At 40.6% G+C, this 238993-nt stretch overlaps 8 protein-coding genes across 16 annotated transcripts; 4 read left to right on the top strand and 4 right to left on the bottom strand.

Annotated features, from left to right (window-relative positions):
• Positions 1-76647: 76647 nt before the first annotated feature.
• si:ch211-278a6.1 (SRC kinase signaling inhibitor 1) lies at positions 76648-127199 on the top strand. Of its 7 annotated transcripts, XM_042504670.1 has the most exons (21): positions 76648-76677; positions 77572-77918; positions 84548-84574; positions 95347-95542; positions 96351-96362; positions 97337-97632; positions 100157-100980; positions 102044-102145; positions 102561-102688; positions 104722-104742; positions 105441-105601; positions 108519-108694; positions 109662-109792; positions 110124-110271; positions 111908-112214; positions 112338-112599; positions 112934-113073; positions 113237-113389; positions 115789-116721; positions 119333-119470; positions 127114-127199. In XM_042504670.1, the coding sequence occupies exons 2-21, from the start codon at positions 77595-77597 to the stop codon at positions 127117-127119; spliced, it is 4485 nt and encodes a 1494-aa protein (XP_042360604.1). In that variant the 5' UTR covers positions 76648-76677; positions 77572-77594; the 3' UTR covers positions 127120-127199. The 7 variants fall into 7 exon arrangements, with proteins under 7 accessions (XP_042360604.1, XP_042360609.1, XP_042360605.1 ...); XM_042504675.1 differs by lacking the exon at positions 115789-116721 and having other exon boundaries at positions 102648-102688; XM_042504671.1 differs by lacking the exon at positions 115789-116721.
• Positions 127200-127387: 188 nt separating this feature from the next.
• On the top strand, positions 127388-131293 carry LOC121956457 (putative protein TPRXL). The gene has a single exon (XM_042504678.1). It carries the CDS (start codon positions 127416-127418, stop codon positions 128007-128009), a length of 594 nt encoding a protein of 197 aa, XP_042360612.1. The 5' UTR covers positions 127388-127415; the 3' UTR covers positions 128010-131293.
• Positions 131294-134068: 2775 nt separating this feature from the next.
• fmnl1a (formin-like 1a) lies at positions 134069-150646 on the bottom strand. Its single transcript, XM_042504264.1, is given in 27 exon segments — positions 134069-134479; positions 134588-134702; positions 134906-135001; positions 135087-135188; positions 135958-136121; positions 136213-136342; positions 137133-137213; positions 137301-137369; positions 137456-137690; positions 137797-137999; positions 138137-138261; positions 138374-138518; positions 138520-139053; positions 140210-140311; positions 140398-140547; positions 141776-141886; positions 141971-142045; positions 142405-142498; positions 142581-142657; positions 142949-143057; positions 143857-144000; positions 144102-144185; positions 145460-145533; positions 145628-145693; positions 145695-145715; positions 146097-146180; positions 150037-150646. Coding segments are annotated over 27 exon segments (3441 nt in total). The 5' UTR covers positions 150223-150646; the 3' UTR covers positions 134069-134414.
• Positions 150647-151891: 1245 nt separating this feature from the next.
• On the top strand, positions 151892-163043 carry mlx (MAX dimerization protein MLX). Of its 3 annotated transcripts, XR_006106725.1 has the most exons (9): positions 151892-152257; positions 153677-153716; positions 153868-153957; positions 154796-154905; positions 155028-155130; positions 156327-156426; positions 156857-157058; positions 157159-157352; positions 162624-163043. XR_006106725.1 is itself a non-coding variant. In XM_042505359.1 (8 exons), exons 1-8 carry the CDS (start codon positions 152219-152221, stop codon positions 157213-157215), a joined length of 741 nt encoding a protein of 246 aa, XP_042361293.1. In that variant the 5' UTR covers positions 151892-152218; the 3' UTR covers positions 157216-159903. The 3 variants fall into 3 exon arrangements, 2 of the variants coding, with proteins under 2 accessions (XP_042361293.1, XP_042361294.1); XM_042505359.1 differs by lacking the exon at positions 162624-163043 and having other exon boundaries at positions 157159-159903; XM_042505360.1 differs by lacking the exon at positions 162624-163043 and having other exon boundaries at positions 151893-152257; positions 153680-153716; positions 157159-159903.
• Positions 163044-167126: 4083 nt separating this feature from the next.
• On the bottom strand, positions 167127-171465 carry LOC121957141 (PSMC3 interacting protein). Its single transcript, XM_042505664.1, has 8 exons — positions 171394-171465; positions 170077-170177; positions 169658-169747; positions 169018-169129; positions 168714-168859; positions 168555-168608; positions 167811-167870; positions 167127-167675 (listed from the first exon to the last, which is right to left on the bottom strand). Exons 1-8 carry the CDS (start codon positions 171410-171412, stop codon positions 167619-167621), a joined length of 639 nt encoding a protein of 212 aa, XP_042361598.1. The 5' UTR covers positions 171413-171465; the 3' UTR covers positions 167127-167618.
• An 861-nt stretch (positions 171466-172326) lies between these two features.
• Positions 172327-181530, bottom strand: retreg3 (reticulophagy regulator family member 3). The gene is made up of 10 exons (XM_042505569.1): positions 181445-181530; positions 180941-181216; positions 178668-178774; positions 177626-177656; positions 177406-177532; positions 177029-177113; positions 176381-176518; positions 175633-175712; positions 174826-174958; positions 172327-174735 (listed from the first exon to the last, which is right to left on the bottom strand). The coding sequence occupies exons 2-10, from the start codon at positions 181186-181188 to the stop codon at positions 174182-174184; spliced, it is 1503 nt and encodes a 500-aa protein (XP_042361503.1). The 5' UTR covers positions 181189-181216; positions 181445-181530; the 3' UTR covers positions 172327-174181.
• An 890-nt stretch (positions 181531-182420) lies between these two features.
• Positions 182421-192423, top strand: tubg1 (tubulin, gamma 1). The gene is made up of 11 exons (XM_042505732.1): positions 182421-182605; positions 182964-183076; positions 183561-183728; positions 183826-183894; positions 185168-185247; positions 185343-185469; positions 187092-187178; positions 188005-188154; positions 189397-189549; positions 189648-189809; positions 191179-192423. The coding sequence occupies exons 1-11, from the start codon at positions 182557-182559 to the stop codon at positions 191374-191376; spliced, it is 1356 nt and encodes a 451-aa protein (XP_042361666.1). The 5' UTR covers positions 182421-182556; the 3' UTR covers positions 191377-192423.
• Positions 192424-192818: 395 nt separating this feature from the next.
• Positions 192819-231821, bottom strand: plekhh3 (pleckstrin homology, MyTH4 and FERM domain containing H3). Its single transcript, XM_042504819.1, has 13 exons — positions 231197-231821; positions 225712-225767; positions 214564-214658; positions 209082-209264; positions 207708-207865; positions 204593-204716; positions 203724-204021; positions 200802-201009; positions 199967-200094; positions 199246-199366; positions 198314-198802; positions 197975-198166; positions 192819-196113 (listed from the first exon to the last, which is right to left on the bottom strand). Exons 1-13 carry the CDS (start codon positions 231332-231334, stop codon positions 195943-195945), a joined length of 2361 nt encoding a protein of 786 aa, XP_042360753.1. The 5' UTR covers positions 231335-231821; the 3' UTR covers positions 192819-195942.
• Positions 231822-238993: the final 7172 nt, after the last annotated feature.

Below are 238993 nucleotides of genomic sequence, written 5' to 3'. Positions count from 1 at the left end.
AGCTTAATTTCTTTAATGTGTAAAAATACTTGGCCAATAAAGCTGATGTGTCTTAGCATGCTGCTGCACCTCAGGTGGTTTGCTGACTTCAATCTCAATGAGCAGCTGATGCCCACTCCTCATACAGTAGGTGCTTGCCGTGTACCCCCCCCCCCCCCCCCCCCGTGCCAAGCAGAGAAATGGCCGCACACGATTTGTCGCCCAATCGTAGTAGATTCCACATAATAGCTGCTGGTGTCAGGCTCTGTATCTAATGCAGTTTTATACCAGACGTTTATTATCACTCTTCGTGAGTTGGCTGACTGAATAAGGCTCATTGGCTCCAATAAACATTTTTCTCCATTGCCTCCACTGGACAAAAAGGCATAAGTGCTTCAGCAGCAGTAACTCCGCTGCTTTTCTGCAAAGTTTAAAATGGTTTGATGAAAAATGTTTGTCATATAATTGGAACAGTCTTGGTTCACTGTGTATTGGAGATTTAGTGGACATAAGGAGGAGTGATATCCATCTTTTTGGACATTAAGACCTAGACATTACCTCACCTGTTCTCTTTTCACCCAGAGGACCTTACATGCTGCACTACTAGTTTTGAATGTACACTGTCATTGGGTACTGCTGTGAAGGTTACAATGAGACATATGCAACCGCGAGCAGTAGTGTATGCGCGTGCATATGGAGAGCAGTAGTGCATGTGCGTGTGTACAGGGTGTTTTTGCATTTGAAGGGAAGGTTAAAAGATGATTGATGTGATGTGATACAGTCACCTTTTCACACCTCTGCCAGGTTGTCTTGTTTAACTGCACTCAGGTCGCACTGTCATTGACATTCATCCCTAGCCCCCTTCTAATAACCTCAGATGGCCAGTTTCCATTGAAGCGAGGGCAGATCTATTGTGCCACAGAATGTGCCGAAGTGTTTCTGGGTCGATGAGCTCGCACAGCTGAGATGGAGAGAAAGAAGGAGGACAACCAGGACAAACTGGGTTCCTTTAACTCCCCTAAGACCATGAATTTAAAACTTGTAAAATGATGTCTGAAAAAAGGCCAAATCATTTTTAAAATGAGCAGCCTGATAATTCAGACTGCAATATGGTCAGTTCCAGAGCTAACAATAAAACAGCAGATGTCATTTTATTAGAAAACAGTGGCAGAGCGCGCTCATCAACTCCGCAGAGCTACTTACTCAGCAAGATGCACCCCTGCAACGGGCAGCTTTGTGCTCAGTAAAATATAGAAGCCCTGAGGCAAAACGGGCCATCAGCGCTACACATTGGCCAATATTATTTGCCTAAACAATGGGTCAGACAGTAATGTGCTATTTCACAAATGATGCTGATTATAGCAATTATCTCAATATGACTAATACAATGTCCTTTGGCTGATTATCTGTTAGACCTGCTGCAGCAGTTTTATGTGTTTGATCACTAGTTGTACACGGGTATACAGCTTGAAATATGGTCACACAGCAGTGATATATAAAGAGTTATCAAATTTAAAATTGACATATATATCACCTGCCAAGTGCCCATGCTTGATGTGAGGTGTTCCATGTCAACATACTGTGTATTACATGACATGGACCAATAAAAAAGCCACAGCAGGATGTATATGCTTGTCAGCAGCGTGCTTGAGTTATAAAAAACAGGCCAGTACAGATAAATTATTTTGTGTTTTTTCATCAGTCTTAGGATCCCAGTTATTATAAGGTTATTCTGGGCATACTTTAAAAGAGTGGTTTTGTCTAAAATAAAGCCTTTCTTTACTGAACACTGCTTTGTTGCCCAGTCAGTGTTATCCGTTAATACAGCCTGCAGTGTGAGCATTTCTGTGGTTCCTTGATAACAAGCCATAATTAAACTGGAATTTTGTTCGGTTAAAGTTCTCCCTGCAAGTAGGTGTCTGTTTAAGTGTGCCAAAGTCAGTAGGCTACACCTGTTATTTCAATGTCCAGATATTAATCAACATCGCATATCTTACGCTGCAAGTATCGTTTCGGACTTGAGTATTGGAAGATATGCAACATTAAATGATTGGATCAGGATCAGAAAAACTTGATTAGGACAACTCAAGTGTCCACGATCATCTGACGACAGAGTCCAGCTGTTTTGGTGTCATTGTGAGTTTGTTCTGACTGTTTAATGGCTCTGTGTGGGATGTTAGCTCCTTTCCAGCAGTGAAGAAGATTAGTATCCAGTGAAGAGGAGATAGTCTCTCATACAGTTGTCTACCTTTGCCTTCTGGTCATTAACTTTTTGATGGGTGCTGTACTTGTCTTTAAATAGCAACATCATAGCATTGCCCTGGTGTCATCGCATGGCTTGGTCTGGGCAGCAGCATACTCCACTGTCTCATTTCCCCCCTCAGTACCAGTATAAATATGGTTTATGGTTAAACTGTTTATTATTAACATCCCTACAAGGCAGCGCCAAGCCAAAGACTCCCTCAGCTCTGACTCAGCCTGAGTCCTATATTGCTGCAAGTGAGCAGAAGAGCTTGTGCAAGATAACACAAAAAGTGAATTCTACTTGACTGATAATAGGATATTGGGTTCGTGGGCAGATATTTGGGTACAGATTAAGTAGTCAAATACCTGTAAAGTTACTACTTTCAAGTGGTAGTCTTTCTCTATCATAGCCTCAGATTCTGCACCAATTGTGTGAGAAAATTTCAGTGATCTGAGCTTGCTGCCATTGAGAGTATAAACTGCTAAAATAATAACACCTGTGATTCTATTAAGGTACTTAACAGCCAACCTCAGCCCCCTGCTGAGGTGTCACTTTGTGCTTTAGGCGACGCGATATCACATGTGTTGCTACTTTGAAAACGAATTTGATATCAGAAATGTTTCAATCTCCATTTGGGATCATTTGCTATAAATAGCAACCGACCCCTGCTGGGTAACATCATTTCCAGCACCAGCACCCAGAACAGCATGGCTGTAATTTAGGTCTTTCACAGTGTAGTTCAGCACATTGCACATTAACATGTCCAGCACGTCCACACATTACTTACTTTTCGTCTTCATATGATTTTGCTGTATTACATTTAGATCTAATATTATGTCTCTGAACAAACGGATTTATGTACGTTACAATGTGTACTTAACTGTCAGTAAATGGCAAATCAGAATTACCTTTATTTCTCTAGGCATTTGATTTTTTTTTTTTTTTTAGATTGGCCATCCATTGTTGCACTGGTGTTAATTATTTTTGTGCAGTTACACCTGGATTTGGCATCTTTACCAAACATGATCACATTTTCACTACATAGGATGCATTTAATGATACTTGTAAATAAAGGGCGGCATGTTGGTGCATTGGTTAACATTGTTGCGTCACAGGAAGAGGGTTCTGGGCTTGAACCAGGGTTGGGAGTTGGGGGTCATTTTGTTTTGAGTTTGCATGTTCCCCACGTGTCAGCATGGGTTTTCTCTTTCTCCCACATGAATACATTTATTGGTGACTTTAAATTGTCCATCGGTGTGAATGTAAGTGTGAATTGTTGTCTGTCTTGATGAGTTAGCCTTGTGATAGTCTGGGGACCTGTCTTGGGTGTACCCTGCCTCTCGCCCAGTGTCAGCTGGGATGGACTCCAGCCTCTCCACGAACCCTACCAGCATGAGCTGTTATGGATAATGAATGAATGAATGAATGAATGAATGAATGCATGAATGAATGAATGAATGAATGAATGAATGCAAATAAAGAGTGTTGCATTTTTACAGCATTGGACAGTGACATCTAGAAAAGAGTCTTGTAAACTTTCCTTCTTTTAAACTTGAAAAAATAACGTGTAAATTTGTGCTGTTGCAGGGTTTTGTCAGCTTGCTTTTAGCTCAAGTGGACAAGGCGCCAGCTGACAAGCTGATGTATCCTTTCCCTGAGCCTGTGAGCCAGCTGGACATGACGGACAGGCCAGTGTGCTGTGTAAGTCATGTGCAGCCTCACCATACATTATTCATCACTCTCATCATGAAGAAGCCCTCCATCCTCTTTTATCTCTCCATCTCCTGGCATTTTACTCTCTCTCCCCCCTCTCCCCCTCCTCTTACTTTCTTAATTTATCAGCACCCATTAGCTACTACAGCAAAGAGTAGCCTCTCTCTGTTTGACAGCAATACTCTGAATCTCTCTAATCCACATCACCTGCCACGATCTCCACTATTTAACTTTGATTTTTACTCCATCGGTTTGCTTCCCTTAGCCACTTGTAGCTAATTTTTTGTCCTTTTTGGTCCTCTATAAGATACAGTATTGTACAGGATTGATTTCAGTATAGATTTCCCCCGTTGTGTTTCAAGGGCATTCTTGAATAGCTGACATAACGCTGGGCTCTGCCCTTCTTCTGGAGTGTGATTGTTGTTCAGTGGAGATGATAGTCACCAGGATTAATAATAATTTATGCTTGCAAACAAACATCCAGCAGGGCAGAGCCACAGGCCACAGTTATGCCGAGGTTGCCCTCCTGTGGCGTCCTTCTCGTCATTCTCACCTGCCACTGCGCTCCAGTTGCCATGCCAATCCATTACAACCTCGCCTGGGGCCCAACGCAGCTTCATCATTAGCTGTTGTTGTCACTAGGGGATATTTCAACTGTTCACTCTTGTCGTTCCCTTCCACTCCCTCTCTCTCTCCCTCTCTCTCTCTCTCTCTCTCTTCCTGGCAACACCAGCAACACCCTCTCCCGTCCTCCTCCATTCCTGGTACAGTGGATGCTTCAAGCATTTCTCCACCCCCCGCTAGCTCAGCTGCTGAACCTCACACAGGACCATGTCCCTGGACTCCCCTTTATTACCATATCATGAGATGTGCCTTAGGCGTGTAGCAATGCAGCGTGCCGCCTGTGTCTTTAAGAGAGAGAGAATATAATGTGTAACGGGGAGGAAATAAGGCATGGAGTGAGCAAGTGAGAGAGAGTGGGTGAGGGAGTGTGAATTTGTCATGGGCAAAAATTTGTGCTTCATTCTTAGCTGTGTGCTGAGCATCTCTGCACAGACATGCACAGTCTCCCAAGACTCATTCTGCTGAAGAGTACGCCCCTCTCTCTCTCTCACTCTCTCTGTTACACACACACACACACTCAGCCTCTCCCACTCAACCTCTCCCTCACACACATACACACACACACGTGCTCGCATTCACACACGCGCAGTGCTGTCAGGAGTGCCGCTGCTGGACCACAGCCATCTCGCGAAGGAGGTTCCAGCGGAGGGAAGAGAAAGCCAGAGCGAGCACGAGACAAAGGGAAGGAGGACGGTAGAAGGAGAGGAGCGAATAGGAGCGCGGGGACCGGCACAAGGAAGGAGAGACACAGCGCTTTGTGAAGAACAGAAAGCAAGGGACAGGAGGAAGGAGGAGGAGAGAGGAAAAAAGAGGAGGGGGAACAGGAAACGCGATCACTTTCAGCTGCAGCGGTCCGTGTCGCAGCATGGGCAATGCACCATCCCAAGGCATGTCAACCCTATCTCTTTGCATTCTTGTGTAGCAGGTATCATTTTGATTCTGCGTGTTGTGCTACCCAACCAGCTGGCTGTTCAACTCTGTGAAAGCAGGGGATGGGGGTTGGGCTGAGGGCTCGTGGAGCGCGGCATCGCTTGAAGAGAGCGATGCTGTAAGGTAGCATCCGTCAGTGGGTTGTAGGTTAGGAGCGCATGGGGAGAGACTTGCAGGGGTGTTGAATGCAAAGATGAGGTGCTGGAGATGCTGGAAACACTGGGTGGAGGCACCATTTGTGGGAGCAGCAAGAAATGGGAGGGGGCTGGTGTAGAGCAGAAGTACCATCAGTGAAGCAGGTGGTGCTGGTGGGTGTGAGTGTGCGTGCGTGCATGTTTGTGCCTGTGTGTTAGAGAGGGAGGTGACTAGTGAGGAAGAATTTTGTCATATGTGTAGTTGAGTGCTAAGTGTGATTGTGCTTGTGTTTGTGTGTGTTGGTTGCAACTGCTGCTGTCAGCTACATGGACAACCTCTTAGAAGTAAAGTGCCCAGAGGGGTGTGTGTGTTTGTGTGTGTGTGTGTGTGTGTGTGTGTGTGTGTGTGTGTGTGAAAGACAATAAGACAGAGAAGAAACAAAGATAAGTAAGACAAATAAAAGAATTGGTGGGTGTCATGATCGCTTAATGAGGGACTAGACCAGACAGCTTTGCTTTGAGTGAATGGGGGATGGTATTGTAAATGGATGATCGGGTGGGTCAACTCCTTCATGTGATGCTCTCTCTTTTCCCTTCGGGCCTCTCTCTTCTGTCTCACCCCTCTTTTTCTCTGTCAGTCTTTCTTTCTTTTTCTTTATTTCACTCTCTTTTACAACCTCTTTGATAAAAATACTAGTTGCTAGCTTTGCAGCCTGAAAATGCTGTGCTTGACAACGAACTGAGGATCTGTGATTCCTGGTGAGAGGCAGGCATATTTGCCTCTGTCAGTGTGTATGTGCATACTATATTTCTGCATACAGTTTACTGCATATTTGCATATATGCCTATTTGTGACACCTGTGCACATGTCTAAACGTAGAGACAAATACTAAAAAGAGTGCTGAAGGGGTTTGGGAGTTAAAGTAAAGAATTTGGGAATATATATTGGATGCATGTTGAAACACTCCCTGGATTGAAAGGCTTCTCTGACAGGCAACTGAGGAAAAGTGTCCACCACCAAGATGCAAGAAATGAAGAGAAAAGGAGGGGAAAGCTGGCAAACGCACACTTTTTAGAGAAAAGGGCAGCGCCACACAGCTCGGGGAATTCATTCATCAGCATTCATTTCCCTCTTCAACTCTTCCCTCACCTATTTCTCCCTCCTTTCTTCCTCCCCTCCTCCTCATCCCTTGCTTGACGCTCACCCAGGGACAGTCTGGTAGCTAGTGGGGAAAAGGGGACCGAGACGAGAAATAGAGAAAAAGAAAGACGGGAAAGAATGAAAGGAAGTTTAAAAGACCAAAAGACAAAGAAATGGTTTGGACGTAGATGGACAGGTAAGTTGCATTGCTGAAGTCTGGCAGCAGCATAATTCTTTTAAACAGTGTTGAGTGTCTAAATGAGGCCATTACTTGGCTGATTGCAAGGGCTCAGCAATGGAATAGTAAACAGCTCTTTAAACCTGTTTGTTTGTGAGCTTCTTCTCCGATGTGTTTCGCGTGGAATACTGATGCCCTCCACTTGTCTGGTCAGTTTTTGGCTGCTGTGTTTTGCTTTTTTTTCTTTCTTATTGCCGGATGACCTTTGGAAGGTTTCATTTCTCATTTTTCCGAGTTGATATGTGAATTCTCTTGTCAGGCGCTCTTATCGGTCTCTTTAAATGTGGAGGAAATCGTTTTAAGGCTCAGGTGAAGGCAGACGCAAGCTACAGTGTCATGAGACCTTTTGCACTAGCTAGAGGTCTGTGTGTCTATTGGATTTTTTCCTTTATCACTGTAAAGCTTGTCCTTGGAGGTCTGTCTGTTGTCAGTGTCTTTTTTAGAGGGATTGACATGGATTAAGCTGAATACTGAGCCATGGGTGTCTTTTTTCCTCCCTAAAAGCAGAGAATTGAGTTGGCTGAATGTTTAAGCAATGACTATTTCCTATAGAAGCTTGACAGTTTTTAATAATCTGCTAGAACAGGAGATTTCTAGCTGTGTGGACTTGCAGTATTCAGGATTGCCATAGCCGTCAGTGGCAATCAAGGTACTAATTTAACTTAATGCAGCCAAAGACAACTGCCACAAACCATGCCAATGTTTGGGCTGTGCACTCATGCCACCAGTGTGCCAGACACCTCAGGCTTAGCTTTGCCAAGTTTTCCGGTACACCTTTTACGTTTGGTAATGTAGTTACCATTTAACCACTGCAAATAGAAGCATCATTATAAGCCCATTAGAGTTGTACCAGTTCACACTGCTAGGCTAAACCGTAAAGAATAGATTAAGCAGAGTCAAGCATTAAGCCCAGTATTAGCCTGCCGGAGAGCTAATGCTTATCGTAATGTCACTATTGTGCAGAGACGGCAGAACCTGGTGGCTTTATGCCTCCATGCTATACCTAGTATGTTCAGCTGAGGTTTATGTCACCACACATGTCTGTCTATCTGCTGATCCTCTCCAGTGAGGCGAAGGCAGAGCCGTGTCTGGGAGCGGCCTGCAGAGACTGAGATCCTGTTATATTGCATGTTGGAGTGATGTTATAGTGTGAGAAAGGAAAATGATGGCGGACATATACATGGTGTGGGTGTAGATAATATGTGAGGAAGAATGGGCTGTTTTTGTATGGTAACACGTTGGGATTTACTGCATATAAACTCAATTTAGTAACATTTGGACTAAGACTTAGTGTCTGAGGCAATGCACTGACCTCTAATATGTTACAATTTGATCAGAGAAAGTGCAAAGGATTTAGTTTTGACATTGGTACAGGCATGTTGGCAACATAATGAAACACTAAATACTGCAGATGGATAGGCTGTAGGAGTAGGGCTGCATGATATTGAAAAACTGACTTTGTGATAAATCTTTCTCTGATAAATATATATATATACATATATTGCGAAATGAAAAAAATACCAGATCTGCCAAACGATTAACTTTTTAAATCGCAAGCAATTGCAGAATTTAAATAGTTAATCAAGATAAACCACATTTTTTTAAAACCAGTTTTTCAGTTCCATTATTTTGCATTTTAAAACAGTTTTGAGGTCCATGTTAACAAGGAAAAGCAATTCAAACCAGATTATCTTGATAATGTATTAAATGACAGCAAACTGCATGGGACCAGCATGAAGTGGGCAAGTCTGTAAAGGGGAGACTCATGGGTACCCTTAGAACCCATTCTCATTCAGATATCTTCAGGTCAGAGGTCAATGGACCCTTGTGAAATGCCACACCGTTTTTCCATTGCCAAAATGTAGCCTTACTTTGGAGCCATTCCTGAGAAGCTAGCATGACACGGTTGGTACCAGTGTTTTCCTGAATCCCTCTATATTCAGATGATACCTGTATCATCACTCTATCTTTAAAACGCAGCATGGTACAGCCTCTTAAAGACAGGAATGTCCACCAGCGATTAAAGCAATAACAAACAAAAAAAAAGCTTTATGTATGGATCTTTATCGCATCATGATTAGTGCGTTAATGCAGACACCCCTAAAAAAATTCATGAATTTTCACCAGATGACTTCAATCGCTGTTTTCGGAAATGATGAATCATTCTAGAAAAAAATGTGTGATTGTGTAGAGGAGTACATCTGCATAAAAATAAAAATAATAAAAGCTGAAAAATGACTTATCACTCTGACGACGAAATTAGGTAGTTTAATACACTTCATGAGTCACCGTGACACTATTTTTATTCATTTATTACTCTTCTATCAATCCAGGATAAAGTCAATGCAATGTCGTATTAATAATACGTGTTGCTTACCCTAAAATAAGGGGTCTTCTGTTCTGTACTCATTTTCACGTTGTTGCTTCGTTAGTTTATCAGACAGACTGTTAACGTTATTGTTAACATTATACCTTTCCAGCATTGACAAAGGCTCATTTGATAAGCTTAAGCCTGCAATTCACAAATCTGCAGTGAAGAATGGTTGGAAGATGTCATGATAATGTTGCTTTAAACAGATGCTTTTTTTCTTCTGTGTAGCAAACACAGAGCACCGCGCCTTTTACAGTTGTTTTACTGGAACCTGAGCTTGTCTAAACGCTATCTGTTGACTACTGTCGCTTTGTAAGAGCCTTACTGTGTTTGCCGTATTTGCTGGCCTGGTTCTGATGTATTTCTACCCACACACATGCAGGAGAATCTCAATCTCCAAAACAAGTGCCTCCAGAATCCATCACACAAAACCTTTGAAAAGGGGAAGGCTTGGCTGGTAACATCACTCATGGAAAACCCATGCAAGTTTTCCCTTTGTATCAAGCAGCAAATATGTTGTAGCATTTAATGTTTTTAAGGTAATTTACCTTTCCCGACGTTGCACGTCCACCAGTCATTTTTAGGCTCACGTGAAGGTTGCAATGCTGATGCTGAAATTACCTATTGTGCAGCCATATGTAGGAGTTTTTTTCAATTCATATTTCAGTCTGACATTTACATCATAGTACTTAATACCAAGCAGATATAAGCCACACAAAGATTGCATTAAGGAAAAGAAGCAGATAAATGCTTTTCTGATGGGATAACAGATTGTGTTTTCAAACCAGCTGAGCTCTGCTAGTCTGTTTACTGTCTTTTCATTTCAAAGGACAATACTGAAAGCAATAGACAGGTGGACTTTACCAGGTCATGTCATCATGTCCCTGTCTGATATTTATCTAATATGGAAGGACACAACCTGAAGTGAACCACTTTATATCATTGCCTTTGTTGAAGTCTATTTTAGTATGGATCAGATCACATGCATAAGTGTTTTGGTTGAAATATTTGTGTATTACTAAATCCAAAGCTGATCAAAGCTTTTAATCATCTGTTATTGACAGCAGCACGCAATTATGTGTGGAGCTCAGTATGTTTGTAGAGTCATTGTTTTGTACTCATCCACCTGCTTATTCCCTAGGTCTGTGCCACACAAAGCCCCATGAATGCCGCCTTGTGATTGGCTGATGATGATGCAATGTTTCATGGCAGAGGAGCCGCATGTTTTGAGGGCATTTCCAAAGTAATTGACCCCGCTGGGAATAGCGTTGCCAGAGTTGTACTGATTTAAAGTAAATCTGCTAAACAAAATATTAACATGATGTACAAACTCCACACATTCTGGGGCACAACCTCTGGTGCATAAAAAGGGAAAGTGACCATCATTATATGCTCTGCGCATATAACGATGGGAAAATGCCAGACTTCTCTTTCCAAAGCAGCAAGCTGGTCCTTATGTTAGATCTGCTTCATGCCGTGTCCTTGTCACAGCAAGCTGTAAATGCACAGGGCAATAGCTCACATATGTGCACACACATGCATGTGTGCAAATATGTGCTTTGTGTTAGCGTACAGAGAAGCAATGATGTAAGTAGAATATATTAAGAGTGAATTGATTGAGGCATGCTTCAATAGTACAAAATAGTTCTGTGATAAAATGATCGCTACAGAGCTGGGACGGTCTTCACATTTCATTTAAGAGTCTTTGCGCTTTTTCCAGTTTTGTACTTGGGAGGGAATTTTTAATGTGAACTGAGGTTGCAAGCCAAAAGAAAAAAACAGACTCCTTGTGAATGGTTAGTTCTTTTACTCCAGGGCTTTGCAGCGTATATGATGAGCCTTTCACAGCTGCAGTGGTAATCACACTAGTTAGTTAGCTCTCAAGGTCAATAATGATGCAAGAGATTAAATATTAGATCCATTTATCAAAGGTCCTTGTTTCCGTGCGCCAATTATTTGCAGGACAGAGTTTGATATCTGTGCATAATGATGGACTGAATAATATGAACCATTCATGTAAATTCTTGTTTTATGAAGGTGATAGATGTATAAATTATGGTAAAATCAGTAGACTGGTTTTTAGCCTCTGATAGAATTAAAAATAACCCGCCTCTATTTTCATTTAATTTTGACCTTTTCAGAGAAAATTGAAAATAAATCGAGCAGTTACTGTTGGTAGGAATGCTTTTGACCTTCTGTTCTCAAAAAGCACACTGGTCACTCTGTTGATTTTTAGTTATTTTACCCTCCTATATATATGAAATAATATCAAGTCAAGCATTTCATGCTTGAATAAATTTGTCTTAAAAAGCTTAATTAAGAGAAAACAGGAATTCAAAAAGATTTTCTCTTTTGCATTGTTGTTTGTGTGTGTATGAATTTATAGTGTTTTTTAAGCATTTCAGTTTCTGATTAAACTTTTTTTTTCTCTGCCAGTTGAGTGGGCAGAACTAAAAATGTAACACTAAAATATGGAGATGCCTAGTTATTGTCTATCACGTGACCACTCCACATTAAATACATTTTGTCAATGCAGACACCCTTCATTCTAGCAGACATTTGCGAGTATGTTGTTAGTTTCCTTTGGAGACGCAGCAGCAATGCCGTGAAACATAAAGTAAGACAAAAAGGGAAAGAGATTGAATATAGAGCAAAATTCATAGCAGGTGTGGCATAACTGAATTTCACTCTGTTATCGAGGACACGTGAGCATCGTTATCATGGTCAATATCGTTTTAACAATAATCTCATCATAGTCGCCCAAGCCTGATTTTGTCACATGGTAAAGTTCCTTACACAATCAAGGTAAAGGTTGAGTGTGTATGTAATGTACTAAGTATGGGTTTTTTTTAGTGTATAATCACCCAAAAATAACAGTTGTTGGTTTTATTAACATAGGGATCCTTGTCTGTGGAGATTGTCATGGTGCACAGGCATGTTTCTTCGGTAGACCAGAATGGACGAACCAAAAGCTGGCTCCAGATAGGGTCCTATACATTTTCGCATCGGCCACCATAGTTAGCAGCTACTCTGTGACAAAATCACCGGAAAGACACCGATTCGTAAACGTGAACCTGCTTTTTTCAGTGTTTTTACCGGTTTAAATCACTGGGTCTGTTTGTTTTGAAAAAGGAATAGACTGCAGATGTTTTAGCCAAAAACCTCCTGAACCTAGTAGCTCACCTGGTAGAGCGGGAACCCCATGTACGGAAGCTATCTGTAACCCTCACCACTAGATGCCACTAAATTCCCCTTAATCGTACACACTTGACCTTTAATTGTTTCTCTTGAACAAGTGAGGTGGCTGCAGCTGTTTGGTAAGATTTCCAAAAAGAGCAAATTATAATACAATTAGTATACAGCAGCTTGTATAACATGAACCTGAAGCGGCTACAGTGTGGGTCCAGGGGGCCAATGTTGACTTCATTATCCTCACGATTTTCCCTGCTCGCAAAGCTGTAGTGGTCCACAGTGATCTGTTGGAAAAGTATTGCTGCCCTAATGTGCTCCTTGAAAGCTCCAGCCTGTGAGTCATAAAAACAACTTGTCGTGTATTAAGGTGTTCTGTAGTGAGACATAACAAACTGGACACTAAATCAAAAGTAGCTTTCTGCTGACTGTTTACTTTGTGCTGCAGCAGGAGCAAGAAGAGGGAAAGATTTGTAAGTGGTGTTGTATAAAACGACAAAGCATTAGTCATACAATAAGAATAACACATCTTGGCGTATTAAGAATACTAAATGAAATGTTTCTATTTGTTATTTGACAGTTTGTTATGCTGTTTAAATTTATCCTAACAGTAACTGAAACACTACCAGACAGTATTTGAAGGCAGCATCTGTTTTCTGCTTTACAGTTGGTACAGCTCAGATCAATTTGAGAAAATCTAGGATAATGAGGTAAATATTCAAATTTGGTAGGCAAAAGATAGTTATTTGGCTTCAGAACCTCAACTTTTCTTCAGCGATTAATAGTCACATTTTGCCCTTTTGGGTCTTTGAAAAACTTCAGTATTTTCTGCAGAAGTTTAGTTAAAATAGCAAATATGAAATGCAGACTTCACCATGTGTGAGGCTGATTAGACAATAGCAGCATTATAATTGTCAGGATGCACAGTAATCCCACTGTCAGTGTTTTCAGGATCATATGTCTTACTTTATTCTGTTCACACAGTTTACTTTTGCTGGATTTTAGACATAAACTCATAAAACTTTATTTCAGTCTTGCAATCAAATAAAATCTGATCTATTAAACATTAATTCATTTGATATACCTTCTGACTCACTCCCCCGTACAGAAATAAGATTTTCAACACTGGAGACACTTAACTTGAGAGCCACTCTGGTTGCAATCTACATGAGTCATGTTTTAGTCATCAATTCAATAATTTAGCTTAATTCAGGTTAGAGGAATAGTGTGACGCTTTAAGAAATTCTTGTGTTTGCTTTCTTACTTAAAGAAAAACATAAATACCACTCTCATGTGCAGTGAAGCCACAGTCAGCAGCCAATTAGCTTAGCTTTGCTTAGTATCAAGACAACATGAAATGGCTTACCTGTTTCTGTCTAAAGGCAGCACCTCTAAAACACTCTATGTCTACTCATTATGTCAAACTGATTTATGGGGATCTCGTCTTTATTCTACGCTATACTAACTGGCTGCTGGCTCTACATTTTATGGGACAGATGTACAATGTTCTTATCTAACTCTCAGCTAGACAGTCAATAAACACTTTTTATCCAAAATGTCAAACTTTTCTTGCTCTATGATAGGTTTTGCTAATGGCAATTTTTTTTACCTCAGCTATGTTACAACGATCATCTGTGTGTTTGTTTATTGCCCTCGAGTCAAGATTCATCTTTTCTGTCACATCAGCTGACAATCAGTTGCCTCCTGTATTGCTTTCTCTTTACTCACACACATCCCAGACAAGATATAAAAATTAAATACAATATCAAGGTAATACGGATATTTCTTTAAACACACTCCCTGGCCACTATATTACATACATCTGTACAATTTATATGCAGTCCAATACAACAGATCTGCCACAAATTTTATGTTGATGTAGACTGTAATGCTCAGTTGTTTGAGGTGTTAATTCGACTTTAGGGTCGTAGTTGTTGGTGTTGTACTGTATATACAATGAATGTTCTTCTTCTGTCATGTTTGTAACCATGGTTGCCAGAACATCAGAAGCATCTCTCAGTATTATTATTGTGGTGTATTTTTTAAAGGATTTGGGGCTTTTTAAAAAAAAAAAAAAAAAAATCTGCTCTGTGTGTTTTTTGTCATTACGGAAAAAAATGCACATTTAATTTCCTCCTGTAGGTTTTTGTCGTTATTGTTTCCTCTTGTGGGCTGCAAAGAGAAATGAGACTAAAGGTCCGTCCACACAAAAATAATAACTATAACAATAACTGTAAATACATCATTCTTAAAATCGTTCTACCTAAAGTGGATAGCAGAGCAACTATAACGACAACAATGACGAACGATACAATTGGGGCCACTTTCAGAGTGACTTGTTGAACGATAGAAACATTGACCACCAATCAGAATATGTATTTGCAGGGTTTAATAGCTGGAGCACACAGTGTGATCTTGGCTGGGACGGTCTTGGCATTGTTATCGTTATAGTTATCGTTCTTGGTCTGGACAGCCCTTAAAAAGAATAATACAAGTCATATTTAAGATGCTAGTATCTCCCTGCATCCATACTTGTACAGCCAGATGGTATCTATTCTTGTGGATCAAAGAATTTTAACATCTACTTGAGTCTCACCTGGTGTTTCGTTGTACCTTAAATAGCAGCATACATACACTCTGCCTTTAATATTCAGTAGAAATGGGGGCACACAGTGTCAGACTCTTATGCATCTGCTTCCTCCCTGAACGGGACAGCTGTAGTCTAAACATAGGAGATGCAGATCATGTTGCATTGTTATCCTTCCCGCAAGGTTGTGTTTTGTTACATGGACAGGTTTTTGTGGTTATTACTGAACATTTAAAGCCATTTGAATCCTTAAAACGGTTCAGAGATAGTTGAGGTGAATCATTACTAAGATATCATCATTTCATATTAGGGAGAGCCTAATTTAGCTTACATTTTAGATACCTCTGGGCTAAAGATTTATTTTTGGCATCTGTGTTACTTCACGAAGGAGGCTGAACTGTGAATCAACTGTCGTTCCCTCAAACTTCCCCAGAAGAAAGAGAGGAGGGAAGAAAGGGGAGTGTTAGAGGAAATGAAGATGGTTGTGCTAGCGAGGTGCCAGATTAGAAGAAGCCGTAAAAGTCCTCTTTCTTCTCACTCAGAACGTTTCCTCCTACGTTCTCCTCCCATCACTTCTGATTTTCATTCCCAAGCTGCTCAAGCAGGAATACAAAGCAGCCAGCGCAGGCTCTGATGATTTTGGGCAGATTAGCCTCCTTCTGCTCCTGACTGGATCCAAATATCCCTCATCTCATTCTGGTCTCAGTCTCAATAGACTCCTTCACCGGCCGTGTGCCCCTCTTCTGCGCTTGACACTCTGCTTCCAGACTAAAGGTTAATTTATCAAACTGTAACGAGAGATTTAGCATCACGAATTGAACTACCAAATATGTCTGCACTGCCTCGGGGCTCGGTTACAATTTAGATTCCCATCTTTGCTCTCAGTCAACATTTAAACCTCCATCGCATTTGCTGTCAGTTGTACAGTAAATGCGATCAGTTGTGCTGTCACTGTGCTAGTCTCAATCTCTTAAATCACGCATTTATGTCAGTATATCCCCGAGCGCGCATCCTGTCTTCATGCCATTGCAAAGTCTCTGCAGTGAGAAAGGCTATGCTCTGCTGCAACCTTGTGGATCACTTTTCATTTTCTTCCTCATTTTCCTCACTAGGAGCTACCCTTCTGACAAGGAAACCAATTCCCACGTTATCGCCCACTAATATACATGTAATGGCTTGTAACCGGCAAGGAGACAGATACCGACTTGCATTATCCAGAAGTCCAGCCGAGCTTTAAAGACAGATTTTCTGTAACGGGAACTGCTGCAAACATTGCATGTGAAATTCCAGGATGAGCCAAAACCCACTGCCATAAACTATTAGAGCAGTGAGTATGAAAAGGTCAGCTCTGTTTCCCCCCTGAGACAGACCTGTATGCCTCTGCTTCATTTGATGCTGCCTGCGTTTTGTGTCTCCTTATTGATTAGCTGGGTGGCATCCATCTCCTAAGTCCAGGGCATTAATGGGAGACCGAGGGCTCTAACATAGTGCATGACATTGGCATTTTTGAAACATAGCCAGTGTGAAGCAGAAACACCCGACAGGCAGGAGAGATATGAACGCCGTGCAGAGATTTTCTAAGATTATGAGCTGGGAAAGTGTTAGGATGGATCGGCTTTTTGACTGTAGTGAGCAAGTGGTGATAAAGAGGGAGGAAAATGCTGAATATGACTGGATGTTTGTTTGTCTGGTTTTGTGTGTTGAGTTGTTTTTGTTGCTGGTGGTAGTGAGTCACTCGGTGGTCATAATTTCAGAAGCAAGGAGTTGCCTGCTAATGTTTGACCTTGTTCAATAACTAGAGCTCTGTTGAGGACTGCACACAGAGGTAATCACTGCCAAAGCCTGCGCTCCGCCTGTAGGTTATAACAAGGGTGTTCGAAGGTTGTCATGATGTGAATATGTTCCTCTGTCGGGTTTTGTTACTGTTTATTTTGTTTTATAGCGAGGGATGTCCAGATTGGAAGGATGGGTATAGGGCTTGATCAATGCATTTTTGTATTGATCAGGATCAGTTATTTTGAGCGCGAACCCTGCCCGATTCTTTCTTTACATCAGCCATCACACAGCACGATTTGCAGAAAATATTCAGGTTTTATTGTAATGCTGTTTGAAATGTTGTTTATTTTTTGTGAATTAGTTTTACCGTAATGCTGTAATAAGTGAAACTGGCAGATTTTTATTTGTTGTGACTGGAAATGTTAAAGTTAAGCCATAAAACTACTTTGAAGTGAAATTATGATTACATTAATCATTTTTAGTGTTCTGTAATTTTAGAACAAAACTACACTAAGTGGATTTTGGAGCAATTTCTGATGACACAATTTACTTTGCTTACTTTATTTTCTGGGGAAAAAAAGCTGCACTAATAGGAATTGTGTTAAGAGCCATATCAGAAATATTTTTAGTTTGTTTACTTTATTTTGTAAAAATAAAAATGAAAAACCCTTCTGTGCTGATGCAGACATTTTTTTCTTGTATTGTATTGCAGAGCCATTAAACTGTCAAGCATATACACTGGATGGATTCTGAAAACTTTAAAATTCTTGAAGTGTGCATTGTGCAGCTGTAACAAGGTAAAAACAAGTATTGGATCGAGACTCAAAAATGGCAGATTCTCAGTATCAAATGACTTGGATTGGGATCATGGGCAAAAAAACTTGATCAGGTAATCCCTATTTATAATTTATTTTTAGAGTTGCAACTAACAAATATTTTCATCATCAAGCATTTATTTTTAGCTGAGGTAAGATTGAGTTTATAACTCAATCTGTTAGTTGGTAGTTTGGTTGTTGTTTGATTGGTCCATAAAATTTTCCTACCCTTTGATGGTTACATTTTTTGCCCTAGGTGGTTTAAATTGGGTATGAAGGTCAAGTGTGTGTATGTGGTATAGTATGGAAGGTCAGTGCTTAGGTCACGTGATAAGGCAGCTACATAGTCACTCCGTTATGCCACCTTTGCTTTTTTGTATATAACCAGACAATGATGGAATAATGTGTGATTTTAGATAGCATACTGGCGTATCAGAAACATGTAACACAAAAGCATCAGCCTCTAGTGTGACGTAACATATGTGTCGCCAACCCTGTTATATGACGACTGATCTGGTCCTCTGCTCCGAGGATAAGCAGCTCCTGGACCTCATTGTTTTCCCAATTTACGGACAAAGTTAAATTTCTGGCGGTGGGTAGCACGTCATCAAAATGTCACACCTGTTTTATCCAGGGTCCTATCCTGCCGGCTGTCTCTTATACACAGATGTCTATTCAGTGCTGTTATTACCTTGGCTGCTGGCTCAAAGACGAGACAACTCTGTACCCTCATTCTGCTTTTGTACCTTTCATAAAGAACAGCGAGGTGGGTCATTTTTGCCTTGAACAGGTTGTGTGAAGGGGCTTTTTGTCTTCTTGTCAACTGGCTAAAAGTTGTTTGGGGGGGACAGCGAGAGTGGCCTTTGACGTCAGCTGCCTAACATCCAGTTGGATTCACAAGAGTCAAAGGACAGCTGATTAACTGTCCATGCCAACTGGCAAAAAGGGCAACGCATGGATACATGGGTATACAATTTACAGCTATTGTAAATTTGTGCTTGTTGATTATTATCTCAGAGCCCAACATTTCTATTATTTGTGTTTTTTTTCTCATCCAACCAAAAGTCCAAAGCTTTTGGTTATTTGGGTATTCAGTTATTCAGTTGCAGTTATATAAAACAGAGAAATGCTGCCAAGCCTTGCATTTCAGAAGCTGGAACAAGATAATTTTTTGGCAAATCTGTTTGATAAGTAACTTAAGTTGCCAGTTTATTAGGTACAACTAGTGCTAGTGCAATACAACAATCCTGAAATAATTTCTTCCTTCAAGGTTATAATGTTAATTTTTTTGTAAAAACAGCTTTAGAGAGGTGCTGATTTAATGTTACAATTTGTATTACACTGAACTGTGTTTGTAATTTTAGCCTATCCTTACTGATATAAATCGTCTGAGCAAAATTAGGAACACTTCTCATTATAAAGCGGTATAATTTAATTGCACTATAACTATGGCAGCCAAAATGACCATAAAATTGAATCAACACCTCTTTAAAACAGTTTAACATAAACTGAACATTACAACCTACACAAAGCTAGAATTTATTGCAGGTCTTTTGTATTAGATTGCATTTATTTTAGATGCCTAACAAACTGGCAACAAAGGGTACGTTCCCATGTTACCATGGACATTGATGCATGAAAAATCACATGTATACTCACGTACACAAGGTAATAAATGCATGAATGCACACAACTGACAGACACCGTACGTTTAGAAAACATCCATGTTTATTGAGTTGGACATTTTTTCCAGTTACTAGGAAACAAGAGGCTGACAGAGTCGGCTTTTGTGGCTGTGGAGGTGCTGCAAAGAAGACCAGCAGAAAGGGGTAATGTGATTATGAGAAGTGAGGTTCTGGGGGTAAATGTTTTACAAAGGCTTTGCTGTGTACATTAAAAAGATCACTGTCATCAAGTTAGTTGGGATCACCACATTGACACCTGTGCTCATTCTGCCCTCTGTTTTTAGATTCAAGCTTTGCTCACTGACAGTGAATACATATCATTGTACATGTACACATAAGCTCAATCTTCTTCACTTCTCCAGTTTTCTTAAAGGCATTCTGTGTGTTTTCTGGTCTGTTTGCCCACTAAAAACACCTTCACAGTCACTGACATTGTAGATTAATGCTGTTGTTTGATAAATGTGTCCACATTCCTAATAACCCTTACGTACCACTTCTTTCACATTGATAAACAATGTATTAATCTAATTGAGCATGCATGCTGCATCACCTAGCCATACATCAAGAAACTCATCTTCAGATGTTTACAAACAAAGTGCAGCAATCCTTATCTGTCTCTCTGTTCATGCAAGCCCATGTGCAGGTTTATCTGCATGATGCAGATGTGTATTTTTCTGCTTTTATTTTGTTTTGTGGTGGCAGTTCTTGTGTGAGATTTTAGTGTGGATTATTTCCCTCTCTGCAGAGAAGTGGGTGCGGCAGTGTGGCCTGCTCCATTTTTTTTGTTTGGCAAATGTGTTTTTGCTCGGCCAGAAACTGGGGGCTGGTTATTTGTCCAGTGTTGCAGCTTTCTCTCCTTCCTCTTGGCACATCAGGGTGCCAAAGGCCATCACAGTACAATATCAGCTCCACCTTCTATATGGCAGCAGGAATGTTGCACTGACGGCTGCAGAGCTGCAGTGAGAAGCTCCAGGGTTTGGCACTGGGTCTTATCCAGCCCGGCCCACTCCCTCCTACTGCCAAACAGATGTTCTGAAGATGGAGGAGCATGCAAAGATGGCACACTGCCTGTCATTCAGACATCCATGATATTTGTTCATTTAGTTGAATATTGCAAGGGATGCATGGGGGAATTACATAGACTGTATATAAAGATGGACTACGCGTCTCCACTTCCTCCCACTGTACAAAAACGACATGCCAAAATATCTGGATTCCATCACTGCCAACTTGTGGTGTTGACGTCATTTTGAGCCACAGTCTGTGCATGGTGATTAGGGGTGTAGCCAAGGTATCGAATTTCCGCCCATACACCCGCCTGAGTCAATCATGTTATAACACCCCCTTTTTATAGCATCAAATAACTGATTAAAACCAAACTTTTCAGAACAGTGAACACTTGAAGCAAGATCACGGTGATAAGACACACTTTAAATGACACAAACCCTCTTTTTGAAAAATTTATTTGAAGTGTGATTTGATTTTTTTTAAATTAGTTTTTTTAACTTTAGGCCATGCTAGCATTGAGGGGGTGGGGTTAATGACTTGTACTGCAGCCAGCCACCAGGAGGCGATTGAGATATTTTAGCTTTTACTAAACTTTTTACTTTTGGGATGCTTTCATCATGGATTATGTGACAACAAGCCACTTGACACAGACATGAAAAAAGAAGCTTAACCCTGTTCAGAGGCAAACTGTGTTATTTGGGGTCATTTTGTGTCCCTTCGCAGACCATCTATGTCGCTTTAATTTTGTGCTCTTTAGTCATTTTGCAGTAACTTGTGGAAGATTTAGATTTTTATAGCCTGCCTAATATAGGATTTTTGAGGCAGATACCCATAGTGATATTTTGAGTTTTAAAAAAATATGATAATGACATGGATTTTTTTACACAACCCATAACATGGTTATAGGTCTCTTTATATTATTTTTTAACACATGGAACCAAGAAACTTACTGTGCAGGACTTCTTAAGTCCACACATCAACTTGTTATGACTATTTAGTGGACAAGTATAGAGTGATGGCATTGCTCAAAGCATATTGTTGCTATTTCTGTGCTTCAATTTCTTTTCATTTATTGACTGACATACTCAAAAACCAATACATCTGCAATGAGCTAATATCGGCTTGGGTAGATCAATGCTTTGAGCTTTTTGTCATGCTTGTTGGGCCGTCCCTGAGTTTTTTCTGTGTGGTATAGTGCATTCTCCTAATTGCCATTGTCCTAATTTCCACTGCCTTTGGAGACTGCCATTGCCATGAGGAGGTATACTTGGTCTGCAACGGTGTTTAGGTGACTGGTGTGTGTCAAGTGGCATCCACACGAAAGCCAGGACCCAAGGCTTGCCAGCAGAACATTGCATTGTAACGCTTTTGCATCTCTCACATACTTTGCGGGCCCGTTCAGTAATCCATCCATGCAGGATGATGCTGGGTGGGTGGTGTCAGAGATAAATCATAGTGTTTATGAAGATTATTGTATCAGGTATTTATTATCCATTTATTCCATAGGAAATTGCTCCCCTGCCCATATCTGATGCCTATTCAGATAATGCAGGCTGTATCTGGGCTTCAGCTCATTTAACCAGCACCAGTCACTCATTTTTTCAGCACTCACAAGTTTCACTGACACTCACCATGAAATAATGCTTCAAATATTAATATCTATGTAGAATTATTAATGCATCTTGTGCTCTGGGGGGAGTTTGTATTTTACTGGTTTTATTAAAACGTGCTGCTGAAAATGCCAGAAAAAGGTTGCTGAAGCCACTGTGGACCTCTCTTTATTGCTTTGTGTCTTCCCGGGTGTTGTCTTTGAAATTGCAACAACTGCTTACTTTGTTTCTTTCTCACCTTGTACAATGTGTCAAGTGCAACTTGAGGACAGTGAAACCGCATTTTGAGTGGAGAAAATCACCCGTGGATACATTTTGAAGCATTGCTTGGAGAAAAAGATAAATATGTGGGTTCTTGTTGACATCAACGTGTAAACTGCATGCGTGTGTCTTATATATATCTCTGTGTACAATAGAACAACAACAGTACTCTGCGGCTCACTTACATTGCAGATATAGGCGTGTAAACACACCTGCTGTTGTAATGCAGCCCTCAGAAGACATTAGATGTGATAAGGTAAATAAATGCTGACTCCCGGCAAAGTCCAGCACAAAATCGACAAACACGTTTTAGCTCACTGGGTTATCATTGACTGTCCTGTTGTTTGTCACAATGCTTGTTATAAGGTACGCATATAGACAATCGATGTCAAGTGCAGTGATGAAATGTCGAGGACACAAAGTTGTGCCTTTTTGTAGTTTTGCATCTCTCACTGAGCATGTGCACTCTGACTGACTCACACAAATAGAGTGAGAGATGGAGAAAGATGGAGAAGAGTATCTCCATTTGAAGATGATCCTTACAGCATTAGTAGTCTGTTGTGGTTTGGTGTATAAGCATGTTAAATACAAACTGTTGTTGCACAGCATGCAAATGTGGTTCTGTAGGAGAGAGGTCTCCCCTTGTGCAGGCAAACAAAGATCTTTTTTGTGTGTAATATGTGTTTCCTTGTTGCACTCCAGTGTACTACTGTCTACACAGACTCTTAAATGTAAATGTATTCACGGGTTCTCTTCATTTTTTATGAAAGTAAAGTGAATATCTTTTCAATTTTACATTTTTGGTTGGACAAAACACATTTTTAGACTAGAGCTGCAACATTTAGTTGATTAACTGATCATGTGATTTAGATCACAAATATTTTGATAACTGATCAATCAGTAAAGTCACATTTTTTTTTTTCAGCTTCTTGTGTGATCATTTGCTGCTTTCTCCTGTCGTCCATTACTAAATTAAATATTTATGGGCTTTGAACTGATGGTCAACTGACATTTGACAACATCATTTTTGGCATTTTTCAGTTTTTACTAATGTTTTAGACACCAAGCAATTTAATTGAGAAAATAATTAACAGTTAATAATGCAAATAATTGATAGTTGCAACTGAAGACATCACCTTAAAGGGACAGTTCACCTCAAAATCAATAATACAGCTTAGCTGTAGTGCTGTCTATCAGTCAAGGTCATTTTGTTGTGAGTTCCTGAGTTTTGAATAAATGGGAGATATCTGCTTTCTTTTGAATATAATGGAACTAGATGGCACTCAACTTGTGGTATAAAAATATATTTGTAAAACTAAACAGCAATGTCTCTTTCCAGAAATCATGACGTGGTCACTCAAGATAATCCAAAGACCAGACAAGACATCTCATGCTGTCATGAGCACAAGCCTCTCGTTATGCACGCTTCTATGTTTGTGGATGTAGTTCAAGAAAATAGTTCCTGCATGAAACTCCTTACAACAAGATCCATAGATTATCTTGATTTCTAGAAAGGGATGTTACTGTTGAGTTTCTCAATTTTGTTTTTTTTTTTTTTTGGAGCTTTGAGCACCACAAGCTGAGTGCTATTTACTTCCATCATATGGGTGAGAGGACAGACATCTCTATGGTCAATATCTCATACACTCAGTAACTCAAATCAAAACAGTCTATATTAATTAATAGCGCGAAAAGTAAGACAAAATTTATTTTTGATTTTGGGGTTTGTCCCTTTTGTCCCTTTCAGCAATAGGACATTGTAATATAAATTGTTTGACGTTTTTACAGACAAAATAGTTAATAGCGAAACTGATTAACATTTTAATCATTTTAAAATTGATTTGAAAAATCATTACATCACAGTTGTTTTCTAGGTAAAATTTAAGAAAATTGTGAAAAATGTTCCCCAAAGTTACTCAGAGCCTAAGATGACTCTTGTCCAACAAACTACCCCAAAACCCACAATCATGTAAAATGGAGAAAAAGCGGCAAGGAACCAGTGATTGTTTGGCATTTTCGCTCTATAAAAGATTTACACAATTAATTTTCTGATGATTAACGAGACATTTTAGCTCTAGTACTTCATTCAGATAGATCTAGTATTCATAACTGTGCAGATTTTTGTTTGAGCATTTTCTGGTACATTTTTTGTGTGAGTGTGTGTCTGCGTGTGTCCCCTTCTTCTGCTGATAATGACAGCCGGCTGTGTTTGAATGATTCATAGCTGAATACTAATGAGACATGCTGCAGATGTCTTGAAGAAGCCAAGCTGTGCCCTTTAGGTGTCACTCAGCCCTCAGGGATGTTGGTCACCTGAACATCTCGCTCTCCCGACCAACAGAAGCTTCCTGTAAAATGCCAACTGATGCAGCGACTTCTTAATTTCCTATTTGTTCCAGATTTAATTTAACCTTTCTAACTTTGTGTGTTGTTATGGTAATTTGTGACACTTGCACAATGCATACATGATTGAAAGCAATATGGAGGCCAGATTGAAATAGATTAATCGCTTCTGCAGGCACTCTATAATAGATTGGTTGTTTGGTAAGAGAGTGCAACAAGATCTAACAGAAGAAGGTCACGGGTAGAAAGAACATCACTGCTGTGCAGTGGAGGGAGGCCTGGAAGCTTTCTAATAACAATGGGGAGCAGCGTTGGCCTTCAAATTGTGCCTCATTGCTCTCTTCCTCTCCTCATCTGCTCCTTTTCTCTCTCTTCTCTGTTCTTGTCTGTCTTCATGGTCGAATATACCTGATGCTGCCTGGGCATAGCATGAGTCGGTATTGATTTCTCTTCCTTTTGCTCTGTTGGTGGGTGTTTGGCGCAGGAGTTCAGGGACACACAGCGCTTTGTTGTGGCCTTTGTTCCTTTCTCCACATTCTCACTCTGGTCCAGCCTATCCATACATCACAAAAACGCCTGATCTCTGTGTGCTGCTCACCTGACAGGACGCACTCTGTACGCTGGCCTTACTGATGTCACAGTCTGGGGGCCACAGGGCCTGCAGGACTTTCCACCAAAGCAGCAGGGTGCAGTAAAATCTCAGCCGAGTCTTTGAATAGTGAAGAAAATATCCACTGATTGACTCCAGAATGCCTTGGAAATCCATGTATATTAAACAGTTCGAAAATGCGGGAATTCAGTAGTGGACTAATGGAGTTTAAAATGGCTGTCGATACAGTTACTTGAATTGAGATTAGAGGCAAGAGTACCTATAATGTGCTGTTTACTGCTGTAAGGCCGGATAAGCAATCACCACGTTCTCGGCACTTCAAGATGGAGACTGTTGGTAGTTGTGGAGAGCAGCACATGCAGACAGGCACCGCACTTCATATACACAGAACTGTATTTTATGTAAGAAAATCAGCGAAGCAGAAGAGATAATTCAGGTTTGAATTTACATAATTTATGTCACTTTCTAGTAGGGGTGGCGGAAAAAAATCGATACAGCATAGTAGAGCGCTTTTTTTTGTGGCAATATTTTGTCAATACATTGACGCCAAGTGTTGAGTTTTCTTAATTATATAAATTATTAATATTTTAAATACAAATTAAAAATTTAGTTGGCTATTTTAATAATAATTTGAACTGCTTATTAAGTCAACTAGATTATTGGAATGAGATGAACAGACTAACAAAAAGCTTTAAAATAGGTAATAAATTGCATTATATGTTACTGTAATGCTCAGGATATCCCAAACTGTTCAAAATTGCAATAATATTGTATTCTAACTTAGGTTTTGTGATAATATTGTATTGGGGGACCTCTGGTGATTCCCACCCCTAATTTGTAGTAAAGACATGTACATTAATGTCTAGATTAGTAAAGTATTTGGAAAATCTGTATGTTCTACTCCTAATTTTTAAAAAAAACAACCTTTCTCTCATTGTTTTTGCTGTTTCATTCCTGTGTTTTAATATCTTGGAATCAGATAAGTAATTTATTACTGGATCAAAACAAACAAACAAACAAAACCTTTATCAATTCAATTCATCATTGAAAATGCTGAATAATTTTTGGTTCAACCCTCTCAAATACGAGGATTTCCTGCTTTTCTGTTTTATATCCTGGTAAATTCACTGCTGCTCAACAGATAAATTGCTGTCTGATGTTAACTTATTGCTGGGGATATGTAATAGAAAATATTTGACAAGATAATTTTAATGTAATTTCACCATCACATGGTTTGTCCACCAGGGGATGCTGATAAATTATTTTTTAATGTAAAATTGTAATGTGTAAAGTTGTAAATATGTAAAGTTTATATTTTAGAAAAACAAATGAAGGAATCTTAGTCAAACACGTTTGTGCATGTATTTAGATGAAAATTGAATATCAGCAGAAATATAAAATTTAGCAGATTTTTAATACTCAATTTCGACAGATATCATCCTCATAAATACAGAATCACTCTGGGTCTGTTTAGGACTTTTGGTTGAATTAATCATGCAATGTCAAAATGTCACTCTGGGGTCTAAGAAATTGTGATTGGAATTTTAAAATAATATTTTATAAACTGACTGACAGATGAAGTGATACTGAAAATAATTATTAGTTAGTTGCAGTCCGATGACACAGCAGTTGATTGCATCAGATGCTGATTTCAAAGTAAATGTCCACTCTCTGAAACACTGTTAAATGTGTTAGCTTTGCGTAAATTAATATCACAACCATCATAATAAATTCCAGGCACCGTTCAAACCCAGTAGACCACTTAAATGGAATCTGCTGGTGCCAGCTGCAGTTATAAATCACCCTAAGAGCAATTAAGGGATACTAGGCTGTGACACCTGTATCTCTTTTCCACATCGAGTGTGTATTACTGTCTCTGGGAGTTCAAGGGTTGGCTTTTATCCCTTGTCTCTTTGCCCTCGTACGGCAACATATTCCTGGCTCTTGTGTGCTAAATCCTCTGCTTGGGGATAGAGCTGCCTGGGTCTAGCTTCACACCTGTTCCTCATTGACGCAAAGTCACGTCTGGTTTTCACTGTCATTATCATAATCATCATATTACACTTCCCTTTCTGACACATAATCACTTTAATTGGACTGAAGCCAAAAAGAGGTAATTTTTGTGATGGATAGGAGAGGAGAGAGGCATTTGGCAGAACTGGGCTGAAAATCCTCTGTTTCCCCTCAAATATATGAATAGGTTTAGGGGTTATGTCCGTGTGTGTGTGTTTGCATATTATCTTTGGGATTAAGAGGGGTAATTGTCTGTCTGTCTGGAGATTTGACAGCAACCGTTTGCTGTAGCCATTTTGTTAATGTGTGGTAGCAGAGACGGGGATATTTTCGTACTCGTTTCTCTCTCACTTATTGCCTGGCAGTGGCCTCTGGGAATCTAATTCACAACACTCTACAGCTCATGTCTCATGACAGAAACACACATGCTGTAAAGCTGACATGCCGGTCAATTAATTTCAGTCACATCCAATTGATTTTAATCACTTTCACTGCAGTTTCATTGGTAGATTTCAACATTTTGGATTCATTGTGATGCTGGGAGAAAACTAGGTTTGTGGTTACATTACAGCAACATCACTCTGCATTATCGATCTGCAGCCTGGCTTATTATAGAACAGACAAGGACGAGCTATTATTATAACCAAGACATATCGAGGAGGACTCTGTGCTTTTTTGTGGTTCTGTTATATGACTGAAGGGTGTAATTAAATCTTTCAATATTTTCTTTTCACATTTCTTTTTTTAATCTTCAATGTTTCAGAGAATATCCACAGACTGCTCACATCAAGTTGAGCAGTAGCACTTGTAAACTATAATTTAACATTGCTGAGTCCCAGTGTGGCTTCAATTATGGCATCTACAGATATATGATTCAGATGTAACAATAAAAGGAAGTGAAATTAATGTTCCTGATACATTTCTTTAATGATATGCATGCTCTTAATACTAAGCCTGTCATGATAAGTCCTGTGCCAAAGCACCGAACACAGAGAGCAGAGTCTGAACAGATCACAGTGCCCTTTGCATTGATTTCAAACTCTGCTTTTCTGGTGGCCCACAAAAGCTAAAGTGATCCTCAATTTCTGAAAAACATTTCCACTAAACCACAGACGGAGTTGCCTATAGATTTTCACTGTCTAGCTTTCTGGTCGTTTTCTGACAGTAACTCTCATCCTCCTGGCAGTTTTGTCAGTCTAGCGCCCGTCTGGTTTGTCCTGCTTTCTCTCTACTCAACTTTACATAAGCAGATGTTTGTATCCCGGTGGCTAGTCTCCGCACCAGTCCCCAGTCCTTTTGCTATCAGACTAACAGATTATGATGCAGTTCCTCATAACAGAAAAAGTGTGTGCTTGTTTGTGTTTGTCAGTGTGTGTGTGCATGCTTGCTGTGTGTAAAAATGATGAAACTAATTTGATTTATCACAGAAAACACTAGATATTATGCATTAGGTGCATCTACATTTTACTAGAGGTGTAAGAATACATGGATAGACTTAAGTGTCACAATATTGTACATGTTTTGTGATACTTAGGGATGTTAATAATTGACCATTAACCGTCAATAAGAATTTTGACTAATTCATCCATCAGTTAAACAGTTAAAATATATTTTCAAATACTATATACTGGTGGTACAGGGGGAGTCAACTGTTGCCCAGACTGGAGTTGTACAACACCTAAGGCTTTAGCCATGTGATGCTAACAGTTAGCCCTGCCACTGTGTATGTGTGTGACACGCCCATTAATTATTGCTCAACAAGATGCGGTCCAGAAAAAAATTACTTATTATTTTTTAGTGATACTGTATCAGTTCTCCAAAACACTATTGATTTTCAGAATTTTACAATTTTGTTAATTTGTTGACATTAAGAATCCTGCAAGCACTTTTATTATTATTTTTTACTGATATAGGCAAATATTAATGTCTTTGCTCAAATCGCAACAAAGTATTAAAAGTAAAGTTTTATGCATATGGTTGTGTGTTCTTTATACTATAACAGATTAAATTAAAAAAATTCAGCATATCACCTCCATCCGGTATGGCAATATATTGCAGTATATTGAATCATAATTCCTGTGTTGTGTAACGTATCACCAGATTTTTGCATTTCACTGTCAGTGGTTGGTATGTATCTCATTGTTTCTCCTGGATGCATTAGTGCACATTACATCATCTCCATATGATGTGTCGTTTATTTTTCTAGGATTTCCTGTTCATAAATACTGTCTGCTGGAATATACAGTAAATCTGTGTAAGAAAGAGACTGTTAAACTGAGCATCTTTCTGATGTTGCATGCTCACAAACTGTGGAGAATGGCACAGCGCATCTTTGTAGGGCGGAGCGACTCTGAGTGAGCAATTCTGGTTGCACCTTGGGCCGCCAGCGCTGTCTCTGCAATCACGCTCCCATTGAGGGCAGCCTTTCATCTCAGGCCTTTCACAAGAAACCTTTCAGACGGAGAAAGAGAACGATCGAAAGAGGGAGATCAAGGGAGAGAGAGTGCAGAGGAAAGGAGAAGGGAAGTGCTTCTGCAGCCCCAAGCGCTCGTCTCCAATCCTGACTGTGAATAAGCGTGCTGCTGATGAAGGGCGCAGATGTTGAATGTATAGTAGTGTGTGTGTGTGTGTGTGTGTGTGTTTGTATGTGTGTGAGAAGAAGAAGAAAACAAGTCCGAGAGGTGCTGTTAGTGGAGCTCTACTATTGTGTGTGTTCACTGTGTTATCTGGCCTCTGCTTTAACTTCAGTGTCTCTTATAAACATAATCACTGAGGCATGATATTTCAGTGGGAGAATAGTGTTGTACAGTATCAATACAGTAGAGTACAGTACATTACAGTACAGCTCTGCGATGCATCACTCAGTTGGCTGTAGAGGTTTTGCAGTGCTTAGCTGAGTAAAGCTGAAGGCTGAGCGGATGGAGAGAGGGTGTTTGCTGGCAGTGCAGGGGGAGGGGATGTTTGGTGAGGACTACCAGGTGTTTCTGTCTGATGGGCGGGCAGTCGGCCAGGTGTTGGTGCTGGGACACAGGGATCCTGCTGCAGAAGGTAAGCAGGGATCCATCCAACTTAAAATTCAGCGGCAATGACTTCTTTTCGAAAGCCACCTTTCTAAATCTATCGCACTGTTACAAAAACCTCTATCTGCGCCAAGGTTTGCACAGCCTCCGGGTTTGAACTTTGGACCACTCCCGAAATGGCAATGTGGAGCTCAGGAAAACTAGGTGCTTTTTTTGGTGCCAAAAACTTTCATCTTTCTTTGTTTGCCATCATCAGGGTTGTTAGTTTTTGCTTTGTGTAGCATTTATCTAAAACAAACAACTGGCAAGCTTTGTTGCCTCTCATAAATCATTTAGGCCTACTTTGTCTGCCAAGTGGAGCCTGGGAGAACATTTCACACAGCAGTGTGAAACAGTTTTTGCTTTTGGATTCTCTTTGCTCTTGCATTCATACCCCTCTGTGTCTTTGTCATTACTATGTGTGTATGTGTGTGTGCAAATTTGCCGTGGTCTTTTATGCTCTGGCAGCTTTTCGTGTATGCTATGGAGCTCAGTTGATGTCTATGAGAATAATTCGAGGCTTGAGTACAGGGGCGAACGGAGGGAGAGGCTGTAGAAATCTGAGCTGTGATTGATCATCGGAGAAGGAATGAGGAAGGGATGTACAACTTCCTGTTTTCCTCTTTTCACTTTTAATTCACCGTCTGCCTCCCTCCCTATCAAAGGCTGGGATTGTATAGGCAGGGTGGCTAATTAGCTGGCTCAATCCCATTCAAAATCTTCAAAAGACTTTGAAGTGAGTGCAGTCAGATATCTGTAAGAAAAATGAAAATCGATTGTAAGGCAACTATTGTATCTTATCCTCTATTATAATGGTAAATGTGGAAACTGTCATGAATTGATTGGAAGGAAAGAGACCGGACAAATATCACTTCCTTTCAGTGTAGAGTCTCTTTAGCCCCGTTTACACTGCCTGCTCAAGGCGGGAATGTCACGCTGTTATTCCTCTTTGCTGTTCAGTACAAAAGATATGATCACAATTGTCTTGCCTTCAAGCCAGCCACTGAGGTAATAACACGCCAATTCGATGTCTATGTGATAGGGATAGCCGGAAAGACGGTATTAGTGTGATTTTTTTGCAACATGTTACGGCTCATTTATACTACCTTTACGTAAGAAAATAGATAAGTCAATTTCAAACGTTGTAAGCGTTTCTGCCTTCATACTTCCATGCACCCTTTTTTGATATAGATACAGTCAACAGATGGCATTAGAAGGCAAAGTCTAAAGTGTCATACAACAACAAACGAAGCAACACAGGAGGAGGTTGCAATAATGCATCATTTTAATGCTGGCAGCACTGTGAACGGTGGTGGTCTGTGAGGCCATACACTTCCCTCACGATCTCCCGTGGTACTGCTCAAAAAATGAAACAAAATTATTAAAAGTATGGACAGAAGGCTCCATGCTTGTCTGTATACATATCTAACTTTGAGCATACATGAGCCCTTGTGTGTGTGACCCACCACTGGGAGATTGAATAAGCAGTAACTAACTTGAAGAACAGCAACTGAAAATGTCTGCATATTGGGGAAACAGTGAGGTCTGGGGGCTCTTTACCCTCTGAGCAGAGATATGAAGAGATCAGCCGCCATATAACTGTGAAGGTTAATGATTACTATTATAATTCTGTTGTTATTGTTTCTAAAGCGCTGACACGTTATATGGCACTCTAGAGGCCGACACTGTTGTGTTTCACATCATGCCTGGCACGCCTCTTTTGCCTCTGTAATGCCAGCATGCTGTGTAAAATCACACACTTGGACAACATTATGCTGCTGTTGTTTGGCTCTATATAAAAAAGCGAAGGCAGTGTTATGAAGGGTCTTCATTGCAGCCCTATCCCAGGATCTTGTCTTTCAGGCTTTAATAATCAGCACCAATGTTAATGTCACACTTTTTCAGTACAATCACAGTGCATTCCCATAGCAAACATCTGCTCAAGTTTTTTAACCCCCATGTTCTGCATATGCATGGAAATGTGATGGTAATGACTTCCACCTCTGCGGCAAGACAATCAAATGCTGTTAATTAGTCCTGGCACTACAGCACTCTCAATCAGGAGAAATTCTCTGCAGCTATGGGCTGTGATGGAGAAAGTCCGGGTGTGTGCACATGTGACAAACTCCTCATTAGTATTTTAGATGGTGATTATGACAATTATTAATCATGATCATTAGCCTTGATGATTTGAGAAGTAGAGTTTTGTCCTACGCTTTTGGTAGTTTATATCAACAATCTCAGATATTTATTTCATTGTTATTAATGTAGCTGAAGAGGTTGGCGTGAGAGAATACCTTGAGAGTGGAAACAGATCTCGCATTAACCTGACTAACCTGCCTGCCACTGAGATGACAGCACTTTCATAGTGATGCAAAGACCTTAATTTCCATGACAAAGCGGTGTCAAGGCATCAGATATAGCCATGGCCTGTTCCCTATGCAGCCAGGATTCATTTTCAAAAAGATTTGAGAGGAATTAAGGCAACAAATGCCTCATTTCTCTGTCAGTCATCATCTCTGGGTGACAGACTGAGAAATGTCTCTTTTGTTCGAAAAAACAAAGCGGAGCAGAGCTGCGCGAAATGAAAGAGTGATATTTTGCTGCGTGTGAAAGCAGAAAGAGAGAGAGAGAGAGAGAGAGAGAGAGAGATTGTAGACAGTAGGAGGGATGGCAAGAGTGTGCATGATTGAGATAAGCGACAGATAGATGGGGAGCCAGGCGTAAGTCCTCTCCCACACACTGGGATCCCAGAGATACCTCCCACAGAAACAGTGAAGCACACTGCAGTCGTGTTGTCACGCAAGGACATGTGAAGGACACAGGGAGAGGGAGGATGGCTGTACCTCTGTGGCAGAGAGCAGTCAAACTGAGCAAGAGAGAAAGAAATACAGACCTTTTTCTGCATTGAATGATTGTAATATAGCTCCTGTTCTCTGTCATAAAAAACCTCATTATTGCTCAGTTTAAAGGACAAATTGAAAAGTAATACCATCCTCTTTTTAAAGAAGTTAACAAAAGCACTTTACACTAGCTTTAAATACATTCTACTGTACAGTAGTGATGGGTACTGTGGTTTATAATGGCTCATAAATACAATTTTGTATGCCGCACCACAGGGGATGGACAAAACAATAGAGACTGCAAGCATTAAAAGAACATTATGCAAGAAAGAGAACCTTTCTCAGCCTTGAGAACAGTTTGAATCATCCAACAAGTCCCTCACTGATGTCGAAACCTTTCCTCCAGATGGAATGTCTTCACTTCTTTGGTAGGACTCTGTCTAGTGCTCAGACCTTGATTTTCACCAAATGTCTTTTAATTAGCATTCCACATGGCAATACTCATCTTTGTGCATGTGTTTTCTCAGATACAACTGCAATTTTTCTAACATAATAAAATTAACTGCATAACTTAGTTTCGTTACAGTAAGAACTATCAGGTCAGATTAGATGTCAAATGTTAAAATAAACAAGGTTATGTGAGCCATCGCTCTCTTTAGTTCCCTTCAGCATGACTGAAGTATTAATCTCAGTTAAGAGGTCATGTGATGGTGAGATGCTGTATCAGGGTCATAGCGCTGGCGGCATTGCCGTGGGGATGGCAAGGTCAGTCGGTTGATCAGTCAGCTGGGCTGCCTTTGATCCAGGTTGAAATATCTCCACAAGTATTGGATGAATTGCCGTTAAACTTGGCAAAGACACTCATTCTCCCCAGAGGACAATTTCAAATGAGTTTGGTCAACCAGCTGTTCCCATCCAGATCCAAATTAAATGGCATTTTTTGCTTCTTAACTTCAGTCAGTCAGTCATTTTCTGTAACCGCTTGTCCTCGTAAGGGTCGCGGGGGGGGGGGGGGGTGGAGCCAATCCCAGCTGTCGCTTCTTAACTTGATGGATTTTTTTTTTTTTTTTAAAGAAACAGGATGTTAAAGCAGTATGTTGTTGAAGTGATCATTCTGAGCTGCACTTTTATTATAATTGCATTTTTTTATTTTTGCCCACTTGGACAAAACATCACCACAGTAATATATTGTTACTTTCTCATACAATATGTAAACGATACACTGACGCCCAATATCTATATTTTTATTTAAACATGGACATGCTCTAAATGGATTTTCCTGCCAGTTTGACTTACCAGAGTTACTCCTTCATGACTCCTCCTGGTGGCACTTATTAAATGAATGAGGGTAAAGTGAACAGAAGTTACAGACAGTGACAGTGTGGACAGCGTGGAGTCAGCAGCAGTGGAAAGAAATCAAAGAGGTGATGTCATGTTTTATGTTTTAAAGGCCTATCTCAGTTTTTTCTACACAGATAGGACAAACAAAATCAAAGATTAAGCCATATGCATGAACAAGTACACAAGCAAAGCAACAAACATGCATAACCTCTCAGGCTGGGTATCATGTAAAACCATACCATTACAGTACTTAATATGAAGTAACATTTTAAAGTTTCATAAGATACCCATCATGTGAATGGCAGCATTCAGTTGTTTAAATGCCACCAGATGCCACAGGCCTGTAGTATAGCCATAATGCCAAACGTATTATGCCATGTCCATCAAATACACAGCACCACAGACGGTATGAGTAGCTGTTGCTATAGTCAGTCACATTTAGCATTTAACTAAATGTTACCTTTGCGTTTCTTGGCAGTGAGTAAAACCATAAAAATAGTCTTTGTTTCCACTAGATCCGTGTACAATATTGTTTTATTGGAGTAGTTTCAATGCTATTTGGTACTGGGTTATTTTGGTTGACACCTTAAAGGTATCGCTTGCCGATACCCTGCCTAAACAGCAGCTTAAGTGGTCATCATCCTGATACTGTCGTGGAAAAATGTGCAATGGTGTCACAACTATAAGTCAGCCTGCTATGAATATAATCTTTAAAGCAAAGCTTCCTTTTTGGTCCTTAAAGTCTTTTCTGTGTGTGTGTGTGTGTGTGTGTGTGTGTGTGTTGAAGACGTACAAAGCTAAGACTATACACTTTTTGTACATTGTTTCATCTCAGTTGTCATATTCTATGAAGCTGACACCATAATGCAGTGAATAAATACATAAATCTTGATTTTGCCTTTAGGTTTTTTTTTTTTCTTATTTGGTGACACTAACATAACAATGTATTGTAGTATATCAAGTATGGCAGAATCAGTGTATCCTGATACTATCATTATTATGAGTTACTTGGTGACTCCCACCCCTGTAGCCTACATTGCTTGGCAGATTTTGGTCTTGTTTTTTCTCTTGATTCTTTTTCTATGTCCCATCCATGTCCCCACCCATCCTTATCCCCCACTGCCTTCTCTCAGTGCCACTCTTTCTGCTCCTTCCTGCCTTCCTTGGTTACCGTATCCATGCAGCAAGGTGTAGGCAGGGGCCACAGGAGAAACTCTCTGATTGGCATAGAGGTTGGCATTTTTGATCCAGGATCGTATTTGACTGCGGACTCCAAAGTTCAGCGGTTTTCGCCTGGCACACATCGGTAAGCCAGTTAACTACGTCTCAGTGGCCTTTATTCCGTGGAGCTGGCCATGAATAAGTCAGCACCCTACTGAGGGTTACCGGCTTAATGAGCTGGTTGCTGCTGCTTTGCATCCAGTCAGACCTTTTCCCTGCAGGTAGTGTACAGGCTGAAGATGCTGGCTAGACTGTGCCCTTGGCTTTGCTCCCTCTTGCAGAACCTTGTCTGGGAAGCGAACTGTTATTATTGGGGAGGGTGGGGCTCATTGGTGAAGGGCTGAGATAGCGCCATCGCCCCTCTCACTGTCCCTCTCCTCACTGAGTGAATCTGGGTCAGACTTTGCGTGACGGACAGCCTGCCATTATCACCACTCAGACACAACAAAAGGGAAAGGCCAAGAGCTGGAAAGTGCTGGGAGGGTGGAGAGGAGGGGTTGATTGAGAGGAAAAGGACAGAGTGCTTTCCTCTTCTTCTTCTCCCTCTGGCAGGATGACAGGATTGGACGTTCCTCCCATGGGTATCTGGTCCTTCCTCCCTTTGACACATTCACACTGGAGGATGATGCAGACACACATAATAAGATCACAGCACTGAACCAGGAGAGTCAGTAAAGCAACGAGTGTATGATGTCTTTCGGTTTGTGTTGCTCTGTTGGATCTGGGTCTTCTTGGGGTTTAGTAAGTGCAGGCTCTCATTTGTCCAATTCTCACTTTAATAGCCTTGACTTGTAGTCATTGTGTGGTTCAGTACTCGGGCTGTCATCATCGTGATGCTGAGATGACAAGGGCACGCGCCCCCACTCTATTTCTAGACTGTCAACACATGACAGCGGTCGCGACCTGACCTAGCCTCGGTTCTCTGTTTCCCTCAGTTCTTTTCCTCTCTGTTAACATCTTCATCCCTTTTTGGAATTTTTCATGTCTGCCGTTTTCACTCTCACAAATCTTTCTCTTGATTCCTTCTCCATCTCTCTTCAACTGTGTTAAACGTCTCGCTTTTTACTCCGCCTCTATTTCCCTCGCTCAGTCATTATTAACACCCAGCACATTCTGCATGCTCCCTAATTTGTTCTGCCAGTGACACTCATGTGCAGTCAGGTAGAAGAGACAAACAAAGCAAATGTCAAGCCTATCTTGTGACCTGAAGAATTGGGAGTTGATTATACCTGCCTTAGTGATCCAGGTGAAAACACACAAACTCTCACATAGACACACACAGTTGTTGTGTACTTCCATATTCCTGAGGATGCCCAACAGACATGCATGAATCTCTTTGGTGCCAGCTCCATTGCATTGCAATAGCTTCTCTGCAGCAACATGGGAATCAGATCTCCTGCTTGCTGAACCCTGATAGGCTCGTTCACCTGACTGAATATCAGAGTCCCACAGAGACCAACAGGGTTTATGGAGACAGATGAGAAATCTCGACACTAGAGAGGAGGATTAACCAGGGTAGATAGCAGCATTTGATTAGAGTCTATTAAATGTGACTTGCTGAGGGTCTACATGGCCAAAAGACAATGAACCTTGAAAACTGCCAGAGATTTAAAAGTGTCATGATAGCAGTAAGTAGGGTTGGCACGGTGTAAAAGTTTTCAAACCTGTTTCATATTAAGGAAAATTGAAACTATTAAATATGCTCTTCTGTTACATAATGTAAACAAACCAAATAACTATCAGCTGTCCACTCATGATCATACTGAAAATGTATCCACTTAAAAGATGGGTGAGTAGCTTACTTGCTCATTCCTAATTTTGAATCGTTACTTTTTAAATAGAAAACATGTTTTAATTTGTGATATTTACTGAAAATTACACACAGTATAGCCCACCGCAAGTAGGCTGATATAAACGATGATCATTAACAGAAACTTAAGCTCCCTGGAGAAGGTGTCATATGGATAATTCCTCATCTCAACTTTATGAATCAGCCGTTTCTCGACAGCGACAGGAATGAATAGAAACAGGGTGTCCGACAAAAGCTCATTACAAACCACCATGTGACTTCTGGCTATTTATGACACCTCTTTCGTCAGCCTCAAATCTAAAATTTTGCCAGTGTTAGTTTTCCAAATAAAACTAAATTTGATAATTTGATCTCTTTCCGGTGCTCGGCTCATGGCCTGTAAGACACTTGTGGTAATGTTAGTCAGGTTATAAGCATAAATGCAGTACAAGCTGGATTCAGCGCTGTGTGCCATTGACACAGGTAATTGGTGTAAGCTACTTTATGATTTGTCCGGTGCTACTACACCGGACCGCACCAGCAAAACTGGAAAATCAACCCAACTCCATAAGTAATGTACAAAAACATGACAATTTTGCAACCTCATTCTGATTTCGTAGGGATTCAGTGTGTCACAATTCTTTGTGCTCTTATTGTCTGCTTCAAACAGACAAAACATCATAGCTTTAAGTAATGGCTAATGTGAAGGCACTGTGGAGTTGATTTTCAAGAGTTTTCAAGCAGAATTAATGACAGGTGTTTTTTCAGTTTGGACTAGTAACATGCGATTCACTTTGCAAGTCAAACACAATGAATATCACACCTCTCTTAAATTGCACAGACTCAGTATCACTATTGGTTAGGCTTAAGGAGTGAGCAAATGATTACCTGGATTCCAGGGCTAGGCTAAGGCTGGAAGCAGGGTTTTCCGTAAAGGCTTGGCGTTCCTCTTGGATCTGTCAGGCATTAAGTAATAAATCCACACATCTCCCTTGACAAAGGGCCAGGATTACTTGTTCTGTGGCCACCTGTTAACAGGGGAGTTTTCTTTGGTTTGCTTTTCAGTTTAGGAATAACAGGACTGTAGCCTTCAGTTGTATATCTGTATAAAATTGTTCACTTTCATGACACTAAAAGATCAAAAGCATGATCAATGTACATGAACTTATTTGTAGTTGAGGCAGTAGCTCTAGAAATCCCCAGGGAGACAACAGATCTGAGAGCCAAAAAAAAAACAACAACACAAAGTCTGTGATTTATGCTTTTTGTGCAACAGTGCATGTCGCTGTGTGTATGTGTGTATGCAGTCTTCTTTCTTGTTTCCTTTGTGGTGCATTGCTGGGTTTCTTTACATGCTACCTTAACTTTTCTACCACTGGAATTATGTGAATCATTGGCTTTAATGTGCATCCTCATGCACAAACAAATCATAGACCCACACATGAAAACACTGCTCCACAGGAAATCTTTAATTATGAATCAATACACACTACTCTTCTGTGGCATGGCAGCTGGAACAAGCAAGCAACTTGACAAAAGTAATAATAATATTTGGCTTTTAACCCTGCTAGTCCCATTTGCCTGCTGAATCTATGGTAATGAAACAAAGATTCAGAGCATCTCTCTCTGACTCTCCATCAGAGGGCACTGTAAAGGCAGCAGTGGAAAATTGTTGTATTTTAGATTTAGCTCATTTTGTAGCAGGAAAAACTGCAGCATTGAAATCTGAAAACTTTTTGTCAGCTCTTAATTGCGAGCCGCACTCTGCTGCAGTGAGGCTATGCAGATTTCTCTCCCAGATGGCTGTATGTGAAGCCAGGCACCAACTCAAGAGGCAGACTCTCCACCCACACTCATGGCTTTCTGCAACAACGGACCTGACCTGTCCACACCAAAACGCACACACACACACACACACACACACACTCACTACACTACACTACACTACACTACATGACACTACACTCTCCATATATCAGCCAGAGACGCTGTATTAATGGTGTTCATGCTGTTTTTCAAAACTGAGCCTCCCCTTAGAGCATGTGGCTGCATGTAGTGTAGATGAACCTAATTTCTCACTCCGTAATACATGTTTTTATCCTCGGCCCTTGTCTGATAGTCTGATATTTCCTATCAGCAAGAAGGCATCGTTTTTCTGTGCCCTTCAAAAAGACTAATGTTGAAAATTAAATATAGGGTGTGACAAGTATAAGGTTAAGGTTTGGTTAGGTTTAGGCACAAAAACGTTATAAGGGAAACATTGCGATTTGAGTTAAAATGACTACTTTGTCACTTGAATGTAAATTTACTTTGTTGTTTTGGTCTTTTCTGAAACAACTGATGCTGATGGGGAGGACAGTCTCCTGCCTAAATGTCTGCAATAAATGTATGTGACATACAAAAATGATGACATAGATGAAGTTTGTAGTCCATTGAGAATGAGTAATAAAACACCTGTTAATACTTTCAGTTCCTGATTTAAGTTTATTTTTGTTAGTTTTGGGCTGCTGTTTGCAGAACACTTGAGAGCTGTGCTGCAAAGCAAATTTAACAAACAAGACTGTAATCATACAACAGAATAAGATGTAGAAACAGTACAAAAAGTTTTAACCAGCCTATTAAAAATAGGCTAATGTTTAAAATACATAGGGTGTTATAATATATGACTTACATATTGAGTGAGTGCTTTTTAGCTTGCTGATGAAGAAACTAGCCTGTATTTCACATAAACACACTTCAACGTGTTGCCAGACTGTTTCTGCTATTAAAGAGAGCAAAAGTAGTTAATGACTGATGAGGTCTGTCTGACAGAAATGTTGCAATTATAATCACCAGAACCAATTAACAGTGTGTGGATTATTTATCCAGTTCTTATCACACAGGTGTCTCGTGTTATTTTGAACTGCAGTGATGAACTCAGGGTTTTAAATCAGCCACAGTCAGCTATCACTCTATGCAAATAAATTTAGCCCAATTAAAATGCAGCTAAAATAAGCATTGTGTATTTAGTGTAATTAATGATCTCTTTGTCTGTTAAAAACTCTTTTAAAAAGAGAGCGGAAATAAGTCTGGAATAAAATAAATGAAATGATTCTACTTACCCATAAAAATATATATTCCTTTTTTTCTTTTATGAAGTGCTTCTGTTTGGATATTTTTTTTCCCTAGGGATGTGATTGATTAGTGGTTAAAGTGTTTACAGGTTATGATCCAGTGCTCTAAAGCTAACCTGCCCCAGAGCAGGTAAGCTGTAACTATAAGTACAACAGTGATTTATAAAGTGAACCAGCTTTGTAGAACTGAAAACCCACAGTTTACCTCGAACTTAACGCGCCTACCTGCAACCCTGCTTTGTAGTACAGGCCTCTGGAGTCGGTAGGATTCACCAGGTTTGACTGTGGCTGAATCCGCTCAGTGTTTTCAGACAACCTGAGGAACCATTAAGCTGTCCCTGTGTAACATGTAAAGAAACCTTCATAGTAAAATATGGCCAACACAATGCCAGTGCTGACAGTTATTATGAAGTCATTGATTAAGAAATGTAAAGAGCTGGATGTTTTACAGCTAATTTAATCAAGCTCTGTTGATTGAGTTAACAAATTGGGCGTACAGATTTAATTCATTTCAAAACATCCTTGTTTACAGTGACTAAATTAAACATATTGGAACAAAAACTACTTTGTTGTTGTAGCTTATTCCACTGTTAATTTTTTCTCTTGATAGCCAACATGTGTTTTAGTGAAACTGACTCATGCTTTGTAGGTACACTGTTGGGTGTTTTGATGCTTGACAGAGAGCCAGGAATGAAGAGCCTAAATTAAATTTCATCAAGGGCCCCCAGTAGGCCCAGGGCAGCCCTGTTGAGCAGAGAGAGAGAGCAGAACATAAACCGTCCAATACCCTCCATAAAACACACATTTCTGCTCTCATAGACAAAATAGGATGAGAAATGTTGTCATATATAGTACACAAGTGGTGTTTCAGTTTTATGCTCTGGTGTATTTTTGCCTGTTTCGCCACCATTAGACACTTTTCCCCTTTATTATCTCATCCTCTCTCTCCCCTTTCCCCCCTGCGATAACCTTGATCCGCTCTCATATAGTATTCTACATTTCTACAGATAGGACAGCTCATTACTGCTGATATTTTAACTTGCTGCTTGATACAGATGTCTCTAACTGCGGCCAATTAAACAGCCAATTAGTGACTTCATTAGTGATACAGTCTCCTTGTCTGGATATGGATTATCCAAGTCAACATCTGCACGGACGAAGACTGAGCAGAAACTTCACTTTCACAATGTGAAAAACTCTTCTGGCGCCTTACTGTCAGCAGAACCTTGTTTTATTTTTTTCTTGCAAGGACGTCTGGATTTGCACTGATAAGGTCGAGTAGAACAGTTGCTTGCTGAAGCCGTAAAGCCTCTTAAGTAGGAAGCGCTCATAATTTGCCACTCTGGAAATATTAATACAATAATGCAGCACATCAATATCAGGGCGGAGGCTAAAGGGATGATGAGCGTGTTTAAGTATGACATTATATCAGAGCAGGAGAGGTGGATTGAGGGTAAGGACAGATTTCAGACATGCAGTAAAGGTACACACACACTCTCATGCACAAAAAAATGCATTAGTGTGGATTCAAGCTGCGCTATTTCCCCCCCACTCGAGTAGTTAAAAATCTCGTTGTCATAGCAGCGGTGTGATGTAGTGGTCTTCTCTTGACTGTGATGGCTGCTAGAGTCTAGGGCAGAATGTTAAGATCCGGAGAACCACAAATTAACAGCTGAAAAGTGGGAGTGACAGAGTGTAGCCATGACGGTGATGGAGCCCACAGTGCAGTACTGCGTAGCCAATAGCCGATCGATATGTCACACAGTCCTGTCCAGCTTCCCGACAAAAGAGCCAGCCTACTCCCTTTTGGATCTCCTTCAGACCTGACTGAGTCTTTGTGTTATCCAGTGCAGAATGCTAATTCGTCCACTGTGCCAGGGGCCCTTGTGCACTATCTAACAATCTTTAAACAGCTGCTTAGGACGTCACAGAACACTGCGCTCCATATTTTTTCCCTCCGAACCTCATTGATGCTAATTTGGATGTGAGGGTTTTTAGTCCTTTGTGCAACAAAATCTACATAATTAATAAACCGTAATACATCTTTGGGGTTTTGTGCAGGGTTTGTGACAAATACGGGTAATTCAACTCCGTCACTAAACTGCAAAGGGAAGCTTTCTCTCATAGAAAACACAATGATGGCTCTATCTGAGTGACCATCTCCTATTCAAGCAATAAGTGCGTTTTTTTCCAAGGATGAACACTTCTTTCCTCCTCGTCATAGAACTGGACGGTCATCAGGGACAGAGGATTGATGGATAGACCTTGAAAGGGCAGCTTTACAGAACTGCTGACGTAGTACAGCAACATGATTAATGTAAAGCCCTGTCTATATTTGGAAGCCTATGTAACAATGGTGGGATTTTGTAAGGGTTATATAGGGTTACTGTTTCTTTATACAGCACATTAATTGCTCATTTTGGTTCAAAGAATAAAATCCAGGGATGGATTGCTGTTTATTTTCAAAAGGTTTTAAAACCCACAAATATTGTAAAAGAAATCAGTCATACAAAAAAGTGTTTTAAAAATACCATTTGCAGTACAAACACCCTTTAGTTTTACAGTTTGTTTTTCACTTACTTAGAGGAACTCTGGTGCATAATCAGCAGCTCATTTGTTTTTTCTCCCCCTTTCTCACTCTATTAGTAGAATATTTCGAGGACCTCCTTTATTACTGTTAACTGTGGGGTGGTAAGTCCTTTTGCAATAGGAGCCTTGAAATAAATCTGGGCTGTGTGGAGACAAAAAGGGAGTAAATAGTAAGTAGATTCACAGCCTCCTTTTAAATTGACAAACTGAAGCAAACAGAGAGAAGGGTCTTTCCACATACAGATTATTTCTGTCAATGATGCATCCAGGATCAAATAATGCACTTTGTTTATGAATGGTATTAACACACAGCGTTTATCCAGATCTTCTCACAGCTGCTGTCTGCTTCTCTCTTAAAGAGTGGTTCATGAAGCTAGGAAATGCTAATAAACAAAAACCATGGCCTTATTACCCATGGCTTAGTACAAAAACGAGCAATGACAAGCAGCTTTCGAACAACTTTCTTCGTTTGCTTTGGTGTGTGTGGTTACAGAAGCCCCTAGTTAAGCAAGAGGAAAAGCTGCCGGGAATTTCCCACTGCGAGAACAGAATAAACAGACAGCACTGTGATTCACTTGCGTCTTTACATTGTTGCATTTTAAAAAGCCAACATCCCAACATGGCTCTGCTGTCTGTTTTGGATTCCTGGCGGACTGATCACTTTCATTGTTAATGTTACTCTGCAGCGCCAACTCTTTACTGATAGAGAAACTCGCCCACATGGCGTCAAATGGTGACTGACGCACATTCAATACGCAGCCTGAAAAAAATAGCAGGAATACAAAGGATTTTTTAAAAAGTTGGTCTCATCACAGACTCTGAGTGTGGCTGACTCATTGATGCCATGTCTGAGTAGGGTCGTTTGTCACAAGGTGCAGCAGCTGGGACTGTGGGGCTCCTGATCACATAAAACTGAGTTATAACACCCCCAATAACATTGGATTACTGCAGTGTGGGCCACAGTACAGTCAACAACACCTCTGAGGGATCCTCTGAGAGGTACTGAGGGAAGGGAGGGGAGAAACAAAACCAAGATGCTGTCAGGGATAAGGAGAGATAAAAAACAGATGAGCGTAAAATATTGAAGAGGGACAAAGTCATTGAGAGAATAGAATACCAGAAACAAAGGGAGTAAGTGCTGACAGAGGAGTCCTTGCCTTGTAGTATGTAGCAGAGAGTAAAGGGCTATATCAAACAATAATGGTGTTTAGTGTGTGCAAATAGTTGGGTGTATGTGTAAAAAATAAAAATTGAAAAGTATCAGGGTCACCGATGTTCTTTCCTCTGGTCTGCACCCAGCTGAGGATCAAAGGAGGGCAAAACACGTTTTGGGTTCCCTCTGATTTCGTTTGCTGCTTTCACTCCATGTCAGCTCACCCCGAGACAAACGCAGCTACAATATTTCTACACCGCTCACATCGTCGACTACCCGGGAGCAGACCTGAGGTCAAGCATTGTGAGGTTGAAGTTTTTTGTTTTGTGACTTATTGCGTCATATAAGAAAGTCAGAAGAACCATTTATCTCAGTACAGACCACTCTGTCTCCTCGACTCACATCCATTGTGAGAGCGTCAGAGAGATTACCTAAACGATACTCCAGTGTCCTTAAATGAGGCAATCTGGACAGCCCTGCCTATCCATTACTTTTAGCATCATGATTAGCTCACAGCCATTTACTCAGCAAATCCATCCATCCTCTCTCTCTTGGCACTCTTAACTCTCTTCCTCCTTGCACTTTTCTTCCATTTTGTGGGTGTCTGCGCTTTCTAAGACCAGTTCTTATCGGCTCAAGGTTTTCTTTGGGCTTCCTCTTATCTGCGGCATAGCTCGGCCCTGCGGGGTAGAGAGTTGTCCTGTGTGGCCAAGCTAGGGCATAATGAGACAGGTGCTTCTTCCTCAGCCACCTTCCCACACAGAGATATTAGCTTTATCCCTCTTCCACCAACTCAGTATCCCTGTGTGGGGCAGGCTGTTAGGTGAAGTGTCAAAATAAGATCTGGCCCAAAAGGTCACCCTTGTTTTTGCTGTGTTGTCATTACAGTCTCTCGCTCTCCCTGTCTGTCTCATCTCTGGATGCCTCAGTTGAAGTCAGTAGCAGCAAGGTTGTTGAACCGGAACGAGGCAGCGTTAATTATCTGCAGTGTGGGAGCAATTCAAGGCAGCAGGCTGATCTACTCCCAGTTAGCCCATACCTAGACACTATTCACCCTCACCCACTCCCGATGGGTGTTTTATCTCTTCTTTGCCTCCTTCAACCAGCCTACTGTTGCTGCCTTCACTCTGTCCCCGATATCTGTTTTTTAGACCCTGTAACGCCAGCACATTAGTCTGTATATTGAAATGGTTTGTCTAAAAATTTGGTAATAAGAGCACAGTTACTGGAACCAGTTTACTGGTCGCAGAGATGCGACCAGTAAACTGTACCCGAGTCCATTGGAATAAGGTGTTTCGAGTTCAAATGCAATACAATTTGTGCAAACTGTACCTCAAAAAATTTGTGCAAAAGAAGAGAAGAAAATAATGTGTACATTTATATGGTGTGCGTATATTTAGGGGAAGGGTTGTAGTCAACCAGAGGAAATCTTGGTCGACTAAAATTCTACCTACTTCTCAACCGGTCAATCGGTCGATGGGTAAAAAAACCCTTTTCGTTAACTAAATTGGCCACAATGCATTGAGTGCACTCTTCCTGGTAGCATTATGTGTCAACCTAAGTGTTTTTCTCGTAAGGCCAGCATTACAATGTGACTCGGGAATGCTGCATATTTATGCTATGAACGCCAGCAGCTTGACGAGCCACTGAGCATTTATTCTGTACTGAGAGCTGCATGTTGCCCTGTCACTTTTTAACCACAGTCCAATCACAGTGAAGGAGGGGTGGGACAAATACCTGAAAGATCAATTGTCACATCATGTAGGAGTGCGATACAACAACAGAAAGAGAAATTAATACTCTGGTCACATAGACTGGTATGTCTGTCCTCTCTCCCTACGTGCTTCCTTTTAGGGCCAGAGCAAGACCTCTACCTCATAGCATATGAGCATTTTTTACAGCATTTTTACCTCTGCAAATATATTGTATCATAGCAACCAGATACAGACAAAGCGTCTCAGCTGAAAAAAATACGACACCTCAAAGCACTCTGGCACTCCTAGATTGTCATTTTCAACTGGGGAAAAATGCCTTCATTGACACATGTTATTATAAAAGTAACACCAGCGATTGTCTGACAAAGTAGAGTTCTGTCACACAAGAATATCAACTAACCGACCAGAACGTATCAGCCCTAATTTAGTGTTGGGTAATATTACAATATATATACCATTAAGCAATATAAACTTGTTGACAATAGAATTTCCCATGCTGTTTATACTGTGGTAGATATCCCTTACTGTCCCTGGGTGTCTTAGGCCATTGTGGGTGTTGCAAATAAATGAGCAGGACTCTTTTATGGCATTATTAGACCTTTTAGATGTTGGAAGAATATAAGGAAGCACACTTTCTCACTGGGTCATCCCCATCTGTCTTTTTTAATCCATAAACCGATTCTCAGTTGATTTTCCAGAAATTTTACCACTGTATATCATCATCTCAAAACAAAATTATACGTGACAGACATGACAGAGAATTTTATCTACACTACCTGCTCTTACTTAGAAAAAATACACTAGATTTTTGATAATAAAGGATTATAAATCATGCTGTGGATTAAATAAGCCTTTTACCTTGATTCAGACTTCAACAAACAAACCCAAAATGAAAATTCCCCTAGGTTTGTTTATTGAACGATTAAAAGTGAGCCTCTGAGTAGCCTTCCTCATGTTAAGCTACTTATTGTACATCTACAAGCCTGTAGAAATGAGTGCACATACTGTAGATACCCCCAAGCTTTCCTACATCATCAATGGTGGAGGTACTGCATAGCTTCAGAGGGGAGAATGCTCACCTATGCATCCTCCATCCTCTGACAAAACAAATGGTACAGCATCTTCCAGGACAAAAGCACTTTAAGGCAGAAAGGAAATGTGAGAGGAAAAGGCGTCAAGCAGAGGCAAGATGGTGGGGAAGAAAACAATTGACGAGGGAGAGATAGAAACGGAAAGATGCACGACTGTGATAAGCGATGCCGTGGTTCAGAGCTGAGACATGGTGAGCACTGAGAGGAAGGCGGGGTGGGACAGAAGGCGGGAGGAAGGGAGGTGGAGGGATGGTGGAAAGGGCGGAGAGCTGAATAAACATCGGGATGATTGAATGTGATAGAGAGAGGCGGAGATGGAGCCTGTTTTCCAGATGCCTCGCTCTAAAGATAAAGGGAGAGAAGGAGCAGCGGGTCCTCTCTGGGGAAATGCTCAGAGGAAGGAGAGGAGGAAGTTGGGAATAGGAAGCGGGGGCAAAAAGGGGGCAAGTAGAGTTCTCTGGTAATACAAGCAGCAAAGAACCGGACCGGGTGTTAAACAGCTGCAAAGAGACGGACAATACATTGTACCCTTTGTTCCATAACCAATTATGGCCTGTAATGGCCAAATCATTTATTTGCTGATAGAGCATAATTGCACGTCAGAGGGTTTGAGTAGTGGTAACTGAGCTAATAAATCTCCAATGATTTACTGCAACCACACAGGCACACACACAAACAGCGACGCACACTCAAAGTGGATCACTTAGTGTACACAAAAAGAAGGGAGTGTTTTCCTATCTGCTTACTGAATCGCAATTCCCCCTCTACTGGAACATTAAGTAAACCTGCAGAGATGCTAATGCAATTACGGCATGCTTGCTTTGTACACAAATCAGAATAATTAAAAGGTCAAAGAGGACGTAGTAAGCCATTAATATCTCATCTGTATGTATTTGTAGGTGCTAAATTGCTTGGTGGGTAGAGGGTTGTTATTCAAAGGTAGAGGATATGCTGTTTTGTTTGCTTGTTGTTTACTTGTCCTTGTGAGGCATTAGCTCACTTCGTTAGCTTAAGAACAGGTTTACTGGGTGTCACTTATCCACACAGGCACAAATATAGATGCCGTGCACACTAATACAAATATCCCACGTAACCACACATACATGGAGTTAATAGTAAAAGGTGTTTGGTGTGTGTGTGTGTGTGTGTGTGTGTGTGTGTGTGTGTGTGTGTGTGTGTGTGTGTGTGTGTTTGGTGTGCCTGCATGTGTGTGAACTCTGTGGGAAGTAAATCTGCATGTTCAGCAGTTGTCAAGCCCTATGTGGCCATTGTTAACCTTGCACCACTCAGCAGGTGCAGCTCTGCATAGGGTAAGATATCTGTGGGTGTCATCCTCTGCTCTTCAGTCTACTGTACAGTGGAAGTAGCAGGTGGGCTTTTGTCTCACAAGCACACACGTCAGGGAAATGACAGATTTTTTTTGTATGGATGACAGTGACAAAAATGTGTGGAGGGGGCAGTGAGGTCTTGGAAGTTGGTGGATTGTGTGAGTGGAGTGTTCCTCTGCTATTATTTTTTCATAAACTTGCAGCTGGCAGTCATCCACTCCACATTAAAGGTTTTTTTTTTACCATTAGTCGGGCTGTGGAGCAATGAGTGGGTACGCACATGCAGGCAGTAGGATTAGGCGATATGTTGGCAACAGAGTGCTGATATATGTGCAGGCGTATTTGTGTGTGCAGTGTCACCCCCCATTCATCGAGTAAGATGTGAAAATATGTTAACTTTAAATACTTTTCTTCCCATGTTGTCTCTCTGCCAGCTGAGCAGTGGCTCTAACTCGTTCTTCAGAGGCAGGCCATTAAATTTGCAAAATACAAACTACTTTTTAAAGTTTTTCAGCCATCTACTAGTGCTAAATGATATAAGGAATGCAGGATATAAAATATTTAAAATATCTGCTTTGCAGATGTGTATGATGAAGTTTGTGTTTATCAGGCCTTTAAGGATGCACACAATGTGTTTTGTTAAGTCACACTAATTGCAAGCATGACTTCTCAACAGACCATTTTTAAATGTAAAATGCAAAGAAATGTGTCATTTAATTGGATTACTTCTGAGTGATCATTGTTTTATCAAAATTAATGATTCTAAGCATATTGTACCCAAGAAGTTATTTATCATTTAAAGGTCCAGTGTGTAGGATTGAGTGACATCTAGTGGTGAGGTTTAAGAACTAAGACTTCACCTACGTGCCAAGCATGCAGGAGAACTACAGTGGCAGATACAAAAACGCCAATGGGCGTGTTTCTGCCCATAGCATTTATGCCAATAGAAGCTCCTAAATCCTACACACTGGACCTTTAATGAAGTGTATATTTTAAATAGGTTAGAGAGTTTAGTCTTATTAAAGTTGCAACAGTAAAATAGAATTGATTTAGCTAAACATCAAATATAATATTTTTTGAATGAGATTTTACATAAATTTACCAAATAACAATATTAATCAGTATAGAAAGATTATAAAAACACCCTGATTTTGGTCACATATCAGAGCTCAGTGGCTGAACAAAAAACACTTAACCAAATGCCATAAAGACTCAGCTGAGCATTAAGTGTGATCCTAGACACACACACACACACACACACACACACACACTCACACACTTGCTCACTCAGCTCAGATTCATCCTCATAGCAGAGATTCGTTCCCTGTGATGCTTTCTGTCAGTAGTCTTCACCTCGAGGGCTGCCTTGACCTCTCACTACTTTTTACGAAGGCTTCTCAGGTGCAGATCCGGACTGAATCTAACATGTTAATTAGACATCTTCGCTATCTCTGAAGAGCAGAAAGCAGAGCGTTTGCCTTCCTACACGTCTGATTTTAACCAGGGTTGTTGGTCAGTGTGGTTTCTGAGATTTGCTGAGTGTTGACATGGACCTAAGCCCAGGCTGGCCCCCCGGTTGTTAATTACCGCACCACTCCTCTCGCCTCCCCAGCCTCTGATTGGCTATCTTAATCTGAGCAAGGAAGTGCCCTGGGGGCTGTGTGTGTATATACACCTCTTTGATGGGGCTCTTTTTATTAGAGCGGATCGAGATGCAGAGATTGACAATCTTTATATTCCTGTGGGCTTCAAGGAGTTGCTGGTATAGATTTCAGAGATGGATGAAATTAAATTTAAAGAGTCTTTCTCAGGTCAAATCGAGAGAAGGAGTTGGGGAGAGAGAGGTGGAGGCAGATGGAGGAGAAAGGGGAAGGCTGGAAGGATGATGAGCGGGAGACGGGGGAAGCAGGCAGGGGAGCGGAGGTGTTGCCGGGGTGACAGGAGAAAAGGATGAAGTGGGACGTGCCAGCGGAGCGTCAGTAATCTGCTGCTCTGGCCGGCTGACAGGACAGTCACACACAAACACACTCCTGCTCCATCCATGGCCTCCAGCACACAACCAGTGTACACAGGTCTAGTGGCCAGCAGGAGGTGGCCAGTCCGCAAGGTGTTTTAAGGCCACGGAGAGCCATGTTTTCTCCCGCTTTCCTGCTAGCTTGGCGCGACCACTCAGATGGATATAATGAGGGAAATGGAAAGAGAGAGAGGGGAGCGAGACAGACAGCCAGAGACACACAAGAGAGAAAAGAGACAATGTTCAGAACTGGCAGCCTTACTTCTCTCTCTCTCACTCACCCTCGCTGTGTTTCTTTCCATACTCCTCCTCTCTCCCACCTCTTTCACAATTCTTTTGTCCCTCCCTGCCTTCTCTCTCTTTGATTTTTTTTTTTTTTTGTACATTATATTCCGCCGAAGCCAGTGTCCCAGTGAGGTGGCAACGGCTTGGGAAGAATGAGGAGATGGGTGGAGGGATGGAGTGACCTAGACGATAAAAGAGAGTGAGAGTGAGGGCTGGAAAAAGCGCGGATGGAGAATGCTGGGAAACCCTCAGGTGGGCACTTGGGATGGTCCCCCCTCTTCCCTCTTTTGTATGTCCCAGTCCTCTTATCTTTTTTTTCTTTTTTTTGCTTTATTTTCTACCTCCTTCCCCACTCTCACTTTGTTTTTAAGGTATCCTTTTAGTTGTTACATTTGCGTGGATGCTTGTGTTTTTTAATCTCAATAACTTGCAGCAGTAAGGGACTCTCTGGATGTGTGTGACAGCATGTTTGTGTATTTGTGTGATTGCCGTTGTTGTCATTAGAGTCACGTAGCTCTGCTGTCTGCTTCTGCCTGCCTCCTGTATGTTCAAAGGCTATGGAGCTCGGTGGCTCCTCCAGGACTCAAGCTGCTGCCGCTGCTGCCTCATTCGTGACAAGCTTCTTCACAAACTCTGTCATGGCTTCCCCTGCGCCCTTTGGGACTTTTTAAGCCATTTGTAGCCAGTCAGTTTTAGTTCATTTGATTTCTATTGTTGCTTCTGCCACTGCCACGCTGATTCATATTTGCATGTTTGCGGAAGCGAGAAATGTTTGTGTTGCTGTTGATTTGGATTCACTGTTTAGCTTGTCTGCAAGGGCTCTCTGCGATCCGTTGTGTATCGAACACGTCTGTTTCCAAGGAGATGTCAGCATGGCAAAAAAAAGAGCCCTCAGTCAGTCAGTGTTGCCACTCCCTTTTCCAACTGTGCCTCATTTTTATCCCCCTGTCCCTCTGCTGTTGCCTCATATTTAGTGACAGCATATGAATTGGGAGAACTAGTTGGATGATGTGTGCAGGACAGCTGGGCCAGCTAGACTGGTTATTCTTCATAATTATACCACTCTAATGACCTCGTTGACAGCATGTGTGTGTGCGAGTGTGTTGTCAGTTGACCACCATGTTCAAAAAGCAACAAAGACACTGACAAGCAAGTGGGATTTATCTCGCTAGACATTCCTTCATGATAACCTCAGATGAAAAGGACTGTGGTGAGATGCAAACACACCGCCTTCACACTCCGACACAGTGATATGACAGTAATGGGTGTGTGTATGGGTGTTTTTGTGTGTGTTTGAGTTCTCATTAGCCCACAGGGTTTTGAGTCAATAGAGGCCAACACCTCTTCTCCCCTCTTTTGTCTTTCCCTTCACAGCACTGAATCGCAAATTAGGATGTGTGTGTGTGTATCTGCATGTGTATATATATTTCAAGTGTGCTTGTGTCGGTTTGTGTAAAGCCTGTGCAGTGATCCTTGATTTACTTGCTTGGCCTTCTCCTGCTCTCTTGTATTGTTGCTTCTCTGGAAGAATCTCCCCCCCCACCGTTAATTAGTCAAGTGAACCTCCAGAGCTTAAACCATTATTTATTCATCATGCCCTCAGTTCGATCCCATCACTGGCAAGGGAGTTAATGTGTGTGTGCATGCTCGTGTGTGTGCGTTTAGGATCAGTGCCAGGAGGCTGCAGGGTTCACAAAGTCAGACCATCTAACGCATACACACACACACACACACACACACACACTTGGAGTAAAGCAGAAGCTTCAGAGATTAAAACAAGGCGGACTTTCCCTGCATAAATGACTTTCTTCATCCACCTCTTCTTAACACACCCACACTCTGTTGTCTTCATAAAATGAGTTTAAAGGATTCGAGACAGCTAGAGAATAAGCAGTGGGAGATCAAAAGTGAGCAGCTGACACTTGTGTTTGTGCTGGGATTTGTTTAGAGTAGATGCACGTATGCTCTGTGATGGATCATAGACGATATGTAGACGTAGGCGTGTGTGACAGAGGAAACTGTCCTACTATCATACTTTACTACTACCTCCTTCCCTGCTTTTATACAGTAAACATGGACTGTAGTACTACACAGTTTTTTTCATTATTAGTTATGTCTTCAGATTGCTTCAGAAAAGCAAACACTTGAACATACATCAGGGTGATAATGACTTCCCATAATGACAGAAACCATCTTTGGGAAAAATGTATTTGGCATGTACTTTAAGTAATTGGTTTGGCCCTATGTCTCATTTAGTAACATGCAGGGGGGTTTGGGGGGCAATATGATCTATACTGCAATCAGCAGGCTGTTTTGGTTTGTCTCGTGGGGAGTTGCCCCGTTGTCCATCTTTATATAACAGACCTTGGTCATGTTTGGTTTGTGGACTCCCATTTTGAAGCTTTTAGTTTGGCATTTTAGCTGACGCCATCTTAAAATTATTAGAGGCCAGAAGTGACAGCCTGTCACTTAAAGAAGCCATGGCCCCTGAACAGGGTTTAAAATTATTTAAATTCAATTTAATAAGTACTAGGCCTTAAAAGTCATTAAATAGTCTTAAATTCGAAACTGTGATGTCTTAATTGCCACAAACAATTTATGTAACATTTCTCAATGAGTCCAGCTCCTCTGCATGAAAACCAACATTTCTAATGTTACAAATCCTCAAAACCTGCCACTGCACCTAATACTGTCTTTTTACTTTATACTTAAGTTGCATTTACCCATTGGCAAAATATAGATTATCAATACCTCCATAAAACCTATCTATGCACAGGACTACATATTTATACCACTTACCTTGATACTTACCTGCAATGCTATAAGAAAAAAAAATGTCCAAAAATTAGTCTGGTTAAAAGTTATCTTTAGAAGGTCTTAAAGCACATTAAATTAACTGTCTGACACCCTGATAATTAAGCGTAAATTTAAGCCTTTATACATTTTAAACAACTTGTCATGAATGGATAGATTAGCTATAGTGCCCCAAATCGTTTTTTGTACGCAGCTGGAAACATGTTTATTTCTCCTGTAGTCACAAGTTGGGCATTTTAACAGGCCCTTATTTTGGTATTGACTTGCTTTTGGAATCAGCCTCCACTGGCCAGTTTTTGGCACTTCTGCATTGGCTTCATTTTAGCCCTGGAGGTTGGCGCTTGGTTTTATCTGGCCAACACTTGAAAATACAAAGATACTCGGTCTATAATGACATAAAACCAAGAAATTCAGCAGTTTCTGACATTAAATAAGCAGGAAACACTGAATGTTTGGGATTTTTCCTTGATAAATGACAATTAATCGATCATCAAAACTGGTAATGCTTAATATTCTGTTAATAAGCAAAATGATTTCTGCATTAGTAAACAGTTTGAGATAACTTCTCAATGCATGCTGTATAAATAACATCAAATTCAGTACAAAACCCAAGTGATTGTGCACTAAACCAAAGTTTACATTGTCATTTGTATGGTAACAAGCAAGGGTTTGCTTTAAGAGATGCATCTTTGCTCGGCCTCGTTTTCCTCCAGGCACGGGTTGAACTCGAAACTGTGGATATGCACTGTTTGTCACTACCATGTAGAAGAGAAGCGAGATGTGAGAGTGAAATTGGTCGTGAAGAGAGGAGCAGAGAGGAGATGATAAAGGGCTGTGGCAGTATTTCTGAGAGCTCCATCTTAGCCTCAAAGTGATGTTTCCCTTTGATATATTTTCTATTTCCTGTGCAGTCACATTGGCACGACACGAACAGTCGACCTCTGGCATTAGCTCTCTGCGGGGATGTGTTCTCACCACAAGTGTTCAGGGTATATTTTGAAATCTATCAGCAATGGCAATTTTCTTGAAAAACTGTTTTTCTTCCGCTGCCGCACACACAGGATGTTCTCATTAATGCATGCGCCTCACACAAAATCACATAAGGAAGGATGGGCCTTCAACTCGCTATTTCACTCTTCTGTTGAGGAAAACTTTCTGTCCATGAACCCCCACAAGGATTTGTTTGTTATAAGCTGCCAAACATTATGTCTCATGAAAAAGATGAACGTCTCAGTCTCTAGTGTCACCTCAAAGCTAAACCAACCTCTCTTAAACAGGGAATTATGAGAATGCAGATTATTTGTTTAGCTAAAATCTTTGCTTCTGAAAATAATCCGATATGATAGCCTCAATAATTAAAACTAAGAAGGACTTTCATGCTCAGAATAACAGCAAAAATGTACAAATTTCCAAAGGTTTTCAAATTAACAAAATAATGTCTTTTGAAGACTAAAAAATGCAGTGTTTTCACATGTTAATTGATCATTACTTAATTAAAAAAGGACCTGTTTGTTTTTAAAAACTCAATCTTGTCTTTCCGTCCTCAATTATTTCTTTGTGCGCTCTTTGTGAAGATCAGAGAGAATACCTTAAGCGGTAATGTGTGCCATCATTTGCTGTCAGTCAGCAGAATTTTCTTTCCTCCTCCGTGCTCTCTGTAGCACTGATGATGCAAGATGACAGTCACCAAAACTTTACAGTGAATGAGTTACCTGGCAGTCTGACTAGAACTAAAATGCAACTTTTTGTAATTTTTGTTCCCTCGTTCTGAAGAAACCTATTGTATTTATAGATTTTAACTGCTTGAGCCTGTAGTAACTAATGTTTTTGGCCACTTGGTGGAAACAGAAACAAGTTGTAAACACAACACTGACGTGTCATCGCTTTCAAAGTGGAAAAAGCAAACTTGTTGGCAAACAGTTGCTTATTTTTACAATCAGCAGTTACTGAGCAGCATCACTTTTGACTGGGGTCGTGTTTCTGGCCACCGAGCAATATTCAATCCCTTTTAGCTCTGTTTTTGGGTTCTACCAACTCCTGTGAGAAATACGTGCTGATAAATGCTAAACTATGTGCTAAATCTGTCTGTGTGCTCTTTGGTGCACAGCAGGTAGTGTACCGCAGGGTTTTAGACATTTCTCGCTGCGACTGAAAATCATACTATAAGTGAAATCAGAGTGAACAAACAGTTTTGGGCGCGACAACCAAACAACAAGCTGAAACTCAGTGGTAAAACTGAATAAAGCAAAGGGGAGCTGCAAAAATGCTTAGCATTAAGGATCTCTAGCAACTCGATCTGAAGCCTAACAAGTAACTCTTGTTGTAAATATGGCTTGCACATGCTATTAATTCTGTCACTGTTGTTTTCAATCATTCAATCATTCGCCAGGGGAAATCAGATGTCACTAGATTAGGAGGCCTTGTGGACTGAGGAGACCAGACAGAATCATTACACCAGTCATTAGTAATGATCAGTCAGTCTCAAGCTGCTATTTGCAGATGGCTTCAGGTCATGATTGAGCCGTGGCTCTGAGCCTCCCCCATTCATTCCTGGGCTCAGTGACAGTTTTATGTCCCGATGATCCACAGCAGGGTGAAAGGGCCATGCTGAGGTCAGCAGGGGACTCCTGGACAACATAGGTTTTTGAGGACAAATGCTGATGAAGAGGGAGACTGGATTACTTGAAATAGTTTGTGGCAGGAGGTGGTGGTAACATGAGGGCAGAGCCGTAGCTAGAGGCGCCATCTACAGACAGAGAAAATGGAGCATTTGAGCACATCTGCTCCAACTGGCCAGAGGGTGAGCAGCGGGTCAGACACAGAAAATAACCAGATGTCAGCTGGAGACAAGACTGGATATATATATAGTAATTAAAGGCGGCGAGTGTTGCATTTTTAGAGGATGCAACGAAGAAAAGCAAATAAGAGCAGAGCAAGCCCTGAGAGAGACAAAGAAGTTGGAGAACATGCCGTGAGTGACTGACAAGCTTTTAAGCAGGAACTGGAAATATCTCAAAAGCGTCAAGCGAAGCATGAAGAGCTCTACAGTCACAACATGGAGAGAAAGTGAAAAGGCGGCCAAAAAGAAGCAGAGGATGGTAAGACGGGATGGAGGGAGGGTTTGCTTTTAAAAAGTTAAAAACAGACGTTTTTCAAAGGATAACAAGGTCAATTTGGCACCAGTGTCAGGTGCACAAAAGGAAGAGATGGAGTCAGACAGGATGGAGGGAGAGAGACAGTCCACCGGGGTTGCTGACTGATAAAATGTTGTTCTTGTTTTTGGGGGGATCCGTCTGTTCGTCGATCCGTCCGTCTTCCGGGAGTTCTCCGGTGAGATTAATGTCCTGCCATCAAATCCTAGACTCCCTCCTGTCAAACACACGTTCCGAAGCCTATTTATAACCAGACGCCAACTCACAATCACTAATGAGTCTCTGGGTGACAAATGGATTTGGAGGACACCTTGCACACCTTTGCTTCTTCCACTCCCATCACTCATCTGTCCCTAATGCCCTCTCCTGCCTTAAGTTTCTTTCCCTCTCTCATGCGTCCAAAAATCAACCTGTCCCACTTCTTCTCCCCTCTCTTCCCCCTCTTTTCAACTCGTTTTCAACACACACCTTAAACCGCCAATTTGTCTCCTCTTCACCAACCTCTTTCTGCCAACCTCTGCATTCCCATTTCCGTCTGTGGCTTTCGAAGTGTCATCCAACTCTATTTTTAGACCCTCTCTTTCACTAGCTGCCTTTGTCTTTCCGTTTTCCCTCTCTGTCAATCTCCATCTCGCTCTGTCTCTCAGCTAGTTGTGAGTCAGTGCTAGTGCTTACTGGATTAGCCATGGGCGGCTCTGCCAAGTGCTCTGGGGCTCTGGGGCAGAACACTTAACAATTGTCAGATTTCAGTTTCATTCAGCCAGCAGGTGGCAGGAAGAAAGGGGAGGAACAATCACTAATGGAGACATTTCTTGATGTCTCTATTTATATTAAGTTGTGCTCTGTTCTTACTTGTTAAACAGCTATATGCCCTGAAGGAGCCCCGCTTTAGCTCCAAAGACGTGATAGATAGCCCGTCTGTTTCTGTGTCCAGAGGGGCAGCTTTCCTGTGGATGTGATTGACAGCATGAGGCCTGAGGAGTGAAGATAAACATCCAATCAGATTTCCCCTGGGACTCATCATAAATGCCATTTTAACTTGGGTAAATGTCATTAGTGCTCTAAATATCAGTGACCAGGAAATGTTGGCATGTGTGCATCAAAGGCCCTCAGCTTTATATCCAATCAGACAATATAGTCTGTAATGAAAAATATACTACCAGGAACATTATGGGGGAGATTCTTGATTGCAGCATATAGAGATTGAAAGTGATACATTAATTAAAGGATTAAAGGAAGTGGGTTTTGATGTTTGAATGTTTTTATGGTTAAATCTACCAAGGGGAAGCTTGTGTTAAATGTTTAGCTATTTTCAAACAAAGCAAAGTAACCAAAGTGCCCCAGGATACATTTGAACTTTTTTTTGGATCGATTTTGACTACTGCAGTTGAAGAAAAGTGATGAAGTGGTGGGTCACAACATTGGCTAATCCGTGTCCTGCTGTGGTAAGCCGTTTGAGAGTGAGCTGAGACATCGAGGTTTGTCTGGGAGGTGACAGAAACTTTGCAGCTGTTTTTCCTAACTTTCACAAAACGCAATTTACAGCAAAAAGCCCCTTTGATATATAGGTCTCATTTTCCTCTGAACACATTCATTTTTATTAAACTTGTCCGAGTCTGACCTGCGGTTTGTGCCTCTCCTCTGTGGGTGGAACAGAGCGTACGCCTCTTTGGTTGTTTGTAACACCAGGCTTGTCAGGGGTTTGTCTTTGCTGTTTTTGTTTGTTGCAGTGGGCGCTTTGTTGTGTTGTCAGTGACAGCTTGTTAACGTCTAACTCGTCATCTCCTCCTCCTCTTTCGTGCCAACTGGCTGCTCTTCCCCTATCACCTACACTACATCAACCCAGAAACCCACACATCCATCTGTACAGCTGCTCCGCCCCTTCATCCCCCCTGCACACCAACCCAAATGAGATGCTCAAAACACATGCAGCACCGATGGAGACGAGAGAGGGAAAGAGGCATGACAGGGAGGAGGAGGAGAAGCTGATACCCTTGATGCATGTGCACAAAGATCAATTGACGTGTGACGAGTGAATGGAAAAACCTGATGTGGCATACATTACTGCATGGCAGTTAGTGTCTGGACAACGTTGTGTATAGCAGGACAGCCAATAATACACACCAGAGGCAGATAAATGATGGATGAGCAGGCCGCACAAATGGTACTTATGTATTTGAGTCAAGATTATACAATAACGCAGTGCATAAGACATTTCAAAAGCACAAGGACACAGAATAATGGTGGAGAATGCAGAAAAGGCAGCGTGCCACTATTGCAGCATACTGAAAGTGAAACGGAATAAAAGCAATACAAGCTACAGAAGATGCAATTATTTATCATGGGAAAAGTGTTCCAGATGCCCTCTAAACAAGCCTCTCACAGCAACAAAACACTTCAAACCTGATTACTTGAAATTGAGCAAAAGCTCTCTGCAGTTTTCTTGGTTTCTCGAAAAAAAGTAGGCATTTAAAAACTGCAGTGTCCACAAAACTTTGTGTTATCAAAGTTTTCTGAAAAATCCTGTATTTATTGTGTCACAAGTGCCCAGCCCACAGAGACTTAGAAGACTCTTGTAGTGGTAAAACATTTGTCAGACATTAAAGAGGAGATATTAAGCTTATTTTCCAGTTTATACTTTTATTTTGCTGGTCGACTCTGAAATGTGAATGTGCTTTCATTTTTCTCTATCAATTGCTATGACGCCTCTTTTTTGTTTAGTGCCTGTCTTTTAAGGCCTTCCTTTCTAAAAAGATAATTAATAAATCAAATATCCAAAATAACAGTTTCACCTAACTGATACGACAATTTTAAGGCAAAGTGTCAAAGTCAAAGACCTTTCTACTGAGCTGCTGTTCAGCCATGCTCAAGTCAGTTCATCTCACATGTATGCAGTGACAGAGGAAATATATATAGATCCAGGTCCTAGATCCAGATCAGGATCATGTAATTAAAGTATTAAATTATTTAAACTATACTACAACTTAAATATTAATCAAAAACAGCTGCCAATAAATTTTCTGTTAATCTGCCAATTGATTAATCCACAAATTGTTTCATTTGTACTTGCATTAACTGTTGGGTGGTTAAATTTACAATAAAACATTATATTTTCTAAACTCTTCTTATGCTTTTTATGAAGTAGAAGTATAAGGGGGTATGAAAAGGACAGATTAAAGAGAAGTACAAGTACCTCAAATTCATACTTAAATACAGTACGTCAGTGAATGCAGTGTTTTCAGTTTTGTTCCACTGCAGCATTTATGTCCCAACCTTTGTCTACACTGATGGACTAAACGGATATCAGATAATGAACTCCTACATTTTTTCCTTTTGTGTGCAATCCCCCCCCCCAAAAAAAAGAAACAAAAAAAAAAAAACCCTGCAAAACATATGTGACGGAATCCTTTCATGCACCATATTTCTGTTGACACTGAGTGTAATATAATTTTTATTGTCAGTGGTTGGTGTTCTGACACCACACATGTACGTCTGTGGTATTCTCTGGCCCTCTCCTCTGTAACGGAGTAAAACGAGATGTGAGGCGGAAGGTGGAGCTCCTGTTTTGCAGGTTTTTTTGCTGAGCCCACTTTGTGATATCCCCTGGGGACTGGTGAAACAAGCAATTACTCTAACACCCCACTAGGGACTGCTGTGTGCCGCTCATCTCCCCACTTGTTCTGGGATCATAAAAAGGCGTGACAAAACCCTCCCAAACAGGCTGGAAAGCTTGATTTCATCTCTCATCTGTGTCACAGTTTTCACTGTACATCAAACACAGATGGCGTCTTTGTGTTTGTGACACTGTTTCAAAATGTGTATTTTCTGATCTAACTGTCCTCTTAGATCAGTATTTAGTGTTAACAGAACACAATTATATAAGACACATGATCTGAAGATAAAAAGGGTGTTTTAATTTTGATTCTGTTAACTTCACAGCCCTCTACAGTAAAGCAGACAAACAAAAAATTACATTTCCTGCAAGGCAGCCTTAGGAAAATCCACCACCTACCTCCTCTCCTCTGATTCTCCATTTGTCTCGTCTCTGATGCCACTTGACAGAAAGCAGTTTGTACGTGACACATGACTATCAGCATCATAACACAGATCTGTGCCATGTTGACTCGACAACTTGTAAACTCCGCTTCCCCGCTTGTGCCACATCTGTCAGATGGCTGTGTCTCTCACCATCATGCTTGTGCAACCTTGCACTTTAGACTTGTCGGACAAATGTGTGTGTGTGTGTGTGTGTGTGTGTGTGTGTGTGTGTGTGTGTGTGTGTGTGTGAGTGTCTGTGTGTGTGTCTGTGTGTGTGTTTGTGTGTGTGTCTGTGTGTTGGGCTGCAAACAGCTTTTCTGGAACAGCTGACCTGTTGCCAAGGCGACCTATCTGTAGTGCAAACGGCTGTCATACTTGTCTCAGCTAAATGTCTGGCAGTTTTGATTGATCCCTTTTTATTTTTCAGTTTGTTGAAGGTAGTTTTTTACCCCCTGCTCTTTTAATTAAAAGAAGTTCTGGCAGTGCGATTGCAATTAAATGAAGAGGAAAATTGCTTCTGTTATTCTCTTTATTTAAAGAAAATCAGCACTTCTGAGACTGTGAGTGTCTCTCCCTCCAGGTAGCAGACAAGAGAGAGTAGTCGTATGAACCCAGCTTATTTTCCAAGGGTAAGAAAACCCTGTGCTGATGAGGACAACTCTGCTGAAGAAACTGCGTTTTGCTTTTAGCAGTTCAGGCTTGTTCTGAGGCTACAGAGTGCCCCAGGGATGAGTCCTAAAACCTGGAAATCAGTTTGCATTTCAGCATTCCCTTTGTCTAAAAGTCAGTGGCGTTTTGGTTTGATGCCTGAAATAAGGTCTGTGGTTCAACAAAAGCTTAAAGGACTTTTACATTTTGGTCTATCATATAAAATACATTGGAAGCTTTTATGTGACTTAAGAAAGGCAAAGTTTTTAGCCTACTGTTAGCTTTTCACTTCTGGCAGTAGCATCAACGCTTCAGATATCATAAAAAGTGGTGTTCCTACAGAGAATCGTCATCACTGGGGCACCTTATTTGACGTCAGCAAGACGTTATCAAGCAGACATTAAATTTTGGCTGGAATTAAAATTCGGTTGACAGTATTATTATTGTCGTATGTCAGAATTTAAGGTTGTGTAGATGTTAAACTTTGTTGGGGTTCGTTCTCCATATCATATGTCAAGATTGTGGTTGTAGAAGACATCTGAGAGAGGTTGGATTTTGGTTTCCTAATGACACACCTTAAAAACAACAAAATATCAAGGTCATCTCTACTCAATATTCTGTATTAAACTGATGTTAGCATTTGACACTCTAACATTAATTTTAACTGACACAACCTAAATTCAACAAAATATTAATATCTTAAGACATTGGTGGCCAGCCTTGTTTAAGTTTACTATTTTTTCCATCTTCAACAAGTATCATCTCAGTTTAAGCTCTTAAGTTTAACCTTTGCCACTCGCCCTGATTTCCTTGTGTTTGGCTTGTTTGCAGGCCTCAGCTGGTGCTGCGTAGTTTTTAAGTGCTAATCATCAGGAGCCAAGCTACTTCTGCACACCTGTTTCCAACAAATAAACCATCAAAAATCTCTGTATTCTTATTGGCCTGCCACAAATAAAAGCTGTCATCACCCGCTACGCAAAAGTCAAACATCAAGGCTTAGTGCTTGGATATAATATACAAGTACAATGATACTTATACACCCATTAAATGAAAATGCTAATGAATGAAATGCAGCCAAATTCTGTGCCAGCCGTGCTTTTGTCGCAACCGTTGATGAACTCGAAACTCATTTTTCTCAGTTTCTCTGCCCACAGTTCTGTTTGGCCGCTGAAGCCGATTACGTCCTCTCTTAACATTCCCCTTGTCTTTCGGCACTTCTCCATTGCTGCTGCCTACATCTGTTCTGGTAAATCGTTTAATCAGCTGATGTAAGTGATGAATGAATTTGGGTTTGTAATGTAATTCACCACTTTGATTGATAACCCATGGCCAGAGCCTAACTAATCTGACAACAGATGTGCTCCTGTGGGAGAGTGCTTGTTAGGTTAGCCCGTTGGCTCTGTCTGGGATGAGAATGGCAGCGTGCTAATACTACAAGAGGCTTGGCAGCAGGTCTGCCGGGAGTGGAAGCAACAAACTACATGTCAGAGCCAGCTCAGTAATCCTGCCCCATGAAAGAAGTAACCTTAACAGTGCTGCTCCACCAGCAGCGGAGATCCCCTCATTTAACCGGCAGCGATGACAAGATTTACTGCAAATTACACATCATTACACGATCATTAGGAAACCTTAGGCTCCCAATCTTAGCAGCACAAATCATGTTTTGGCTTTCATTCCACTGAAATGATATTAGAATAATAATAATCTTGTTTTGCTGCTTAAGTGTTTAATTAGACGCAAGAACAACAGCAAAAAACATAAGATGTCATTTGCAATTACCTTGCATTTCTAATGCAGTGCTGTGCTTGTCTCTTTGGTTGTGGAACCTGCCAATTAGAAAGGGTTTATTCAATATTAGATAAGTTAACATATAGATAATACAACTGAGTAATGTCTTTTGATCTCTAAACAGGATCATGGTTTGGTCCTACAGATCTGAGTTCACACTGCAGTTGTTAAAGGAGGGGGGATTTTAATTAAAGTATGATCGTATCATAACGGCTGTTTTCTCCATGCCATTTTAAACCTTCTGATTTTTTGTTTTTCTGCTTTTTGCCAGCTCTTGATACTCGGTTAATTTATTTAATCTATTATCCACCCTGTCTGCTCGTTGCAGCAAAATAAGAAGATCTTTTTTTTCCGCTTGACGGACAAAAAACACTTAACACTTCCATCCTGTACACAAACCTTGATTTTTTTTTTAATGTTACATCTCTTTTATTTCACACCTCGTCTCATTATGTACCTGCTGGTTTAGCCCAAGGGAGCATTTTAAGAGATTTAGAACTTGAAAGTTGGTTCCTGCAGTATCGTTAAAAAGCCATGCAAGCTCTCCCTCTCCTATATAGAATTTGGAAGTTTTGACACCTCTGGTTTCCTACCAACAGTTTTGGCAACATGCCTGCAGAGGGCTGTTTTGTAATCAGCCTGATGCTGTCAGTATGTTGGCCTCTGGAGGCGAGGAACAGTAAGAGGCTCTGACCTGTCCAGAGCCAGCTTAATGAACCTGCAGCTGGTGATGTACAGTAACAAGAAATACTGTCTTACTGTACATAAATAGGCCTCTAAGGATTGGTTGGTCAAGCCTGTTTGCAATTACCTTTTCTTTAATTTCGTTGTATTTTGACAGTAAAACTGTTTTTTTCTAGTTGGCTTAGCATACATGCCCTTTAACAGTTAAATAATATTGCAGAAACAAAGTAACAAGGACAAACAGACACATTGGTAAAACAGAAATTAAAACAGTGTAGACCAAGTGAATCAGTCACATGCATTTAGCAGAATTATTATCACATAAATCTTTATTTTTATTTTGTAGGGCTGGGTATCGGTTAAAAAAATTAAGATACCAATAACAGTAGACGTTAAGTGATACTGATACTAATAGAGTACTTTATTTGATACCCATCATGGCAATGAAAGTGTTTAGCTGCATAAAATAACACCAGACGCTACAGATGTGTCGTCGGCCATACTTTTGAGCATTTTGGTTGCATTTCTGCACGCCAAATTTCAAACTCTGACAAATTCAGAGTGTTTGACATTACCACACCACACCATGTATGGGTTGTACTAGCTGCTGCAATAATGGGTCACTCAGTCAGGACATATCCAGGAATGCTTGCGGTAATCGGCTGCTAGCAAAACCATACAAATAGTCATTTTTTTTTAGATTTGGGTACAGTAAAGGTCAAATGCAGGTATCGTTTCAATACTGCTAATACTACTTGTGCTGGGTTATTTTGGTCAGTACCTTAGAGGTATTGAGTACCGATACCCAGTCCTTTTAATAAACAATAAATGTGTGATTGGTCTTTACTTGGAGGGCCATATTACTAGCGAGGTATATTTTCTTTTACTTAAAGGTGCCCTTGTGGAGTCTTTTCTTCAGTTTCTGTTTGCAGTTAGTTTTATTTACCAAACCTTATTGTGTGTTCTTCCTAACAATGTCTAACAAACATGTCTGCATTTCCTTTCTCGTAAAACTTTTTAAAAAAATTTGAATCGCCAACGGCATCCCTGTTTACTTGCCAGCAGTCTTCTTCGTCCCTGCTGTTGAACTGGTGCTGAGCTGCATTTGGATAATAATTCTATAGGTTGATCACTGCAAGTGACTTCTTTCACATTACATGTAGTTATTTGAGTCATTGTCATTTTCAAAACATATGAAATAGAATAGTGCAGCTTTACATATGCATTTGAATTGCTTTTTACACCATTGTCTGCAGTATGTATTTCAGGCAAGACACACTCCTACTGTGCTCACGCAAAGCAGAAACACAGAAATTGGGAAGAGATTTATAACTCCCTTACCACCTTTTTCCTCTGGCGTTGCCCCCTCCTTCATAATAACCCTGCTCATCTCATGAATATGCAAGCGCTCTATGTATCAGCTCAGATAGAGAAGGCTTCTTAAATCTTCCATTTATGTCCTAAGATTTTCTTTGCTGCTTAAGCTACTCCACCAAATTTCACCCCATCAGTCACATTTCAGTTGCAGCGTTTTACCAACCAACATGCATCTGAATGTCAGTATGACTGTGTGTGTGTATGTGCTGCTAATATTATAGGGCGAATGGGACAGATAATGACCTATTAGGCTTGAGTGATTTAGTATGGGGTCCTTGGCAGACTTCAGAGGAGTTTCTCTGTTAACGATGACCTCCATCTGAGTGTTTTTCTGCTCGCTTTTTTTTTTTTTTAACAACCATGGCTCCCTTTTTTCTATCAGGTGGTGCTGTGCAGTACAGTAGCCTTTAATGTGTGCGCTTTTCAAGTGCAGTGCTTTCCATGTGGTTCAAGTGTATTTTGAGAGAGAAATGTGGCGATGTGTGAGCAAAATAAAAGAACGAGGGTTTTCTTCTACCTGCGTCCGACAGAGTTGGCCTGTTTGCATGATAACCACACACGGTCAGCCCCTCAGGAAAGTCTGGCTTTCCTCAAGAAGTTACTTTCTTTTTTGTAAAGAAAGAACTTGTTTGCTCATCTGCAGTAAGCGTTTCATCATAATGATGTCTGTTGAGTGCTTTTGTTTTTTGTTTGCTCTAAATAAATTTATATTTTTATTGCACTTAAGAAAGGGACAGTTCATTTGAATGCTATTTGGTGCTTTCAGCTATTTTAGTGTGTGATTTCTTGGTGTACTGTATATGGATGTTCCTTTTGTTAGGGCGTGACAGTTATGCTTGCCAGCTTGCGCTTGGCAACCATTTTGAGAAATTGGCAACCAATCCTTGGCCTTTGGTGGCCATCAGTTGCATAACAAAAAATAGGGACTGGAAGCCTGGAGCTGAGAACAGCGATTTAAAAATCTTTGATGTCATTACATTGTAAAGTTTATGAGCCGAGCGGGAACTCATGGGTGGGGCCAGTGGGAGAAGCATTACGGCACATATTTAGTGGGCCACATGCCACAGAAGTAAACCCAGACTCTAAATTTTTGGTGCACGTCAGGTGAGCAACTCAATTGTAATCAATATGCACCATCTTTGTGTCAGGTATCTTGTTATCATATAAATCAATGGACTAGACAAGCACTGGAGCTCAAAGCAACATGAGCAGACAGCTTAATGACATGATGTTGAGGCTGCAAGAGCCAGCACACCCACTTATGGTTTGATGAACAATTTGTTCACTTACTGTGATAAGGCTTTTAAACATTATTTAATTTCACATTTTCATTATTAAGCTGACCTATAACTTTATCATATCTTAATTACTTAAGATATAAGGTAACTAAAATGGTGACCATACCTTCAGGTTCGGCCATCAAAATCTGATGCCTGGTTGCCAACCTTTCATTTTGACAATGAATAAAAATACAGCATTGATAACCGCAAAATTGTTTCAAATAAAAACAAATGGCTCTATCTATAAAACACAGTCTATTGTTGCCAGTGTGTTTATTTAGTGGGGACAAGAAAAACACTTGGGTGGTACCAGAGGTGATGGAGCTCCCCAACTGCAAAATCAGTCTCTCATGATTTGTTTTGTTGCTGCTTTCATCGTTCAGCTCGCTGGCCCAGCAGTGCGCTGCATCGTGCTGCTCTGCTTGAATCCACTGAGATTTAACTTGAAAGCACACTGGGTCCTCGAAGCAGTGCCCGCATCTCTGAAAGCTGCAGGATTAATTTAACATGTAGCATTAAATATTTGTGTACTTGCTGTGTAAATATTGTTGTTTTAGTGTGTTAAGTTGTGAATATATGTGGAGGATATGTAACCCTCCTGTTGCTGTTTCTTCAGTCTTGCTTTATTTCACTCAGCACACAGGAGGTCCACTGTGGCTACTACACAGTGCTGTGTTTAGAGTAAGCTGCCCCCAAATTAGACAACCAGGATTTAGACTTTTATTTCACGGAGAATCCTTCCTGCTGATGCTAAATTGTTAACTTACCAGCGGCAGAAGCTGTTCTGTAGCTGACACTGTACTCTGATGTCCATGTGGGCGGGGTCAGGCAAGAAGAGACATTTCCAGCAATATGATCAATAAGATATCAGATTAACAATAACAAGAATGGATAGGCATTTAGAGTGCACATGTGTAAGTAGTTCAGAAAATATTTGCCTTGTCTGCACATAGCTGCTCTGTGCCGAGCTCTGTATGTGTGTGAATGTGTGTGTGTTTTTGGTCGATGCTTACGTACATGTGGCATTGGACCAAGGTTGTTACATTCTCCTGGTTGTATTGTCAGCAGCAGCCTTGTTGAGATGTTATGATGACTCAGGCCTGGAATCCGATGCATCTGTCACTCATACTCACAGAGTGCAACACCCCAACTTTAGTTCGTTGGCTGTAATTTTAGCAAGATTTGGCACAATGTGGGAAACTGAATGAGAAAGTGGCTAAACCATAACCTCATATTAATTATTCCATCAGTGTTGTCTGTTTTATTCTTTATCTTTATTATTATTCATTTATTTATTTATTTTTCTAGGTGTAGCGTTTAGGGTTTGACCATTTAATGCCTACCCATAGTGTTGCCGATATATTTACACGAGTATGTTGAAGCAGCCACTTTGCTGTGTTCCACAATCTCTCTTGCTTTTTTATCTTAAAAAAAAACCTAATAAACTCAAAAAACCATTTGGTTAATCTGCCTACTGTTTCAGCAATCACTGACTCTGGTTTGGTTGAAATAACCCCTTAATTCAGTGTTAGATGTGAAAATATGCTGGCTCTATATGCTGTTTATCCCTGCTGTCTCTCTCTGACTGCTGACCAGTGGCGAGCACTCATTTTTCAGAGGATGACAGAGGGAGGTACTCAGCGAATCACTGATAGCTGTTGTACTCCTCCAACAGGCCAAGCCTGATGTAAGCAATTGATTACTTATAAATCCCAAATCAAATTGTGTGTTCCCTCTCTAAATTCTGAGTTGTAAGGTGAATAATTGATCTGCCAATCTGGTCAAAGCTGATCAGATCGATGGATGTTAGGAACAGCTGCTGCAGAGAACCTGGCGTTCTACTGCTCCATTTTTGCCCAGAGTATGCTGGCCGCAGATGTTTTAATTGTGGTAGGCAGCCACAAATAAATTTATGTGTGGAAAACCCTACTTCTAATTTTACAGTTATTGTAATCTACATTCAGAATCTTAAAATCTGCTTTTGATTAATTATCCATCATAAGGAAAAGAGTGTCTGCTTTTATTTTTGTCTCTTTTTTTGCAAGAAAATAGAAAGCAGATGTCAACACAAACTATACAGCTGGATAACTGCAATATTTTATTACATTATCAAACAGTTTGAACTGTTAGCATTGACTCTTAAGCATATTTAATTTGTTTTAAATAATCTTAAGCATGGAAGAACACTGGCATGGTGCTTTAAACAATGAATAAAACAACTGAAGGTTGATTTATGCTACTCTTCATCCCGCTCCATGCAGTGCAAGATCTTTGACTAAGGCATCTGCCACCTGTGACTTCCAGTCAATGATACACCCCGTGGAGATCAGAGATCTCTGCATCACTGTCAGAGGAGGTGCGACTGATTGAAGTAGCTCTGTATGCAGGCAGGCATGAAGTCCCTGCGCTCTACAAACATCTTATTTTACATCTAGCATCTCTTAAAGTCTATTACCTCTGCTTTTCTCCATCTAGCATCTTATTGAAGGTAGCATCCGACTCCCCAGTGAGGTAAACTGAGCAGCACTGATGTAATGAGGTGTGGCTAGAGTGTCGTCTTCACACCCAGTGGCAGCAGTGTGCTGACTGACGTGGTTTAGGCTGTAATTAAGAGGCTCTCTCACCTGCTGCTGGACTTCTGTTATTCCAGAAAAAGACAGACTGCTTTTACCAGGATGACAAGTGAAACAAAGAGGAGCATTATGCTCGCCACCTCCACTCCCAACCCCTTGCGTCTCTGTCACATTTATATATCATCTCTTGTAGTTGAATACACACACACATTTTTTGTTTTCAGCTGCAGACGGCCCTAGAGATGTTGCCGTGGAGCCGTAGCATGCTCGATTTGTCCAAATGCATGCCTTTGTGTATTAACAGATGCTTTACTGGATTCACATTACTGCTGCAATTTTAACTTGGCTGCCTCCACAGTAATTCCCCAGCGTTGCCCAGGGAAACTAAGTTTAGAGTAGGAAGGGTTGAGGCAGATGATGGACAGACAAAGGAGAGCAATAGGTGAAAAGATAGCATGGCACTTCATATTGTACATGTTTTAATGATCAAGAGGCTGTTCCCATCACCTTGCAGTTGTGTCTGCCAGTTTTACGTGAGGCAGCCTGGAGCCTTCTGACTGTCTCCGCCTGTCCAGCAGCACAGACTTGTAGGCTTTGACCTTCTTCTGATGCCTTGCTCTCGCTGCCCGGCCATCAATTTCACCCCTTTTAACTCTCCTCTCCTGGCACAGCAGTGCCTCGAAGCTTTCAGAGGTTACCTTAATGGAGAGAAAAAGTGGAGTGCACATGCCTGCTGCTGGTTTACGTATCTTTTTACCTGATGCTTCATTGTTTTAAGTGAAGAGCGAGCATGACCAGTGAGAGGAGAGTGAGATGATAGATTGAAATAAATGTGCCTTTTTTTCAAGTAAAGAGTTGTCTTTTTTTGCTGGCTGTTGAATCCAAATGTCTACAATTTGCAGTAGTAAATTTCAAGGTCTGTGTGAGTGTGTAGTCAAAAAGACGAGTCATTTGCCAGTCCTTTTACAGGATTGATAATTATGTGGTAGGGAAAGTGATTGTAGCAAGAACATCAGAGTCAAGCCGGCGCATGAGCTGGTTCCAGCATATTAACCTTAACAGCTCTCAACTCTCTTCATATGGCTGCAGGTGTTATGCCCCACAGCTGTCATTTTAAGGTTTAATACATGTGGAGCTGCAGCCCCTTAGTTGGTTCTTGAGTTGTGACCTGCAGGGTTTTTAGAGACCTGATTGGTGGTTTTTCAGAAGGTTATATTTAATCCTGCCTGGCCCTGTCTCCTTCTAGTTATTTGTTTTTAACTGTTCCCACTGGAGCGCACAGAGTTACAATTGCTAACAGCTTTAGGCCTTGCTGATTGGCTTATTTCCTGTTGCCTGTAGGCTTTAATAGATGTGCAGGATTAGCAGTTTGCTGTTTTCACCCACTCCTGGAGTTTACCTCTTGCCTCCTCTGGTTAATATTCAGCTGGTCTATCCACCCTGTGTTGTCATGGCCGGCATCCCACAAGGAGCCCTGCCATGCTTGCAGTAAATTAGGCTGTGTATCAGAGGGAAGAGACTTTCCCTGCCTTTCCGAACCATCTGCATAACGACAGACCTTCTGGGGAGGACACTGCACTATCAGAGGAAGTGGCTCACTTTAATAACACAATTCAACATGGAAGAATAAAAGAGGAGTCACAAGAATAATTAGGATAGAGGCCTGAATGCTTGGTTTAATTTTACTAAACAGTGAAACATTAGAGGCCATTACATGGCAAGTGATAATGGAACAATAGCCAAAGAAAAAGTACAAAAGAAAAGTACAAAATACATATGCTCAGATAAAATTATCAGTTAAAAAAATGTACAACAAAACCAAACAGAGTGGCTAAAGGCAGTGACCACCTACATATGTCTGTATAAATAAACAGGCAAATAATATTTTTCAAATACAGAGGCGTGTGTTTGCCACATTATAAAAAGAGTGATGAGGACCACTTTATAAGAGCTGTGAAACACAGAGTCCAGTGTATTACATGAAGACAAGAAAACACTCAACAACTTGGCATTACTAAACATTAAGGCTTGGTATACTTGATACCTTTAAGTTATCAACCAAAATCATTCAGTAACAAGTAGTATTGAAAGTCTCCAGTCAAATGATACCTGTATTCAATCCTTTTAGCACTGGAGGTCTCCAGGACCGTTCCAACTTCCCGCTGGATCGACAAACTTTTTGTCGCTGCCATCTCCTCAGTTTGCATTGTTACTGAGCAGGAGCTAGCACAGCAGGAGCAGCTTACGTCCAACACAGAGTTGTTAAACAGTCTTAACAAACTCACACCGACAATGAAATAGCTTGACTCTTTTTATTAAACCCATTAATAACTCTTATGTTACCATAAGTCCTGTAACATCTATTTTTCACACATATTTCTTTCCCATTAAATAGACCCAACAGAGGTTTAATATATATTTAGTAATTCCCACACACCAAAAATGTGCTTAAAATCCAAGCAAATCTGTGCGTTGCTGCTTGAATGGCTTTGAAATGGGCGTTTTTTTGTTTTTGTTTTTTTCTTTATGGGTGGTTATCTGCACGAAACACTGTAAATGACATCACAATCAAGAAGTGCTGCTGATTGGTTGGTTGTAATGTAAATCCTGGACAAACAACTTAGTCATTGATCCAGAGACTACACTTACTTGGTGATACCAGATCGTACGTGCTAACAGTTAGCCCCGTCACTGTGTGTGTGACTGGATGGACTCTCAACTGTTCCTGGCACACAGCTCAAACTCTTTCAAGCTACATCCCATACAATCTGCGGTTTGGTGATGTGAAGTGCAGCATATTAACGGACTTGATAGTTCAGCATTACATTATGAGTATCAAATGAAGTGCTCTATTGATATCTGTATCACCTTGAGGTTTCACTAAACATTATTCTACAATAAACACTTACAAAAGCTTGCCTTTCTTAAGGAATCTGGCTGGAGGCTGTGGCACATTTATGAATACAAAGTTTTCCTGATAAAATGAAAATTGGTTGCTGTCATCTTGATGATTAAAATGAGCAAATCTGCAAAAGTGCAAACACACTTCAACATTGTCTTGACATGTTCTGAACAGAGAGTTCTGTTTCAGGGACTTAAACAAACTAGTGCTATCTTTTGTTGATTTATTACCTTCTTGTTACCTGATGCCACTTCTTCACCGTGATTTCTGCCAGTGCACAATCAAGACTACTCAAGTCAAAGCTTGAGACCTTGTGCTTACTGTATGTGCCAGAGAGATGAGTCAGATGGTATTCATAGATCTACTTTTAAAATAGTACACATAAGTAAAATTTCATTTTGCAGTCTCAATAACAATCTGTCTGGCATCTAGGGAACTGCTTTACAAAACTCTCTCCAGCTTTTACAGATAGTAGAGCTGACATGTTTTGTTAAATGAGTAGTTGATCAAGATAAAATTAATGGGCATTATTTTGATAATAGATTTTGGCCACATTGTCATATTCAGTTTCAAATGTAAATATCTGCTGTTTTCCTTTGCCATATATAGTATACTAAATAACTTTGGGATTTGGACCGTTAAGAGGGGACACTACACTTTTAGAATAAAGATGTCACCATAAAGCTTGACTGATTACTTACAGTAAGACAATTATTTATAGTGTTGCGTGTTGCCATTTTTTAAAATTTAAATGTACGTATCACACATTAGCTAATTAAATATGCACTGTTTGTACATTTCCAGAGCAAAAATTGGAACTAAGATAAATTAATACATATATGATAATATTGTGTAGATAATCCAATTCCCTTTTAAATAATTTCCATTTATTTCTGTTATTTCTTTGTCTTCCTCTCTCAACACCATCTGGTTGCCTTTTCACATTCCAAAAAGTGTAACTGCTCTTTTTGTACGCTTTTGTACAGTTATGGTTACAGACTCTCACCACCTCCCTTCACTTGTATTTTGAGTGCAATTAATTTGCCAAAAAAGGACAAAAAAGCACAAAAAACAGTAAAAGAATTTTATTATTGTAGAGATAGATATGAAGAACTCTTTTGGTCATGATAATCAGGAGAAAATCTAATAATGCGCCAACACTTAATGGAAATAATTAATTATCACAGTCCCTATAGACGGCTGCAGTTACCACTGTGTTTTCTAGCCACTTTGCCTTTTTATGTAAGAACAGAAAGTATATGCATATTTGCATTCTAATATAAGAGAATATTTTTGTACCTTTTCAAATACATTATTAATACAGAGTGACTCATGTGGCCTCAAGGTGTAGCTGCATATGTGACAAACAAAGTAAAAAAAGTTCGAAGTACTTGTACTTTTGGTTATTAAAGAAGTTCTGTTTGCATATGTGCAATCTGCAGCTTTGTTACCATTCTGAGAGACTTGAAGCCTCTCGTACACCCTCCACTCCCTCTGACCCACTTGTTTAACATACCCGAAAATATAGAGCTACACCGCCTGCCTCCTCCAAATCCATCAAAGCAAACCCAATCCACTTTTCCTTCTCACCTCCCAATTCTCCATACCATATGTCCATGCATATGATGAGCAGCAACTTCTCCTCCTGAGTTGAAGTTCAGCAGGTGACTGTAAAGAAAAAAAAAACACCTTTGCATTTGGAAGTATGTGGTCCAGGATTTGGCTGTGATGATACAGAATATTATTATGTATGTGTGATGATAGTTGTTGTAGGTGGGTTGGCAAATGCCTCATGTCACGGTCTGAATTTCCTTACATATAAAAATAACCTACTGAAGGCGGTGGAGCCTGGTGACTCAAAAAGTGAAAAGTTGAGACTCAGTGAAACGCAGAAAAGAAAGAAAGAAATGTGAGGGAAAAAAAATGCAATATATGAAACAATTGATAAATATAATCCATTTGTCATCTGTTTTATGGTTCATCTTTAATCTGTGAATCAACCTCCTCTGATGGAAGGTTTAATCTATTTTGCATAGACACCTAAAAACACCAAACAGAGTTGAACCACTTAATCTGTCTGTGTTGGCTGTTAGAGGTTGGTTTTTGGGATTTTTTTTCAGTGGTTTGCTTTGCAGTATCTTTTTCTCCACACAGGTAATTCCTCCTTGCCTGTTTGTCTTGTCTTATCTCTCAAGGCCCACCGCAGCGAGTTCTTTTTATTTAGGCAGGTAAATGCTCTTGACTGTGCTCTCTATCTTGGCAGCGCAGCCCGGATCTCATTGGCTCGGCTCAGAGATCTTATCGGTTCTGATTGCGGCCTCTTGTTGTCACTCAGGTCCCACATTATTTCATTGACCAACATGCTGCATCTTTTCCTAGAGGCTCTCTGTTTTTGCAGTTGCAATTTGGCCGGCTGTGGACCCAGACTTGCTGACAGACGTTGCTTTCTTGTGATAGAGTGGTCACCAGAAACCCACCCCAACATGGCTCTTTTATGTAGGTTTGAACGATGCCGGCGTCGCGTGGGCTTGCACAGATTGTTTTGGCTGTCAGGGTTATTGTCTGCCAGCTTATGTGGAAATATATTGGCTTCGAATGACGAAAGTAAAGATGAATAACCTGTTCCCATTTTCTATTCTTACTCTCCTGCCCACACAACTTTTACACCCGCTGTGTTCAAGATGAGCTCTTTGTACTCAGCTTTGCAAAGTATATCCACAAACTGCAGTTGGGGAAAGTTTTTAGGCTATATTCCAAACCAGTCATACAAAGAGATGCAAATCTTGTCTTTTGGCAAGACATTATCTTGTTTAGCATTATAACTTCTGTTAGGACTCTCTGCAATTGATAAATATAAATGATAGTGGTACTTTTTTCTTGATGCTGTTTTATTCTCTTAGCAGCTTTATGTTTATCTAGAGGCAGCATAGCCTACTCAGCTTTCACGGTCGTTGTGGATGCTCAGTCACAATAATAAGCCTTAGTACATAGGCCCAGCTTTGCCTGCCATTGTAATGGGGCCCTTGAGTCAGGTCCTTGTTAGCTGATGCACAATAAGCTCCAGCCTAATGAAGTGTAAACCAGAGATGTGAGAGGCAGCGGGGGGGCCAGACGGATATGGCCGGTAGCCTTGGCGGTGCAGCTCAATGCTAATGCTATTAGCCAGGAGGTCAGTCCATTTCGCCTCACCCCTGCTCAGTTTATCAGTACTTCATAAATGTGGTGGATGTAAGGGCATGGTGTTGAAACAGCTGATCACACTCAGAGTGCGATAGCTCTCCGAGGACGAATAGAGTGAGAAATGGGTTCACGACGGGCGTACGGCTTTGATTGCAGCAGCGTTGGAATGATGGCAGACCTTCTGGCCTTAACAGGCTTCCTCTGTGTTAAGGTTTGTCCACTGGAGAGCGGTGCTGCTCTGTTGGGCCTCCATCTGGCCAGCTTCCTTTGCGTTCATTAACAGTCCATTTGTTGCTCCTGCCCCGAGGAGCCTTCCTCTGCTGCTTACTCACTCAGCTCCTACTAATGCTGCTGATGAGCCTTTAATGTACAGATGGTCCACTTCATTCAGCCCTGTTAAGTCTCAGCACTTTTTATACTTTTAGTTTCACCACTGTTTTTTTTTATTGTCCATCTCTGATTTAAGAGTTTTTTCTCCCAGCCTAACCCTTTGAAACCTAAGCATATTGACTTGATTTCTTTCTTTCAGAAAAAAGGAGGCAATGAGCAACCTCACAAGAAATGGCCCAAAAATGTACAAGAAATGTATTAAAAGTAGCAAGAAAATTATCTGGAAAAAAAAGACAAAAAATGAAAAGTAAAAAACAAGCAAAAATACAAATAAAAAAAAAAAACAACAACAACAAGAATGTGGCCTTAAAAAGTGCCAAAAAAGAGAAGAAATATATATGTATCTATTTTTTAAACTACATAACTTTAAATCCATAATTATAAAAATTAAAAAGAAAGTTTTCTGGACATTTTTCTTATTTATTTCATAATATATACTATTCCCCCCCACCCACCTAATTTTCAGGCCATTTTCTTGTCACCTTTTACTGATTTTTTTTTGCACTTTGCGGGGAATTTCTTGCAAAGTTGCTCGTTGCCTTTTCTCCCATGTTTTTAAAAGAAATCAAAGCAATTTTTTTTAGGTTTTAAATACTTTGGAAAGGTATCTTAAGGCAGCACAAGAAAACTCATGCCTATTCAGGTGTTAAAGGGTTAAAGTCTGAAGTTTATACAGTTATTTGATAAAATATGAACAAATGTCTTGTTATTTTTAAGAAACATAAAATATGAGCTATGTGTAAAAATCCATCATGCACAATATCATACACCATTCTGCAGGTTATTGTAAGACATTTTTAGTATTCATAGCCAACCATTTCCCCATATGTTAACCCTTATGAATACATTATAATGCATGTATAATGCATTAACTAATTGTAAGTCAGACAAAGTGCTATCATTTCAAGATAGCTCTTTTCTGATGGTCATGTGACTGTGTCCTGGTGTGTTTGCTTGCACATCTGTGCACAAACACACAAATTAACCCTTGGCATGTTTCTCTTCTAGCCAACGCCGGGGCCTGTTTTCCTAAGCAAGGTAACTCACCGCGCGAATGGCTCCCCGCTTTACTGTCACACTTTAAGTTCATTCGTTTTCCAGTCACATATTTTCTTTGTGTGTGTAACCATACCGTCTCCTCCCGGCTGTCTCCCTTCCTTTCCTGTGTGCCTTCCACCTCGGGCTGTGTTGTCTGTCAGTTAGAGCGCTGATAAAAGGCCAAGGGCTGTCAGAGTGACGCACCTCCTTAAAAATGGACAGCAGAATCAGTAACCTCCAGACAAGAGACAGTGAGAGAATGTGGAGAAAGTGGCAGAAGGTGTCAAGGGATGTAGGGGAAAGCTCACAGATGGACAAAAAGTTGGTGAAAAAGAACAAGGACATATATGAAAGAAGTGATCCTTTGTGTTCCCAACTGATGTTCAGTCACCTCAATTTTTCAGTGTTTTGTTTTTCTCTGTTTCCTAACAAAACAATGAAAGCCACTTATAATGACAAGCAGGCATATCACAATGGAATATCCAACAAAACAAATTCAGTTTGAGCCTCTTCCTTTGATCTGTTGCAGGAGCGTTTTACTTTTCTCATTTTTCTTCCCTTCAGAACTTGAGATCAATAATTCTGCAGGGAACTGTTCTGTCCTGGTGGCAAATAGTCTAACATCACATCCCATTTCTTTCTCTCTCTCCCACTCTCTCTTCCTCTCTCTCCTGTCCCCCCCATGCCTTATTTTTTCCACTCTCATTCCCTCTGCTCCATTTGTTTCCACCTATGTGTGCCTGCTCTGTGTGTATGTACGTCTCCACCCTGAATTCTTTCTGCATGCTTGTGTGGGTGGTGATTCACCTCTTTCTTGCATACTTTCCACCCCTTCCTTCTTTTCTACCTTTTGCTTTTTTCCTCCCTTCCGCCCCTCTGTCCCCGTCCCCTCAGATCCCGAGCGTGGTGGCAGTCACATGATCTCGACAGATGACTTGGAGTATCCACGAGAGTACCGGACGCTGGGGAACAGCGCCCGACGCTTCTCCAATGTGGGCCTCGTGCACACATCGGAGCACCGTCACACAGTCAGCGCCGCCCAGAGTCTGGAGGCGCTGACCAACCTGCACAAGGCCGACATGGAACGCAAGAGGGATGCCTTCATGGACCACCTGAAGAGCAAGTACCAGCAGCAGCAACAGCTGCAGCATCCGCACCACAGCCCGCACCACAACCCACCATCGCCCTCCCCCTCCCACGCCAGCATGAGGGGTACATCAGAGCGGTCAGCACGAGAACAGGTATGCCTCATGAGGATTTTTTTTATCCTTAAAAAAATAATTGTGTCTGACAATATCTCATTCCAATATTTCTAATCTTCATTTATTAATTGATACGTTTCATGTCTGTTTTTCTCCTATCAATTTACTGCGAATCAGAGAAACTTGAAATTTGATTTTCAGCACATTTTTCTTTTTCAAACTGCTCAATACTTTAATTGTGACGACAGAAAAAAATGACGTCACATGAACATACAGAAAGGCATGCACACACACACACACACACACACACACACACACACCAACCAACAAAACGTCTCTTGTCAGATAACATCCAGATTGAAAGCAGCACAATGGCTCACATTGTGCCTCACATTGTGCTCATTAAAATAATTAAGGGAGAGAAAATCCATGAGAGAAGGCTGTCAGGTGCTCTTTATATCTGTGTAAGAGGTCGTCATTAAACTGTCACAGCCACGCGTTTCTTTGTGCAGAACTTTACAGAGGGGGAACCTTTGAGGCGTGAAGGAGGACCTTACACGTAAAGATACTGAATGCTGAACTGCTAATGCAGTTCTCTGAACACTTTGGGATAATGTCCCCCCTTTGCTCTTTTTATCAACTTTTCCCCCCCTCCAAGTGTAGTTTATGTACACAGCTTCAACAGCTTTCTCTCGCTCTATCTCCCCCACACACATGCACGTGCTGTATTGCCTGTCTTTGTGTAAGCGTCACCGGTGTGTGAGTGTGTGCGCGTGCGTGCGTGTGTGTGTAACCCTTGGAAACCTGAGCAAAATTTGATTTCTTCGTAAACATAGGGAAAAGGCAAAAAGCAACGTAACAGAACATGCCCCAAAAATGAGCAAAAAATTAGTAGAGTCAAAAAAAACACAAACAAATCTGAAAATAAACAAAGAAGTAAAGAGCAAAAACACAAAAAAATATCCTAAAGTTGCAGGATGAGGATTTATTCTTTATATTATATTTTTTCTGAAACATAATTTTAATACAAAACTATTATAATAATTACCCCCCACTCCCCCAACGCAGCACAACAACACTGCTGTAGATCCAGGTTTCAAAGGGTTAAAAAAAAGGTAAATTCGGTGTAATGACGTGATAGAGAAGCACATCAGGGGACAGAATGAGAGGGAGAGAGAGAGGGTGAGTGAGCGAGCGAGCGAGCGCGCGCGCGAGGGCGGGCGAAAGGCAGGTGGAGTCCATAGTTTCCGTGGCAACCTCTCCCATAAATGGCAAGTGGGGATATCGCGTTGCAAAGGTCAGGTTGTGTAGAGAGGCAGGAATTGTTACAATAATGAAGACTGAACGGAGAGAGGAATAACGAGGCAGACAGCAAAAATAAAAAAAAATAAAATAAAATAAAAATAGATAAGCAGCAGCCGAGAGCGTGGACAGATCCTAAAGTGACAGGGCATTTTCACTGCACGAGGAGGGAGGAAGCAGCAGGATTTCTTGTCATCTCGTGGATGTGCAGAGCGTGGACAGCGAGCAAGGAGGGAGGGGGGGAGGAGGAGCAGGAGAGGAGCGCAGCAGCCAGTCAAGCAGCTCGCTGCTCAATTAGCCAGCACCAGCAGGAGCCAGCCACCCATCTGCGAAGGAGTTAATCGGCTGGTGTTGTAATGAATTAAATAAAGAGTTTCCGCCGCATGTGCTACTGGGGAGCAAGACAGAGAGAGAGAGGGGGGAGAGAGAGGTAGACTGAGTGAGGGAGAGGGAGGGAGAGACGGGCATAAACGCGGTGAGGATTCGCTGCACCTGACGGAGAGCCTGGCATGACTGGAGTGGTGGACAGGCGCAGGTGCACTGCAGGTGAGACGGGACTGGAAGCTTGGAGCTGGAGGCTGTTGGAGAGACGCGCGCGCGTGTGTGTGTGTTCGTTTGTGTGTGTGTGTGTGTGTGTGTGTGTGCGGGATAAGGATGTGCCAGCTGGGATTAGATTGCACGCCTGTTGTGTTTATTGTGGTTGTTGTGGTGACGGTGTGCATATGCTCAGGAGGCAAGACGAAGGCTGAGTGGACGATCAGAGCCTTTTGTGCGTCTGCGTGAGCGTTCATGTGCTGTGCAGACAAGTGTAGGTGTTTTTAAGAAAGGGAGAGAGGTTGCGGTAGAGACACCAAACTAGACCGGAGGAGGATTTAAGAGTAAGAATGGTTGAGAGGGGGGGGGGGGTGCAGAGAGGGATGACGACATGAGAAAGAGACGGGGGTGGAGGAGGGGTGGTGGGAGTGCAGCCTGCTTTACATGCTGGTCAGGTAATGCAGCGCTACACTCAGCGAGGCTACGTCCTTCTGTTGGAGCTCTGTGGCCAACTCTTGAGTGCACATCCACGCTTTTGTGTAAATGTATACAGGGTTGTCTTTACTTTTATGTATACCCTCGGCCACAGGTTGAATCTCTCATACATCAGTAACACTATTTCATTCAACAGGAGGTTAAGAGTGATACAATTGAGCACAAAATATATATTTTTTAAAATGTGTTATTTATTCAACATAAAGTCTACACATACAACATATAGCACAGAAGAGATATCAACAATAAATCAATAATAAAAAATAAAAAGCCAAACCTAAAACAAATTCAGAAAAAATATATAAATAAATTCAGTCATCAGAATATATTTCAATGTGTACTTTGATAAAGTAATAGTCATTTTTATAATAAGTTTAAGTGACTAATATTTTTGGTGCTGACTAGTGAAGATAGCAACGTTTAATCGACTAGTTGACTAATTGTGCGCATCACTTATGTGCATTTGAGCTAAGGAGAAGAGCTTCATTCAAGAGTTTGGTCCATCATGTGGGATTATAGTGAGACAGTACAAATCAATGTCTTGTGTTTCATTTCTGCACTGAAGAAAAGCACTGATTGCAGTGATGATTGCCAGGATGGAGAGATGTTATGAGGTTATAACATACAGTGAAATAGGCCCTCTTCAGTTGGCACTCACACCCTCTCAGTGCAATATTTGCAGCTCAAAGTCCAAGTTCAGTAAATCTGCTGTTGTCAGCGGAGCAACGGTTAAACCAACACAAGTGGGTGACGAATGAATGTTTACTTTACCTGAAAACTGTGAGTAAGCCTCATTAAAGCAACAAACAGAGAAACACTGGCAGAGACAGACAACACAAGACCACAAATCACTTCTGCGCCATTAGAGCCAGCGCTCAGAGTCATTTAGCTGTGTGGGAAAATAAAATCATTAACATTGTCTGAATAAGTGAACAGCAATTATTTATGACGCACCAACGGTGCCCCTGAGCTGCTGTCAGCTCAGACAGATCGTCAAGGACGAAGCTTGACTGACGGGCTGTGCAGAATAAATGACTGACACATGATCAGGTAGTCAAGGCCAACACAAGTCTTGCCTCACCTCGTGTATTATCTTATCCCTGAAAGTGACCCACTTTACCCATGACCTTTCACCCCTACTGAGAATGAGCTTTTTCACCACTTAAAACCAGGGGCAGATGTTCAGATCAGATCTCTCTCTCTGTCTTGTGAAAAATGCGAACTTTTATTAAGTAAGACTTGTTTTAAGCTATATGACGAAGCATTTTTGAGATCATAGAGGTTTCTTATTATTATCACATTAACCCACAATGGAGAATTTAATCCTTTAGTCCTCCTGGACAGCAACTATACATGACTTAAAATAACTGAAAACCTACAGAATAACTAGCTAAGAAACAGAAATTCTCCTCAGCTTCACTTCAAAGAGTTCTCTATTAATAATTGCTTTGACATATGTTGGTAGAAATTTATATGCTATGGGGAAAAAGAAGCGTGGGTGGAGATTATGCTCCATATAATTTCCAGTGTCCCACTTGTCTCATTGCCAGCGAGTCTAGGCAGATATATGCACTGTTTTTTAACATTTAAAATTATAAGCGGCACAGTAACATCATTTGGTGGAAAGAGTAATACACAAGAAAATGCCTTGAACAAGCTGCTACCTCTCAGAGTGAAGGTGTCAAAGTTCAATTTCAAACAAGTGTTAATTCAACATTACTTTTATGTTAGTTTGTAGAGTTGTAATAGGTAGCATTATGTTGCTGTGATTGCGTCCAAACAGGACTATGCTGTCTCATTTCCGTACTACTGATTTAATAATATTACTAATATTAATTCTAAGCAGGTAAGCAGGTTTGAGTCTGTAGTGTTCACACTGGAAAAGTGAGAAGAGCAAGTTACCTCAAAGATACCAGTATGCAAACTAAATCTGCTTGATTTTTAGTGTTTTGCATATATGTTGCATTTATTCAAAGATGTGATCAGAAGCTCCACATGAGCAGAGAAGCAGCTTCAGTGCTCCGTCAGAATGTATTATGTGAAAAAACCTTGACTTTTAATTATCCTGTTTATGTACTGTTTTCCCATAATGCAATGTAAAGTAGAGAGGAGGAGCTGCTCATTTGTTGTCATTAGATTGAGGTAAAACAGCTCCAGGGATAAATCTGAAAACAAGAAAGAACTACTGCAGATTTGGGTAACCTTTTTGATGTTTCTTTGTGAAGTTTAATTGGCAGTGTCCTTATAAAGTTACTGCTTAATTGACACCCAATGGCAAAGTATTGTCTCATTTCCTGTTAGTAAAAGAATACCTCACCCGCAAAATGATCATTTACATAGCAATTACTCACCCCATGTTTCCTTGAATTCATGAAGAAAACTGTATTTTTCTCACTTGTCTCCACGGTGAACGGAGAATCCAAAAAAAAAGTTGAACATCCTTCATGAATTTAATTTAACAGGAAATGAGTTTAACAACAGTAAAATTATACAATTTATTCAGTATAATCTAAGTATCATGTATCCAGTTCTATGCTCAGTTCTCAGTTATAAACACATGCATTTTCACTAAAACAGTATTATTTAAAACACATCAGTGCAAACAGTTTAATGCTTGGCCGAGTAGCAGCCTGGTCATGTGTACACTTTTGAACATGGCTTAAGCAGAGCTCAAACACACACCTATGCTACTCATAGGCGGAAGTGTTTCATGCTGTAGTTTGTTTTTATTTTGTTTTTTAGCAAAAAAAGCATGTCTTTGGTAAGTGTTGAGCATTAGGACTGGATAAATGTGACTAGGAGTTTTTTTAGAGTTTGTGAAACTGATATTTTGGTTTAATTTTATTGTTGTTTAACGCTGACCCCTGTTACTGTAATGCATTACGGATTTTCTCTGTTTTTTTAACGCGGAGCATAATTGATAAACAAATGATGATTTTGCGGACAAAGCATTATGTAACTTTTTATAGTTAGTACTTAGTTTGGAATTAGATTGTGGTTTTATTGACTTTGTGATTCCAAAGTCAAAGTTTGATTGACATCAGTCTACATGTTTTCTATCGTCTCCTGTTTGTACAAAACTGAAAGGCATGGATTTTGATTCTTGTAATTATAACACATAATACACGACCAAAACCAGGCAAGAAATCGGTTCGTAATATTTTAAGAAAAGAGAGAAAGTAATACAGAGGGAAAGAAGAGCACAAAGAGAAAAAGACTGTCAAGAATGGCATCAAGGCTAAATGAGAGATCATTAAGTGAAAGATTAGATTACAATAGGGTAATAATCAGTCGAAAAAGCTCCCTCTGATGCTCGTGTTTACTGAAATAATCTAGGCTTTTGTTGAGACAGTATTAAAATGGAAGGCTGATGATGAAAAACCACCAACTATCATAAATCAAAACTTGCTTGTCATTTTTTTTCATCCCTGCGCCAAAAGAGTAATGCGGTTCCTGCAGAAGGGAGGCTGAATGGGCTGAAAATTGCCTGCAGATAAGAATAAGAACTAGAATAAGAGTTTGTATTAGAATTAAAATTCATGAACTCTGCCCAATCTTTTTTTAATTTTCCATGTCATTTTGAGGTATTCCTGGGCCATCAGTGGCTTGGCCCGGTTTTGACTGTGGGAGTAATTATGTTTTAATGGAAAGCTCACTTCCCGGGACCTCGGCCAAACATGTGGGCACCTTTTCGTACATGGCACAGCAGCAGAAAGGGCGAAAGCACACACAAGAGATTCAGTATGGGCCGGTGAAAACGGGCAGGTGAGGTGGCAATGTTCAGATGTGGATTGAGAGTGAAAGAGATGGCAGAGAGCGAGGAGGAGACAGAGCAGTGGCTTGCCTGTGGTGGAGAAGTCTGGGACTGTGGCCAACATCAGAACAACAGAGTGGGCTGCTGTTTGATTCGATTTCACTCTTTTCATTTCCTCCCCTTCACCAGTTACAGCCAGCATTGCAATCTTGTTTTCAGGTGCGCTGTAACCTGACGCCTGCGAAACACAGCCAACCCCTACATTAATACCAATCAAATGTAATAATTGTGCTTTAGATTAGATGGAGCTGTCAACAATATTAATGAGTTTCATATATCAGCTGTCAAAAAGAAACACATTACGAGAAAATGATTTAGAAAATGCAACTGATTATGCTGAGGATGCATCAGATTTTTGTTTCAAAGCCTGTATCTCTTCTCCAGTTCGGCTTGTTCTATGCACCAGTGTTTTTTCAAAAAGTGGCTACGTTTTGTCAGTGAGCCATTATTACAGAAATAAGTGTCTAACTTTTCTCTTTCTGTCTCCCTCCCTTCCCTCTTTTGCCCTTCATAAACTCTGCAGCAACAGCCCAACTACTGGAGCTTTAAGGTCAGTGCTGCGTGTCTAAGTGTCCCTGTGCGTTTGTCACTCTCCAGTCCTGTGTGTGTGTGTGTGTGTGTGTGTGCGTGTGCGTGTGCGTGCGTGTGTGTCTCTGCTGTGGGATTACGTCACACTCCTCGGGCATCACCAGCCTATCTCCCCAGTCCTCTGCTTCTGCAACATCCAGCACACTTGGCATCTCTCAGCTCTTCAGGCTGTGTGTGTGTGTTTGTGTATGTGTGTGTGTGTGTGTGTGTGTGTGTGTGTGTGTGTGTGTTTGTGGTGAGTGTAGGGTTGCGGTGGCAGAGGTGTCAGGGGTGGCGACAGCTTAAACTTCTCCAGCTCCATTTAATCTGCAGAAGACGATTCTCTTGGGATTTATGATACCTCAGGCAGCTGGCATTAATGGCTAGAAGCCACGTGACCTAGCTGAAGTATTACTCAGACTGACTGAGAGACATTAAGAGGACATTTTAGACGTGCCACTGAGGCATTACTGAAATAATACTTTGACATTAGCACAGAGGCTTGAGTCATAGCTGGGCTGCTGAATGTCTTTTATCCACAGGTTGCAGAGAGGAAATATAGGCTGACTATACAGGAGAAGGCCAGCATTGAGATGTATTGAAAATGTTCATCACTTATGCTGAATTAAAAGATGTAAGCCCATTTGTTAGCTGGTTTGCATTGTAATGTGTATCGCTTTGTTGTGACATTGCACCTCACAGAAGCAGGCAGTGAGGTGCGCTATCTAAACAGAGCACTTTAAAGAACATATTGATGTATGTGTGTTTGTGTGTGTGAAAGAGGGAAGAGCCCAGGGTTTATCTGCCGTGCAGTCTTCCCCGAATCCCTGCTTACAATATCATTTGGACAGGTTGGAAATGTCACTGAATATTAATAGCCATATGCCTTGACCCATGGGGAAGGCTAAGCAGTTTACCCCTCACTCCCACAAGTACTTCAACCTCAAACAAGAGTGATATGAAATAGAATTTAGAGTCTTATCTATCACATAAATCTGTAACACAACCAAACCAATATAACTCTGCAAGACTTTTAGATGGTTTAAAACACCTGTGGGTATGGTAGTGTAAAAGTGAAGCTTCAAACTAGGGCGGTCAACAAATATCCTAAATACGATTATGTAATTGAATAGTAAAAAAAACAAACATTTGATTGTGGAAATTTCTCATGGGCCTTTGCCGCTGCACTGAATTCATGTTTTTTCTTTAAACCAGTATGAATATATCACAAGTTGTCATCTTTGAATGTGTTTTTTTTGTCCGACTAACAGTCCAAAACTCAAAGCTGTCATTTCATACTGATATACTGTATAGTGTATATAGTAGTATAGTATATAGTAGTTTTTGTTTTGAGTAAAACATTTAATTGATTACCAAATGCAGAATAATGTTCTGCTGATTCATTGTTGCAGCTCTAAAAAGCATTTGTAAGTTTCTTATTTTTTGTGCCCTGCCCCTGCACCTTGCATCATGTGAGGAAGCTTTAATCACTGAACAGTGAGAGTTGGAATTTATTTATTAGCTCCTCAAGGTGCTGCAGTGTTAATAAAATGTAGAATGAAACAACCAAAACGGTCCTTGTGGTAACAGATCTGAAGCTATTTGCTTTCAACACAACACGGCTGTTGACACCTTTTATGTTGACACCTCATCCGCATCATTTCACAGTAAAGCTTCTGAAAGCCCCGTCCTACTCCCTCATCCCACCAGCTTTAATCTAAGCTTGACTCTCAACCCCGATTCACCTGCCTGCTGAAAATAAACACTAAATGAAACTACTATCAGGATTGCACCACACTCATTTGTGGAAAAATAATGCATATAAAGGATGTTATCACACAGTTATGTAAAACATACACACACTTTTAGCTGTGCCAACAACATATGTGGGTTTTGGCTATGGAGTAACACACAGTTAAATGTACATCTGAGACAAAGTTGTCTGGAACATGTTGTTTCTCGCTGTGTTTTCAAGCTTCTGTTTCTCTGTTTTCTATCAGAAAAGAGAATCTCTTCCAGCAATCTCAGCCATCATCTCTCCTCTCCAGAGAACACTATTGTGCTTCTTCTCTTTCTGAGGAAACTGATTTACATTGACACACAATTCACAGCAATTTGGCAAAGCAATTTGTTCCGTGCATTGATGACTTCAGGTATTATAAAGAGACGGGGCTCTTGGGGGGGTTGGGTGTAGGGAATTGTGTGTCCAGGCAGAAGATTGGCCTGAGAGTTGAAAAAGATGGAGTGAAGTAATGATAGTGGGGGAAGAGCAAGTACGTATGTGATCGATTTTGGGGAGCTGTTTTCTCTCTCCATTTTCTGAAAGCGAGAGCTGTGAACTTCTTTTGTGTGGAAAAAGAGCCAGGTTATAGGTGGAGAGAGAGAATGCAGACTCCGAATCCCCGAATGCAGACAGCAACAGCACAATCATGGCACCTGGATGCGGCTTTGGCATCTGCCTCTAGAGATCGAGGTGGAGGCAGAGATGTTGACGTAAAGCAGCTCAGCAAGAATCAGAGGAGAGCTTTGGGAGTGGAGTGAGTGGACAAATGAGTGACGGGGGATAAAAGAGGAAAGAGAAGACAGATAACTCGAGGTTAAGACAGACCCAAGCTTTTGCAGCAGAGAAAGATATTAGAAGCAGAAACAAAAAACGCTGGAGACAAAAGTAATAGAAGACGTGGTTAAGGCGTGAGGATTGTGATATTAACCATTTAACACCTGTCTCTCAAGTAATACCCACGAGCCGAACACTTCATTGTCATTTCATACTCAAGTCTGTCGCTGACACTTCTGGTTGACACTCATTCTGTCTTCACTCAAATCCAAAAGGATCTCATATTACTTAACAAGGAAATTGCGAGGGCTGCCCCCTGGAAGTCGGAGATTCGAATCATCAGTCAGAGACCCCTCGGGCGACAAAGAAGGCTTCAAGCCGAGCAGTCTTTTTTTACTAGTCAATGTGTTGTGCACTGTGCTTCTGGGGACTTTTCATCCCCAGACTTTGCTGTGTAGTGAGTGCTCTTGACTGTCACACTAATCTTTGGTAGGGGCTGCAGGGGACGCAATGTGGCAGCACAGAGGAGGAGACTCTGCACTGTAAGGCTCTAAGACATTATTTTCTCTCTACTGCTTAGAAGTGTTGAATTTACGGCTCACAGCAACTTAATACCACACAGTCTCTGGCTTTTGTTTGATATCTAGTGTCATCAAAAAATGTTGTGCATTTGCAATCTGTTGTTAGCACTGTTAGCTTGTTTACACACTGAATGTCCCACTGAGCCTATTCAAACTTTAAAACTTTACAAGGAAAAAATAAATAAATCATTGAATATCCGTATTTAACAGCATTATATGATTTGACTGACATAATTCTGAGATGGGTGCAGCCCCAGAAATTACTTCAAGAGTCCTCCAGCTGCAATTGTCCTGTCTGTCCTAAGCCCCTCCCACCAGATGACCACGGGCATATGCACAAGCTTCATACAGTAACTCAGTGTTTCCCATATATTGATTTATTCAGTCCTATTTCATTGTACAGCTTCATGCATCTCATCTGCTAAGATGCCCCACTCTCTCTCTCTCTTGCTCTGATTATGAGACCACAAATGAGACAAGAATTAGCTAGCCATCCACCTCACAGTCTCTCCACCTTACTCCCCGCCGCTGTGGACTCTTCCTTGAAGAAGAGTGAGTAGCAGCTCTGGAGACCAACCTTTGGTCAGTGGCTCAAATTCGACAAATGCAAACGCCAAGCACTGGGTATCAAAGCGGGTTGGTGGCCAGCGGCAGCATGGGGTCTAACCTGTGTAACAGCAGCAACAGAAAGTTTTTTTTTGAACAGAGGGGGAGTTGGGGCTGTCAGGTCCCCTGGAGCTCGACTTTGTGCTGGCTGGATTCATGTTGCTCTGACTGCTGACTGGAGGTTGATCTCCAGAGCTGCCCTCTGCCCTCCTATGTAGTCTGTAGCGGTGGGGAGTGAGACAGAGGCCACGCTGTGATTAATGGCTTTTACTGACATTAGCTACATAAATGGGAACTTCAAGCCACAGCTGTGAGCTACATTGAGATGTAATTTCTCTCCATCTGTGAAATGCTTCGCAAACAATGACACATTTTATTGCATTTATTTTTAGCCTCTCTTATAGTCTCTCTTTTTGATAAGTCCGTCTTTGTTTTTTGGGTCCTTTTACAGACAGTTGTTGCCAATGCTGGAATAACAACTTTCTCCGCAGGACTCTTTGCCATTGAATCAGGCTTTCACTGCAGGGAGGTGCACCCAATCTGCATTTGTAGAACAGCCACTTTGACTCTCTCTGAAATGACCAGTGATTGGCCAAAGTGTTCTGTCGTGAGCTAGTGTCTCTAAAGCCTGAAAACAGTAAAGATGAGGTGATGCTATCAGTGAAGTGTTCTCACAGTCGCCTTGAGTTTCAATATGCACAAAGTTTACCATTGGATTTTTGACAATGAAGCCAAAACTAAACTGCCAACCCCAGCCTTGTGTGTTGCGGTGAATCACACAATATATTTTAATCTGCCTCTTTGAACCTGCAACTTTTATGCTCATATTGAACACATCAATAGACCGGCCACAGGGTGGTTGCTCATACTGACACGTAAGAACAGAAACTCTAGTTGGTTTTGTCCAATGACAGTTCAGACGAGACAACTGTATTCCCAACAATGTTGACAAAAAAAGAGAGAAAAGCACCATTACTTTGTGCAATTCTATTCTGAGTGGAATCTTAGAAGTAAAAAGGAAAAATAGGAAATCGCAGATGGCAAGAAGAAGCAGACAACATGCTCTGTATCTGATCTGCGTCAAAGTTAAATTTTATATGACAGCAATATTAAATAATAATATTAAATAGTAATTTTAAAAGAAGCTCACTACAGTTTATAACAGTCTGACTCTAAAGTTAGGCAAAGCGACCAATTCACAGTTGAAACCTGGCTCAATCTGAACATTAAGTTGACATTTATATTGAGGAGAACCTAAAAAAAAGTCGCATTGCCTATTGTGCAAAGTTAGTTGGTTTGCAGACATTGAAGTGTCAGAGTTGGATGAGAAATGCTTATCCAAACATAAAAAATCCATATACCGTCACTTGACCTTAAAACAGGGCACTCGTGTGTGTGTGTGTGTGTTTTGGGTGTGTGAATGCAAAAAGGAAACAACATGGTGGGAGGCTGCATTGAGTTTAATGCATTTTGTAGCCTTAGGTCTGTTGTCAGGCTGCTGTTGTGTCTTACTTTCCACTCCATTCGCTTCTGTTCCGTGTAAGATCATTCTTTTTCCTACTTGTTCCTCTCTTCCGCCGTGCCCTTATAACAGTGTAGAGTTCTCAACAGTAATTGAGTGCTGTTGAAAAAGTCCGGATCCCTTGACAAAGAAAAGGTTGAGGTTGAGGGAGGGTAGGAGGGGAGGTGTCAACGGAGGATTATAAAGGAAAATAAGAAGGAGGAGAACCAGTTTCCCTCAAAGGATGCTTTGAACACCATCATGTACAACACTGGCATGTCTGGCAGGACCAGATGCATGACCAGATGGTGTGTTGGCATATAATATTTACAATGCAAAATCATGCCGAAAGATATTTTTCGGTTTTCATGTCACATAAACCACCAATATGTCACAACTCAATGTTTGTAGCGTGTTGTAACAAGGCAAACTGACTAAGAGCATATATATCGACAGCTGCGGTAAGCTTACACACAATCATACATCAGGGTTTCATTGGCTTGTTCAACAGCACATTTGTAGTAGTTGTCCAGAGAGTAGAACATTGTTCATTCACTTTCCCTACACAGATTTTTTTTTTCTTTTTCAGCTGGCTGAGAAATTTAAATTTGACTCTGTAAACATTGAGACACGAGCTCAGTCATGCAGCCCCGTATTCTCAATTCCCTTTTCCTATTCTTAGAAAGCTCCAACTAGGTTATTTAGCCTTGAAATAAAATTCTCACATGCACAAGTAGAATGACTCAAGATTTCAAAACAGGACTGCTTTTCCTCTCAGCCATGCAGCGAAAAAAAAAAATGAACAGATACTCTCTGAAGAAATCTCCTTTGACATGTCTTAGACATGGTGGTCTTTTCAGCTATTCCCATTCACACTGAAAGCTGTTGTTGCATTTCTATGCCAAATATATCTCTGGGTGTTACTTCTCCTCAGTGATAGTGTTGGGCTCAGGCAGCTGGTTCCACTACAGATCCATTTCCAAGTTGGTAAATACCTGCTTGTTAAGCTCAGAGTCTAACAAATGTCCTATCAAATTTTTTATTCCCTGATTTTTTTATCAGAAAAATCTGAGTTTGATTTTACTGTTATGATAGCTACCGTGAGAAGCCAATTAGCTATGCTAGAAAACAGGGAGATGGCTGTCGGGCCATCAGTGATAGTCTGTTGCCCTAATTTTAGCAGTGTATCCCACACGGCTGGCATCATTAAACTGGCATATAAAAATCCAAACAAAATTGCTATATAAGGTAAGACAATTTCTTTAAGCATTGAGCTCTTTAACATAGATGGTAATTTTTTGTCTTATTGTTACACGATAGATATAATTTGTTCTTCCAACATCAGCTTCTGTGGTTAATGTGCTAACTGTTAGGCTTCTGGTTTCACTTTTTGACTGATTAATTTAGACTACGACCACCTACTGGTATTTCCTTTCATACAGGCACAGAATGTACATATACTAGTTTGCTGTTGGCTACAGTCTTTGTGGTGTATTCAAGTGCAACTTTTTTTGCCAGGATGCAGACACACAACAGTCCGCTATTGTCGCAGATAGCTCTTTGATGTCTGCTTGCTGTGTCTTGGCCCTAAAATGCAGTAGTTAATATGCCATGTTTTGTTTGTTTAATCCTTACAAAAATCTAAGTGTAAAAATGACAGTTAGCTGTTTTATGGTGGGTTATGTGTCTCCCTATTTTATTTTGGGACCAGTAACTTACCAGAGCAGATACTTCCCTTGCCTGGAGGCCACTTTTGCAAAATGACAGGAGGCCAGGGGGCAAGATGCAGCATTCTTACATAGGTCAGATGTAAACAGGGACACTCTGGGCTTAGACTGGACTGCTGTCAGGGGGTTTCAGGTGATCCTTTCTTGTCACTTTTTTAAAAATAAACAAGTACAATTTTGATTCCTTCTTTTGCACTCTGGTGCCATATTAATATTATAAGTGCAAAAGAAGGGGAAAAAATCCCAGTGTAAATCAATTTATTTGTATTGTGAATTAAAAAAAATAGTTGGGAAAGCCACTTGGCACTCTATCTGGGGCCAGATTAAGCCCGCAGGCTGTAAGTTGAGTATCACTGTCCTTGAGTCTCTGCTGGCTACCTTGCAACTGCTCAGAGACAAAAATTATGTGATTTCAAATATCTTTACAGTGCCAGGCTAGCTGTCCCCCTTAGCTAAACTAACCAGCTGCTTGCTATGGCTTTGAAGTGTTAACATGCTTGCTTTTTGGCTGCAGAGATATGAACTCTAAAGGCACTTGGCATCCTGGGTACTGGCTTGTGTCTTATTCAGAATAAGCAGTTTATGTGCATCCTCATCCATTAACTGAGTTTGCCAAAGTTTCGAACTATTCCTTTAATTACAAAGTCACTGCATTCATAACTTTTTATTTCTAAAATCTGTAAATAGAATTAAAGGAAGGGATTCAAAAAGAATCTAATTCATTAAGAGTAATCAGTAATACTGTCTTGAGACAAGATGAAATGCTATCTAACCTCAACCTCACTATGTGCAGTACTGTATCTAACTCTAATGTCTTTTATATCCCACTGTATCTGGCTAGAATATGACACACTGCAGTATGTGCTGCTCCTCTGGGCCTCTGTTGGGTGTTTTGTTGTTCAGTGTGGTCACAGTTTAGATAAATGACCCTATTAGAAAACACGGTGGGGGTTATCTGTCAGCATCACCGTCCCTCTGCGTGCTCAGACACTGTCTGCCACCACTATCACTGGACACCACCACTATCATTCTGTGTGTGTGTGGGTGTGTGCGACTGAATTATGTATGATAGTGACAGAAGGAAGCGTGCATTATAAAAAGGATTGTTCCGCCGCTCAGTCATGATGGGGGTTTAACTTGCCTTGTAAACACACGTGATAGCATAAAAGTTCATTTAAAGTACAAATTACTAGTGATAGTAGCTGTTATTCTACAGGTTGCCATGGCTCATTTAGTTTAGTTTACGCAAGTGCAGCAACAATCTGTTGATCAACTGATTGAAGTTGAATCAGCAGTAATCATTTAAACCCACTGATAAATTAATTACACAATTAAATGGTTAACCCATTTATCAAGCAACAAGACTTGGAGTCTAAAGCCACACTGATGGCTCTGTGAGGCTCAATTTAGACACAGCTGTGCTCTTAGCTTAATGCTTAAATCAGCATGCCAACAGGCTCATAATGACAATATGCTCTTGTTAAGCAGGTATATTTTTTTACTGTGTTCAAGACCTTAGTTTTTAAATACGGTTCTGCTACAGAGCGCCATGCTAGGACCCACCTCAGGGTGCTTGGACCCATGATCACGTGTTATTGGGTGGGTTAATAAGGTAGGAAATTGTGTCTGTGTTTTTTGCTCATCTATCAATAAATAATGTTTACATTCTACACTGTACACTGTATTATATTGCACAGTGTATTAATTTATCTTGCATATCATTAATTAGTAAAGTGGCATAGTGAGCGTATATTTAATTCATTGTGTCATGTCCCTGCCGCTGTGGCCTGTTATGAGCTGACTTATCACATTTGGTTTCACGTGTAGGCTACTTATGTATTGTTTATTGCACTTGTCGTTAACGTGTGTAACATGTTAAGTGTATTTTATGTTTAGAAGACAATTATGATAGAAAAGTTGCGTTCATTAGTTTAAATAAGCCACACGCTCTCTATTAAATAACTCTGATTCTTTGATATAACTGTGGCTTATGAAATTATTTAACATAAACATAAATCATGAAGCAGCAAATAACTTGCTTTTGGGAGCAGGCTTGTGGATCCTTCTCTTGGTCTTCAACATATATTTATACATTTTTATACATTTAAAGGAATCCATCATATTTTGTCTTTTGCAGCAGCTTATGTTTTGTAAAAGTGGAGTTTCCTCCCTTACCTATCTGAAAAGCAGATGCAAGTCAAAACTGCTGCCTGAGGCTGATGTGGCCCTTTTCCTGACAACCTCCATCCGCCCATTTTATTATGCAATGCAGTTTTATACAGTGTATGTAGTAGGGGTCCGTGCTTCATCTCTTTTTCAGCGAAGGGATCCTTGGCTTGAAAAACATTAAAGACCACTGTCTTATTCAAATTAATGAGCGCATGCTATTGTATCCTGACAATAATCTCTGGCAGGCGTACATAATTTCAGACTTCCTTCTCAAAGCTTTAGATCAGAAAGGGTCTATTTGATGTGGTGGGACTGAGCCTAGAACTAGACTTTAGACCTTAGTTTAGCTATATACTCTGCTAATGTTTGTTTATTAGCACTAATCACAAAGTAAATTTGAGGCTGATAGGACTGTCGCTAATTTTGCAGGTGTTTACTTTTGAACCAAAGTACTGGACAATTTTAACCATGAATGTCTGTGCAAAAATTCATGGAAATCCACCTCATAATTGTTGATATTTCAGTCAGGACCAAAGTGGTGGACTAACAAACCAACAGACTTGGATGGGAATTATCTTCATTATTTACTTACTTATTTATTACATGTTGTGAATTAAACAATAAATTAATTAATTGAAAAAAAAATATGTGGAAGTTTTGTGGTTGCAGCCCTAGTTGACTGTGCAGTATGACTAACTGTCCTTTTGTCCAATTTAAAAACTCATTAGCGGATTTATTTGTTAAATGTAGCGTCTGTCAGACTCTCACATTAATTTTGATACTAAGTTTATGAAAGCCACCCATGTTGCAGTCTGATTCAGGTAGAGAAGGTAGAAAACAAAATTCTTGGAAAGGGGGGAAAACTGACGTGTTCATGGTGCAAGTAGGAGGAGACCAGCAGGAGCTACTGTACTGTGGCTAAGGATGTGTCTGCCTCTGCCATCCAAACAACCAGCAGACAGCATTCTGGGAGCTCATTACAGCAGCCTCTGAGCTGGAGGAGACGCTACAGTGGTGGGGGATCAGGGAGCCAGTTCAGTGAGCTCAGCCCCAGCTGCACTAACAGTCTTTCAGTGAGAGACGCCTGGGCATAGGCCAGCAGGAATAAACCAACAGTGACAGCCCGGGATTTGCATGAGCTTCTCCTCCCATCCCACGAGCGCTCATTTAAAGTTCATAGCAGCACAGGGACAAGAGTGCGGATGCCAGAGTGCGGGAGGTGTGCAAAGTTGAGCAAACATGACATAACTTATGGTGAGCTGGAGCAAAGTTTCCGGCTTAATTTTGGTCCTTACACGCCATAGGTAATTCATGAAGGCTGATGCCCTGGAGTGCCGTACCATGTGAGAACAACTGAACTGTGTTTTTTTTTTTTGCTGCAGCATTCAGCCGATGTCAGATACTGTGACGCTGGTAATTCTTAGTGAATGGCTGGTGGCTAAACCATTGTCAAGGGCTCGTTAATCTTGTTATGTGGTTGATTGTGTAGCGTCTTATTGTGTGCTCACTGTCTCTTCTCCGGTTGCTCTTACTTCATCGGCCCTGTCCAATCCATTCTCTCTGCCTTGATTTCACCTCTCAGTAAACGATTGTGTGTCTCCTCTCCCCCTGCAGAGCCGCAGTCCACGGCATTCCCAGTCTACCCAGTCTGGGCTTGCCGACCAGGCCGCCAAGCTCTCCTTTGCATCCGCTGAATCCCTGGAGACCATGTCAGAAGCCGACATGCCCATTGGGTTCAACCGGATGAACCGATTTCGCCAGAGCCTGCCGCTGTCCCGCTCTGCCAGCCAGAATAAGCTACGATCTCCAGGTTAACATTTGAAGCTCTGCTGGCAGGCTGTGCCACAACATGCTGGTTGGACTGGAGGCAGATTTACAGCTGCCTGTTTATCTTGTGTAGCTGCTGATACGCACCACCTTGCTGCTTACACAGAATGAGAGAAAGTGTCAAACTCTCACCTTATTTACCGTAACAATTTTATTTTGGTCTAATTACTTTGCCACAGAGAGCAGGAGAGAGTCCTCAGAAAGCACAACTTTCTTGAATGGTTACAGAACTTATCTCAAACTGATTGTTTTTTTTAAGTATATGTAGACACAGTATATTCATAATATAGTCACGCAGAATGTGAGACCACATGTGCAGGGGTTATTATTATTGTAGGATTATTGAAGCTTATTAGTTTGTTTATTTAGTTAATTTGGTTGCTGTAATAATGCATGCCAATGTTAATCATCCATGATTGAGGATGTTTTTCTATATCTGTAAGAGTAAACAGCAGTTTTAAAGGACAGGTTTACGACAAAAGGGCCTTGGGAATTAAGAGCAGCTTAGTGGGAGTCCAGACTCATAAAGACTAAGGAGTGGTGTTACATCAGGTATAGTGAGATAAAAAAGTAGCTGTAAAACCAAAGTGGCAGGGACTGATGAGGGCCATTTTGAATGAGGATTTCAGACAGAAGCTGCAAATCTCTCCTCTCCATGTCTTTTTACTAACCTCTTTGTTTTCTTCTCTCCAAAACTCGTCTGTAATATCTCACTTATTTTGCTTGACTTTTAATCACTGGTCTTTCTTTGCTTTGTTTGTTCTTTTTGTTTGTCCCACGGGTGTATGAAGATGAATTTTCAGGTTAGTCAGGAGTCAGATTCATCTTTACCTATAAAATCAAGAGTTGCAGCATCTGGCAAAGTTTCCCATGAAGTGGGGCTGTTTTGGGATAATTTAAAGGTTCTCTATGCAACATTCAGAGCATTAATATAGCAGCAAGTCACTATTTGCTGTGTAAAGATATAGTAATAGTGTCCTGAGCAAAAGTCACACTACCGCTCTGAGCTTCTCTGTTGTTTGTTGTGGTAGCTGTGGCGGCAGCGCTGGCGTGTTAGTGCATGTGAGTGCATCTGAATCCCTGTGTGTGAATGCCACTGGCCAGTTAATTCACTGGGCTTATACTGTGGTTACGGCTGATTTCGTATAAGCCACATCGCACAAGTGTAGTCCACATCCTCTGGTTCCCCAAACTAACGATGTTAGCTCTGTCAGCACTATTCCTGTTGTTAGTGCTGTTTCTTGACTTAGTACCACTAGCTCTTAGCCACCTGCTCAGCCACCTCCAAGTAGAGAGCCAAGTGCAGACAATCCCACCCTATCCCACCCTAGTCCTATATTGGACTCTAAATTACAGATATGCTCTGAATGTTGCATACAGCTCCTTTAATATTCATTATTGCAATTTGATTATTGATATGAGGTAAATGATTTCATTCAAAGAAAAGTAGTAGTAGTACTTCTTTTAAATGTGCATCTTTGCACCTTAGCTGTAAATTCTCACACAACTACCACAGTCTACTTCTCACATTCAGAAAGAAAGAACTTTTGTTTACTCTGACAGTGACTATTCATGCTGATATTTGATGAAAAAATCATTATTTGGATCTCGTATGCCAAAAGGCAGAACATTTTGATCATAACTGACGACTCAATATCTTTCAAAATGGCCAAAATGCATCAAGATTTAACAGAACTTCTTTGGTAGTTATTTTTTTCCATCCACAAAAGCCATTGCCTTCTGACTCACCCATCTCCCCCTCATCACTCTCTTTTAGGCGTACTGTTCCTGCAGTATGGAGATGAGACACGTCGGGTTCACATCACCCACGAGCTGAGCAGCCTGGACACGCTGCACGCTCTCATCGTGCACATGTTCCCTCAGAAGTTGACAGCAGGTATGCTGAAGTCACCCAACACGGCCATCTTGATCAAAGACGAGGCGCGCAACGTCTTCTACGAGCTGGAGGACGTCCGGGACATCCAGGACCGCAGCATCATCAAGATTTACCGCAAAGAGCCCATCTACGCCTCCTACCCTGCTGCTGCACACCTGGCTAACGGAGACCTGAGGGTGAGGAGAAGGGAACTGTGGGAGTGGGGAGGTGAAGAGGGCATGTTGGGTTATTTTAGTGAAAGAATGCCGTCTGATCTCCTTCTAGTCTTATGTTTGACAACTGAGCTGTCAGGGAGAACCGTTTTAATGCCAAGCCTCAACATAAAGGCAGAGTGTGTTTCTTTGGCAAGGTAATAGTGTTTTTATATTTCAATGGTAACTTTGACAGGCTGTTATGGTGTATGTGGGTTAGTAATTTAACAGGTATTCCTCCTGGAAATGTATTTTCTTATCTTCAAGTAGGCCATCTGTTGCTGTGCAGACACCAGAGAACAATGTTCCTCTGTGAAATGAGCATATTTTAACATCCAACGCTATTTCTGCTTCAGTGAAGATCAAGGAAGCCTGAGGGAGACCTTTTTTTAATTATTTTATACAAAACCGTGCTTACCATCTGCATTATTCACACAATACTGACAATACAACTGCTATTAACCATGCAAACAGGCAGTGAAAAACGATTATGCCTGTGCATATTGTGTGAGCATGTACTGCAATGTATGTTTTATGTGTTAGTGCCCGCTTACATGCTTGTTTGTGCCTGTGTATACAAGCAACAGAGAATGAAAATGAGGTAGGAAGCTAGCTGACCAGCACCCATAAACTGCCAAAGTACATCTACATTTTGACACACCCTCAAACTGAGTTTGATAACAGGGAATCTTTAAGGCGTGATTTTAAGCAACACTTTTATCAGGCAAAAGCAATCAAAGTTACCCATCATTTCCCACAGTGAGTGTGAGATGCACAGTCCATCTCTTCTTTATAACGGTTGGAGACAGATACATCTTACCAAGCATCTTGCAGGGCTGTATCGGGTACATATGCATAGGCAGTATATAACAAACAGAAGTTGTCAGTGGGAATGCCCCCAGTTTGGAGAAACAGGCTGGAAAGCGACATGGAGGTGAAGCAGTGTACTGCTGTGGAGGGGTCAGCAACAAAATCACTATCACTCTAAGTATACGCTTTGTGGAGAATATTTTTCACTGCTTTTCCTTAATGTTGGATAATGAATTCCTATGGGAAAATGAGACTACTATTTCACTTTCTTCAAAGCCAGACCCCATTAAGAGAAACAGTGATTTAACATCACTGCACACAGGAGCTGTTGGTCTACTGCTGCCTTGAACAGTTTCTTTGTTTGTGTTATTGTGTGACTTTGGCATTTAAAAGGTTTAGTTCAGATTCACTAAAATCAGACTATTGTCAGTACAAACATACTTTTCGAAGCAGCATTAGCAGCTCCAGTGTTCAGCAAGCTAAAATGATTGTTGTTGTCAATGGAGTCTGGTGGCTTTGACAAGAGCATAGATGGGGAACTGAAGCCTTTAGCGGCTTCCCAGTCGAAAAAGGCTCTGTGACCAAAAGGTAAAGTGGTGAAAATACTCTCAATATAGCACACACTTCAGTGGGATTATTTTGTAGGTGTAAAAATGTCTTGTTACTAATTCCTCATCCATGGCAGTACCTTGCTTAACTTCCTTGTCAGACTTCAAACTGCAGGCGTGCCAACTGACTGCTGTGGGTAATGACTTGACTATGGATAAGTACCCCATATAAACCCACTTAAAAAAATCAGAACTATCCCTTTAAATTGTGCTTGTTTAACTTGTGTCCATACATTTTGTGCAAACCAGACCACCTCATATTGCTTTGTTAACAAACAGCATGTATATGAATTTGTCCCTGGGCATAACAGCTCAGCAGCGCAAATTCCTTCTTCACGCTCCAGTATTTTCTGTGTATTACACAGTGCTGCATGACGAGGTTAGCTAGGATGCTGAGAAGTGAGTGAAAAGAAGAAAACAGGGATGAGTTAAGCAGCAAAAGTAGTTCTGTGACTAGGAAAAACAGAGTATTTGGCTTTTAAAACTGTAGAAATTAGGAAAACCACAACAGGGGTAAAACCACAGAAGTGTATTGAAAAAAGCATTAGAGCGTGTTTAACAACATTATCATGCGCCTCAAAGAGAGGAGGGTAGAAGGAAAGTAATAGTAAGTCAACTTAGATAAAATCGGTTGTCAGTTCAGTATGAATGAGTAGCTTTGTCTCATGTATCCTGTCGCCACTCTACTAAATAGAATAAATGTATATGTTTGGATTTGAGATTGGACTCAATTTTCACTTGTAGCAATGTATTAATAAGCCAAAAACCTGTGGAGCTAAGACAGAAAAGAAATATGGGACAAGAGCTGTAAATTGGGATGTATGACCTACCAAAATTGGTCGGATGTTTCTTTTTATTTCAATTTTTCATTGGCTCAATTAAAAAGAAAGTCATTTAAGAACATTTTTAGAAAATACAATCTGTAATTCGGTGTATAATTGGTCTTTTGAGAAAATCTTCTCTTGGCATCTACAGACTGTGACAGACTATCTAGTGTCAGTCAGATCCCAGTCAACCTCACACATGGGGAACACAGCGCTATCATGTGTAGGTCTCCATGGTAACCCTCATCCCTGCTTGTTCATTTTCAGAGGGAGATGGTGTACTCCTCTCGCGACTCCTCCCCAACTCGCCGCCTCAACACCCTACCCTCTTCTACAGCCTCGGGGTCCTCTGGCTCTCCATCCCGCTCACGCCTCTCCTACAGTGGCGGCCGTCCTCCCTCCTTCACTGGGTCCCATTCCCAGCATGACCAGCCCCGACATCCCCATCATCCTTCAGCCGGCCATGGTGCCAACGCAGGCCTGTCTCCTTCGCCTAGCGCCATCCTGGAGCGCCGCGACGTGAAGCCTGATGAAGAAGTTTCTGCAAAAAATATGGCCCTGATGAAGAATGAGTCGCTGTACGCAGATCCCTACAGCCTGATGCACGAGGGCCGCCTCAGCATCGCCTCCACCCAGTCGTTAGCTGCCATCGGAGACCCCTTTAGTTTCCCCGTTTCCAGTGGCCTGTACCGCCGTGGTTCTGTGCGCTCTCTCAGCACCTACTCAGCTGCTGCTCTTCAAGGAGACCTGGAGGACTCCCTCTACAAGCCTGGAAATTCGCTCTACTCTGACACATACTCCTCAGCCACATTGGGCATGGGTTTTCGCATGCCACCCTCATCCCCGCAGAAAATCCCTGATATGCAGCTGAGAGACAGGGACTCCTATTCCAGCTCACCCAGCAGAGCTTCGCCTGTCAGGCAGACCTTCCGCAAAGACTCCGCCTCATCCTCGGTGTTTGTGGAGAGCCCAAAATCGCGGCCCAGCTCCAGTTCAGAGCCTCTGTGTCTGACAGCTGGGCCTGGGGAGGGCGGCAGGGCCACGCCCGGCTTTGGGTCTTCATTGACTGGACAGGACTCTGACAGCAGCAGGTCAGTATGAGTCTGAGAGGTGAATTTCATTGAGGTATAAGAAAGCATTTTTCTTGTCAGCTTCTGAGACAGCTTTATGTCCAGAGCTTTATGCCAGAATTTTTTTTTTTGTCATTCAGTTTTTTTATCCATTTTAACCTTCATTTAAACATACTGGCTTTCTAGACTTCATACAGAAATACAAATGATACACGTATAGAAGGATCCACAGTCAAAAAAAGAAATCAAATTAGACCAAATTAAACAAACTAAACCAAAATAAACGAAAAAGGCAGCCACACAGAACCCAGCCAGGCACCCTTGTCACTCTAAGACATTATACGCATATACAATACAGTATATACATACATAAACATCTCATCCCCTTGTACCCTCTATCACCTCTAGGGGGTTGCTCTTTTAATGTAAACCAGAAAAAATTATTTCACCCTGGCTATCATACTTACAAAACCAGCAGTCTCTGTCATGAGGTTGAGCCACTGTGTAAACTCCGGCCTATGTGGACACTTCCAGTTACATAGAAAGAGCCGGGCCACTATGATAAAATCTGTTACTGTCAAAAAGAGTTTGAAAAAAAAGAAAAAAAATAATTTTGCATGAAAGGCTCCTGCATTTGTGTTTTCTCAGTTTTGTCCTTACTGGTTTTAAATCACAATCACACAGCTCTATCTAAGAGGATCAACAGACTTTTGATTAGCTTTGAACTGACTTTTATAGATGTTTTTTTAAATTCCTAAACACTGATTGTGAATCACTTGATTACAAGCAGTTATATAAAACCAAGTTTACAAATACTTTTGAGGCTTTATTGCTTTCTCTCCAGTGCTCCGTGTTGCATATTTTTACAGCACAAAATAGATTTTGTCGATTTTTATGTCATCCAAGTGTCGACCTGCCTCTGCTGTATGTGTTGAACATTTGGTGATAGATCCATGGTGTACAGTTCAGTTCAGTTTATTTTCATTCAAAACATGTTAAAAACATGAAGGAATGAAATTCGTTACCCAGGTCCAGCAGCGTACAGAATAAATAATATTAACTAAAACAGACCTTATATTTGCAGGGATCATCGCCTGGAGCGCATGGAGGCGATGGAGAAGCAGATCGCCAGCCTTACTGGCCTGGTCCAGAGTGTGCTGACCAGAGCACCAGACAGTGACAGCACGTAAGGCTCTCCATTATACCCCATTAACCCTCTAAAACTCACAGATACAGCTTCAGGTCAGACACATACGCAGCATTATTGACAGGAACAGCAGCATCATCAGAGTCATTATCAGCTCCATAGCACTGAAGTGGTGCATTACTTAGTGTGAGCACAGCACAACTACAGAGCATTAAACATTCGTTACAAGGCACAGTGCTATTGATACATATAAATGTTTAAGACAGCTTTTGGTAGATTTTGAGTTCCTCATTTACATGCAACCTTGTTATCACAGCACTTCAGCCTCATGAACACAATAGGGACTCATTAACAAGAAGATAGCTTGTTAATGTTATCAGTCTGATAGTGTCCAGTAGTGGTGCTGTTAGCGTTAGCACTGTAATTGCCTTGCCCTGTGGCCGTTGATCCTCAGATGCGGCCTGCTGCGTCTCTGCATGATGGCGGGCTGCCCTCCGGACCAAGGGACGGAGTTCTCACGGCCATTACCTTTCTCTTCCAGTGACAAGACCGAAACCAACAGCGACGGCTCCGCCACTGGAAGTGAGTACAGCAGCCCAACTGTGACCTGTATACTGTTACTCACCAGCCCTCTTCTTACTAACATTGCTGCTGTTTAAAAATTACTGAAGGTTTTATTCCACACCAGCTCAAATAAACCAAAATGAGCACACAGACACACTAGAGTTCATCTTAACAGGATTAAACCAATTTGTTAAGTTTTTATTACCTCAGTCATCCCTTTCTGTTTTCTCTTTACTAAAGTTTTGCTGCATTTCCACTGTATCGTACGGCAAGGGTGAACTCAGAACCGCGGCGTACAAAGCAATGGTTTTTGGTTTTCAACTGGCAAAAATTTAAAAGGCACCTGGTACTTTTTTTGGTATCACCTTGGTTAAGGTTCCAAGTGAGCTGTGGCTATACTATAAGATGTAGTTAAAACACTGGAAACCGCTTTTGGTCAGAGAGAACTGTCTCTAGAATTGATGCTTGAGCGACACAGGCCATCCTGCACAAACCTGCAATGGCAGCATGCAAAAGCTAGCAGTGGTCAATCGACGAAGGACAGCTGTACCTTTGTTCTATTGCCAATGAAAGGATCCAACATGAAAACACACTTTTTTTGGTGTTTGTGTCACATTAAAGATAATGTCACAGCAGTTTCATGCCATGATTATCAGCTTTGACACCTCCCTACACTGAGGCTGTACTATCTGCAGAGGAATACAGTGCAAATTCTGTATTTGTCTTTCTCCAACTACTGAAATTAAAAATTACAAATAACTACTTCACCATTTGAAAACACAGCAAAAAAAAAGATATAACTGGTCAAATCCACTTTACAGCATTGTTTACATCACTGGGAATCATTTAGGGCATTGTAGGACTTTAAAGGAACAGTCCCTTCTTTGGGAAAGATACTTGAGTATTGTTCTACTCAGAAGAGAAAAGTATTATTCTATAAATTTAGTATGGTGACTTTTATAATCTGACTAAGCGCAAGCACAGAAAGCAGCGGGAAAAGGCTGGTAAATCTCTGACAAAAAGGAAAATATATACCTCCTAACAGCTTGGAGCTGCTGAAAGGTGTTAAACAAACAAACAAACATACAAGACTGTCAACAAAACCTTCTCGGCGAGGTAATAAGACAGACAGCTTTGAAGTACAGTATTTGGGAGGGTTTTTTTCCCACTTTTTTTTATTTTACTCTCTGTGTACTAGATGCACAGAGACTGAATTTTATGTTTAAAGGTATGTTATTTAGGAATTGCCGGCTACTGTTTGTAAACAGTACACCAGGGAAAGTGAAAGCCAGCCCCAGCTTTGCCTGCTTGTCATTTTGCCTTGCTGTATTCAGGTTTTTTTTTTGGCGCTGTGTCCCTGATTTTTGTAGCTTCATCTTGGATGCGAGCTGCTTCTGGTTTGGCACCTGGGTGCCACCTTTATACTAAGTCCCAACCTTACCTGCATGCTGTGCCCAGGAATATCACAAACATAAAATAACAAGAAAATACAGGTAGAGAGCAGTGTCTCTCTAGTTAAATACACTACCACACACTGTGTCGTAAATGGTGATTTAGAGGGAAGTCTGTATATCGAGTTTATAGTAAAATCCATCATAGTACATCTTTAAGTATATTTCTCATAATATCAGATTTTAGCTTAATATTTTTCAGGATAGAATTCACTGACAGGAATTGTTTTCCAACAGGTGTAGCCTGTACATACTGAAGCATCTCTGAATTATACCCTTTGTTTTCCTACTTTTTTTTTTCATTTCTCTCATTTATGTTTCTGTCCTTTTTTCCTCTCATGATCATAAATTTGCAGCTCAGTTTTGGCACAAACAAATCTTCTCTGTGTCCAGACTTTCACAGGGCCAGTGCAAGGACACAGTATTCTTTAAAGCTTCCTCACAAACTGATGCTTTGCCAAAAGACTAAGCCATCACCGTCATTTTCTCTGGTGTAGTCAATAAAAAAAATGCTCTCTGCGATCATCATTCTGTAAATTTGTCTCTCTATCACCCTCTCATTAATTACTCGGTAACTGGCTCACTCTCTCTATATTCCAGCTGGACGGCTGAAGAAGAAAGGTAGTTGCCATCTCCTACTCTATCAACTTTTATTTCTCCTATCAGACATCTCTCGTGGCTCTCTGCTCTCTGTATGGGTGTGTGGTGTTGCTGGGTAGCGGGCGGTGTCTATCCTCATGTTTTCCTCCTGGTTGGTTTCCCAGAGAGCGGACCCCCTCCCCCTCTTCTTGTCTCTACTTTTTGAATTTCTGCTTGGTTTTTTTCCTTTTGGGATTTCAGAAGGTTGTTTTGTCACAGACTAGGCTCTCCTTTGTAAATGTGTACAAGAGTGTGTGTGAGTGTGTGCAGGATGCATAGGTGTGGGTGAGAATAGCTAGGGAGTCAATGGCCATACTCACAAAGCCCTGTGTCAAGATAAGAGCATGGTTATCCCCCTGTGTGTCACTACTGAACAGACTAATTGCACTTCTATATGGGTTACTAATAGCATGAGCTCACGTTTCTCCCAGTGGGCTATTAGAGTTTTGTGAATATGGCGCTTTTTTTGCATTCACACTCTGTATTTATTCAGTGTGTGCACAGATTTTCTATATATGTACATTTCTTTGGACCTTTATTCTTTGTGTGTGTTACTGTTTTGTACTGTGTGTCATGCTGGCTGACTGCAAATCTCACCGGAGCACGGCCCAGCAAACTAACCAATTTGTTTCCCAACGACCTGCTGGTGACCCCTCCATGTCCTGCTCTGTGATTGGCAGCTCATACACCGTCTGCACCTCTTGCGCTGATGCCGCCGCCACCTTCCAACACAAGCCAGGTGAACAGCGTGGGCCGTTTGCAGATGCAGCTCCACCTTCATGGCCTGCAGCAGAACGCCACAGACCTGCGCAAACAGCTCAGCCAGCTACGCAAGATACAGGTATGAAGTATATCCATCAGGAAAAATCTGTTTTTGTAATGGTAATTTATGAGCCTGTTCTGACAAATCACACAAAAAATATTTACTACTAGTGGTAGCTGCAACAATTATTTTTATTACTGGTTAAGTGGCCCATTATTTTGCCTCTGCTCTGGCGGCAGCCATGACTAAAGGCATTATATTTTTGGGTTGTCCCTCCGTCTGCACACACATGGGCACATCCCATTCTCATGAGCAATATTACAAGAGCACCTTCAGGGAATTTCCTCAAATTTGGAACAAATGTCCGCTTGGACTGAACAATGAACTGATTTGAACTTGGTGGTCAAAGGTCACTGTGACCTTACAAACATGTTTTTGGCCATAACTCAAGAACTTATACATTAATTATGACAAAATTTCACAGAAATGTCCAATAGGGTAAAATGATGAAGTGATGACATTTCATATCCAAAAGGTAAAAGGTCAACTTCCTCGTGGCACCATAATGTCCTGAAAAAACACTTTTTTGGTACATATTCAACACCATAACTCAGAAATAGAAGGAGAGACTACTGGTCAGATACTGATGCATCAGCATTCATATTTGAAGCATTGTGAACTGTCATGGCTACATGTGAGTCTGCACACATGGATTTAAATTGCAAGTGCAATTCGACTGATTGGCAGAGACATACAACTTTGAGGCCAGAATTCTAGTGTTCTCGATTAAACGGTTTGTCAATAAAATGTCAAAAAATAGTGAAACATGCCCCGTGTAATGTCCCGGGGCCCAGAATGACATCTTCAAATGGTATGTCTAGTCTGACCCATATTACTAAAATCCAAAGCGATTCAGTTTATTATTATTTTTATGACAAAAACGCATCAAATCCCTTCAAAAAAGAAAAAAAAAAAGACTAAAACGATTGATAAATAATAATGAAAAAATAGATGCCAATAACTTTACGTCGATCAACTAACCGGCACATTGTTGCAGCTTTAGTATCTAGTCATGCAGATACATTTTATGATAATCTGGATGGTAATTTTTCTTTCCCTGCTATTGAATATTTTAAACCTCTTTTAACATAATTCTATATTGCCAACTGGCATTTCTTTGCCAGCAGGTTGTGAGAAATAATTTTCAGTGAAGTGAGTAGCATCATTTTGATTAGTCTTACAGAATGAGAGTGATTCTTTGCAGGGTCCCTCCTATTTTAAGGTTGACAAGTAAGTCATACATAATCAAGACCACAGTGTGCACTCTAAGTGGTTTGCTTGTGTCGCAGAGGCCCACAGATTGCCTCAAAGTTGTAGAAAATGGCTAAATTGGTCTCCAGTATTTGAAATATTTTCCATATGCGGTCATTATCTAAAATTTCTATAATGCAGAATGTATACTATTAAGTATTTCAACACACGTTTGCAGGCTTAGTTGCTTTGATGTTTATTTGATCTTCACTTCAGTGCTGTACTTACAGTAAATAACAGCTGCAGGTTCACATAGCTGTACTGTATGACACATTGGGGGCATTATACCTTCTGAGGATTAATAATGAGGAAGAATGAGTGGAAGATAAAAGCGCAGTTCAAGCGCAGTTGGTATGGTATGCTACAGAGATGCAAAATGTCATTATGGATGCGGAGTCTGATGAAATGCCACAAAGCAGGGTTAACTGCAATGTGGAGATGAGGTCCTCATTTATTCCATTTATCTCTGATGCCAGTGATGCCATGGTTACTGCAGGAAGAGATGATGAGTTAAATGCTTTCAGTGGCAGAGGAGACGTTTCGAGTCTCTTGCAGGGTGAAAGAGAAAGGAGGAGTTATGGGTGTGACGGATGATTGGCATGCAGTGCTTTTATTTGTTCCCCGACAGCAGTCACAGGGGCTTCTTGAATTGGCAAAGCAGCGAGACAGAGAGCCAGACACCAGGGGCTATGCTGTACCGAGAGAGGACAGTTTTGCTGTTTACCTGTATGTGTGCCTAAATGTGACCTCTGCACCTGGGCCTGTGTTGTTGCCAATGGCGATGGCCAGCAGCTTAAATTTTACATGTGGTTCATGAATTATGCAGAGGGAGTGTGCAGGAAAGACAGGCAACTGGGAGAGAGGGAGCACAGTGCTGCAAGATGAAAAAAAACACCCTACAAAAATAAACATTTTTATGTTTATATTAATATTTTTTCAATATTTCATCATAATCTGCACTGCAGCATCATTATTTGGTAGTAAAATATGGAATAATTGGTTATTTTAAAAGTTAGTGGTATTGCCTTGCTTCACTTCCTGGAACACAAGGCTGATCAATTATTAATTTTTCTTGCTTACCAGGTGTTTTCATCTCAGGGAGTTGTATTACATGCAGGAGTGCTGTAGAATATTCCATTCATAACTCTGAGAGGGAGCCAAGTTCAGGCTCAGTGCTTCTGTCATGGGCTGCCTTCGTTCTCCTCGGCATCCTGCTCTAAGGAGCATTATACATACGGACACAAACACAAACACACACACACCACACAGAGGTGCGTCTAGTAGTGCTTTTAACGCTGAAAAACACATAAGCAATCAAGGATAGAGCAAAATGTTCTGATAAAACAAAGCAGAGAAGGTCATACAGTTAAACAAGAGGACACAGCCTGCTCTCTCAAGGGCTGGGCAAAACAATTTGTTTAGATGCAGTAAATCACTGAGTTCTGTTTTTAAAAAGCCTTGGGTGAATGCAGTTCTCCTCGTTGTCCCGTTGTTATATTGCACTGGCACTGATAGCAGATTTCACAACTTCAACAAGCTATTCTCATGAGGCTAGGGAGGCTAACATTGATACAATTCATTTCCAAACTGTCGCTGAGTATACTGTGCAACATACCCTGCAGAAGTAAGAGCATTATTTGTTATCTGTAACATTATGTTTGAATGTGTGTGTGTGCGTGTGCAGATGGAGAACCAGGATTCAGTGCGAACTCTGTTGAAGCGGACAGAAGCGGAGCTTAGTGTGCGCGTGGCCGACGCCCTGAGGAAGCAGGAAGATCCTCTGCAGAGACAGCGCCTCCTGGTGGAGGAGGAGAGACTCAAATACCTCAATGAGGAGGAGCTCATCATCCAGCAGCTCCAGTCAGTGACACGATAAGTCTAAGAATTAAGCAATAACGTCAGACAGTGGCATGTAGCACTGCACATAGTTGGCGAAACGTATCAATCAATACTGATTCAAACATTTGTTATAAAAAGTGAAATTAATGCACTTGTAATTCCACTACAGTACCAATGTGAGTTAATGTAATGAATGTACAAGTTGATAGTTATCTTGTTTAAGATGAGTCCTATCACGTCTTTCATGATGGCTTCGAACGTGACAAAATTCATATCTGTTTTTATAATTAGATGATTCACAGGGTGAAGCAGTGATAGGATGAAATTGTAACTGTAATTAAGCCCGGCGTAGAGCAAGATGCTTATTAAGATCTGAGGTATGAGACGGTCCAATAACTAATTGAAGTGACTGCAAAACCAGAGCAGAGAGGTACCTTGAGATTTAATAATCAGATAACTTGCTTCTGTCTCATATGTTGAAATGTTCAGCGGTAATAAGTCCTAGATCTCACTCTGAGCGTCAGAAGAGTTCCTGAATCTCGCTCTGAGCGGCATTCTGATTGCAGGCTAATTGGCTGAACTGTTAGATGATCTCTGCTAATCAATGTCGGTTTTTCAGCCTGGCTAATGGCCAATTTATTTTCGTTAATTATACATGGAACTTTTATTCATTACATAACTTAAGGCAGATTTATATGACATGAGTCTGGCTAGACACACACTCCGTATTCGAGCAGCACAAACTCACATTTAAGTTTGTACAGATTCTCCTGTTTACATCAGTCGTTGCATGAAACTTTTAAATACTTGTCCGCACTCCTCCACTTCAGCTGTCCAGAGCTGCTGATCTTGCTGCCAGTTGATTGAGAGACAGTTTATTGGCAGAAGTTTTAACTGTAACTCAAATAGAACAATCTGAGATAAATATTCAGTTTTAAGTGTAGCAGAGGAATCCCTGGTGTTCAGCCTTCTGTCTGTTCCATCTCAGCGACCTGGAGAAGTCAGTGGAGGAGATCCAGAAGGAGTCGTCTGTCAACCACAAGCTGGTGACAGTGCAGGAGCTGGAGGAGAAGGCCACTGTTCTGAGAAAGCTGGGAGAGACACTCACAGAGCTGAAAAGTGAGTCACGCTGGCGAATTTCACATTCTGTGCACAACCCCAGAACAGAAAACACAGTCTTTTACTCAGGCAGACAGTTTATCATGCACTAATTACTCACTAAGGCACTGATTATCCTTTAGTCACCCACAGCTTGTCTGTCAAACATTTAATCAGTCTCAGAATGCTCATTGCTTTAATAAACTCCCTGACCATTTCACGGTAGTTCAAATTGTTTATTTTTTATTTTTGGATTACCACAAAAGGCTTTCAACATCTTTGGTAAGTAGAACTGATTTGTTTGGGGGATTAAAGTTGGCTTTCTGTGTTATTCTTCTCCTCTCTCCTGCAGATCAGTTCCCAGGTCTGCAGAGTAAGATGCGGGTGGTGCTTAGGGTGGAGGTGGAGGCTGTCAAGTTCCTGAAAGAAGAGCCACACAGGCTTGATGCCCTGTTAAAACGCTGCAAGACTATAACTGACACCCTCGCCACTATGCGCAAGTATGAACCTGCTCTGACTGAGAGCAACAGATGTAATGTACCTTTATGCTGTATATGTCAGTCAAACAGACCCAATAAGTGCTGAATAAAAGTAGCTAATAAAAATGTATATATTTTTTTTAATTATAAAATGTTTTTACATTAGCTTGGAGATGGAAAGGTTTTAAGTTATCCTGTAAATATCAAGCTGAAATCTCCAGGGTTGAAATATTAAGCCACAGCAGAAGTGCCAAAAATTGCAGTTCCTCTAATGGCCACTTGAGGCTAGCTCCAGAAGCCATGCAATCGTCACAGACCCCCATGTTAAAATGGCCAACTTTAGAGCAGAAATAAACATGTTTACAGCCCATTACAAAAAGCAGTTATGGTCTCTACAGCTAATTAACAACAATTATGACAAAGCTATGGGGGTTTTATTTTAAAAAATCTCACCCGTTTATTTTTAAGGCTTAAAGTTATGTGTAGTTAAGGGTGCAGCCATTTTGAGTGACAGGTGGATGCCATCTTTGAAGTTGCTACCATGGCAGCGACATTGGTTGTAACAATAACCTCAGATTCACAGAGTGTAAGCATGGCCATACCTGTCACTATTTCAGTTCTTGAAAGTTCATCTAAACATTTTGGTCACTTAAAAGTTCTTGTTCAGTGTTTGGTTGTACTAAAAAACCCTGTAACCATAAATGCACAATTAACCATGAGTGCACTGAGCTGAACAGGCTAGCAGCTAGCGGTAGCTCCACCCTTTCATCAAAATATGGTCACTTCTTGTCGCCTGTGGCTCCAAAAATCCAAAATAGTCAAAATGCCAAATTTAAGGCTTCAAAACAGGAATCCATAAACCACTGGTTAGTGTTATTTTTATAGTCTATGAGAAATACTGATGGAAATGCATTTGTGGGATAAATTCTTGGGATAAATGTGTCCGACATTAGCTAATACAAAAATGGAGCCATTTGTCATCAATTTTGAGGAAGGCTTTCCATTTGTACCTTTGCCAAGGAGATTATGTTTTCACTCTTCTTTGTGTGTCAGCAGAACGTCAAGGATTTTCATAAAATGTGGTGGACAGACAGGCCTTGGATTAGATATTGTTGTTGCATCAGTTCAGAGAGTTCATTAAACTTTTTGTTTTAAAACAAGGATCTTAAAATTACCTGGGGATGGATAGATGATTTAAAATCATAACGTATGTACAACAAAGGTGTCCTGAAGGGTGCATTGAAGCAGCTAATATTGACGTGACCACTTGGCTTTATGGATAACACTTTCCAGCCATATGTATAAATACATTTTAATTTATGGTGAGTGTGGACTTGGACTTTTAAAAATTTGCCCTTCAGCGTTCTGTCATCTATCTCCAAATCAGCCGTGTATCCAAAAAGCACCTCCCTTTTTGGTTTAATTAACCTCACTGCTCATAAGAGCTTATCAAATTAATTTTTTTCTTTCATCTTTGTGGGTAAAAGAATTATTCAGTATTGGCAGAGGTTTGCGTCCTTCACAGTGTTTCGAGGTTTCTTTATGATTTTTGGCATTCAGCAACAATAGTTTTCACTTCAAGTCATGGATTATTCATGTTTTTGTCTGTTACAACTCAAAGAGTAAATTAATGAATTCATCTTCCATGTCTTTCCAGACAAGCCAATGAGGGGGTGTGGAAGAAGCAGGAGGACTTCTCGAATCCTTCATCAAAGCACAACGACGAGTTGCGAAAGTTTTCAGACTTTGACATCCCCACCAGCCCGCCACTCACTATCAATGACCTTGGGGTAGGCAACAGCCTGTCAAATTGGAGCCCTCACACCAGCCTCAGCCGTGGCCACGGAAACATGTCCAGCCCTCACAAGGACAATCATCCTCCTGTTCCCCACAAGGGCAAAGCCCTGGAGGAGCTCGAACGCCGTGCTTTAGCTGACAAAGCTTTGTCCGTGGAGGTCCGACTGGTAAGACTTATTTGTCACCTTTCTTTTCTCTGTTTTTTACCGCTCATGTGTCATTACAATTCATGTCACACTACATTGGCTTTGTGTTTAAAAAGGGTTTAGATCAGTTTCTCCTCTTCACAGGCTGCAGAGCGGGACTGGGAGGAGAAGCGTGCCAGTCTGACCCAGTACAGCGCCCAGGACATCAACCGGTTGCTGGAGGAGACCCAGGCTGAGCTAATGAAGGCTATTCCAGATTTGGACTTTGCTGCCAAGCAGATCAAGCCCTCCTCCAACACACCAACCTCCCTGAACCCCCAAAGTGGGGCAGGAACCCCAGAGAACCGCGCCAGCAAGCCCCAGCACAAGCTGTCTGGCAAAGAAGGAGGATCCAGGCGTGGCTCTGGTGAGCTTAAGGGAAAACTTTGCCTCTTTAAATGGTCAGATTTTTAAGAGCTATAAAAAACAGCCTTGTATTCAGGGTAACCAGTGTGCATTTTAAATTCTGTCAAATTAGCTTTTAGATAGTTTTACAAACCCTGCAGGTCATCAGATTTCCTCAAGAATATGTGTTCCCTAAACTGAAAGAAAATATTAACATGGCATTTAATGTCGTGTAATGTAGGTTTTACATACCATACATAATATACTTCCCACAAATGCCACGTTGGTTGTTCTAAAATCCCCACAATCACTGTGTGAGTCCTATCTCAAGATACCCCAATTACGTCTTTTTCCAGATGAGCTAACAGTACCACGGTATCGCACAGAGAAGCCCTCCAAGTCTCCTCCTCCTCCACCACCCAGACGCAGTTTCCCGTCATCTCCAGGCATAACCAGCCGCAGCGGAGAGCCCCTCATTCCTGGAAAAAGTATAAAGGTAAGAGACAATTCAGGGGTGTACAGTTTTAATATCTACACAGTAATATTGACAGTAAGGATTGTGCAGTTAAAACAAGGAATATTCTTGTGCTCGTCAATAAAATGTTGAGGCTGCAAGCTCCAGACACGGTTAAAGCCAGTTTTGTATTTTCGTTTTGTAGAAGTCTGAATCTGAAGAGACTGAAGGCCAGAAGCCTCATGTAAAACTGAGGAGGGCCGTGTCTGAAAACCCCCGTCCTGCGTCTACACCCCCAACACTTGCGTCCGGGGACAAGGAGGAGGGAGAGGAGGAGAAAATTGCTGCTGAGTTGGAGGTAAACTAAAACATGGGCTGTGTATTATGTTGATTATACCCTCAATAGGCTGTTGTTCAATGACTTGGAAAACTGCGCTCTTTTTATTATTTATGTTACGTCCACAATCTGCTACTGGCTTTCGCGCGCACATATTCTCGCATGCAGACATGCTCACCATCATTACCACATGTTCAAGCAGCAGGTGCCATATGTCCCCCTGCCCTGGGGCACTGGGAGAGCCCAAAGATCACATACTGTTCAGTCACACACATCATCACCCAGGGCTCACAGATCACATCCAGACAGATGGAACCTGATGGCTGCTTGGACTGTGTTTGAGATGGCCTGCCTAAAATTTGATCGAACACAGATTAAACAAAAAATGATTTTTTCATCACTCAGAGGCTGTTTTGCTTTTATTCTGCAATTTATGACCACTTTTGAACCTCCCTTTTCACTCCCCAGCTGTTTGAGAGAGCCCCAATCAGACTTGCTCCTCCCCCTCCCCTCTCCCTGCCTGTTAGCCCCCGCAGCAGGAAAAGTGTTGGCCCCTACAGACTGGACCTGTGGTCCTCTGAGGCCCCGGGCACTGAGGTAACACTCTGGCTATCTGACCCTGAGTGCTCTGTGTTGCTGCCCTCTTAAACCTTTTCTTCCTCTTCACCTGTCCAGCACACACAGAAACCACCAGCCACTGCTCAGCCTCCAGCCACATCCTGCTGTCTCTTCAAGCTGAGTGAATGCAAAGTCTCCCTTCAGCAGATACTACTGCTCACAAATTATTGTGTGCACATGCTGTGTTTAAAGAATCCCAACCACAAATGTGCAGAATACACCAAAACAAAGCCGCATTTCCACAAAAGCCTGTCCGTAATCAATTTTGCAGTTTTCGAATTGCATTATGTGATTTAAACTGTTGTGGAGAGATTGAATAACCATGCATGAACACCATAAACCGAATCGAATTGTTTGATAGTGTGATCGTTTATACACACACACAATCAGTTGTTGATGGGCAGGAAGTTTTAGAGGTTTTTTGTTTTTTTTACTTTTTTTCTGGAAATTAAGCTGTCTGTATTGTTGATAGCTTTGAGACTGAATATCATTCGCAATTTGATTCAATGTGAAATTGAAATTATTGATTGATGCAAGTTTAACTTTACACCAAATTTAAAAAAAACCCAGTGTTGTTCAATAACAACGCAGCATTTTGCCTCAGGAGACATCAAGTTTTGGTGCAATTTGGACAAAAAAACTATATGAATGCATCAGTGCTTCACAACCACATGAGAGACATTCTGTGTGTTTTCTGCAGTGGCTTTAAAGTTGATGTTGTGTTGTGTGAGAGCCAGTTCTTATGTGTGACCAGTAGTAAAAAGTGCTGTCCCGCTGTGCCTTAGGTCCCGATAAGACAGTGTGTTTTAGCAGCTTGAGGCGGCTTTTTGAAATGGTTTTTGAGTGAGCAACTTTTGCGTTGCTGAGTGCCTTCAGTTTTTCCACTCTATGTGCCTTGTATTTTTGCTGAAGTGCTTTAAATGCTAGAGCTGAAAAAACTTCATTTCAGAGCAAAAAAGCACCTTGACATTGTCCAATCAGATGAATTGAGAGGCGGGCCTTCTGCAGTAGCATTAGGAGTTAGCAGAGAAATATACATGGTTCGTGTTAAACTAATTTCAGCTCACTTTCAACATAAGGCAAGCTGAAAGACACATCTGAACAAATTGCAGCCTCAACTATTTTCTGACATTTTACCATCCATAATTAGGCCTGACTACTGACAGAAGATTGTCGAACTGTCCCTGACTCCTCCCCAAATAAGCCTTGAACCGACGACAATCGGTGGTACACCATGGGATTTCTTCTCTTTCTTTGAGTTTCATGTACCCACACAGATCTCCACTTCCCTGTATCCATCATACTATTTGGGAACAGCCTCCCACACACTTGGACCTGTGAGTTTACTCCACAGAAAAATTACAATTAAGCTTAGTAATGTGATTCAGTTCTAGCTTAATAACAATAAAAAACAGCAATAAGTACTCTGCCTGATTGAGGCAGGCTTAAACAAAAAAGGCAATGTGGTGCAATGTGCCTCACATTTTGCAGGTTGCAAAACCCTCCCTTTCTAATCGGGGCCTTCTCTAGACTTGAGAGGGAGCTACTTGGGACAAAATACACAAGCAGCACATCAGATGCAACAGTAGGGAACCCACACATTCTTACGAACTAATTCTTACGTTAAAAGGAAGTTATCTAGACAAACATTGCAAAGACGCTGATAAAATCACTTACTCTTTTCTTTCTTTTGGTTGTCTTAGTATGCAGTGACCTCATGCAGTAAGTTTTTGGATTGTGCTGAAGCCATGACCAGTTCATTGTGTTTAAATTTACACTTCAAGTGCTTTCCTCATTTATAGGGAAGCCGTTTGTCTCCTGTCCCCCACATCGTGTTGACAGAGTATTTTCCAGCTTCACCCACTGCCTCAGAAGATCCTGTCAGAGATTCAGGAAATGACCCAGTGGATGAGAGTCCATCACAAGATTGGACTGCTCATCACGCTGTCCACCAGACTCAAATTAAAAAAGAAAGAGATCCAGTTGGAAGTCCTCCACAGCGAGGTCAAGAGCAGTGTTCTTTTAAAGATATGGAGTTAAAACAAGAGGTTGCCCTGTTGTTGACAGAGCTGGAGGTGAGGGTGGTGTCTCCTGTTGAGGTCCAGGAGCTCAACAGGAATATAGGAGAAGCCCTGCAGACTCTGATTATCACACCACTGACTAATGAAGTCCCAGAGGTCCAGCTGAGTGTCCGGCCTCTCCTAGTACTCTTCAGAGGGTTAAAAACAGTCAGCGATGTCTACAGGCTGCTGCATTCCCTTTTGGAGTCATCCAAGCCGGTGCCCAAACCCAGAATAAAATCCTCCCGCCACTTGAGGCAGCAGAGCTCTCTGGTGGAGGCTCTGAGAAGAGGGATAGAGACAGGGGATAGAGTGCTGACACTTCAGCACAACACTGAAATTAAGATTCCTGAGGTACAGCAGACATCAGTAAAGGTTACTCTTGAGTCCAGTGGGTCAGCTAGCTCTGTGGACAGTCTATCCAAGGAGAGCCAGAGGACAATGAGAGAAGATATCAAAAGCAGCACCTACAGGAGGCTGGACAGCTTGGAGGAGACAATTCGTGAGCTGGAGAACACCTTGATAGAGATCAGTGGCCATCCATCCTCAGAGCCGCTCTGCGCTGAGGCAACCAACAAAAGCACACCTGTACAGATGACAGGCAGCCCGACATCAGAGACGAAGAAGCCACCGGTCCCACCCAAGCCGGCCTCTTTCAGCCCAGCATCGATCCAGGTTCATTGCTCACACCTGCTGTGCAGATTCCTGCTCTGAAGCAGCGTGCTCTATTTTCTGTCTTCATTGCTTCTCTCTAAGTGACTGTTGGGACTTCACTTTCAAGTGTCTGATGTCTGCTCCCTGACTTAATCATCATCTACTTGTATTTGAAATAGAAAATATGTAATAGGGGACAGACAACAGACTTCTTCCTTACTTGTCTGTTCTGTTATTAGTGCTGGAGCTGCCATTCTTTTGAGCTCAGACCTGTTAATTGTTTCTTTATCGATCCGTCCTGGCATCTGTTTTCTGTCTGTAATTCTAGCCAATTTCTCCTTTTGTCACAGTAAACATGCAATAAAAACAAATGCATAGATACTACAAACATCTTAAATTTCCTCTTCTTTTTTCTACTCTTGTCAGCTCTGTCTGCTTGTCTTTTGCTCTGCTTGAAATCAACTCTCGTTCCCTTAGAAATATTCTTAAACAAAATAATGATGTGCTGAGGTACATATGCTGTTGTGCTGTATTTAAATGAGCTTAAAGGCATATTTTATGTACTTTGTGACATTGTTATTGCACATATCTAAAGGTACTTTGTGAATTTGTGTTTCTAGAACACAGAGATTTACAATTTGGGTCAATACTTTCAGGCAGAAATATGATTTATAGTTTTGTGTCTGTTTTTGTGCTTAAGTTAGTAATGGGAACATCATTTTTTCAAAATGGTCCAGTATTAAATGAGAGGGCTGCAGCTGGTAGCTGTGAAACCAGCTGCAATTTAACCACTTAGGGCATTTGTGTGACCTAGAAAGAAAGAGTAATTGTCATTTCATAGCGTTGTTTTTAGTCTTTTAATAAAAAAATACAATTATATGCCCAATATTTCATTTTTTCCTCATGCTATCAAAAATGGCATTGAATATTTATATTTTCCAGGTATAATATCAAAGTTAGAAATTCCAGTACCATGAAAACACTTGTTCAAAAAATTACCAACTTCAGTTTGGTTGAAATAAACCTTTAACTCAACCAGTTAGATGTGAAAACATGCTGGCTTTTTACATGCTAAAATTACAATATATTAAATGGAGTCTGGTGGCTTTGGTAATAGTGATTTCAGGACCTTTTTTATAATGTTGTTAGTCAAATACACTGATGATCTGAACCTGTCTGTGGCAAAAACAAGCATTTTTAAGTGGACGTGCGGTACATTGGGATTGTGTGTGCTCCAAGTGGTTTCATCGTAGCCTGTTTCACAGTTGCCAACTGCAGCAGTCTCATTCAGTACTGGACCTTTTAAACAAAATGCTCCCATTAGTTACTTAGACACAAAAACATGGGAAAAAACGTTGTAAAATACTGATTACCCTTTAAAAATATTGAGCGTCCATTAAGCTAAAAAAGGTTAAAAACAACTGTGAGCAACTTTATTATCAATCCTTCTACTCAGGGACCTGTATGAGGACAGAAATATCTCTCATAACGAAGACAAAAATCACTTCTAATACCCTTCTTGCTAATATCTAATGACCACGTTTTGAACTCTATTACGAGAGATTGCGAGTAGCCTTCTTTCACCTCACCTCCAGTTGACCGTAACACAACAAAAGATTAGTGATAATCAAAAGACTTATTGCGTTTCTGTGTCAGCTGCCACTTCAGTGAGGTGTCTTGACAGCTCGCATAGTATTCCCTGTTGCTCTGAATGTAGCCTCCCACTCAGGGCAGGGCTGCGATCACTGACAGTCGCACTGTCATGGTGAGTTTCAGCCCTGTGATGTTGAGCCAGGGAGCATTCCCATAGGCATGGCTGAGGATTACAGTGTCTTCACACATTATTTCATCACTCCAACTTCAACCACGTTCATCGTTTTTACATGACCCTTCTTCCTACTCTTGTCCAACGTTTGCTCGCGCACTCGCCAAATTCACTCTGACAAGTGATCTCCTTTCAAACCCCATTACAGTTTAGTTTTTAATCAGCACATTAAATAAAGCATTAAATATAGTGTATATTTTATGTCTGAATTTCAAAGTTCAGCTTCACACCAAGAGCAGAATGGGCTCAGAAGGAAGAAAGGCAGGTTTCTTTGCCTTGAATTAACGTAGCGTAGAGAGATTGGCTATTTGACGCTACTACAGTTAATCTTTTATTAGTTTTCCCTTCAGTTAATATCTCTGTGTGCAGAGGAGGCACAGTTGGATGGAAATTTGCCTGAGTGTCTATTTGTTTTTGTGCGTATTAGGCAGTCGACAGAGTAACTCAGCAGGAAAGATCATTAAGCACACTGCCTCGTGGATCCTGCAGTGAGGCTGGGCTACGCAATGTCAGTTCTAATGCTGCGTTTCTATATTCTCGTCTTTGTCATTTTCAACTGATAGATGGTGAAACTCTGTGAAGTGGATTGTTCAGTTATATCAGCTACAAGCTCTGATCTTAAAAACCTTGTTGGTCTCTCAGGAGACAGACTTGCTTGCTGGAATCAACTTCTGTACAAAGATGATGTGTGTCTGATGTGATTGTGATGCGTAAACTAAAGGCACTGAAGAGGAGAAATGAAATGGATGACCATGTACTGTTTATCCAAGGTCTGATGAACACATCTGTCCTCTCTTCTCCTTTCAGGGAGGGAACAGTTCAAGCATTGGTAAGGTCCTCCACTCCTCTGCTGCCTCCAAACTGAAGCACCTGCAGCAGAACAGCACAGATAAGACTAAAAGTAGCAGAAGAGAGGACTTTCTGAAGAGCCAGGGCCAGCAACAGGTAATATCTTTATATTGAGGCCAAATGCATGCTTGAGCTGGCTGTCTGTACAGAAGAACTGTATGGTATTTTTCAGGCGCCCACAGTATTGCTTGCCTTTTGCGGGTGGCAGCCAAAACCATAACCGTTTTTCAGGAATTAAAAAAAAGTCTTGCACAGACAAGGGGTATAAAAATCATAAAAGTGAAGATGATCATCATTATAAAAAAGACATTGAATTTTTACTAGAAAGGTAATGATCTGTTCCTGCTAAAAATCAAATAAGATGGTAGTTTTTCACATACAGGCAAATTTGATGACCTTGTTCTTGATATAGAAACATGATTTGTTATAAAGGTGGTGTTACCTTCAGACATCTCCAGCAAGAATGTCTGAACCTCTGCAAGCTGACAGAGAGCCTCTTCACACCTTGCATTAAAATGTATGTATGTGTCCGAGTTGGATCTAGATCAAACAGCAACCTCTGAGGCTAAAACCTGACGCCAATGTGAAAGCAACAAAAACTGCAATTCACTGAATGACCACTTAAGGCTGGCTCCAAAACACAGAAAATCCCTGTATACCCCCATGCTAAAATGCCATGTTTACAGCATGTTCACAGCCTTATAGAAAAAAAGCTGTTTTGGTCTCTATAGCTAAATTCAACATTCATGATAACCAGTACGAGGGATGAATTTTTATATAATGCATCCATCCATGGCTCAACGATATGCATTTTTAAGGAGGGGCCACTTGAGTGAGAGGCTGTCTGCGAGGCATTGCTACAGTCTTTGAGTCAGATCCATCCCTCACTCCTTCACAACTCCACCCTCTCGTCAAAATATGGTCATTTTAGGCTCCAAAAGGTCAAGATTGCAAGAGCTGAAATTTTGAAACTTGAAGCTTCAGAAAGGCAGTCCACAAGCCGCTGGGTGATATCATGGTAGCTACATCCATTATTTTATGCAGACTTTGATCTAGATATAATTTTACCTGCTTACATTGTATGTCTCCAATGTTAACACAGAGATCCGATCTGATGGCTCTGTCCAGCTCAAAGAACCATGCATTTTAATCAGGGCCTGTCCCCGCCTGTCAACAGCTATAAGAATTAAAATAACATGTTTTCATTTTTAAAAAATCACAGTTACATAGATTGCACATCATGATACTGTCTGCATCTGGAGACAATATTGGTATAAAAGTAAAACAAATATAACAAAGAAGATTTTGGACCACCAAAGATATTTTTTAATATGTGTCAGAGACAGTTGGGGAGATGTACAAAGAAACAGTGAGGTTGATGAGGATGAAATAAGCTGACCTGATTTTAAAGACAGTGACTGACAGGAATACATTATGAAACAGACACCGCATTAGTGGTAGCATCAGATGATAGAGAGAGAGACCTCAGTGTGCCCTGCAGCTTCAGTGTCAGGTGAGGGAGACTGCTGAAACTGTGTGCCTATATCTTTGCACCTGTCTGTGCACATTCTCCATCCAGTTGCATTTTTTTTCAATGAACATGGTATGATAACTGTCATTGTTCATACCCCAGTCAACAATTATACTGGTATACCACTGCAACCCTAGTTCAGTGTGGTCACAATGTGTCCCTGACCCTCTAGAGGTAGTTTGCTGATTGGATCACAATCTGTCCTCAGTGCATTTTTGATGCATTTCAGCTTGTACCAACTTGTACTATTTTCATGAGGTCAAGTACTATCCCATTGCAATCCAGTCGCCCAAAATACATTTTAATGCAAAGTGTGAAGGAGGTCAGAGTCTCCAGAATAGCCATGCAGCCCTTCTGTATTTTTCCCACCAGATCAAGCATAAAATGGCCTTTACTCTCACTCTACACCTCCGCTCAGCCCTCTTTTAGCCCCACAGAACTGCTGCATGTCCCCATTGTGCTCCACATTTATGCTTACATTTCACATAATGTGTATTATTTAATATATCTTTTTTTTGTTTTTGAAACACTGTGGCGATGATTAATTGAATTTATATCCAGTTAAGCTAATGATCATAAGTTCTTTGATGGCAAAGTCATATCGCTGTGGCAGTCTCATTATCACAAGTTTGTCAAAACAGATCAAAGTATCCTCTGCAGGCTTTTTGTCCCGCAGAGAGATGAGTGCCAGACAGGTGATAGTGGCGGAGGATTAGCACTTCAATTATCCAAACTGTGGTTTTATGTCTGAAGGTCTTGAGCTATCTTTAATTATAGTATCTGAACCAATTAAAAAAGTTATAAAACGCCTTTATGTATTATGTATTACCAAAATAGATCTGTCTAAGTCCTGAAACTTGTTCAGTTGGTCTCAAACAATGTATAATTGCCTGTTTGTTTTGACTGAGAAATCAGCCTGGTCACACAGACCTACAAAGATATATAATTGAAGCCTGGAGCCTATTATATTTAAATGTTACCTGAAGGCATAAAAAATGTAAAATGCCTTCAATTTAATTCAGAAAAACTGCAAACTCTCTGCTGAAGCCCATATGTGGTTATACATTTGCCTTATGGCTGACTCAACAACTTTTTTTCCTGGTTTTAATTTGCCAGCATTTCTGTGTTATAAAATAAGGTAAAGAACTGGACATAAGGATACTTGATGGCCTCAGGAGGCGAGGAAATTGAACTGTTGAAGCATGTCAGTCCAGTAAAGCCAAGAGAAGATTTTCGCACCTCTCCTGTGCACAGGGGGAAAAAAGCTTAATGTCAATGTAATTTGAAAAATAACAGGAGCAGTGAAGTGAACCTAAACCTCCACACCCCACAGAATTTGACAGCGCATTCAGACACAAATTTAGTCTTGAAGATTGCAGAGAAGTGACTGTCTTAGGCAGAGAGGGAAAGATTGGAGAGATGGGGACGTAATGAAGCTTTGGTTGCCTCAGACTGAGAGTAGATTGGTAGGAATCTCTGCAGTGCCATATAATAATCGCCCCTTGAGTCGCTGGCAATCACGGATTATTCAATATGAAGAGGACAGCTCTCTTTCCCCACCATTAAGTCTTTCACGTTTCCTCTTCTCTATGTCTCTTTCCTTCTTCTGCTCTCTGCACTCTGCAATTTATGCATGCTGCCCGTTTCTCCTTTTTTCCTCTGTCCCCCACCAGTCTGTCTCGTTCTCTGCGATTTGGAAGCTGAGTAGATTCCTACGCTTGTCTAATGAAAACAAAATTAGTGCCATTATTTCATCATGACACTCACACACGGCACACTCTCTTTGTCCACAAACTGTTCAAAACAGCCATTGTGAAAAGAGGCTGTATGTGTGAAAGCACTATCCTCAGAGGGACAGTGGGCCCTCAAAGCTAATTGTCAGCGTGGGAAGTCGGTGCCAAGCCGTTTAGGGTGGCAACATACCACAACTGCATGACGAATAACAAAAAGAAACAGAAGACCCAGCTGACTTTTACTGAGAGAATAAACTGTCAGCTGTGGCAGCTTTCAGAATAACTGCGTTTTGTGGCATTTTGAAGTATGAGGTGCAGTAGTTGAGAGGTCAAGTAGTCCCTTAGTGCACTAGTAGGTAGAAGTTTGGGGTTTTTTTGTTGTACAGAAACAAGCACAATCAGGCCATTGGGTAGGAAAATGGAGGACTCTTAAGTATACAACTGCCAACCAACATGGTGATACTGTACTAGTCTCATTACTGCTATATTAACAAATACAAAATCTAAACGTGTATTGTGCCCCACAGTGTTCAATATTTAAAAACAAAGAATGATTGTGAAATAAATAAGCACATTAATAAATTGTGTAAATTACATCATTTTTTTAAAAAGTTGTAAAAATTAATTAAGTTTAACTTTTAGTGCAGTTTCCAGTCGGAAAGGACATTTTCAATTATGTGAGAGTTTGTAAACAGATGTTTTGATGTAGTTTTGCTGTTGTTAAATGCAATCCCTATAGCAAGCTCAACAACTGCCGCCAGTTTAAGCCAGTTATTTGCTGTTGGCTTGGGCAGCAACTATATCAATGCTGAATCCCTGTGATTGGCTGAAGAGTGAGAGGGTGGTGATAACACCACTGTCATGAAAAGTGGTATTTATGTAATGCTATATTTCATGCTATTATAAACTGAACCGTAATGGCACCTGAAAGGAGATCGCTTGTCATGTGAAAATAGATAATTGACTTGAAATACTTGTATGTGGGGGAGGGGGCTGAAAAAGGACATCTTAACATGTAAATGACTAATGAAATAAAAATGACAATGCTACAAAAAATTCTGATATTATGACAATAAATTATGACATAATAATGAGTTGAGTTTTAATTATTTGTGGAATTATTAAAGAAATTCTAGGCTTATTTAAATATTTCACATATATTATCATGATTCTTTTATAATGTCTTCTTTTATTTATTATTGAATACTTTGGGGTTCAATGAAATGGAAGTGTGAACTTCATGTTAATCATGCAGTGCCATGTACAGTACTGTAGTCTGAACTGGGTTGAAAACCAACACAAATATTTTAGCACTGTATTCAAACCTTAATGAAGCACGATACTCTGAATCTATTGCTGTGTTGTTGGTTTCCACAAGCTGTTGCTTTTGAAACAGCTCCTCTCGGTCAGATTGCTGATGCCTTTAATGTTAAACCAAGAAAACAGCACAGATCCTGACAATTTAGCTTACAGAAGCATGGAGCAAAATCTGTCTACTAAAACATTTAAAATTCAGTATAATGAAACAGCTGAGCACGGACTATGCCTGGAAAAAGCACTGATTATCTGCAGCTCATCTCATCAAATTATCAAGCCGGCTGGCTCATATGCATACAGCCTTTAAGAGCTAATTAAGAACTTCTGCAATCTCTATGTTCACTTCACCTACTGTTTTTTTTAACCCATCAGTGACATTGCGTCCGTGATCTTTTTGAAGAGAAACCCTAATTACGGCAGCTAAAAAAATATAAGCACTCTACTTCTCTTCAGCTTCTAAAAAAGTAAACAGTTTATTTTTGACGAATATATTTGCGCAGAAAGTGTCAAAACAGTCATCAGGATCTGTTTTTCTAGGATTCACATACTCTGTCTTATTATTGAGCAGTAGCTTAAAAATGATAAAATAAGCCACCGCAGTGATTCCCCTCTCCCTCATTTTTCCCTCAAACTCACACTTGCTGATCACGTTTTTGACTGATATTGTTGTTCTGACAATCAGACATGCCCACCGTGGGTGACCTCTCTGCTTGGCCCAAAGATGAAGGTAAAAGTGTCTCTTCTCTTAAATCTTTCCTGGATGTAACTCCCTATATGTGACCCCAAATTCTTACCCTACTTCCAGTTCCCAACGGTGTTTTCTCTTTTGTTTCCTCTGGCCAAATGATTACTGACATTTCTAGGACATTTTGAGCTCAAGGAATGAGCACACCACCTCAGAGTCTCTCTGTGGTTCAACCCACCAGCTAAGATGTAAATGGATGTAAATATGTAAATACCTTTAGCATCAGTAGCATCATCCTCACAATGACATTTCCCACCAGTTCAGATAAAAGGCAGCTGGTGCACATTAACATGTCATGAAAGCCAGCTGGAGGGACAGTTAAACATTTTAAGACATCACTGCTTACCATCTGTAATCAGCTAAAACAAGATGCACTGGCACCACTTTTTGGTTTTATGAGGGTTCTGCATTTAACATCGCCAACTTCAAGTTAGTTTTTTTTTTTTCAAGATTAAATTTGCTGGCTGAATGAATATTGTGTCATTCAGCTAATGATAATTTGGTATTTTGGGATAACAGCTTCAGCTTTAGCACCTGGCATGGCTGATTAGATTTCAGGGGTTATACTCTTGTTACATGCTAATAATGTGGTCCAAATATATTTTATCATTGGACCAAAAAAAAAAAAAAAAAGAAGCATTAAAAAAGCTACAGTGGGAAGCTTTTATGAAAATAATTTTCACTCCATCCACACATATTCCAACTTTCTAATCTACAGCTAAATAGTACACACTACTACACGTTTGGGAAGAATTATGCTATGCAGTAACAGAATCTCAATTCATATTTGACCATCGCTGCCTGGACTGATAGTTTGACTGTAGTTGACAAGCAGTGACTGGCTTCACTGACAGTTGTGTTAGAAACTCCTCAGCACTGATTGATTGTTTTTGTACATTTGCACAAATGTAAGTGAAAGCAATACCAGGAGGCAGATGAATATGATTTTTTTTCCACAGATAATCCATCTCATGTACATCTTTGTGAATGTAGTGAGTTTCAGCAAATATGACAAGTGTTTTTTTATAAAAGTTACCAACTGCAGCTTTAATGCTCAAGTTTTTTGCAGAGCATCAGGTTCTTGTGGGTTCAGGCTCTGATGTTATCTGTGTGCGTGTTAATTGTGGGTGTTAAAATTAACAGAGCCTCTCTGATGGTGCTCTGCGCCGCTGAGCCCGGGCCGCCTGCTCACTAAAGCTTTACTCAGAGGTATTAGAGCATTCAGGGCATGAGGATCCTTCGAATCAATACGCTGGATAAGAACAGACAGTTCAAAGCCACAATTTCTACCCGTTTGCTTTGGCACAGATCAAGGAGGGCATGACAATGTGAATCACTTTCACGCCGCAAAACCCTATTTCCATTTCCCATTTGGCCTCTTATTACTTCTGGCGGTAAAACAGGCTAGTTAAAGGTGCTGGGCACGAGGTGGGGGTTGTGCAGACCCACCCTGGGAGGCTGTCGTTTGGCAGGCAAACGTGTGCGTGAGATGAAGGGCGACTTCTCTGCCGCACTCACAGACCAGAATAAATGTGTCGGCTAGGCTTGAGAGGAGTTCCTCAAGCAGAAGGAACAGCCCCGCTCTCTGGGGACAGTTGGCAGCACAGGCTCTGGAACTACAACAGAGCAGGTGAAAGCCTCCCAGCAGCGCAGTGTGGACTAGCACACCTGCTCTCCTTTTACACCAAACTACTCCCTTTAACTCTTAGCCAACACCTTTTAAAACTTTTAGAGACATTGCTGGAACTCTCCTCCTGTTGCTCCCTGTGAAAAGCATCAATAAAACTTCCTTTAAGTGTAAAATAGTTTCTTTCTTTCTCTTATCTCAACACTGTCATCAGTCTGGTGTATTTTGTGTGGTTTGCACCCTGCAGATAAAACTTACAAACTGTTTTTGGCAGATGCATTCATCTGCAAAAGAGAGACAAATACATGTTGTGACAAACGTGTTACCCCATGAATGTGACGCTGCTGAAACAGTGACATCTACTGACTCATTTCAGCATTACACAAAGGGACTGAACATGTGATGCTGTCCATCCATCAAAATATTTTGCATTTTTAATGAGTAAAAATCATTAAAACAAGTGTCAAAATAAAGGTGGTTAACACCAGTGTAATTTGCATTGTTGCAAAGTGTTGCATCCTATGACCAAAGGTCTGTTTATCAGTGGTTTGGTCACCATGTGGAGATGGCAGCCTGTCTCATGGCTTGCAGCACACATGCTGGTATCAACCTGAATAACAATCTCCTGTGTTTGTCTCTTGTTCTGTTTTCACCTTTCCTTCAACCCCCCACCCCTTCACTACACATTTCTTCTGACACTTGCTCCTGCGATCAACCTCACCCACCCTGCCACCCTATGTGAACCCGTGCCGCCCTGCACCTCCCACTGTACCTGTGACCCTGCAGCAGTGAGCGACCTGTCCGTGTCCAGCCTCTTCAGCTTCCTCCTCCTCCTGTTCACGTGACTAGAGAGCCACATACATACATCCGCCCCCTTCTCAGCCTCTTTCACATCTCCAGTGTTTAATCGAAAATCTACACTGGACCCCAATCTGTGTGCATTAGTGGATGTGTGTGAACATATGTGTGTGTGTGTGTGTGTGTGTGTGTGTGCAAGCATGCATGCACACCAGGCATGTTTGACTGTAATGGTGAAGGAAGTTGCTGCAGGCGACAGTGCCCAGCCAATTTTAAGAATTTAATTTTTCATGATTTTGCCTTTGATCCCTGAAAACCTCCATTCCCCCTTCTCCAACTCTCCTGTGTCCCCGCTCTACCTGAAGGCCTTGGGGACCAGCAGCACCAGTGGCAGTATTGAGCCATACCTCTCTGGTATCAAAACGGGAATTTTCTCAGGCCGAGCGCCCTCTCATGCAGCAGCGTTTGCCCCTGGCCTGAGGAAGTACCCCCAGGAGGGGGCAATGCCCTCCCTGACAGCCTCCTCCAGCCAAGCGAAGGCCCTCCTGGCAAGCCTGTCTGCCTCTGGCCTGAGCGCAGAGGCTCTGCTTCTCTCCTCCACCCTGCGTCATCGCCGCCTTCTACGTGAGCAGCGAGCCTCCTCCTTGCCCCTGCACAGCAGCCAGTCCACCCCGTCTACTCCCACTGCTACCTCCCCTTCCTCATCCGCTTCGCCCACCACTCCGACTCTTTCACTGTCTCCCTCCTCTCCCACCTCTTTGAGCTCCCTCACCCCACCTTCTGGGGTTCTCAAGCCCAGCGGTTGTAACTCCAGCCTCAACAGCTGCAAGGAGGATAACAACGAGCATGTGAAAAAGGACCTTGCCCCTGGCAACTCTCAGTGATGAACAGGAGGAAGACATGGGAGAATTCAAGCACCATCACATCATGAACCATTAAGAGAAAACAACTGCATTATGGAAAATTCCAGCCTTTTTTTAGCCTCATATTTTCTTTTGGGACTTTTTGGCATTTTCTTGTTTTTCCTCTCTATTTTTGGCCTCAATCCAGTATGCAGAGTCCTCAAATTTCCATGGCAAGAACTGCCGTGCTGTAAAAAGGAGTCACAATCATCTTCTTGGACAAGTTTCCTACTCTGATCTGGCTCCACAGTTCCTCTGCAGTTCTCCCACGCAGTCATACTGCCAGCCTGCCAGATAGAGAGCGCACAAACAGCCCTCCCCTCCTACCAGCTGCCTGCTGTAAGCTGATGTGGTCTGGATGGATTAACTGACAGTAGCAGTCTCATATAAACCCTCACTCAGTGGGGTTGTTAGTGGAGTAGAGATCATTTCTAGACTGTGACTTTTATCATAGAAAATAGAGCTGCAATAATCACCAAGTCAGTCCAGTAGTTGTGTGTGTTCAGGATAATGCTCTCACATCACCTGGCAGAATGTGTTCAGAAAAAAAGAAGATCAAGGTGATGATTGTGGTTTCAAGCTGTTTTTTGTTAAAAGGGCATTTGTGGCTTTTCCCGCATCACCTGTGTTTTAAACTCTGAACTGGTGCTATATTTTCCCCCTCCGTTTGTACACACTGTGTAAAGAGTTTACATGATAGTCCTCACGCTCTGATCTCTGACCTGCGCTTTGTTGCAAGTGTACATTCCACTGTCTGACTTTACTTTCACATCACACTGAATATTAATATGCATACCTGCAGAACGAAATCCTTGCAACGGAAATTTGGAACAATTTTAGTGAATTTTCAGATTAAAAACGACCGTGTATTTACAAAAGCACATTGTAGGGAGCAGCACATTTATAAAAGAACTGGGAGGTGCAGTTAAACAGACAAGAGGGAAGAATGGTGAATTGTATAGCTATGTTGAATTCCTGTATATGTGTATTAACTAGTTAATTATGACAATCAGGATGTTTTCTGCAGTAGCATCTTACAGGTTGCTCTGGCATTTTGGCACCTGACATAACAAACCTTTCCAAAGACTCGAGCGCATACACACAGTAATGAGTAACACACACATTCTGTCACACAGTCTGCACTTGTCAAGCCAAGCTGTTTGCAGAAAGCACAGACTCTACTTGTTGTTTGTTTCAGCAGATCTTGTGTGATGATTCAGTTCTTAAGTCACATCTGTTGCACCACTGATATTGAGCACTCTGGTAAAATATGCCACATTGACCACAACATGATTTCACCCTTTAAAGGAATCTGATCTGCAAAGCGACGGATCAAGTGGTTTCTTTTAAAGTTCAAAGTTACTCTGATGGGAAGTAGCTTCAGAAAGTTTTCAGCCATATTTGCAGGTCTTAATATAAAGCATAATGCCTTCTTTGAACAAAATGTATCTTTCACTGCGGTGAATCGCACTTCAACATCTGTGACACAGTTTAAACTCTTGAATAGTGTTTGAAAGATAAAGGAAGTTAATCAGCACATATTTATAGACTTCAGACACAGCTTGACCTTTAAAGGGTCTGCGATGAGAATATGAACACATGAAGCAAGCACAGTTTTTCTCTCAAACACTTGACCCTTTCCTCTAATTTTGACTTTGTGAATCTAGTCAATTATGACAAGCACAAAGCGACAAATGTTCCTTGAAGGAAGAAAAAAATGCCTGCATATTTAAAATACTGTAGATTTCCAATGTTACTGTTGGCTCATTTGGTGTTAATACCTGCATGTTAAAACATTTGTAAATGTTAGGCCTTTGGTGCACCTCAGTGATGGCATCAGTATTTAAAGCACATCAATGGCCTGTCAGCAATTCCCTAAATGTAAACCCTGCACAAGGAACCATTCTGAAGCTCCCTGTCCTGTGTTTTTGCCTTAAGGCTGCCCTCTGGGGAGATGATGGGGTTGAATGGACACTCATAGACAAAATGATTTAATTTTTTTTCCAATGGTTCACAAGAATGACCGCGTGAAATCGATTCTTTGTGGTCGTGAGATTAAAACATGTGCAAAAGGGGATCGTGTCAAAGAGTAGGCAGCTCGAGGAGAGGGGATTAGTTTGGGGACATGTGTTTGAAGGCTTCTTTAATAAGGCTGGCTTTGACTTGCCTTGTCTCCATCGAGAGCACTTGTGATATAAAAGACCCAAAGAGATGAGAAGACGGGTCTGACAGTCAGAGAGCTGTTACGAGGCTGCTCTCTCCCTGCCCCTCTCACTTTGCTTTGTCTCTGGTGTGGGGTTCTGTGAAATAAAAACCACTCAGTTTGAGGTGATCCACAGACAGAGTTTGATAGGCGAGTTAACAGTGTGTGCAATATGTAATTAGCACTCTTGCATTTTTGCCAAGGCAGTGCTTGTTGCCTTTGTGAAACTCCTGCCTGTTTGTCTGCAAGGACCTGTTACCATGTTTTTTCCCAGTGCCTCTAAGACTTTGTTCTTGCCGGAATTCCCCAGTTGATCTTGTATTACAGTATTAGATCAGCAGCAATGACAGAATAACACTTTTACCCAAAGAAGAGGCTGCAAGGATTGACTTGTTCCCATTTTTTCGCAAAAAAAAAAAAGGAAAAGAAAGAAAACAGCACTTGAAATACAGAGTGTATCAGGTTGCAGTGGTGGCATTTGACTAAACACTCCCCGAGTTCTAACAATGTGAAACTGCAAGCTCACAGCACAGCGAATTAAGCCTCACCCTGGGTGCTCTGTAGCTCTGCCAGGCAGGTTCAAGCCCTGGGTTTCATATTGAGTGAAGTCAAATGAAAGAAATTCACTTACTCATGCTGTTCCACACTCAAATCCATAACTCTAAGAGTTAAATTTGCTGCATTTGCGTCTGCTGAGCGTTGGGGAGGAAGTATTCACGCTTGGCTGCCTTCCCCAAGTAAAGTCGGAGATGAAACCTCCCAGAATTGCGTGACAGTGCTCTCTGGAATGATTTTTTTTTCTAAGACAAGTGTTAGTGGGCTGTGATTTCAACATGGCCGGAGGCTTAGAGGGCATGTCGCAGACACTCACAGTGGATGCCCCTGGCAATCAGAAAAACTCATGCAAACTTGAAATCAAACATAGAAGAAATATACATATATAAATATATCTAAGTGAGATGTTTGTGTATGATATTATAATTGTGAAGAAAAGTGTGATATATATATAGGCCTAGAGTAAATTATATACTGTAAAATGTCATCATCTCTTCAGTTTTATATATTAGTGACCATTTTGTACAGATTTTTCTTTTTTAATTCATTGAGAGAGATATTACATTTCACACTGAGATTATTTATTCATACGCAAACAGACATTTTTATATTTGTTTAAAAATATCTGTATAGATAACAGTTAGCCTCTGTAATATACGCTGAAGTTCATTTTTAAATTTTAGGGTTTTCTTTACAAGTTAAATTTTATGTAATTTTGACTTTTTTTTCTTTTGTTTTTTGTTTGAAAGCTTGTCCCTGAAAATACTCGTCCAGCTCGTCTGCATCTTTGCCTCCTTATGTGAAGGGTCACTATTGAGGTGCGAGAGACTGGACCAGTGCCTGTGCTTAGGGGCTTATTTTGCTACTATTTTTTTTTATTCCAGGGGATTGTTTTCTGTATCTGTGGTCTGTTTTTTTGGGATTCACCCCATCCTGTATTTGTGATTAAGCTGGTGTTAGTGAATTGGTCAGAAACACAGATATTGTGGTAACTACTGTGAAAGGTCAGTTCATGGGCCAAAGGCTTCATGTGGAGCCTTGCTGCTTTGACGAAAGTAAGTTACATGGCTTTAATTTCCCTCTGTGTCATGTTTGCATGTGAACTGGAGTGGTAGAAATGTGAACTTATGCGAAGTGCAAGAGCACTCAGAGACAACAGGCTCTTTATCGATACAACAGGTGGAAGAACATTTCGTTGCGTATTCAGTCCCAGTTGTTGCACTGAGTGGCTTTAAGTAGCAATTCAGCTAAAACCACCAAGATGGATCAATAAGGGACTAGTTGTGCAAATTAAAAGTTTTCTCTCTTCTTTTTGCCATTGTAATTTTTTTTATAACGAACCTACATTCTGTAGTATGTATATGAGGTTTTTACATGAATGTGTGGATGTTCCAAAATCTTGGCATCAAAAGTAGAAAAACAAAAATTGACCTGTAAATAGGCCGAGTCATTCCTAGCGAGTTCAACAAATTGTTATGTCCAAAAGAAGATGTTTTATTAATAAACTATGATGATGGGTACAAAGGTATATACAAAACAATGCATGTATAGTCTCAAGCAATCGCACGGTGCAGTCGAAAAAAAAAATGTTGTCTACATGTTTTCTCAAAAAAATGAGAAAGAGAGAAAGGGATATGCGGTTCTGTGTTAGAGGTTTACAGACATGGAGAATGAGACGTTATTTTGGTATCTGTGACACAGGCATGTTCAGTCTTACTGTGATGTTTTGTGGCGATGATGATGACAAAAGTGTTGGATGTCTAGAGGGATTTAGAATGCTTGAACGCACCCCAACCAGAGACGTCACCGGTGATGGTGTACTCTTTCCACAGAGTGATTCTCCCATTTGTAGAGTAGTGTGATATAAGAACAAAAATAATACAGAAAATAGATCTATAATATAATATATAAATCTAAAAGCCTACTGATACTGGAGATACTAATTTATCAGTGTGGATGCCATGATATTCTGTGAGAAATGTGTGTGTTTTTCCTGTGAGAAGACAGTTGGCAGTTGAACCTGCCTTCTTTTGTACATAATTTGCTGTGATTGTGTGTCCAATAAAGTGCAGCTCTCTTGTACAGTGGTGACGCCTGATCTTGCTCTATAATGACTTGTTATTGTTGTCCTGTTGTCAGAAAATGACAACAATGGGCTTCATGCAGGAAGCGATATACAAACAAATGTTATCTTATTTTTGTTTTCGGATCCACAATTTGTTCATATTTTGTTAGTATGTATTGGTTTCTGGGATTAACCAATGTTTTCTTATTTTTGTTCTTTTAGGTAAGATAACATTGTATGAGTGGCTGAAAGCAATCTTACCAATACTGAAGAGAAATTTTTTTTGTTGTTTTTTTAGGCCACACACAAGGCAACATATGTTTTAAGTCTAAAAAAAAGGAAAATCATGAATAAAATTTGGATTGTTATGTTTTAGGGTATTTTTTATGATTGGATTATTAAATTCATGGGCTAATATAAAATACTTTCGGTCCATTGATCCCAATTAAGAGTTCAGTGTTCAGCTTCAAAATCAATTACTGCTCTTTAAATGAATTTAAAGCTGTTTTAACAGTAGATCTTCAACATGAACATGCATCTCGTGCATGCACATCTTCATTAACTGGTATGTCTGTAAATGCAATGCTAGTGGGGGCCTGATTCCCTGATGTGCCTAGCAGTGAAGCATTGTGTTGGGGTCTTCAGAAACTGATGCACCTTGAGAGGCATCACTGTCATGTGGAACATTTCACTGGACACCTGTCAGTGCCACCTGTCCTTTTTTTTTCAATTCTTCTATCTACTTGCGAGACCTCTTCCTGTCCTCTTTCAGTTGTCATCATTGAGCGCTAGGTTTGGGCAATAAGTTTTTTGCTTCTATCTTCATTTGACACCATTTTCTTTTCATTTCAGTTACTGTGCAACCCTCTGCTGACACGACATTTTTAACATCGCATTAGTTTTGTCATTGCTGGGTTTTGGTTCTCTTTTTTTTACCATATTTGCACATGGCACAACACCTGCCCTTTTTTACCTATTTTGATAAACAATATCATGTTCAGAGCACATGTGTAAGAGCAGCATTTGAATGGCTAAGAACATTTGGTGAATTTGCAGTGTGCTTCTCTTATTTTATGTCTTAACAAAAATTAAGAGAAAATACAATAGAAATTTAAGAGAATGTTGCTGCTTTGAGTCCATCGTGTTTAGCAACAGAAAATGAGGATGTTGCATCATGCATCATGTCAAAGCTTTCACACAAATTATGCAGTAAGTCTGTTTTAAAATAACGTCATGATTTGTTTTATTACTCATTAGGTAACAATATTACACGTTTTGGGCACATAAAGCCATGAAGTGCCACAGAAATAATTTTTTAGCTTTAGATTTGTAATCAAATTCATGGACTGTTGCATTAAAAATATCCAAGAGTTCCAACTTCAAATTCTATTTACACAGCAAATCCACACTAAAATGCTGGCAAAAGTACACACTGCCATATGGCTAATTTGAGATACTGTATATACAGAACAATCCAAAACATGTTTCTCGTGTCTTTATACTCGAGTGTGATTCCAGTTACATTTGTAAAAAAAAAAAAAAAAAGTAATTGAACAGAAGTAGCTCAAGTGTCCTGGCGCTGGGCTGGCCGTCGACCATCTGCCCGTCTGAATGGTGTGTTCCGCAAATCTGAGGCAAAGCAAGAGCGGTTTTAATAGGATGTAAACATCAAACATGCAGCACATTTGCTTAAAGTATCACCATGTGACTCCACCAGGAAGCAAAGTGTTACCGCACCTGTGATGATGTCCTCCAGGGCGCCGTCCTTCCCCTCACGTACCTGCGGTTTCACCTGCCTCTTCTTTAGCTCTGCTATCAGGTCCATCTGGGGCATCTTAGGCATCATAGGCCCCTGGAAACCCATAGGAAATCAAGATCAAGTAAATTCATAATTTCCTACCCACTTAAAGTTGACTGTGGTGGGTTTTAGTCATACATTTGTTTTAGATGGCTGTACTTCTGAAAACCTTAAAGTGATGCAAACCAATATAATATATAATACATATTTCAGTTTTCATATTACAATTTCTGAAGACAGGATCTTGAATATTTTACCTTTTGCACCCCAGCTTTGTTCGGCGGTGATGACACTTTTTCCTCAACGCTCTCACTCTCCATTTTCTTTTTCTGCTCAATCTCTTGCTGTGCCGTCTGCACAAGGACAAGGACGAAAGAATGAACATGCAATGCAACAACTGTAATAGATAGTTATCAGAAATCCACCACACATCCTCACCTTATAGGCCTTTATCAAGCGCCCAAACATCGGGAAAAACATGGAAGGCTGTGTGGTTTTGGGGTTCTCTCCGAAATACTCCACCACCGAGCCGTATGCTTCCTGGACAGAGATGGGTAAAGTTAGACAATAACATAAAATATACACGAATATAAACGATCAGCCACAACATCAGCTCAGTTCAGTGTTTCTATTCAGTCATCACACATACTACAATAAGTACAAACAATGCAAACTACATGAACAAAATCAGCAGTCTATGTACTGCTAGAAGCAAAAGCTTATATATGCCTGTTCTACATTTGTTTAAATTTAAACTACCCTTTCAAGAATAAAAAAAGAAATCAGACTTGTAACCCTCAAAGATGATGTTGTAAGGCATTCTTTTGAAACCAAAAATGATTACTGAGTAGTTACAAATTTTTAATTTTATATCAGCATTGTTCTGCGTTTTAACCCTAACAACAGAAACGCATCTCCTTTTAACCTCTTTTTCACTTTTGGTGCAAAGAAATTACAAAAACCTCTCGGATTGTATGTACACTGACAGATGAAGTGAATAACATTGATCATCTCGCTTGGTGCAATGTCCTGCTGGGAAACCTTGGGTCCTGGAATTCAAGAGGATGCCAGTTGATAGCACTACCAAACACCATTGCAAACCTAGTACACCTGAGTGTACCCTAGAGTGTCAAGTGGCATCTACATGAATGGAGGGTACCAAGGTTTCCCAGCAGAATGTTGGATTTAACAAGATGATCAGTGTTATTCATGTCATCTGCCAGTGGTTTTAATGTTGTGGCTGATCGGTATAAATGTCTGTAAATGTGTTGAATAATATGTAAATTGTTGATATGAATTGTGGGCTAACCTGTGCTGTCTTGCTGTCTTTGATCAAAGTTTCCAGCTGCTCACTGTGGCTTTTGATGAATTCCTTCAACACCGGGCTGTCATCCTGCACCAGGAATTCCTTTTTGGTCATTTCCATTCCTCGTTCTAAAGAGCGGATATCCTGAAGAATGCCGTCCAGAGATACTGGCAGGGAAACAGAAATGAGTTAAGTACTGCTATCAATTCAAATCACAAGCTACAAAACTGAACAGCTTGACCATTTGTGTGAATGTACCCAGGGCTGCATTGTCTACAAAGTGTAGCTCGGTGTGGAAGTTGGCCAAGTCGGGGTATTTTTCCTGGATGATACTGGTGATGAAGTGAAGTAGGGTCTGGGAGCGGTCAGTTGACTTGGTCTCCAACAGCTGAAAAGTAAACATATTGACAAAGTTGATTTGGTTATTCCAGTTTTCTTAAATCAAGACTAGTAACTAGTGACAGTTATGGAGTAATGGTAAATCTATCTTAAGTTCATTAACATTAGTTTCCATTTTGCTAATGGTCATTCCAAACCAGATGAGGCTGTAACTTGGGTGGGATACCGTTCACCTTTGAACTGATAATGGTACCAGTTCCAGTGCCTGGAATTGGATACTGGTACCCAACTGTACCATTTTTTACTTTCTCTGTAACAACAAATTAATACAATAATATTGACAGGACAATTGGCCAGGTGCCTTAATAATCAGCAGATTGGTGCTGCTGCAACAGCTTTGGCTTGCAGTAAAGCCAATAGAGCGGAGGTCTTTCTGTAGCTTCCCAGCTCAGGGGCGCTTCTGTCCCCAGTCTGAACTTGAACCCTGCGGCTCTGTGGAGCTTTGTTACCAGCCTCAGAGCTCATTTGCTGGCTTCCAGGCTTTAAGGTGTTTTGCAGCATTTCCAACCACCTATTGTCTAAATCTGTCAATTTCACCCAGATGCACTATCAGCTATCGACATTTGGTCCCATTGGATTTGACATGAATAGGTACTTGTTAGTACTGATGTTATTTGGTTGGTACCTTTCAAAGCACCGAGTTTGCTACTCAGCCCTAGCTGTAATGGTAAAAACATAAGTGTATTGAATTAATAAAAGATTCATTTTACTGCTTATTGATTAAGCTTTTGATTTATGAAAGAAAGAACGTTGTTGTTTTTTAAAGTTATGCTACTTACAAGGTCCAGACTCTGCAGCCGAAAACCGTATGCTGCACCCCTCTTACTGCTGTTCATATAGTTGCCAAAGGCGAGAATAATCTGAAGAAGAACACATGAGATGACTTATGCAAAATCAAACATTTGGAGCAAGTTGTACATCAGCAAATTGTATTCTATTTGACTTACTTCTAAAATCTTCTTCAGTTTGGTTGAAGACTTGATGGACATGGATGCAGCAATGATGGAGTTCAGTTGCTGTGGAGAAGTGAAAACAAAATCAATACAATATCAAGAGCTTAAATCTCTTTCAGTCCAAGAAATGATGCATTTGACAAACTGACCGGCTGCAGGCGTTTGACAGTATCTGGGAAGTTGCCCATGAAAGTGAGAGTGCTTATACGCTGCTTCAGACGAGGAATCTTCCCAAAGCGGAAAATAAATTGGTCCTCGTTGGTAAGCTCCTCCAGAGGCCTGCCATCCTTCTCATAATTTACCAGCAACTTCAACTCATAATCTGTTGGTATGAAGGGCTCGAGTAATTCCAGAAGGTCTATGGACAAAGACTGCTGGTCATACCTGTACAAAAGAGTAGTGAAGGTCACACCAGTTAGTGTATGTGAGAGAGAGAGGAGGATAGCTCAGAAATGTCAACAATGCAACAGATAGTCCATTAAGCACGTACGTCTCTATAGCAGTGCAGATAGCAGATGGGTTCATTCCCCCCTTGCGTAAAGTAATGGCCAGATTCTTGGCCCTGTTGGGGTCAATCAAGGATGTCTTGCTGGGGGCTTTCTGGACCTCCTTCTTCTTGATATTGGACAGCCCTGTTGGATTACCCTGTGCCCTTGTCTTAAACTGTTCCTCAAAAATATCCATGTTCAACTCCTGATATAAACAGAATTAGAGGTTGAGACAGGACAATGAGAAGGTAAGGATAGAAAAGTATGTTTTCACACTGCAGTTTTCTGACAGGATAAACTGTGAAGCTCAAGTGCAAAACAGTAGAGGATGTATCTTCTTACCTCTAAGACCTGCTCATCATCCAGGTCGTTGAAGACGGTGCCTGTCACCTGGTTTGATTTTAAGGCCTGCCAGTTTAACAGCGGCATCCTGAACTTGGTCTGGATGGTCTTCTTGGTCTTTACACCTGAGGAAACAAAATGAAGATAAATGATTTTTTTTTTAAATGTAGATCTTTACTGTTTTCTTTGAAGTTGTGACAGCTTGTGCTTTTCACATTCTTCTGTCAACCTTATTACCAGAGTTTGGTGCTCCAGGAGGAGGCAGAGGTCCACCACAAGGTGGGGGAGGTGGAGGTCCAGCACCAGGTGGCGGAGGTGGAGGTGGGGGTCCAGCACCAGGTGGGGGAGGTGGAGGTGGGGGTCCAGCACCAGTGGGGGAGGTGAGGTGGAGGTGGGGGTCCAGCACCAGGCAGATGAGGAGGAGGAGGGGGGCCAGGTGGGGGTGGAGGAGGTGGTGGACCTGCTCCTGGAGCAGAAGGGGGTGGAGGAGGAGGTGACGGCACAGCCCCACAGCCTCCAAGAGGAGGTGGAGGTGGAGGAGGAGGGACAACCATCGCTGGACCACCTGGAGGAGATGGGGGAGGAGGCGGGGAAGGAACAGAGCCAGGAATGCTGGACAGTGGGGCGGCAGAATCAATGACAGAGCTCGGAGCACCAGGCTGGGAGGCTGGGGCTTGGACGTATTCGACCACTGTGACGGGTACAACCTGGATGTCCAGGCCTCCAGAGGCACTACGTCCCAGTTGGATCAGCCCTTTGTCCTGCAGCTCCTGGATCTTCTGCTCCAACTCTGAAGATGTCTGAGGGGTGGAGCCGCTCAGACGCTCCCTGTCTTTCTCCCTCTCCCTGTCCAGCTCACGCTCCCGTTCTCTCTGTTGCAATGTGCTGACCTGGGAACAGGACTCTCGCAGGCTTTGCTGTTAACAACAAATGCAGATATAAAGCCACAATTTATCTCCACAAAGAACATTTGAAACACAGTCTTCAGGCTTTAAAGCAGATATATTTTTAAACAAGACTACAAGTCTACAGTTAAAGTAGTGGCTTTGTGAGGCTGTACAGAGGTGCTTTGAGAGTTAATGTCGGCTTGCTCACAAAGACAATGCTAGCATGCAAGTGTTTAGTGAGTAATGCTTAGCATGTTAGCATGCTAACATTTGCTAATCAGCACAAATGCAAAGTTAATATCATTAGTTTTGCAGTAATTTGGTAAAAAAGCCTAAGTAATGGATTAAATAAAATTTTGATCTTGTAGTGATGCTAGATGAAAAGTTAGAGAATCACCAATACAAAAAAGACTGTTATTCACTCTAAACCAGTGGTTCCCAACTGGTGGGTCGCGGTCCAAAAAGGGGTAGCAGGTCCATTCTGAATGGACTGCAAGTGACTTGTGAACGTATCAACTTTATAAACCCACTTAAGTACAGTGAATTTCCAGCACAGAGCTTTTATATTATTATTTTTTATTTTATATGTGCTGTTTCCTGCTGTTGAGTGAGTGAATAACAGACAGCTACTTTTTAACAGACACCGAACTAGTTCGATGACATGGCCAAATGCAATTATGGCGCTAAATATATTTAACTGTGTGAACCTTGAACTAATGACTGAGGAGAAATCTGGACCCTGTGGCTGGACCAGCTGGGAACCACTGCGCTAAACCAAAAATGTCAACCTGATGCTGGCACTGGAGGAAAAGTGAGGGGATCACCATTGTTATTAGTATTCATCCTCATAGAACCATGATTGTCTCCACTAAATTTCATGCCAGTTTGTCAAGTAATTGTTGAGATTTTCTAGTCTGGACGAACAGAACCACTGAGAGACTAACATTCTCCAGAGCTGATGGCTAAATTGCAAGGTCATTTACAGATTTATTTGACAAGTGCAAACACTCTTATATTTCTTATTTTTATTGAAGATAATTAGATTTTACTTTCATATTAAGATTATTAAAATAAAGCAGACTGCCACTCTTTTGACCTCATTATAACCATTCGCTATGAGAATGGCACAACTTGCTCGGCTAATTGATCCTGTTAAACATTATACACGCCATGGTGCAGCACTTACTTTGAGCAGCTCGGTCTCCTTGGTGGCCTGCATGAGCTGAGTTTCAAGTTCCAGTATTTTCTCTGCCGTCTGATTCTCAATCTCCTGAAGCCGGGTGCTCAGCTGCAACACATACAACACTGTTAACACTTCAATGTCAAAGCCTCTTATTGTTCACAGAGACTCCTGTTTCTTCATTTGTGTCTGACCTGTACATTATGGTGCTGCAGTTCATCCACATGCTCCAATACCCCTCCTCTGCTCTCAGCATCCTCCAGGAGGGCTCCGACATCCAACACATTGTCCAGGTAGGCCTGAATCTGTACCAGCAGCTTTTCACTCTCTGTTTGTTTCAGATTCTAACACACAAGGACATATATTAATCATGTATAAATATGGTATAGAATAATATGATCCATGTTTAATTGTAAAAAATACATGTAGCGGGGACTGATTCAGGTTAACTTTTAAATAAAGATTTACAAAAGAAAGATTTCAGAAATGTATGTGACATATTTGAATATATATATTTAAGTGTCAGCAAAAGTCTGATAAACAAACATTTTCATTTACTTATTAGTATTAGTATTGATCAATCTGGTCATTTTAAATGCATGAAATAGAGTCTGGTTATAACAAGCTGAAGAGATTTTCATGTTTTGTTTCACAACATAAAATACATCAATATATACCCCACACGCAAACTTTTAAGACTTTACACATCTTAAAAGATGATTGCTAGCAAGCAGCAAAATGAGACTAAAAAGCATCATCACACCGAACACAGCTTTACAGTCTTATTGTGGTGGTGACGTGAAGTCCTGTGACTGTGATGTAGGTTGTTCATAGCCTAGCTTTTTACTTTTGGCATTTGCATTTATGCTTAAAAAATAATAAAAGTGGTTTTAATTTTTGAAGATTATCTTGATAAACAAAACATGTAAGTATCATAAACATTTGCTTGCCACAGAGCTTATCTTCTACAATAACCCCAAATCCAAAGGAAAAATACCATTGGCTTTTTGATGAGAGAACCAGGGCGATGCCGAACGTCCGAGTCGGCATACTTAAAAAAAAAAAAAGCCTCATCCCTGCAGCACTTTACAAGCATTAGAACTGACCACTAGGACAACAAAAGTTACATTAAACTCAGCAAATGACAATCATAAAAAAGTGGCATTTACTAAAGGGCTCCTTTTTTATTTATGCACTTTTTTCATTAATTTTCCCCCCTTTTTGTGAGGTGATATTGTTAGGTTGTCATAATGTTTTGAGTGTTATGCGTTTGTTTTTCTTTTTCGCCTGTATTAAATAGAATAACACTACTAAATCCTACAAACTGGACTTTTAAGTAGATATAGCAAACTTGTTAGGAAACAGTTGCTTATTTATACATGAAGTCATGGAGCAACACAAGCAGTTATTTGGAGTTATGTTTGCGTCCATCTGATAAATGTCAGTTCATTCTCTTTCAGCTCTGTTTTTGGTCTACCAACTCCTGAGGAGAATATCTGGCTGTTGGCTGCTAAATGCTTCACACGTCGTTTACACCGACCCATGACCACTGAGATCATCATGAATACTCACCCCGAGATACTTGTCTAATCCGAGGTGAGTGAACTCGAACTGTAGATGAACTCGGAAGTTCATGTTCTCCACTGAGTGGACCACAATGTTTATGAACTGCATGCAAGCCACCTGAGGAAAGACACAATGTCAGTGAATTCTCAGAACATAGACAATATAAAAGTCGCTTTGGACTTAAAACATTTGTAGACCTACCATGAAGTCGATGTTGCTGTCATCACTGATGAAGTACTCCATCAACTTTTCAAAGCGATTCTTTTCTTTGCTCACCTGTGAAAAAAACAAAAACTTATCTGAATGTGCATTTTAATTGTTGCCCACAGGGGGGCATAAGGGAAGGCAACAATGCAAAATGTTTTGACAAGTTACATTTAGTAGTTGATCTCAGCCACACAAATAGGGTGTATTCCTTGAACTTGAACTGTGCTTGCATTTAGAATTACGCACACATGCATGACTGCTCTATATGTGCTAAAATTATAACCACAGTGCATGTGAGGGGGGACTGTGCCATTCATAAGATGACTAATAATTGATGAGGGGAAGTCTGGAACACTGATCAAGCAACAGTCAAAGTCAAATGAGGTCATTGCAGTCGAGTAGATTACTACTAATAAAACTGATTTTACCTCCTTGAAGTTGTCGAAAGCTGACAGAATGATGTCATGTCCTCCTCTGACGAGACACACTGCAGCTAACAACTCCAGCACAAGGGCTTTGGTCCTGTCGCAGCACATTAGGGGTTAGATATTGTTACAGGCATATCGATAAAACACACTTTTTTGTCTCACTCAAATGCACTCACCTGGGATTCCTGCTGTTGAGGCTGAGGGTGATCTCGTTCACACAACGCGGGTGAGTCATCACCAGGTTAAAACCAGACTGAAAGCAGGAGGAAGCATTAATATCTGCTCCCCAAGAGATGCAGGAAAAGTGTTTGTGTTTGGTTAAAGAGAAACTACGCTGTAAAAAATAAGCATTTTAGTTTGATTTAAAATTGTATTTTACTTCCAACAAGAGCAGTGAAAGAGCAGTGGGAAAAAGTGGATTTATGTCAGCCCGCAGGCAAAAAAAAACCAAAAAACTTGCTATAAGAGCATGTTTTTATGACTGACTTTGAAACAAGTGGCTGTTTTGAACTGCAAAAGAAGCATGAGTATGCTAATGCTCCACCTGGTAGTTCATGATGGCTCGCAGACACATTATGCATACATGTACATCATCTCTCTGGTTGGATGCCTGGGACTTCTTATGCATCTTGTTCCCCAGAGTGGAGCTTATTCTGTAGATGGAGAAAAAGTGTGCAGACACATGAATGAATTCTGCAAGAGAAATGAAGAGAAGCTGCTATATTTGCACATGGGTTCAAGATGAGACCCAGAATAGTCAGCTAATTATAACAAGACTTCCTGCAATGTTTTGGCCATCCCCTGTCTGTCTGACGGCTGAAATTGTGGCATCAGGTGGAGAGGAAAATAAAGATTTAAATACTCAACAAATGAGCAAATGATTTAAATAACTGATGATGTGAGAAATGGAGGTATTTGTCATGGTTGGAATGTCTGGAATGTGTTTTGAGAGGAACTGCTGTCTAGCAATAAGATGGACGTGAAATTGGATAAGAAGGGCAGCAAAAACAGGGTGCTACAATAAAAAATAAAGGCATATTGATTAATTTAAAAGACATTAAACCTGCAGCTCTCTTCGTTTTCTTTTTTACAAACATTAAAACCTTCTGTGGATGATAAATTCATCAGGGCTGTCACTATTTATGAAAGCATTTATATTAAAAATGGAGATTTTATAGATGTAAACCTAAATATGCAAAAGAGGTGACTTGCAAAAAAAAACATCAAAAACAAAGACATGGCATCTGGTCATCTCTGTGTCAATACGATATGCCACCATCACACCACTTCTGCCTTTCATGATGCTATTTTTAGCTTGTATGTGTAACTATATAAGCCCAAAGTACCTCCATATAAGAATTCAAGATGTGGAGTGGACTTTATCATCATATATAATAGAACGTCTCTGTTTCTTACAGCTGCTATGCCACAATAATTATTTATGCTTCTTACCTTACAGTCAGTGCCCGAGCAGCTCTGGTCACCCCATGTGAGTGAGAGCCGCTGGAGCTCTTGGTCAAGTCTTCCATCGACCTCTCTGCTGGTTTTCCTCTTTCTGACAAGGTACCCCCATTTTCAACACTCTCCACATCAAACCTACAAAGTATATATAAATTAAACATCATGACATTGATAAAATAGCTTAATTAAGGGCATTATCAATTTTGGAGAGTCTTTCACACCCTGCTGATACTCACGAGACGTCACTTTGTGCATGGGACAGGTATTCCACCAGTACATCCAAACCTTTATTCTGCTCATTGAGAAACTCTTGAGCCCATCTACAAAAAGAGCCAAAGCAAAATAAAGAATGAGGGGTGAAACACTGAAAGACAGAAATATTTTTAAATGAAATATTACAGATTCTGCACTCAGATGAGACTTAAAGGTCTAATATTTTGTATCGACTTGTTTAAAGGCATAGATTCCTGGATATTGACTGTGTGCATTTCTCTGTGGATTGAGCATTTTGATACTTTCACATTATCCATATAGCATTTAAAAAATGAGGAAATCTGACTTTTCGCAATATGGAGCCTTTAAAACAAGAGTATGTCACTTAGAAGAAATAACACAATCTTGCTCTTACAAAGGAAATGCTGAATTTATTGCAATGAAGCACACTGTTGCTCAATTTATCACAGGTGTTTTTTTTTTTTTTTAATTTTATTTTAGTCTTACTTGGTCTGGTGTGACCAGCAGCTTATGATGACCAGTGCTAGCAAACTTTAAATAGTCAATGTTATAACTGTCCTTACTGTGCAAGTCTGCTGACACTATGTGCAACTGTTTCACTACATTTTAAGCATAACAATATTCCTGTAATGCTGGCTTTTGGAAACAGGGCCTGACATTTAGCAATAACAAAATAGTTGAATGCTCATTGAACTCAAACTGACCATTAATCAATAATGGCAACAATAGTTGGAAAATTCGTTTCCTCAGCATTTATCTTACAGGTACTCTGCAGCATTTTTGACCACTAAAAATGCTTTGGAACAATTCTTTTTACCGGTTAACCTTGTTTCATTTGTAACATCCACATGCATGCAGAGGCACCTGCACACAATTGAACTTTATTTGTTGATTTGTTTTAAACAAAACCCTGTTGGGAATTATTAAATCATGCTTCTTGCGGCTGCTTTTTTATTAAATCAAATATTTATTTCTCACACTGCCCTGTCCCTTATTAGTCTTGTTAATATGTTCTATTCTCCAGCTACTAATGATGTTTTAAATTCTATTCAAGTGTCATTTTATAATGTGTTTCTTTTGCACTTTGTCTCAGTGCGTTTGATGTTTTATGTAAAGCACTTTGAATTGCCTTGTTGTCAAAATGTGCTTTATGAATAAACTTGCCCAGCCTTACAAAGGGCTTTTACAGACAGGACAAACTAAAAACAAGTCAAAAATGTTAAACAGTAACATAAAAACACATTGACATCACATGAAAAATATGAGCAAAAATATTTATATGGATAAAAGTAAAATAACATTTCACATCAGCTAATCAAATAAACATTAAGCAGGGCCTGACCCAACTTATCAAGCTCACCCGATGTGATTGGTGCGAAGAGAAATCTCCAAATCTTTCAGGACCTGGGTGGCATCTTGAATCCTTTTCTTCAGCTAAGGAAACAGAAGAGGTTAGAACCAAGACATCATTCACAGATAGAAAATCAAACGTGGCAAATATGAAGGGAGGGTGATGTTTCTCACTGACCCTGCGTGCCACCCCTCCCTGATCCTGGTAGAAGCTCTTGATCTTAGCCAGGTAGATGGACGGGGGGGCTCTTCACCTGGAAACGCTCCTGGTGAGGAAAAATTCATAAGCTGAGTTTGACTGAGTTCATTTTATTAACAACTCCTGAAAGATAACTGGACTGGAGACACATTTACCAGCACACACAGTATCTGAAGCTGTTATTGCCTTTGCTAGTTAACACAACAGACACAAACCGCTCTCTGTTTCCATGCCGACGCCATCAGTTGCCACCACAGAAACTGTGCTGCAAGGTTTTCATTCTGCTCTCTGCTCTCTACCACAGATCCACGTTGGGTATTTTATGTACTTCATGTCACCTCTGTCCCAGTGAGGATACAGGTGTCAGAATCTGCTCAGTGTGATGACGTGTATTTTGGAGGTTAACTGTGAAACAAGCTCATCATTAGTGGGGAAAAAAAGGTCTTACTTGATCACAGACTAACTCCCACTTCTTCTCATTGTCGTACTGGCTCAACAGCTTCAGTTTGTCTGGAGGCAAGTTCATGTAGCTCTGAAAAAGGAGAATGAAAGAAAGGCTTTTTAAATCTAAAGAATCTAAAGAGATCAAACACATCTTATATGCAAGTATATGACTCTGGGTGAAGAAATCCTAATTTCATATTTGTCACGTTTTCTGTCCTGCAAATCTTCTTAACATTTCCAGTGTCATTCAGCACATGATTTTAACAGGGTTACCGGGTCCTTAAAAAGTCTTAAAAACTGAATTCATTAATCTAAAAATAATGCCTTAATTGGTATTCAGATGTCTTTAGTCAATCTTTCAAAAGTTTTAAAGAATGCTACATTTTTTCATTTTTTCAGAAATTATTTACTGGATGCCTTTCTCATAACTACAAAACATGGAGAAGTAAAAGTTCAATTAAGTGGCTAAGCTATTTAGACTGACCAAGATTATGTCCTTCATTGGTGAAATTTGTAGAAGGCAATTCCTATGAAGTTTGTTATATTTTATGCACAAGGTTTTTATAAACTTGGCACGATGCAAATTAAGGTTGTTGAATCCTGCATGCAGAGTGAAAAACAACAAAGTAACCAAGAAAACCTGCCAAAAACTCCAGGTATTTTTTTTCTTGTTCTCTTGTCTCCACTATGGAACATATGGGCAGAAATGTCCTTACCCTGATTACTGATGTCAGTTCATGTTTTTTTCTTCAATTTTGGTTATTGTAAAGGTGGTCTTTAATTAAATTCTGATTGGCATTAAAAACTCTGAACAAGTCTTACATCTAACTTGCCTTAAACTGTAGGAACCCTGTATTGAATGTTGTAATTACCTCCTCTTTCCTGCTTTTGCAACAATATTCAAATCAACCAAACCACAAATGCACTTCTGGGTAAAACAGAAGGGTGTTAACTACCTGCCGGAAACACGAATGACTCAGTGTTTACGTGTATGTATTGATGGTTGTCAGTGGGCACTTTAGAGCAGAAATATTTGTGATCATAACTAAGACATTTTTGAGCGTTTGAAGGTCTGATAATGATAACGTCAAATTTACTGCTATAGTGCAACCTTTAAAATTAGAAAAACCCACCACACTAATGACCATTATTTGTTTGTTTCTTTACTTTTTTATTTATATGATCAAAGTGCAAATGTAGACGTGGCAATTATTTCTAACAAGATTGAACTTTTATCTTATCTCATACCTTTCTCAACATCATATTTCTGTATTCCTCTTAACTGTATGTAGAGTTTTACATAGATTAGGACCCCCCCCACCTCCACAACTCCTGCAGGTTGACTCAATCATGAAGAGTTGACATATTGCCCAAAAACTTTCACTTTTAGGTATCGCCCTCAACATCAAGTTTTAGATGCCCGACAAAAAGGTTAATTCCGCATTCAAATGGCATTCAAAAGAGCTGACTGATTTAAGTCACCTAAATAAAGTCTTATGAATGATTCAGAACCTGATTGGGGAGTTTGGAGGAAAAAAAAAAGACATAAATGTTATTAAAAGGCAAAATACTTTGAAATTAATTTGAGCAAGAATGATCCTTGATCACTGCTGTGCAAATACAAGCCTTAAATTCCAGAGTTCAACAGCTTTTTTTGTTCAATGAGTAAATGTTTACATCCTTATTTATGTTCAACTCTAAGTTAACTTGAACAGTTTTCCTTCACATTCACAAGACTTTTACACCAGCCCTATCACAGGTTACACACCAGAGTCAAGGCCTCCAAACAGTGACGTTTTACTCGTTTTTTTCAGTTGATGCTGGGTGTTGAAGTTTCTTTTTCACAACTCAAAAAAATAAAACAAAGAGAAGCAAAAACGGAAATGGACGGTTGCTTTGCTGCTGGGGAGCTGGCGCTTCATCCTTGGTGGGGTAAGGGAGGGGTCTCATTGTGGGTTTTGGTGTTGTCACACTTACAAAAAAAAGTTTAAAAAAAACCTCACGAGCATTTGTGCACATGTGCACATGCATGAACTTACATGAGTATAAATTTCCAAACTTTAGAAACAATGTCATGCACTTCTTGTTTTCTTTCTTTAGTCAGTTATGATAATCTTAAGTCCTGAATTCTCAAAATAAGAAGACGGGTACGGCGTCTTCCTGAAGTTTACATTCAAAGTTTTTTGCTAAAAGAGGAAGTGAGGTCATACTTTCATGAAGTGCCTGTGAGGGCACAGGCCACTGTTTCTGAGAAAAATATGAAATAATTAACCCTAAAGCCAAACTTCATGTCTTTTCATACAATGACATTTCTGTTCTTAAAATTACTTTCACATGAAATATCACAATGAATTTTAACATAAGGAAAGGGTTTATGTTTTCATATGGTCAGTTCTGATTATTCTGCGATCATCGGGCTTTGAAGAATTCCTTAACTTTTTCAGTAATTTTGAGATAAGTTATTTGGATAGATATTGGCATTTTTGATTTGCGAATTTTTTGTTGTTTAAATGTCAGCTGCAACAAATGCATTAATTGTTAATGGCAAAAAAAGTTTTGCTTTCTTCCATTCTTCATTACAAAAAAAGTTTCTCAAACAGGTTACAAATGTCTACCTCCCAAAGTAAAGTGGATATTTTAATATTGCTTTCATTCTCCATACTTGGAAGAGGAAACAACTTCCCAACTGTTCTTGTAAGCAATTTTTTGTGAATTGTGCTTCACTGTTTTATATTAAGCACAGGTACACTGATTTACAGTTACAGTAGAGATGGTTTTCTCTTTATTGGATCTTATTTAATGCTCCAGTCTCTCTTTGCTCATTATTTATACATCTGCAGAGTATCTGAACAGTTATGGATTTTGCACCATCCCATTAACCCATGATGTTACACTCACATGGAGCATCATAAAAATTTAAAGGTGGGATAGATTTTTTCATCACCATTGAGCAGAGAGCAAAGTTATAACCACAGGCTATATTAAGCCCGCTTAGATGTAAACCTTTAGATAAAGTGTTGAGGCCGTCAGGCTTATAGAACTTCTTGTTGCTGTTAATAGAGTAAGTGCAGACTGCAGCGTGTCAGTTTGACTTCACAGTATATATACTTATTTGTCTTCAGTTCACTTTTAAAGCTCATTAACACAAGAAATTAAACTTTAACAAATTCTATTTTGTTGTTTATTTCACTTGCAAAAATAGTCAACGACTTAAGTGCCTCAGCATTTCTGACACTAAACAAAAGGTTTTAATGTGTTATTATTAGTGATGTCTCAAACGCTTGAAGTATTCATCATGGGGCTTTTATGTGTTTCAACTTTTAAGACTGTTGAAAGAGTGGTGGAACAGATGCTTTCCGGTCTTATGGTCTCGCTCATGTAAATATGTTGCTCAACTTCCCCTTGAGGCCAGCCGCTTGAGCATGCACTAATCACACTGTTTCTGACATTTTCAAATTTAACACTGAAGTAAAGAAGTACTTCAGTGAATCCGGGCTCTTCTTGACACAATCGTTTTCATCCTTGCTTTTAACGGAGAGGATGTTTATGACCTTTGAACAGAATATGATTGGGCAAAATCTTTGCTAGATCACATTTGAAGCAGATATTTTGTAACATTTGGCTCTCTGAACCCAGCAGACAAATGGTCCTCTAGATCTAGATACGATAACAGTATGTGAAGCAACAAATTCATCATATCCAGTCTGTACTAAGCTGAAATAGTCTATGGCAGCATAAATCAGTCACAGAGCTTGTGTTGAAAACAGGGCTCAGAACACTTGCTACTAATAAAAACGTGCTATTTTTCTGTGCCTCTTAGTCATAAACCTGCATAATTCTCCTTGCCTTTACATTTAGCATCTACTACAAAGCCATAGCTGATTACATCTGTTTTCATGTGCACTAAAGGTGTGTGCCTTCTTTTCTCCTGTACAGCCACTCACCAGCACCACATTGAAGCGCTCCTCCAGCTCCTCCTCTGGGGGCATGGGCAGCTTGGGGGGAGCCGGCTGCTTCTTCTGCAAGGTTGGAGTGGGGTCACTCATTCCTGAAGCTCCTCCGACTGAGTTCCTGGCCTCTCGTCCCTCAGCCGGTTCCTGCTCCAAGCCCCCTGCAGCCGCATTCCCCATCACTAATCTCCACAAGTAATCCAGGAGGAAAGCTTTACACAAACCCTTTCTCCTGAAAAATCGGTGTATTCCAAAACAGAGTGAGAAAACGTGCTCACTCCAAATGAAAACAAGAAGCAGGCCTAAATCAAACCAAGTCTTTGGGCCTTTGATGAGTGCAACATCAAGCCTCCGGGTCTACTGAATCCGCCTTTGTCCTGAGGACAGGGTGAGTAATGAAAAAAGGTAGTTCGGCCTCATGCCTGTCCTCTCATCAACCTGCCTCTCTCTCTGTATACAAGTACCTCTGAGAATAAGGTAACAAACCTTGTTGTGGCCTGCTGGGCTGTTAGGAAAGACCCACCCAAGTGCCGCTTGCTATTCTCTACACTTGTTGACCGAAAACTCCTCTTGTAAGTGAGTACACAGGGCTGTGTGTGAGAGGAAGGAGAAGGGAGTGTGACACACTATGTAACGCAGACAGAAACCACAAAAGCACAAAAGCAGAAGAGTGACTTCCTGTGCATGACAGCAACAGAAGCTGAGGTGGAAGACAGAGTGGAAGATGAACATGGTAACTGTTGGGCATAATGTGTAAGCGGTGGGTACATGATGAGTAAAATAAGGTAGCATAGAGGTGGAAGATAGCACAGTGAGTTCAAGTGTGTTCAAGGTCAAGGAAACGTGTTAACCCAGCAGGTGCAGATGAACCAAGAGGAAAAAGAAACTTTGCCCCACTTTCCCATGAATACATTCTCACTACACTGGCGTCATTTAACCCAGCTCAACTTGCATTGGGTTACATTTGTTTTTGTCATTTTACAGTAGTTCACGTGAGGCCAGGTCGATGTGGAAGTCAGGTGAAGGTCCTGAGCCTGAGTGACAAGGTAGAGAGGGTTGTCCAACAGCGCCCCTCTGTGTGTAAAGCCAACTACTACATGTAAGGTTGCTGTATTCAGGGTCTCCTCGGAAATTGATAGTTTTGATTCTCGACATCAAAACATACAGCTCAAAAACATTCAAGACTTTTTAAAACATGAACATGGACTCTGTAAAGAAAATATATAGTGTTGCAATCAGTTGTTGTATGACCAGTGATGGAAAAAGAATTCAGATCCTTTACTTAAGTAAAAATACAATTGCCGTCCTATGAAAATACTCTGTTACAAGTAAAAGTCCATCATTGAAAATGATACTTAGTTAAAAGTAATTATAGTCAGGAAAATGTTCAACATTTAAGTATCCAATGCAGAAAAATCTTAAACAAAAACAAACATCCCCGAAAAATCTACATTATTAGAAAAAAAGGGAAAAAAAATACCTGCCAAAACTCAATATTATTTAAAAAAAAAAAAAAAAAATTCAAAATTATAAAAACATTTTAAAAAAATGGGCTTAAACACCCCAAACTTCAGTGTTATTTTAGAAAACGAGAAAAACACCCTCAGACTCAATAAAAATAGATAAAATTATATAAAAAATAGAGAAAAGCTTGAACTTTTCTTTGAATTGAATTGATTGATAAGTCAACCAACCTTTGTAGCTGTACTTGTATAAACTTAAAATGATAAATTTTACTAACTCATTTTAGGTTTTTTTAAGTAAAAAATAAAAATTATAAAGTCACCAAAGCTGACAGATAAATGAAGTGAAGTAAAAAGTAAAATATTTTCCTCTGAAATGTAGTGAAGCAAAAGAATAAAGTAGCATGAAAACACCAGAAAGTAAAGTCTATGTCCCTAAAATTCATAGTTCAGACTACAGTGCTTGAGCAAATGTACTTAGTTACACAGCACCACTCCTAATGACGACACCTACCTGCTTTAAATCATTTGTCCACACGAACTGTGTTTATGAGGAACACTTTCAGTATGAGGCTAGCCGTTTTATTGTTATTAATTCAACGGTATACGACTTACCAAAAGTTTTACCACCTGAAACAACAGGGTCTAAGACAGTTTGAATTAACCAGTCGTACCTGAAGGCAGCACAGCTATTAGTTATTTTACATTCCAAAATGACGGACCCGACAACGTCGCCAGAGGATCACTGGAAAGTAAGTACTTAATGCTAGTTAACCACCACCTTTTAGTTAAATTGATTCGTACGTCCATTGCATCCGTGATATGTTGCGCAAATTGCTATGTCCATAAGTTGAAGTTTTGTAAACGTTATGGAGGAGCAGGGCTTTGTTAGCTTGACAGCTAGCGTTAGCCCTGTGACGTTAGCGAACGTCACAGGGCTAATAGCAGTTAGCTAGTTAAGTAAACAAAACGTCCCGAAAAGGACAGCTCGTGTTCTTCGTTTGTGCTTAAAATAGACTCTCTATAACTAAAAGTAAATTTCAGTTCTTGCGTGTCTGTATGTCTTTAAAACATCTAGAAGTGACAGAGGTGCAGATTTGTCGAAGAGTCCGTTAGAATGGTAAAGTAAATCTACCATTAGCAAGCCTGTAAATTCATTACTATGTGCAGCACATAAATAACATAAATTCAACCTGCAGAATACGCTGATTAATCATCATAAGATTCTATATCCGTCCTCTCTGTCCACTTTCTCTTTCCACATCCCAGAAGTATTGACTGAAGCTTTCTAGCAGACCATGTGTAATCGATGTGTCAGTGTCGTATCTGATAATAATATAGCTGCTAACATGAAAATCATCTAGACAAATACAATTCTTCTTATGTCAGGGACCCCTAAGTAAAACTGTTATCTAATCATATTAAAGTCTTTGAGGTGGCAATATACACACACACACACACACACACACACAGACAGAGACATTTAATCAGGAAGTCACACTGATCAAGATTTTACAAGTGAGACCTTAGTGCAAAGTAAAACATACAATAAATAAGATATTATAATGGGGATGACATAGAAATATAGTAATAAAATATCAAGGATAAAATCCACATTCTAAAATGTCCTTGGTGTTGGCATGAAAAGGAATAAAAAGGATGACACACTTATATAATATATATGTAAACGTAAAGATATGCATTTATTCAACAATTGCATGACAAAGTATAAATTAATGCATTCTGAAATATCATCGGCACAGGTATAAAATGGGATAATTACAAGCATATTATTTTAATAATATTTCTTTGATTTGCCCTATCAGTGTCAAGAGCAAGACGTAATGTTGATATGCCCTCTGGAATCATTATAAAACACAACAACAACAAAACAAAATAGACCCGCACCAGTATTGTGGTGTGTTGCCCTACATCAAACAGTGGATCTGTGATTTAAGGACTAATAGGGTGCAGCTCTTTACCCTCCTGCACACTTAAATTGAACAAATCAGGGCAATGCTCAGCGGGGGTTTAGAGTTTTCTATCAGGCAAGCTAGCTATTGGTCTACTGTCAGCGTATTTAGGGCAGGATGATTTCCCTTCTTTTTATTCCAGCCCCTCAGCCTCTATTTTCTCCTTTTTCCATCTTCTGTTTTCTGGTGATGGCTCAGCAGACAGACGGCGCTTTCAGCGACAGCGGCTTTGACCCTAGTGAGTATTCAGTCAGTTCATATTCTGTTTTTGGTCATATCATTTGATATTCAGGCTTTGTGATAGTGACATTGTGTTTCCGATATTAGCATGTCAATCTTCTTCTGACCCGGAGTGAAAAATGTTTGATGTCGTCTGTCTTGCTCTTCAGGTTTCTTTGCTGAATCTGCCAGAAAGGGTTCAGTTGTGTCCAGGGCCAACAGCATCGGCTCGACAAGTGCCTCTTCAGTACCAAATACAGGTATGTTGTTTAGAATAAAGGGGAACTTAGATTGCTGACTGTTTGGAGAAAGAATTTGTGCTACATTGAGACTGTGATATGATATGATATGATATGATATGATATTTGCTTTGTTGATGGATCCTCTCTTCAAATGACTTCCCTGTAGCAAATGTACTTGTAGTCTAAATTATGTCAAATGTTTTGAGATTGCACTTCTAAGAATACTCTATCATGTTTCATACAAAGTATAACCTTACCATTAAATCAAGCCTTAGTCGGCTTCCTTTAATTTTAGCATCCTGCTTCTTAAAATATTACTACTCAGTGCAATATAAAGTCAGCGCACGTAAGTACGCCTAATAGGATGTAGAAGCACTGTAATTCCAACAGAGGGCTTTGTGTAATTATAAGTTTAATAGAATTCAGTGCATAGAGAAGTGTTTTCCATCTTCATAGCTTTTGTTTAGATTCTGTTGAATAATGTCTTGTGTAAGCCAGTGAAAAGTGGATTACAATGATCGATAGAACTTGATTGAGGCATGAATCAGCTTGTCTGAATCCTGCTGAGATGTACCAGTCTTGGCTAAATTTCTGGAATGGAAGAAAATAAACTGAAGATTTACTCTAGGACATGTACCGTAAGTAAATCTATAAATTCATCTTTCAGTCCCAGAAAAGAAAGCTTGTTGTCAGACCAACTAAACCACTTAAAAATAGCTTAATCCTTCTCCTCTACGAAAAGTTCAGTTTAAAAGCAAAATAGTTCATTGTGCATTTGTCAGTATACCATCAGGTATTCAGTGTCTTAAGTCAGAGGCGTGTTTCCTAATCTGATTGTCAGTATATTCTTGAACAGATGATGAAGACAGTGACTACAGACATGAGACGTCTTATAAGGATTCGTATAAAGATCGACGGAGACAAGCGCACACACAGGCTGAGCAGAAGCGTAGGGATGCTATCAAGGTAAGGCTAGACTGCAAATAGGATTTAGGTCTCTGTGACTTAATACAGATACACTTTTGAAAAGTTTTATAGTTCCATAATTCTATTTTTTCAGTCCTTACTAATTCTTTTTTTAACTTCAGAAAGGCTACGATGACCTCCAGTCCATAGTGCCAACCTGCCAGCAACAGTCTGAATTTGCAGTGGGAGCACAGAAGATCAGCAAGGCCACTGTGCTACAGAAAAGTAAGATGTCATGTTTTGGAATAAGTTATAATCGGTCGTCCTCGGAATGATGCATTTGGAATAGTAGTAATAGTAATAGCACCCATTCTTGAGAAATGGGACAAATCATACCCTACCAAAACAAACAACCCAAAAAACTTTTAAAAGTATAACTTAACAACACACTAATATGTGATTTCTAAAATGTTTGGATCTGCTCTCCATGTTTTAATTTCTAAAATTCCTCTGTGCCAGAAAGTACCCATGTCCCAGACAAGAATTCACAACTTCAGACAATCAAAAATGTGTTAAAAGTCTTCAATATCTAAAACTAACTGTATGTGCTGATAACATCCGTGTAAAAAACGTAGGTTTCATCATCTTTGTATTTAAATATGTCTTTTTTTAACGAAAATGTTGGTCCTTAAAGATGTGTCCCAGTTATTTGTCAATTCTGTAATTTTTTTTTCAAAAAACATGATTTAAATAAGGCAAAAACGGACTTACCTATATCCTAAGGACTCCTGTCTCATTTCCTGGTTTCCAGAAAGGGGGTGTGTGCTGTTGTAGTACCGGTAAATTTTCCACTTCTTGATTAATTGATTAAATAAAATTGCTATTGGGTACGTCTCAGCCATAACATGTCAACTACATAGTCTTTCGAGATCAAAACTAAATAAGAATCATCATTTAGTATTTTGATTAGCATCAACAGAATTCGTAGCATCTTGAAATGTAAAAATATATAACTTTTTGTCAACTCTGTAAGATGTCAACTCAGTTTTCTGTCCAACTTTCAGCAGTGGCATTATTGTCCAGTCGTTTTCCAATTTTGTTCAGTCCAGCCACTGGTTTATTTTTCACTTCAGTCATGTTATGAAGATCTGATTGCTGCTTAAAGCCCCCATTACAAACCCAGTCTCACATGCGCACATTACAAAAAGCAAGCAAGCAAAAAGATAATATATGGCATCCGCAGATATAAATGAGCATGTTCAAATAACCAGAGTTCAGTAGAAAGATTTAGACAAAAATATCAGACAATAGAAACATTTGCACTTGTTCAAATGACTTTATTAGGGGGAAAATAGGACGTAGCAGCATTTTAATAAGTAGAAAATGGTTGTGGATGGAAAACACCTCGTTGAAAATGGAAGTTTTATATCTGTTTGAAGTGGAGAAACCCCTTACAGATGCATTTCTGTATTTGTTTGCAGCAATCGACTACATCCATTTTCTTCATAAAGAAAAGAAGAAGCAAGAGGAGGAAGTTTCTGTACTTAGGAAAGAAGTGATGGCGCTGAAGATTATGAAAACGTGAGAAACTGGTTCACAAACTTTCTCAGCTAAGCTTTTTTACCTGTAATTTATTCTACAGCCCCAATTGCTGGCAAACTAACACCTTCCTACTTATTCTGCACCCAGGACAGATGAAAAGATGGATTTAAAAATGAATGCTGATCTTGTTCAAAGTGAGGAAACTCTTGAGTTAGAAATGTTTTAATCGCAGCCCTGACACAGCATATTCTGAAAGGACTATTTGATCTAAAATGAAGTAAAAAAATAAAGATGCAAAAAGGTGTCTTTAAATTAAAGTTTAAAATGCTGTGTTTGGATTTTCTTTGACATTTGCCTTGGAGGCAAATAATTTAATCTATCTTAAGTAAAACATTTGCTTATGAAACAGGCCAAAAATTAATTTGTGGTTTTTGTGATGCAAGTAAACACTGATATTCTCTTTTGATAGGAACTATGAGCACATAGTGAAGGCTCATCAGAACAACCCACAGCAGGGAGAGGATCAGGTGTCAGACCAGGTCAAGTTCAACATCTTTCAGAGCATCATGGACTCACTGTTCCAGTCTTTCAGCAATTCTGTTTCGGTGAGCAGCTTTCAAGAACTCTCTGCCTGTGTTTTCAGCTGGATTGAGGAGCACTGCAAGCCACAGGTAAGAAATACCTCTGATGCATTGTGGACAGCAGATCAGACACAGTGGTGATGGTCAGTGATATTTTAACAATCTGTGTGTTTCTTCTCTTCTGTTGTAGACACTGAGGGACTTTGTTGTTAGGGTGCTCCGGCAGATCAATGGTCAGCTTTATTGATTGAGTGAAACCTCTGGACTTAACCTCCAGAAATTGACTTTGAGCTTGTTCAGGCCACACACCACAGTATTTACACTCACTTCAGCTCATCAGTGACTCCTCGGTTGCAATTGGATAACCTGTCAGTACGGGCAGAGGTGAGAAGCTGCATGTATAAGAAGGATCACTTTCTGATTGTATGTAGGAGAGTTAAGCATTCGTCAGCCTCTGATGACTGTTCATATTACTTACTATTGTTCTAATTAGAAATTCACAATAAACATAACAGTTTGCCAGTGAATATATGCATTTAATGCATCAGGTAGAAAACATAGTGTAGTATGCACCCAGTTGTAGTCACTAGGCGAGTTTCCATTAACCCTCAAATTGCACAAATTGAAATTACGAATGCAAAATATGTCTAATGGAAACACATCATTTAAAAAAACCTGTTTATTGCACAAAAAATTCTATGCTTACATGAGGTGGTATCTCAGGCGATTCAAAAAGGCCATATTCCACAAAACTGCAATGGAAACATTTTTTTCACTTTTATAGCTCATATGATGTGCAACATTGGGCAACAGCAATGCGACTATGGCTAATATGGCTTAAGTTTTGCACAAATCTATAATGGAAACCCGCCTACTGTCTGCAGTAACAGGTGTTGCCCTTGAGATACATCAAAACTAAGACTACCACAGATTTGGGTAATTAATTGCATTTCTTCTGCACTCTATAATTCTAATAATTAACATAAATTTAGAGAAGCGTGATGAGAAATGTGGAAAAACTCTGAGCCCTCACCCTCACATATTTGCTGCCTAATGCTGATACAAAGGGCTCCTCTCAGCTTCAGTTCACAAATACTGTGAGTCAGTCATACCACTCTGAACCGTAGCAATGTCAAACACTCTCCTACTATACTACTGCAGGGTAACTGTCATTTTCTCTAACTGTGCAACCAGGTATAGCCTCTTTGGCACTAAAGCATTTTATTATTGTTTAAAAACAAAATGCCTTAGTTTTAAGGTTTTTATTACAGCAGTGGCGTTAAGCCGCTAAAATGTTAAAATGACGTGTGTAGGCAGCATTAAGATTCATGGATTATTAATTATATACACTGACTTTTGACAATAATTGAGCCTTACCGCATACTGTTTAAGTTCAGGCAGTTCAGTTGCTGTTGTACATATTCTATGTTTTTTTGGGAGATGTCAAAGACAAAGTGTTGATTTTTAGGAACCTTTTGGATTGCAGTTTACTATACAATAAGCTTAAAGGTTTAGTGTTTTAAGATTTAGGTGGATCTATTAGCAGAAATGGAATTTAATATAAGTTTGTTTTCTACAAGGTATGATCACATAAAATAGAAAAATGTGTTTGATTGTTTATATCTCCATACGGAGTGCGTCCTCTTCTATGGAGTTTGCCATGTCGTGTTGTTACTGGCTCAGAACGGACAAACACAGCACTGGCTGTAGATGCAATCTACAACCTCAGCTGCTAGATGCCACTAAATCTTACACACTAGACCTTTACAGTTCAGTGGTTTGAATGCCAACATGATGGCTTTGGATGTCTGAGTTCTATGATCAGTAACAGTTCAGTCCAAAAAGTGAAACATTATACACCACTATATGTAAAAAGTTGTGACTGTTCTGACTGAACCCTCCATCAGTCACATGTTCCTGGTGAGGGATTTACAGCTGCTGTACTGAGTTCAAAAAGGTTTTCCTTCTTACATTTTTAAACATATGATACAAAGCTAATTTTCATTAAGACTTTTACAGTTTCCAGTGTCTGAATAAGTAAAATCTGTCATACACATGGCTAATCTATTTGAGTAGCTTTATTGTTGTGGCTTTCGTCAAAGGGAAATGTTAATTTTCAAACCTGTCTTGTTGCTTCAAGTACTGTCTCTTTATAGTTGTTTTGTATAGCCATCTACGGTATATCACCATCCAAAGAGTGCCGTCAACCTACGTAATGACAATGAATGCTTGTCCTGTTTGCATTGCCCCAAGTGAAATGGAAATGAAGCACAGCAGAAAAGGACAAATCATATTGCTGTGTTGTGGTTCCATCTCTACAGCTAATTAACCCTTGAAAAAATAATATAATATTATTTTAAGACGGTTGAGAAAGAACTTAATTTGTTGGAAAAATTATGTTATCACGAAAGCAACAAAAGTGACTCTTATTAACATTTAATAATTAAAAGCAATACTGAGTGAAGAAGCAGTACAAAAGATAATTAACAAAGGGGAGGAATAAAACATGACAACCCCCCCTAATACCTGAAGGAGATAAATTGCTGCCCATTTGTTGTACATTGTGGTTCTTTTATACACAGTTTTCTAAAAACATGTCAGCAATATGGACTTGAGGATATATGAACAAAGAACCCAGCTCTCAAAGCTATAATGACTAGTTGTTGACATATTCATCAAAGGCTCAGGGTTAGTTGTATGGCTTTAAAAAGGGAAAGAAAAACCTAGGTTGCCTATTAGGCCATAAGCATCTGACAGCGCTGTTGTCTAACAATGTGACGTAGTGGTAGTGTCTTGCATATGACATCTATTTTTGTATAAATATTTTCAGTTAAAGTGGAAATTGTTTTTCCATTCAACTTTTACTGAAGATGTATTATTTGTTCAAGAGAAATGATTTGAATAAAGAATGCGCTGTGGCTCTGATGAAAAATCTATATTCATATTTATAATTAATAATCTTTTCTTGTATGATGAAGTGGATGAATGAGCTTTTTTTTTTTCCAAGTGCTTGGAACAACTGTTACACAGTTTTCATCAGTCTCCACTCCCAACTTCACTCTGTGAGGGAAACACCACATCATGGTCAAAAATTCGTGGCCGTCATGAAAAAGTCATGAAAAAGTAATTAAAAATATCTAAGTATATTATGTCATTAAAGAAAGAAATTAAACAAATCATAAAAAGTCATAAATATAGTATGTCATGTAAAAAGTGGCATCACTAAACATGTAGCTTAAGCATTAAAATTCTTAAATAACAAATGTCAATGAAGTATGTCATGGCAAATATACATTGTGTAATATGTCATTCAAAAATCATAAAAAAAAAAAAAAAAGCCTACATATAGTATGTAAAAAAAAAAAAAAAAAAAGTCAGGGGCGTGTGGTGGCTCAGTGGATAGAGTGGTGCCCCTTGCCAAGGCTGTGTCCTTGCCATGGCGGCCGGGGGTTTGAATCCAGTCTTGGCCCTTTGCTGCATGTCTCCCACTCTCTCTATCCCTTTCACACTCCCACTGTCCGATCAATTAAAAACAATAAAAGCCCAAAAAAATAATCTTTAAAAATATATATATATTTTTTAAGGTCAAATTATGCTATGTTGTTAAAAACATCATGTAAAACTTCTTAAGTAATTAAATCTGACGAAAATTACACATACAAGCCATACTTAAGTTTGTCATCTAACAATCATAAAGAAACATCACAGGCCCCAAGACCCATAAAATAACATGATGAAAACATGACCAAAGATGCAAGGCTATAGTATGGCGAAGAATGTACAAATTTGACATGTCCGAAAAACACCTGAAAACCACTTAGTATAGCATGTAGAGGCATGTTATTAGTACACAGTGTTGAAAAAGCATCCAAAAATGGCCCGAAAACCATAAATAAAAATAACATGTTGAGAGAATGGCGAAAAAAGCAAAGCTATAGTATGACAAAAATGTGAAAATTTGGCCAAAGAAGCAAGGCGAAAATGTCAAAATTTGACATGTCTAAAAAACAGCTGAAAACAACTTAGAATAGCATGTAGAGGCATGTTATAGTGTACAGTGTTGAAAAAACATCAAAAAAGACCCAAAAACCCATAAAAAAGCATCTTGAAAAATTGACCAAAGAAGCAAGGCTATAATATGGCGAAAAAGTCAAAATTTGACATGTCCAAAAAACAGCTGAAAACCACTTGGTATGGCATATAGAGACATGTCATAGTATGCAGTGTTGAAAAACCATCCAAAAACAGCCCCAAATCCCATAAAATAGTATGTTGAAAAATTGACCAAGGAAACAAGGTTATAGTATGGCAAAAAAGTCAAAATTTGACATGTCCAAAAAACAGCTGAAAACCACTTAGTATAACATGTAGAGGCATGTTACAGTGTACAGTGTTGAAAAAACATCCAAAAACGGCCCAAAAACCCATAAAATACCATCATGAAAAAATGACCAAAAAAGAAACAGTATAGCATGGCAAAAAAGTCAAAATTTGACGTGTCTAAAAAACAGCTGAAAACCACTTAGTATTGCATGTAGAGGCATGTTATAGTGTACAGTGCTGAAAAAACATCCAAAAACGAACCAAAAACCCATAAAAAAGCATCTTGAAAAATTGACCAAAGAAGCAAGGCTATAGTATGGCAAAAAAGTCAAAATTTGACATGTCCAAAAAACAGCTGAAAACCACTTAGTATAGCATATATAGGCATGTTATAGTATGCAGTGTTGAAAAAACATCCAAAAACAGCCCAAAAACCCATAAAAAAGCATCTTGAAAAATTGACCAAACAAGCAAGGCTATAGTATGGCAAAAAAGTCAAAATTTGACATGTCCAAAAAACAGCTAAAAACCACTTAGTATAGCATGTAGAGGCATGTTATAGTGTACAGTGCTGAAAGAACATCTAAAAACAGCCCAAAAACACAGAAAAAAGCATCTTGAAAAATTGACCAAAGAAGCAAGGCTATAGTATGGCGAAATTGTCAAAATTTGACATGTCTAAAAAACAGCTGAAAACCACTTAGTATAGCATATATAGGCATGTTATAGTGTACAGTGTTGAAAAAACATCCAAAAACAGCCCCAAATCCCATAAAATGGTATCTTGAAAAATTGACCAAAGAAGCAAGGCTATAGTATGGCGAAACTGTCAAAATTTGACATGTCCAAAAAACAGCTGAAAACCACTTAGTATAACACGTAGAGGCATCTTACAATACACAGTGTTGAAAAACCATGCAAAAACGGCCCAAAAACCCATAAAAAAGCATCTTGAAAAAATGACCAAAAAAGAAAGGCAAAAATGTCAAAATTTGACATGTCCAAAAAACAGCTGAAAACTACTTAGTGTAACATATAGAGGCATGTTGTAGTGTACAGTGTTGAAAAAACACCCCCAAATGGCCCAAAAACCCATAAAGTAGTATGTTGAGAAAATGACAACAAAAGCAAGGCTATAGTATGGCGAAAATGTCAAAATTTGACATGTCCAAAAAAAAGCTGAAAAGCACTTAATATAGTGTGTAAAGGCATGTTGCAATATACAGTGTTGAAAAAGAAGACTGAAAAAGATTTTTTGACATAATATTCTATGTCTTTTTCAGCAATTTTTTCAGCATGCTTAATTATGTCTTTTTTGTGTGTTGATGTCAGGTTTTGCAACTGTAGTCCATCGTCACCTACTCCATCACAGTCTGGTATGCTGCAGCCACTACGAGGGACACGAACAGGCTGCAGCGTATCATCAGCGCTGCAGAGAGGGTGATCAGCTGCCACCTGCCATCTCACTATGACCTGTACACCTCCAGGGGCCCAAGGTTTCCAGGCAAAATTGTGGCAGACCCCTCCCACCCTGGACAGACTTTTCAAGTACCTCCCCCTGGCAAGAGGCTGTGGTCCATCAGGGCCAAAACCTGTACACCTCCAGGGCCTTTAGGCGTGCAGTTAAAACTGTGGCTGACCCTTCTCACCCTGGACACGGACTATTCGAGACCCTCCCCTCCCTCACTGCTGTCACCATCATGAACAATACTCGGGCCCTTCCTCCTCCCCCTGCCCAGTTTTTATGCCTTACATTACACTACAGGTTAATTTATTTATTTTAGACTGTACATAAGTGCACTGTAAGTCACTGTAACTTCTGCACAACTGTACAATCCTTCATTGTACCTTTTGCACATAGATTTTTTGTTCTTTATAATCTTTTTTTTCATTTTATATTTTTAAATTGCTTCAATATTTTTATCTTATGTCTTACACTATTTTAATTCAATATTTTTATTCTTCTTCTATGTTAACTGTTTTGCAAGTCAAATCCCTTGTATATGTAAACGTACTTGGAAATAAAACTGGATACTGATTCTAATTCTATGGTATGACTTTTTTGTATGGTTTTTGGATTACATACTATAATATGACTATTTTATGCTATTCTGGACAACATACTATAGTATGACTTAGTTATGCTGTATTGGATGGCATACTATAGTATGACTGTTTTGTGCTGTTTTGGAGGACAAACTATAGTATGACTGTGTAATGACTTTTTAATGCTATTTTGAACGACATACTGTAGTGTGACTTTTTTATATTATTTTGGATTGCATACTGTAGTATGACTTTTTATGCTATTTTGGACAACATACTATACTTTGTGTTTTTGATGCTATTTTGTATGATATACTATACTATGACTCCTTTGTGGTATTCTGGACAACATACTATATTGTGTTTTTTTTTTGTTTGTTTCATTTGAAATAACAACCTGTACAATGATTTGTTTCTGTGTACTTTTTTTGATGACAGACAATGCTGTGATTTTTTAAGCTTTGGACATCATGTTATACTTTGATTTTTGTAATAAATTTTTTCGACAACATATTTCGACTTTTTCATGTTGATGTGGATGATATGACTTTTTCATGCTATTTAGGATGAACTGTGTACTATGTTATTTTGGATGCCATACTTTTATGTTGATTTTTTTTTTTTACTTTCCATTACTTTTTTATGCTGTTTTGAATGACATACTATACAGAGTTTACTGAATGACATACTATATAGAGTTTTTTATGCTATGTAAGATAACATGCTATGCTATCATGTTTTTGTTGTATTCCTCACAACAAACTATGCTATTCCTTATTATGCGTTATTTGACAACCTACAATACTATGACTTTTTTGTTCTGTTTCTGATGACATACTATATTATGACTTCCTTTTTCTATTTGACTTTTTGATGAGTTTTTGGACAATATATCATACTATGACTTTTTTATGCCGTTTTGGACGATATAGAATTGTAGCAAGGTCAACGCGCTAACAGTTACAGGACAAGTAGAGTGGAATAACTCTAACTCTAAGGACTTAACAGGAGGAACTTGTAGACTGAAGGCAGAATTAAATGAAAACCCTGTACACAGAAAGTGTGATGAAAAGGTACCATGTATTAAACAACAACAACAGAAACAACAAAAACACAAAACAAAAGCAATTGAGCTCAACATATGAAAAGTATGGCCACGTCTTTAAACCAGTCTACAAGAACAATTACTTTTACACCAGTGATTAAATTAACTTATGCTCCCTCCACATACACTGTATATCACGTTAATTAGTTACATTACGAAAATCCACATCACAACCCTTCAGTTCAACTCCCTTCCAGCACCAGAAATCAGCCGTCCACATCCAGGGTACAAAGTCCAAAAATAAAGAAGTCAGTCAATCCAACAACAAAAAAAAGAGGGGAAAGAGGTTGGGCTAAGGAAAGTGTGTGTGTTCTTGTGTGTGTGTGTGTGTGTGTGTGTGTGTATATATGTGTGATTGTGTAGGTGGGGGATTGAACAAGTGCAGAGTGAGGGGCGCAAACCCTCAGTTAGGGCACATCCTACCACAAAGGCGGAAGCGGCTGGTTCGGTTCATCGATGGTTCTTCGGTTTCCTGCAGCTCGCCTTCACGGTTTCTTTGTGCAAAAAGAAAACAGGCCTGTTAGAAACAGATGAGGTCAGCTTTAATATACATGCCTCTGTTTCCAATAACAAAAGACTCCCCAATAACTCACAGCTGTGCTACTTCCAAACAATAATCAACAAACAAAATATAAAATATCATACTGTCACAGAACATTTATTTAAACAATCAACATGATTGAAATATATACAGTATAGATACACGTTTTATAGCAAAACATTGCGTTACGGATCAGCATAACGTCAATGTTATTTGTAATAAACATATGATTTATTATTATTCATTAAACTTTCCAGCATTATATAGAAATTAAAAGCTCCATCTTAAACAAACTTCAGGTAAATTTAAGCATGTGCTGATAATAGGCCGACCTCTCCTGACTGCAGGACTCTGACTTCAACTTCTGTGAATCTACTGTGAAACGTCTGTGCTATTAATCATTTTATTCAGGAAAAAACAACAACTTTTGAGTAGGCCTACTTCTCCTTTAGCTGCCAACAGCTTGCCAACATTCACGGTTAGACAAAGGGTGAAAATAAGGTAATGTGCCTGTGGCTCCAGGTCCCAAAAACATTACATGTGCCGCTGGTAATAATAATGAGAGCTCAGGATGAGCAGTTGGATCAGACATGGAGCGATGCTCCCTGGTGTTTCTAAATAATTCCATCAAAAGTCTGATTAAACCTCAAACTAACAAAAAGTAGTCTGTGGATGTAGGCACTTTCCATCTCTGCAAATAATAATAATAATAATTAAATAAGATAATTAGATAATTAAACGCTGTGGTAGCACTCAGCTGTATTCTAGAGTCAAAGTTGTTCACTGCATTTGTTTGCCGCGGTACTCAGACCACCGCCAGGGCTAAATCGACAATAGCAACATGCTAACAACGATAGCACTATCACAACTCACCAATTTCAGGATTCTGTTTTCTCTCACTCTCTCTGTGCAGTGGCACCACGTCCAGGGACATATGAGATCTGTAACAAGAGACAGTCTATGCATTGCATGTTTGAAAGCATTGAATGTGAATAACGTTAGTAAACAGTCTAATATTATTTACCCATAGCAGGACCACTGTGCTCTCACGTCCACCCTCAGAAAGCCAGCCCGTCATCAAATTAATCGTCTTCCTCTTCTTCTATTGCCAAGCTGGCAGGCTGCATCAATCCATGTATTATAGGGAAGTCTGCTGTTGCTAGTGCTGCTTAAAGCCATGGATGTATTTTACTTAAATCGGTTAAAGCCCTGTGGTTGCTCTGATTGGTCACCCTAGCCTCGCGATATTTTTCGCACGAGATCAGACAGGTAAAAGGCACACAGTGACACTTTGTGAATTGGACCTGGGTTACAATGCTATCACTTAATGTAACGCTAGTGTACTACGCCCTTTTAATGATTTTTTGGACAACATGCTATTCTATGAATTTTAATGCTCCTTTGTACGACATTATGCACTATCACTCCTTTATGCTATTTTGGATGACATACTGTTCCATGACTTTTATTGCCATTGTGAACAACATACTATATTATGACTTATAAATGCTATTTTGGGTGAGATACTATACTGTTCTTTTTTGATATTTTTAGACAACATACTATCCTATGACTTTTTATTTCTATTTTGAATTACATACTATACAATGACTTTTCTCTGCTATTTTGGATTAAATACTATACTATGACTTTTTTGTAGATGGTAAAATTACCAACAAGACGAGACTTACAGCTGTTGTACTAAATTAATTTTTTTCCATTCTTAGATTTTTAGACATAAAAATGTTGTTGTGTTGGCTTTCACAGTTTCCAGGATCTCAATAAATAAAATCCATCATACACATGGCATGTATATTTTAGTTTACTTTATTGTTGTGGCTTTGATAAAAGGGAGATGTTCATTTTTGAGTACCGTGTTTTAAATAGCCATCTACTGTATATCACTATCCAAAGAGTGCTGTCAACCTAGGTAATGACATATTGAATGCATTTCCTTTTTGCTACACACCAAGTGAAATGGAAATGATGTGCAGCAGAAATGGACAAATCCGATCTCTGCAGCTAATTAACCCTTGAAAATATCTTAATTATTTTAAGACAGTCGAGGAAGACATTAATATGTTGAAGAAAGCATCAAAAGTGATTCATGAACATTTAATAATTTGAAAGCAATACTGAGTGAAGAAGCAGTACAAAAGATAATTAACAAAGGGGAGGTATAAAACAAGACAACCCCCCATAATACCTGAAGGTGATACATTGTACATTGTGGTTCTTTTATCCACAGTTTTTTTTTTAAAACAACATGTCAGCAATATGAACTTGAGGATATATGAACAAAGAACCCAGCTCTCAAAGCTATAATGACTAAATTGTTGACATATTAATCAAAGGCTCAGGATTAGTTATATTGCTTTAAAAAGGGGAAGAAATCCGGCCACAAGCCTCTGTCAGGGCTGTTGTCCAATGATGCCACAAAGTCCTAGTGTCTTGTAATGACAGTTATTTTTGTATAAATATACTTTCATTAAGGATGTACTCTTTGTTCAAGAGAAAAGATTTAAATAACAAATGTGCTGTGGCTCAGACCGCTCTGATGAATAATCTAATTTCTTTGCTAGGCACTGCACTGGCTTATATTAATGAAGTGGATGAACGAGCATTTCCTATTCTTTCAAGTACTTGGAACAACCACCTTACAGTCCTCATCAGTCTCCACTCCAACTTCTTCCTGTGAGGGAAACACCATTGATATTAGTCATTAGTAGTGGGAACATAAAAAAAAAACTAGCACAGAGGTGAAACACACAAAGGTGGCATTAAATTAATTACTAGAAAGTGGATTTCATGAACATGTTTCACTTACCAAGAAATGCTTTTTGCTCTTTGGATACCCCTCCAGGATTGCATTGATCATGTCTGAAGCCTAATAAAAAAACAAAATCATAACAAAATTTTATTAAAAATGTCATTGTATTGCATGTTTTAAAATGTAATGAAAAAGTCATAGTATAGCATGTCATAAATACTTACAAAAATGGTATTGTTTGTCACAAAAAATGTCATTAAAAAAGTCATAGTATAGCATGTCATAAAATTCATTTTAAAAGTCATAGTATAGCATGTCCCAAAAAAGTTATTAAAATAGTCATAGTCCCTTATGTTACAAAAATTTTGCTTTAAAAAGGCATAGTATTGTATGTCATAAAATTCATTTTAAAAGTCATAGTATAGCATGTCCCAAAAAAGTTATTAAAAAGTCCTAGTATCATATGCCACAAAATATTTGTTTAAAAGTCATAGTAAAGTGAGCCATAAAAAAATCATAGTAGTGTATGTCACAAAAAACATTAAATAAAGAAGTTATGGTTTTCTTTGTCATTAAAAAAAAATTGAAAAGTTATCGTTTCGTATGCTATAAAAAAATTATTAAAAAGACTTAGTCGAGTATGTCACAAAAATGTAATTTAAAAAAAGCCATAGTATAGTATGCCATAAAAAAATGTCATAAAAAGCCAGAGTATAGTACGTCATAAAAATGTTTGAGTATGTCATAAGAAAGTCATCGTATAGTATGCAATCAAAATATATTTATATGCAAATATATTACCAGTCTCTTCCTTTTTTTCCACTCTTTGACGTAAACATTCTGCTCTTTGTAAACCTGTAAATCAAAACATTATGATGATTAACAACCAGAAAAAAACAGCACTATTCACTCGGTGTCTAAGATGTTCTGCTTATTAGAAAACATGATTGCATCCTCAACCTTCTCTTTTTCTTCTGGTGTGACGTGATTTGTGGCCGACTTTATCTTTTCCACGCGCGCCCTGTACCCTGAACACTCCGCTTTCAGCTCTTTGATTTCTGACATCATTTCCTCTGTTGTCAGGGAGCTGCTGAGCTCCTTCAGCTCTGTAAGTAGAGATTTCACACAAATGAACACAACGTCCCCCGTCATAATGCAATACAACAAAAACATGTCCTTTAAGCTGGAGGAGAAGTCGCACGCAACCTGCTTACTCAGGCCTAAAACTGTGCAAAATGCTCATGTAAAGATAAGTTTACTACACCTGCATCAAGCTGTCTGCAACTCTGGGTGAGGGACTGCACTTCTGCGCTGAGCTGAGAGATCTGAGAGTCCATCGCCTTCAGGTCTGCATCGTTCACATCTTTGAACTGGGACTGCAAAGAAGGTGAGAAGTAGAGGATTATTTCAAAATAGGGATGCACAATATTGGATTTTTTTTTACCCGATATTTGATATATAACAACTCATTTGGCCGATGGGCGATACCAATATTGATATATCCACTTATCTTCCCAGTCTAACTTTAATTATCATCAAGTCTCTTCTGTAGTGGATTTAACATCATATTATGCATACTCCTATCATGATGGCCCACCAGCAGATGGAGAAATGAAATACACTTTCAGTGTATGTAATTTTTATTCATTGTGTAAGATAAGAAAAATATTTCAACCAATGTCTGCCGATACCAATGACATGCCAATATTATCATGCATCTCTATTCTAAAAAGCAGTTTAGGTACAAGGTACAAGGTAGATTTATTATTCATTTCCCATCTGGTTGATTGGGCAAGACGTTAAATCAAATCAAATCAAATCAAATCAAATTAAATTAATTAAATTACACTGAATTAAATTACTTCCATTGCATACAATACTATATTTCAAAGGAACAGACTAACCTGATCAGCAAAATAAATCTTTTGCTTGCCATATGTTTTCTCCTTTATCTTGCCCTCTAGAGCGAGCAGCTCCATGGCTTTGACCACTGCCTGGTGAATCACAATGAAATCAATCATTAAATGAGAGCCACACACACACACACACACACACACACACACTCAATCATCTGCAAAAAATGTCATGATATGCTACCTTTGTACTAAAGTGACAGCACATTTTATTGAGCTTTTAAGTGACACTCCTGTACTTTTTACCTTCCTCTTACCATTTTATTGAAGATAGTTTTAACAGAAAACTTAGATCAATAATCAAACTTAGATCAATAACTACTAAATTACAAAGTCTTACTTTTTTAATCCATGTTCATGTGTGCATGTGTGTGTCTGTGTTTGTGCTTGATATGATTGATTGTTCTTACCGTTTTGCCCAATCCATGCTGCTTTTGTAAATTGCAAAACACATCCTGAGCACTGTAGGGTCTGTTCTTCTCATTCAGATACGCAAGAATGACAGTCGCGCCTGCAGATGACAGCAGGAGAATGGGAACATATGGGATCATTCCAAATAAACCTCAAACAAAGCTCGAACTGACAGCTAAATTTGTATGGTCTTTTTTATCTTTTAAACTGCATTAATCCACTTTTTATATTAACACATAAATATACATATAGGGTATGCATCACTTACATTAGACAATCATATTTGTGTATTCCAGGTGTTAGATAATCTGAGAATCTCCCATTTATTTTTATTTAAACTTTTTTCTTCATTCTTCATAATAGGCTTCTATTGAAAATAAAAATTGACAAGTATTACAATGATATTCAACAACTTATTTCTTGAAATCTCAAAATAATATAGAAAGGATATAAAGGTGAACAGATTTGCCTGTTTAGGTAGCCAATCTGCCGCCTTCTTAATTTTAACTGACGTAGAACAAGATGATTCATAAATAAACTGACAAATTGTCAACCAAGGAAAAAGAGTATCAAACACATCTTTTCAATATGTTAGAAAGTGATGTGGATGAGAGGTAAAATTCTCAGAAGACATAAAACCATACATGGCAGAGTTAATTTTCAGATTCACCAGCTACATATAATTTTCAATGTAAGGGCCACAAACCTCTCAATTATGTTGTGATTTTTAAATCATGTTTCTTCACAATAAAGGTATTACAGACTTTGGACAACATATCCCCATATGTTGAAATTGAAGAGTCGTGAGTAAGAAATGCCTTGGAGTACTTTGATCATTCCCTAGTCCTTACTTTTGTACCGATATTTAATGTTGTAACTTGTGCCGTCTTTGTTTTAGATCCTATGGTTCTTTTCCAGGACATGGTACCGGCTCTACTCTCCTCTACGTTGGTTTTCCATTAGGAAAAACACCTGGTACCTACTACTTACCTTTTTAGTAAACTTGAGACACCGGTGAACTGATGAAGGTGTATTTTACGGAAGATAATAGTAAAACATCCCTCATACGCTGCTTTAAGACATCGTCACATCATCATATCATGTTGTAAAAATGCTGTATTTTTAAAAGACTCGCATAGTTTTGAGAGCTAGCTCATCATGCTAACCGTTGCAGTAGGGCTACGTAACCTGGCTAACGTTAGCTGATAGCTTCGTCATCTGTGAAATCAAACAAGCATCGTTCGCTCGACACGAGTTCAAGATACAACTGTTAACTTGCGACAGTCAGAACATCTTGACATAAAGCTCGTTCTTACCGTTATCCTTCTTACTCATAGCTTATTTCTTCACTCACTTCAGCTCATGGATGTATGCTTCAGCTTCACAAACCGAGTTTCGCGCGAGATGTACGTCACGGAAAAGATCGTTTATTCATTAAGATGCTTCACACTGTGAGAAATGTCTCCCCTGCTCTACGACAGTTGTGTGGAAAACGTTTGCTTCAAATGAACAAACAACAACAACAAAAAAATACATCTGCATATCAACTGCGCTTGCATTATTACTGTATTTCATTGCCCTGTAATAATTAATCTTTATTTATAAATTGGCTCTGTTGTTTGAGTGTGTGATATTCAGAAAGAAGAGCCGGGTGAGACCTCTCTTTTTTTTCTGATCTCAGAACCACTTAAAGGTCCAGTGTGTTCAGGGCTTCTGTTGGCAGAAATCGTATTTATTATTCCTAACATTTTATATTTGTGTTTTTTGATACCTTAGAATGAGCCATTTTTGTCTACACACAGAGCAGGTCCTCCTCTATGGAATCCATGTTGTTCTAATGTAGACTTGGCACATGGGAAAAGTTTCAGTTCTGCAACCTCACCTCAATATGCCACAAAATCATACACTGGACTTACATGGTCTAAAGCAGTCTAAAGTCTAAACATTTTGATAAATAATACAAATATATTTTGTTATGTGGGAGATTATGTTGGAAATGAAATGCAAACAAATATCATCTGTATGGCAATACAGAAACATATCTGATAATATCACATATATGTATGTGTGTTGAATAGTGAATCGTTTCCTTTAGGATGTTTTTCCATGGTTTCGGAGTCATTTTAATGCATGGGTCGATTTGTCGATTTTTGTCTCAAATCAGAGACTTTAGAAAGAGCTTCATTCACCATCTAATATTACTGAACATCTTTCACCTCCTTACACATGAAATAACAGCCTGAAAAGACTTATTTGCAAACATTTTATTCAATATGATTTGCACATCAAAACATATCAAAACCAGTTACAGAGAAGAAAATACACTACTATGCACATTACATTATCAAACTGATTACAGATCACTCATACTGAGGAACTGACTCTTCATGGAGCAGCAATGAGCAACACTCTGGTTAAATGAGGTGGCCAAACCAAGTAAAAAAACTAATAAAAACTAATCCTGTTTTCAGCCTAAAACTCCCAGCAATTTCTTATCAGTGCACACTTTTTCTATACCAACTCAATGAATGTGGATCCAGCAGTTTTTCTATTGTGCTAAATCTATTGCAGCTATGATTTTCCTCTCAAAATAACACAGTTAAAGAGTTTTCCCCCCTCTATTAAAACCCCAGCATTTTTAGACTCTTGATATATTTTATTTCAATAAATCTCAACTGTGGCTCATTTAAGTTTTAAGTGCTTTTTCCACAGCTAAGTTTTGACATACTGACATGGTTTGTCCATCAAATAAAATCAGGCTGACCTGCAAACAAAAGCCACTTTAAACCTTTACATACTAACACTTTTTTTGTAAAAGGATATTAGGATAACTTTCTTTACCCAATTTTGATGTAAACTTGTTTCCCCATTAAAATAGTAAAAGATCTATGAACTGAAGAATATTTGATTTTTCTCTTAAAAAGTTCAGTATGACTCAACTACATGAAATACAAGGATGATAGAAGATACAAAGAAATTTGCTTAAATATCACTTCTGGACACACATAGCTGAGGGCTCATTCAAGGTATTAAACATGGACACAATATGTTACTGAGCTGTATTAAAGGGCAGGAAAATGGAAAAATATTCTGAACTTACTCACACAGAAAAAAGAAACAGACCTCCCCCTGGGGCACGAGTTCGAGAAATACGAGAAATACGATGAACAACAAACATAACATCAAGTGTTCCTCCAGGTCAGAGAACTTAAGACTGTAATGTGACACTCTCAAGAAAAGAGGCTCAAAAAATGTATGAAGATGTTAGACAGCATAAAATTAAAAAATAAAATAAAATCATACAGAGAACGGAAACTTTTATCCATATATTATTGCTAATAAATGAGAATTGCTGTCCAAATCCACAACTGCTGACAAATGTTTTAAAAAAAAAAATGTAAATTCAAATCTGTAAACCTGTAACATTAAATATATCATCTCCTAAAAGATCATAGCCATGTTACATCAGAGGACAGCAGAGGACTATCGAAAGCAACAACTGCTGGTTCTTTGATAAAATGTGATGAAAAACAGTTTGTTCATCTATTTCACTGAAGAAAGAAAACTTTAAAATTTAAGATGTAATTCTGTTCCATAATGTTATTTTTAAAGTAACATGGCTCAGCTCAACCAACAGGAATGTCATATTTGGTCCCATGTTAAATAGCCCTGTATGTCTTGACCTCCAGGTAGAAAAGATTTTATGGGCACTGTTGTTATTGACTTAAGTACCCTTGTAATTTATGGGTGCATATACTTACAAGACTGCAACGAGGTTCTATAATGCTGGTTTATTAAATGTCTGAATGTGTTTTATGTTTTGTTGTTGCACCTCCTATTGCTCAGCCTACAAAGTAAAAGGTTTTCTGGATGATCAGGGTTTCAAATTAAAAGTTTGAAAAGATTGAAACAAGTTCTTCACAGTGATAAACTGATGCCAATCAGAAGCAGGGCTGCTGGAACCTAAAAATCCTCTCTCACAATCACAGCTCATCAACACCAACACTGCCCATGAAGTTGAACACAGGCGTACAGACACATGCGCCCACCTACACCCACACGCACTCACACATGCACGCACACACGCACGCACACATGCACACTTTACTGCGGTTTACCCAGCAGGCTGGACAAGAAGGTAGACCCCTGGCTCTCTCCCCGTCTACTTCCCCCTCCTCCTCCTCCTCCGAGGGGATCCATCTGGCTCAGTTCAGACTGATCCAGCATTTCAAAATCCTCTCCATCCAAGTCTGTGTCCAGCTCTGAGCTGGACTGCTTTCGGTAACTTCTGTGAGCCCCGGCTCTTGGGGGGCCCTCTCTGCGCTGAGAAGCGGGAGGCCGAGGTTGCAGCGCCCCGGCCAGCGCTGCCTGGATCATGTTGCTGGCAATGACTCCGGCCAATTCTCCAGAGAAATCAGAAGCAGGTGGCAGGCCGCTGAGAGAAAGTTCGGCATCCAGATCCTCCTGATCTGAGTCCAGATGTGAATCTACATCCAGCACTGAAGCCCGATGACTAGTCAGCCCAGACATACCCAGACTAGGCAGACCTATGCTCGTGTCATCATCATCATCCATCAGAGTGGCATCGGGGTTTATGGAGGGGAAGTCTGGGAGGTCTTGAGCAAAAGATTCCTCAGCATCACTGTGTCTGTCAAGATCTGACCAAAATTAAGACAGGGATGCAGTGAGGGATGAGAATAAACGAGACAAATAAAGGAATAAAAAATCTTTGACATCTGCATACTTACCCTCAGAGCCCTCTGTGAGCGGGGTCTGGCCACGTGATATGTTAAATGTTCCATTATCAGTGTAGGAAACTTCAGCGTCAGAGTGCTCAGAGTCGGTCAATGCAAGTTCCTTCGCAACAACAGCATCATCAAACTAGAAGAGACAGCAGATTGTGAAGGTTTAACATTTTCAAAGTTGTATTGTCTGTTTAAAGACATTTACTCTTTTGCTCTCTTTTGTAAAGAGTTTGCAAACCTTTTCTGTTCTACTCCGTTAAGTTCTGCACTCATCAGATTTGATGTTTTGTGCCTGTTCAGCACTTAAGTCAACTGTGGTTTGTTTGTGCTTTGTATGTGCTCCACAAATAAAGTTTGACTTGTGTGGTTGTTCTCTCTCTTTTTGCGCTCATACCTTCTGTATGGTTTACCACACACACACACACACACACACAGAGGCAAAACCACGCAGGCACATGACAGAGACAGCACATTATGTGAAATTCTTAACCCTGACAGGAAGTTGCTCCGATGTGCTACTGTTACACTGTTAATAACACTGTGCTGCAATAAAAAGCTAAAGGTATTTAATGAATGTGTTAAATTAATGTTTAAGTTACTTTAAGTAACAATTATTATTTGAGAGCACAATATAAAGAACACCTTGGCAAACAATTTTCTGATGTCCCGCATTATAAAGAACAGTGAGACAGGCTACTGGTGAATTTCAGCAAAGAACAGAAACTAAGATGTTCACGAACACAAATGTCAACAGAGTCATCAACAGATTAATTAAAATATCAGGAGACTTTGGAGTTCAAATAGACTTACCGTTGGGCAGAAAGCAGCCAACTCCTCCTCGCTATCACTGTCTTCCCCTGAGGCTGCACCACGGATAGGCCTCCGCAGGACTGCAGAGAACAAGGACAACATTTTTACATTTTGTAACAAACGGAGCATGTGACCAGCTCAAAACAGTGGCTCTTAAACGTTTTAAAAATAGTAGCCCTTCACTAGCACAAAACATTTTTGGTGGAAATACACAATGAACAAAGAAAAATAGGATTGTTTGTGTCACGGCACTTGACAATTTACAGCAGTCAACACCTGCACTGAAAACAGAAAGATCTAAAATGTGGCTTGTTGAACTTACATTTTACATTGTTTTTACAGTGCATTATGCATGACCAATATTTTTTACAGGACAAGTACCCCTTGGGGTACCCATAGCCTGGTTTGAGAAACACTGGTTTAACAAATCTGGTTGTGCCACCAGAGGGCGCTAAATCATTAACAATCTGAGATTTCAGCCCAAATTAAAGAGATCCTGGTTAAAAATTAGCAGTCTTATGCAGTAGGAACAAGTACCGTGTTGAAGTGTTGTATGAACACTGACCCTTAGAAGAAAAACACTGGCAGCGGTGAAAGTTATCTTAAAGTTACATGTATTTGTTTAAAGTTCAAATGTGGCCTTAACTTTACCTTAATTTAATTTGTAGTGTCAGATCAGCATGCAGAAAGTTTTAACTATCTAAAATTGTCAAAAAAAAAAAGAAGAGTAAAATACTGTACTACTTACACTGGTTATCAATGGGCTTTGACATCATGTATCCACAAACACTGAAGTCCAGTCGCTGCAGGACCGGCTCCAGCTTCACGCATACATGCTGAAAAACCCTGTGATAGGCCCCCAGAGGAGCCAGAAGAGTAGCCCACACTGGTGGAGAGGAAAAGAATAATAGTAATTATAAAGAAGGAGGGAACTCTGTTGGGGTTGTTTGGTACACACTGTGAGACAAAAGCTGTTTTCGTTTCAGTCGAGTCGACAAAAGTCTGTGTTAGCTTCAGCAGAAATGCAGACAAGGTGAGGACGAGGGAGCAGCAGGGAGTTAACACAGAGCTGCTGTGGATTGTGTCAGACGTCAGAGTAGAGCTCATTGGCAGCTCTTACCTCCCCGGCGCTCCAGCCAACACTGGTTGGAGGTGAGCAGATTAGCCTGGTCTCAGTCTGACCTCCTTAGCTTTCACCCTGGCTCCCTTCCCTCCCTCACTCACTCCTTGCTTGTGTGTCTCCTCCCGGCTTTAATCACCTCACACGACAGGCCCTGGTACCAGGGCCCCACAGATCTGGTTTCACCCCCAATGTATTTTTAATAGGACAGGTCAGGCTGAGTTTCCCTGCTAACGTGGTTCTGTGCAGGAGCCTGGATCTGTAGTTAGGACTCACCAGCAGAGTAGGAGAGCACCACTCCAGGAATGTAGCGTCCAACCACAGCGAGGCAGGTGAACACTCCACAGGTCAGGATGCAGAACTTCCACAGAGGAACAAAACAAGTCAGAACCTACAATCCATTCTGACTATGGTGCATGTATCCAATGCTTACAATCTGAATAGGGCTGGATAAGATTTGCTTTTAGTAACAAGAAACCAAATTATAATTTGGGATGGATTATGGTTCCAAGTTTGAGAAAAATGAGATGTGAAAAAATAATTAGCCAGATTTTCCTGGACGTTTTCTAAAATACTTGAGATTTGGATTTTTGCACCAACATTGTACATTTGTACACAATTCAAAGGGCGCGTTTCCATACTGTGGTCCTCACCTTGCCAGGGTTTTGTTGTTTGTATTGCACCACACTGGATGCGAGGACTGCTCCGCTGACCCAGGCCTCAGCGATGTGGTGGCAAAGTTCAGGCACACTGAGGATGTCAGGCTGCACCAGACCCCAGCTAGACAAAAAGAGGATATTATTAACACCTTTGTTATTACGGTTGTTGGCATTATCTTTAAAAGACCACTTGTTGGAAGCTATAGTAACAAACCTTTCATTTTCTGATTCATCCAAGTTTCTGACTGTGGAGAGAGAGAGAGAGAGAGAGAGAGAGAGAGAGAGCGAGAACAGTGAGTACATTTAAATGTACAGAATAGTCTGGTTTTTGCCTTTATTTTAAATCAATGCAGCCATGCATACTCTGATCATTGTGCTGTAAAATCCCTTTTATTGCAACAAAATATGGAAAAGTAGAACAGGTGGAGCTGCTTCTCATTTTCTCATCAAAAGGATTTTTTTCACAGTTTCGTTCAAATGAGAGACTTGTGGGACTCCCTCTTTCCTTCTTTCACCTTTTTGAAAAGATCAGTGCTATCCAAATACCTGTTGATATCCAAGTCTTTCATAAAGTTTAAAAGCAGGTGTGTTTCTCCTTCCAACCAGAAATGTGAGATTTCCTTTTGCATGCATCTCAACCCCATAACTGATGTTAAGTTGGTTTGTGTACAGCGTATCCATGACAATGCATAAACAGACGAGAGGCTGTGTGTCCCAAGCTGTAGTAAAAACTCCAGCTGAGACACTTATTCCAAATTGGCTGCATACAAGCAAAAACAAAGCTCCTAAATCCTGCATTATACCAGCATATCCCACGTCTTAATTAAAAAATGATGCTAAATTTGGAAATTGGCCTGATTCCGACTATTTTAACGGAGTATGCTGGTTACATGACTGTATAATATTCAGAATATTGTCATACTCGGAATAATGGGGTCATATTGATGTGCATGTAACCGTAGTAATCTCTGCTTGTTTCTACTCTTTGCACACTTGGTATGTAACATAAGTCCAAAAACAGGCTAGGGAGATTATCTGTCCCAGATGTAATACAGGTCACTTACAAAGTCCAGAGTGTAGGGCTGCTGACTGATGGCATATCTATTCTGACAAAGTATATTTGTTGCAATCACAATAAACTGGGGGATATCTAAAGTACAGTCAATGCAAGACAGAAGGAATATAAATGAAAAGTACAGAACATGTCAGAGTCTGCTAGAGAGACATAAAGGGCCCCTATAGAGAGCAACTTATACCTCCAATCTCAGGCCAGATCTTATTTTTCCAGGTATCAACACAGACAACTATAGCCAGACCAGAAGCCAGCAGGAACAGCAGGCGCAGTGAGGTCAGGGCGAAGAACCTGGAGGGGAATAAAACCAGAGCAAACACATGAGCAGACGCCTGTTACCCCATGAGTAACTGATAAACAAAGTTATACAATTCAAGAACTTGTTCTGGTTCATAAAACCATAAAAACCTTGAGTTACGACCCTTTAATCAGAGCTAAGAAAAGAGGCTGTTATCCTACCCTCTGGTGTATGTTAAACCCGCTAGTTATTAAAATAACAATACAATAAAAAAGGATGTTATATTTTCTAAACAATGTTCAAGCCTCAGATAGACTGTGAAAGCACAGGTGTTGTTTTAGGTGGTTTACATTTTTGAGCATTGTGTTGTCAACTTTCACTTTCTTCAGCCACAACAATTGAAGTCCCCAAGTACTGCTCAACTTTCAGATCACAAGACCTCCAAATTTGTTGACAACAAACAACAATGTTACAGGATTCTGCCAATCAGCAGTTAGAGATTAACCTAACAAAGAGTTTGTTGGCAGAGCGAGGTATGTTGGTATTTGGGGTGGCAGTGCAATTAGTAGCTACAGTCAGTTAAAAACATCAAATGCAAACGTAAGCGTAAACCATAGCACAACATGAACCCAATAATCTGTAGCCATGTGCTATGAATTCAAACAAAACAATAAAATGGACCCAAGTACAAATGCTTTAACTCACTTAAATTGCATGTTTATTTACTACGCAATATCTGTTTTCCACTTGGTGCTTTAAGTTTAAGTAGTAAAAGTCAGGACGACCTCAGTGACCTACAGGCATAAATTAAGGTTGCCCATATTGCCTCCCCATCTCTATGTTACTTGCCATCATCAGTCGCTTCATGTATTTGATCATGAGTGCACATCTTTGGGCAGAAACTAGCCCGTGCAACTGAGTGTGTGTTGAAGCACAAGTAAGAGGGAACAGGACAGAGTGGCCTAACATGCCCAGTGGTCTGATCAAATAAAGGCTGAATGCCTGAGCTCCGCAAGCCAGGCTGGCTTCCCCTCTCTGTTTCCCAGGTCAGTAATTCTTGCCCTAAAACAATATTAAGGTCACCTAATTTAGACAAATCTTGTCCTACTCCTACATTTTCTCCTATTGGTTTCTCTTTTCTAAATATGATTTTCTTGTGTACATAGTTTCTTAGTGAAGGGCTGAGTGAATATAATTTTACATGGTAAAACAGAAACATATTGAAATAGTCAAATTATATACAAGACCTTTAATTTAATAGTCAAATGCATCCTATTGACTTTGAAATTTTTCTTTCAATATAATCATTATATTTTCTCGGTTAATTCATGATCCATCACAACCCCTAAAAAATTTGTCTCAAAAAGCCTTTCAATTCCAACAACAAAGGTTTTTAATTCAATTTCCAGAAATGATTAATTTTCTTTATATTGTCCAACTTCCTTTCAGTAGCATATAAAATGTCTTTCATTTTTTCCCCCACAGCAAAGTACATTTAAATTGTCTGCAAAGATACATTTTATTAAAATCAGTAACATTGCAAATATTATTGATGCACAGACAGTATGTAGAGTTTTGGCCTAATTACAGATTCCTGAGGTACTCCACAAGTGACCTTCCTAAGTCCTTACACAGTGTCATTCATTTGCACTTTGCAAACAATACTTTCTATTATAATTAGCTCGCTTTTAACCATGACTAAGATATACCTCTTATCCCATACTTTTCCAACTTTCTCACAAGTTGGCTGTGATCTATAGCCCTCTGTAGGCCAATATAAATACCAATACATCCACTAAAAACTGATTTCCAATCACTCGTGAACTGACAACACAGTGACCTGTGAATTGCAGATTCACCCTTATTTACAGCCTCACACACTCAAGCAGCAATAGTGAAATTGTTAATGACGATAGCCCCCATCAACAAGCCGTTTTCATTATTGAGAAAACAGTTCAATTATGAGCAACAATAAAGGCAGAAGTGTTTGTGGAGTGTGTCTATAAATAGAGCCACTAGCCAGCCATCTGTCATGTCTTGAAATGACAGGTGAAACATTTGCATGGTGTAAAAGCACCAGCTGCTTGCGGTCAAACTGGCTCTCACCCAACGACCAGACAGTCTTGCATTGTCTGAATGTCGGTTGCTATAACACAGAAACACAGAGGAAACAGAGCGGGTTTGCAGTTAATTTGCTAAAAGTTTGAGCTAAAACTCACCAAAACACAACGTTGACTACAGTATAGAGAAGCACACACTGTAGGGGTCTCTCCCACACTAGGACGGACTGCAGGTAGGTCAGGACGCGCTCGTAGGGCCCCAACCTGGACTGAAGAGCAGCTTTGACAGCTCGTACCTGACCGTCTCTCTCGCTGGAGCATGGTCGACTTCGCAGGCAGATACCAGACCCCTGCTGGGCAGAGCCATCATCCACGAGTGCGTCTTCCATTGCCCCTGTGTGCGCCATCTTAGCGTCTGCTGTCGATAAAGTCAGCCTGCAAAATACAGACATAAGTGGGAACAGGTAGATGAGGAGCACCACAGCGCCACAGAGCAGCTCCACTCACAAAATCAGCTAGCACAGCTATGCTAAGCTAAGCTAACAGCTAGCGACGGAAGCTGAATCATCGTGTTAGCGTCTAACACCAAACATATCATTGTATTCGAAGCAAGCGTGTTATCAGAGAAAATGTTAGAAGGTTTTAAAATGAGATGACACTTACTATTTTGTCATTTTTGCAGGAATGTAACGTTAGCGCTCGCATCGGAAACTGACAATATGGCGTAACCTGTTTTTCTGAGAACGTCAGCAGCCCAATCAGAATCTGCATGAGCCCCTCGCGTCATGCTGCATTCACGTGCAGTAGGAATATTTTGTTTTTGTTTACTTTGATGAAGTGCATTGACGAACACTCAGGATGCCGTAATGAATTTCAACCTCTTGTAGGTTAAAATATGCATGTATCCATTTTCTGTTTTTCCTTCGTAGTTTTGTTTGACGTTGTACAAACCAAATAAAGTTGAAAAGTATTTATATTATTTGTATCTGTTCTGCTCACATAAGCATTTTCCATTATTTTATTTTCTCTATTTTGCACTTGTTTTTGTTTTTTTTTTTCTATCTATCTATCTATCTATCTATCTATCTATCTATCTATCTATCTATCTATCTATCTATCTATCTATCTATCTATCTATCTATTATCTACCTATCTATTTCAATTATCATTATTATTATATTTCTTTTGATATGCAGTTGGAGGATGGGGTGATACATTTTTTTAAATGTCCATCAGCCTCTTCAGCTGTATTGTTTTTTTCTATCTATCTATCTATCTATCTATCTATCTATCTATCTATCTATCTATCTATCTATCCACCTTCTTGCTCATATGATTTTATGGTGTAGTTACGCAATGTCACCAGGGAGGGCTCCCACTGTCAATTTATAGTGTACTGACAATACTTCCAGCAAAGACCTCCAAAATAAATCGTTCAACTAAAACCAGACCCTTCCTTCTGGTTTTCACGGGATTTTGGCTCGTAAAACCCGAAAATATTGCCTGTGTTTTCTTCTTGAATGTTTCAAATAGTCTTCTTCGTGACACAACACACTCCGACACAGTAGGCGGCGGCTGCACCATTACTCTCTGTTAGTGACCCGAAAATAAACAGCAGAAGAAGAGCTCTAGAAGCGTCACATCAGCACCAAGCGGGAAGGAGCGGGCTGCTGCTGGAGAAGCGGTCTCAGCTGCTGTCTACTTTTCTTTCATCATTTAGCTAGCAAGCAGCTAGCGGGCTAGCTAAATAAATAAGCAGCAACCGAAGACTGAACATGCCGAGGGAAATCATAACGCTCCAGCTCGGACAATGTGGAAATCAAAGTAGGTGAAAGACTGAGTTAATGTCCATCATAACGTTAGCCAACACTGAAAGTTGGCTAGCTAAGATGATCTGACATGTAACGACGTTAGCTAGGCGATAATATCAAACCAGGCCAACAAAATATAACAGTTAGCGACAGTGTAACATAGCTTAGCTGATATGTGGATAATAGGCTCTACGTAGCAAATGTAATCTAATATAAGCTAGCTAACGTTACATGTGCAGTGTCAGTCATTTAACGCTGCAGGTTATGTCAGTTAACGTGGTTACTGTTTGTCTAATAAGTTTGTAATGTCACAAACGGATAGTTAACGTGTCTTACCGTTTTGCTGACCTGCTCTCCATTGTGTTTCATAGTCGGTTTTGAGTTTTGGAAGCAGCTGTGTGCAGAGCATGGCATTAGTCCAGAGGGGATTGTTGAGGAGTTTGCGACTGAAGGGACCGACAGGAAGGACGTTTTCTTCTACCAGGTGAGTGCTGCAAACACTGAGTGCTTCACTTCATTATCCCTCACATCTGAAGGTTTAAAAGCTTACCATTTCTGCGTACAGTTTATGTTCAGTCTTCGTTGGGTGATGCTCAAAGTGCAACAACATGATGTGCCACTAGATGGAGAGATTGTATTGTAAACTGAAATGAGACTGCAAGTAAACAAAGCAACTTGCAGACTGTACAGCAGTGAAACTCAATTTACGGCCCGTAACTATTATTTAATTCACAATAAAAAAAAAAGTGGTTTACACTGGGAATTGTTTGTTGTAAGTTTTGTATACATAAGGAGATAGGGTGTATAAAGAATCATCAAAAGCTTATTTATTTGAAAAATAAACAACTGCTGCAACTGAACCCCGGCCTTCTGACATTTTGCCAAAGTTTCCCCCGAGCAAAGCAAGTTGAGTATCCCCGCTGGAGTGTATCACCAGCTAACTCCTATTTATTAATAAAACTTCACAGGCTGACGATGAGCACTACATCCCCCGTGCAGTCCTCCTGGATCTGGAGCCAAGGGTGATCCACTCCATCCTCAACTCTCCTTATGCCAACCTGTACAACCCAGAGAACATCTACCTGTCAGAGCACGGTGGAGGTGCTGGGAACAATTGGGCAAGTGGATATTCACAGGTAATCACTGCCAGTGCCATGTTTCTTTCTGTAAATATAAGAAGAAAAAAACCTGAATGCATCTCAAATTAAGCTCTGGTGTTCTGGTCCCCGCTAGGGCAAAAAAATCCAAGAGGACATCTTTGACATCATTGACCGGGAGGCAGATGGCAGTGACAGTCTGGAGGCAAGTCTGTCATTTATCACATGCAGACCGCCCCCTGGAGCTGGGAGTGATCGGGGCGGAGGCTGTGTGGAATTTTAAAAACTGATTTCAAAGTAATGTAATACGGCCGTGTATAGAAATATTACACAGTAAGGCCAACTGACACTCTTAACCCAACTGAGGCCTAAACAGCCTGAAAATATTTGTTTATTGTAATTATTAATGTGACAGAATTCATTTCAGACTAAACCTGTAGAGGAATTTTGTCAGAATAATGGACAGACTATGAGACAACGGGACAAAGACATTGTAAAGGCTCCTCTCTCCTCTTACATAGGAGCAGGATACCCAGGCTGAAAGAGACCCAAAATGACAAAGAATAGCACAGCTGTGTCTTGCATCTCTTTGTGTTCATTTTTTATCTTCTTGTAGTCATTTTGTGTGTTTTTGTGGTCGTTTAAAGGTTGTCTTTTGTCTCTTTGTGGTCATTTTGTGTCTCTTTATTGTTGATTTGCTTTGTGTTTAGCAGTCATTCTACGTCTCTTTGTGGTCCTTTAGACATCATCCTGTGTCACTTTGTGGTTATTTTGTGTCTCTTTCAGTGATATTTCGCAGGTGGCACTCAGTTGGCCTGCTGAGTAATCCATAAATAGTGTGAATAGTATTAGGTAATACTAAACTGTACAAAACAATGCCTTTTAGTTTGACTCTTGTATCTTTGTTGTGGTAAAATGAAGAAATGTAGAAATGAATGACTTGAAAACTATGTTCAAATGGTGCCAGTACCCTCTCATCTTAAAACTAGCAGAGCCTCAGCCATGCCTCACTATTATTCTTAGCCTCTTTTTTTGGATGAACTTCTTTCAGCTGCCAACCTCCTATAAAATAACACTCGCATTTCCCCTCTAAGGTCTGCAATTTCTGTAACTCATTCACATCATGACCCCACATTATTATTTAGTGTGTGCACTCATGTGTGCGTTGGATAAGAAGGTGGGCCGAGCTGCCGTGAGCGTGTGTATGTTGGCAGGGTGTGGCGTGTAGAACGTCTGGTGATAATAGCCGGGCGAGCGTAGAAGGCAGGTATTACAGGGCTGTGTTAGGGGGTGAGGGAGCCTATTTGTGAGGTGGGGCTGCTGCACTCCCATTTATATAACTGCCAGGGAAGAGAGGCTCACCCACACACATTCAGCTTTCTGCATCAGTAGCGTTTACAGTGAGCTTTTACACACGTGGCACATGTTGAAGCTGTAAATGTGAACTGAGAATAATGAGTACCTCTTTGTCTTTGTAGGGATTTGTCCTGTGTCACTCCATTGCAGGGGGCACAGGTTCTGGGCTGGGATCCTATCTGCTGGAGAAACTCAACGACAGGTCGACAAACACATGCAACCTGATAAAAAACATTTTTTTTTTTAGCCAAACATGTTGAAATAAGGTACATTAATGATATGTTTTCTGATCTTTAGATACCCAAAGAAGCTGGTGCAGACTTACTCTGTTTTCCCAAACCAGGATGAGATGAGTGATGTGGTCGTTCAGCCGTACAACTCGCTGCTCACACTTAAGAGGCTCACCCAGAACGCAGACTGCGTGGTGAGCAGCAGCACTCATGAATGGATGCTGATTTACCTTGTCTCTCCCGTTTTCCTTCACAACGCAGCCATGGCTCTAAAAAAAACCCCCCAAAAAACAAAACCTCATCAGATTAAAACACATTTTTATACGAGCCCCGGTTCACTTGTAAATTGCCACTTGCACAAACCACACTCAAACTAAAACATGGTCGCTAAACTGTTCCGCTATCAATGAGCAGGAAACGAAAATAATTTTACTGAAAAAGCTTTCAGTTACATTGCCCATAAAATTACGATATGATGTCAGACTGTTAAATAAATTTGGCCTCTTGTGTTCTGACGTAAATGTTATGGGTCAAAAGGCAGCAAGTACACATGTCAGGCTGTTAAGACATCAAAGGCTTATGAAACTCTTCCATGAATAAAGTTTGATTACGTCTCACAGGTCTATTACACAGTGCCGTAAAAAACATCAACGTTATTTTATTATTGGGAATCCACACTGTAACAGACTAGCTTTGGCTCGGTTTGTCAAATGTCATTTTCAAGTGATCACAATTTTTTTGATTGCTTTAACGAAACCATTGAAACTGCGGGCCATTTTTTTTCTTCAAAACTCTACACACTAACCAAAAATATCACACCAAACCAGCGAAACATTATACATTTCTTGCAAAAGCAAACTGTTCTTGGAAAGTTCCTTAAGTTTTTATGTTAATACAGTACACACAAACCATCATTTGATTAAGCACACGTAGCACCAACTACACAATGACAGTATAACGTTCGCTTTTTTCTATGCGGGGCGTAGCAGGTCGCAGTTCAGTTGTCATACATGTCGTAAGCACATTCACACGGGCATCCAGATGTGTAAAGAATGGATGAATATTACAAACATAATACCCTATCAATCGACACTCCTCAAAACAACAAAAGCACCGTAGAAGAAAACAAAAATATTTGTGTTGGAATAATTACTTAAAATAATAATGATAACCATTTTGTAAGGTCATGTACCTTCAGTCAATTTCAAAATCCACAGACCTACTTTTTAAACTACATTACAGATGTATTCTGGTTTTTTTTTCATTCCTGCAAGTTTTTTTGTTAAAAAACGTAACTTTTTAGGCCGCCGCATTTCGTAGGCAGCAAACTAACAAAGGAGCAAACTGCAGTGCCGCCAATCAAACTTAATAAACCTCAGTCTTAAATTGGTGATTGTATTAGTCTGAGATGCTCCAACAGTCTAATGGTGTTTCCTCTCTAATACCTACTTCCTCCGGGTCTTGCGTAAGGCCCTCACGTTGATTAAATTAGCCTGAGAGCTAATAGAATCTGCCCAAGAATTGGTCCCCCTGTTGCAACTGCACAGTGTCTTTTATGTTCAGCTCTGCTAACAACAGCACACTGTGCTGCTCCCTGAGTGGTTCCTTGACTACGTCTTTACTCTGATACCCTCTCGCTCTTTCTTTAATTAACATTGTAGCAGTGAATTGACCTTCTGTAATGTTCTGCTGGAGGGAATTTTCTCCCTTTCTGTTTTCTTTTCATTTGTCTAATAATTGCCCTGTGTGTTTGTGTGTGTGTGTTTGTGTGTGTGTGTGTGTGTGTGTGTGTGTTTGTGTTGTGTGTGTGTATCAGGTGGTGTTGGATAACACGGCTTTAAATCGCATCGCCACAGACAGGCTGCATATCCAGAACCCCTCGTTCTCCCAGATCAATCAGTTGGTAAGTGAGAGGCGTCGTTCAGTTTTATAACCTTGGTCTTGGTTGTTTTCTCAGCTTGTTAGTCAGCAGGTTTTCGTTATATTCCTCGATTGCAGTTTACCTGACTGTATTTAAAAAAAAGGCTAATGTTGAGACAGGTTGTACTAGGCGCACATCACTCACTTAAATAATTACAAGATTTGGGAACTAGTTGGGTGAGTCGGTTGCATGTCAGACTGGATTTAAGCTTTCCAGGAAAGGAGATGTACATTGCTGCGCTTTCTAAGAACTATGTCAGCCTACCTGTCAGGAGCTACACTTGGAGAGTTTGAATATAGGCTGCACTCCTTTTTTAGGTCTGGTCGGTGTGGCCAAAAAAATGAAATCTGAAGAATGTTTAAGCTTAGGATCTATTCATGACCCTTTGCATAGTTTTTTTTTCTCAGCAAAATGCAGGAAGAACTGAAATGAAACATTACAATGTTGCAATCCATCAAAGTTACTTTTTGACGAATGATTTTGTTTTTTAATGATGTGCTGAAACAAATTTGGATTAAATTATTTTGATATAGCACCCAGCTCAAACTCCTTATTTGTTTGGTTTTTTTTTTACTTATTTACAAGTTTACTTGAGATAATAAACATACATTTCAACACTTGAAATCTTAGAATTATGTAGGAATATATTGCTAAAAGCTGATTTTCATCCCCAGTCCCTGGGCAAGTGAACAAATATACAGTAGGAACAGTATAACAACAATACATATACAATCTAACTTTTTTGTAAGCTCTTTCCAGATTTTCATCCATTTAAGGCTTTGTTTCTAATCAAACTTTGTTCACGCAGGTTTCTACCATCATGTCTGCAAGCACAACCACCCTGCGTTACCCGGGCTACATGAACAACGACCTTATTGGCCTGATTGCATCCCTCATCCCCACACCTCGCCTCCACTTCCTTATGACTGGCTACACACCACTTACTACTGATCAGTCAGTGAGTGAAATATTGCAAATGGTGCAAAAATGTTTTCATGTATACGCTCAAAACCAGCATCTGTGCATCCCAAAGCAAAGTATTTTTGCATTTAGTTTTTAAAGTGCCAGTGTCTTTAACTTCTGTGCTGTTATAAATTTCCCAGTGAAACAGAATGTTTGAGCTGTGTACAGATACTGAGGGGATTTTAATCAAATCCTTCACATTGGATTGGACCACTTAAGAGTGGGCAGGCTTATAGTTTAGTGGCATACGAAGCTACAGAGAGTTCACTGCTGAGTGGACTGCTGGCTCTACCTACACCTCCCACAACCTCTCGCTGTTTCAGGAGGAGGATAAGGGAGAGACAAATGAATTAGACCTCAGCCACCGCGTTCTGTAAATAAAAACAAAGGCTTTGCCTAAAAACAAACATTTCTTCTTATATCTCTCCATATTGTTCTGTAAACTACTAAAACAAACACATGGTAAGGTGCTATTATAAGAGCGGTGTGGCTAGCTTGTCGACCAAAGTCTCATTTAATAATAATAATAATAATAATAAAAATAAACTTTATTTGTATAGCACCTTTCATACAAGAAATGCAACCCAAGTGCTTTACAAGAAAGCACCAAAAACACATAAGACAAAAAGACATAATCAAACCTGCATGAAAAAATAAAATAAAATCAAAACAGAATACGAATTGATGTGAAGTGTTTACTAGAGCTACATTCAGCCCCAACAAAATCTAGCAAAACGTTTATTTATAAAGAAATTAAAGTTTATGTAGGCACACTGCCTTTTAACGTAGCAGGCTTTGATTCAATTCAATTTAAAGGGCTTTACTGGCTTTTGAAAACTTCAGATTATTTTGCCAAAGCGAGTTGGAAATAAAAACAAAAAATGTGTGTACAGTTTGCAAAAATCTACCAGAATTTTGTTTACACGCATGTAGCTGCTGATTGGATACACACCTGACACACCCACCATGTGATAGAAAACATACCTCAGGGCCTGTTGCACACCGTTTTGAGGAAACATGTTCAACCTGGAAAAACGTGCCCCTGGTTGTACAGAAAGAGAAAAGACAGGGATTTAGTGAAAAAAATACTCTGGTACAGTATTTTAGAGATAAATGATCAGTTCACACGCATTACAACTGTGAAAGTGTATTTTTCATTTCATGGGGACTTAAATATTTAAAATACTGAATTTATTTTATTAATTTTTTATTAATCAGTACGTTCGCTGTGTTTCAGGTTGCTAGTGTGAGGAAAACCACAGTGCTGGATGTGATGAGGAGGCTTCTGCAACCCAAAAACGTGATGGTGTCCACAGGAAGGGAGAGGCAGCCAAGCCACTGCTACATCGCCATCCTTAACATCATCCAGGGAGAAGTCGACCCAACACAGGTACGACTGCACAGTATGTTTCTGAGGTGTCAGTCTATATGAATTCCAAATAACTTAAGATGTTTGTAGAGTACTCAAATGTATTACACTTAATGTAGGTGCATAAAAGCCTCCAAAGGATCCGGGAGCGTAAACTTGCCAGCTTCATTCCTTGGGGTCCCGCCAGCATCCAGGTGGCTTTGTCCAGGAAGTCCCCGTACCTGCCCTCGGCCCACAGAGTCAGCGGCCTGATGATGGCCAACCACACAAGCATCTCCTCTGTAAGTCATGTTCAAGTTTCATCACTCAGCCTGTTCAGTAACATTCTCCTCCAGTGTTTACTTACACAGCTGAGACCTGTCTGTGTTTGCTCTGAGTCAATACTCGAGGATATGCATTGTCCTAAAGCTGAAGTTGAGTCTCTACTGCAGCAGTTAGAGGGGAATTCCACAAAATTGGGTTTTGGATTGTCATCCTGTCAAATTCCTTACTTTATTTTTATTTATTTATTTGCACAGTAAAAAACAAAACAGCAAAATGTCAACTTAATAGAAGGAGATTGTGCAGGTGAGATACAGAAAACCCCTAGAAGCTTATAAGAGAATTTTACTTCAAAACATATTACAAAAGTAAATAAAGTATTATACTATAAAATAATAATAAAGAAAATAAGATAAAGCAGGCATAGGATCAATAAAGTACAATGAGAATGTTCACATGATATAGCAGAGAACATAAATTACATGGGAAAAAGTGAATCATAATAATAATAAAAAGAAAACTAACAAAATAAATGTACAAAGTGTAGAGAAAAAAAGGAAAACTCCAAGGCGCTCTCTCAAGAGAGCGCCTTGGAGTTTTTTCTCACACAGATTTTAAGTTTTTCTACTGTTGAGTTTTATAAAATCCTTTTGTTGCTCAACTAATTCACACACCTGAGCCACGGAGATGGCCTCCTCCGAGTTGCTGTGGGGATTTTCCTTAGGTGGGATGGCAAAATCTGGTCTGCTGAACCACTAGGCCGAGAATCAGGCCTACAAGGCAAAAAGCCTGGGTGATCTTAGTCCAACAAAATAACATGTCCACAGCTGGATTTCTGCGCCAGATTGATAATGCGACAGATGACCACTCTCTTTGTCCCAGTTTAGATGAGTAAACCAAAGACAAATCAAGGATTCAACAGATGTTAAAAGGATAGAGTTCAGATAGCTCCGCAGGAATCACAGCAGGTAAACAGCAGTAGCAGCCATCTTGATTTCTTGTTGATGTTGGAGCTGTGATCACAGCGCCATCCTTTAAACTGTGAGCATGAACGTGAGCTGTGAAGTCGAGGGAAAATGCAGACCTGTGATGTCATTAAATTACTACCTGTGAGATGATTGAGAAGGCCCTTTACAGACAGCCAAATTACAATGCCCAAGTTCAGCATTTTTTTCCTCATTATTTCAGGTCTTACATTTTAGTAAGGGGAAATTACAGTCATCCAAGGAAGTTTCAGTGAAGTCATAGGTTTCATTTTCCTTTCTGGTTACATGGAAGTTAAGAAAAAACTTTGCCAGTTATAAAGAAGACAGAAAAAAACATGTATCTCACCACTCCCTTCCCAGCAGCAGATTTCATTCTGACGTCCTCTCTTCTGTTGTCCCGCAGCTGTTTGAGCGGACGTGCCGGCAATACGACAAATTGCGTAAGCGTGAGGCCTTCCTGGAGCAATTCCGCAAAGAGGACATATTCAAGGACAACTTTGATGAGTTGGACAACTCTCGTGAAGTGGTCCAGCAGCTGGTGGATGAGTACAGCGCAGCCACGCGACCTGACTACATCTCCTGGGGCACACAGGAACAGTAAACTGAAACTTTTGTCTCAACTACAACTCAGTCAGCATACATGCTTAGCTGCTTTATCCCAACTCAGTTTATGTCCCTTCTTCACTTTTCAGAATATTTCCTCTTACATGTAGGTGTCCCAAAATAGACAGGTATTTGGCTATAGCTGCTTCTCTGAAAGAAATATTTATTGGGTTGTTGTAGCATTAAATAGTTTAGTGTGTTTGTGTCTCACAGTTGAAAAGGAACTTCGGGATAGGTGTTAATGGCCACTGTTATTGTTATTACATTTACCAAAAAGTATAATGGACTGGACTATATCACATACTGGACATTCTCAAACCCAGTTTAAATAAGCAATCCTTACCTAATAGTGCAGTGATGTAAAAGCACGTCTGTGCAGAACGCATCAAAATATATTGTACAGAACAATCTATAAATGTCTGTTGATAGTTGTTTTTTTTTTCCTTTTTTCCTAAATTCAACTTTCCCACCTTCTAGCCATTTTTTTTTCAGAAATGTTAAGACAACCTGTTGCCTTGTTTCTGTCTATTTTTATACTGAGTAAAGTACTTTGTGCAGTTGATTTACAGTAAAACATCCACCGCCTACAAAATGATTGCCTTGAATAATGGGAGTGCTATTGAAAGTTTGATGCATGGTGGTTAATGCAGGTTCTTGCATCCAAGACATTTCTGTCAAGGTGCTTTGTACAGTCTGTCTGCTGCTGATACACATTGTTCATTTGTTAGCGCTGTACATGACCAACAGGAATGTCAAGTTGAAGTTAGGATTGTGTCAGAAACAATGCTAAAGCACCTGCCATAAGAACGACGTTGACATTTTGACATCATTTGCCGCCTACAGTAGAGAAAGTTTGCACAGATGAACATGGTGTAGGAGGATAGAGTTCATTTTAACACACTTTAACATCTCTATGCCTGTAAATATACTTTAAAGAACAGCAGGTTTACTGGCTGTATCGTCTAAAATGAATATACTGTTTCACGTTGCTTTGCTTGTTGGACCTGTTGAAATGATGAATAAACACATTTTCTATTGCTTTCCATTTGCCATTTGAAATGTTTCTTGTGTTAGAGGTACACTTGGCTGGTTTTATGTAAAGGTCATTTTCCTTCCCATTAGTCAAACCTACAAAATGATAAAGCACCACTTTTTTCTCCTCACCTGGAGCTGCAGCGAACCAGTGGCTGTTCATCTAACTCAGTTAAGCCTCATTACCACAGGGGAACGTAAAGGTACTTAGCAACGCTTGCTCAACCAGCTATTGTTTTTAACCAGAAAACCTTCAGGGGAGGCAGCCCTCGGCTCAGCTGCTGGTGCCAAACTTCAGCCTTTTATAAAATGTCTGGTTGAAAACAATAGTCTTAAACTGCTTCACTAGTCAAGGCACAAGAAAGCTGAAAATAAAAAGGAAATGAGGCCTAAGGCTGCACAATGGAGTAAATATGGTAAAATGGTGCTGTTTTTTATTAATTACATACAGTATTTATAGTTTTTATTGCACTTCCAAGTTAGTTAAAAACAAACAATAGTGCAATTAACTATACACATTACATAAAAAGGTACCATGCAGCGTACAAACAAGCTTAATACAAAGCAACATCATCTGCAGTTTGATTTATTTTCTTTTCATATTTGTAGCTCGGAGCTGCCTGCAGCTGCAGTAGAAAAAGCTAAGACCTGCTTCTGGGCAGGAGACGGGGCTGACTGCAATGACTCGTCAAGGCCTTTCATGGTGAGAAGATTTAAGTCTTGAGGCTGGTTATCACATGGAGTTTTGTAGAAGACAGTACTCTAAAATGATATTTACAAAGCCTATCTATGGTCTCATCTACTACATTAAAATAGGGTGTATAAAACAACAGGATGTCTTCATATTTTTCTGACATTCAAGTTTAAAGAAAAATAAGTAAATGTGAAAACCATCAAATACAAATTGGGGGATCCGTCTGCTTTGGGATAAATTCTTGTTAGAAAAGCTTATTTAAAAAAAAACAGAACACACACATCTTTGGTCCATGTTCAAACCCATGACTTGGCGAAACTTTGGCTTCATAAGAACACTCAGAACAGTGAGCACAAAGACGGAGCTACACAGGATTTACACATCTGAACTGCTTTAAGGAGCAGAACCATGGATTTTGGTTAACCTTGTATCAAAACACGTCTGGGTCTGCGTTTAAGACATAAAGAAGAGTTCAAAAAAAGTTTGCATAAATAATACTACACAAGTATCCATGGCCTGATTAAAAAGGTTTCTCTTTAAACAGAAGGTTACAATGGAAGCATAGTGCTGCCACGCCAGAAAAATGAAATCGATCAATATCATGTTACACCGTGAAAAGTTTGTTATAACAAGTTTTTCATGTTATAACAAGATGTTTTCAGGTTGTTCACGTACAAATTCATCACGTTAGAACACTGGATGTATAAAGAGAACTTGATACAGCGTTGGAGGCAGGGCCACATTCATTCTTCTATAAGTTGTGCATAAAGTCAAAAAGTGGAACTTCTGCATCATTGAGCCCATGAAGCAAAAGCACCAGAAACTTAAATCGTTCAGCTCTTGACGACTTTGTAAATGTTATCAGACTGAATGGATCCAATACCAATTGTGACACAACTCATTTTGTTGGGGTTGTGAATCAAAAAAATATATCCACTGATAGACAGACATCACTTTCAGAATGTAAGTCTATGGAAACAAGTATTGGGTCCAACAGCATCATGTGATGGACCCACCTGGCCACTTAAAAAATCATCTTTAAAGCCTGGCGCTGATCTTGGGGGCTTGTGTTATAACAACAAACTTTTCTTGGTATAGCAATATACTGTTAATCTTGTTATACTGTCGAACGTTGCATGTTATAAAGTAATAATTTAATGTTATAACATAAAATGTTTTACGTTATAATGTGATAACTAATATGGTTATAACATAAAACTTGTGTCTTTCTCATTGATCAGCTTGAGGGGAACTTGAAACGTTTCATGTTATAAGAATGTAAGTTAGTAAGTCTCATTATTATCTCATTATTATGTGAAATGCAAATGAATGAAATTATAACATAAATAGCATAGTTAGGAGAAGTGTCTTGTTACGTATGTTGTAATAACATTAAAATATCTTGTTACGACAAACTTTTCATTTTATAATATGATAATGATATTGATCTGTTTTTCTTTTTCTGCTATTGTAGCAACACACTGCTGCAGGGGACATATGGGAAATGGTAAATATGACATCACTTCAGATCCAGATCTCTGACTAGGGGGTTTTATGTGTACTGTAAGTATAATTTCTTCCATTCTATATACATTGTGAAAATAACAATAATAAACAGAAAAGCACCTGTTATTTTCAGCAGGGTAGAGCTGCATTAGGATAGTAACTGACATATGCAAAATTATTCCATCAGTCAAGTGTTAACCAAGTTTCGTGTCGAGGATTACAGCCAAGACAAGCAGCACAACAAAAGGACACATGAGAGCATTTGGTGGAAACAGCGTAGACACAGCTCAAAAATCCTTTGGTTTCTGTGAGACACAGTTAACTCAGATCCTGAATGTGTAATCCAGGAAATGGATTTCTTGATCAAACAGACACACGCACACACACACACACACACGCACGGTAGCACGCACGTTAGCACGCACGGTAGCACGCACGCACACACCCACACACACTAATAATCCCATAGGTAAGAGTCTATATGGCAATGGCAGCCAAAGTGACTTAGCTACAGAGTTCAACATCTGTTTCCAGTTCCAAGTTCACATGGCTCACTGCATCAACAGTTCCAGGTAATGCAAACCCGGCCGGGACCTTATGAAAACTGACCGTCTCTGATGAACATGTCAGCATCGGGGCACGTGAGAGAGTGTGAGTGTGTATGTGTGTGTAAAAGAGAGACAGCCGAAGACAGGGGAGGGTGTGTGTGTGTGTCACTGAATGTTCTCAACACTATTCCAGCAGTGCATGAGGGACGACTGCCTTCTAGGAAAGGCAATACAAATATGGCACACTTCGAGAGAGAGGGAGAGAAAGAGAGAAGACATAGAGTAGTGTTTTCACTCTAAGCCATACCTTCATGAGGGGAGTACCACAGCTTATCGTTGCCATAAGTCCTAACTCTTGTGATGCTATCTCTCCCAGATGTCGCAAGGCTCACACTAACGTCTCCGCCAACGTCTCACATTGTCAAGGGGGGGTTGTTGCCATGTAGGGTAACAGAGGTGGTTGCGTGACAGGATGGGGAGGAGGGTGTGTGACAGCTCATCAGAAACCACATTGGTTTCTGTGGGTTTCTGGCCTCACTTGCAAAACAGAACCCCCTTGCCTTCCAGTCCCCTCCCCTCCTCCAACGGCCAGCTCCTTCAGCTGGAAAGCTCAGCGAGGGTTTATTTTCACGGATGGGGAGCGAAAACAGCCCTCTCTTTGTTTTGGCTGCCGTGCCGTTCCCAGTGGAGGAGGCGTGGTGTCCTGAGGACTGGGGCAGGGCCTCATAGGGGCCACGTGGAGGAGGACGGTGGGGGGTTGGGGGTGTCCGGGTATGGGTCCCTCTCAAACTGGGTGCGAGGGCAGCTCCAGGAGTGTGGGTGTGTGTGTCGAGGCCAGGTGATGGAATCCCACCTCTGTGCTGTCTGTGATGCTGATGTCAGCATCTTCCCCTTTCCCTCGCTGGCGACGGATGGCACTGAAATACGCATTCATCAGCTGCATGATCTCAGTCAGCTGTGACAGAGAGAGAGACAGAGAAACAGAGAGAGAGACAGAGAGGGGGGTCAGATTGGTGGCAGTCTCAGTGTCTGTCTGGCACTGTCACAGGAGGGTGGAGACGGATGAGGTCATCCAGCTGTTGGAAAACCTGGATCCCCCAGAAGCAGAGGATGATGGGGTTTGACATACACACCCCTTGATCAGGATAAAAGAGGCCTTACATGTGTGTGGATATTTCATCACTTTGACATATTTTGTCCAGCAGCTGTTGCAGAAAAAGTCAGTGCACTTCATCTGTCTCTCTGTCACCCTGACCTTGGTGGACATGACCACCAAACCACCATAAGCCACCATGACCATTACCCTTACTTAAGTCCTACTAATGCTTGCCTAAACATGGTGTGGGAGAACATGGACTGAAACAGTCTCAACCTACATTACTCTTCAGCTTTAAGTGAAACCCTTAAATGAGCAGCTAATCTCGCCCTCACCGTTAACTCCAGGCCTAACCATAATCATCCCCTGCAAATGAGTCTTCTTTTTTCCCTGCCCAGGACCTCAAAACCTTGCACATTCATGTCACAGCAATATGAGGCCTTAAGTTCATAAAAGTCGGAGCCTTACTGGGCTCTGCTTCAATTCGCCTGTGCGTCCAATAAATAAATAAAAGCCACTTTTGTGCCTCATGAGAGATCACAGAGGGATTTTTTGTTCCGTGTGGGAAGATGCAAGCAAATCTGCCCCGTGAAAGGCAAGATTTGTTCTCTACTGAAAACAAAAAATGTCTGTTTGGAAGAACATCCATGTTTCTAAGAAATGTTGCTTAATATTTTAATCTAACCACGGCAATAAAACTCACCCCCCAGTTACCATTTAATGCCAGGAAGTTAGACTTTTGGTGGTTAGCATCGGTTGGAGAGCAGGGGCAGGTTGTGTGCTCTCTATTTAGACCAAATTAATGAGTGTTTTTAAAGTGGGTCAGAGAGCTGGAGGGAGGGAGGGGGGGGGTATCATGAGCAGACAGCGTGCTTCTTTCACTTACTCTGCAGAACACTGCATGGTGATAAGGCCACTTGGCCATGCACTGTACACAAACTGAATCCTGAATCCAGTAATAAGAGATTTTACTTCCTTTTACTCTGTGATACTTTACTCACGAATCTGGCCCACGATAAGGTGCCAGGTGTTCTGCCAACCATTTTCTAATTTGCAATGACAATACGTTTATTCACACTGGAAATTTTTTTGTACTTTTAATAAACATATGGTATCACAGCGCATTAAAAGCCTCGAACTGGAGTTTGTTTATCAAAAAAGGTGCCAGGGGAGGTTTCACCAGACCCCCTGACAGAAATCCAGGATAAACCCCGTATATCCTCAATTCCTAAAAATTAGACCCTGGACTTCTGTCTTTTTGCAAAAGTGGCCCCCAGGCAAAGCAAGTTGAGTATCCCTGCTTTAGCCCTCAGCCTATGTACATGGTTCCCACACTTTTTCATTGACAAAATTTCAAAGCTATTCCATGACTTTATAAGGACCCACAATATTTTTTTTCTTCTTTGCTGGCCTTTTTCAGACATTTCAGATTCAAACTATATTCAAACATAATCCAGCCAGCTAGCATACATGAAAGAAGAGACAGAACAGGAGGAGAAAATCAAGAAAAGTATGTGATGGTAAACAAAACGTAATGCGCACACATATTTGAGCTATGTTACTGCCGAAAATAAACATGCCACCAAGTTACATTCTGTGGAATCAAAAACATTCCACGACTTTTCAATGATTTTTACTAATCCTATGACTTTTACAGGTCTGGAAAATGTGACCATGAGCGTGGGAGTCCTGTATATATGCTAACCGTGAGCCACTATACCTTTGTGGTTTCAAACAGTAGATCCCGATCCCCAGCTGTGATCTTGAAAGTGTTGCTATCCGATACGCCGTAAGAACAGATCTGGCCATAAGGGAAGGACTCCAGGGCCTCTGCCTCTCCCTGCCGATACAGAGACACGGATGTAGCGGCAACACCCAGCCACAACTTCTGGGAAAAACTCCCTGTCGAACTCTGGAGGGAGGAAGAGGTAAGCAGATGTCAGAACAGCTCACAGTTATCCTTTAATTTACCTCAAGAGTCCAAGTGACTCTTAAGCTCTGAGGGAGCAAAATCTTTCAGTCCAACAATAAAACCAATGCATGGCTTCTCCACACTTACAATATAAAAATCCACTTCGTAAAGAGTGCATCCAAAGCCCGACCACTGGCGTGCAATTGTGAGGTAGGCAGCCATACTGTCCCTGCGGCTATAGCCAGCGAGACCTTTCCAACGCTCCAAGATGGATCCCATGACAGCCGCTGCCTCCTCCTTCAGCCGGCTCCGCAGGCGCAAGTCCTGCTCCACTTTTTGCTTGTGCGCTGCTGTGGCTGTGTGGCTCCACAGCGTCCCTGCCAGGAGGCCTGTGGGGAAGCGCTGCGTTGTGTGGCAGCCCTGAGCAGCCACCTGACAAGGCGGCAGAGCTTGGGGTGCAGAAAGGGACATGAGGACTCGAGCTTCAAGCACGTGACTTGGGAAGAGCTCGTCCAGAGGCGGGCAGGGTGCGTGTGTGCTGAAGTCGCCCATCAGACACTGAAGCCTCAGGGAAGCTAAGGCCTGCAGGTCCTCTTCACAGGCTGGCAGCTGGCCACGCACCACCATCTCATGGCACTGCAGCGGAAAGGCCACAGCCAGGACAAACAGAGAGAGACAGAACGGGTTGAAAAAAAAAAGGAACAATTTGTCAGTAATAGCCCCAGTCCTGCCATCAATCCTTTCTACCCCACCCTGTTTTATTTTGTCCCATAACTCTTTTATGGGAGTCCTCAGGAAAAATGTTCTAATGAAGCCAGTGCTGGCTGCCTTTTGCCCCGTCTGCACTACAGCCAGTGCTCTTAGTCACGCTTTTTATGCACCGTGCTTTATTGCAATCACAGCCCATATAAGACATTAATGATTGTTAAGTAAAGACATAATAATCCAATGAAATACAAGAAACGAATAGCTGCAGGACAATAAATTATATCTCATTATCAGCATTGAAACGGTCACTCATAAGAGACGCTCTCAAAGGAGGACTCTGCCCTTTGAGGAGTTGCGTTCTGCTCCATTACCTGCTCAAAGAGGAAGAGATACTCAATGCTGTCCACTGATATGCTGTCGGCATCCAACAGGCAGTAGAGCTTGAAACACAGTTTCCACTGGGATTTAGTCTCTGACTCTTTGGCTGAGAGGCTGCACAGAAGAGGAAAAGAAAGGGTTAGGAAGAGATACACCAATAAAAATGGTATACCATGAGTCTTGAGCCTAGAAGTTAATATGTAACAAGATATTGCTTCTTCAATGTGTAATACTGTTGTTTTGTAACCTGGCTGTTTGCTGAGTTTGATCTTTATTCAGCACTGTAAAGACAGACAAAACAAAAAAACGCACTGGTCTCTTTTATTCCAGCTTTATGGTTTCATACAAGACTTTGACTTTTACAGCCGAGTGACATTAGCTTTACCTTGGCTTGGCTGGCTTTGCTGACAGAAACAGTGACACCAGCCTAGTTTCCCAGCAGGGTGTCTTGTTTGACCAATGAGACCAGACAAGGTCAGCAGTTATCAAGGCTACTGGATAATGTTCAGCATGGGAGTTGGGCTAGTAAAGATAAATATACAATCCACTGCTCAGTTGGTATTCATCTAATGAATGACAAATAGCTCAGATTCCTGACAGACTTAAACAAGGTGTTTTGATAGCGCTGTCTGCTTGGTTTTATTGTGTCTGACTTCCTCGCCGTGTCTGTCTGTTCTTTTTTACAGGGTGAAGACAGGGATTTGCTTTTCGGACCTGGTCAGGATGTCTGCGATCAGAGCGCTGCCTGCAACCGGCTGCTCCCACAGTGCATTCTGCTCGTACAGTGCAAACGTGTTTTTGCTGTCTTGCAGGCCGAGCTTCTCCTGCATCCTTCGAACCACCTGGTAGGGAGGTAAAGGAAAGTGAGATTTTAACAGACAAATGGACCCTGTTACTCAAGATAATCCACAGATCTTGTTTAAAATTGTTTGACGTGGGAACTATTTTCCTTCCACCAAACAACATCTGCCAACTGTATCACAGCTGGAAAAGTGCCTCTACTGCTAGCTCAACTAGCACCACTGAGCTAGCTAACATACAGCTCAGCCGAGGAGGACGTCATTGATGTTCACGAGCGCGAGCCATTTGTCCATGAGGTGATGCTCGCTTTCTTGTGCAGTGATATGGTTAGTGCGTGTAACTCAGTGGAAAGAAAATAGTTGTTACGTGAAACTGCTCACAACAAGGTCTGTGGATAACCTTTAGTAACCGGGTCGTGATTTCTGGAAAGAGAGCCAAATGCTATCTAGGTTCATTATATTGGAGATAAGTCAGACATCTTTACAGCAACTACAGTAACTCAAACTCAAGCAATCTAGGATGATAAATAGCACCACAGGTAAGAGGCAAAATATGTGTTTTTGGATTTTGGGGTGACCTGTCTCTTTAAAAGTGGAAACATAAGAGGCAGACATGCAATTTTTGTGCTTATTGTGGTTTAGTAATGTCACTAGAATCCAGATTAGGCAAGGATGCTGTGAACATGTCAGAGGCTGAAAGTTTGAGAAAGTTGTGCTTTGTAGCAGAATACAGATAAATGCTCCCAAACCTCATTGGCAGTAGTGTGTGAGCTGATGTACAGCTGGCAGGATAAGGGGCCAGGATAGTGCACAGTGCACAGCATCTCCTGTCGGCTCATGAGCATCTGGATCTCCTCCCAGGATGGCACACACTCCCGACACTTGGTCTTCTCAAGAGCCTCACTGATGAATGACGCATAGTTATCCATCTCAGACTCGGGACTCTGGCTCTGGATCCTGCAGGAGTGAAAGTGAGACGGGTGGAAACGTACCATCTGCGTGTGCATTTAAAATTTCCAGATATTTGGCAGCAAAATTAAAATATTCAATACTTAAAAGGGAGAACTTGTTAATTCTCGTGATGTCAACAGCAATTCAAAGTCTGTTACGTGTTACGCTACGATTATGGACTTTGCGTCATCCTTTTGATTCAAGTGAGTTCTTTATTTTCTTTGGGCTGGTAATGCTCGAAAGTCAATGAGGCGAGGAATGACAAATGTTCTCACTTTAGCTCTTAGGGACTTAAAAGGCTCAATATCCCTCAATCCTTCAAAGAAAAGGAAAATGGCAAAGAAAACATGTTTGACTTTGGGTAGTGCACGAAACAGGAAAAGGTATTTCCGCTCCTGTGAACCAGAGTGACCTGCCACTTCCTCCCAACGGAGTGTCCAGGAGTGGTAAGTGAGTGTGTGTGTGCTGTTGTTTTAAATGAGGGGACACAAAGCCAGCGGACACACACTTCAACTGGAGCCTGAAGTCTCACACACTTTGTGGAGTTTGAAAGGTGTGAAATACAACCTGAAGGAGTTATGAGCTCAGCCCTGTGTAAACAAATGGAAAAATAGGAAGGAAACAATTATACTGCGATGTTCGTCCCAAAATACACAAAAGGGAGGACAGAGAGAGAGAGGGCGGGGGGCTCAAACATTCTGCCAGACAGAGAGAGGCCCTCTCATTCCCTCAAATGTCTCCCTCTCTCATAACTATATGGCCACAGGGTGGGATTTGTCCCGCTGAAACATAATTAGGAATGTTCCACTGAGTCTATGTGATCCTTCCTATACTCTCTGGTCCTCACTCCTCTCTGCTCTTTCCTCCTTTTTTGCCCCTCACCCCCCTTCTTTCTTCTAGCCTGCTCTCTCTGACAGCAGACATTCCCTGGGGGTTTTCTCAGGGCACTGGAGGGTTTCTGGGCTCAATTCCCAGCTCCAGTCTTAGCTCTGCCTATCTGCAGCCTCAGCACAGATCCACAGAGTGAGAGAGTGCGTGAGAGCGATGGCAATGCGTATCAAAACACACGAGCAGCGAGTTTCACAGCAAGTTCTTATGAATCGCCATTGCATGCGACTGTTCCATTAGCTATGGCGTGATTCCCAGTACAAACATATAGATAGAAAACTGTAGTGGTTTGGTGGAATGGTGTTAGACAGAAAATCTGGAGCAGGAGATTAGCACTGCTAATAATTTAGATTAGCATGCTTGACAGAGGGACTAATTCAGACCTGTAAATCCAACCCTAAAACACTGGATCTGTCTGGGAGAACACGCTAACAATGTGAAGGCATATCACGCTACTATATCTAAACTGGTGGTTTGCGGTGCCGGCGCCTGCTTTTTGTTCGCTGTCTGGACCTCGTGTTTTCCCTGCTATGACACACCACTGGTTCACCTTCATCTTTCAGCATTCAACCTGTTCTACCTCATGACCAACAACTGACTTCTGGTCTTAGGTACTATTCTTATGGGTCTGGGAATTGCATCTGGTTGCTACAACTTGTTTTCATATTTGACTCAGATCACTTATCACTTTCATGTAAAATCATTTTAATGTAGTGAACATATTAGAAACAAATATTTATATGCGGAGAGTTGCATGTTAAGTTTTTTAATCTATGCACGTATAAAAAATATATATTTGTTTCTTACATCTTTGTTTTGCGATAGTTTGAGTTTGTCTTGTTCAAAATGTATATGTCTTGACAACAAACTGTGTATGTGGTAATGACATATGTGGTTTAGAGTGGGAGGTTGTATGTTTAATTTGTGATGCAGATTATTTTGTATTTTGTTCAGAAAGAAAAAAAACTGTCACTAATATAGAATCTCTTTCATGAATTAAAAAAAAAACACTGGCCTGTTACACTTGTGGCTTCTATTACTTTAAACTGTCAACATAAGGATTAGCTGTAGTGTTTTCCACCTGTCATATTTCCCCTTGGGATAAATCAAAGCCAGCAAAAACAAGAACATTTTCCATTTGTAATTAACAAGTAGGAAATGATGTGAACAGCTTTCTCTGGGATTTATTTTTTCAAAATTTAACACTAATAATTCCAACCTGAATGTGGCTTATGTCATTTCTAATTTTCCAAACTAATATATAGCTCTAACAAGAACACAGCTGAGGTAAACAAAACAAACTATTTACATTACATTGTGCAACTGAAAGGTATACTATGCAGGAATTGCCAGCTACTATTTGAAAATGGTATCACTGGCAAAAATGTATGCCAACCCCAGATTCGCTCTTGTTTTGGAAGAAGCCTTGTCCCCTTGGTGTTGCACATTGGTATATTTTGTGTTTTTTCGATACTTTATGAGTTTGTAACTTCCTCTTGGATGCATGCCACTACAGCCTGGTAGCTGACCTCACCTGTGCGCTGAAGAAGAAAGTAAAAAAAAAAAAACACAGGCAAAGGAGTCTCCGCAGATAAATACACAGCTACACTTCAAGTGGGTCATAAGTGATGACTGAGAGAGATAACTTTTGTATGAGTCTAAACCGTGTTTTTAGGAAAATTCTGCATAAAAATACCTGTAAATACAATCACAGCACATTACTTCTCAATAGATGTTTCATCTGTGGCCAGTATTTGATTTGAATATGTTATATCATGAAAATCAACTGTATCCCCTCTGCAACACTCGACTATCCTTTGTGTGAATCTCACCTCTTGAGGTGGAATCGCAGGTACTTGAGCACAGTTGGCCCAGGCAGGAAAGTGCAGCTCATGCAGGTGAGAAGCTGCCAGTAGCGGAGGTGTGCAGCAGTGTACGGGGCAGGCGTGTAGCTGGTCTGCTTCACTAGCTGGCAGTAGACCTCATCGCGGAGAGGCCGCAGGTCCAGGCAGGTCTGCAGCACACCCTGGATGATGGGCACCGGCTCCCGTGCTGATTCAAGCTGCTGCAGGCAATTAAAGAGCTTCACGGCCTCCTCGCGCACTGAGCCGTAGCCTTTCCCGCTGTGGTCTGGAGAGAGGAGGAAGTATAATTCGATTTTTCTTTCGTTTTCTCTATTTTTTACTTCTTAAGGACATCACAGTGATGCTAACATTTTGTTGTGTAAACATCAAAAAGTTGCAGTGGACATTTAAATATAATACAGCAATTTATAATAAATATTGCTCTGTCTCTTTTCTATTTGTTTTGTGCTGTGCTTCTGTTTGCATTTGTTTTAATGAAATAGCCACACCAAGAAGGGTTGTACATTACATTGTGCTTTCTGCTGCCTCTCAGCAGTTCAGACAGAACAGCGATAACACTTCGCAATTAGCAATAAAGCCCTTGAACGGTAGTTAAAGAAAATCATTGCCAACTGAGTATATATACAGGCTTAAGTGGTCAGTTTCTGTTAGATAATATAAATAACAGCTTCAAGAAAAACTCAGCCATCAGCACTGAGACTGAACCTACTTGTTTTATGGTCTAGCTTAAGCTTTCTTGTCTGTGAAAATTGTGTTTATCGTTCTTAGTATTTTTATCTGCAATTTCATACACTGTTGTGATGATCATGTATGTTGTGTACATGTTAAATACTTACATGTGTGCTCCAAGCTGCCGTAGGGGAAGGGCAGCAGAGGAGCGTACAGGGGGCCCTGGGTGTACTTCAGGATGGGATTGTGCTGGTAGATGTGCTCCACTACCTCAGGGTTGAACTTATTCTCCTAAAGCACACAGGTGGAAAAAAATTGTGATAAGGTCAATAGACACAGAAAAGAACAAACTTTCATATGACTTCAATACGCCTGCAGCCAACCTGGAAGCAAGTCAGTCAGCGAGGGGTTGATTGACTATGTGTGTTTGTCTGTAAGGGGTTAGTGAGGTCGATTTGACAAGGGTCACAATTCAGCTCTGGCAAGTTTCAAAGCAGCAGAAAGGTCAAGTGATGACCCAGCAAACCACACTAGCATGACTGACACGTTATATTTTATCCGCTGGTGTCAATGAGTTTAGTGTGCGTGTGTTTGTGTCTTTCGCTGCTTATGTGGATAGATGCCTTCCAGCGGTACAGATGGCCTCCATGCTACTGCCCTCCAGCACCTGTTGCTCATTAGTAACGTTGCCACTGCTCTGGCTCTCTCCTGCCTCTGCAGCCCCCTCAAACCAACCACCCCTTCTCTCTGGCTACAAGACAAGCCTGCTTTCCCCCCTCCTTAGTGGGGCAAAGTTGACACATTCTTCTGAAGTGTTTGGTGCACACTAGTGACAGGCTTGTCTGTTTGAAACGTGGGAATGAGATGCTGCTCTGTGAATCACATGCAGCTGGAAACAGCACAACATCCCAGATAAATTTCATACACTATACATACATGGTTAGGCACATGCAGTGGTTTGACATTTTGGAAAATACCCTTATTTCTTACTTGCCAAAAGCTAGATGAGAGGATGGATACCACTCTCAAATGTGCACGGTGGATATAAAGCCACAGCAAGCAGCTCAACGCTAGCACAAAGACTGAAAAAACAGCTAGCCTATCCATAGGCAACCGAATCTGCCTACTAGCAGCTGTAAAGCTCACTAATTAAAAACTGAACTGTAAAATTGACATTTTACACTGGTTGGCCGGAAACTGGGAACTCCATTTCAATTAACATAATTGAGTCCACCTAAATGTCAATATTTTAGCACAATATAGTTGGACATATTTTCCAGTATAATGTTTTGATGATCAATTTAAGAATTTAGTGGTAGTCAGTGAAAAGTCATTTGAAAATCTGCAGGGTAGTCTAGCTGCAGTTGTGCCAGCAGTACAAGGAGAAAAAGTATACAGTACCTTGATTGTATCTTGATGTTCACAAAACAGTTTAAAAAATCATCTCTATTTGAAGTTACAGTTAGGCATGAGCTCTTCTGTCGGTTTACTCTTTACATTCAGGCAAAGATTAGGTTATTAAAAGCTTTTTAGTTTGCGAGTTTAGCTTATGCAAAAGCTTTTGCAAAAGTGACAAGACAACCTAATGCAAGCCGACCAGAATGCACAGGCACACAACACACTTGTGTTGTTAAGGAGTCCCAACAGGGAAATAGCTCGAATCAACTGCAATCAAATCTACCTACCAGCGGCTCTGAAGTTCACTAATTAAAAACTGAAACGTAAATATGACATTTCAGTGTATTACAGGATCATTTCTTGGCTGGGACCAGAAACTTCCTGGAGGCTACACTGGTCGCCTGGCAACTGGTCCTTGCCAAGAAATAGTCCAGCACATAACTTCCCATAAAATGACGTGAAGTTAGTGTTTTTACACTTTGATTTTTGTACAGTTTAACAAATGAGATATGACATGTTAATTGGTGAGCTGTAGAGGTGCTGGTGGACTTTTTTCAGCTTTCTAATCTGCTTCTCAGAATGAAAGCGAAAATGTGTAACGTCTCCTTTGAGGATAATTCTTGTATATTACAATCTGGGTTTTGTTTACACAGTTTTGTCAATCATTTCTATCACTAATGATAACATTGTGCTCAGCAAAGTAATTGCTAAGATCTGGTGACCCAGCAACAGCACTCATGTTACAATAAGTAGATGTCACAAGTAAACCCTTACTGCAGAAAAAAGTGCGCAGAAAAAATGTTCAGCTACATTCCAGTAGGTTTGAGTTGTCTGTATGTTTACTGTGATGGAGATTTGCAAAAGTAAAGGTAATAATTTCACTATTTGTCCTTAAAGTGTAACGTGAGGCAGATATAAGATTTATGATCAGTTCACCAATCTAATCTGCTCTTCAGATCTTCTCTCCATTTTTCTCTCTCAAGTCCTCTGGCTGTAGGTCCAAGGCTAACACTGCAATCCCCGCTCTCCCTTGTCTCTGTGGCTGGAACATGAATCTATGCTTTAAAGATAAGCCAGCAGTCCTGTTCACACAAAGCCTCCTCTGTTCAGTCTCTGTTTGATTTTTGCAGCAGTCCCAATCTCACACTCACACTTTGCCTGTTGGAGAAAGTGTGTCTCTGTGTAAAGGTGAGGGAATGACAGAGCAATACACCTGAGAGACAAAGACTGAGGAAGTTATGTCGGGGGGGGGGCAAACTCTGAATGAGGAGCACTTTGAAAGCAGGCCCTCTAAAATATAAGCTTGGCCCCTCCTGGCAAAGCAGACAGAGGCAGACGGAGGCAAGCAGATTAACCACTTTCTTTGAGATTAGAGACTCTCGTTGGGAGATTACGGAGACAGGAGGCCAGGCACAGGACTGCTTATCTGGCCCTGCTGCTTCACACCAAACCCTCCTCGGCCAAAACTGCCCCTCTTTTCACCCCAGGCGCAGACTGATGCAAGACAAGTCATCTGTCTGCTCAATGAGATTCCAGCCTGCTGTGTTCTCAAGCAACACTAGGTCTAAAAATATGGTCATCTCTTATAAATACACTTCACTCTCCTGCCATGTGAGAAAGTAAAGCAAAAGGCATTTTTTCAAATCCACATGTTCTGAGCACTCAATAACTGGAAATATCTTTATCTTGAAATGACCTTTCAGCCTCAGGTCTGCTATGTCCTGTCCCAGTGTGGTTGAATAAGATGACATCATTCAAAAGAGAAAGCAATGGAAACTTTGGACTCCTGGCTCAATGAAGCCGTGTGGTTTCCACAGTAACTGTGTGTGTGTGTGTGTGTGTGTGTCCGTGTGGGGGGGGGGGGGGGGGTATTGCGTTGCCCACCTCAATGTCTCGAATGAGTAGCTGTGTTGGTGTTTCCACTGGTGCTTTGGTATCAATGATTTTCTGGATGGCACAAGCCCAGTGCACAGCCTCGTTGAAGTGCTTGGTGTACAGCCTGTAGCAGTGCTTCCGCCCATACACTGTGATGCTCCAGTGGCCTGAGAGAAACAAAACAATTACATGTACATCTCATCTAAAACTGTAGTTGAAGTAAATAGGGAAGAGAACAGTGAACTTTTCTCTGCATGGGACACCCCGCATATCTAGCGTGACTCCCTCTCCCTGACTTCCTCTCTCAGTTTCACTGAGGATCAAAGGTCAGCCAGTGAGGAACCTCAGACCACGCCAAAACCAAACAACATCAGTTATGCTATAGATGAGTTAGGACACAAGTGTTAAACCCCTCAGTGAGTCTCCCCTTGAACAACCTGCAATAAAAGTGAAACAAGGCGTGCTTCCTCCTTGTGCAGAGGAAGCATTAGACATACCCCAGGCAGCCTGGCCTGATCTGCAGCCTCACGTCTGTTATCAGCCTTTCCTGCTACGTGACTTGGCACCACATCCTTCTTTGTTTAGGTTCTTGGTGAAGTACAAACCCCCAAAAAAGAGGTTTTACAACTGAGATTATGACATGGTTGTATTACCATTGCCTACTTGGGTCAGTGGTGTCAAACATGGAGCCCTTAAAGGGAACTAATATTTCATAGTGACAACCAGTAAATACATGGGGAAGTAAATATTTCATGCAACTTTCTCAGTGGTTTAGAAGGACCATAAGGTTATTCAGTAGTGAAACAGCCAGGAGAGCTTGTGACAAAGCCACTATTGAAAGCGCATTTCTGTCCAGAAAAGTCCCCTGACATATTGAGTTAGTAAGAAATATGTTTGGGTTTATACAATGGTTTGGACATTTTAAGTGGTTTGGTAAAGTCAGCAGGACATAATCCCCTCCACTGACAGACAGGCAGACTCAGACAGAGAACGACATGTTTGAGTAACACAGAGACTTTAAAAAGGACAAGTCATCCCTGTGTCTCTTACCATACAGCAAAGACTTGGACGCATTTTGTTTCTTTCATCCCAGAGAGGGAGGGGAGATGCCCCTGTTGACGACTCAAATGTAAGGTTTCTAGACCAACACAGCTGGGGCTTCCCAAACTTACTCAGAATAACAGCACTCATGGGAAAAAGAAAGGAGACCACAAAACATCACTTACAAATAAAAAAAAAAAACGGAACAAGATACTAAAAGTGTCTAGGATCACAACATTACATAGTGAATTAACACAGATCCTACTGGTGTAGAGATTACTGGCAAGTAAGTATACATGAGCGTGAGTCAACTATACATCAGCCCATCTGTCTGCCCCTCACCCGTTTCCTTGTATGTCTGCTTGTCTGGCCAGATAACAGAGCAGAGGTTGGTGAGGACCAGCGTGCCCAGTCTGCGGGATCCTTTCTCTGGTCCGGTGTAGTAGTCGAGGGAGTCCTGGCTTAGCACAAACCAGTACCGACGCTGCTTGATCCAGTTGCCTCGCACCTCCCGCAACAGCCACCCTTAAAATAAGATACACACGTGTCATATGACAATTCAACCTCAAAATGACATAACATAGTTTCTCTTACCAGCAACAATGAAATAGTTCTTTGATTTATTGATCATTGATCAAAACAGGAATCAGCGACTGTTCAACAGATTTGTGGTTTAGTTTAGTTAGTCTGGTTAAAGCAAAAAAGTTAAACATTTCATGGTTAAAAAATCCTAAATATCAGAGCCTGCTGCTTTTCTTTTTCTACTTTATAGTAAACCAAATATCTTTGGGTTTGGACTACTGGCTGAATAAAAACTTGACACCAGAAGATGTAAAGGGCTCTAGATTTGGGACATCTTTCCCTGTTATCTGATCTTTATTAGATAAAACAATTATCAGGAAAATTACTGGCAGAATTGACTCAACTGTAGCTCTACATGACAGCGTAAGCTCCACACATCACTGCAACTAGGCACTGATGACATAACAATACTATCCCCAATACTTTGAAACAGGGCTGGGCAGTATTATATTAATATATAGATAGGTAGGTATCGTATAGGTATCGTCTTAGATTGTGGATATCATTACATCATCTTGTCTTTTCCTGGTTTTAAAGCTTGCAATACAGTAAAGTAATGTAATATTATGAACCTAACAGACTGTTCTAGCTGTTCTTTTATTTGCCTTTACCCACTTCGCCATTTTTTCCATAACATGGATGATGGTCAACAAAAAAACTAACTGTGTAAATATTTTACAAATCACCAATAGTGAAGATTCTTACTTACTTATTTCAAAATTATCATGACACTTAATTTTCTCCATATCACCCAGCCCTATTTTGAGAAATATACTTGTCCTTATTTCAATTAACAAAATAAAGCCAACGTTATAGCAATTTATGGTATTGTTTTCACCTGCTTTGAGTCTTGGGGCAATTTATCCAGCAGCAAGAAAGTTATCAATTATAAAAACGGAATTTAATTGAACTTAACCCATGCTCTCTGGCACACTATGCTATCAGAGAAAGCCTTACTGCATGTGCACATTAACACAAAACAACAACCATTCCCCTTAAAAGGTCTGGGCGGTAGGTGGGCTACTCATGGAGCTAATAAACCAGAGCTGCTGCACCATGTCTTCACTAAGAATAATCCCCAAGGCATGTAATTGTCCATAAAGTTTGTAGCAGTCTGTATGAGACTGCCTTGTTGGGGTAAATACTAGGGGATAAAAATACAGCCAGCTAATGGCATAGGCATTAAAGCCTGCATGCAGCCAACATAATTACCACTTTAGAGGTTGACAGAGTGAGAAAGAGAGAGAGAGAGAGAGAGAGAGAGAGAGAGAGAGAGAGAGAGAGAGAGAGAGAGAGAGAGAGAGATGTACTGAACAGTGTGACAGAGAGAGACAAAGAGTAAAGCAGACATGCCTTCAGCCAGCTCGGCTCAGTTAAGCATGCCCGTTGGTCTTGCCAGGCCTGGCTCTACTATGCAAGACTGTTGTGTTCCCAAAGTCCTGAGGGTTTGGAAAGACTGCAACAGCCCGGATCCACTGTTCCACGGCTGTGAACTCCTTCTCCCCCCCTCAGCTATGTGTGCAAATTGTTCCTAATAAATATTTAATCTCAGAGTGGATAAATAAACCACTTTGGCAGAGCTCTGTCCAGATGCCGCCTGGAGAAAAACAGACGGAGGGGGATTGAGGTGTCCTGAGACAGGGGGTCATAGTTCATTCAGAGGACTGATGGTGAGGCTGGCAGAGGGCTGTGGCAGTCCACCTGGGCTGATACTAGGCAGTGGGTGGGACTATCTATGGGGGTAGGGCGCTGCAATACACGGGCAGTGTGCCAATGGTAGGGTGGCTATGCATGTGTGTTCATATGGCTGCATGCATATTTGAAAGTGGTTTTAAAGGAACAATTAGGCAATGTACCTTTAGCTTCCTACCCTGTGAGAACGGCAATGACGCCAAGCCGGCATCACAGCTTCCTCTGTGGTTACAAAGCTGGGTGCCACCTGTCAGACAGCACTCATTTCCCCGGCTTCTCTCTTCCCTCTGCTCTCACTTACTTCCCATTTACTTTCATCTCCCCTGTTTCTCTTCTCTGCCTGTTTTCATCCTTGCCTCAAAGTGGTTTTCCCAGGCAGTGCAAAGCCTCTGCAGCCTCACGGCTACAAAATAAAAATAAAGAGAGAGGAGGGGGGCAAAAGCTCAGCCTCTCAGGCTATGTTTCCTGTTTAAGAATGCTTCTATATGATATGAGTGGAAGGTTTGAACCCACCATAAACCCACCCAATATAGCCCAAAGCAGAAACCCTGGAGGTACTTAACACCACATCAGAGGGGCGCAGCATCAAAACCCAACGTGAAACGGATAAATAAAAACCATGAGGTAAGTCGGGCTGAGCTTGCTGACAGACTGGATGTGCGGCGGGGAAGGCAGACAAGCTGACTGGGTGAGAGGCATGGAGAGAAGGGCATGCCTGCTACCTTGACGCCTCTGTCACAGACACGAGATGGCCTACAGATGCTGCTCTTTTTGGGAACTTTAAACAGTGAGATAAAGAAAGGCAAAATAGAAGAGAGACAGAAAGAGCAGCACAGTCCCCTGTATACGCCTCCCATGGTCTCCCATCTGGATCCCATCTCCGTGGCCTGCTAATGTCTCCCCTGGGGGCCACGGCTCGCCCTTAATTTGTTTCATTTGTGACCCCTGACCCCCAGCACCCTGCCCCCTCAAACACAGATTGTGCAAACAATCTCTCTCTGTGCATTTCCATCTCTTTACTGCAAGCCTCCTGTCAGTCTCGAAGTACTGAATGTTTTTGCAGTGAAGTTTTTAATGACATTATAATGAAAAATAAGCAAGACACCTCACTTCAAAGTTCACTTCTTAAACTTGTTTTCATGAAAAAATCCCCAGGCTTACATGCAAAAACAGTCAGATGGTCAGACAGAAATTATGACAGTAAGGCTGTTTCTTTTAAGTCTATTTTATATCAACACTGGTGATGACCAAGGGTTATAGGTCAGCTAATGTTGGCTGTTCTTGGATTAACATTTTGGAATTTTAACACTGTAAATGGACTTACACGATGAAAGAGCACTTTAAAAAGGAAGGCAGATTTTCCTTTTAAATATTATGAATTATAAATTGGACTTGAACTTTACTTTTTTGTACAAGACACTCAGAACTAAACTTTGTTATCCCTTTGGGATCAAACAGAGTATGATATTAGGAGCAGTTCATTTTAACTGTAAATCAACAAAAGTATGGCAATACAGCGACATCTTAACATCTCTTTCTGTCACCACTCTATGGCTTTTACAATCCATCCTCCCATCATCAGTCTATATCTGCAATGTTTGTGGCCTATTTTAGATACTGGGGCAATATTAAGCCCATGTAGCCTCAGGACATCCTGCTAAAAAAAGGAAAAACATACTGAACAAGGGCCTAATGGAGGAACTGTTGAAAACATATCCTTGTGCAACACACACAGATAAATGAGAGGGATTATCTGGTGCCCTGAGGTGTTGTGGTGGCTCTGACAGAGTGGTCGGTTGAAGGATGGGGGTGTGGTGGTGCAAAAACTGAAATCCCACGTGACAGTGTAATCAGTGACCTAAGAAAGGTAGCTGCCCTGTGTTTTGGAAGGAAACTCTTCTCCTCAAACGGCGAGGCAGGGACACCGAGGGGTAAGCAGTGAGGGAGGGGCACTAGCCGAGGGCGCATAGTAACTGCTGTCAGAATTAGGCAATCTGACTGTCGCCATTCCAAACTGGACGTAACTTATACAAGTGCTGGCATTTTACTGCTCCCTTTCAGTAGCAGGCCAAGAAAAGAAAAAAAGGAAAAAAAATCATACAGAAATATCCTATGAGATCATTCCTCAAAAACATCAGACACCCAAGAAGGCGCTCGTGATGCCAGTAGCTATCCAAACATGAAGACACAGAGTGGGAGCAGCTGTGCCACATGTGGTCAGAGAGGAGTTGACTACGGGGCGACAGCACAGCGTGGAGCAGTGACAGTCAGCGTTCCCACACATTTGCATAGACAAAATTTCAAAACTTTTCTGATTTTTTTTAAGGACGTAAAATTAATGGAAAATTATATAATTCGTTTTTCAACCATATTACATTCAAAATCTTTTCAAACATAATATTAGCTAGCTGACATAAATGACATAAGAGTCATAATGCAGGGAGAAAGTAAAGAAACAGCTGTTGAAAACAAAATGTCACACACACACAGCAACGTTGAATCCACAGCTACAGCAAATAAATTGGCAGTTATGTTACATGGACATCATCCAAAAACAATTATTGTAACAATTTCATTACACACAACAAAATCGCATGACTTTTCCAGGACTGGAAAATGTGTTTGTGAAAAGCAATGACTTTTCCAGGTTGTCAGTAACCATGGGGACCCTGGACCGTTCTTACTGGGACACGATCAGGTTGATGAAATATATATTATAATTAATTAGAGGAACAGCACCAACCTGGCCCTGCAAGGATCCCATTAACTAACTGAAGGACAAAGTTGTAGTATTAAAGGAAGCGTGTGTTAAGTTAAAAAAAAAAAAAAAAGAAATAGTAAAAAATGACCATCACAATTTCCAAAAGCCCGGGTTGATGTATTCAAATTGTATGTTTTATCAAACCAACAGTCCATAACGCAAAGATATTAAATTTGCATTAAAGGTGGACTATACAGGATTGTCGCTCACTGTTTGTAAACACACTCACCAGCGAAGGTGTAAGTTAAACGCAACCCCAGATGCACTCTCATTTGGCATTTCGCCTTGCTATATTTGCATTTTTTTTTGGCCCTGTGTCTCTTGGATGCGTGCTGCTTACAGTCTGGCACCTGGTCGCTACCTTTTTACAAAGCCCTGACCTCTCCTCAGTGCCAGGGGGGTCCAAAAACATACTGATCCCAACAAATAAGAAGACAATAAGAAAATGCAGTGAGAGGCCAGAGTATCTGCCAATAATTACACCACCACACACTCCAGAGGGTCATAACCGATGATTGCGAGGGATTATTTTAATGTGAGGCTTTACAAAGTTTTTTGTTGTTGTTGGTTTTGTTTGTTTGTTTTTACAAATCCTACATAGTAAATCTTTATTATAAAAGAAAACAAAACAGCACATTCCAGCATTTGAGAAGCTGGAATCAGTGAATTGCAGCTGTATGACGATGCTCACCACAACTGAACACAATGGCAGATGGACAAATTCAGGTCAAGGGAAACCAGAGAAATGGCGCTGTTACGTGCTGTCTTTGTTTTGAGAGTCAAACTCACCTTTGACAAGCAGCTCAGGCTCTTCCTCCAGGCCCATCTTATTCTTCTCGATGATCAGGCTCTTCATCTCTTCAGATGTCTCTGAGACAGTGTGCCTGTGTGGAGCGGCAGAGAGAGAATGTAAATAACTCTGCTTCCCTCTCAACTCAAGTCTTCCCCTGACTACTCCCTCCCATTGGATAGCTAATTGGCCCAGAGACACACAGTTGGCTGTGAACCCCCTCCATGTGACACCCTGCCAACTACAAGCCTCTCTGATACTCTTGGTGGGGGGGGTCACACAGGGGGGACTGGAAGAAGTGCCACGAATATCTGTCCTCCAACATTCTCCCAGTTTCCCTCCCTAGCAGCACGCAATCACACACTGATACATACCACGCCACTGTGGACAGCTCGTCTCTCTTTTATCACTTTGGCCGCCGTGCCGAGTGAGCGACTGAAAATAAACGTGACAGAGCGACGCCGGCCTGACTCCCGGCCAGCCAGCTCACGCCGGTCAGAGGAAGGCAGAAGGTTCAAAAGGTCACACCCCTAGGTAGTTAAAAACCAAAAACATCTGTAAATCTGCCAAACCACTGTCCTGTCTTTCTCTCTTTAATGCCTCGTGATCGGGTTTGCAGCTACTTCCACACACAGTGATGCTTCAACATCTGGTCAGGCCATTTAATGGACAAATTCAGACTTTGTTATCTCAGGCCGAGGCTCATTTCCACTCTATTAGATTGTTTAGAGGTTTTATCTCTCCTTATTTATTTGTCTAATTATTCATTTATTTTCTCTATTTCCTGGGTCTAACTAGCATGTGAGGCACAAGCGACAGTCCTCTCCTTCCATCCTGTCCTCCTCCTGCCGGGATGATTTTTCAGGAAATGAATCAAGCCCTCCCTTCCAGGGATATTTGGTCTCCTCTTACAGACTCCTTCGCCAGCTGATTTATGTCCTTATTGATCTGATAATTCCGGATGGTTCCTCCTCACGGAAGGCAGCGATAATCAATGAGTCTAAATATAGCCTTATCTGCTTTGACTCAGCTTACATGGCTGCGGGAGCCATTTCCTTTCTTTTTGTGTGCACTGAACTGATCCTGTCTATACCATGGTTTATCATGTTGACCTTTGTGACACTGCTCTCAAACAGTGCTGCTTAAACAAATATCTCACTCCTGGAAAGATGGTCTTTTCATAAAAATAGGCTGCATGCAATAGAAGGACGCAAATATTTTTGACATTGATGCTTGATGACCAAAGAAAACAGCGGAAAAGGACTGTGGCATTGCTCTTGCTCAAGAGGTAGAAAACCTACAACAGAATGCACCGCACTGCAGGGGACCATAAGAGTGCCCCTGGAACGACATTTTTCTGTCGACTGACGGGGAAGTTAGCATCTCACTGGTTACCTTGTCAAAAGCCAACAGGATTTTTTCCATTCAGTTTTGGATTATTGCCAAAACTAAATTCCGTAGCTGACAAACATTTTTGATTCTTACACATTTTGTTCAGCAAGATCATCTTCACAAATGATTCATTCACTTCTTGATCTCTGAAACCTAAATGCAATCTCTAGGAGTAAAAGGCTAACGTTTGACACTAAACAAATTACACTTTGGTCGCATGACCTAACATCACCGACATAACAAGTCTGTAAAGCTGTGGTCAGTGCTGCTCGGCATGACGATGTTCTGGAGTCTCATTTAGCCACCTGTTAGCAAACAGCTTTTTTTGAGTAACAGAAGCTTCAGAGTTAATGAGTAGTAAATGGACCTGCACTTATAGTGCTTTCCTGTCATTTTTGACCACTGAAGGCACCTTTACACTATGAGTCACATTCACCCATTCAAAGTTTTCAGACTCATTCCCAGGTACTCTATACACACTCCTGCTGGGTGGGTGCTGTAATGCAAGTTGGTCCATTTTGACAGAGAAAACAATATGGCAGCCAGCTGGTAACAAAAAATATCAAATTACAGTTAAAGACTATGATAAATATATGTTTCTGATAACATTAGGAGAGATATAGAAATGCAGTGACAGAATCTCGGATCAGCACTGCCTTGTTTTACCGTTTGATCTGAGTTCAGCCAGACTTTTTGAGAGAGAGAGAGCGAGAGGTCTGTCTCTTCATCTGCTTCTATACACTTTGTGTCCAGCATACACAAATGCAAAAATACAATCTGTGGTTGGTGCAACAGAGCCAGATTCAGTGGATTTGAGCTGAAAGTTGAGCAGGGAAATCTGGGCTCTGGTAAGATGGAGAGAAATTGACCAAAGTTCATTGACACATTGTTCCATTGTTATGGAACAAAGCTGGTTGACAGTTGGTAAAGTATCCCATTAAATGCATACAGTTTGTGAAATGTATTTGGAGTTGTAGATCCTAATGGATTGGCATCAGTCTCTAATTTAAGCTAATGTTCAGACACAGTGAAACTCTATATTGCGGGCTAGTTTTTCTGTATGTGAATGTGAACTAGTTCAGGGCATCACCAGAGAGCACAAGTGAGAAGGAGAGAGTCAGGATTCTGTCACATTATACTCAGTCATGCCGTCTAACTAAGCCAGCTTGCCTGCTGCAGCAGCAGTCTTTGGGGACCTCTGACAGTCTCTGCATCCACAGACCCCACTTAAAGGCATTAAAATAAACAGAGAAATGTGACGACATCTCATATTTGAGGTTGTTAATAACCCACGCTGCATAACGCAGACATGCATGCAGACAGGCAGAGATAGTCTAAATGTTACCTTAACGAGAGAGGGATTAGATCTATAGAAAAACTATGCATCGACTGAAAAATATAGCCTGCTGTGCAGGTGTTTATGTTCCTTGGATTATTGCTATTATCTGTAATGGGCTTGTATCCAAAATGTCAAGAGCAATAAAAAAAATCCTTAGACTTTGTGTCTGAATCTCAATTTAGTATACACTAATAACACAACTAAGCCAGTTCAGAGGATCTGAACTTGTAAAAAAAAATGGTGTAACTCGCTTCAGGATTTCAGCTTAAGGAAATAAAAGCAATGACTTAGAGTTTTATTGAATGGGTCTTGTGCTACATCTTGGAGAAATATTCTTGGAGTTCAAAATGAAAGTTGGCTCTCCTGAATTCATATTTCTAAGAAATGTTGGCATTTTTCCACACCGCTAGCACAGACAGAAATCTGTTTTTCTGCCCCGAACTGGTCTGCCCCCATCTTTAACCTGAAATACTTCATAAGTTGACTTCAGTGCTTCTTTTAGGCCACGTAGAGAAGGTGGGGGGGCGGGGGGGGGAGTGAAAAGGGACAGAAGTACAGATCCAAACTAAGGTTTTGACCTTTACCAGCACAAACCAGCCTGACTTTCAATTTAACTGCTGCCTTAGCAGAGTCAGTTTGACTATTGTGTCCAAAAACCCAGCCTAATGTTGATGTGGGGCCTCTGGATCTCCACAGCTGTCCAGCAGCCCTGAAAAACCCTCCCTTCACTCAACCCCCACCAGCCCCCCCATGCTACCACCCCCACATTCCCAGAAGCCCCAGCAGAGGCCGTGACGATGGGGCCTTTAGTGGGCAACTTCCTGTGGAGTGCAGGAAACAATTTGACATGGGGATTAGACAGCACGGAGAATAGAGCAAGTGCTCATCTACAGACAGCACCTCTCTCTGTCTCTCTTTCTCGCCCTCCCAGGACCAAACATCAGCTACTGCAGAGGCGAAGCATCATTTCAATGTCACACTGTTCAACTGTTGAAGCTTGAGATGTGTTGAAAATCAAGGTATTTCTTTTGCTGTGTTTTGTTTAAGATCCACACATTGTAGGGCAGGTTTTTTTTTGTTTGTTTGTTTTTGGGTTTTTGTTTTTTTTTTGCTTTAAAAGGAAACAATGTAGTGTAGGAAACAAAACCTTCACAATTTTTTGTTTTTGAAAGTGACCAACAGCAGCTCAGACTGCACTGATCAGATCAGCCCAGTTTATAAGCAAAGTAGGGGAGGGGGGAAGTGAAAAAAAAAACCACGATCAGAGAGAGGATGGGAAATACTTATCTATACCATAAAACCACATACATCTGATTCTATAATCTGAAGAACAAACTTACATCCTGTCCTGTTATTTGAGTGTAAATGTTTTCTAGCCTCTGTACAGAGAGAAAGTGTGTGGTGGAAAGTCACCGAGGCGCTCTGATGCTGTGTGATAGATATGTGGCTGCGGAGAAGAGGAGCTGTTCGATTCTCATCTTGCCATCACTAATTGTCACCACTACTAGTCTGTGTGTGACCTACTTTGTCAATCTTGCACAGACAATATTACCATTCCATCCAATAAATTAATTTTAATTCGCCACCTATTCTTCATCTTATGAATGATTGAGTCAGTAAATAAGAATAATGATACATCATTAAATATCATTAAACAATGGTAATTAAAACTCAGCAATGACGCTGTAAAATACATTTCTGCATCACTAAACGTCCTGAGCATCCACACAGGTGTCTTTAGTTACATCTGGTTGACCTCTGTTAGGTTTCGTTGGGTAGAGATTTACAGTACTGTTAAATAATTGCATGAGGTCACCAAATTCTTTGTATATGAAAGAGTGATAAAGGTGTGCATTGTCCCACCCTGTGACAAAACTAACAGGAGAGTCAGGGAGACGTCAGTATAGTTTGTTCACGCCCACACAGTTCCGCCATAATAGGTGAATGCACCTGTGTGGCCATGAGGTTAGGTAGTAAGCTTTTTTAATCAGCATGAAACTGATTAATTTCAAAGCCACTGTACTCAAGGCTGGTGGGATTTTAGCAACCTCACTACATGTAGATCTTTTCCATCGTGCTGCCAGCCTCGACCCTGTTCTGTCTTCCACTGGGATTATGCAGTTATATTGAGTACAATTTCCAGTGGTCAAAAAATAGTTCAGGAACCAGTAGCTGTGTTTCCATTCAACTGTCAGGCAAATCTTAAAAAAAAAATAGTAAAATATGGCGTGTTTTCAACTGGTTTGGAGTGAATAAACTAGCCAATGCAAAGCCTAGTTTTGTCAGAAGTTGTCACTACCATTTATGCGTAGTAGAGGTTGCAAACTGAAAACAAAAAAGTCATTTGGGCTATCTTACCCATCTATGAAAGAAAAATGGAGACTGTTCTTTTGGAATTCGTTTCAACTGGGCAATTTTTGATTGCTCTTTCATTTTAGCTGGTATGGGCTATGTTTCGTGCTGTAAGGAGATGAAGACAAATTATATAATTATGGAAATATCTGGGAAGATGGTGCTAAATGTAAAAGTTTTCTACATCAGAACTTATTTGGCAAAGGCGTTTCTATATCCCATCAAGCTCAAAATCTCTTCGACTGAGGTAAAAACCATCTCAAGAAGGCAAAACAACAGCTTTTCTTACAGATTATCTAAAATGCATAAAAAATACGCTAATGGAAACACAGCTCATGGCTCTGCCTGCATATGCCATGTTCACATGAGATCATTTATACGATAAATACAAGCAATCCGGCCAGCAAAACTGTTCACATCAGTTTTTTAGCAATTATTTTCATAGTGATTAAAATGAAATCAGACAACTTTTCTAACCTCCAATTTGTGTTATTGTTGGCGCCAGTGTAGCAAGGACAACCAGATTGCTTGCAGCTACCAACACAAGACACACTGTTACCAGGGGAAAAAAAGTACTATCCTCTGCCCGTTTTGATGGTTGATGCACTTCCTGTGTGCCATAAATTGAATTTTCATTTTCCCTAGAGATCGTACCTGGTGGCAGAAAGAATTGCAGTGAAAACGAGGGAACCGATCTGAGGGAACCAATCTGAACAACAGTGGTGTCAATACCAATTCTGTTGTGCAATCAACACTAACTGACTAAAGTTCAAGCAAAAAAATGTATCTATTTCCACTTAAATCTTCCTATTTTTTTCAATGTATCAATTATTTGTTTGGTCCATTAAAAAGTGAAAATGGCAGTTTTGATTTAGCGGAGCCAAAGCTTATGTCTTCAAAAGACCAACACTTAGAGGTATTCAGTTTAAAGCATCAATCCCTTACATTTAAAAAGACAGAGGCTGCAAATGTTTGGCATTTTTGCTTAAAAAATACATAATATGTTCACCCGTTTATCTAAATAGTTGCTGATAAATTTTCTGTTGCCTGATTAATCATTGCAGCTCTAGATTCAGAAATTTGAAAAGGAGCAATACAGTTTATTGTATCTCGTTTTACTTTTTAACAAAAGTACAACGATGCAAAAGCAGCCCAGGCTAACATTGGGGTAACCATATGTAAACACAGCCAAGTCTGAAAAACTGGAGGTTTACCTGTTCTTCCAATTTTTTTAACATTGTGTGAATGCATCATCACCGAAGCTACAGACTGACTCAAATCACCAGCATATGGACTGCTCCTAATGTACTTCTGAATAAGGTCATCACAAGAGCATACTGTCTGCAGCCCTTTCATGGTGACAAAGATGGTGACACACATCAATCCACCAAGCATGAGCAGCACAATGAGTTGATTAGTTTTTCTGTCTGGTGGTGGCTGCTGGAGCGATGAGTAATTGATTTCATCCCAGGGTCTAATCAGAACGCCGAGACGCTAATTAAAGTTAGAAAAGTGGTGTCCTTGCTCTAGGGCTCGGACGACCGCAGTGGAAACAGTGGAGACATGTTTGAGCATACAAAGTGGGTCCTTGTGACCACAAGAACATGCATGGTTGCAAAAATGACCCTTGTGCGGATATGTCGCAGAAATTCTTGGAGATTTATGTGATGGATGAAATGCCTGGATGGTTCCAAAAAGGCATTTAAACAAATGACCTCAAAGCAGCTGCCTTTTTGTTGATGTCCAGGCTCATATAACTGTATACAAGTGACAGCCATACATCAAGCTACACAGATTAATAGCTTATTAGAGGAGCACTGATGATAAATAACACTATTTCAGATGACCTTCATTAAAATACAGCTGGTCAAACTGTAGCACTAAATAACCAGTTTCTCTTTGTAGAAATCCATTCCTCTCTCTCAACTCTCTATACCCCCTCCCCCACATTGCTTGGGCTGACTGCATGGGCCTCTGGCTGAAGCTGGGCTGGTGGGAAAATGGGAATGTGGTGATTAAGACTGGGCCTATATGACCTCCCAGCTAAAAATACGCTGTTTACTCAAGACCACTGCCAAGAAACTCTGGACTCGGCAGAGGGGAGAGGAAAAAAGTCATGTTTTGAGAAAGGAGGAGGAGGAGGAGGGGTGCGTGTGTGTGACAGGAAGTCTGAGTTTGTGAGTGAAGGAGAGAGTGTTGATCAGCAAGAAATTTTAGGATTGAGAGTAAAGTGACTTCTAAGTATGAATAAAGTCACTCTGATGGTGAGACTTCGCAACGTGAATTAAAATTTTTTGTATTTGCTGATGTAAGCAGGGCCAGCTTGTGATGGTTGGATGGTTGACAGACAGGCCGACAGACACTCAGACAGGCAATTACTAAGGGCCCACTTCTAAGCTTTTCACGCACATGTAACACACACACGTGCACACATATAAATTCACATACATGAAATACATTTTGAAACATTGAGCCCTTTCAGCCATTACCACACCATGCTTCTGTCAAGCAGAAGGTGTGCTAATGAGAAAGCCAATGGAACAAATGGTGAGAAAGGGTGATGGAGAGGCCCTCAAGTGTCCACTTTCCTTCTGGTACAGTTTGTACAGCGCTCTGCTCTGGCTATGAGAAGAAACTTGAGTCAGAAAAGTGGGGATAAAAAAATAGTGATGATGTAAGACAGATTTGAGCGAGAGCACAGCAGGAGGGGGCAAGCTGCTTGGCACTTTGTGCTGACTGAGAGACAGACGGGGGAGACCCCGCACTGTCTGCCTGCAGAGATATGTCCATCACCCACAATCTCAGTAAGCCGCCTGCAACTGCGTGAGGTCAGCGCAAACACACAACAAATCTATTACAGGACTCTTGACACGGGCCAAACTAATATTATCATTTGGAAATGTGTTCCCAGCCTCTCCAGATCAGTGTCTGCTGTTACACATCAGTCAACTCATCAGCCAACTTATCAGTGCTTGACTATGCAGATGTAAATGATCCTGCATTCATGTGGTGTCAGAAAAAATGGAAAAATTGAGTCCTGTCAGAGAAAATTCACATGAATGTCCCCTCAAGTTGGAACAAGAAAGACGACTAACTAGTTGCCGAGTTGACGTCATGTATGCAGAAACATAGCAGACGAAAGTGGATGTTCAGTTGATGGTTATACACTTTTTATTACTGCACATATTGAATCTCAATTTTCTGCTTACATGTGATTAGTAATGCAGTATTAGGTTGTCACTGTTAGTTGCTGTCCACATAGAGAGACCTAAAATATTATATTAGCATGTAAATGTAAAAATGTAAATGTAAAACTTCAACAAAAAACAACTTCCCAACTTGGGAATCAGGACAATGCAAAGAACTCATGAATGCAGCAGTGCATGCATGCTGCTGCACATACCATCAAACCCCTTGAAACCATCATTGTATATTCTATTGAGAAGGCAGGGTGGACATCACTTACTACTTGAAGAGAAAAAAAATGCCTTTTTTAATTTACAAAGCTATCTGTGATAATTGACCATTATATCTATCAGCGTTTCAAAGCCTTAGAAATGTGGGATACCATTTTCATTCGCAAGATTGCATTACCTTGGACCTCCAAAATGTGAATACAGAAGTAGGGGAAAACAGCATTCAGCTATTATGCTCCTCTTAGGTGGAATAATCTTCATCACTCCCTTAAATTGGAAATGTTTTTAACCCTACAACAGTTAAAGCTTTTACTGAGTGATGCTTTTTTATAATGAATAGTCCTGTTTTTCTTAATGTGTCTGATTTGACCCTGTGAGGTTTACTTGTTTTGTTGTACTGATTGTCTTATTCTTGTGTTGTATTTATTTATTTTTTTACAATACTGTGAAAGAAAGCTTCACTCTCAATTGGAAGAAATTTAAAATCTGTCTATCTTAAAGAGCTTTTCTATCCCAGGTTAAAACATAATCCACTGGACGCTCACCCAGTAGCTCACCTGGCAGAGTGGGTGCCATGTACAGAGGCTGTGCCCTCGCCGCAGCCTTTTGCCACATGTCATCCCCTCTCTCTCCCCCTTTCATGCTGTCAGGTTACTTGTCAAAGAGCTGTCTAGTGTCTTGAAACCAACGCAGACCCGTGTCAGTTATTACGACTGTAAAGGTCTATCTTTTAAAGGAAATCTTTCAATAAATATTTTTTAAAAATGTACAAAATCATCCAAAACTCTTCCCCTTTAGCCTCAAAGTGTACACTAGCTTCTGTGTCACATTTTCAAGATGCTTCGATCACACTGTGTCTATGTGTAATTCTTCCTGTACGGAAAAAAAACTGATAATGAGAAGAGTTGACTGTGTATGTGCCCTGCAGCTGTGTTAGAAGGATAAAATGCATAAAAAACACACAAATGGAATTTTTACAACTTAGCCTGGCTGTGAATGTATACAATGCTAACATACTCAAATACATGGGTAATATTTCACTCCAGCCAGTCAGATATTCTGGGAGGACCCTGAGATGGCCCACGCTTAGTTATGTCTGTACCCACCACTCTGTTTTAACAGAGGCCGGCCTATCTCCCTCTCTAACCACATTAGGCCGGCAGCATGACAAATTATCTGACCATTACCATATTAACCTCAGTCTAGTAAGGCAAACATAAATCCCTCCAATTCATCACCATCACATCTGGGGCCGTTATTCAAACTAATAGTTGAGATTACTGTCTCCCTCTGGGCAGTTCAATGCAACAGCTCAATAAAAGTACAAAGCCAACCGGAGTGGCCCTGCCTGTTATACGAGACTGAAGATAAAATGATATGGCACCGTTTGCTACATCACAATGCCCCGACTTATCAGCGCCTGGCTTGGCTTTCCCTCCATATAGATGAACCTCTGGGCGTGTCCACTCATTGGCAAGGTAATGACCAAGCACTACACTCTCTAATCTCTGCACTCAGTGTGATGATTACAGCCAGGCTTTTAACGCACTCCCTTCAAAACCAGTAGTTAATTATGCCATGTGGCCTGGAGCCACCTCCACTATAATGTAGAAATGTCACACGCACGCACACACACATCCGAGCCACACCTTTTCTGGGAGTGCTGCTGAGGTAGGACTGAGTCACCCAGTTCAGTTTGCCTGTCTTTCTCCTTTATTCTTCCCTTCCTTCTTTCCTTCAAGCCTAAAGAGACAGCACGTCCTGTATGACTGCAACATGCACACATGCCACAACTTCAGCTCCCCTACCCGTTTCCTGATGCAGCTCTCGCCGTGTTGAGAGTTGTTGCAGATCCTCGTCTATTCATTTGTGGTGTATGATAGTCCTACAAGTTGAGCTTTGTGACTCATCGCCTCTGAGTCGGCAGATGTACAGTAGAGATTGTGATTGAGAGAAGAGGGGTGTGTGTTTGTTGGGGGGGGCGATAAGGGCATGATGCCAGAGACACAGCGGAGCAGAGCCTGGCTACATCACTGTCTGAGATCACAGCCCTGCACTAATAATCTGGATCCAGCCCTCCATGAATCAGTCCTATTCACTGGCACTAGCATTCACTTGTCAACCACATGACCATTTGAATTTCATTATTCGTGAGACGCATAGTGGTTCCTTGTGACGGGTAGTTTGAGTGTTCTGCCTCAAAACTAACAAATTGATTGGATTTGTTGCTCTGGAGGCTGGACAGAGTTAACCTGTGATTGGTCACAATCATCTAGGCTGAAGATTGACATATTATTGGCCAATTTGGCCCCATATAACAACCTATGAATGTCAAAACTAAACAGTCAAGAGGTCAATGAGTGAAAACTTGATGGCAGCATGATCCATAAGCAATCAAAGTACCCCTGCAGCTTGAAAATGTCATGTGAGCGCGTGTATGGATTTGAGGTTAGGCACATGTGTCGTGACCAGGCACATGAGGAGAGCCCCATGAGAAAACATACAAGTGAAAATCAAGTGATTAGGCTACACGTGTGTCTGCCAGGAGATACACAACTTCCCAGCAATCAGGGGAAGTAAATGAGTTAAATAAGGAACTATTACTTCCTAAATTTCAGGTGAAATATTCTGTTTCTATCTCTCCTTACCCATTAGTTCCATTGGCTGTGCAAGTTGGTTGAGAAACAGTCACTTCAGCTGGACTCTGTCAACAGAAGAGAGAGAATAGGGTAAATAGATGATAATGCAACACAAACAGCAGTCTGTCCCTAGAACTAGTCAACAGGTAGGAGTGATCCCTCAATAGTTTGCCTTCAGTGGCCATGTTACAGTAGAGCATGTCTTGGCAGTCTCAGCACATAGCTGCTCTGTTCCTGTAATGCTTGGCTTTCACTTGCAAGGGGTTAGCTGGTGGGGAGAAATATGGCATGCAAACCAGGCTCATTTAATATAGGAGTGGGGAACAGAGGGATCATTTGTGTAATAGCTGAATGCACCCCGACCAGCAAACCCCCCAAATTGCTTTTATTCAGATCAGTGATTTCTCGGGGAAAGGTTGTTAACCTAAAAATAACCCTACGCTTTGAGTTTGCACTCATAACAGGAACTGTTGCCTTCATCGTTTCAATCGCATGTTTACAGTGTCACAAGTTGGTGGTAAAAGGACTGATGAAAACAAGTGGGAAAGATAAAGAGAGCTCTGCAGGGGAGATGTGTAAAAACAGTACAAATGGTGTCGAACTAATGTTGATTTGCAGATGAACTCAGCCACAACTCTTAAGCACATTACTGGACTGTAAGCCAGCAACTCATATCAACTCTTCTGTCTTGGAAATCACAGTTAGTGGTTCTACTGACTACAAATGGGGCTGCCACTGGCGGACACATAAAATCAAATTTCATGGGTGGAACAATGGACTTTTCATTCCAGGACTCCCCTGTTAAGCAGAAGATGGGAAAGGATGTTTCCTGTCACAGCACTCCAGGCCCCTGGATTCCCAGTGTGACCTTGGAAAACCCCATCAGACATCAGAGCTTGCCTGTGTGCAATTTGGACTGATTCCCTAGTGTGCAGGGCAGCACTGCCTGTCCCCGTGGCCTGACTTGTTGTCTCTGTGAGCCACAGCCTTGAGCCAGCTCCTGTGGCTGCCCCGGCCCAGCTCGGGGGTGGTGGCCTACCTGAAACTCTATCCAGGTCAGCTCTGGGCCCCTCACAGTTCACACACCACACTTTACTACTGAGCAAACCAGCCTAAGTATAGCCCTTGCCCTGCAAAAAAAAAAGTCTACTGCTTCTTTTTGGATTGCTCAAAAATAACAAAGAAAACATAAACTACAAATTTAAAGGCTAGTATGGAATCTGCCTTATATTTACAAGACTGACAGACTCTGGGAAATGAGGGGAGAGATGAGGGCTTGGATTATGAGATCCGATTAATGTTTAACTCCGGGTGAGGTACAGTAAAAGTCAAACCACACAGGCAAGAATAACTGAACAGTTTCAGAGAGTAAACTGTGAATGGAAGAGAGTGTGTACGGTAATTTCCTATCCCTGCCCGTTAACCATAAATGATTTAACCAAGCCAACAGCCCCAAAGATGAAAATTCAGACAGACAGCCACGACTAAAAACGGCCAGATCAATACTAATCACATCAATGATTACAAAGCTATAATTTCATGATATAAACGAATCAGAGGATCGATACGGTAATGGGTCAGGTAGATCAAGTTAGAATATTTTGAGTAATTTTCCACAAAACGTGACAATTTATAGAAAAATAGCTTTCCAATAGAGTTAATGGGCTGTGGGATGAGGAACAAGGATAGCGTGCGATGCAGAGCCCTGGCAAAAGCTCTGCCTTTGGACGGGCAGGGGATGAATCACTCCAGACTAGAGCAGAGCATGGAGGGAAAGAGGGAAAGATGCCGTGATGTGTTCGTTCCGTGGCTGACTTCCGCTCTCACCCCCCCCCCTCTACCCTCTCTCCCTCTCTCTCCCTTCAGCTCTCCAGGGAGGCTGAGTAACCAGGAGGAAATGCTTGGGCTCAGCCAGTGTCGGCCTGAAGACCAGATGTGTGGCCTGGAGGTGGTGAGGCAGAGACGCAACGGAAACCAAATATAAACCAGCGTACCGTGACACCTCTGAAGACAGAGGGCAGCAGTGACGGTTAATGGGACCCGCTCTCTGCGAGGCCCATTTGTTCCAAGTAACAGGATGCACTGCAGTGCTCCTGCCCATGTTTACAACCATACAGACCTAAACACTCTGCGGTGGTAGCTTATTGGTAAATCTAACTTCACGTTGCATTCAAACTGAATGAAGTTTGAGTGGAAACATGGAAAGAAGAGAGAATGACGGATGTCCTGTCCTAAAATTAGGACCTTGCTGTCCCAACACTGGAGGCATTCAGCTCAGTGTGACTGTTTGGGCAGCTGTTGGAGAGCAGTTTCTTTTGAATGAGGACTGTAAACATGCAGGGAAAAGGGCTCTGACATGGCCCTGTGCTCTTAAGGACCAAGCCTACGCAAACGTCAGCACTGACTCATGATTCCAACCTCAGTAAGAAAGAGTCCTGGCAAAGAACAGTGTGTCGCCTATGGCTTTGGTGCTGCGGATGCTACACATCGTGGCATACTCTGGCAGCGTGTTGGAAAACAACACAGGAGACCGTGGTGAAGGTTTTGGATGTCTTGAGTGAGAGGGAGACTCCACCAGAACTGTGGGTTACTGCGGTCACCCCTGGCAGGAGCTGGACAGGGGCCTACTAAATGGGTTATTTCAGTGTTACAAAGCCCAAAAGAGACACACACATACACCCAGGGAGGTCTGCCCTGCTCTGTGAAAATGTGGCTTGTCAAGCTCTGGATGAAATGGAGCTCTCTGGGTAAACGATGGAGCGTAGCCCTGAGGGGCTTTCCCTCTGGGAGTGATTGTGGACCATCTTCAACCCTCAGCCCGCTGACACCACGGAAAGCCAAACAGTATCAGTTAGATCTGTATATTCTGAGGGGAGGGGCTGTTGGGGGCGTAACGAATAGCGTTGTTTAAGAGTGGGTCAGCTTATGATATTGGCTCAGAGTGGTTCAGCTGTGGTTTTAATTATTGGCTCAGTGTGAACTATTGACACAGGGTTACAATAGCCAGCGTAAAACATTGATACACATCAGGAGGAAACAGGATTTGGGGAAGTGGGTTGATAATCTGCAAGCATCAGGGAATCAACACCTGGTTGGACTTATAACAAAAAATGCCTTGTTTGGTCCAAAAGAGCAGTTTACATTGCTTATTGGGTAAAACACCATCAATTACATCAGTTGATAAAGTGGTTCCTCCCATTAAGAAGTAGTCTGATAAACTGAACATGACAGATTGAGACAAAATGTTCCTAAAGAAATCGCTGAAATTAATAGCCTTGAAACAGACTATTAAATGTCATGGCTTTTTAAGTCAATTTATATTTATGAATAATTTCTATGAGCAAGAAATTTGTAGAACCATGACTCCTGTCAGTGATATAACACCACTGTCGGGATCTGATAAAGACAGAAAAGCATTATGACCTTCACATGAGTCTGTATTTCACTGCCAAACCAAAAAATGATAGCTTTGTTTCAGGGATTATTCTTGTGTAAAAACGACACCAGTTTCACTCATTTGAAATGCAGCAGTATCCTGTACGACTTATCTTCTAGAGAGACAATAGATAGGCCAGAACGCAATCCCTCCATCAAAGTCATCATTTTACACGAGCCACGTTCTTCTCCAAACAACACATCAACAATTCAATAAACCAACACTAAACCCAAGCCACCCAGAGGAGCACAGGTTACATCTTAATGAGGGATCCGGGAAAGTTACTGGAAAAGGAGATCTCTGTGTCTCACTTTAAAAGGCCATCAGGCGTCTCCTTTGGGACATGTTACTATGATCTCCTATTGATCGTGAATATGGAGCACAGTTGTGTTCCTTTGACCACCAATGGGCAGGCAGATGGTACATTATGACCAAGAAAGGGATGTTTGCCAAGAAGAAGAGCACTACACACCAACACCTCTCCGTATCCCCCCTGAGCAACAGATGCTGCTCTTATCTGGCGGCTGCTGGTAGACTTCTGTTGAGGTAATAACTGTGCAAAACGTATCTGTTCCCAACGTTTTCATGCAAATTGCTGTGGTGTCGCACTGGTTGGTTGCAAGAAGACAAAAGGGCTAGGAAATAGATAAGCAAGCAGTGGCTCCAGGTGGCGTTACCTTAATCGACACGGCAATGGTGTTAGTGTAAGCCATGTCTCAGCAGCACAGAATATTCACGAGACAAAATAATACAATGCAAACGAGAGGCAAAACATTATGCTCTTTAAAAAAAGAGTCTGACGTGAGGAAAAGCCCACAGTTTCAATAAATATTACATGTTGGATTTTCCTAAGAGACTGCAGATAAAGAGCTGTGCGTTGGGTCATACAGATAGAGCCTACCTCAATTCGAGGCAACAATGCCCCCTCACAAGTGGGTGGACAATGCTGAACTCTCTGTGCCTGATCAGATGACTAACATTACAGAGAAGACAAGGCCGCAGTCTTATTTGCAATTGAGCGGACGGAGGCCAAACACACAGGATCAGTTCAACAAACTGGGTTTTACAACTTGCATCAGAGAGTGTGAGTGTGTGTGGGATTGCTCAACGTTGCCCAAGCCTCCAAGACCGTGCAAACGTAAAATTGGCCAGCAGCAGCAGCAGCAGCAGCACACTCTCTATCCTGCATCAGTGATTGAGGCTAGCACTGAACAATTTAATTCCACACACTACAAAGTTAACAGCGAACGTGAACACTGTAGCTTGCAACCTTTAAATAAGGGTAATCTTGTGTACACAGTTTGCATTGCTTATCAGACCATGAAGTAACCAATCCTTATTTACTTCTCAAAAGTATTATTTTCATATCAAGAACTGTAACCTTATTGTTGAAAACTGAAACTTAAGCTCCCGAAGTTGAGCTTGTGTATGATATGTTCAAGGTATAATGTGCATGTCTACCTAACAGTCACTGCTAGACATTTTAACCCTTTGAAACCTGAGCAAATTGGTTTCATTTCTTTCAAAAACATGGGGAGAAGGTAATGAGCAACTGACAGACATGGCACCAAAAATAGCAAAAAAATTGTAAAAAATAAATAAATATATAAATAAATACACAGTTAGAAATATATACCTGAAAATACTTGGGGAATACAGGTAAAAAACAAACAAGAAAATGACTTTAAAAAGTGCTGAAAATGAAATATATATACACGTATATTTTATTCTTATATTTTAATATTTTTTTCTGCAACATTATTTTAAATGTAATTTTCTATCTTGACAATTTCCCTATTTTCCAAAATAATTTTCGCTCAATTTTCTTTTTCTCCCCTCTGTTTAAAAACTATTTTTTAGGTCATTTTCTTGTCACCTTTTACGAGTTTCTTGCAATTTGTAGGACATTTCTAAAAGGGTCATACAGCTTGTAAAAGATGCCTGAGCTCAGGAAAAATGATGTCGACCCAGGTTTCAATAGCATATATACAGTAGTGCTATGAAGCGTGTTTGTAAATGCACAGGAGCTGCAGTCTAGTGCAGGTGGAGAGGTCTTACCCGTCCATTGGGAGTCAAGTCCTCCTTGTTGCGCAATTCAAAAGACTCTTCCTCCTCTTTCTCCCCATAGTCTCCCCGTCCGAGCAAACTGAAGCCCTGCCTGCAGCACAGAAACCAGCAAACTCCTTGCAAAGGCATTCAAATGAGGTTAAGTGTGTCTTCTTCTGCTATCCAGGTCGGTGAATTCAACATTCACGGTGCTGTCTCGGCCGCGAGTAACTCCAAGAGCTGCGTGAGAGCATACAGGACACCCTCTCCATAGATATCCAGCGAGGAGGATGAAGGGTAGCATAAGCTTACTTTCTGCTTTCTGGCAGAGAAAATGTCTTAAAACTGTGCATGACAGCAGTCATACTCCCACAAAACCAACAACGGAGAAGTGGCTCAAGGAAAAATCCTCCCCTCTTCCAGGAGTCCTTCGCTCGGGACACCTTGCTGTGCCTGCTTGAACAACTTAACGCGGCCAAAGTTCAACAAAAACACCTTTAGTTTCCAAAACTGGCACTGTCGGTTAAAGATACGTCGAGTTTAATGCGCCTGATAGAAGCGACACTATTGCTGTCAGCGTTTAATTAACACATCTGGTAGTCTGAGTGACGTAAAAGTGCACCTCTGTGAAGCACCGACTGTCTGACTTGTGAGTTTGAACAAAAGCGTGCTGCAACTGGGACTGGATAGAGTGGGAGGGGTGGCCCCGCCCACAGACCTCGTGTCTAAATTGGGATTGGCTGAACACAGACACTCCTCGAAATGACACGCCCACTCCACACGCCCATCTACACTGACAAAGCGTCACATGACCTTTGGTGGTAGATGTAGATGATAGTAATCAAATCATCCAGATCACCATAATGTCCCAGCAATACTCATTTAACATCTGTCTGTAGTGCTCATTAGTGAGGGCATTTTTCAAAATCACTGCTGTAGTTTTCACACAGGGATTTATAATAAACAGTTAGTGTAAATACATTTAAATTGGGCTTGGTCTTTTTAACCCTTTAAAACCTGAGCAAATTAGCTTGACTTATTTCAAAAACAGAAGAAGGCAGCAATGAGCAATGTGAGAAGAAATCAATAAGAAAGAAAGTAGAAATTACCCCCAAAATTAGCAATAAATAAATAATACAATGGAAAAGTAAAAAGAAGGGAAATTATGTCATTAACTATTATTTATTATTATTATTATTATTGTTGTTATTATTATTATTATTATTATTATTATTATTATTATTATTATTATTGACAATATTTAAAATAGTTTTCATAATTATTTTAATTTTGCTAACTCTTTTAACTATTGTCATATTGTTATTATTATTATTATATTATGTTATCATATTATTATGATCATTATAAATATGGCTATCTGGACATTCGTATTAGCTTCTCTTTTTTTTTAATTATAAATCCAAAAAAGCAATTTGTGGGACATTTTTTTGCAAAGCTTCTCTTAAGCTTTTTCCCATGTTTTTTAAATAAATCAAACCAATTTGCTTAAAAGTATTAAATACTTAAGATGACTTTAAGATGTCTGAATGCAGCACAAGAAAAGTGACCTCGATCCAGGTTTGAAAGGGTTAAATGCCTTATCCCCTCATAGTCATATTATGCTATAATACTATTAAAATTGAAAGTACAGTGACTATCTAAATAGCCTTTAGGTGTGATTAAAGGTCCTGTGTGTAGGATTAAGGGGGATATATTGGCAGAACTTTAATATAACATTCATTACTATGTTTTCTTCATAGTCACCTGAAACTAGTTTGTATTTTCATTACCTTAAAATGTAGCTGTCTGCTTCTGAAGCAGGTTCTCATCCACCAAGTCTGCCATGTTGTCTCTACAGTAGCCAAAAACTGACAAACCAAACACTGGTTCTAGATATGGCCAATTGGATTTTCACATCGGCTGCTGTGTAGTTCTCAGTCACTCCACAAAACACCACTAAATTCTCCACACTAGTGCTTTAAATCTGAAATTGTATGTAGCCTAATAATAACACTCAATAGTGTGTAGTTACTTTACAGCACCTTAAAGTGAAAGACATATTCAGTCCTGCAATTCAGAATTCTGTTTCAGTCAAAGTATAGAGAGAGCCTATTAGTATCAAATATTAAGTAGTATCAAAAGTGAGAGCAGGCTACTTCTCTATCAGTATTATATTATTCTATCATTATTATACTGATGCATTAAGAGTTGAGCAGGAGGCTACTTTAATATTGTAACTGATTACTTGTTGGGTTGTTTAAAAGGACAGTCCACCCCAAAATATATTTTTTTTATTTTCTCTCTTAGTGCTGTTTATCAGTCTAGATTGTTTGGGCATGAGTTGCCATGTGTTGGAGATATTGGCTGTAGAGATGTCCGCCTTCTCTCCAATATAATGGAACTAGATGGCATTCGGCTTGTTGTGCTGAAAGAGCCAAAACATACATGAGAAATACTCAATGGCTATGTCTTTTTCCAGAAATCATGACCCAGATACTCAAGATACCTTCCTGTGAGTAGTTTCGTGTAGGAATTATTTTCTTTCTATCAAGCTATACCTGCAAACTGTATCCCCGATCAGAAGGTAGCGTGCAACTACTACTGGCTTACCAGCACCACAGAGCTTGCTTATGTTACAGCTCAACCGTGGAGGACGCCATTAAAGTTTACATCTCCTGTTACAGCATGAGCCTCTTGTTCATGAGGAGGTGCACGCTTCCTTCCATTTGATTATACAGCTGGCCGGTGTCGTTTGGTAGTAAGAAAACAGTACCTACATTAAACTATTCACAGCAAGGTCTGTGGATTATCTTGAGAAACCAGGTCATGATTTCTGTAAAGGAAAAGTTGTTGTTAAGTTTTTCAAATGCACTTTTGGCACTTTAAGCACCACAAGATAAGTGCAATATAGTGACATTATATTGGAGAGAAAGCAGACATCTCTACGGCCGATTTCTCCAACTCTGCAACTCGATCAAACGATCTAGAGTGATAAACAGCACTACAGGTAAGAAAAAAATGTGTATTTTACCCTTCAAACTTTATTTTAATTGGAGATAAGATTTGATAGTGTCATGATATCACAAATAACCCCCGGTATTTGGATAAAGATTTTTCATGCTCTCTTTCTCATACTTCACCCTTTTTCTCTTGCTTTTTTCACACATACACACACACGCACGCACACACACTCCTCCCCCACTCTTTCCTCTTCCACTTTGCTGAACAGTCTACAAAGATACAGCAGTAGGAGGTAGGAGGACTGGTGCTAAATCCAGACACGTGATATATCCAGCCCCCTCGGCACACTCAGGCTTATTTCTCCCTTAATATCCCTTCATTTCCCCTTCTCTGTTCTGTGCAAACTCCCCCCACACATCTCAGTCAGCTGGCTTTAACTCGTTCCTCACCAAGGAGAGCTCTTAGCTGCTCTTCTCCCTACTTTAGCTTGATGGATATGTTCATTTGATTCAGTTATCCCCACAAAACACACACTATATGTTTTCTGTGTCCATGCATGAGCACACTGCCCCTCCAGATACTGTTAACCTTTATGACTGCTGCTCCCCTGAGGGCTTTGTCAATCAATAAAAGGGCTTATGGATGCACCTTTTCAGCTTGGGTGTACTCAGCACTATATGGATAATAATCCTGACCACCCCTCACCCCATCTGAGACACTCTCACACACTTTCAACTAAGTCACACAAACACACTGCCCCACATTTGAACCTCCAGCGGTTCCAGGAAAGAAGAAAAGGCTATTTGTGCAATAGCATTGACTTTATTTCAATATCCGTCCCTTTTGACATGTAGCTATACATTACAAAAGAGCTTGCACATATTTTTATGCAAGCAAGAATATTTTCTCAACTCTTTTCCCGAAAGTACTGTACAGCAGCCCTGCCCCCTCTGTCTGTATCCACTCTGCAGTATCTCTCTCTCTAGGCCAGATCTTCCCTGTCCTCCCCCATATCCCAAAACAATACGCTGGGGGCCCCAGCTCCCACAGACCTGTAGGAACATATGTTTTATTTTTAGAGCTCACTCCCTCAGCCCACGCTAGTGCAGTGAAAAAAGAGAAAAGCCCTCCCTCCCTATATGGTTTCTCAAAGTGCTACAAAAAAAAAGCAGCAGAAGCCATCACTCAAATATTGTTTGCCATTGCCTTTCCATTATTATTTAGTGAGAAGAGAAACAGCTAGAAACACTACAATGATAATATCTCTTATAAACTCTCCCCCAGTCTTTCAGCCTCTCTCACTGTATTCCTCTGCCCCCTCCTCTGTCCTTCTCTTCCCCTCTTTCCAGGAGATGACACATGATTCTCCATTAACACACAGGAGCATGCACACACACACACACACACACACACACACACACACACACACACACACACACACACACACACATTTGTATACACGCAAGATAACCTGATACAGTGTGTCAGGTTGAGGCTCCAGATCAGGAGAAGGGCAAATGATTTGGTTGGGCTCCCACTGTGATCACAAGCCAAGCTGGCTAGCCTCGAGGCAGAGGAGAGGGAAGTGTGAATCTGCAAGAAAAGAGAAGTTGTTGAAGCTTTATAACATGATGGGATGTTGATGCTGAATGTGGTGGAGCTGTGCAATCTGTTTAGATATCTTTCCGTGAAAGCACAACACTAGGAATAAGGTTTTATTTCTTGGTAATCAAAGAAGCCTTTTTTGCTTTTACACCTTCTTAACTATGGTGTTAACAAAACTTTATCTTTCATCTTTTTTTCCTTTTTTTTTTAAACCCACGCCTGCCACTCCTCACAACACCGCTTGTTGAGATTGGCATGTGGGGTTTCCAACGGAGACACAGACTCAAGACGCACATGTCAAGTTGATGGAAGACAGAGCCGAGCAGTGCACTGTTCCCTCCGTTCTCTCTCTTTCTGTCTTCTCTCTGACTCCATGCTCTCTCTCTCTGTGTCACTCACTCTTTCCCCTTTGAGTCTCGTCGTGCAGGATCCTGTTTCACTGCAGCCCACATCGCAGCCACACTCTCATGTTGGTGAACCAGATTGATTGTCAACAGAAAGGGATGTGAAATCTAGTCTAGCCGAGGAGCTCCCTGCCTGGTTCACATTTGGGTGGCTGTATGTTATGGTTTTCTTTTGCATGTTTTCTGATTGATCAAATCTTTTGATATGTTTTTAGGAGTATTGTGGGATTTCTGCTTTTTTGAGGTTTTGTTTGAAACTGTGCTTCCACTGCGGTTTGAGAAGCTCCGAGTCATCTCAAGACAGCTGCTTTGTCTTTGGGCAGTTTCTCTTCGGAGGACTGGCCCAAGGTCAGAGTTTATCTGACAACCCCAAACTAAGGATTTAGGATAGTTGCTGACCCCAGTGACCCCTCACCCTAGACTTAGACAGGATTTCCTCCCCACTGTGCACAGCATTGAACTTAACCCTCACCCTGCCGTGCCACCAGGCCACTGTGTTTAGGTTCAGCAGAGATTTAGGCTATGGGTTGGTGAAGAGAGGACTGCTGTTTGACGGCTGTTGGCCCATGTAATGGGATAGGACTGCTGTGGAGCCCTTTAACTACTGCACCACTTGACCTGAAGTTCCCACTGTGAAATATCCAGCTGTGCATGTGGATCGTTTGTGACAAACGTGCTTTATACATGGAAAATGGGATGAACTGATGATGGAAGATAAATTTAATTAAGAGAATGATAAAAAAAATTTTTAAGATCTGCACACACACCCTGCTGCAGAGTCAAACTGTTACAAGCTTAATAAAAAGAGAGACAGTGGGACTCTTAAGTACGCAGCTGAGTTCTCATCAATACCATGTCCAGAACCTTCTGTCTTCCTGCACCGTTCCTTAGGAAAACTGTTCACCAGTATCAGGGACACCACAGGGAGGTGTTTCCAGCCCTGGCTGTGGGTACATCTGTTCCTGTACGGGGCCTGTGTGGCACACAGGCTTGTGTCAAGCAAAGACAAGGCTGGAGAAAACATTCCCCAGCTTCAACTTCTGACCCTCTAGCCCCAGTTAACCCTATGCATTCCCCCTTTCCCCTCCTTGCCTGGCTTCATTACAGTAACCCTTAACACTCCAGACTCTTGCACACGGGCTCAGCCTGTCAGCACATAAACTGCCTGCAGAACTTGTGCAATGGATAAATAATTGTGTTGCAAGGAGGCTTCTCAAGTTTTAAGAGACTGAGTGATATCCTAAACCCAAGGCATCTGTCTTGGGCACCATTAGACTATGGATCCATTATTGACTGCAGCACCTTCCCAGTTTGCTACTGCAGTGCAGCAAAAACACAAGGACTTATTTTTTTTAAAGGCCATTTGTACCCCATTTATCACTACTGCTTTACCTATATGCGCCAATGAGAAAAATGTACCCCATGGAGAATGCAGTCAGGTTTGCACTATTCATTTTGTGCATTTCAGTAAACATCATATGTTGCTTTGGCAAAACCATTTGTATTGTACGTAAAAGCAATGCCAAGTCACAACCCCTTTTACCAGAGATCATACCACAAGGTCCCTCCTTTATGGCACCTTTGCATTCTTACACAGTACCATACAACTGCAGCATCATGCCACTCCAGTGTGATTTTAGACAGCATGCCAGCACTCAGAAAAGCAAAAGAGGCGTTACGGGGGTGACATTTAATCATTTAATCAGTATCGGCCTCTAGTGTGACACAACATACATGTTGACAGCCCTTTCTAAACAATAACAATGGCATAACCTGGCAATAACAATAATTCACCAACTCTGTTATATGGTGGCTAATCTCATTCTCTCAACAAAGGGCAAGGAGCTCCCAAATCTTGCTGTTCTCCAAATTTGCAGACATTTTCAGTTGCTGTACTTGTTCTTTGTAGTTGGTAGCTGCTTTTTGAGTCTCACACGGTGGGTCGGATGCATAATGCGCCGTCAAAATGTCACACCTGTCCCACTCATGGACCCATTCTGCAGGACTGTCCCTGTTACACAGATCTCAATTAGGCACCCGTACGACTACCTGCCGGCTTAAAGGCGAGACAACTCTGTCCTCCAATTTCATGATTGTACCTTTCATATGGAACAGCAAGTCAGCATAATGGTGGGTTATTCCTACTTTTAACAGGCAGTGTTAAAGGGGCTAGAGGCTAATTTTTACTATGGACACAGAAAAGAGATTTATAAATGTTCATGAAGCGTCGACTTTTTCTGTGCAAGTTTATTATTATATTATTTTATTGTCATATGCTCATTTTCTGAGTAGCATAACTGGACTACAGTTATGGCATTTTGTTGCACAAGCATTTATTGTAGAATAATAAATAAATGATTTGTCACTCTCCACCATCTTGTACCTTGAAAATAAATGCATTCTAAGAGGAGGTAAATTTTACCTATTGGCAGTTTTGGGTATAAAGCAATCCTTGGCTGTTCTTGTGTTAATACAGCTGTTGAGTGTATGAGTGCTGCAACTTAGAACTGCAAAAACAACATATCATATTATCCCTCTTTAAAATGATTTACAAGCATTTAGATATGCCAGGAACATCATTCACGCTATCCATTAAATTCATGTATTTACATAAATGATCTATTTTACAACTCTGCACCACAAATCACATAAAAGCAGACATTCCTCAGCATGGAGAAAACGTAAATAAGAGGAGTCACAATACCAGAGCCTTGTTATCTGCAACCATCATCAAAAGCCAAGTAAGGAGGAGCTGTGCTGGATCAGCGAGTCAGAGAGAAAGATGGGGGACCGATGGCAATGGATAGAGAACCAGAGCAGATAAAAAGCCAGGAGAGCT

This window comes from Plectropomus leopardus, chromosome 17 (assembly GCF_008729295.1).
Source record: "Plectropomus leopardus isolate mb chromosome 17, YSFRI_Pleo_2.0, whole genome shotgun sequence".
NCBI lineage: Eukaryota > Metazoa > Chordata > Actinopteri > Perciformes > Serranidae > Plectropomus > Plectropomus leopardus.
This window is presented reverse-complemented; position numbering and strand designations above follow the sequence as displayed.

What these genes read in the sequence shown, in the direction of transcription:
- si:ch211-278a6.1 (XM_042504670.1), top strand. Translation starts at nt 77,595, where the DNA reads ATGATCTCGACAGATGACTTGGAGTATCCACGAGAGTACCGGACGCTG. An exon ending in CGACGGCTCCGCCACTGGAA is followed by an intron (nt 102,689 to 104,721) that starts GTGAGTACAGCA and finishes TCTATATTCCAG; the next exon opens with CTGGACGGCTGAAGAAGAAA. An exon ending in TCAGCCCAGCATCGATCCAG is followed by an intron (nt 116,722 to 119,332) that starts GTTCATTGCTCA and finishes TTCTCCTTTCAG; the next exon opens with GGAGGGAACAGTTCAAGCAT.
- retreg3 (XM_042505569.1), bottom strand. Translation starts at nt 181,188, where the DNA reads ATGGCGCACACAGGGGCAATGGAAGACGCACTCGTGGATGATGGCTCT. An exon ending in GATCTGGCCTGAGATTGGAG is followed by an intron (nt 177,657 to 178,667) that starts GTATAAGTTGCT and finishes CTCTCTCCACAG; the next exon opens with TCAGAAACTTGGATGAATCA. An exon ending in AAAGCCCATTGATAACCAGT is followed by an intron (nt 175,713 to 176,380) that starts GTAAGTAGTACA and finishes TGTTCTCTGCAG; the next exon opens with TCCTGCGGAGGCCTATCCGT.
- plekhh3 (XM_042504819.1), bottom strand. Translation starts at nt 231,334, where the DNA reads ATGCCTTTGCAAGGAGTTTGCTGGTTTCTGTGCTGCAGGCAGGGCTTC. An exon ending in GCCTGAGCTGCTTGTCAAAG is followed by an intron (nt 209,265 to 214,563) that starts GTGAGTTTGACT and finishes TCTTATTTTAAG; the next exon opens with GGTGGCTGTTGCGGGAGGTG. An exon ending in GCAGACATACAAGGAAACGG is followed by an intron (nt 207,866 to 209,081) that starts GTGAGGGGCAGA and finishes TGTTTCTCTCAG; the next exon opens with GCCACTGGAGCATCACAGTG.
- mlx (XM_042505359.1), top strand. Translation starts at nt 152,219, where the DNA reads ATGACGGACCCGACAACGTCGCCAGAGGATCACTGGAAA. An exon ending in CGCCAGAGGATCACTGGAAA is followed by an intron (nt 152,258 to 153,676) that starts GTAAGTACTTAA and finishes GTGATGGCTCAG; the next exon opens with CAGACAGACGGCGCTTTCAG. An exon ending in GCGCTGAAGATTATGAAAAC is followed by an intron (nt 156,427 to 156,856) that starts GTGAGAAACTGG and finishes CTCTTTTGATAG; the next exon opens with GAACTATGAGCACATAGTGA.
- LOC121957141 (XM_042505664.1), bottom strand. An exon ending in TTGCAGACAGCTTGATGCAG is followed by an intron (nt 168,860 to 169,017) that starts GTGTAGTAAACT and finishes CTCTACTTACAG; the next exon opens with AGCTGAAGGAGCTCAGCAGC. An exon ending in CACCAGAAGAAAAAGAGAAG is followed by an intron (nt 168,609 to 168,713) that starts GTTGAGGATGCA and finishes TTTGATTTACAG; the next exon opens with GTTTACAAAGAGCAGAATGT.
- tubg1 (XM_042505732.1), top strand. Translation starts at nt 182,557, where the DNA reads ATGCCGAGGGAAATCATAACGCTCCAGCTCGGACAATGTGGAAATCAA. An exon ending in CCCAGAACGCAGACTGCGTG is followed by an intron (nt 185,470 to 187,091) that starts GTGAGCAGCAGC and finishes TGTGTGTATCAG; the next exon opens with GTGGTGTTGGATAACACGGC. An exon ending in CACTTACTACTGATCAGTCA is followed by an intron (nt 188,155 to 189,396) that starts GTGAGTGAAATA and finishes GCTGTGTTTCAG; the next exon opens with GTTGCTAGTGTGAGGAAAAC.
- LOC121956457 (XM_042504678.1), top strand. Translation starts at nt 127,416, where the DNA reads ATGATTTTGCCTTTGATCCCTGAAAACCTCCATTCCCCCTTCTCCAAC.